Source organism: Salvelinus fontinalis, chromosome 21, assembly GCF_029448725.1.
Source record: "Salvelinus fontinalis isolate EN_2023a chromosome 21, ASM2944872v1, whole genome shotgun sequence".
NCBI lineage: Eukaryota > Metazoa > Chordata > Actinopteri > Salmoniformes > Salmonidae > Salvelinus > Salvelinus fontinalis.
In genome coordinates, this window is record NC_074685.1 from 36,908,696 (window position 1) to 37,197,053 (window position 288,358).

The 288,358-nt window shown below is 43.3% G+C and overlaps 9 protein-coding genes, 2 long non-coding RNA genes and 1 pseudogene across 19 annotated transcripts in view; 7 read left to right on the forward strand and 5 right to left on the reverse strand.

Moving 5' to 3' along the window:
• Nucleotides 1–290: 290 nt before the first annotated feature.
• LOC129818810 (spindlin-W) lies at nt 291–19,570 on the forward strand. Of its 4 annotated transcripts, XM_055875064.1 has the most exons (7): nt 291–480; nt 8,201–8,260; nt 8,809–8,927; nt 15,764–15,809; nt 17,490–17,749; nt 18,018–18,251; nt 18,624–19,570. In XM_055875064.1, the coding sequence occupies exons 3-7, from the start codon at nt 8,873–8,875 to the stop codon at nt 18,821–18,823; spliced, it is 795 nt and encodes a 264-aa protein (XP_055731039.1). In that variant the 5' UTR covers nt 291–480; nt 8,201–8,260; nt 8,809–8,872; the 3' UTR covers nt 18,824–19,570. The 4 variants fall into 4 exon arrangements, with proteins under 4 accessions (XP_055731039.1, XP_055731038.1, XP_055731040.1 ...); XM_055875063.1 differs by having other exon boundaries at nt 292–480; nt 8,201–8,927; nt 18,624–19,569; XM_055875065.1 differs by lacking the exon at nt 15,764–15,809 and having other exon boundaries at nt 292–480; nt 8,201–8,927; nt 18,624–19,569.
• A 6,413-nt stretch (nt 19,571–25,983) lies between these two features.
• On the forward strand, nt 25,984–27,345 carry LOC129819155 (nucleoredoxin-like protein 2). Its single transcript, XM_055875717.1, has 2 exons — nt 25,984–26,531; nt 26,893–27,345. The coding sequence occupies exons 1-2, from the start codon at nt 26,230–26,232 to the stop codon at nt 27,062–27,064; spliced, it is 474 nt and encodes a 157-aa protein (XP_055731692.1). The 5' UTR covers nt 25,984–26,229; the 3' UTR covers nt 27,065–27,345.
• A 3,309-nt stretch (nt 27,346–30,654) lies between these two features.
• On the forward strand, nt 30,655–70,449 carry LOC129818811 (chondroitin sulfate N-acetylgalactosaminyltransferase 1-like). 3 transcript variants are annotated; one of them, XM_055875067.1, is made up of 9 exons: nt 30,655–31,881; nt 39,096–39,215; nt 43,920–45,277; nt 53,760–53,976; nt 56,978–57,079; nt 63,447–63,625; nt 63,822–63,916; nt 64,021–64,102; nt 68,385–70,449. In XM_055875067.1, the coding sequence occupies exons 3-9, from the start codon at nt 44,551–44,553 to the stop codon at nt 68,675–68,677; spliced, it is 1,695 nt and encodes a 564-aa protein (XP_055731042.1). In that variant the 5' UTR covers nt 30,655–31,881; nt 39,096–39,215; nt 43,920–44,550; the 3' UTR covers nt 68,678–70,449. The 3 variants fall into 3 exon arrangements, with proteins under 3 accessions (XP_055731042.1, XP_055731043.1, XP_055731044.1); XM_055875068.1 differs by having other exon boundaries at nt 39,099–39,215; XM_055875069.1 differs by lacking the exon at nt 39,096–39,215.
• A 14,841-nt stretch (nt 70,450–85,290) lies between these two features.
• Nucleotides 85,291–121,806, forward strand: LOC129818814 (phospholipid phosphatase 1-like). Of its 2 annotated transcripts, none has more exons than XM_055875072.1 (6): nt 85,291–85,828; nt 101,341–101,495; nt 113,065–113,348; nt 118,492–118,549; nt 120,646–120,822; nt 121,130–121,806. In XM_055875072.1, the coding sequence occupies exons 1-6, from the start codon at nt 85,771–85,773 to the stop codon at nt 121,250–121,252; spliced, it is 855 nt and encodes a 284-aa protein (XP_055731047.1). In that variant the 5' UTR covers nt 85,291–85,770; the 3' UTR covers nt 121,253–121,806. The 2 variants fall into 2 exon arrangements, with proteins under 2 accessions (XP_055731047.1, XP_055731049.1); XM_055875074.1 differs by lacking the exon at nt 101,341–101,495 and adding an exon at nt 109,974–110,125 and having other exon boundaries at nt 85,299–85,828.
• Nucleotides 121,669–169,411, reverse strand: LOC129818813 (exosome RNA helicase MTR4-like). Of its 2 annotated transcripts, XM_055875070.1 has the most exons (26): nt 168,923–169,360; nt 168,200–168,343; nt 164,828–164,894; nt 164,621–164,683; nt 164,360–164,472; nt 163,660–163,834; nt 163,266–163,481; nt 162,653–162,751; nt 161,723–161,843; nt 161,439–161,570; nt 158,497–158,576; nt 155,679–155,789; nt 155,350–155,451; nt 147,542–147,667; nt 143,849–143,999; nt 142,663–142,835; nt 142,376–142,444; nt 142,031–142,159; nt 139,756–139,866; nt 139,180–139,368; nt 134,907–135,070; nt 132,282–132,387; nt 124,617–124,673; nt 123,663–123,825; nt 122,412–122,516; nt 121,669–121,934 (listed from the first exon to the last, which is right to left on the reverse strand). In XM_055875070.1, the coding sequence occupies exons 1-26, from the start codon at nt 169,012–169,014 to the stop codon at nt 121,882–121,884; spliced, it is 3,111 nt and encodes a 1,036-aa protein (XP_055731045.1). In that variant the 5' UTR covers nt 169,015–169,360; the 3' UTR covers nt 121,669–121,881. The 2 variants fall into 2 exon arrangements, with proteins under 2 accessions (XP_055731045.1, XP_055731046.1); XM_055875071.1 differs by lacking the exons at nt 121,669–121,934; nt 122,412–122,516; nt 123,663–123,825; nt 124,617–124,673; nt 132,282–132,387 and adding an exon at nt 132,440–132,500 and having other exon boundaries at nt 168,923–169,411.
• Nucleotides 169,412–174,123: 4,712 nt separating this feature from the next.
• Nucleotides 174,124–184,434, forward strand: LOC129818275 (ATP-dependent RNA helicase DHX29-like; annotated as a pseudogene).
• LOC129818815 (proline-serine-threonine phosphatase-interacting protein 2-like) lies at nt 180,587–203,707 on the reverse strand. Of its 2 annotated transcripts, none has more exons than XM_055875076.1 (15): nt 203,584–203,707; nt 202,647–202,747; nt 196,083–196,157; nt 195,397–195,431; nt 195,155–195,261; nt 194,829–194,891; nt 190,743–190,841; nt 189,239–189,284; nt 189,030–189,109; nt 187,307–187,405; nt 187,028–187,124; nt 186,699–186,783; nt 186,488–186,519; nt 186,265–186,327; nt 180,587–180,824 (listed from the first exon to the last, which is right to left on the reverse strand). In XM_055875076.1, exons 1-14 carry the CDS (start codon nt 203,614–203,616, stop codon nt 186,272–186,274), a joined length of 1,008 nt encoding a protein of 335 aa, XP_055731051.1. In that variant the 5' UTR covers nt 203,617–203,707; the 3' UTR covers nt 180,587–180,824; nt 186,265–186,271. The 2 variants fall into 2 exon arrangements, with proteins under 2 accessions (XP_055731051.1, XP_055731050.1); XM_055875075.1 differs by lacking the exon at nt 180,587–180,824 and adding an exon at nt 184,555–186,142.
• A 346-nt stretch (nt 203,708–204,053) lies between these two features.
• On the reverse strand, nt 204,054–212,205 carry LOC129818817 (activated RNA polymerase II transcriptional coactivator p15-like). Its single transcript, XM_055875078.1, has 5 exons — nt 212,115–212,205; nt 210,006–210,087; nt 207,644–207,772; nt 204,805–204,913; nt 204,054–204,440 (listed from the first exon to the last, which is right to left on the reverse strand). The coding sequence occupies exons 2-5, from the start codon at nt 210,084–210,086 to the stop codon at nt 204,361–204,363; spliced, it is 399 nt and encodes a 132-aa protein (XP_055731053.1). The 5' UTR covers nt 210,087; nt 212,115–212,205; the 3' UTR covers nt 204,054–204,360.
• LOC129818819 (uncharacterized) lies at nt 205,060–207,635 on the reverse strand. The gene is made up of 2 exons (XR_008753982.1): nt 207,068–207,635; nt 205,060–206,496 (listed from the first exon to the last, which is right to left on the reverse strand). It is a non-coding gene; the product is annotated as an uncharacterized LOC129818819 (long non-coding RNA).
• Nucleotides 212,206–212,380: 175 nt separating the features above from the next.
• Nucleotides 212,381–216,551, forward strand: LOC129818818 (uncharacterized). Its single transcript, XR_008753981.1, has 2 exons — nt 212,381–215,139; nt 215,248–216,551. It is a non-coding gene; the product is annotated as an uncharacterized LOC129818818 (long non-coding RNA).
• Nucleotides 216,552–216,705: 154 nt separating this feature from the next.
• LOC129818816 (Golgi phosphoprotein 3-like) lies at nt 216,706–228,215 on the reverse strand. The gene is made up of 5 exons (XM_055875077.1): nt 227,897–228,215; nt 227,549–227,755; nt 226,878–227,009; nt 219,020–219,134; nt 216,706–218,739 (listed from the first exon to the last, which is right to left on the reverse strand). Exons 2-5 carry the CDS (start codon nt 227,750–227,752, stop codon nt 218,315–218,317), a joined length of 876 nt encoding a protein of 291 aa, XP_055731052.1. The 5' UTR covers nt 227,753–227,755; nt 227,897–228,215; the 3' UTR covers nt 216,706–218,314.
• A 23,611-nt stretch (nt 228,216–251,826) lies between these two features.
• Nucleotides 251,827–288,358, forward strand: part of LOC129818820 (integrin alpha-1-like) — a 72,283-nt gene continuing 35,751 nt past the window's right edge. The window contains exon 1 of the mRNA XM_055875079.1: nt 251,827–252,179. Coding sequence (XP_055731054.1) covers nt 252,137–252,179 — 43 coding nt within the window. The 5' untranslated portion in view covers nt 251,827–252,136. The remainder of the gene's footprint in view (nt 252,180–288,358) is intronic.

Consider the following 288,358-nt stretch of genomic DNA (forward strand, 5'->3'; position numbering starts at 1 on the left):
CACGTGGAGTCAGCAGTAACCATATTTGTTTAAGCAAGTCAGCCATATCAGCTATGGTTTTTAAAAAGGCAGTAAATGTTGGGACAGCTTTCTTAGGCCCAAACAGTTTGTGGGCAGTTTGTCACCGTTATAGTGCAATTAATCAAGTGTTTTGTGTTGTGTAGACTGGTTGTCAATTAAATAGTTTACTCAAATAGTTTTCTTGTCCTCAAGTTGTTCCGAGCCCTGTCGCAGTCACACATGCGCAGGTGCAGAGCTGTCGGTTCGGGGAACGCGCAATGACTCACTATTTTGCAGGAAGATGGAATTTACTGCGCCAATTGTTTCTCGTGCTGTAACACTATTTGGCAGCGGAAGAAGAGGGGAAGGTTTTTGGCCGTAGAATCGGTGTTGCCATCAAACGGAGACTGGCTTGGCACAGGGGACAAACGGGAGACGAAAATATCCTTCATATCTTGCTATAATTTCACAATAAAGCGGGTAAGATATCCCGACAGACAAACATCTATTGTCAGACAGGAAGCCAACCACAAATATGCATTCGAAAAGGTCTCTATGCGCGCGTAACATGGGTTTTCAAATTAGGGTGGAAAGTAGGCTGGTTTGAGTCATTTTTGTTTTCACTTGAAAATGTGTTTCTTGTCAGCCAGAGTACAGTACATCCTTTGTTCGACTGTGCGGTTTTAGTACTTACTCTCCCCTCTGCTGCAGGGAATGTAAATAATAGTAATGTAATATGGCTGACATTGGCTGCTGCAGCCACTAACGTTAGCTAGTGTAGCTAATTATGCGCTGTTTGCAGACTGCATTTTTCTTACCATTTTAAGACAATGACCACGTTTACATGCGCACAGTATTCCTGATAGTAGCTCATATCCCGCTTAAAGTCAATTTAGGCTTGATCCGAAAATGTGGTCGGAGGCTTAGTATGGAGGGCGTGACGCAATTGCGTAGTCATGCAGAGGCAAGTAAAACTCTGTACCGCATCGCCCTTCCGAACTATGCGGAGTGCTCCGTATAGTCCGCATCGACATGATTGGTTGACGGTAGGTGGGGGCGGTACATCCTGTATAAACACTAACTTCCCCGACAACTTCCTTCACAATTGCTCTGCTCTGCTAAGCGCAAGAAGTATGAAAGCCTTGACATCTGTGGAGGCTGCATCTCAGTAAATGCTGTACGGCCACAGATGTCTGATTGACCAATCAGAGCCTTTTAAGGTCATATTCGGGATAAACTGTTTACATGAACCTTTGATATACTGTTTACATTAACCCTTGATATCCTGATCATGAGTATCCCTGTAACCATGAATAAACATAATTTTCCTAATTTAAGTATATGGGTTAAATTTAATAGTAACTGATATATGGACACTGACTGTTGGCCTATAACCTCTCACATGTAATGTAATATAACATTAACTCCTCCTGATTTATCAATTTTTTGCAGAGAAATTATATAACAAATGTTAACTTTGTCTTGGGAACAGGAGTGGAGAAATATATATATATTTTTTCTTTCAGCATCTCTTGAGAACATGTGAATGAGTGTGTAATGTGTAATCATTGACACTGTTATGCAAGCAGACAGTATTTCAAATAAAATGTTATTGGCCACGTACACATATTTAGCAGATGTTATTAAGGGTGTAGCGAAATGCTTGTGTTCCTAGCTCCAACACTGCAGTAGTATCTAAAACTATTCACAACAATACACACAAATCTAAAAGTAAAAGAATGGACTTTAGAAATATATACATTTTAGATTGAGCAATGTCGGAGAGGCATTGACTAAAATATAGTAGAATAGAATACAGTATATACATATGACATGAGTAAAGCAGTATGTAAACATTATTTAAACATTATTAAAGTGACTAGTGCTCCATTATTAAAGTGGCCAGTGATTCCAATTCTATGTATATAGGGCAGCAGCCTCTAAGGTGCAGGGTTACGAAGCTGGCTAGTGATGGCTATTTAACAGTCTGATGGCCTTGATCGAAGCTGTTTTTCAGTCTCTCGGTCCCAGCTTTGATGCACCTGTACTGACCTTGCCTTCTGGATGATAGATATGTGAACAGGCCGTGGCTCGGGTGGTTGATGTCCTTGATGATATATTTGGCCTTCCTGTGACATTGGGTGCTGTAGGTGACCTGGAGGGCAGGTAGTTTGTCCCCGGTGATGCATTGGGCAGACCGCACCACCCTCTGGAGAGCCCTGCGGTTGCAGGCGGTGCAGTTGCCATACCAGGCGATGATACAGCCCGACAGGATGCTCTCAATTGTGCATCTGTAAAAGGTTGTGATGGTTTTCGGGACCAAGCCAAATTTCTTCAGCCTCCTGAGATTGAAGAGGCGCTGTCGCGCCTTCTTCACCACACTGTCTGTGTGGGTGGACCATTTCAGATCGTCAGTGATATGTACGCCGAGGAACTTGAAACTTTCCACCTTCTCCACTGCGGCCCCGTCAATGTGGGGCGTGCGCCCTCTGCTGTTTCCTGAAGTCCACGATCAGCTCCTTTGTTTTGTTGACGTTGAGTGAGAGGTTATTTTCCTGCCACCACTCTCCCAACGCCCTCACCTTCTCCCTGTAGGCTATCTCATCGTTGTTGGTAATCGTGCTTACCACTGTTGTGTCGTCAGCAAACGGGATGATTGAGTTGGAGACGTGCGTGGTCACACAGGCATGGGTACAGGAGGGGGCTGAGCACGCACCCCTGTGGTAGGAGAAGAACCATACAATTTGAATCACTCATTAATTCTCTTCATGATTGAATGATTCCTGACTTATTTGATGAATCATTCTAATTATATGTGTAAAACAGGGCTAATTTAGTGTTTTGATTAGCCTAGTCCTGGTATCTAATGGTAAAATCTGAGTGACACAGGGTGGATGGTAACAAAACAGGCTTCTCCTTCACTTTGGCGATCATCACTTCAATGTAACTGACTACATACATGGCTTGGATACATTCCAATAATACACATGAAATCAGTGTCATCAGGGTCTCTCACTGTTGCCATGACATCCTCACACCAGTGGGAAGAAAGAGTTTTTTTTTTTTTTTTTTAAAGCTACAGTACCAGTCAAAAGTGTGGACACACCTCCTCATTCAAGGTTTTTTCTTTCTTTTTACTATTTTCTACATTGTAGAATAAGAGTGAAGACAACAAAACTATCATGTAGTAACTAAAAATGTTGAACCAATCAAAATAGATTTTAGATTATTCAAATTAGCCACCCTTTGCCTTGATGACAGCTTTGCACACTCTTGGCATTCTCTCAAATAGCTTCACCTGGAATGCTTTTCCAACAGTCTTGAAGGAGTTCCCACATATACTGAGCACTTGTTGGCTGCTTTTCCTTCACTCTGCGGTCCAACTCATCCCAAACCATATCAATTGGGTTGAGGTTGGGTGATTGTGGAGGCCAGGTCATCTGATGCAGCACTCCATCACTATCCTGCTTGGTCAAATATCCATTACACAGCTTGGAGGTGTGTTGGGTCATTGTCCTGTTGAAAAACAAATGATAGTCCCACTAAGCGCAAACCAGATGGGATGGCGTATCGCTTGAAAATGCTGAGGTAGCCATGCTGGTTAAGTGTGCCTTGAATTCTAAATAAATCACCTGACAGTGTTACCACCAAAGCATCCCCACACAATCACACCACCTCCTCCATGCTTCATGGTGGGAACCACACATGCAGAGATCATCCGATCATCTACAATCATCTAAGACATGGCGGTTTGAACCAAAAATCTCAGATTTGGACTCATCAGATCAAAGGACAGATTTGATTTCCATGAAGAGCATGCATTTAGTTTTACTAGCATTTAAAAGCAATTGGAGGCCATGGAAGGAGTGTTGTCTGGCATTGAAGCTCTTTTGGAGGTTTGTTAACACAGTGTCCAAAGAAGGGCCAGATGTATACAGAATGGTGTCGTCTGCGTAGAGGTGGATCAGAGAATCACCAGCAGCAAGAGCGACATCATTGATATATACAGAGAAAAGAGTCGGTCCGAGAATTGAACCCTGTGGCACCCCCATAGAGACTGCCAGAGGTCTGGACAACAGGCCCTCCGATTTGACACACTGAACTCTATCTGAGAAGTAGTTGGTGAACCAGGCGAGGCAGTCATTTGAGAAACCAAGGCTATTGAGTCTGCCGATAAGAATGCAGTGATTGACAGAGTCGAAAGCCTTGGCCAGGTCGATGAAGACGGCTGCACAGTACTGTCTTTTATCGATGGCGGTTATGATATCGTTTAGGACCTTGAGCATGGCTGAGGTGCACTCATGACCAGCTCGGAAACCAGATTGCATAGTGGAGAAGGTACAGTGGGATTCGAAATGGTCGGTGATCTGTTTGTTAACTTGGCTTTCGAAGATTTTAGAAAGGCAGGGCAGGATGGATATAGGTCTACAACAGTTTGGGTCTAGAGTGTCTCCACATTGGAAGACGGAGATGACCGGGGCAGCTTTCCAATCTTTGGGGATCTCAGACGATACGAAAGACAGGTTGAACAGGCTAGTAATAGGGGTTGCAACAGTTCTGGTGAATAATTTTAGAAAGAGAGGGTCCAGATTGTCTAGCCCGGCTGATTAGTAGGGGTCCAGATTTTGCAGCTCTTTCAGAACATCAGCTGTCTGGATTTGGGTGGAGGAGAAGCGGGGGGGGGGGTTCGGGGGGTTGGGCAAGTTGCTGCAGGGGGCCTCCCGGGTGGCGCAGTGGTCTAAGGTACTAGCTGTGCCACCAGAGACTCTGGGTTCGAGCCCAGGCTCTGTCACAGCTGGCCGCGACCGGGAGACCCACGGGGCGGCGCACAATTGGCCTAGCGTAGTCCGGGTTAGGGAGGGTTTGGCCGGCAGGGATATCCATGTCTCATCGCACACTAACGACTCCTGTGGCGGGCCGGGCACAGTGCACGCTGACCAGGTCGCTAGGTGTACAATGTTTCCTCCGACACATTGGTGCGGCTGGCTTCCGGGTTGGATGCGCGCTGTGTTAAGAAGCAGTGCGGCTTGGTTGGGTTGTGTTTCGGTGGACGCATGGCTCTCGACCTTCGCCTCTCCCGAGTCCGTACAGAAGTTGCAGCGATGAGACAAGACAGTAACTACTAACAATTGGATACCACGAAATTGGGGAGAAAAAAATAAAAGAATTGCCAGGTGGAAAGCATTGCCAGCCGTAGAAAAATGCTTATTGAAATGATCGATTATCGTAGATTTATCGGTGGTGACAGTGTTTCCTAGCCTCAGTGCAGTGGGCAGCAAGGAGGTGCTCTTATTCTCCATGGACTTTACAGTGTCCCAAAACTTTTGGGATTTAGTGCTACAGGATGCAATTTTATGTTTGAAAAAGCTAGCCTTAGCTAGCATATCGATGGGGCATATCGATGGGACTATTCGATGGGACTATTCGATGGGGCTATTCGATGGGGCATATTGATGGGGCATATCGATGGGGCATATCGATGGGGCTATTCGATGGGGCTATTCGATGCTAATATATACACTGCTCAAAAAAATAAAGGGAACACTTAAACAACACAATGTAACTCCAAGTCAATCACACTTCTGTGAAATCAAACTGTCCACTTAGGAAGCAACACTGATTGACAATAAATTTCACATGCTGTTGTGCAAATGGAATAGGCAAAAGGTGGAAATTATAGGCAATTAGCAAGACACCCCCAATAAGGGAGTGATTCTGCAGGTGGTGACCACAGACCACTTCTCAGTTCCTATGCTTCCTGGCTGATGTTTGGTCACTTTTGAATGCTGGCGGTGCTTTCACTCTAGTGGTAGCATGAGGCGGAGTCTACAACCCACACAAGTGGCTCAGGTAGTGCAGTTCATCCAGGATGGCACATCAATGCGAGCTGTGGCAAAAAGGTTTGCTGTGTCTGTCAGCGTAGTGTCCAGAGCATGGAGGCGCTACCAGGAGACAGGCCAGTACATCAGGAGACGTGGAGGAGGCCGTAGGAGGGCAACAACCCAGCAGCAGGACCGCTACCTCCGCCTTTGTGCAAGGAGTAGCACTGCCAGAGCCCTGCAAAATGACCTCCAGCAGGCCACAAATGTGCATGGCAGGCCCTTCTCTGGACACTGTGTTAACAACCCTCCAGATGAGCTTCAATGCCAGACAACTCTCCTTCCGTGGCCTCCAACTGCTCTAAAATACAAGTAAAACTATATGCATGCGCTTCAACCGATCGCTGCCTGCACCTGCCCGCCCGTCCAGCATCACTACTCTGGACGGTTCTGACTTAGAATATGTGGACAACTACAAATACCTAGGTGTCTGGTTAGACTGTAAACTCTCCTTCCAGACTCACATTAAGCATCTCCAATCCAAAATTAAATCTAGAATCGGCTTCCTATATCGCAACAAAGCATTCTTCACTCATGCTACCAAACATACCCTCATAAAACTGACCATCTTATCGATCCTCGACTTTGGCGATGTCATTTACAAAATAGCCTCCAACACCCTACTCAACAAATTGTATGCAGTCTATCACAGTGCCATCTGTTTTGTCACCCATATACTACCCACCACTGCGACCTGTACACTCTCGTTGGCTGGCCCTCGCTTCATACTCGTCGCCAAACCCACTGGCTCCAGGTCATCTACAAGACCCTGCTCGGTAAAGTCCCACCTTATCTCTGCTCGCTGGTCACCATAGCAGCACCCACCCGTAGCACGCGTTCCAGCAGGTATATCTCACTTGTCACCCCCAAAGCCAATTCCTCCTTTGGCCGCCTCTCCTTCCAGTTCTCTGCTGCCATTGACTGGAACGAACTACAAAAATCTCTGAAACACTTATCTCCCTCACTAGCTTTAAGCACCAGCTGTCAGAGCAGCTCACGGATCACTGCACCTGTACATAGCCCATCTATAAATAGCCCAAACAACTACCCCTTCCCCTACTGTATTTATTTATTTATTATTTTGCTCCTTTGCACCCCAGTATGTCTACTTTGCACAATCATCTACTGTCAAATCTACCATTCCAGTGTTTTAATTGCTATATTGTATTTACTTCGCCACCATGGCCTATTTATTTGCTTTATCTTGGCCAGGTCGCAGTTGTAAATAAGAACTTGTTCTCAACTAGCCTACCTGGTTAAATAAAGGTGAAATTAAAAAAATACTAAAATAATGCAGAACGCCACAGGATGTTTTTATGCTGGTCAAGGGCAGTCAAGTCTGGGCCTGATTTACGCAGTCTCTGAACAGTTGATGTTGAGATGTGTCTGTTACTTGAACTCTGGAGCATTTATTTGGGCTGGAATTTCTGAAGCTAGTAACTATAATGAACTTATCCTCTGCAGCAGAGGTAACTCTTCCTTTCTTGTGGCGGTCCTCATGAGAGCCAGTTTCATCATAGCGCTTGATAGTTTTTGGGACTGCACTTGAAGAAACTGTCAACGTTCTTGAATTTTTCCATATTGACTGACCTTCAAGTCTTAAAAGTAATGATGGATTTCTCTTTGCTTATTTGAGCTTTTCTTAACATAATACGGTCTTGGTCTTTTACCAAATAGGGCTATCTTCTGTATACCAACCCCACCTTGTCACAACACAACTGATTGGCCCAAACGCATTTAGAAGAAAAGAAATTCCACAAATTTACATTTAACAAGGCACACCTGTTAATTTAAATGCATTCCAGGTGACTATCTCATGAAGCTGGTTGAAAAAATGCTGTCATCAAGTCAAAGGGTGGCATTGGCTACTTTGAAGAATCTCAATTATAAAATATATTTAGATTTGTTTAACACTTTTTTGGTTACTACATGATTCCATATGTGTTACTTCATAGTTTTGATGTATTCACTATTATTCTACAATGTAGAAAATGGTACAAATAAAGAAAAACCCTAGAATGAGTAGGTGTGTCCAAACTTTTGACTGGTACTGTACATCTTGATGATTTAGCCCACAATATTTGGGGAGTCTGCTTTGGTATGAAATGGATAACCAAACACAATGTTTTTCTCTTTTTTGAGATTATGTGCAAAATTAGTCTGTTAAAGTGACTCAATAGAATTAAGCAATAAGGCACGTGTGGTATATGGCCAATATACCATGGCTAAGGGTGCCACGGCTGTCAGCCAATCAGCATTCAGGGCTCGAAACCACCCAATTTATAATCACCTTTTATATAATAATTTATTTTGGTTTGCAGGTCTTCGCAGAGAGCTGATGTGACCGTCATCCCTGAACAGAGACATCCGCCTGCTCCGAAGTCAGTCCTCAACCATCCGTGGACAATCTGGGTTGAATACCAAAATTCGTCCCTATCCCTTTATTCTGCTTTCACTGGGTATCATAGATAGACGCTTTCCTTTTTAACTCCCTCCCTCCCACTGGGCAAAAACTGGTTGAATAAAAGTTGTTTCCACATCATTTCAACCCCAAAAAACAATATGTTGACGTTGAATCAACGTGGAAAACTGATTGGATATGCAAAAGGTCATCAACATAAGGGCATTTTGTAATTTTTTCACTCAACTTTTAACCTAAATCCAATGACATGGTGACATTTTTTGTTGGTTTCATGTTAGTTGACCACTCAACCAAATGCAAATCAAAACTAGATGTTGAACTGACATCTGTGCCCAGTGGGCAGTTTCCATTTTCTGAATTGGTTGCCATATAGATTTTCACTTTCTCACTTCCTCTGACTGGACCCACTGGATTCTATTAAGATTTATTCCCTGGCTGTTTTCCATCTCTCTGGGCTATTACATAAATCATTAATGTTTTCATTACATTCATATTTTTATACCCCAGACTTGGTACCATAGATATTTTCACCCTAGTCTGGCAGCTCGGCTGCTCCCCTATATGCTGATGAATGAAGACCCAATTCAGGAAGAGCGCGCCGGGCCAGCGATCCAGAGCTGATGCAGGTTAGTTTGGCTTTAATCAGGCTCTTTATAGATGTGTTTGCGGCATCCCAAATGGGATCCTATTCCCTTTATTACTTACTTACTTAGCCTGCTCCTTTGGAAGCATAGGCCATCAATGACTCCTCTCCATCGCACTCTGTTCTAGTGTTGTATGGTAAGCTGAAATGTTGCAACTGTTTTGCGAACTGTATTTAACAATGGCGTTACAGGCGAGAGCACTTTAAAAATACAATATTGAAGATACTGGTAGCTTCCAGCTTTGTAGGCTAACTTCCCTTGCTAGCTTACAGCTGAAGCTAACATCAATTCACTACCCTAGTACTTAGTTTGTGATATGCCAAGCGTAATGCAAAATATGCTGATTTCAAAGCTGATTGTCAACACAAACCATAGCTACAGCCATTGCCCAAAACTTTATTCACTTTGTCTCCCTCGCCTGCTACGCTAGGTTACGTATTTCCTGTCTCTCTCATTGTGTGTGTGAATATACCACCTCAAGGCTTACTATAAAGCAGGTGACAGCGCGCCTTATTTGGTAATGGTCTTGGTAAGTGGAGTGTGCCAATATATTTTTGCTTGATGCTTCCTTGACTAGACTACTGACATTACCCAAAATTCAAAAGGCAGTAAGGCACATTTCCGCATATGACCAAATTCAACATTCTTTCTTACCCTTTCATACACATCTATGTGCTTTTGCGAAGAAAAAAAAAACATGTAGGCTATGAGGATTATACCTTTTATATTCGTAGCTACATCCATCGTAATAAGAAATAGATGACAATGGTAGTCATCTCAATTCCTTGTATTTTTTCTCAACTACTATGACTGATTGGTGGCGCTGTTCGCTAGGACTGTTGGCTCATGGTTCAATAGATGGGTTAGCTGACAAGGTCACGAAAACTATATGCAACTATACCAATACTAACATAATGTATACTACATACTTAATGAGTATATATTACATACTATTAGTTCATTTTAGTATATTGTAAACGAACGGTATCCTTTCAGTTGATTATATTAGCGCTTCGCCTGTCTACCTGAAGTTGATGCTGTTGCTATGCAACCTATTGCTAGCTTGTTAGCATAACAAATTACTAGCTAGATATTTTACGGTTTCGGGTGTGTTCGTAAATTCAATCCAGAGCGTTGTCAGATTGTCCATTTGCAAATTCAGAACGTTTCGCTCTTGGAGTGTACACTGGACGCTCTGGCCGAGGAGTAGGGTTGATCCAAGCGAGTGTTCTCACCTCACAATGGTAGTCAAGCACCCAAGCTAACGTTGGCTAGCTTACTAGCTACTTCCAGACACAAATGAGAGAACACCTCACTCTGACCATTTTACTCGCCCTAGCAGAGCTGGTTAGGCTGTTTTAATGTTATCCAGAGCGTTGGTGACTGTAACTGTGCTGCTGGCAACAATTTAATTACGCTTGTTTTTGCAGACGTTTACTGACACTGGCCATATTCAATAGGTGTTGAGCGTTTGTAAATCCTTCAGTAATTCTTCGCTCTGGCACACTCAGACGAGAGTGCTCTGAAATTGGAGTAGATAGCCAAAATTAACAATATCCATTGAGAACTCACAACGACTATACCACTTAGCTAAGAATGACGTGAATAATCAAATCAATAAATGTTGGGTAGTTAGTTAGCATATAGTTAATATACTGCCTGGCAAGTTCATTGAAATAGTAGCCAACTAATGTTTAGTAAGTAACTAACATACCGATACATACTGTTGTAATGCTATGCGGTTCGTAAGGATAACAAACTGACTAACAAATTGTCAGCCAACATAATGTGTAACGTAACTTATTTGAAAAGTCATTACTTTATTACATTGCTCAACATTTTCTTAAACATTTGTCATAATTAGTTAAAGCAATGAATTTTGTATCCACTCTCTTCAACTTCAGCTGCATATTTTCCGCCATTTTCTTCAAATCTGAAAACATTGTGAAACCACGCCCATTTTCTGAAGAATTTCATTATGGGCCCTAAAAGCACAGAAATAGTGTCGACTGCTTGAATTCTTCGTATTTTGGCGAAATTAGTACGACATCCGGGAACTTTTGGAATACTAACTATATCCATACTATGACCAATAAGCATACTACATACTCAAGTTATGTCACAAATAGTACAGTTAGTGTAGTTGGTATGAATATTTGAATATAGATGTCTTGTTTTGAGGTGTTTTGACGGATTTCATATCAATGCTAATATGGCTGAAATTCGCTAGCCAGATAACCAGCAACTGTAACCATGTATTTGAGAGACAACAAGTGCTCATTGTCCAAATGTATTTATGTTGTCAATAAACATTGGAGACGAACTATACATGTCAACAATCTAAGCTAACCCCCTCTAGTTTTTTTCATGTAGCTGCACGTGCCTTGGTTTTGTTGCTAAACAACCAGCCCGTCTATGGTCGAGAGTTCTAGCCCCACATGGGGCAGATATCTTATATATATATATATATATTATCCTTTATTTACAGTATTCATCCCGTGCCCACACACTTTGAATTCTGAAAAGTGAAAGCATACCTGTGAGAGAGGTCGCCCTGGTAGTAGTTTTTAGGTTTTTTTATGTAGTACCCACGACCAATCTGTGAGTTAATTTGACCATTGAAAAAAGAGCTACTGCATAAATACTACAATGCGGGTTGGATTGAACTAAGCCCCCCCAATTGAGCCCCTAAATCTTAATTTTCAAGGGATGATTGTTGTTTTCTTTCCAACACAATAAATGTTAGTCCACATTTCAACAATTTTTTTTGCGCCTCATGTGGGATTCGAATTTACACTGCAAGTGGCAATAGGTGTCAGGAACTCAGGAACTTGGCGCCTTACCACTGGTTTCCAACTAGTTCCCACAGCCACAAAGTCAAAGTTGGCTTTAGCGTAAAAATGAATGAAAATAAAAATTAGGCATAAGTTAGGGTTGTGTTAGGGAAAGGTTAGCACTGTGGTTATGTTAAATTCAAATTTTAAGAAGATAAGTTGTAGAAATAGGTGGCCTGTATGACTGTGGCTGTGGTAACTTGTGACGACCCATACAGGGGCTAACTCTCCTAACTGCCCAGTGCCGTATTTGCTCGCAATGCACATAATTGTATTATCAGTGCATGCCAGTGGACCTCTGGTAAGTAGGCTATGTTTTATTGAGAAAGTGTTGGGATCAGGTTTACCTTGGTAGGCCGTCAATGTAAATAAGAATGTGTTCTTTAACTGACTTGCCTAGTTAAATAAAGGTTAAATAAATAAAAATGAAATACCCTCAAATGAATATTTATGTGCAATTCTCAACTTCTCACCTGAATTACTTTTTATTTTTAAATTTTAAGGCGCAAAGGCTTAAATTGGGGTTGAGAGTTACCCTTTAAAAGAGACAGCGCACACTTTTATATAAAAAAGATATTGCTTTCTATGCAAATGTCGTTCATCAGTAGGCTACTGGGGATGAGTAGCCTAGTCAAACTGCGCGCTGTTGGTCAGTGTGCGAAGCGAGAGGTAAGCGGCCTATTCCTATTCAGGTAAGCGGCCTATTCCTATTCCTTACACATCTGCGCAAGGCACCTCCAGCATTCAAATGCTTGTAAAATGGTTGCGTAATGTTAGGCTTTATTAATTGAGTGACAACCACTGTAATTGGTTATTGTTATCAAATGCTGTTGGAAAATTGTGTTTTACCGGAATAAAAGAAAGCGACCAGAGACACATCTCTCATCTGGCTATAGCCTATATACAGTGTCTTTAGAAAGTATTCACACCCCTTGACTTTTTCCTCATTTTGTTGTGTTACAGGCTGAATTTAAAATTGATTACATTTAGATTTTGTGTCACTGGCCGACACACAATACCCCATAATTTCAAAGTGGAAATATGTTTTTAGAAATGTTTACAAATGAATAAAAATGAAACCTGAAATGCCTTGAGTCAATAAGTATTCAACCCCTTTGTTATGGCAAGCCTAAATACGTTCAGGAGGAAAAAGTTGCTTAACAAGTCAATAAGTTGCATGGACTCACTCTGTGTGAAATCATGTTAACCCCTATTATTGTTGAATGACTACCCTATCTCTGTACCCCACACATACAGTTATCAGTAAGGTCCCTCAGTCGAGCAGGGAATTTCAAACACAGATTCAACCACAAAGATCAGGGAGGTTTTCCAATGCCTCGCAAAGAAGGGCACCTAAAAAGCAGAAATTGAATATCACTTTGAGCATGGTGAAGTTATTCATTACACTGGAGGGTGTATCAATACACCCCCTCACTACAAAGACGCAGGCGTCCTTCCTAACTCAGTTGTTGGAGAGGAAGGAAACCGTTAAGGGATTTCACCATGAGGCAAATGGTGACTTTAAAACAGTTACACCATTTAATGCCTGTGATAGGAGAAAACTGCAGATGGATCAACAACATTGTAGTTACTCCACAATACTAACGTAAATGACAGAGTGAAATGAAGGAAGCCTGTACAGAATAAAAACTTTGTCCTTAATTTAAAGCATTATGTTTGGGGCAAATCCAATAGATCACTGAGTACCACTCTTCATATTTTCAAGAATGGTACTGGCTGCATCATGTTATGGATATGCTAATCGCTGCCAAAGGTGATTCTTACATGTATTGACTTGGGGTTGAATGTAATCAAGATAAATTAGTGTTTTACTTTTCATGTATTTTCTTAAAAATTGTAGAATTTTTCTTCCACTTTGACAGAGTATTTTGTGTAGATTGTTGACAAAACAATTACAGTTAAATACATTTTAATCCCACCTTAACACAAACTGTGGAAAAAGTCAATGGGTGTGAATACTCTCTGAAGGCACTGTATACCTGCTGAAATTAGATTTAATTTTGATTGTTCAGGTTCACCATCAGCAATAGTTTTGGTAGTTTTGCTTAAACCCAGTTCAACATTTTCACACATACCAACAAACGGATGCGATCTTCTAGTGGTCCCTGCAGTGTACGCTCAAACTGTTGTGATTAGAATGGTTATTTAGAACGTCCAGTTTCGATTGACGCCGCAGTCAGCATATGAGCCAGCCACATTTTGCACAAACACAGTTCTTACAAAAAAGTTATGTCCTGAATGTGACCAGTTTATTTTTGGATGCAGTAGCGACAGCATACGCAATCATCCAAACCGGACAATGTAGGCTACATTAGTGGATGTCAATTAAGGCAGCCCTCACACCTATCTGATTCAGGGGGGTTGGGTTAAATGCGGAAGACACATTTCAAGGCATGCAGTTGTACAACTGACTAGGTATGACACAAGTAATTCTTCCAACAATTGTTTACAGACAGATTATTTCTCTTGTAATTCACTGTATCACAATTCCAGTGGGTCAGAAGTTTACATACACTAAGTTGACTATGCCTTTAAACAGCTTGGAAAATGATGTCATGGCTTTAGAAGCTTCTGATAGGCTAATTGACATAATTTGAGTCAACTGGAGATGTACCTGTGGATGTATTTCAAGGCCTACCTTCAAACTCAGTGCCTCTTTGCTTGACATCATTGGAAAATCAAAATAAATCAGCCAAGACCTCAGAAAATAAATTGTAGACCTCCACAAGTCTGGTTCATCCTTGGGAGCAATTCCCAAACGCCTGATGGTACCACGTTCATATGTACAAACAATACTACGCAAGAATAAACACCATGGGACCACGCAGCTGCCATACCGCTCAGGAAGGAGACGCATTCTGTCTCCTAGAGAAGAACGCACTTTGGTGCGAAAAGTGCAAATCAATCCCAGAACAACAGCAAAGGACCTTGTGAAGATGCTGGAGGACACAGGTACAAAAGTATCAATATCCACAGTAAAACGAGTCCTATGCGTAGTATTTTTTTTCTTTTTCTCAGAGGTGCTGAGTTTGAAGGTAGGCCTTGAAATACATCCACAGGTACACCTCCAGTTGACTCAAATGATGTCAATTAGCCTACCAGAAGCTTCTAAAGCCATGACATGGCATATAAGTGAAATAATCTGTCTGTAAACAATTGTTGGAAGAATTACTTGTGTCATGCACAAAGTAGATGCCCTAACCGACTTGACAAAACTATAGTTTGTTAACAAGAAATGTGTGGAGTGGTTGAAAAACAAGTTTTAATGACTCCAACCTAAGTGTATGTAAACTTCCGCCTTCAACTGCAATTAGATTGGTAAAAACGAAGTCAGTGGTTGTATAATTGATTACTTAATGCATACATGACTATCTCTGAAAACATATGAACATCAAAAATTTAAAATGTAATGATACCTCAAAAGATCTGTCTGGGTCAAGTGCCATTCTGTGACTTTGGCCTTTTTTGTTGTGATGGTATTGAGTGTCATGATACTTAACCTGGTATCAAAGTCTTCTGCTATTGTGACAACACTACTTTTCTGGGCAGTCTTCTCCAGCTCGTTCCACTCCAAGCCGGTTCTCCTTGTATCTGCCTCAAGCTCCCACCTCCAGGTGTTTCTCGACACCCTTTTTCCCTTTCGCCAGCCTTGTGAGTTCCAGGATCCAGCTTGTCTGGTGATGTTGGAAACACCTGGACACCTATTCCCTTTATAGGGCACTACTTTTGTTTCCTTAATAATGTACTTCTTTGAACCAGGGCCCATATAGGCTTTGATCAAACATAGTACTCGGTAGGCCTATAATAGGGGGGGACAGACTTTGTGGTTTGCTTTTGTTATCTTCAGATGACAATCAGGTACATTTAGCCCACTTATAAGAGTAGAGTAGCCTAGCTACTGAATAGATTTACTCCATTAATTTGCATTAGAATCATTTTTTTTTAAATGTTTTTGTTTTTAAGGGCACTCAGGTGTTTCTGCAAATATGAAGAAAAAGAACTCCCACAAGTAAGCCAGGAATCCTCTACTTACCTTAGCTATTATGTACCCTTTGTGATTGTGCATTTGTAAAACATTCAGCATTCAACTGTTTTGAATAGACATTTTGCGTAGTAGGCCTATTAAATGAACGGCTAAAACCATCTGCAGCCTACTTTTGACTATGTAGAGAACAGTGGTGCTCGGTAAGATACATTAATTATTTAGTCTAGTAGTGCCACGCTGAATACCTGATATCTAATACTGTTCTTTAGTGGCCTGCTGAAGCGAATACAGGGCTAGTATCAGCTGTGCAGTGACACACTACCATGGTATGGCCAGTACTATATTCACACTTCAAAGTACACAGTCTTTACGGGTCTCATGTAGACAGATCCAGGGAATGAAAGCAGATCAGAGTACACACTTGACTGTATTATATTGCTATGGGCTACAATGCATTTGGAAAGTATTCAGACGCCTTGACTTTTTCCATTTAAAAAAAAAAATGAAGTCCTTATCAATCTACACGCCATACCCCATTATGACAAAGCAAATAGAGGTGTGTACTTTTTTTTGCAAATGTATTAAAAATAAAACAAGAAATAACTTATTTACAAAAGTATTTAGACTCGAAATTGAGCTCAGGTGCATCCTGTTTCCATTGGTCATCTTTGAGATGTTTCTACAACTTGATTGGAGTCTACCTGTGGTAAATTCGATTGATTGGACATGATTTGGAAAGGCACACACCTGTCTATATAAGGTCCCACAGTTGACGGTGCATGTCAGAACAAAAATCAAGCCATGAAGGTCTCTCAGACCATGAGAAACAAGATTATCTGGTCTGATGAAACCAAGATTGAACTCTTTGGCCTGAATGCTAAGTATCACGTCTGGAGGTAACCTGGCACCATCCCTACAGTGAAGCATGGTGATGGCAGCATCATGATATGGGGATGATTTTCAGCGGCAGGGACTGAGACTAGTCAGGTTCGAGGAAAAGATGAACGGAGCAAGGTACAGAGAGATCCTTGATGAAAACCTGCTCCAGAGCGCTCAGTACCTCAGACTGGGGCGAAGGTTCACCTTCCAACAGGAATACCAAGACAACGCAGTAGTGGCTTCAGGACAAGTCTCTGAATGTCCTTGAGTGGCCCAGCCTGAGCCTGGACTTGAACCCGATCAAACATCTCTGGAGGGACCTGAAAATAGCTGTGCAGCGACTCTCCCCATCCAATCTGACAGAGCTTGAGAGGATCTGCAGAGAAGAATGGGAGAAACTCCCCAAATACAAGTGTGCCAAGCTTGTAGCGTCATACCCAGACTCAAAGTTGTAATCAATGCCAAAGGTGCTTCATCACAGTACTGAGTAAAGGGTCTGAATACTTATGTAAATTTGATATTTCCATTTTTGCTTTGTGGTGTTGTGTGTACATTGATGAGAGGAATTTTTTTCAATTTTAGGATGAGGGTGTAACGTAACAATGTGGAAAAAGTCAAGGAGTCTGAATACTTTCCAAATGCACTATATATATTTAATAAATTAAATATTTTAGGCTATTTGATGTACTATAAAATGGATCCAGTTAGATTAGTAGCTAATGTAAGGGACTGACAGCCATCAGGTTTTCACCCTTTTCATTGGCTAAGTGTATGTTTGTTCCCCCGAATTCCCCTTTTTCATAAGTTGTCTGAAACATCGTTCAGGAAACAAAAGAACAGCATGGGCCCCAACAAGGCAGTGTCGTCGGCGCCACGGCGGAACATGGTGGGCTGTCGTATCCAGCACATCTGGAAGGAGGGGAGTGCTACGTCTCAGTCGCAGTGGAAAGGCACGGTGCTGGACCAGGTGCCCGTCAACCCCTCGCTCTACCTCATCAAGTACGACGGCTTCGACTGTGTCTACGGCCTGGAGCTGCATAAAGATGAGAGGGTACAGGGCCTCGAGGTGCTCCCTGACCGTCAATGTAAGACCTTGGTCTATGTATACATATTGTTTATATTGATTGTTGTCATTTGGTGTTGATTTGATTAACGCAAGTCGCAGACGAGTTTCTGTTTGTGCTCTAATGGTGTTACACGTTCATAGTGCTCCTAAAATGTTAATAACATGGATTGTGAGTTTGATCGTTAATCGTTGATATTCATGAGTTAGTAAGTTTTCCAATATATAAGTTAAACATGGCAAATAAACTTGAAACTAGATGTTACCATGTACCATGTACTCTGTTGCAGCCTCTACGCGCATCAGCGACGTCAACCTGGCTGACACGATGATAGGGAAGGCAGTGGAGCACATGTTTGAGACGGAGGACGGAACTAAAGACGAGTGGAGGGGCATGGTTCTGGCCCGGGCACCCATCATGAATACCTGGTTCTTTATCACCTACGAGAAAGACCCCGTCCTGTACATGTACCAGCTCCTAGACGACTACAAGGAGGGAGACCTGAGGATCATGCCTGACTCAAGTTAGTCCTGTCCTTAGAGTTAGGCTGCACTTCAAAATGACAATAGACCACTCTCTCTTGATTGTAAGACTGACTGCTTAAAGCTAAGATGTGTGTACGAGTTTATGAACATTTTATAAGCATGCATGAGCCTTTATAATGTCTATACTCGCCTGATGATGGGTGGGTGGGTTGCTTTTCATGATGATAGCAGGCTACTCTCTCTTCATGATAAAAGCTTTGTGTTCTTCATTGTCCAGGTCTCTCTTGTAAAAGAGATTAACCAGGTTGAATAAATAGACAGGTGAACATGTTTGAGTTTCCAATGATTTCCCATAAATAAATTACATATGGCAAAATTAACTTAAACTTGTGTTATTGTTTGTCTCTTAGATGACGCTACGCCTGCGGAGCGGGAGCCGGGGGAGGTGGTGGACAGTCTGGTGGGGAAACAGGTTGAGTACGCTAAAGAGGACGGCTCCAAACGAACTGGCATGGTCATCCACCAGGTGGAGGCCAAACCCTCCGTATACTTCATCAAGTTCGACGACGACTTCCACATCTACGTCTACGACCTGGTCAAGACCTCCTAAGGGCCACCTTTGACCTCTGAGCCCTTTTCACACTACTGAGCCGAATCGAGCAGTGCTGGTCTGTTTACGTGTCCATCCACCATTGCTGAAAAGGACTGTGGGAAAAATATTTCATAGAGAGCCAGTATAGCCTGGTTCGGGTCAGCACGGTAGTGTGAAAAGGCTACTGGGTCACTGGGCCCAGAGGACAGGAGGGCTGTCTGGGGAGTTAACGATGGATGCGGAGGTTGTGGGGAAACACTACCATGCAGGAAAGACGATCAACCACCACCATCACCACATGGAACCTTATCTTATCCACCAATTTTCCCAAAATATCTCTTCAACGTTTCATGCAAATACTTCTTTGAGATGTGACAGACGGACAACTGGATTGGATATTTCACTGAAGCCTTTGGATTTCTACTCATGAAACATCTCTGATAGCTCTAGTCAGAGAAGAAAAAGGGGGGACTGTGCATCTGAATTAGTGGCCACAATTTGTTTCGTCAGCTGTCTATCCCCTGTAGTTGAGTGATCCTATGGATACATCCCATCAATCTCTAAGGGAAAGGACAGGGAAAAGATAACAAGCCTTATATTTGCACACTGCATATAAAGTTAGTTGGCATCTCATTCGATTATTATCAGTGATTTGATGACCAAACCAGTCACAGCAATGTATCTCCTATACAGTATATCACAAAAGTGAGTACACCCCTCACATTTTTGTAAATATTTGAGCAAATCTTTTCATGTGACAACACTGAAGAAATGACACTTTGCTACAATGTAAAGTACTGAGTGTACAGCTTGTATAACAGTGTAAATTTGCTGTCCCCTCAAAATAACTCAACACACAGCCATTAATGTCTAAACCGCTGGCAACAAAAGTGAGTACACCCCTAAGTGAAAATGTCCAAATGGGGCCCAAAGTGTCAATATTTTGTGTGGCCACCATCATTTTCCAGCACTGCCTTAACCATCTTGGGCATGGAGTTCACCAGAGCTTCACAGGTTGCCACTGGAGTCCTCCTCCATGACGACATCACGGAGCTGGTGGATGTTAGAGCTTGCACTCCTCCACCTTCCGTTTGAGGATGCCCCACAGATGCTCAATAGGGTTTAGGTCTGGAGACATGCTTGGCCAGTCCATCACCTTTACCCTCAGCCTCTTTAGCAAGGCAGTGGTCGTCTTGGAGGTGTGTTTGGGGTCGTTATCATGTTGGAATACTGCCCTGCGGCCCAGTCTCCGAAGGGAGGGGATCATGCTCTGCTTCAGTATGTCACAGTACATGTTGGCATTCATAGTTCCCTCAATGAACTGTAGCTCCCCAGTGCCGGAAGCACTCATGCAGCCCCAGACCATGACACTCCCACCACCAAGCTTGACTGTAGGCAAGACACACTTGTCTTTGTACTCCTCACCTGGTTGCCGCCACACACGCTTGACACCATCTGAACCAAATAAGTTTATCTTGGTCTCATAAGACCACAGGACATGGTTCCAGTAATCCATGTCCTTAGTCTGCTTGTCTTCAGCAAACTGTTTGCGGGCTTTCTTGTGCATCATCTTCAGAAGAGGCTTCCTTCTGGGACGACAGCCATGCGACAGCCACGACAGCCACCAATTTGATGCAGTGTATTGCGTATGGTCTGAGCACTGACAGGCTGACCCCCCACCCCTTCAACCTCTGCAGCAATGCTGGCAGCACTCATACGTCTATTTCCTAAAGACAACCTCTGGATATGACGCTGAGCACGTGCACTCAACTTCTTTGGTCGACCATGGCGAGGCCTGTTCTGAGTGGAACCTGTCCAGTTAAACCGCTGTATGGTCTTGGCCACCGTGGTGCAGCTCAGTTTCAGGGTCTTGGCAATCTTCTTATAGCCCAGGCCATCTTTATGTAGAGCAACAATTCTTTTTTTTAGATCTTCAGAGAGTTTTTTGCCATGAGGTGCCATGTTGAACTTCCAGTGACCAGTCAGTATGAGGGAGTGTGAGAGCGATGACACCAAATTTAACACACCTGCTCCCCATTCACACCTGAGACCTTGTAACACTAACCAGTCACATGACACCGGGGAGGGAAAATGGCTAATTGGGCCCAATTTGGACATTTTCACTTAGGTGTGTACTCACTTTTGTTGCCAGCGGTTTAGACATTAATGGCTGTGTGTTGAGTTATTTTGAGGGGACAGCAAATTTACACTGTTATACAAGCTGTACACTCACTACTTTACATTGTAGCAAAGTATCATTTCTTCAGTGTTGTCACATGAAAAGATATACTCAAATATTTACAAAAATGTGAGGGGTGTACTCACTTTTGTGATATACTGTATATGTGTGAGTGTATGAGCTCTTGTGTTAATTATTTTGTTGTACATGCAGTTCTGGAGTCCCCCTATCTTACAGTGGTCAGTGACTACAGTACTTGGGTTTGTTTCAGTTTCGTAGAATCATTCAAACCCTGACTATGATTACATTTGTTTCTTTGTAATGTTGAAAGATATGCAACAACATATGCAGTGAGCAAAGAAATGTGTGGAAGTTATGAGAGGGAGGTGACCAGTGTTTTAAAAGGATATTTTGGAAATGAGGCCCTTCATTTACTTTCCCAGAGCCAGATGAAGTCGTGGATACCATTTGTATGTCTCTGCGTGCAGTTTGAAGGAAGTTGCTAACTAGCGCTAATGCAATTGCTAACTAGCGTTAGCATAATGACTGGACGTAATTGACAAAATCCCAAAGTATCCCTTTGATTCAAACGTTTTATTTTTTTCCAAGAACTTGTTTACTTTATACTGTATTTAATGTATATTCATAGAAAATAATAGTTTGATACAGATTTAGTTCTATCACAGCACTAATTTCAAAAAATCTTCTTAGAAGATAGAGGATTTAAGAGCACTTGTTTGTTTTAGTTTTTTTGTCTGAAAGGACAATTATATTTTGATCATCTCAACAACACTATTCAAAAATGGTTAACCAGTGAGAGCGTTAATCTGTTGTCCTGAGAAAGATTTTGTTTAATATGCCTTGCCAAATCCCTCGACCCTTTTAATTCATTATTCATTCATAATAACAGCAATAATTGTTCAGACAATAGTTGTTTATTGTTGTTCCTGTATTCATATGTTTACAACAGTTTGTTTTGTTGGGAAAATCTATTTTCGTTACTTTTTTACTTGTCATACGTTACTTAGAATCATCACATTCTTCTTGACCTCTGTGTTAAACACACTTTCTGTTTAATTGTCATAGTAACATTTTAGTAAACTGTTTTCTCATGGCTTTTAAAAACTGAAGACGGTATGGTAAAAGCACTGCAAAGTAAGACAATTATTTAGAAGTGAAAATTCCATACCAGCTCCTCAAAAGTGTTCTAAATTCAGCAGTACCACTACAACAATACTAGAGTGATTTTCGAAACATTTTCACACAACTGTTAATACACAAGAAGTATTCAAAACTTTAAATGCAACACCCACTTTATGGAGTGCATGAAATATTGTACTTGACGAACGGTTACTCGCCCTGAAAGAGATTTTTATTTGCTGTGTGTTTGTGTGTGTGTGTAACCAAACTACATGTTCCACCAGATGACCTCTTAGTATGCTCCTTTAGGGACGTTACCCCTGTTGTCAGAGAAACAGTGGGCAACTAAGTGGTCTAGAACCTCTAAGATACAGATGTTGTTAATTAGTTTGTAACGTATGTGACTGTAACTCCCAACACTCCACCCTCACTGCTTTCTCCATGCCCTCCATGACACTGAAGCAGTGTATGTTCAGATGCAGTTTCTGAAGAGGGGTAGTACTGTTCTTTACAGTATTCTGCATAGTAACAGAACAGATTAGCTGTTGTGACTGATTTTGAGATTAAGTCCCTCTGTTAGAGGAGTAGCTAATGCTTACTCTAGGTTATACACAAAGTATGACTGAATGGTAGCTTTAGAGATGGATAGGAAAACCTGAGAGTATGTATATCGGTTATAATAAAGATGATAATTTTAAGTCCCCATACAGTATAAAGCCCATCTATATCAGAAAAGCTACACACAAGTAAATATCTTCTATAACCTGTTGTATTCCAAACCGCAAACTGACTTGTGTTTTATGCAAGAAGTCACCTTCAGAAAACAATTGAAAGTGTTCGATGAATTGGCCTTTCACACTTGCCTACTGTAGTATTGTACTGTGTTTGATGTCAGTTCATTGTGGGATAGAAAAACAGACCATTCTTTTTGCATGAGTAGCGAAAACAGAACTGTAAGTGGAAGTTAGTGTGAAATGTGAGATGTATGTGTGTATCTCTCATTTTATTTAAGTTGTTCTATGATATGTTCAATGTGTTTCTTATTGTGACATTCCCTTCTCTTTTTTTTTTTGCATTTCTAAAGAAAAACAGTTATTTTTTGTATTCCATTTTTTACCCTGCTCCGCTATAGGATCAAACTCACTGGTGTTGTATGTGGCGACAACAGAAGGGCCACAGGGTGGTGGTGTTACACAGTATTTGAGGGATTATATCCTTCACATACAAAACTGATGTTGTCCAAAATAATTATTTATATGTATCTCTTTTGAGTGCCACAAGGAAAATATGAACTCAAAGAAAAAGGCCTTATACAATTGGTAGGGGTGGGGAAATGTTTATATATAAATATAGTATATATATGGTGTGTAAGTGTATGCATGTGTGGGGATGTATAAGGTAGGTAGCACATCTTAGTTACATATCCGTGGAATAAATAATGTACATTGACATTTTTCAGAAAAATACACTACAAAAGTATGTGGACACCCCTTCAAATTAGTGGATTCAGCTATTTAATCCACACCCGTTGCTGACAGATGTATAAAATAGAGCACAAAGCAAGGCAATCTCCATAGACAAACATTGGCAGTAGAATAGCCCGTACTGAGGTTCTCAGTGACTTTAAATGTGTCACCGTCATATAAGTCAGTTTGTCAAATTCTGGCCATGCTAGAGCTGCCCCGGTCAACTGTAAGTGCTGTTATTGTGAATTGGAAACGTTTAGGAGCAACAACGGCTCAGCCGTGAAGTGGTATGCCACACAAGCTCACAGAGTGGGACCGCCGAGTGCTGATGCGCATTAAAAAACGGCTGTCCTCGGTTGCAACACTCACTACCGAGTTCCAAACTGCCTCTGGAAGCAATGTCAGCACAAGAACTGTTTGTTAGGAGCTTCATGAAATGGATTTCCATGGCTGACCAGCCTCACACAAGCCTAAGATAACCATGTGCAATGCCAAGCTTTGGCTGGAGTGGTGTAAAGCTTGCCGCCATTGGAGTCAGTGGAAATGCATTCTCTGGAGAAACTAATCACGCTTCACCATCTGGCAGTCTGACGGACAAACCTGGCTTTGGCGGATGGCAGGAGAACGCAACCTGCATAGTGCCAACTGTAAAGTTTGGTGGATGGGGAATAATGGGCTGGGGCTGTTTTTCATGGTTTGGGCTAGGGCCACTAGTTCCAGTGAAGGGAAATCTTAATGGTACACCATTCAATGACATTGTAGACGATTCTGTGCTTCCAACTTTGTGGCAACAGTTTGGGGAAGGCCCTTTCCTGTTCCAGCATGGCAATGCCCCCGTGCACAAAGTGAGGTTCATACAGAAATGGTTTGTCTAGATCAGTATGGAAGAACTTGACCGGCCTGCACAGAGCCATGACCTCAACCCTGATGAGCAGGTGTCCACATACTTTCAGGCATGTAGTGAATACACTGAACAAAAAATATAAATGCAACATGCAACAATTTAAAAGCTTTTACTGAGTTACTGTTCATGTAAGGAAACCAGTCAATATAAATACATTCATTAGGCTATAAATAAATCATCTATGGATTTCACATGACTGGGTAGGGGCACAGCCATGGATGGGCCTGGGAGGGCATAGGCCTACCAACTTGGGAGCCAGGCATACCCACTTGGGAGCCAGGCCCACCAACTGGGGAGCCTGGGCCCAGCCAATCAGAATTTGTTTTTCCCCACAAAGGGACTTTTATAGAGACAGAAATACTCCTCAGACGATCCGACATGTGATCAAGCCGGATGTGGAGGTCCTGGGCTGGTGTGGTTACACATAGTCTGCGGATGTGAGGCAGGTTGAATGTACTGCCAAATTTTCTAATAAGACAGTGGTAGAGAAATGGTAGAGATGGTAGAGAAATGGACATTACATTTTCTGGCAGCAGCTCTAGTGGACATGCCTGCAGTTAGCTTACCAATTGCACGCCCCCTTAAAACTTGAGACATCTGTGGCATTGTGTTGTGTGACAAAACTGCACATTTTAGAGTGGACTTTTATTGTCCCCAGCACAAGGTGCACCTGTGTAATGATCATGCTGTTTAATCAGCATCTTGAAATGCCACACCTGTCATGTGGGTGGATTATCTTGGAAAATGAGAAATGGTCAGTAACAGGGATGTAAACAAATTTGTGCATACAATTTTAGAGGAATACGTTTTTTGTGCGTATGGAACATATCTGGGTTATTTTATTTCATTTCACGAAACATGGGATCAACACTTTACATGTTGCGTTTATATTTTTGTTCAATATATATAATTAGGGTTTTCATCTCTCAGTTACACTTAATTGTGTTTAAAAAAAACAAAAAAAACAATATGATTTATATGGCCCCTTTTGGATGCTGTTGCTCTTTAATAACTTTGTAAAATACAGTGCAATTGGATGGTTGCAGATACATGTAATGTATAGTTGATTCTTCATGTTCGTTGTTGTCTACTTGGCTTCTATTGACCGCATCATCTGTTATTGTTCTGAAGAATGTAGATAGTTTATTTGAATTTAGAGGTATACACACATTTAAAAACATGTACTTTTTATACTTGTTATGTAAGTATCCATATAACATTTGATCAAATTAAAACTTTATGTGAAGTTGTATGTTGGTTTCTCTCTTTGTGGTTTCTCTCCTTTTAGGAATGACAGACTTTGGTATTTATCTTAAAGGAGTTTACTACCGTCATACTCTAGTCTAATATATAGTATGTAATATTAATGAGGCTATTTGTATTGTGTAAATATTACTGATTGTACCTTTAAATAGTACTGTAGTGGACGGAGGACACTGATTGGCCTCGCGAAATGTCAATCAAATTGACTGTTTTTTTTAGCCAACCAACAACAGCAAGCGTCACACAGCAGTGAGTACAGTTTGTTATGACCACGTTATGACCGGTAGTAAAGTGATACAAATAGTGATTGAACACTGAAAACTATGACAGCGTTGTACTTGGACGAGTGATTAAGCGTCTTGCTTCAAAGTAACGGTTCACGGCGAGTATAGCTGCAACGGTGACCGTCCTGAACTGGTTTTGGCTACCGTTGCCTAGTTCGTTACTGTTGCGCGTGTTCACTGACCCGACCATGGTGGAGGTATTTGCTGGGAAAACTCTCCTCAATAAAGAAGGGGATCTTATAGACCCAGAAGAAGCTCTCAGGAATAAAGTAGTGGGAATATATTTTTCTGCCGGCTGGTGCCCGCCTTGTCGAGATTTCACCCCTATTCTATGCGATTTTTACACGGAACTTGTCGAGGAGAGCGAACCACCTGCACAATTAGAAATCGTTTTCATATCTTCTGACAAGTCGAGTGACGATATGGTGGAGTATTATCATGACATGCACGGAGATTGGCTGGCCCTGCCTTGGACGGATCAATACAAACAGTAAATTCGTATGACTGTCTCATCTTTCATGTAGCCTATTCCCATTTGAGTTATTGGAAAGGGATAGTATTGATAAACATGTTTGAATTGATTTTAGGCCTATATACTTTCCTCTACTGTCTAGCCATATTACAGCGAGTGTAAGCAACAGGCTTTGTAAGAGGTTTATGGGTCACCCTTTGAGGGATTAGGTTTAAAAATAGGGCAATGTCTCTACCTGCCTGATGAGACAAGTGACTGGAGTTCAGCAAGGCTTGCCTACTGTATTCCTCTGCTAGATTGGGACCTGTATTTTGTATGGTATAATCCATATAGTTATAAAGTCATGATTATGCCCTGTGCTCTTCCACTTTCCCTTCAGTGATTTAAAGAAGAGATTCAATATCACAGCGGTCCCTAAGCTGGTGATTGTGAAGGAGAATGGAGACGTCATCACAGACAAGGGAAGGAAACAGATCCGGGACCAGGGACTGGCCTGCTTCAGGAGCTGGTTGGAGGTGGCCGAAGTGTTCCAGAACTTTAACGCTATATAGACATTCTAGAGTACATAGTTATACATAATAGAGCACCTTCCTTCTTCTGACTTACAAAAACAATTATTTTTGAACAATAGTGGCAATACTAAACTTCTGCACTACAACAAAAATTGGGCTTTTTTTCTTAAATAGGCTTTTATAATACCAGCTACAATAGAAACAATGAACAGACATGAGTGGCTTATATTTTCAGAATGCATATTTTGAGGTGTTCGGCTATTTTTATATTTTGTTTTATATGACTTAAAATGCACAATAATTAAATCCTTTGCTGTCTGTTTACGGTGTAGTTATTGTTGACTGTGGAGTCTTGTGTGTTTGTGTTATGTATGGAACATTCATGTCACTGTCGTCCCCCAGTGTGCCATTAGTATGCTTCTAGGAAAGCCCATAGGATAGTATTTCCGCCTTAGCTAATACACCCGAGTCTCACTCCTCATTGCCTTTGCACCTCTTTGCATTGAAGCATCATTTTGTTTAACTTGTAAATTGGCAAGCTCCTCCACTTCGATTACGATAGTCTAGTCACTCAGCACACATCCCCGTCTCTGTAGATTAGATTGTTTTTAAGGTTACCTAAGGGCCTCGTTGTAATCATGCAAAGCAGGCTCCAGAGATTCTATCATGACAAATCATGTTGATGTACGTGAATTGAATAATGTCCTCTTGATGACTGTAAACGAACAAGGTAATGCTAATTTCTTTGCACTTTTTTCAGGGATTTTATGGCAAGTTCACTTAATGCCTCAAGATGTCGCCATAGACTCACCTGTGAGGCTACATCCTCAGCTATGGATTGATTGAAACAGTATTACCTCTAGTCCCCTCCTAGGTTGTATGTTTTTCAACCTTATTTTGTGAGAACATTTATTGGAAACAATGTCCTTTTAAAATCTTATTCTGAGAGAGTTGCTATTGCGGTATGTCAAACAGGGAAACTATAGTTCGAGGGCGATTTGACCAAATGTTCAGCTGAATTTGACTCTTTGAAGTAAACGAGGCTTTACAAATTGGAGGAATTTTGTGTTAAACAAATCTCTCAAAATGCCATAGGCATAGCCCTTGCTAAGTAAGCTCCTCCCCCCGATACATTATGGTCTGACTGAAATACTGCCTATATAGTGCTGAGTGGGCCATTCGGTCTTCGGGTGAATATTTTTGCAATAATGGGCAATTATGTCGAATCTGTGGAAGAAACTTGCTGTCCTTACTCAACTGAAGGGCCTTTAGGTCATCGTCTTGACCATGAAAATGTCTATTTGGGCTTTGATTAAATTTTTTCTTGTTGTCAAGGTGGGCAACAGGTGATCAGAGCTACTTTTAGACCTTGTTCACCGGTCTGACATCTGCTCTATGTAACTGTAGCGAGTTGCCACCAATTTAGTCATTAAAGAGGTTTGAACTAGTGAGCATATGATTACAGGGAGAGCTCACACCTGTGCCATATAGGTCAAGACCTCTGGGCAGAGGCCATAGTTTGCTCATGTAGGCTTCCGCGAAGCTATAGTCTTACCAGGTATGAGGCAAAGAGTCCCTCCGATGCTAGACAAAACTGACAGTCTACGATATTGTTTAGTTCTTCTTGATAGGACCATGATATATCACTTTGCCCAGAGAGCAAACTAAAACCCCTTCGGCTGTTTGACCAGTTTACACTGCTTGAATGCATGGCACACAATCACTTGCGCTGTCCTCAGAGTATGCGCAGACCAGCTGGCTGGAGTGTTTACGGACATATTCAATCTCTCTCTGTCCCAGTCTGCTGTCCCCACTTGCTTCAAGATGTCAACCATTATTCCTGTACCCAAGAAAGCAAAGGTAACTGAACTAAATGGCTATCGCCCCAAAGCACTCACTTCTGTCATCATGAAGTGCTTTGAGAGGCTTTTTTTTGCTTCTTAATTTTTGAAATTTAACCTTTACTTAACTAAGCAAGTCAATTAATAACAAATTCTTACTGACAATGAGAGGCTAGTTAAGGATCATATCACCTCTAACTTGACACCCTAGACCCACTTCAATTTGCTTTCCGCCCCAATAGATCCACAGACAACGTAATCGCAGTCACACTGCACATTGCCCGATCCCATCTGGACCAGAGGAATCTATGTAAGAATGCTCTTCATTGACTATAGCTCAACATTCAACACCATAGTACCCTCCAAGCTCCTCATTAAGCTCGGGGCCTGGGTCTAAACCCGGCCCTGTGCAACTGGGGGCTGGACTTTCTGGCGGGCCGCCCCCAGGTGGTAAAAGTAGGAAACAACACCACCACTTCGCTGATCCTCAACACGGGCCCCATAAGGGTGCGTGCTCAACCCCCTCCTGTACTACCTGTTCACCCATGACTGCGAGGCCACGCATACCTCCAACTCAGTCATCAAGTTTGCAGATGACACAACATTAGTTGGCCCGATTACCAAAAATGACGAGACAGCCTACAGGGAGGAGGTGAGGGCCCTGGGAGAGTGGTGCCAGGAAAATAACCTCTAACTCAAGATCAACAAAACAAAGGAGCTGATCGTGGACTTCAGGAAACAGCAGAGGGAGCACGCCCCTATCCACATTGACGAGATCGCAGTGGAGAAGGTGGAAAGCTTCAAGTTCCTCAGCGTACATATCACTGACGATCTGAAATGGTCCACCCACACAGACAATGTGGTGAAGAATATGCGACAGCGCATCTTCAACCTCAGGAGGCTGAAGAAATTTGACTTGCCCCTAAAAGCCTCACAGACTTCTACATATGCACAATTGAGAGCATCCTATCGGGCTGGATCACCACCTGGTATGGCAACTGCACCGCCCGCAAACGCAGGGCTCTCCAGAGTGTGGTGTGGTCTGCCCAATGCATCACCGTGGGAAAACTACATGCCCTCCAGAACACCTACAGCACCCGATGTCACAGGAAGGCCAAGAAGATCATCAAGGACATCAACCACCCGAGCCACAGCCTCTTCACCACGCTATCATCCAGAAGGCGAGATCAGTACAGGTGCATCAAAGCTGGGACCGAGAGACTGAAAAACAGCTTCTATCTCAAGGCCATCAGTCTGTTAAATAGCCATCACTAGCCGGCTTCCACACTGTTACGCAACCCTGCACCGGCTGCTGCCCTATATACATAGACTTACTGCTTTACTCATCGCATATGTATATACTGTATTCTATTTTACTGTATTTTAGCCAGGGTTACTCCGACATTGCTCAATCTAATATTATATGTTTCTTAATTCCATTCTTTTACTTTTAGATGTGTGTGTATTGTTGTGAATCATTTTAGATACTACTGCACTGTTAGATACTGCTGCACTATTGGATCTAGGAACACAAGCATTTCGCTCCACCCACAATAACATCTGCTAAATATGTGTATGTGAGCACTAACATTTGATTTGATTTGCTTGAGTCAGACTTCCCAAGTATCCAAATGAACTGTCTGACCGCAACCACTGCTCTGAGACCTGTTCTCAGTGTGCTTCGAGACACAGCCAGTGGGATTGTGTGAGTGGTGAGTGCAGCCCTGATGAATAAACCACTATTTTGTAGCTGCGGATGTAGTTTTCCTACCGCTGCTCAGCTCTGCTTCTAAACCGCATTGTCAACAGAACAGAGTTGCAACAGGAGGACCTCAGTACTTCCTTTTCTTAACTGACAAGAGACTCGTATTACCGAAAATAATGGACCTGATTTTGGGACCAAAATGGATTAGGCTTTTATCCATAAAATTGATCTTGATTTATTTCCACATGCATGTTAGCCAAGAACAGTAGGCCTACGTTTGATATTTCACCACCGCAGTTTTACTTGTTCATACTAGATCAAAGGACAGAATCGAGTGTGGAGCGCTTTATAGCATGCTTGTGTGTCAGGGGCGTTTCTCAGCCCTCATCTCCCCGATTTCTTCACATGGGATTGTCAAGTCTATTTCAGGGCCAGACCAAATAAGATACACAACAAGTTACGCAACTGAAATTGTGCATAGACAAATCCAGATTCACATGTCTAATGCATTTAGAGATTCAATCAAATAAGACTACTTTCTTGCTGGTCTGTGTATGAACAACCTGGTCTCAGGGAATGTCGTATTATTCTGTAAGTATATTCGAGACACTCCATTTAGTATGATATGTTACGTTTCGTATGGTAGGCCTATGTATTCATTTGTGGATGTCCTTCGCCCATTTCCATGATATGTTATGAATTACAATTCATATTATATGTCCCGAATTTGCAAAACGTACAATAGGGGAAGGGTTAGCTAACATGCAAAATAGAGAAAAAGTACTAAGTAGTTGAAAAGTTGCTAATTTGTTCAAATGCTAAAGTTGTCTGCGATGACATTTGAACCCACGACCTTTGGGTTGCTAGACGTTCAGGTTGTATGCCTACCCATCCACTCTGACCAACTAACATACTTTAGAATTTGCTCTAACAATCTGTTTTATGTAACCATACCAAACTTACTTTATCACACTAATTTGAGTGTACCAGATTTATGTTTACTATGTTAAGTCTAGTCTATGAGACCAGGCTGGTATGAAAGCCAGTAGTGTTTCTTATGCTAATGGCATGCTGGATCAGGTAACAACACATCCATTATGTGAGTTGCTAGAGGAGAGGCGGAGGAATCACCGGGGCGGACTCGCGGATCCTGTTCCTGTCAGAGTATACATACACACACACACACACACTTTAAACTCGTGTTCACGGACTCAGGAGCTCGAAGACCGGTCCAGGTGTGGGTACCGCACCGTGCGCTTCAGCGAACCCCTCCGCTGGAATTATGAGAAATGGATGAATGAAACTGAAAGGTACGTAGAGATTACAAAGATTATTGTTAAATATTGTCTGTCTAAAGCGTGAGATTGCGATGCTGTGGGTAAGTAAGATACACTTTGGCATTGGTTGGCTATTGTTTGAGAGTTGCGGTTGATATGAGCACATGTTGCCATGTACACACAATTAACTGTTCACATAAGGACGTTTAGAGTCTCTTTACTTGAGTGTAAGATTTGGTGAGGAAATTGTTTCAGTTTTAACTAGTCAGTTCAGCCATTTCAATTTGTAAAATTATTTGGCGTGTGTGTGTGTGTGTGTGTAAAGAGAGGAGACTCCTTGAATAATGGTGTCTTATTCATTGGGACAGGATAGTGGGATGTTTTCTTTTAAACGATGGGAGGGCAAGATAATATTGGGAAGTGAATGGACTAATAGAATATGGATAGGCTGGAGTGGAAATGGGATTGTGTCTAATGAGATGAAAGAGGGTAGTGTTGGAATGAGATGAGACAGTATCCTACTCTCACTTCTCCAGCAGTAAGCTATAACACACACACACACACACACACACACACACACACACACACACACACACACACACACACACACACACACACACACACACACACACACACACACACACACACACACACACACACACACACACACACACACACACACACACACACACACGGGGGAGAGAGTGATGAAGTGTAAATCAATAACTGAACAGGGAGAGGTCATGATTTCAATTAGTTTTGTGCGCAGTCATGCACCCACACACATTCAGTGCATTCGGAAAGTATTCAGACCCCTTCACTATTTCCACATTAGGTTACGTTACAGCCTCATTCTAAAATAGATGTTTGTGTTTGTTTTCTCATCCTCTACACACAATACCCCATAATGACAGAGCGGAAAAAGGTTTTTAAAATTTGACAAATGTATAACAATACATTTTAAAAATCACATTTACATAAGTGTTCGGACCTTTTACTCAGTACTTTGTTGATGCACCTTTGGCAGTGATTACAGCCTTGAATCTTCTTGGGAATGATGCTAGAAGCTTGGCATGCCTGTATTTGGGGAGTTTCTCCCATTCTTCTCTGCAGATCCTCTCAAACTTTGTCAGGTTGGCTGGGGAGCGTCACTGCACAGCTATTTTCAGGTCTCTCCAGAGATATTCGATCAGGTTTAAGTCCAGGCTCTGACTGGGCCACTCAAGGACATTCAGAGACTTGTCCCAAAGCCACTCCTGCGTTGTCTTGGCTATGTGCTTAGGGTCGATGTCCTGTTGGAAGGTGAACCTTCGCCCCAGTCTGAGGTCCGCTCTGGTGCAGGTTTTCATCAAGGATCTCTCTGTACTTTGCTCCGTTCATCTTTCCCTCGATCCTGACTATTCTCCCAGTCCCTGCCACTGAAAAACATCCCCATAGCATGATGCTGCCACCACCATGCTTCACCGTAGGGATGGTGCCAGGTTTCTTCCAGACATGACGCTTGGCATACAGGCCAAAGAGTTCAATCTTGGTTTCATCAGACCAGAGAATCTTGTTTCTCATGGTCTGACAGTCCTTTAGGTACCTTTTTAGCAAACTTCAAGCGGGCTGTCGTGTGCCTTTCACTGAGAAGTTGCTTCCGTCTGGCCGCTCTACCATAAAGGCCTAATTGGTGGAGTGCTGCAGAGATGGTTGTCCTTCTGGAAGGTTCTCCCATCTCCACAGAGGAACTCTGGAGCTCTGTCAGAGTGACCATTGGGCTCTTGTTCACCTCCCTGACCAAGGCCCTTCTCCCTCGATTGCTCAGTGTGGCCGGGCGGCCAGCTCTAGGAAGAGTCTTGGTGATTCCAAACTTCTTCCATTTAAGAATGATGGAGGCCACTGTGTTCTTGGGGACCTTCAATGCTGCATAAATGTGATGGTACCCTTCCCCAGATCTGTGCCTCAACACAATCCTGTTTCTGAGCTCTACACACAATTCCTTCGACCTCATGGCTTGTTTTTTTCTCTGACATGCACTGTCAACTGTGGGACCTTATATAGACAGGTGTGTGCCTTTCCAAATCATGTCCAATTACAGGTGGACTCCAATCAAGTTGTAGAAACATCTCAAGGATGATCAATGGAAACAGGATACGTCTGAGCTCAATTTCAAATGGTCTGAATACTTATGTAAATATTTTTTGTTTTGTTTTTTTATATAAATTTACAAGCATTTCTAAAAAAAAAAAAAAAAAAGTTTTTCCTTTGTCTTTATGGGGTATTGTGTGTAGATTGATGAGGGAAAAATAATAATTTTAGAATATGGCTGTAACGTGACAGGCACTGTACATACACACTCATCCAGCCAGCCCACCCGTCTCTTGTCATGCTAAATTCTGATGACAATTGGGGAGGTTAGCTGTAAAAGATTAAAGTCGTGAGAGACTAAAGTGTCAGTATTTGAGTTGTTTCACCATAGATTTACCACATCACAACATCCGATCTCCTATAGCCTATACCCGCAATTCTGCTCTCTTACAATTCAACCTCTTGATTTTAATCAGGAAAGGTGTGGTTAAGTCCCTTACTGCTAAAATATTTGTCCATAAAAAATCCTGTTGTTTTCTAAACCATGGAAATGCCAACTGGGATTGATTTAAATGTGTTTTTTATGAATGATTTAGTCAAATATTTTAACTATGAGCACTGGCAGTCAGAAATCAGCCACGTACTATTTTCCTTAGTAGTGTCAGACCCCACACTGTAGCAGTGAAATGACTAGTAGTCACTTGCCAAACACATACACTACACTACTAAAGTATATGGACACCCCTTAAAAATTGTGGATTTGGCTATTTCACCCAAACCTGTTGCTGACAGGTGTATAAAATTGAGCACACAGCCATGCAATCTCCATAGACAAACACGGGCAGTGAAATGGTCCGTACTGAAGACCTCAGTGACTTTCAACTTTCAACGTGGCACCGTCATAGGATGCTACCTTTCCAACAAGTCAGTTCATCAGATTTATGCCCTACTAGAGCTACCCCGGTCAAGTGCTGTTATTGTGAAGCCTATGGAAGCAATGTCAGCACAAGAACTGTTCAGCGGGAGCTTCGTGAAATGGGTTTCCATGGCCGAGCAGCCGCACACAAGCCTAAGATCCCCATGCTCAATGCCAAGTGTCAGCTGGAGTGGCGTAAAGCTCATCGCCATTGAACTCTGGAGCAGTGGAAACGTGTTCTCTGGAGTGATGAATCACACTTCACCATCTGGCAGCCAATGGACGAATCTGGGTTTGGCGGATGCCAGGAGAATCAAATCAAATCAAATCAAATTTTATTAGTCACATACACATGGTTAGCAGATGTTAATGCGAGTGTAGCGAAATGCTTGTGCTTCTAGTTCCGACAATGCAGTAATAACCATTCAGCCACAAGAGCATTAGCGAGGTCGGGCATGGATGTTGGGTGATTAGGCCTGGCTCGCAGTCTGAGTTCCAATTCATCCCAAAAGTGTTCGATTGGGTTGAGGTCAGGGCTCTGTGCAGGCCAGTCAAGTTCAACGAGCCATGTAGTGTATGTTGTCCACTTAACTGGGGGCAACTGTAAAGTTTTGGTGGAGGAGGAATAATGGTCTGGGGCTGTTTTTCATTGTTCGGGCTAGGCCCCTTAATTCCAGTGAAGGGAAATCTTAAAGCTACAGCATACAATGACATTCTAGGCAATTCTGTGCTTCCAACCTTGTGTCACAATTTGGGGAAGGCACTTTCCTGTTTCAGCATGGCAATGCCCTCGTGCACAAAGTATGGTAATGCCCCCGTGCACAAAGTGAAGTCCATACAGAAATGGTTTGTCGAGATTGGTCTGGAAGAACTTGACTGGCCTGCACAGAGCCCTGACCTCAACCCAATCGAACACTTTTGGGATGAATTGGAACTCCGACTGCGAGCCAGGCCTAATCACCCAACATCCATGCCCGACCTCGCTAATGCTCTTGTGGCTGAATGGAAGCAAGTCCACGCAGCAATGCTCCAACACCTAGTGGAAAGCCTTTCCAGAAGTGTGGAGGCTGTTATAGCAGCAAAGGGGGGACCAACTCCCAACTCTATATTAATGCCCATGATTTTGGAATGAGATGTTCAACGAGCCATGTAGTGTATGTTGTCCACTTAACTTTCTGTTTAGGAGGGTATGATTTACCTTAGTGAGATGCTCAATACAACAATACATTATATGTCTGCATCTGTGTGGGAGTCCAATGTCCATCTGTTAGAGATGTACTGTTGTTTACTGTGTGAAATATTCACTAGTTAGTCCTCTACTGGCCTGCTGGTGGTGCTGATGGGACGTTTAGCTCATGTTACACAGATCAGGTGTCAGTCATTCTCTCTCTGAAGTACAGTCCATCTCTGAAGTACTGTCCACTGATATACACTCAATCGCCAGTTTATTAGGTACACCACCGTGTTCAAGAATATAATTCACTCCTACAGACAGTAAGTCATGTAGCCGTGGCTTGCTATATAAAGCAGGCAGACAGGCATCGAGGCATTCAGTTACTGTTCGATGGAATGTTAGACTGGGCAAAATGAGTAACCTCAGCGACTTTGAGCGTGGTTCCAGTATCTCAGAAACGGCCGGCCTCCTGGGCTTTTCCCACACAACCGTGTCTAGGGTTTACTGAGAATGGTGCGACAAACAGAGCAGTCCTGTGGGCGAAAACAGCTTGTTAATGAAAGGTCGAAGGAGAATGGCAAGAATCGTGCAAGCTAACAGTCATGCCAAATAGGCAAATAGCGGTGCAGTACAAGAGTGGTGTGCAGAACGGCATCTTAGAACGCACAACTCGTCGGTCATTGTCACGGATGGGCTATTGCAGCAGGCGACCACACCGGGTTCCACTCCTATCAGCTAAAAACAAGGATCGTCTCCAGTGATCACCAACACTGGACAATTTGAGGAGTGGAAAAACAATGCCTGGTCCGACGAATCCCGGTTCCTGTTGCATCATGCTGATGGCAGAGTCAGGATTTGGCATAAGCAGCATGAGTCCATTGCCCCATCCTGCCTGGTGTCAACGGTACAGGCTGGTGGCGGTGGGGTAACGGTGTGGGGAAAGTTTTCCTGGCACACGTTAGGTCCCTTGCCACCAATTGAGCAACATTTTCATGCCCCAAAGAAATCAGGCTGTTCTGGAGGCAAAGGGGGGTCCAACACGGTACTAGATGGGTGTACCTAATAAACTTCACCAGGACCAAATGGGTAGTAGTGCACTATATCGGCATTAGGGTGCCATTTGGAGTATACATTTTGAGTCCATCTGGCCAGTGTGATTTATCACATGTTCATTATGAATAGTAGTAATGTGATCTCCACAGAGATATGTCTCCATAATGACCAGATTTCAGAGGATGAGTCGCCCTCATCGACCCAGCTCCACACACACACACACACACACCAGCTCTGGCCACATACACTAACTCCACCTCTCCTTGTGTTATGTAACCAGTAGTCTTGGCTACCAGTCAAGTGCACATGTATCCACACTGGCTCCATTCACTGATCCTATTCCCAGATCAGTGAATGGAGGCTGGCATTGCTGGCCAAAGTATTACACCGTTTTCTTGGAAAAGGTCGCTGGAATCTGAGCTTTAATTTGCCAGAAATCCGGTCCATCATGTATTTCACGGGCAGCTGGAAAGCGGAGGGGAAAGAAGTGTGTGGGAGTGCATGACAGTTTGTGCGTGCGTGTGATCTTGCGTGCATGTCTTTTGAGTGTCATACAGCCATGCCATCTGTGCAGATAAGACGTGACCTGCGGCTAGATGGTCATGCTTGATGAGCTCATCTGTTTTCAGGCAATCATCGGACACGGGTGGTGAGTGCCAAGGCACTGAGGGCAGAACACACACATTTAGTACACGTATAGTATATTATCACTGAAAACTATAGGCTGTCACAAGCACCTCCCCAACCTCCTGCCCCTCTGAGTGTCAGTGACGATGGGATAGGAAATTGATAATATAGACTACGGCAGGGGTATTCAACTCTGACACTACGAGGTCCGAAGCCTGCTGGTTTTCTGTTCTACCTGATCATTAATTGCACTCACCTGTTGTCCCAGGTCTAAATCAGTCCCTGATTAGAGGGGAACAATGAAAAAACTCGGTGGAACTGGCTTTGAGGTCTAGAGTTGAGTTTGAGGGGACTAGAGGAACACCATGATCTTGCTACGCTAAGAACCCACTAATAAACTTAAAATAGTTGTCTGGTTGAAGGACTTAGGAAGGAAGTAAATACCTTTTTAAGACACTAGTTTCACCACAAGACAGCAGGATGTGGGGTTTGAAGCCCAGAGACACTGAAATCAAGCCCAGCTATCCCTTCTCACACATTATTTAAACAGTTGTAATTATAGGGATGGATTTTTATGCAGTATTAAAAACGTTGTGACTTTTTATTGTGATGCACTAAGGATGTGCCCTCTAATTTTCCTCATCTGTGCATTGTTTTATGAAAGGCAACTTTATAGTGTTTATGGTTCAAGTACCACTGTTTTAGGCAAATATAGATTCGTACTTACGTTGCCGTGGAAAAGTATTTGACCACTTTCTCATTTTCTCTACTTTTGCATATTTTATGATACTGAATGTTATCAGATCGTCAACCGAAACCTAATATTAAATAAAGGGAACCTACTTTTTCACAGCAATGTACATGCAGAACTAATTGCACTATTTGTAGTACCTATAAAGACACAGCCTCGTTGAGAGAAGTTGTGAGCATCTGGAAGAATGTGAACGTACACAGCGAATGTTTCAATACCCAGGTATGATGTTATGTTCTCTTTGTGTTTACTAAGTATAGGGTATGGGTCTACCATTTGAAATACTTTGTGACTTTGTCGGATGTCAATGTGTGCTTTTGTGTGTACTATACATCGATAGAGAGATGGAGTGTGCAACTGAGAGATGTGTTTAGTGTGTAGCAGAACAGATGGGGGGTTTTAAGAGCTGAGTGGGCCAGACGGTGGGTAGGGTAGGCTAGAATACGGCTTGGGTCTGGCACTGAGGAAACCAGCTACCAGTAAGCCTAATCAAGGGGAAGGAGAATCACCTGAGGGCCAGAGAGACATCAAAAAGCCCCTTCTCTACCTCTAACCCTCCCTCTCTTTCTCTCTCTATAGATCACTCTAGCTCTCTTTCTCTCCCCTCTCTCTTTCTTCCTCTAACCCTGTCCTCCATTTTTTCCTTCTCTCTAAAGCAGGTTTTCCAAAAACTTGGTCCGAAACGTGCACCCAGGACTGCTCTCCAATGACATCTGGGACTGGTTTTGCGTGCTCTCCTCCTTTCTCTCAGGGATGGACCTGGTGATGGGGTTATGGTAAGGCAGTGAAACCAGGTGGCGCGGCCCGGCAGACCCACCTGGAGCTTTTCCTGTATGTCACAGTAGAACATCCTCCTTTTACCAGGACCAGTTCAGACAGATTCGCTGTAAAAGCCTATGTACGTTCCCTAAGGGAAAATAACAGAAGAAATACAGAGATCACAGAGTATTTTTAATAGGGTCAGAATCATGCCTTGTGGTGTGTTTCTGTGGTTAATTTTCTTGTTTATAGTGATTACAGACCGACCACTGCTTATGCCTTACGGGGATGTATGTAACGAATGTGTCTTGTTGAAATGATCACTATGGTAAATGATTGTACATTCTAGCTTCATGTATTTAGTAACGCACGTGGGTACACACACACACACACACACACACACATTGAACTACTGTTTGTACATTTGGAGACTGTCACAGAATCATACTTCACACTTCACAGAGACAGTCTCTTCTACTGAGGAGAAAAAGAAGGCTGTCAGAAGCACTCCCGCCCCCCTCAAACCTCCCAATCCTCCCAATCCTCTCAAATCCTGCCAAACCTCCCAAATCCACCCAAACCTCTCAAACCTCCCAAATCCACCCAAATTCTCCCAAACCTCCCAATCCTCCCAAATCTTCCCAAACCTCTCAAACCTCCCAATCCTCCCAAATCTTCCCAAACCTCTCAAACCTCCCAATCCTCCCAAATCCTCTCAAACCTCCCTTCTCTGTTTCAGGAGTTATTTCTCCTGCATAACTGTGACTGCTGTCTGGGAATGGGCCAGAAACGTGTCACTATTTATAATAATAATGCCCCCCCCCCCCCTCACACACATTCTTCCCTCCCCCAGGTACATGTAAATATTAGTTTGACGTAGCCCCAGTACATTTAACATTTTTAAATCCGACTAACTTACAGTAGTAGGTGCACTCATTTTCATATTTTTCTCCTTCACACTGGTCCCCTGTGGGCATCAAACCCACAACCCTGGCGTTGCAAACACCACGCTCTACCAACTGAGCTATACGGGACTATAAAGACACACACACCACCACCTCCCACCCACAGAACGGCGAGCACAGTTCCACGCCACTCCACCACCAATGTAGCCAGGAAGCCGCTCTAACAGGGGGCGTCACTTCTGTGCCAAAGCCAGAGGCCGCTCAGCGTTGAACACAGGAGGCGTCCCGATCTGATCTTCGCCCGCCCGACTCGCCACCTCACCTCGCTCTCTTTTCTGCCGTTCCCTCTTTTCCCTCGCTCGCTCGCTCTCTATCAATCTGTTTTTCCTCTGTCTGTCTGTCTGTCTCTCTCTCTATATCTATCTATCGCATTTTTTCATTTGTATACAAGCGTTTATAAATATTTATAAACACTGTTTGCGTAATGATCATATAATGATTCAGATTTAGCCACTGTGTAATTAAATATTCTGCATAAACATGAATCTGGCTTTACTGCTCCAAAGGAACAAACCAATCACTCTTAGTCATGCAAATCCCGGGAGAGAGTCAGAAACATGAGCAGAAGTAACAGCAATAACTGTAAGACAGAACCCACTGTGGTACGTAACTATTTAGGAACAACAGCACAAATCAGAGGTGACTAAACTCATGTAAACCGTGTCACCACAGTTACTTCTCTCTGATTGGACAGTGGCCACTGCTGAGATGAGACGTGCCAAAATGAGGAAAAAAAAGGCACATCATTTCCTGACTGCAATACAATGGCAGTTTGTTTTACTTCAGTTGGAAATTAAGTCAAGACTTGTAGCTCAGTTGACAAATTACCCGAGTTCTCAGAAGTAGATGTAGATGTTAGGCGTTCTTTAGATGTTACTTTTCGTAATTATCTTATTTGAGTTTCACATGAGGGTTACATTGTTCTAAATGTAGATAGAATCAGTAGGATGATGCTGTAATTTAATAATAAATCATCATTTAATTATGAATGTTAGAGAAGAACACGTCATCCCGTAATATGATTTAGAGGTTATATGTTGTGGTATGACAGCCCTGTCCGTTCCCTTGGGGAGTTAAATGACAACCAGGGAATCTATCCATTGACACAGTCAGTGAGAGTCAGTGGTTTGGCTGTGAGTCACCATTCATTCAGTCTCTCCTCCCAACCCCAGTCCCTGGCTCTGTGGGGTGGGAATCTCTGTGCTGCTAGAAGGATGCCTGGTAATTAGAGGCTATATGGACTCACAGGCTACATCTCAATAGTCGTAACGTCACATCCTCTTGTCTCCTTTGCAGGTCATAACATAACCAGGCAGGTGAAAGTTAATTTCTATTATTCAGGCTCCCCCCACATTGACTGAAATAAGTGAAAACAATCTCAGACCAGCAATGATGAAGGAGAGGAGACAAGAGGAAGAAGCCACTTTAGATTCTTGAGATCTGAAGTGGCCATGGCGCTGTTACAGGAAGGGCAAAGTCATCTGGGAACTTTTTTTCAATGGTGTCTACGTACATAACACATTCATAATCCCTACATAATGCATTCGTTTCGTAAATGCTTATGTAAACATCGGAGACTGGTTTGACCCAGCAGCGCAGGCACAGAGCACAGGACCTATACAGCCCGGTATTCTGACATAACTGGTCATTTCATTAGTAGCAGGCTGCATTGAGCCTACACTACCAGTCTAAAGTTTGGACACACCTACTCATTCAAGGGTTTTTCTTTATTTGGACTATTTTCTACATTGTAGAATGATAGTGAAGACATCAAAACTATGAAACAGCACATATGGAATCATGTAGTAACCAAAAAAAGTGTTAAACAAATCTAAATATATTTTATTTGGCTCTCATGAGGACCACCGCAGGAAAGGAAAACCCAGAGTTACCTCTGCTGCAGAGGATAAGTTCATTAACTGCACCCCCAGATTGCAGCCCCAATTTCTTTTTTCTCACAGAGTTCAAGTAACAGACACATCTCAACATCAACTGTTCGGAGGAGACTGCGTGAATCAGGCCTTCATGGTCGAATGGCTGCAAAGAAACCACTACTAAAGGACACCAATAAGAAGAAGAGACTTGTTTGGGCCAAAAAACACAAGCAATGGACATTAGACCGGTGGAAATCTGTCCTTTGATCTGATGAGTCCAGATTAGAGATTTTGCATGAACCGCCGTGTCTTTGTGAGATGCAGAGTAGGTGAACGGACGATCTCCGCATGTGTGGTTCCCACCGTGAAGCATGGAGGAGGAGGTGTGATGGTGTGGGGTTGCTTTACTGGTGACACTGTCTGTGATTTATTTAGAATTCAAGGCACACTTAACCAGCATGGCTACCACAGCATTCTGCAGCGATACGCCATCCCATCTGGTTTGCACTTAGTCCCACTATCATTTGTTTTTAAACATGACAATGACCCAACACACATCCAGGCTGTGTAAGGGCTGTTTGACCAAGAAGGAGAGTGATGGAGTGCATCAGATGACCTGGCCTTAAACAATCACCCGACCTCAACCCAATTGAGATGGTTTGGGATGAGTTGGACCGCAGCCAACAAGTGCTCAGCATATGTGAAGCTGGTTGAGAGAATGCCAAGAGTGTGCAAAGATGTCATCAAGGCAAAAGGTGGCTACTATGAAGAATATTAAATGTATGTTGATTTTTTAAAACACTTTTTTTTGGTTACTACATGATTCCATATGTGTTATTTCATAGCTTTGATGTCTTCACTCTCATTCTACAACGTAGAAAATAGTCAAATAAAGATAAACCCTTGAATGAGTAGGTGTGTCCAAACTTTTGACTGGTACAGTATCAAATAGATCATTGTGTGGTGAGTCAACAGGGAGATACGCGTACAGACACACTAACTGCACAGTAACTACACTCACAAACACACGTGGACCCGTGCTTCCATCGTGCACAGCACACACAAATAAACCCTCACCTGCACAACACGTGCCCACAGGCTTAGAAACATAGGCCTACAGGCAAGCAGTCTTTTTCTATCTCTGTCCATACAGTCTTCCTTAATGTGATTAAGGAAATGTTCTTGTGGATGAGAGAGAAAGACAGAGAGACAGAGAGAGTGTTTGTGTGGGTGTGTAAATGGCCCATTTTCTTGTGTTGTGTTTGCTTGTCTCCTACTGATCCAGTTGTTCCACAGTGAGAAGACAGGCAGGCAGAAGTGTCCACATACGTCTACAGTCCTTAATGCTTTTAGAACAACCCCCATAGTGCCACACTGTCATCACTAGCACACATTGTTATTCGGCAGTTAAAGGGATTGCGAGATGCTTGGCTTGGCTGTGTCGCTAGGTAGAAAGCCATGCTTTCAGTTCATATCAAAGTAAACATTTCAAATTGAGTGGCATGTTTTATAATCTGAGTTAGATATTGAAACTATTGTCCTTCCCTATATCCTCATGCAATAGACCTTAGACCTCATGCAGACCTCTAGCCCTCCCAGGTTTATGACAATTTTTTTATCTCTGAAAATAAAACATCACAGATTTATACTGCAGCATATCGAGAGCTTTACCACAAAGGGAAGCTCTTCATTTTCAGAGAGCCAAGCAATCGTATATACCAAGACATATGTCTAGATGGAGATTTGAAGAAATTGATTATGATGACTATGGGATGTTAATGATAGTGATGATATCATATACTCATGAACCTTAACTGCGCTTTCATACCAACTGAGTTTTAACTCTCTCTCTTTCTCTCTCTCTCTCTCTCTCTCCCTCCAGAAGGCGACTCATGGAAGATATATACATCATGAAGAAACTGCGAACCCAAAATGTTCATTCACTTTCTTTTAAGGGATGTGGTTTGTGTTCTCACTCCTTTATGCAGTTTACTCAATCAGGTCCAGGAAGACGAATCATGTGTCATCAGCCCTCAACATGAGTCCAGTGGAATAAACAACGAATCCCAGACAGACATTCTCTCAGGGGCCTGTAATGCAGCATCAGACAGGAAGGAAAGAGCAGGGTGCACAGAGAAAGTAGTGGGACCATATGTGATGTGAGTCACTGATGAATGGCGTCTGTTACCAATGACCGGATCGGAAATAGAAATAGCCAGGTTCTGGACCTCGTCAAACCTTACTGGGCCCCCGCCAGGGGCGAAGGAGAAGGGGACATGACCAATGGGCCTCACCCTTGAACGCAAACATACGGATGAGGAATCCAGACAATGGTATGAGCAATGTTGAGATGTCCCTTATAATGGCCCAAATGATCATTCAGGCGGATCTTCTTTGGTTAGTCAGACATTAATATCAATCACAAAGACAATCATATTTTAGTGGGCGGTGAGACTGCTGGAGGGTAAGGTGTGTGTGTGTGTGTATCCCTGGATCCTCTGGGTAATAGCGGGATGCTGCGGAGAGGTCTGCTGGCCTGGGTGTCCCGTGTGGGCGTGCTATTGGTCCTAGTGTGCTGCTCTCTGTCCCTCCTCTACGTCATGACCTGCAGCCCCCACTCCGAGGACAACCTGGTGAGCCACGCCCTGCCACACCCAGGGCTGGGGGTAGGGGCAGCAGGGGGCACAGGGGCGGCTCAGAGCGGACCCCCGGGACGGGAGGACTACCAGGCCATGCTAGCGGAGCGTGAGGAGCAGCACAAGCTACACATGGCGAGTCTGAAGAAGCAGATCGCCCAGTTAAAAGAAGCACTGCAGGAGCGTAGTGAGCAACTCAAAGGAGTTCAAGAGACAATGGAGCGGGCGGCAGGGAGAGGCCAGGGCGGACAGCCCCCAGGAGGAGGTGCCCTCGGGGAGGGGGGCCAGGGGCCTGGGGCTGACAGGAGCCACACAGACCTCCAGGAGTTCCTTCGCAGTCAGCTGGGCCGGGCGGAGGTCCACCAGGGTACTAGAATACCCAATGAGTACGCCGTGGTGCCCTTTGAGAGCTTCACCCTGCAGAGGGTGTACCAGCTGGAGATGGGCCTGACAAGGCACCCTGAGGAGAAGCCCGTGAGGAAGGACCGGAGGGATGAGCTGAGTGAAGCGCTGGAGACAGCCCTGCGGAGCCTCAACACACCCCGAGACGGAGCAGACAAGGGCCGCACCACCAAGGTCTACTCACCATCAGACTTCATAGAAGGTGAGTCACTAAGCTCCATACCAGAGCCATATGTATACAGCCATAATGATATACATACTGTGTATGTATAATTGGGGAGGACGGGCTCGTGGTAATGGCTGGAGCAGAATAAGTGGAATGGTATCAAATTGGTGCCATTCCATTTGCTCCGTTCCAGCCATTATTATGAGCCATCCTCCTCTCAGTAGCCTCCTGTGTATGGCATATATACAAGGTTCTGCTCCACACGATTCTACGACAGCTTACAATAGCTACATTGTGGAGTGGCTGTTGAAGTATTGGAATACTGACACGGTTGTAATAGAAATTATATGAAAATGATCAAAACAATGAATTCACCAAATTGAACTCCAGCCGGAAACAAATAAATAATCAGCACATCCCCATTTCCAACGGAGAAAATCGAACGATTGTTTCTATATTTTCTCCGGTAAACTACATCCGTAACGAACATGTTCGTGTGTTCCTTCTTGTTTTTTTGTTGTTGTTGTTTTGCTTTGCTGTGCGATAGCCATAATAGAGGTGCTGAAGAGCCACAGCCAGGATATCCAGCTCGTCCTGCATGATTTGGAGTAGGAAATGAGTACAGCTGCTTTCCATTCAGTGTGTAGCATCTCTACAAGCTCAGAGAGGGTGTACGCTTCCTCTGAAAGGTCAACATCTTTACTGGGGCCATGTCGGACTAATTCCTACGTGTACCTGGGAGAGGGAAAGTGTGTGTGTGTGTGTGTGTGCCTGCCTTTGCGTGTGGTGTCTATCTGTGTCTGTCTGTGTGTGTCGACATACCAACAATATACTGAAAACCCATAATTGTTTATGTACCTCTATCTCTCCCTTGAAATACTTGTTCAGGTATCAGCTCTTAAACATACTCATAAGGAATTAAGAGTTTCTTTCCAAAAGGCGATATAGAATAATAGTGAAGACATCAAAACAGTGAAATAACACATATGGATCATTGTAGTAACCAAAAAAGTGTGAAACAAATCAAAATGTATTTTAGATTCTTCAAAGTAGCCACCCTTTGCCATGATGACAGCGTTGCACACTCTTGGCATTCTCTCAACCAGCTTCATGAGTTATTCACCTGGAATTAATTTCAATTAAAAAGTGTGCCTGGTTAAAAGTTAATTTGTGGAATTTCTTTCCTTCTTAATCCGTTTGAGCCAATCAGTTGTGTTGTGACAGGGTGGTATACAGAAGATAGCCCTATTTGGTAAAAGACCAAGTACATATTATGGCAAAAACAGCTCAAATAAGCAAGAACTTTGAAAGTTTCTTCAAGTGCAGTCGCAAAAACCATCAAGCGCAATGAGGAAACTGGCTCTCATGAGGACCGCCACAGGAAAGGAAGAACCAGAGTTACATCTGCTGAAGAGTTCATTAGAGTTAACTGCATGTCAGAAATTGCAGCCCAAATAAATGCTTCACAGAGTTCAAATAACAGACACAAAATGTGTGGGCTCTCCTTCTCCGTGGCCAACGTGAGTAAAACATTTAAACGTGTTAACCCTCACAAGGCTGCAGGGCCAGACGGCAACCCTAGCCGCGTCCTCAGAGCATGCGCAGACCAGCTGGCTGGTGTGTTTACGGACATATTCAATCAATCCCTATCCCAGTCTGTTCTCCCCACATGCTTCAAGATGGCCACCATTGTTCCTGTTCCCAAGAAAGCTAAGGTAACTGAACTAAATGACTATAGCCCCATTGCACTCACTTCTGTCATCATGAAGTGCTTTGAGAGACTTGTCAAGGAACATATCACCTCTACCCTACCTGATACCCTAGACCCAATCCAATTTCCTTACCGCCCCAATATGTCCACTGACGATGCAATAGCCATCACACTACACACTGCCCTATCCCATCTGGAAAAGAGGAATACCTATGTAAGAATGCTGTTTATTGACTACTGCTCAGCATTTAACACCATAGTACCCTCCAAACTCGTCATCAAGCTCGAGACCCTGGGTCTCGACTCCGCCCTGTGCAACTGGGTCCTGGACTTTCTGACGGGCCGCCCCCAGGTGGTGAGGGTAGGAAACAACATCTCCCCGCTGATTCTCAACACTGGGGCCCCACAAGGGTGCGTTCTCAGCCCTCTCCTGTACTCCCTGTTCACTATGTCTGTGAGGCAATGCACGCCTCCAACTCAATCATCAAGTTTGCAAACGACACTACAGTAGTAGGCTTGATTACCAACAACGATGAGACGGCCTACAGGAAGGAGATGAGGGCCCTCGGAGTGTGGTGTCAGGAAAATAACCTGTTTAAGTTTTAAGTTCCTCGGCGTACACATCACGGACAAACTGAAATGGTCCACCCACACAGACAGTGTGGTGAAGAAGGTGCAACAGTGCCTCTTTAACCTCAGGAGGCTGAAGAAATTTGGCTTGTCACCTAAAACATTCACAAACTTTTACAGATGCACAATCGAGAGCATCCTGTCGGGCTGTATCACCGCCTGGTACGGCAACTGCACTGCCCTCAAAGGCAAGGCTCTCCAGAGGGTAGTGTGGTCTGCACAACGCATCACAAGGGGAAACTACCTGCCCTCCAGAACACCTACAGCACCCGATGTAATAGGAAGGCCAAAAAGATCATCAAGGACAACAACCACCCGAGCCACTGCCTGTTAACCCCACTATCATCTAGAAGGCGAGGTCAGTACAGGTGCATCAAAGCTGGGACCGAGATACTGAAAAACAGCTTCTATCTCAAAGGCCAGCAGACTGTTAAACAGCCATCACTAACATAAAGTCGCTGCCAACATACAGACTCAAATCTGGCCACTTTAATAAATTGACTTAATAAAGGTATCACTAGTCACTTTAAATAACGCCACTTTAATAATGTTTACATATCCTACATTACTCATCTCATATGTACAGTTGAAGTCGGAAGTTTACATACACTTAGGTTGGAGTCATTAAAACTCGTTTTTCAACCACTCCACAAATTTCTTGTTAACAAACTATACTTTTGGCAAATCTACTTTGTGCATGACACAAGTAATTTTTCCAACAATTGATTACAGACAGATTATTTCACTTATAATTCACAGTATCACAATTCCAGTGGGTCAGAAGTTTACATATACTATGTTGACTGTGCCTTTAAACAGCTTGGAAAATTCCCAGAAAATTATGTCATGGCTTTAGAAGCTTCTGATAGGCTAATCGACATCATGTGAGTCAATTGGATATGTACCTGTGGATGTATTTCAAGGCCTACCTTCAAACTCAGAGCCTCTTTGCTTAATATCATGGGAAAATCAAAAGAAATCAGCAAAGACCTCAGAAAAAAAATTGTAGACCTCCACAAGTCTGGTTCATCCTTGGGAGCAATTTCCAAACGCCTGAAGGTACCACGTTCATCTGTACAAACAATAGTACGCAAGTATAAACACCATGGGACCACGCAGCCGTCATACCACTCAGGAAGGAGATGGGTTCAGTCTCCTAGAGATTAATGTACTTTGGTGCGAAAAGTGCAAATCAATCCAAGAACAACAGCTAAGGACCTTGTGAAGATGCTGGAGGAAACGGGTACAAAAGTATCTATATCCACAGTAAAACAAGTCCTATATCGACATAACCTGAACGGCCGCTCAGCAAGGAAGAAGCCACTGCTCCAAAGCCGCCATTAAAAACTGCACATCAGGACAAAGATCGTACTTTTTGGAGAAATGTCCTCTGGTCTGATGAAACAAAAATGTAACTGTTTGGCCATAATGACCATCGTTATGTTTGGAGGAAAAAGGGGGATGCTTGCAAGCCGAAGAACACCATCCCAACCGTGAAGCACAGGGGTGGCAGCATAATGTTGTGGGGTGCTTTGCTGCAGGAGGGACTGGTGCACTTCACAAAATAGATGGCATCATGACGGAGGAAAATTATGTGGATATATTGAAGCAACATCTCAGACATCAGTCAGGAAGTTAAAGATTGTTTGCAAATGGGGCTTCCAAATGGATAATGACCCCAAGCATACTTCCAAAGTTGTGGCAAAATGGCTTAAGGACAACAAAGTCAAGGTATTGGAGTGGCCATCACAAAGACCTGACCTCAATCCCATAGAAAATTTGTGGGGAGAACTGAAAAAGCGTGTGCAAGCAAGGAGGCCTACAAACCTGACTCAGTTACACCAGCTCTGTCAGGAGGAATGGGCCAAAATTCACCCAACTTATTGTGGGAATCTTGTGGAAGACTACCCAAAACGTTTGACCCAAGATAAACAATTTAAAGGCAATGCTACCAAATACTAATTGAGTCTATGTAAACGTCTGACCCACTGGGAATGTGATGAAAGAAATAAAAACTGAAATAAATCACTCTACTTTTTTAATGACATTTCACATTCTTAAAATAAACTGGTGATCCTAACTGACCTAAGACAGGGAATTTTTACTAGGATTAAATGTCAGGAATTGTGAAACACTGAGTTTAAATGTATTTGGCTAAGGTGTATGTAAACTTCCGACTTCAACTATATGTACTGTTCCATACCATCTACTGCAACTTGCCTATGCCGCACGGCCATCACTCATCCATATATTTATATGTGCATATTCTTATTCATCCCTTTACATTTGTGTGTGTAAGGTAGTTCTTGTGAATTTGTTAGATTACTTGTTAGATATTACTGCATTGTCGGAACTAGATGCACAAGCATTTCACTACACTTGCATTAACATCTGCTAACCATGTGTATGTGACCAATAACATTTGATTTGATTTCACTATTATTTTACAATTTAGAAAAATGATACATTTGTAACATCAATATTTAAAAATAAAATGACTCAATACAGTAATATGAGATCTGTATGTAAAACATTTATATTTGACATTTCCGTCATTTAGCAGAATCTCTTATCCAGAGTGACTTACATTTAGTGCATGCATCTTAAGCTAGGTAGGGGAGACAACCACATATCACAGTCAAATATAGAGTGTACGAACATTCTAATCCAGCTAAACAATGGATATATAGCGTTTTGCAAAAAGAACACATTTTTTAATACACACCTAAAATCTATGAATTAAAAATCTGAGAACAGTAATATTTTACACACATGAAGGTACCCATAAGCAATCATTTCTGGTGAAAAAAAACACGTGAAACATTTGGTAGATATAGTGTTTTGGAAATCAACTCTTTGAATGTGTTTTGACCCTGTAGATAGCCAATTTGTTCCTGAGTAATCCAAAGAGTACTCTGTAGTTGGGCGTGGCTGTGTAGCAAGTAGCAAACAACAACCGTTGTTCAACAACAAAAATGAAAGCGGCCGTGTAGGCTATCAATCAATCAATCAATTTTATTTTATATAGCCCTTCGTACATCAGCTAATATCTCGAAGTGCTGTACAGAAACCCAGCCTAAAACCCCAAACAGCTAGTAATGCAGGTGTAGAAGCACGGTGGCTAGGAAAAACTCCCTAGAAAGGCCAAAACCTAGGAAGAAACCTAGAGAGGAACCAGGCTATGAGGGGTGGCCAGTCCTCTTCTGGCTGTGCCGGGTGGAGATTATAACAGAACTATGCCAAGATGTTCAAAAATAGGCTAGTTAATGAACTGTCTTCATATTAGCAATGAAGGTCTCCTTGCCCGTCCTTTTAAATGAGTTGTACCAGTGGACAAGTACCGTTTCATTCACTCAGACAACTTGAAGCTTGTTGAGATGCTGACGATTACAAAGGGAGCATTAGAGCCCTGCCAATTCTCAGTTAGCGAGCCGCGACTGAACACAAATACCGAACACTACCCATTGGCTGCACTGAATGGTGTTTTTCAGGAGCTGCCCTGGGTGGGTTTGCTCAGCTGTCGTACAGAAAGAATGAGAGTGGGGCAACGAGACAACAAGGAATAAGCGGGACAGAGTAGAAGGGGAGAGAGAGCGAAGGAAACGCGAGGGAGAGACAAACTAGAACAAATTAGAAAGCAAAAGAGAGGGTTTGGGTGGAAATAGAGTGGTACAGATGTAGGATCTTAATTTGAGCCAGTTTGCTACAGCAGGAAAATAATCATGCAGCAAGAGGAAATGTGAATTATTATGGCTGCTTTTAGAGGCAGCCCAGTTCTAATCTTTTTTTTCACTAATTGGTCTTTAGACCAATCAAATCAGCTCTGAAAAAGATCTGATGTGAAAATAGATTTTTTTTTAAATGTAACTAGGCAAGTCAGTTAAGAACAAATTCTTATTTACAATGATTGCCTACTGGGGAACAGTGGGTTAACTGCCTTGTTCAGGGGCAGAACGACAGCTCACCCTGTCCCCAGATTTAAGAGAAGATGGCTCTTATCACAGGAAGTTAGTCTTACCACTATCGGACTGGGGATCACAAGCTATTCCGCTCGGCTTTTGCAGCTTCCTGTGTTTCTATCGGTGTAGTTTGAGCGGGAGAGTACAGTAGCCTGCAGTATGAGGATTTTGATACCGCACTAGATTCTACTGCATTGTTGCTTGACTTAAAAAATCCTGTTTATTCTTGAAGTAATCGAAAGTAGAATGTTTTGAAATGGGAATAAAGTACAAGCATTTTCTGTAGAGAATTCAAATAATTATTTCGGACAGAATTTTGCTTTCGTAATGACAAACCTCACACACTTGCTGTATTTTTGTTCAGTCCAGTCATGTCATCTTTGGAACAAGAGGTTTTGACTGACAATGCACAGCTGTGAAGGGGGGACTGAGTAAACTGTATTGTTGTTGAGTGATATGTCTGGGTATTAACTACTGTGAGGCGTTGTAAATCCAGTGTGAGTATGATCTCTATGCATGACCAGTCTCCTTCAGCTGTCGTAGTGGCAGATGGCCCAGGGCCCCAGCCAAGTCCACCTAGGAGCAGAGAGGAGAGGCTGGGGATCTTTCCAGTGGCCTGAAATGCCCTTTCTGTCCATCTCTCTCTGGGCATAAAAATGCCCTGTCATAATGCCCTGTCTGTCTGTCTCTCTCTCGACCCCCCCCACTCTCAATTCAATTTCAATGTCAATTTAAGGGGCTTTGGTTTACATTACCAAAGCAAGTGAAATAGATACTAAACAACAGTGAAATAAAAAATATGACATTACAATCAATAAAGACATTTCAAATGTGATATTATGTCTATATACTGATGGGTTCTGACTTCTAAACTTGAAATATTGAAGGGAGGGAGAGCGGGGAATGCAGAACATGTTATTGTTAGAAATGAGGTATCCTATGGAGAGGAGAAGGGCCACAGTCTGGTACAAGTCAACAGGACAGCCGTCAGTTGGGGGAGGAGTGAGGAATTTGGGCCGAGGTCAGGTCAGATGAAGTGAGAAAGAACATGCATCACTAACGCCCTGTCTAGCAACCGAGATGTATTGGCTGTCCAGATGTGTAAGGAGGAGACTCAGCATAGGAGGCAGGTTTATTAAAAACGAGCGTTTCATAGTTGCCCTTCACTTTTCACCATGTTTTTTAGAACCTAACAATACGGTGTTGTGATGATGTGCAAGTACAAATGGGAAAATACATAAACAAATATAGGTCGTATTTACGATGGTGTTTGTTCTTCACTGGTTGCCCTTTTCTTGTGGCAACAGGTCACAAATCTTGCTGCTGTGATTTCACGCTGTGGTATTTCACCCAATAGATATGGGAGTTTATGAAAATTGGATTTGTTTTCGAATTCTTTGTGGGTCTGTGTAATCTGAGGAAAATATGTGTCTCTAATATGGTCATACATTTGGCAGGAGGTTAAGAAGTGCGGCTCAGTTTCCACCTCATTTTGTGGGCAGTGTGCACGTAGCCTGTCTTCTCCTGAGAGCCAGGTCTGCCTTCGGCGGCTGTACATAGTCAAAGATTTCCTTCATTTTGGGTCAATCACAGTGGTCAGGTACTCTCTCTCTCTCTCTGTGTGTGTGTCTCCTGTCTGTCTGCCTGCCTGTCTGTCTGCCTGCCTGTCTGTCTGTCCCTTTCTCATTCCGTGGGCCTGAATTGCCCTGTTTGTCTCTCTCTCTCTCCCTGGGCTTGAAATGCCCTGTCTGTCACTCTCTCCCAAGGTCTGAAATGCCCTGTCTGTTGCTCTCTCTCTCACTTAAATGCCCTGTCTGTCCCTCTCTCCTTGTCCTGTATCTCTCTCTCTCCCTGTGCTTGAAATGCCCTGTCTGTCTATCCCTGTCTCTCTGGGTCTGTCTTAAATTAAATACCCTGTCTGTCTCTCTCTCTCATGGCCACACAGCCAAGGACTATCCTTCTCTTTTCGAAAAACTTTCCGTTTCAGGCAGCAAAGTGGAGAAAATATTCACCAGTTGACAAACCCAGACAGATTATCCACGATGCACTACTGGATAGCAATCAACATTATAACAACAAATAATCAAATAAACTGAACTGCAGTTCAGCTGTGTGTGTGCGTGTGTGCATGCGTGCGTGTGGTGCGTGTGTGTGTGTCTGCATTTGACAGCCCTGGTGTGTGCATGTGTATGGGTAAACTCACTTCTCCCTTCCTCAGGTATCGCTCGGACGGAGAAGGACAAAGGCACTCTGTATGAGCTCACCTTCAAAGGGGACCAGAGCCGTGAGTTCAGGAAGCTGGTTCTGTTCCGTCCCTTTGGACCGCTGATGAAGGTGAAGAACGAGAGAGTGGATACGGCTAACGTCCCCATCAACATCATCGTGCCCCTCTCCCAGAGGGCCGACAAGTTCAGACACTTCATGCACAACTTCAGGTGAGAGCCACTCAGTTATTCCTGCGTGTTATTGGCCCTTTCGCCCCTCTCCTCTTCCTTGTAATTCTTTCCCCGGGTTGTTGTGGTAAATCAGAATGTGTTACCGGGCAACCTACCTAAAAATAAAAAAAAAGGTAAAATTAGGGCTAATAAAGAAATTTTAAAAAGCACGTTCACTTGTATTAACTATGATAATGTTAGGCAATAGCCGGGTTAAAGGGAACGAGAAACAGAATATACAGTAGTTGTCCATGTTTGACATTCCTGCTTTGTCACAGCAGTAAGGATTCAGAATATACAGTGGGGCAAAAAAAGTATTTAGTCAGCCACCAATTGTGCAAGTTCTCCCACTTAAAAAGATGAGAGAGGCCTGTAATTTTCATCATAGGTACACTTCAACTATGACAGACAAAATGAGAAAAGAAATCCAGAAAATCACATTATAGGATTTTTAATTAATTTATTTGCAAATTATGGTGGGAAATAAGTATTTGGTCACCTACAAACAAGCAATATTTCTGGCTCTCATAGACCTGTAACTTATTCTTTAAGAGGCTCCTCTGTCCTCCACTCGTTACCTGTATTAATGGCACCTGTTTGAACTTGTTATCAGTATAAAAGACACCTGTCCACAACCTCAAACAGTCACACTCCAGACTCCACTATGGCCAAGACCAAAGAGCTGTCAAAGGACACCAGAAGCAAAATTGTAGACCTGCACCAGGCTGGGAAGACTGAATATGCAATAGGTAAGCAGCTTGGTTTGAAGAAATCAACTGTGGGAGCAATTATTAGGAAATGGAAGACATACAAGACCACTGATAATCTCCCTCGATCTGGGGCTCCACGCAAGATCTCACCCCGTGGGGTCAAAATGATCACAAGAACGGTGAGCAAAAATCCCAGAACCACACGGGGGAACCTAGTGAATGACCTGCAGAGAGCTGGGATCTTGAGCTGGGACCAAAGTAACAAAGCCTACCATCAGTAACACACTACGCCGCCAGGGACTCAAATCCTGCAGTGCCAGACGTGTCCCCCTGCTTAAGCCAGAACATGTCCAGGCCTGAAGTTTGCTAGAGAGCATTTGGATGATCCAGAAGAAGATTGGGAGAATGTCATATGGTCAGATGAAACCAAAATAGAACTTTTTGGTAAAAACTCAACTCGTCATGTTTGGAGGACAAAGAATGCTGAGTTGCATCCAAAGAACACCATACCTACTGTGAAGCAGTAGGTATGGTGGAAACATCATGATGGAAACATCATGCTTTGGGGCTGTTTTTCTGCAAAGGGACCAGGACGACTGATCCGTGTAAAGGAAAGAATTAATGGGGCCATGTATCGTGAGATTTTGAGTGAAAACCTCCTTCCATCAGCAAGGGCATTGAAGATGAAACGTGGCTGGGTCTTTCAGCATGACAATGATCCCAAACACACCACCCGGGCAACGAAGGAGTGGCTTCGTAAGAAGCATTTCAAGATCATGGAGTGGCCTAGCCAGTCTCCAGATCTAAACCCCATAGAAAATCTTTGGAGGGAGTTGAAAGTCTGTGTTGCCCAGCAACAGCCCCAAAACATCACTGCTCTAGAGGAGATCTGCATGGAGGAATGGGTCAAAATACCAGCAACAGTGTGTGAAAACCTTGTGAAGACTTACAGAAAACGTTTGACCTCTGTCATTGCCAACAAAGGGTATATAACAAAGTATTGAGATAAACTTTTGTTATTGACCAAATACTTATTTTCCACCATAATTTGCAAATAAATTCATTAAAAATCCTACAATGTGATTTTCTGGATTTTATTTCTCATTTTGTCTGTCATAGTTGGTGTACCTATGATGAAAATTACAGGCCTCTCTCATCTTTTTAAGTGGGAGAACTTGCACAATTGGTGGCTGACTAAATACTTTTTTGCCCCACTGTAGGAGGTAAAGGTTCTGTTTGTACTCTGATAGCCACGGCATGTCTGTCTGTTAGAGACTCTTTCATTCCTGTAATTTGTTACACTCCTGCACAGCTGCTTATCAAGGCTTTGAGGGTTTTTTTTTCTGGCAAATCCTGCTTAGTAGCCATCTTAAACCCGGCACATTAAACTGCCCCCTGGACTCAGAGGAAACCTGTGATATAGTGGTGCTGTTCATGCTGTACAAAGGTTCCCTGAGTCGCTGAGCAAACGCTTTGGTCTCATCCATATTTAAGGGAGGAGGTGTGTGTGTGTGTGTGTGTGTGTGTGTGTGTGTGTGTGTGTGTGTGTGTGTGTGTGTGTGTGTGTGTGTGTGTGTGTGTGTGTGTATTCACGTGGAGAGAAGAGGAATGTGAGGTCGAACTGACAGTCTTTCAGAAGCCATATGCCTCATTTACTGAGCACAGCATATACATTTGGCGTGTCTCCATCAGAATGTCTGCCGCTACAGTTCTAGAATGTCACACTAGTGCTGGAGATCGATCGCTCGAGGCTTCTGTCTGGTGCCAGGTCCTCATTGTGTGACTCCTATATAAACGTAACATACTGTATGTAGCCTGTGCATATACCGTATGCACCAGTGGAGGCTGTTGGGAGGAGCTAAAGGAGGACGGGCTCATTGTAATGGCTGGAATGGAATCCATGGAACGGAGTCAAACATGTGGTTTCCATAAGTGCCATGTGTTTGGTACCCTTCCATTAATTCCATTCCAGCCATTACAATGAGCCCGTCCTCCTTTAGCTCCTCCCACCAGCCTCCACTGGTATGCACCTACCCTTGAGGGTACTCTCTGATCTTGCTGTAACCCCATTTTGAACTGACCTCTTCTATCGTTACAATATGTGTTTTCTTTCAAATACTTTTGAACTTTTTGTCTCAGCCTTCCTAGCGAAAGTCTGCTGAAAGCAAAACAAATGATTGCAACCTAGGCTACCTTTCCCCTTGGCCCTCTCTGTACTGGGATTGTGTATAATAAGTCCCTCGCTCTGTTTGATTCATTGTTTCTTCATGTGTTTGTGTGTGTTGTTGCAGAGAGGTGTGTGTGCGGCAGGATGGCCGTGTTCACCTCACAGTGGTGTATTTTGGGAAGGACCAGATGAATGAAGTCCGGAACACTCTGGAGAACACGTCTAGGTGGGTGGAAACACACAACAACACACCCACACATGCTCACACATGCACAGATGAGCAAACATGACTGTATGCTTAATTTTTAAAATTATTTTATATTCATAAAATTGCTCGGAGAAATTATCTAAAAATGATAGGGGTCAGAATTATTGACACCCCTGTTTTCAATACTCCAGCACCCTCCCATTGCGAGGATGACGACACTGAGCCTTTTTCTAAAATGTTTTATGAGATTGGAGAACACATTGGGAGGGATCTTAAACCATTCCCCCAGACAGGATCTTTCCAGAACTTTGATATCCTTTGTCTGCTCTCATGAACTACCCTCTTCAATTCAACCCACAGGTTTTTAATGGGGTTCAAATCCGGAGACTGAGATGGACATTACAAAATGTAAATGATGTGGCCAATGAACCATTTATTTGTGGATTTTGATGTGTGCTTGGGGTTATTGTCTTGCTGGAAGATCCACTTGTGGCCAAGTGTCAGCCTCCTGGAAAAGGCAACCGGGTTTTGGCTAAAATATAATGGTTCTTGGGAAGGGAACAGTGCTAGAGTATTGAAAACAGGGGTGTCAATCATTTTGACCCCTATCTTTTTCAGATGTTTTGTGTTAAACAAAATGTCTTTCTCTGGGCAATTGTATTAATATCAAATAATGTACTTAAAAAAATATGTGAGCATACAATATAGCTCAGTATTTGTAATATTTATTTTATACTGTCTTTTTTGCTCATTTCTATCAAGGGTGCCTATAATTATGGACCCCACTGTACAACCCCCCCCCCCCCCCCCCCCCCCCACACACACACACACACACACTCCCTGTCTCTCTTTATGGCAACTCAGAAACCTCAGCACCGTCTGATGAATAATGTAGGAGTGTGGCCACCCGGAGGCACTCAGTGACCTCTGCCAGTGTCGGATATTACAGGCCTGGGATCAGGGCTGACAGCGGTCGCAGTGAAATTAGTGTATTGCCCGCAGATACAATTACAGGTCCAGGGTCAATTTGAGATTGTCTTGTGGGTGAAATGAGTTCACATGGTACTCTGGTACTGTGCTGATTATCTGGTAGGTTGCCATGGAGACGCTGTGCCTACCCCTGGCCGGATGGTTTGCAGGGGTAGAAAGAGAAAGAAGGAGAGAAAGAGGGAAGGAGAGAGAAAGAGTTGCACACCTCATGCTAGGCTTTGAGCTGGTTTCAGATGTCACACGACAGCTTTCTCTCTCTCTCTCTCTCTCGCTTTCTTGCTCTCAATGACAATGAGGCCGACAGTATTGTCTAGAAAGAGAAATCTGATGAGAGCCAAGGTCTTTCGCTCAAAGATATCTCATTGTCAACAGCTCTCATGTCTCTGCGAATGGCCTGTGATGGAGCGAATAGTTAAAGGGAGAAAGGCAAGACGGTGTCCTTGTACATTCTCTCTGAGACAGTGACCTCCGCTGCTAATGTGTTGTCTCACTGTGCAAGGGAAAGAGCTGTGTTAGTCCTTGGAGGATTTGTTCGCTTTGCTCCCAGCAAATACCATAGACACAGCCTGTGAGTAACAAGACATGTGTTGATACCTGTTATCTACACAGTCTCACTCAACTAGTTCACAGACAACTGAGCACTACAGTCCCTCGTTCCTGCTAGGCTTTGTGTATCACAATTACTCTGATAACCAATATCTTAACAGCCATAACAGTCCCACGATTGAGCTCACATCAGACCTGGGTTCAACTAGTAATTGTGCACTTTCAAATGATTTAGCTGCGTTTTGAGAGCTTGCCCTGGCACTCCAGGCAGACTCAATCAAACTCTTTAGAGTAACACTATTTGACACCGGGTCCGCTACAGTTCAGGATGGAGCTCACATGATACCAAAACGTATCTACTGTGTCAATCATGGTCTGTCCTCTTGCCACCTTATAAACAGCTCTCTTGTTGTCAATCGCCATGGTTACGTAACACTTCCTCTGACTCTGGATCAGACACTTTAATCAAGCGCTGATCTCCTCGAGTGAAAGATAACAACAAACCTCCAATCTCTCCTTGTTCCCTTTTTCCCCTGTTGAATTGGTCTGAATGGTTATTGATTTGTGTGACGGTACAATTATTCCATGGGCGACGATCGGAATCCTGCCTGCCCTTATTTTAGCTTTGCCGATGTCAATGTCTGTTTCCAACAGCAGGCACCGCATGGATCATTTGCTGCTGCTGCTGCTGCTGCTTCTGCCCTGTCTAAATCAAAGTCCTCCTTCCCTAGCCAAAGACTATTTGTGTTCATAATCATAGGGGCAAGCGCTGTATCCAACTCAGTTAAATCACATCATCAAAGTGGAGAGACAGAGCAGGTTGAAATACAGTTACATTCCTTTTGCTCTATGTTAGTGAGCTGCACCGGGACCACGAGACATGATTATCATGTCGAACACGCTTCGACCACTAACTGTCCGTCACTCCAGTATTGAGATGGACAGAGACACACCGAGCTGTTTGAAGAGTGGGGGAAATCGATAGACATGAATAAATGAGTGTCCATGAGGGAGCGAGGAGAGGAGAGGAGAGGAGAGGAGAGGAGAGGAGAGGAGAGGAGAGGAGAGGAGAGGAGATGCATCAAAGAAAAGACACAGCAGAGAAGAGAAGAGAGCGGAAGAGGAGAGCGTTTTGAGCCCCGGGTGATAGCTGAACGCCTGTGAACCACAGAAGTCCTCAGAACATAAACACCAGCCCACCAGCTAGCAGCGTACAGTAAATGCTAATGCACCATTCCCACATCTCCACAGAGGGATCAGCTCCTCAGGGAGACAGACAAAGCACTGCATCCTTTCAACAAAAAAACTTCATCACAGGGTAGTGTAGGATTTCATATGGATGACGCAATATTTTGGCTTCTCAGCAAAGTGGAAGCCGGAGTGTGTTCTTTCAGTGTTTCCATCCAATGTTGATGTTGATCCACGTAAAGTAAATTTAAATCTGCCTCTCATTATGCTCTGTTTTCTCACACAAACACTTAAAAACCACTTCAGCCCTGCTTAATGGAGCCTTGCCTGAGGCCTGCGTCTACACACGTCTACATTTTTAATGACCAGTACTGATGATGTTTCTTCAAAACATTTGACTGAATCCTAACTCTCCAGGGTCCTCCAAAACACTAGAGGCCCCGGGTGTCAGACAGATGGGCGGTGAGTGCTCTCACTCACTCACACACACACACACACACACACACACACACACACACACACACACACACACACACAGGAAGTGAGACTCCTCAGGGTGTTAACAGTAGACAGAGAGGGGTCTTGAACTCCTCGTTGAAGATTTCCCCTCCCTGGAGGCAGAAGACAGGACAGGGCAGACAGACAGACAGGAGCTCCTTCCTGTGCTTGTTTGACATGGCACTACTGAGGATGGCTGGAAAATGGATAGAAGGACGTAGGGAGAGGGAGAGGGGGAGAGAGAGAGGTGGGGGGGCTTTCCCAGACCAGCACTAGACAGACATACCAAACCAGGATCACAAAAGGAAATATCCAGAGTGTGTTTTGGCCTGAGGCTTGGGGCTGCTTGAATTCCAATGGAAACACTCCAACAAGCAACCTGAGTCCTAAACTAATCCCACTCCTACCCACAACTAACGTGATTTCAATTAAATCATGTTTCCCTGCTTTTAATTACTCTGGCCCACATACATATTTAATGCTTTAAAAAAAATATATAATTTGTTGTTTAAAAGGTATTTATCAAATGCGGGAACAAACTCCCACGGGGCTTGGCAAACAATGTCTTAATGTCCTAAGAATTTCTGGGGACTTAAAAGATTTTGTGCACCTTGAATAAACAACAGCTGGCTGGGAATTCTAGTGGCAACATTTACAAGCATACATTCTGCACTAGTATGAGTTTTAGTATGTGAGTATGGTACATTTACATTACATTTAAGTCATTTAGCAGACGCTCTTATCCAGAGCAACTTACAAATTAGGCATGCATGTGTGCATTTTTGCGTTTGTGGGTGTATCTGTGGGTGTCTGTGTTTCTGTCTGTTTATATTTGTCTGCCAGTCTGTCTGTCCCTATGTCTGCGCACACCAGCCAAAACGTGGGTGTTTTTGTTCTGGCAACACACCCACGTATTGGCTGGTATCTGTTTTAGCCACACCAGCCAACACGTGGGTGTATCTGTTTTAGCCACACCAGCCAACCTGTGTGTGTCTACGCAGGATTAAGCTCATGTACACTGGTCCTAAATCTGTTTTCTTTCTGACAGCAGATATAAGTCGGTCTCCATACAGATTAATCTGAAATCAAATACACAGTTGATCTATTCCAGAGCCAGAGTCCCAAGGAAGGAGAGAAAGAGCCCTTCCCTCTGGTTCAGTTTGGCTAGATGCTGATAGAGAGATGATAAGTGACGGGGAGGACTCCGTACTGGGAATAGCCTACGGGCTATAGTGTCAGACTGAACTACAGATGCCGTATCTTGATTTGACCCAGTTTCTCACAGCAGGAAAAGAATCCAGCAGCTACAGGAAATGTGAATTATTATGTGGATTATAATGAATGTAAAAATTAAAAAAAATTGGAGGGGTTGATACATTTTTCATTAGGGCAAATTCATTATGACAAATTGTCGGACTCAAGTAAGACTAGCTGTCGCCATTGGCGTCGGCGAATGGGTATCCCAATAAATCAAATCAAATCCAGTCTCGTATTTTTAAGTGGACATTTGAAACGTTAGAAGCATTTTTAAACCTTCAATACACTACAAGTTTGCATTTCCATTATGATCAAATTAAGATACGGCATCTGTACTACAACTGTCACGCCGCCTCCCGCCGTATAACTACCTTGGAGTAACGTCTAACCCTGCAGTGCAAAGCTAGAGATCAGGCCGCAACCATTGTCATCTTATAGCCACCATTCAGAACTATCACACAGTGCTATAGCGGACTATGAACCCCATAATAAAGGCACATGAATCAAGTATCAATATTATATTTTAATAATAACTCGATAATTAAAAAAAAAAACTGATTATGTTCCTCATGTTCTTTGATCTGCTGGTGAGCTACAGTTGAATCTATGGGTTATCTCTGGAAATAGTATCCGTTTATCTTCTGCTACCAGACCTGTGAATAAAATACACCACAGTACATCATCAGTTATGTCACAGATTAGTAATTATGTTCTCTTTTTAACTGGAGAGTTGAATTTCTGATCCATTTTGGGCATGAATATGTGATCATGTGAGAGCGTTCATTAATAATGTATTAACAATTTTATAGTGTTCACATCTCAAACAATTAATTGCAATGTTTTCTTGCTATTTCCCCCTAGTGCAAGGCCCAAGGTTAGGAATGGATGTATAATTTATCCTGATGGATCCTGCTGTGTGTGTGTGTGTGTGTGTGTGTGTGTGTGTGTGTGTGTGTGTGTGTGTGTGTGTGTGTGTGTGTGTGTGTGTGTGTGTGTGTGTGTGTGTGTGTGTGTGTGTGTGTGTGTGTGTGTGTGTGTGTGTGTGTGTGTGTGTGTGTGTGTGTGTGTGTGTGTGTGTGTGTGTGTGTGCGTCTTTGAACTCCCATAGCGTCTTTGCAGTCCCCTTCTTCTCTCTCTCTCTCTGTCTGTCTCTGTACGGTAGCAGGCTTGTATTTGAGTTGAGCCCACAACGTGCCACTCAAGGGCATAATCCCACACTAATAAAGGAACATCAATCAGTGGTTGTTTACCGTGGGTGGATGATAATAATGCCTAAAGGAGGCTGAGATGTCACAAAACACATTTGTCACGTTGACAGAGTAAGTAGCATATTAACTATGTAGGGCATACTGTAGGTGCCATTTGGGACCCAGCCATCATGTAGCCACTTTACAGACCTGATCTTATTAGTTCTGCTGTTGTCAAAGGGGAAATTAGGTTCGCTACAGTATACGGGGGTAGTGTGTGTGTGTATGTCTTGTAGTTAATGGTACAGTACAAAGACAGAGCTGTGTATATTGTACGCGGTGTCTGTATTCGGACTCAGCTGGGCACTATGCTCTCATAAGACCCATTAGACACTGATGAATTAAGCCTGTCCCACTCCCTCTACTAAATTAACTTTAAACCAATGACGCTAATTCATTTTTGGTCCATTTTGTTTTCCACACTCCCTCCCTCTAGTGACTGTTGGGTTCTGTCTCTGAATCAACCTCCGATTTCATCTCCAATTCTGTCAAATTCTCTCTTCCCCTCTCCCCTCTCTCTCTCTCTCTGCTCCAACCTCTCCAACCTGTTTGCATATGAGTTTCTTTCGGGGAGGTTGGGTTAAAGCAGAAGATACATTTCTGTTGGACATTTGTGTATAAAAGGAAAATAAAGGATTCTTCTTCTTATCTCTCTGCAGGGAGATCAACTTTAAGAACTTCTCCCTGCTCCAGCTAAATGAGGAGTTCTCCAGGGGGCGTGGCCTGGATGTGGGCGCCAGAGCGTGGACGGGAGGAAACGTCCTCCTCTTCTTCTGTGACGTCGACATCTACTTTACCGCCGACTTCCTGAACACCTGCCGTCTCAACGCTCAACCTGGTACTACAGTACACTGAACAAATCCATATCAGTGCTATGTTCGGCGTGGGCCGCTGTGGTCTTTGGTTTTCTAACAAAGCTGAGATTTGAATGAAATAACTGTTGAGATGGTGTTTTGCGTTAACCCCTGGTAATTAATACTTTGGAAATCGTCGATTTGTTTGGTTACATTTTCATGTGTTTATTTCTTCCTCAGGTAAGAAGGTCTTCTATCCTGTTCTGTTCAGCCAGTATAACCCAAGCCTAATCTACGGCAATCATAACCACATCCCGCCAGTTGAACAGCAACTGGTAAGAAACCTGCTTTCGCAGATGTCCTCAGAAATATGCACCACAGCACATTTTCTTCAGTTAAAGATTTCCTGTGCTTTTGTTGTTGTTGCTATTTTTAATAGGTGATTAAAAAGGACACAGGATTATGGAGAGACTTTGGCTTCGGAATGACGTGCCAGTACAGATCAGATTTCATCAACATCGGTAAATATCATGTGACCGTGCTCATCGCTGGTAAATTGTCATATCCAAACCATCTGCAATACCATTATGGACTCAAGCATATTGGCTCTCAGGACAGGTTTTGCCTCAATACATTTTTCCACCTCAGTCGAGGCCATTCGATGAAGTCACAGGCTATAAACTATGATGTACATAAGAGTCGTTTCTGGACGGTGTCTGCATCCCAAATGGCGCCCTATTCCGTATATGGTGCACTACTTTTGACCAGGGCTCGTAGGGCGCACGTGTCTAGGCCAGAAATACACACACACACACAGAGAGATAAACCGAGATTTGACTGTTTGTCATTGTAATTTCATTTGCCACTGGCAGAACATTAATATTACTGTGGAGGGAGACAGAGGTACAGCATCTGTCTGACCTTAATCTCTCAGGAGAGAGACACATTGTACTACAGTATGACCTATAATACATCAAATACTCCTAGCAACTCTAGGGTGAGTGATTTGAGATTTAGATGTGATGTGATGCGAATAGTAATGAATAATTAATGTATCTGTGAATGAGATTTTCACCCAAAGTAGAGAGAGATGAAGGGAGGTAGAGAGAGGCACAGACAGAGAGGTAGAGAGAGGCACAGACAGAGAGGGAGAGAGAGGCACAGACAGAGAGGGAGAGAGAGGCACAGACAGAGAGGGAGAGAGAGGCACAGACAGAGAGGGAGAGAGAGGCACAGACAGAGAGGGAGAGAGAGGCACAGACAGAGAGGGAGAGAGAGGCACAGACAGAGAGGGAGAGAGAGGCACAGACAGAGAGGGAGAGAGAGGCACAGACAGAGGGGGAGGGAGAGGCACAGACAGAGAGGGAGAGAGAGGCACAGACAGAGAGGGAGAGAGAGGCACAGACAGAGAGGGAGAGAGAGGCACAGACAGAGAGGGAGAGAGAGGCACAGACAGAGAGGGAGAGAGAGGCACAGACAGAGAGGGAGAGAGAGGCACAGACAGAGAGGGAGAGAGAGGCACAGACAGAGAGGGAGAGAGAGGCACAGACAGAGAGGGAGAGAGAGGCACAGACAGAGAGGGAGAGAGAGGCACAGACAGAGAGGGAGAGAGAGGCACAGACAGAGAGGGAGAGAGAGGCACAGACAGAGAGAGGAAAATAAACAATGTGCTTCTCACAGTGAGATGAAGAGAAGAGACTTCAAACAGAGGAGATATTTTTTGGCTCTGGTGCACACACAAATAAACAATGTCCAACTTCCTGGTCCGGTTCATTGTTTAGCCCCTCAGCACTGAGCAGTCTGCAGTCATCTTAGAAAGAGAGAAGGGGGGGAGAAAAACCGCACTCATGCATAAATAAGCAAAACACGATTACCCGTGTCACCTAGGGTATGAAGAGGATGTAGTCCAGTTGGTTGGAAAGAACGGCCGTCAGCGTCTTCCTTCCTCTGGAAGTCAAGTTAGGGCATGTTCTGAGGTTCTATCGCAATATTTCATCACGCCACCGCTGTCATATCATCAGACCCCATGCATTATGCATGTCGAAAAAACTGGAAGAACATAATACACTGAGTGTACAAAACATTAAGAACACCTGCTCTTTCCATGACACCGACTGACCAGGTGAATCCAGGTGAACGCTGCGATCCCTTATGGATGTCACTTGTTAAAGTCACTTCAATCCGCGTAGATGAAGTGGAGGAGACACGTTAAAGAATGATTTTTAAGCCTTGAGACGACGGAGACATAGATTGTGTATGTGTGCCATTCAGAGGATGAATGGGCAAGACAAGAGTTTGAAGTTCCTTTGAATGAAGTATGGTAGTCGGTGCCAGGCGCACCGATTTGTTCAGAACTGCAATTCAGCTGGGTTTTTCACGCTCAACCGTTTCCCATGTGTATCAAGAAAGGTCCACCACCCAAAGGACATCCAGCCAACTTTACAAAAGTGTTGGAGTCAACATGGTCTAGCATCCCTGTAAAACGCATTCAACACCTTGTAGAGTCCACGCCCCGACGAATTAAGGCTGTTCTGGGGTGTGGGGGGGAACTCAATATTAGGAAGGTGTCCTTAATGTTTTGTAGACTCAGTGTATATAGATTCAGAGTGTTTAATAGTCACATGCACAGGGCTGTAGGTGTGATTGCAGGGTACAGTGAAACTCTTAGGCTAAAGGGCTCCAACATGCAGGACTAAGTGAAATAAAATTATGAAAAACGGTAATAAAAAACAACAATTGAAATAGAAATAGCCCTATATAATAACAACAACTGTAGCAGTGATGAATAAATACATGTTCATTGGGGTGGAAGCAGAGTAAAGACTGAGGGGTGGAAGCAGAGTAAAGACTGTTGAGGGGTGGAAGCAGAGTAAAGACTGTTGAGGGGGGGAAGCAGAGTAAAGACTGTTGAGGGGGGGAAGCAAAGTAAAGACTGTTGAGGGGGGGAAGCAGAGTAAAGACTGTTGAGGGGGTGGAAGCAGATTAAAGTCCGTTGGAGGGGGTGGAAGCAGAGTAAAGACTGTTGAGGGGGTGGAAGCAGAGTAAAGTCCGTTGGAGGGGGTGGAAGCAGAGTAAAGACTGTTGAGGGGGTGGAAGCAGAGTAAAGACTGTTGAGGGGGTGGAAGCAGAGTAAAGACTGTTGAGGGGGGAAGCAGATTAAAGACTGTCGAGGGGGTGGAAGCAGAGTAAAGACTGTTGGGGGTGGTGGAAGCAGAGTAAAGACTGTTGGGGGTGGTGGAAGCAGAGTAAAGACTGTTGAGGGGGGGAAGCAGAGTAAAGACTGTTGAGGGGGGGAAGCAGAGTAAAGACTGTTGAGGGGGGGAAGCAGAGTAAAGACTGTTGAGGGGGGGAAGCAGAGTAAAGACTGTTGAGGGGGTGGAAGCAGATTAAAGTCCGTTGGAGGGGGTGGAAGCAGAGTAAAGACTGTTGAGGGGGTGGAAGCAGAGTAAAGTCCGTTGGATGGGGTGGAAGCAGAGTAAAGACTGTTGAGGGGGTGGAAGCAGAGTAAAGACTGTTGAGGGGGGAAGCAGATTAAAGACTGTCGAGGGGGTGTAAGCAGAGTAAAGACTGTCGGGGGGGTGGAAGCAGAGTAAAGACTGTCGAGGGGGTGGAAGCAGAGTAAAGACTGTTGAGGGGGTGGAAGCAGAGTAAAGACTGTTGAGGGGGTGGAAGCAGAGTAAATTCCGTTGAGGGGGTGGAAGCAGAGTAAAGACTGAGGGGGTGGAAGCATAGTAAAGACTGTTGAAGAGGGTGGAAGCAGAGTAAAGTCTGTTGGAGAGGGTGGAAGCAGAGTAAAGTCTGTTGGAGAGGGTGGAAGCAGAGTAAAGACTGTTGAGGGGGTGGAAGCAGAGTAAAGACTGTTGAGGGGGTGGAAGCAGAGTAAAGACTGTTGAGGGGGTGGAAGCAGAGTAAAGACTGTTGAGGGGGTGGAAGCAGAGTAAAGACTGTTGAGGGGGTGGAAGCAGACTAAAGACTGTTGAGGGGGTGGAAGCAGAGTAAAGACTGTTGAGGGGGTGGAAGCAGAGTAAAGACTGTTGAGGGGGTGGAAGCAGAGTAAAGACTGTTGAGGGGGTGGAAGCAGAGTAAAGACTGTTGAGGGGGTGGAAGCAGAGTAAAGACTGTTGAGGGGGTGGAAGCAGAGTAAAGACTGTTGAGGGGGTGGAAGCAGAGTAAAGACTGTTGAGGGGGTGGAAGCAGAGTAAAGACTGTTGAGGGGGTGGAAGCAGAGTAAAGACTGTTGGGGGGGTGGAAGCAGAGTAAAGACTGTTGGGGGGGGGGGGGGGGGAGAATGATCTTTGAGTGAAATAAACAACAAAAAGTTACAATATACATATTTACAACTGCAACAGTGATGAATGTCGTTGTGGTGGGGGCAGAGTAAAGTCCATTGGAGGGCGTGGAATGTCAATAGAGGGAGTAGCAGGTAAGGTAAGGGAGAGTTGAGGGGAGTGGGAGGGATGTCCATGGGGGGAATGTCTATAGTGGGAGTAGCAGGTAAGATAAGGGAGAGTTGAGGGGAGTGGGGGGGGGGGTGTCCATGGGGGGGAGTCGCGGGGGGAATGTCCATAGGGGGAGTAGCAGGTAAGGTAAGGGAGAGTTGAGGGGAGTGGGAGGGATGTCCATGGGGGGAATGTCCAAAGGGAGAGTAGCAGGTAAGGTAAGGGAGAGTTGAGGGGAGTGGGGGGTGTCCATGGGGGGGTCGCGGGGGGAGTAGCAGGAGGAAGGGGGGAGCAGGTAGCTGACTAGTGGTGGCTATAAAGCAGCCTGATAAAGTGAGTTTATGAGTTCATGTCTCTCCTCCAGGTGGTTTTGACGTGGACATCAAAGGTTGGGGTGGTGAGGATGTTCACCTTTACAGGAAGTACCTGCACAGCAACCTGCTGGTGGTGCGTTCCCCATCGCGGGGCCTCTTCCACCTGTGGCACGAGAAGCACTGTGCTGACGAGCTGCCCCCGGAGCAGTACAGGATGTGCATGCAGTCCAAGGCCATGAACGAGGCCTCGCACGGCCAGCTGGGCATGCTCTTCTTCCGACACGAGATCGAGGCACACTTGCGTAAGCAGAAACCCCAGCGGTCCATTGCCAAAAAGACATGAGGGAATCACACAGGAATCTAGACTACAGGAAGAGGGCATGACAGTATGACAGTCATAGACAGTGGGGGGGTAACAACAACAAAACAGAGATCTTCCGTTATGAACAGTGATGACATAACAGTACTGACTCACTAGAGGAAAAACACTCCAATATATCCTCCCTTTTGTTATGCCAAAAAGGGCCTAACAAAATACACCTAAGACGCCTGCCGTTACTTGAAGTGCAAGCACTGTGAAGACAACAGTTAAAAGGGCCAGCAGAAATACTTGTATTGACTGCTCCTCTGTGTTTTGGTCTAAAATCATGTGCCTCGTGTTGACTGACTGACAGCTGGTTTTGAGAATCATGACGTGGCATTGCTGGTTTCTTGAAGGAGGCTAGAGGCAGACCTGAACAAGATTTCCCTGTGTCTTACTAGAGCCACCTTGTGGACAGGAGGAAAACAGCATGTCAGTGAAGGGAATGTGGACACTAAAGCTCAAGTCATGTAACCTGGTTACATGACAGTGCACTCAGACAGATGGTCAATCAATAAATGGTAAATAAATAAACAGGTGTTAGCGATGCTTATTTAGCGAGCCAATGACAACAATGGAGGGACATGGACACTGTGAGACATTCATTATTTCTCAAGCTCCACAGAATCATTATGGTGCTCTGCTTTTTCACGAGTTTTACTAATCCTACCTGCATGTGCTTTTATGTGGTTTTTCATCATCAAGAATCAAAACAGTACAGTGTTGTCTTGTTTTGAAGGGTCAAAATATATATAGTATATTTTTTACACTAAGCAGTATTATGGTTTGCAGTTTGAGAATGAAGCTACATGTATGAGGAAGATTGTATGGCCCTGAGAGTAAATATGGGTACAGTGTCCTTTGTTTTGAGTATGGGCTAACATTGAGCAAATAATATATTTTATAATAGATGTATTACACTTCTGTTCCAAAATTAAGTTATCCAGTGTTCAAATTATAGAATGATTTTCACACTTTTGTTGGAAAAAGAAAAAGCCTTGCTCCAAAAAAATGCTTATTTATTAGTAACAATTGTTAGCTACATCACTTATTTGCCTATTCCTTCTTAGAAGCAGAAATGACGGTGGCTTGACACAAGTCTACATGAGCCAAATTAAGTTTAGTGGTTGTGTAAGAGCACTATAGACCAGGACAAGGAAGAATAAGAAAAAGCCAGTATGAATGTGAAAATAAAGACAATCTGAAATGGAATGTTAATATGGAAAGAGTGTCTGGTATTTGAAAGTGGCAAATTGTTTTGACGTTAATCCTGATGGTTTTCTACTGAGTGTATTCCTTAGAGATGTAGCCTATAGATAAATACACTTTCACAGGATTGACATTCACAGCGAGTGACAATGCCTTTAACGAGTTCACTTATTTTGTCTTCAACTAACTATTGAGAGATTTGATTTAATTCCCAGGTCTTTCAATTTAAAGAAAGCACTTGGGTTGCTTCACATGGAAGAATTTGTATGAACCTACATTTGCGTTGGATGACCAAAACCTGTAAAAAGAGTCAAGCGGATGCATCTTTTAATTGTTTTACATTTTATTGTTTCATGAAAGGATACTTCTATCTGTTAATAATACATTCAACTTTCCTGATGAAGTTCTTTATAGATTCTCAATTCATGCCCATTTTTTCTTCATTTTTCTGTTCGAAGTGTTGTCTACAGTTGAAATAAACATGTATACTCATTTTGAGACCCTTGTAATAGTTTGAAATGAAGAAATAAAATGATATTCTGGTCTGATGCGTCTTCACAGATTTTATTGGACTCCAGTATGTAAAAACTGCAGTAGTCTGTAATGTACAATACTGTATCTCTACGCTATACTTTATTCTCTACTCACCTGTGGTGCAGCCTGCGAAATGTCTAGAAAAGACTCAGTGGTATTGTGTAGGGATGTACACAAGATGGTAGTCTCGTCATTACATTGTGTTCAGTAGTAGATGGAAGCATTGCATCCCAGTCGAGGAACCAAAGTGCCAAAAACCTATGAACAGATACTGTATGTTGGCTATGAAATAGATGTTGTGGAGAGTTGTGTGTGAACTATTGGGGTGAGCCAGGGGTCATTCATCTCCCCTGAAAGAGACATGAGCTCATCTAGAGGCAACACAAGTCAAACTTGGGGGGTGGGTCTCTAAATATTGATAATTTGACCAGAACGCGTGCCGACAGCAAGATGCATCAATCTCAACGGAGAATGCATCATATTGAGCGAAACAGCGCCCCTCCGTTGCTCATGTATCTGATGGTGCCTGTCCAAAAATAGTATGAAATGTTACACATGCTGAGCCAGCGGGGCGCTGTTTCGCTCTCTCATACTGTAAGCTTTCTCCGCTGAGATAGATTCAGCCACATGCGAAAAAGGAAAATGATGAAACATTAAAGTTGTTTTATTTATTATTATTGTTCACATTGTTGGGGAAGCATGGCTTCCCTTGGGTTCTATAAATGCACGCCGCTGTAGTTGGCCTAATGAAAATCGCTGAATGTCATTACACTTTTGTAACAGATGTCTCTTTCAATTCATCAATTGGTCCGTGCACAGTGCACTGTCTGGATGCTGGATTTTTTTTTGGAGTAGGCTACTTTTTGAAGTGATTTGTTCGACAATCAGCCTAGTACATTTTTACCATTAAATGACTTCTTTCCTATTAGGCCCATAAATAATTTACAGTGCCGTGAAAAAGTATTTGCCCTCGTTCTGATTACTCTATTTTTGCATATTTTTGATACTGAATGTTATCAGATCTTCAACCAAAACCTAATATTAGATAAAAGTAACCTGAGTTTACAAATAAACAAAAAAAGATATATACTTATTTTGCTTATTTAATTAACAAAGATATGCAACACACAATTCCCCTGTGTGAAAAAGTAATTGCCCACCATAACACTACCACCACCATGCTTGAACGTTGCTTTAAGGTTATTTCTGTGGAATGCAGCGTTTGGTTTTCACCAGACATAATGGGATCCATCTCGTCCAAAAGGTTTACTCAAGTTTTCCAAAAAGGACCTGGAAGCACCTGGATTATCATCAAGACTCTTGAAAGAATGTTCTATGGACAGATGAATCTAAAGTATCTTTTAGGATAACATGGGTCCCATTATGCCTGGCAAAAACCAAACGATGCATTCCACAGTAAGAACCTTATACCATCGGTCAAGCATGGTGGTGGTAGTGTGATGGTTTGGGTATGCTTTGCTGTCTCAGGACCTGGACGACTGACCATGAATTCTGCTCTGTATCAGAGAATTCTACAGGAGAATGTCAGGCCATCCGTCTGTGAACTGAAGCTGAAGCACAGCTGGGTCATGCAGCAAGACAATGATCCAAAACACACAATCAAGTCTACATGAAAATGGCCAAATAAAATGTGTTCATTTGAAGTTTTGGAACGGCCTAGTCAAAGTCCAGACCTAATCCCAATTGACATGTTGTGGCAGGACTTGAAACGAGCAGTTCGTGCTTGAAAACCCACAAACGTCGCTGAGTTAAAGCAGTTCTGCATGGAAGAGTGGGCCAAAAATTCCTCTACAATGACGTGAGAGACGGATCAACAACTAGAGCACAACCAGTTATTGAGTGTAAGGGGCCAATGACTTTTTCACACAGGGAGTTTGTTTATGAAATAATGGAAATAAGTATGTCATTGTTGTATTATTTTTTTCATTTGTTCCCTTTATCTAATATTAGGTTTCGTTTGAAGACCTGACAACATTCAGCATAAAAAAATATGCAAAAGTAGATTTGAAAGGGGGCAAATACTTTTTCACAGCACTGTATATATACCCAATAGAGGCTCCCCCTAATGTCACAGTATAATTTATACATTATAGGGCATTTGCAACCTGAGACTGACATGTTACATCCTGTAACATCCGATTACAATATATAATGTTATTTTATCAATTCGATTTCCTCACCTCCTGCATCCTCTCTCCACCGTCCTCTTGAACAAGGTCAAAGGTAATCGAGGAAAGTGGCGAGGAGAGGGAACTTGCATGGAAATGCACTTGCTTGACATGAGACGGTCCTTCTCCACTCGTGCGTCATTAGGCACATTACATTTACAGGGGTGGATCCCAAAATAAACGGGTAAAGTGATCAAAACAAATGAAGTTAGTTGTGCAAGGCATTTTATAGATAAAACAATAAGTAGCATGTTGTTTTTATTGTAACTTTTTGGGCCACCTGACCAAATTCACATAGAAATGTGAGTTTAAGGATATGTCATTCTCATTGAAAGCAAGTTTAAGAAGCAGTAGATCTGTTCTATGTGCACTATTTCTTTGATTCACGTTCCTAAGTTTTGTTTTTGTGTCTTCTACTTTCAGTTTTGTACACCAGCTTCAAACAGCTGAAAAAACAATCTGGTTATTAAAAAAAGATTTACCTGCGGTTTAGATGGTACAATGATTATCTACACTATACTTACTTGTTTTGTCACGTAAAGTGAAATGAGGCGAATTATTAACATTTTAGCCACCAGGAAATGTCGGAGCAATTTCTGCATATTGCACCTTTAAAAGTGTGTATGTTTTTCTCCTCTGACAAAACAAAAGCTGATTAAGGGGCTGTGGCAGATTTCTAAACTCTTCTATGGTAGGATACACATTAGTCTCCTCGATGAAAGGTAGCTATCGAGGAGAGGTGGCACTCTTCCGTTTGCCTACTAACGAAATGATATACTCCTCGACCACTTATCAGTTTCCAGGTCACGGAGGAGAGAGGACGAAGGACGGTCTTTTTCCCAAATGAGAATCTCCCCATACATTATTGGAGAATAGACCCATGTGGTAAGGTGTGATGTAATCACCACACGATGTCCGATGTGAACAATTATTTATTTTTTACAATACAAAACATACACATACAAACAACAACATACAAACCACCTCAACATCACCCCTAGGTCTCTGGTCAAAAGTGGTGTACTATATAAGGAATGGAATGGAGTGTCCAAACATTGTATTAAACAGTGTTGTTAGTCACCTCTCTGTGTATTAAACACAGTGTATTATTAATAAACCTTCCTGTGTTTTATTTTTTCAAACAATACAAAACATACAGTACCAGTCAAATGTTTGGACACACCTACTCATTCAAGGGTTTATCTTTATTGTTACTATTTTCTACATTGTAGAATAATAGTGAAGACATCAAAACTATTAAATAACACATATGGAGTAGTAACCAAAAAAGTATTAAACAAATCAAAATATATTTTCATTTTCGATTCTTCAAAGTAGCCACCCTTTGCCTTGACAGCTTTGCACACTCTTGGCATTCTCTCAACCAGCTTCACGAGGAATGCTTTTCCAACAGTCTTGAAGGCGTTCCCACATATGCTGAGCACTTGTTGGCTGCTTTTACTTCACTCTGCAGTCCAACTCATCCCAAACCATTTCAATTGGTTGGGCGTTGGGCCAGTAAATGAAACGTTGCTAGTTCGAATCCATGAGCTGACAAGGTCAAATCTATTGTTCTGCCCCTGAAAAACACAGTTAACCCACTGTTCCTAGGCTGTCATTGTAAATAAGATTTTGTTCTTAACTGGCTTGCCTAGTTAAATACAAAAAATGATGGACTGTTGTTTCTCTTTGCTTATTTGAGCTGTTCTTGCCATAATATGGACTGTTACCAAATAGGGCTATCTTCTGTATACCACCCCTACTGAGTCACAACACAACTGATTGGGTCAAACACATTAGGAAGGAAAGACATTCCACAAATGTACTTTTAACAAGGCACACCTGTTAATTGAAATGCATTCCAGGTGACTACCTCATGAAGCTGGTTGAGAGAATGCCAAGAGTGTGCAAAGCTGTCATCAAGGCAAAGTGTGGCAACTTTTAAGAATATAAAATGTATGTTGATTTGTTTAACACTTTTTTGGTTACTACATGATTATACCATATGTGTAATTTCATAGTTTTGATGTCTAAATAAAAATATGTAAAACGTTAAAAACCCTGGAATGAGTAGGTGTGTCCAATCCTTTGACTGGTACTGTACATACAAACATCAATGACATCACACCTGCCCAGACCCATCTGCTCACACCCATTGGGTATCTCACTGCACCCTCTTATGCCATCTCTTCAAATATGCAGACAGACGTATTAAAAGTACATTTACATTTTAATACTTCTGACAGCAAACTTTCTAACTCTGCCCATGACTTTTGGACTATAGCATTCCCAAAAGGAATGGATTTGGAGTCCTTGTTAGTTTTACACTTGAGACATGACTCTGCCATTGTGCTGTAGGATTTGTGAATTTTGTCTAGTGTAATAATTGCTATACATGAGTTTATACTGGATTAAGTACACATTTTTGTTAACTGTAAATGTCATTAGATTGAGATAGGCTATTGCCACGACGAGCGCGTCGGCCATCACGGAGTAGCCTATGGCTTCATCTTCATCATTAGGTGAATCAGTGTGACACTAGGAAGGGGTGGGGGGTGGTTTGGTAGGGGGGTGGTTGTGTAGGCCCAGCACACACACGCACATCCATAGAATCGGAAGTTTACATACACCTTAGCCAAATACATTTCAATTCAGTTTTTCCACAATTCCTGACTTTTAATCCTAGTAAAAATTCCCTGTCTTAGTTCAGTTAGGATCACCACTTTATTTTAAGAATGTGAAATGTCAGAATAATAGTAGAGAGAATTATTTATTTCAGCTTTTATTTCTTTCATCACATTCCCAGTGGGTCAGAAGTTTGCACACGCTTTTTCAGTTCTGCCCACAAATTTTCTCTAGGATTCATTGTGTCATTGTCCATTTGGAAGACCCATTTGCGACCAATCTTTAACTTCCTGACTGATGTCTTGAGATGTTGCTTCAATATATGCACATAATTGTCCTGCCTCATGATGCCACCTATTTTGTGAAGTGCACCAGTCCCTCCTGCAGCAAAGCACCCCACAACATGATGCTGCCACCCCCGTGCTTCACGGTTGGGATGATGTTCTTCGGCTTGCAAGCCTCCCCCTTTTTCCTTCAAACATAACGATGGTCATTATGGCCAAACAGTTATATTTTTGTTTCATCAGACCAGAGGACATTTCTCCAAAAAAGTACGATCTTTGTCCCCATGTGCAGTTGCAAACTGTAGTCTGGCTTTTTTATTGCGGTTTTGGAGCAGTAGCATCTTCCTTGCTGAGTGGCCTTTCAGGTTATGTCGATATAGGACTCTTTTTACTGTGGATATAGATACTTTTGTACCGGTTTCCTCCCGCATCTTCACAAGGTCCTTTGCTGTTGTTCTGGGATTGATTTGCACTTTTCGCAACAAAGTACGTTCATCTCTAGGAGACAGAACGCGTCTCCTTCCTGAGTGGTATGACGGCTGCGTGGTCCCATGGTGTTTATACTTGCGTACTATTGTTTCTACAAATGAATGTGGTACCTTCAGGCATTTGAAAATTGCTCCCAAGGATGAACCAGACTTGTGGAGGTCTACAATTCTTTTTCTGAGGTCTTTGCTGATTTCTTTTGATTTTCCCATGATGTCAAACAAAGAGGCACTGAGTTTGAAGGTAGGCCCTGAAATACATCCACAGGTAGACCTCCAATTTGCTCAAATGTATGTAAATTAGCCTACCAGAAGATCCTAAAGCCATGGCATCATCCAAGCTGTTTAATGGCACAGTCAACCTAGTGTATGTAAACCTCTGAACCACTGGAATTGTGATACAGTGAATTATAAGTGAAATAATCTTTAAACAATTGTTGGAAAAATGACTTGTGCCATGCATGACTATATTCCCTTTTCCTCCAGTGACTGTCTGATCAGAATGGATTTACTTGCGTTTATCTATTAGATTAGCAGACAGGTCCTGGACAAATCAAATGGACCGGTCATGTATTTTGATCTCCTTCCTCCCCTGTGCCCTCAGAATGTTTATTTTGGTCTGATGGTTCCACAGTTTGAAGATTACCATGAGCAGGTGTTTATCTTTCTTCTGCGGATCATTCCAGATCTTCTGGTGATATATCCATGTCAAGCTCCTCCGATATCAGTTTGACCACGTAGCTGGAAATGTCTCCTTTATTCTCATGTTGTTTGGTCTCATTCTGTTTTCTTGCGGGTCCAATTCATCTTCTGAAGTTTGCAACCTTTTTTCAAAAGGCTAATTTTGTTTGTTCACGTGCACGTCCTTGTTTGTGCATGCCTGATACAATAGCCTCTACTATCTTTTCGAGCAAATTCACTTTTGTAACAACAGATTGAAGCCGTTTGTTTGTTTTCGTGTGCATTGTGAACATTTTAGCTACGTTTCCCTGGATAGCCTTTGACAGGTCATTCCTTTCTTTTGCCTCTCCAAGTTGTTCCTTGTCTTTTCCTCTGGGGGAAGACATGCCTTGTTGTATTCGTGGCGCCACGCCGCTTTACCAACTGATTTGATCGCTGTTGCACATAACCGATCGCTCACTTTCCCAGTTGGGGATATGTTGATTTATCGATTTTAGAGGAGTCATTTAAACTTTGTTGTCTGGTTTCTATATAAACTCAGCAAAAAAAAAAAAAAAAACGTCCTCTCTTTTTTGCTTTCTTGATTAAGGCAGCTCCAAAATGCAGGTTTTTCAGCCTAGCTCAGTCCTTTCTGTGGTTGTGGGGCAGCCAGCGGAAAATACGGAGCATAGGGGTGGGTAATGTTCTCTAGTTGCGCCGTGTTCTGTCACTCATGGGGACAATACGTCACGGCAAAATCTATGGGGAGAGCTCGAAAATTCAAGCCCCTTGGGTGCTGCCATAGAGTTATATTAGAAGTGCCCATCCAAGAAGGCTCAAGGTCATTGGCCACAGATAAAATTACGTTAAATCACATATATTTCTACTGTAGCTTTGATTAGACTGATCAAGTCAACATCATACTTTCAAAATCTTAGCTAGCAGTCATCATCATGAATCAAGTCGACAATCTACTGGCAAATCCTTTTTTAATCCTTGTCATATGAAGAGATATAATGAAGAGAAATTATAGATAAAACGTATCGGTGATCATCGGCCATTGGACATAAACATTACTCCAGTTGGAAATCGCAAATTCGACAATGAGTGGTTTGGAAGGAATCAGTGGCTAAATGCAAGCATTGCAAAGCAATCACTTGCCTGCTATTCAGTGGCGAGGGTGTGTGGTTCCAAGTCTGTTTATGTGCCCTTGAGCAAGGCACTTAATCCTAACCGCTCCTGTTAGTCACTCTGGATAAGAGCGTCTGCTCTATTACCTAAATGTAAATGTATTGAGCCATCATCAATACAGCTCATCAATGAATATGCTTAATGATCCCTGAGCCTGTTATATGTAATGTTGTATAGGCCTAGGCATATTTATTTTCTTGATTGTTGTATGTAAAATCGTCATGCATATGTTTTCTGTCTATCTAGGCAATACAGGCTGGTTTCTTATCGGATCACCCTGGAGTGGACGCCGAGTGGAGAACATCTAGGTTGAGGCCAACGACGGCTACTCCCAGCCTCTGTGGTGGCAACGATTACATCTAACTGCCCTGACCCCAACAGCAGCAACATTGGATTCAAGGAAGTTGAGGAGGCTCATAGCGTCTTATACAAATAACATTTTCAAGAAACAACATTGTATTTCCCCAAAAAATTTAATAAAGAATTTGTTATTTTAAAACAACAATTTCACAGTTACAATGCCATTCACACGTCACTCAGCATTTGTTACAAACATGTTCCTGAAGAGCAACCGTCTTGTAGGTTTTCACTCCAACAAGTGAGCTTGATTAGGGTTGGGTTGGATTGAAATCCTATAGGACGGTAGCTCTCTAGGTACAATGTTTGAGAACTGCTGGGTTATATAAAACACAGGGAAAATCCCAATTGCATACTCCTTGCATACTCTCTCCTTTTCAGAGGACCTCTGGCTTTCTCATCCAACGTGTTTTGAGAAGGAGACGAGGAGAGAGAGGACGTGAGGAATTTGTAATTGAGATCTTCCCACAGAATCCTAGTCTTTACTCCATGTGTTGGCTCACGCCTGTTCCAAAACTTCACCTGATGCACCGTAGGGATGGTGCCAGGTTTCCTCCAGACGTTAGGCTTGGCATTCACTTGTGCAGATACGGTTGTCCTTCTGGAAGCTTCTCCCTTCTCCACAGAGGAACTCTGGAGTTCTGTTAGAATGACCATCTGGTTCTTGGTCATCTCCCTGACCAAGGCCCTTCTCCCCGATTGCTAAGTTTGGCCAGGCGGCCAGCTCTACAAAGTCTTGGTGGTTCCAAACTTCCTTAATTTAAGAATGATGGAGGCCACTGTGTTCTTGGGGATCTTCAATGCTGCAGAAATGTTTTGGTACCCTTCCCCAGATCTGTGCCTCGACACAATCCTTTCTTGGAGCCCTACGAACTATTCATTCGACCTCATGGCTTTTTGCTCTGAAACATTGATTCCTCCTTTAAAAGTTGCGAGTTTACACCGCAGGACTTAGCGGTACCCAGTGTCATGGCTTCATTGCTCCAGACCACCACAAGGGGGAGTTAGAGCATTCATTATGCATTTGGGTCCCAAGGTTTTTATATGACCAATCATATCGAGTGGTTCCAATGACAAATTTGACGTGAACCACCCATCCCTGGTGACTTTCTTCAGCCAAGATGGCTGACAAAACATTACAGGGAAGCAAATGTAAGTAGTTATAACGAGTCAAGCAAAGAAAATACAATTGAGAAGAATATGTTAGTGAATGTAGAGACAAACGATTATGCATATTTTTTGTCATAAAGTTCATTTACGAACATCACTATTTAGCAAGTTTTTTTTCTGTCATATCCAATACCAAGTGTATAAAACACCATTATTTGAATGATGCTGTGTCTGCATGTATGTATTACAATTATACACTTCAACAGTGTTTACCACTCCTGCTCCTGGGACGTCAATGATTACACATTGTAACTATGCAAAAGATTAGAAACATGATTGATTTGTAATTCATATATAGAGAGTAAAAAACAGTACATCCTGCCAGCACGCCCACAAGCGTGCTGAATGACGCGTGGAAGAGAGCGAGGAACGAGATGGGAGTAACAACCCAGGCTATTTGCTCTGAGACCTGCATAATAATGTAATGAAACAAGGAGGGAGCAGGTTTCGAACCCTCAACATTCTAGCCCAAAGTCCAGCACGCTATCGACTGTGCCCAAATGTATTAATTAGGGTTGAGGCCGATTGTGGCTAAAAACACTTTATTAATTGGAATCTTTAACATGTGGAAAGGGGGGAAAATATTATTATTCGTTTTTCACAAGCATAGCAGGATGGGCTATTAGCTGAACAATGGACTATTCAACCTTTACTAAAGAATTGTCTAATAGCGGAGCTATTAGCCCCCCGAACTTGAGCTAGGTGTGAACACCCAAACCCCCCCTCCCCAACTTGCAACAAATCATTTGTATCTATCGATCTACCTACACACGTATCTACATCCCCATGGTTAATGTTCTGGGGGAAAAAAATATATTTATATGTCGCGATCGTCGTTGGAAGCATACTCGGACCAAAGCGCAACGTGATCTGGGTTCCACATATTTATTGAAGTGAAACTTAGAACAAGACAATATAAAGAAACAACGAAACGTGATGTCAATGAAGTGCTAAAAGGCAACAACTCAAAAACAAGATCCCACAAAACACAGTTGTGAAATGGCTGCCTAAATATGATCCTCAATCAGAGACAACGATAAACAGCTGCCTCTGATTGGGAACCAACATAGAACTAAACAACCTAGATAGGAAACCCCCCTTCTTGATCTTCTTCCTTTTTTTATGTAGCAATTTTGAGCAAATTGTTGATTTTTCTGTGAAGATGACGTGATTGAATGTCTCCGCCAGCTTTGATCCATGCCTTGGCATGCAGGACGCAAAGTTCTTTGTTTGTCAGACGAATCACTAGAATCATTGACTCACTCACGCGTTGAAAAGGGCGAGGAACGAGATGGAGTCACAATCCATACCAGACACACCTGTGAGCTCTGGACCTTCACCTCCGACAGGCAGAGTCAACATACGTGGCGGGTTTGTCAGGTCTTCGGTTCACCCTGACATTTCCATTCCTCTTCTAACAACTTGACCAACTGCTCACCAGGCACAGCAAGGACCGCCCGGACCGTTATGCTGTTCTGCTATTCCAAGGATGTGTAACTGAAGAGAGATTCCACGAATGGGCACAGAATACATAGCCTTCCCACTGCGGATGTCTATTTCAGCACTGTTTCATGCTGCTCTGAGACAAGCATTGAGAAATGAAAATGTTCAAATATTCCATGATATTCTTAAGATATGTGTTGACTGAATATAAGCAAGTGATGTCTGCTAAATAATCAAGTTAGGTTTCTCCAGAAATAAATAATTCAAAATAACAAACTGGCTTTATTTACAAATTAGAGAGAATGTCTCACCCCCATGTTCAAGAATTGCCTTTTTCTCGCTCACTCTAGGTTAAATGAAAACGAAATCTCAAAAATATCGTTAATTTTTAAACAAAGCGATTATTATTATTAATTCATTTAGAATTACATAAAAGCCCCTTAGATATTCTCAGATATTCTCACAGACGAATCATTGGGTCGAACCTACAGAACAGTACAAAACAAGCGAGCACACATGGTTAATGTTCTGATAATTTAAGAAAAATAATATATATATAACATTTCTCACCAAGCCTTTCCATAAGTCCATGCAAGTTTCTTCAACTGTCTTCTGACTGTAATTCGAGCGAAAAGCCTACAACTATTTTAGCACCGTTTCGCACTGCTCTGAGGCAAGCATGTGGACTAGTCTTGATAAATCAATGAGATTTTTATTTTCACTTAATCTCCGTTTGGGTATTGGTTAGACTAGAATTAGAAAATTAGTGTGCAGAAATGTTATGCTCTTAGTGTAACCTTTATTTAACTCGGCAAGTAAGTTAAGAACAAATTCTTATTTACAAGGACAGCCTACTCCTTCCTCGTTCCCTGCGGGGATTCTTTAGCTAAATAGCCCAGTACTGTACTGCCGACTGTCACGTTGTACAGAGCCATATTTTCCATTCCATCCTGAGGGAAACTCAGAGAGTTTTTGTTTGTCTTGGAATAGAAAAAACATAATACGAATCAAATTAATTAAGCAAGCAACCGTTAAAGGTTTGGACATACGTACCTACTCATTTAAGGATATTTTTTATTTTTACTATTTACTACATTGTTGAATAATAGTGAAGACATCACAACTATGAAATAACACCGGTCTCCCGCGTGCCCTGCATTCTGTAGTACAGACATGGCCTGCTCTCAATTATGTAAGGAATTAGGCACCTTCCCATGTTTACTACAGTATGTATTGTAGACTGCACAGTAGCCTAATAAACAAATAAACACATTTCAATAATAAAATAATGATGAAAAAAAGACTCTTTCAAAATGCAGATGTTGATTTAGTTATGGATCCATAACGAATGACTATGGGAATAAATATCACTGATTTACAGACATATTGGAACAAAGTTGTCTAATGACGGCAAACATTTTTGAATCCTCCAATCCTGTAGCCTATTCCCGACCGTCATGTTGTACAGGGCCATATTTTCCATGCCATCCTAACGGAAACCCTGAGGGTTTTGTTTTTTGTTTTTCTCTGAATAGAAACACCATAATATTAATCCAATTAATGAAGCCAAATTTCTTAAAATCAATCCCATATACTATGTTATTACAAAAAATGTTTTAAATTCTCTGGTAATTTCAATACAGAATACTATCAAATGCTTCTCAAATAAGCCCTCTGGTGGTCAAACTAGCAATAACTTGAAGTAACAGAAAAAAATGTCTGACAATTAAATCACGTGCCACAGAATGCTGCGGTAGCACGCAAGGTGTGCCGCAGTATGACGCAACTTTTAAAGGGGGAACCACTGTATGTACTGTCAACTGTGGGACCCTAAATAGACAGGTATGTGCCTTTCCAAATCATGTCCAATCAATTGAATTTACCACTGGTGGACTCCAATCAAGTTGTAAAAAACATCTCAAGGATGATCAATGGAAACAGGATGCATCTGAGCTCAATTTCAAGTCTCATAGCAAAGGGTCTGAATACTTATGTAAATAATGTATTTCTATATTATATTTATAATAAATTCTAAAAACCTGTTTTCACTTTGTCATTTTGGGGTATTGTGTGTAGATTGATGAGGGGAATATTTTCATCCATTTTAGAATGAGGCTGTAGCTATAACGTAACAAAATGTGGAAAAAGTGAAGGGGTCTGAATACTTTCTGAATGCACTGTATTTAATGAGATGATTAGTGATTAATTTACATTTGTCCCTCATTTAGAAAATGTATTTTCAGTCATATCCGATACCAGGTGTATCAAACTCCGTTATTTGAATGATGCATGTATTTTATTTATTTTATTTTATTTATTTCACCTTTATTTAACCAGGTAGGCAAATTGAGAACACGTTCTCATTTACAATTGCGACCTGGCCAAGATAAAGCAAAGCAGTTCGACACATACAACAACACATAGTTACACATGGAGTAAAACAAACATACAGTCAATAATACAGTGAAAATAAGTCTATATACAATATGAGCAAGTGAGGTGAGATAAGGGAGGTGAAGGCAAACAAAATATATATATAAATAAATAAAAAATATATATAAAAAGGCCATGGTGGCAAGTAAATACAATATAGCAAGTAAAAAAAATAACACTGGAATGGTTGGTTTGCAGTGGAAGAAGGTGCAAAGTAGAGATAGAAATAATGGGGTGCAAAGGAGTAAAATAAATAAATACAGTAGGTAAAGAGGTAGTTGTTTGGGCTAAATTATAGATGGGCTATGTACAGGTGCAGTAATCTATGAGCTGCTCTGACAGCTGGTGCTTAAAGCTAGTGAGGGAGATAAGTGTTTCCAGTTTCAGAGATTTTTGTAGTTCGTTCCAGTCATTGGCAGCAGAGAACTGGAAGGAGAGGCGGCCAAAGGAAGAATTGGTTTTGGGGGTGACCAGAGAGATATACCTGCTGGAGCGCGTGCTACGGGTGGGCGTTGCTATGGTGACCAGCGAGCTGAGATAAGGGGGGACTTTACCTAGCAGGGTCTTGTAGATGTATGCAGATAGACAGACTAGAAATGTTTTAATAATTTCATTTTTTGGGGTGAAGCTTGCCACTCCCTTTAGCACACAACATGCTTCGATTCACCCTGCCACAAGGAGATGTATGGCTGATTTAAGAAGAAACTGTCAACCCTGTTACGTTCAACCCTCTTACTTTATTTGGTACTTAATAGGCACTTATGATAGTCAAGTTGATCATGTGCTCTTTTAATGACCGAATGTTAAAATTAGTGGAATAAAAAATTTAAAAAACAAATTTACACTTCTCAAAAGGCCCAGAATTGGTGGAATGACCCATGCCATGTTAGGGTACTAGGGGGTAACTAGCATCCCCTAAGACCAATGTTGAATTGCTGCCACAAACAAATAAATGTTTGGTATGTGCATTTAACCCATTTAACCCAACACACTCATCCAACATATTACTAACGTTACTTTACTCAAAAATGATCTATATTTGTCTCTCTAAACAAGTGGATTATTTATCTTAAGGCTTTCCTACTTGTATATTAAAAAAATATATATAGATCTAACTTCATTGGAATATAGCTACAACTTTTTCAAAATTTACAAAAGTTACATCAACTTACCACAAAATTGTTTTGTTGAAATATCTCCAAAAGTTGTGATGACACAGTGGACATTTTTGGTTGAGCAAGAGCAGCGGCAGCCAGGGAAATTTTTGGGGAAATAATTTGGTGATCTTGTGGTCTTAATGTGAATTACATGGGGGGGGGGGGCAGTTACCCCCTAGTACCCTAATAATGGTATCGAGTGAGAATGACTAACAAAATCAATGGGGGCCCTCTGGAGGTCAGGGCCCCTGGGCACATGCCCTGCGTGCCTGGTTGGTACTCAGGCACAATTACTACAAGTTTAGATAGCTGGCTAGACTAACTACCAATCTAAAAAAATTGTTAGCTGACATGGCTAATTGAATGACTGTCAATGACTGACATAACAGGAGACAAACTGCTGATGCACAACCAAATTTAGAAATTGCACCTGGTGTATTCTACTATTCCTACTCTCAATAGTACATTTAGACCCAAATTAGTCACTTATGCTTGGAATAAGGCCTGGAACCAGCCCCGACTACCGGTTATGATTTCTAAAGCACAATCAAATGTTCTGGATAAATGATATATTTCCATCGGAGTTAAAAATTCAAGCTATACAATATTGATGAGATGTCTTGGCAATGTGTATCTATAAAACCAATACAGCTTTGTGTTGCAAACCATGCTTTGCATTTAACCTATCAAACAGCCTGTGTAGATTATTTTCTTCCTGATATCTGTGTGCCTTTTCCTCAATTAGTTATTAAAGGACCATAATAACATTGCTACAGTAACTGAGAAAAGTAACACAGCAATGGGACAGATTATTAGAGTAGGTACCGAAAGGGGACGTGACCAGTGTTCTCATATTGTGCTGGCAAGCAGGCGATAGGCTCTTCTGTTGATCCTCGTCAGCTGCTATCATGAAACCCCACTGTGCCCATGGCTTGGTGTGCAGTCCGGTACAGAACTCTACCGAATAGTTTACGCTGTCGGCCAAGCGATTTTGAATGAGACGGCAGAGACCGTCTAATTTACCTTTGATTGGAATTTCGATGCGCGCTATAATTCGGTAATTCCAAGGGAAGATCGGCTCTGCATTCCGTGTCAAATTACGGCGACTAGGCTATCTGTCGCCATTAGGGTAGCCTTCCAATGGTAGGCTACTCGATTGACGGGGTTTAATAATCGTTTTAGGTAGAAGTGTAGTTTTAGTCTGAGATCTGCGGTTTGCTGATAGGTTTGGCTACTGCGCTTTCAAGGATACGACAACGACACCACCAAGGAGCAATTGACTCGTGCGAGAGTTTTTTCTTATCTGTGTCCACGAGCTGAGGAGAAGAAGCCGCAATCATGTTCGAGACGAGAGGGATTCCTTTTATTCTGCTTGACATAGCCTGTTTAATTATCGGTATGTATCTGGTTGACATGACTTGCGTATTATGTTGTTACATTGTAATGAGTTAACCTTGTTTCCATAATGATATTTGTGACAATCACTGTCACGTGCATGCAAAGGCTATTACGTTGGGAGACCGTGGGTTTGAGATTCGATGTTTGCCAGACATTCGGACCTTCAAACTTCAATAGCTCGTTAACGATTTGATGTACATACCTCAGGTTAAGCTCTCTACGAAGGCAAAAGTTGTACAAAATTGCACAGGTCTTATTTTTTATAATCATATGGTAACGGTGTAAGCAGCGTGACTCACCATCAATGCAACCAGTTAGGGACCGTCGACAAAGTACATGATCACAATATTGACATGTCAATACGTCTTCAACCACATGACTTAGTAACATAATTTCAATTGTTCATTATTCCTTACAAATAGAGGTATGCTGCACATGCGTTGGTTTTGTCAAAAAATTATTCTATTAAAATATATATATATATATAATTTCATTAAAACAATTCTCACAATTCAATAGCTCCTTGATCACATGACCAAGGCACTTGGTAATATTGGCACTGAACACAAGGGCCACTATTTTCAAACCCCATAGATCCTCTGTTATCCAAAGGTTAGCATTGCTAACATGTACATTTAAAATCCCATAGAGAATGCTAACTAAGTTCTAACGAGCGCATTGCAAGCATTTTATACAGTCTCTGACTTAAAGTATTCACAGGACAGACACCCCAGTTCATAAAGTTATACAAGTGACTAAAAAATGCTACTCCTAGTTTGATGCATGCACAAAACAAATATTAGACAGCAAGGCTCTTGATCCATGAGGGGATACTGATCAAGAGCCTTGCTGTTGCTAAGCTTGATTTTGGAAGTAACTAACCACTTAGCTAGATTGCTAACTAGCTATTAATTGAGCAAACCAATGCACAACTGCAGAGCATTAAGCACAGTTTAGACCATTATCCTAATAAGTATAAGATATCTATACTGAACAAAAATATAAACACAGCATGTAAAGTGTTGGTCCCATGTTTCATGAGCTGAAATGAAAGATCACAGAAATGTTAAATGTGCACACAAAAAAATATACATCTCAAATTTAGTGCAGAAATGTGTTTACATCCCTGTTAGTGAGCATTTCTCATTTGCCAAGATAATCCATCCACCTGACAGGTGTGGAATATCGAGAAGCTAATTTAAAAGCATTATCAGTACACATGTGCACCTTGTGCTGGGAACAATAAAAGGCCACTCTAAAATGTGCAGTTTTGTCAAACAACACTACCACACATGTCTCAAGTTTTGAGGGAGCGTGCATTTGGTATGCTGACTGCAGGAATGTCCATCAGAGCTGCTGCCAGAGAATTGAATGTTTATTTCTCTGCCATAAGCTGACTTCAACATCGTTTTAGAGAATTTGGCTGTTCGTCCAACCGGCCTCACAACCGCAGACCATGTGTAACGACGCCAGTGCAGGACATCCACATCTGGCTTCTTCACCTGCGGAATCATCTGAGATCAGTCACCCGGAGAGCTGATAAAACTGTGGGTTTGCACAACTGAAGAATTTCTGCACAAACTGTCAGAAAACGTCTCAGGGAAGCTCATCTGCTTGCTCATCGTCCTCACCAGGGTCTTGACCTGACTGCATTTTGGCGTCGTAACCGACTTAGTGGGAAATTGCTCACCTTCGATGGCAACTGACATGCCGGAGAAGTGTGCTCTTCACAGATGAATCCCGGTTTCAACTGTACCTGCAGATGGCAAACAGTGTGTATGGCCTCGTGGGCATGTGGTTTGCTGATGTCAACGTTGTGAACAGAGTGCCCCATGGTGGTGGTGGGATTATGGTATGGGCAGGCATAAGTCACGTACAACGAACACAATTGCATTTTATCTATGGCTATGTCGTGCCATTCATCACCTCATGTTTTAACATGATAATGCACAGCCACTTGTCACAAAGATCTGTACGCAATTCCTGGGAGCTGAAAATAACCCAATTCTTCCATGGCCTGCATACTCATCAGAAATGTCACCCACTGAGCATGTTTGGGATGCTCTGGATCGACAGCGTGTTCCAGGTCCCGCCAATATCCAGCAACTTCGACAGTCATTGAAGAGGAGTATGACAACATTCCACAGGCCACAATTGACAGCCTGATCAACTCTGCGAAGGAGATATGTTGCGCTGCAATAGGCAAATAAATGGTGGTTACTCCAGATACTGACTGGTTTTCTGATCCACGAAACCTAAGTTTTTTTTAAAGGTATCTGTGACCAACAGATGTATATCTCTATTCCCAGTGATGTGAAATCCATAGATAACGGCCCAATGAAATTATTTCAGTTGATTGATTTCCTTTATATGAACTGTAACTCAGTAAAATCGTTGAAGTTGTTGCATGTAGTGTTTTATATTTTTGTTCTGTGTAGCTTGCAAACATTTAGTTGTAAATTCCATACTGTAACTAGATCACCTGGTGTGTGCTGCACAACAGTGAGTGAATCACAAGGTTCCGGTGTCTCATCGTTCTGTGCTTGTAAACAAATACCACGTGACTGGGGACTACCGGCAAGCTTCATAATGAACAATAGTGACCGGTGAAATCAAGAACGCAGTCTTCTTTATCTCACATATTGCACAAATTGAATGCAGGTATTTTCTTAAGTAGCTACAAATATTCACTTTTTTTTTTTTTTTTACTTAGTTTCAATGATATTGACGGTATTGGAAAAACCATCTCTTGGCTGTATCCAAATTCCCCGGTATACAGATTACCTCCCAAGCCCATTGAATAACACATTCATAAAAGGAAAAAAAGACAGTCAAAAAATTAAAAGATTTTGAAGTGTAGGAAAGCTCAGGAAATATTTCTGTTCTTTTGGACACATATTTAACCCTTTTATTTTTGTTGGCACAAAACTGCCTCCATACTTCCATTCATTTGTATGGATTACCTTCAGATGAATCCCTTGACACCTGTAGGGGTCGTAGAGCAAAACAGAGAACATCATCGTGTTCGTGAGAGTCTCCCCTTTCCACAGTGGGGTCATATCGGTCAGATATTTGGGGTGTCTCATGGTCTGACAAACGTCGCTGTAGCTTGGCCACTTTCCACCGCAAATGCAGAAGGATGACAGATCTCTCTAGCTTAAATGGACAGGTTTTGATGGGGATATTTGTATTATGTTACTTATATTAACACACAGTACCCGCAAAACACCAGTCTCAACGTCAACAGTGAAGAGACAACTCTGGGATGCTGGCCTTCTAGGCAGAGTGTTCTTTTGCCTATCTTAATCTCTTATTTTTATTGGCCAGTCTGAGATATGGCTTTTTTTTTGCAACTCTGCCTAGAAGGCCAGCATCCGAGAGTCGCCTCTTCACTGTTGGTGTTGAGACTGGTGTTTTGCGGGTACTATTTAATTAAGATGCCGTTTGAGGACTTGTGAGTCATCTGTTTCTCAAACTAGACACTCTAATGTCAGTTGTGTACCGGGGCCTCCCACTCCTCTTTCTATTCTGGTTAGAGCCAGTTTGTGCTGTTCTGTGAAGGGAGTAGTACACAGCGTTGTACAATTTCTCGCATGGAATAGCCTTCATTTCTCAGAACAAGAATAGACTGACGAGTTTCAGAAGAAAGGTCTTTGTTTCTGGCCGTTTTGAGCCTGTAATCGAACCCACAAATGCTGATGCTCCAGATGCTCAACTAGTCTAAAAAAGGCCAGTTTTATTGCTTCTTTAATCAGAACAACAGTTTACAGCTGTGCTAACATAATTGCAAAGGGTCTTCTAATGATCAATTAGCCTTTTGAAATGATAAACTTGGATTAGCTAACACAATGTGTCTTTGGAACACAAAGGGGTTGTTGCTGATAATGGGCCTTTGTACGCCTATGTAGCTATTCCATTAAAATCTGTCGTTTCCAGCTACAATAGCATTTACAACCTTAACAATGTCGTCTACTGTATTTCTGATAAATTTTATGTTATTTTCATGGACCAAAAAATGTGCTTTTCTTCCAAAAGCGTGGACATTTCTAAGTGACCCCAAACTTTTGAACGGTTGTGTGTGTGTGTGTTGGAATATTTTTGTGAGAACTAAAGGCTATGCAATATGCCTTTCTATGTAATGAATAATATACAATTGAAATGAGATTGCGTGGTTGAGGAGCTATTGAAACGTAAATATTGTGATCATGCACTTTGTTGACGGTCCCTAACTAGTTACATTGAAGGTGTGCCAGGCTTTCTAAACATTGCCATGTGATTTATGAAACTCCGGTCCGAATTGGGGAAATAAGACCTGTGCAGTGTAAACATTTTTTCCTTAATAAAGAGCCTAGCCTGAGATGGGTAGCTCAAATCGTTCGCGAGCTATTGAAGTTTGAATGTCTGAATTTCTGTCAAATATTGAATCTCAAACCAAGCTGGAAGACCAAGGGAGTGGTTATGTGTTGCCTATTGGTCAAGTGAGGGTGTATCTTTCTTGAATCATTTGATTATAAATCATAAACAGCCAAACAAGTATTTTATTTACTGCTGCTGCTGGTTTACAATAGTTGATTGATGTTGAACCGTTTGTTGCGGTTGCAATGTAATAGACAACGGTAACAAACGTAACTGTTGCGGTCTAGAATGATTGTTGCAATGTAACTCCCGACAAAATTTGTAGAACCATGTCGTGAGCATTGCTGTTGCTGCTGTTTAGATTGTGATTGTATCGAGTTTCAGCCAACACCTCTATCGTGCATCCACACATTATCTATTCAAAGCTCTCTTCTATTTCAGGCAATATTGAATTGCCATTCATTTGTGATGATTTATCCATTGTTGCCTGGAAACATGGCCTTATTGTGTTAGTGATTCTCTTAAGAGCTTTGTGGAAAACCCATTATGGATAAAACTACCCTTCTCATCATGTACTTAGCAATTCTAAAATCATTACCTGGTCAATTTGTGTCAATTCTGCACTGGTGCATTTTGTAACGTAGGCTACTTCTCACAATGCCTGGCTTATGAGATACTAGGCCGAAATAATGTAACATATAAAGTTCTGATAATCTCTTTTTCAGATTATGACTCGTATCTCAACGGATTTGTGTAGGGGTTTAATCTCATTCTGAATTATGGAAGTCCTGGATGAGTCATAGATAATGTATTCCAAAGTGCAGTGATCTAATTTAATTTCCCTGTGTGCTGTACGTTATCTAAGAGGACCCATGAGCCTCAACATGTAAAGTTAATAGGACCGTGACAAATTTAAAGCTAAGAGTCTATTTTTTTGGGGGGGGGGGGGGGGGAATAAAGGCATATACAGTTTTTACCATTTACCATCCTTAGTTTTAGAGAAAGTATTTGCCTTCTGTAAAATGTAAGAAGCATTGCCTTGTGCCTTGTAATTCTGTTACCAAAAACCCACATATCGTAAAGATATTTCAAAATGTCTCTCCCTCATGTAGATGAAAGTTCACAGAAGTAACAAGTAAAGGTAGACTTACCAATTAGTTTGTGTTTTTACTGATGTCACGTTTGTTTATGAATTAATAAGCGATTAAAACTCGTAATTCTGTTACCAAATCAGTAACAGAATTACAGAAAAATCTGTAACGAAATGACTGCAATTGAATTGTTTACAATGGGAACTCATAGTTGTCACAAACCACAGTTGGGTTACCTGCTACTGTCCTCCCTTCCACTGACATACTTATGTTCAGCTGTTTTATTTCTGTTGTCTGGTGGTCAAAGCAAGACTGTGAAAACAACAATCTAGACAATCCTTCTCTCTCGCTCGCTCGCTCGCTCTCTCGCTCTCTCTCTTAATGTCACCTCTCCCTGCTCTTACTGACAGCTCCCATGACACCACCACCTACCCGCTTACCATTAACTAAAACAAGCCAAATCGAATTGGATTTGTCACATGCACCAAATACAACAGGTGTAAACTTTACCGTGACATGCTTACTCACGAGCCCTTTCCCAACAATGCAGAGTTAAAAAGTAAGAAATTAGCAACAAAGAAAAAGGAAATGGTAACATAATAAAATAATATACAAGGAGTACCCGTACCGAGTCAATGTGCAGGGATACGAGGTAGTTGAGGTAATAAGTACATGTAGATAGGGGTCAAAGTAACTAGGCAATCAGGATAGGTCATAAACAGAGTAGCAGCGTATGTGAAGAGTGTGATTGTGTGTGTGTGGCATCAGTGTGTGTGTGTGGTTGGAGGCCAGTGAGTGTGCATAGAACCGGGGCAAGAGAGTTCGTGCAAATCAAAAGGGGGTCAATGCAAATAGTCAGGGTAGACATTTGGTTAACTGTTCCGCCGTCTTGTGGCTTGGGGGTAGAAGCTATTCAGGAGCCTTTTGGTCCCAGATTTGGGGCTCCGCTACCTCTTGCTGTGCGGTAGCAGAGAGAACAGTCTGTGACTTAGGTGAATGGAGTCTTTGCCATCCAGGACCTGTTATAGAGGTCCTGGGTGGCAGGGAGCTCGGCCACAGTGATGTACCGGGCCGTACGCACTACCCTCTGTAGCGCTTGCGGTCAGATGCCAAGCAGTTGCCATACTAAGCGGTGATGCAGCCAGTCAAGATGCTCTGAATGGTGCAGCTGTAGAACAGTGAGGATCTTACAGCCCATGCCAAATCTTTTCAGCATCCTGAGCAGTGGTGATTTTAGCATGGAAATCTTGGTGGGGCAAAAATAAAGTGGAATGCATGCCAGCAAAGTCACTAAACAATACATTATTTGCACTATAACGGTGAAAAACGGTGCCCACATAAAGTTGTCCCAACACCTTACCACTGCTACACCTGGCTTTCAGCGGCGCCTTGTCTGGCAGCGAAACCGTTAATTCAGCCTAATTTACTGCCTTTAAAAAAAAACAGCTTATATGGCTGACTTGCTTAAACACATTTCTAATGACAATTGAGATGTACAAACTATGGCATAAGGGGACGACAAGCGGATAAGAGGCAATCCCTAATTTTGATTAAGACAATGAGCGAGCTAGGACGGACGTAACGTTAGTCAATATAACTATTTGTTTAGCACTTTTGAAATGTACAGCGACAGAATTCAGAACATGGGCCGTTCTAACAGTGCTCTCCCTGTAGACCAAGTCAGAACTGTAGGATAAATAAAGGGGGCATATAAGCAGACAATGAAAGCTCTTACACTATTTGAGTATTATATTTCTCTAGAACAGGTTATAAGCTACAGCAAAACATTCAGAACAGTAGGTGAAATTAAGAGGGGTAAATAATCCAAATTATTAGGGTGAGGCACATGGGCTACTAACATCTAGGACTGATTCCTTCCAAACCACTTGTTGAATTTGCAATTTCCAACTTGTTGTGTAATGTTTGTTCAATGGCCGATGAGCACCGTTTTATCCATAATTTCTCTTCATATGAAAAGGATTTGCCAGTAGATTGTCGACTTGATTTATGATGATGACTGCTAGCTAAGATTGTGAAAGTATTATGTTGACATGATCAGTCCAATCAAAGCTACTGTGGGGAGGCAGGTAGCCTAGTGAGCGTTGGGACAGTAAACGAGAGGTTGCTGGATCGAATCCCGGGCCGACAAGGTAAAATTCTGTCGTTCTGCCCAAGCAAGGCAGTTAGCCCACTTCCCCGGGCGCCGAAGACGTGGATGTCGATGTAAGGCAGCCCCCCGCACCTCTCTGATTCAGAGGTGTTGGGTTAAATGTGGAAGACTCATTCAGTTGTACAACTGACTAGGTATCCCCCTTTCCCTCGACATCAAATCATGTTTTATGTAATTTTATCTGTGGCCAATGATCTTGAGCCTTTTTGGATCGGCACTTCTATGGCAGCAGCCGAAGGGTTAGAATTTCTTATGTCTCTTCTTACACTTGGCAGTGACGTAAAGTCCCCGTGAGTGACAGAACACTGAGCCAATCATGACGCAACACTCTGTATTTTCTGCTGCCTTGGCCCACCACAGAAAGCACTGAGCTAGGCTGAAACACCTGCATTTTGGAGCTTCCTTACTCAAGAAAACAAAAAAGAGACCATGTTTATGCTGCTTTATTAACTCAATGATATACATATATAATTTCTTACGTTGTTTACAAACTGATATGTGACACGTATTCATGCCAAAACAACATGCAAAAAGTGCAAGCCCCACCCCCCAAAAAATATATATAGCAAAAAATGTGGGGCTCGAAACAGATGGGGCTCTGAATGACGGGTCACCACTGTTCCTGAGGGGGAAGAGGCATTTTCGTGCCCTCTTCACGACTGTGTTGGTGATGTGGACACTGAGGGACTTGACGCATTCGACCTGGTCCACTACAGCCCTGTCGACGTGAATAAGGGCGGCTCGGCCCTCCGTTTCCAGTAGTGCACGATCAGCTCCTTTTGTCTTGCTGATGTTGAGGGAGAGGATGTTGTCCCGGCACTACACCGCCAGGTCTCTGACCTCCCTATAGGTCGTCTCATCGTCGTCGGTGATCAGTCCTACCACCGTAGTGTCGTCGGCAAAACTCAATGACAGCGTTGGAGTCATGCGTGAAGGAGGGGACTAAATGATTCCATATGTGTTATTGCCTAGTTTTGATGTCTTCTATTATTCTACAATGTAGAAAATAGTAAAAAATGAACACCCTGGAATGAGTAGGTGTGTTCAAACCTTTGACTGGTACAGTACATGGATACAATACATACAACAGAGTAGCTCTACATGTAATAACATGAATATAAACAGAGCAAATGAATGGGAATACAGTGTTGACAGCAATAGCACAACATTGCTAGTGATAAATAGAACAAAGGACTGTGTGAATATAAACAGACATGTAATAATACAGGGAAAAAAATAACCACTAACGGTAGTAAATACACACTCGATCCCCGCCGCACACTTTTACCCACGCACTTCATTAACATACGTACATCCACCTCGGGTCTGCGCTGGAAGGCTACAGCCATCGGCAATGTGTCCTGTTTCGTAAGGATGCAACAGCATGCATCAGGCCTGCCTAGCCAGTGCAGGAGCAGCTAGCCAATCAGAGGGTGCCTGGTCAGTTCAGAGTGTGGGGCAAGCGGGGTACCAGCTGATTGACTGAGACCCATGGGCTGTGCGCTGATCGATATCTCCTCACATGAGGAGAGGTAGACTCTGCAGAGCCAGCCAAAGATAAACCGATGTGCACATAAACAAGTCGAAATGTGAAATAGTGTCTACAATGAGTGTTTTTATTCACTTTGATTAGCAGATGGTGCCGTAAGGACCCTTGTCCAACTTCGTCGACATTTGTAATTGGCTGATTTTATAGAATTTGTTAATGGACGTCCAGCTGGTGTGGTTAGCAACAGCATAGGGCTAAGTATGTCAGGTTATCTGATGGTTGAAAAAGCTTGTTCTATCACATGCAACTATGTCAAAGATTTTATTTGGTCGATGAGGATTTAGACTCAACAATTCAAACTGTTTCTAATATTCGCAAGTGCGGCCCCTCAATCACCAATGTCCAGATGTGTGACTACGGAGAACTTCATAGCTGTCTCTTGAAATTGTGGTCAATAGGTAAATCCTAGGGATGTGTGTGTGTGTGTGTGTGTGTGTTTGTCAGGCTTGCTCACGTAACTAAACCCATATGGTTAGTTTTAAGTTACTCTGCTGGTCGCAAGAAACCTTAATGCACATATCACGACAGCACGCGTGTGTGGTGCTTTTACCTCTGCACTTTCACAGACAACAAAGTAACCTAAACATATTAAGGAGTTGTAACAGCCTATTTGAATGTTTGTGACTTGACTCTTCAATGTGACCACACTCTTTCCCTATAGGCCCAGAAGCCTCCTAGTCTATAGTATTCACCGAGTGTATCTCTGCGCTGCAGCTTAACCATGACCAGTGTCCTCCCCTGTCCTCTTTGAAGAGAGGAGGCCAAGACCGGATAAGATTATGAGAGAGAGAGGGAGGAAAGGGAGTCCTGGGATTTTGTTGTGGCCTGCTGTGTTTTACACACCCACAGGCGCTCTCAGCTGTCACTGCCACTCAATTTAACGGGGTGGCACAGCTGACAATGAGAAATGAAAAACCCAGATATAGATACCAGACAGAAAAGAGAGAGCAGCTTGGAAGGTTTGGTTGTGGCTGGCTAGTAGGCTATAGGTAGCAGGGTTGAGGTCAATTCCATTTTCAATTCAAGTCAAAGTCCAAAACTCCTCAAAACAATGTAAATTCACTTCCTAATTGACTGAGTAAAAACTGAATTGACCCCAACCCTGTTGGACGTGTACTCGGAACATGCACTGACCAGCTGGCAAGTGTTTCCCAAACATTTTCAACCTATCCCTGACCCGGTCTGTAATACCAACTTTTTTCAAGCAGACTACCATAGTCCCCGTGCCCAAGAACACCAAGGTAACCTGCCGAAATTACTATTGCCCCGTAGCACTCGCAAATATAGCCATGAAATACTTTGAAAGGCTGGTCATGGCTTACATCAACACCATCATCCCAGCCACCCTGGACCCACTCTTAGTTCAAATCCCGCTCCAACAGATCCACAGATGACAAGATCTCTATTGCATTCCACACTGCCCTCACCCACATGGACAAAAGGAATACCGACTTAAGAATGCTGTTCATTGACTACAGCTCAGTGTTCAACACCATAGTGCCCTCCAAGCTCAGGACGCTGGGACTGAACACCTCCCTCCGCAACTGGATCATGGACTTCATGACAGGCCACCCCTAGTCGGTGAGGGTAGGCAACAACACATCTGCTACGCTGACCATCAACACGGGGGCCCCACAGGAGTGTGTGCTTAGGCCCCTCCTGTAGTCTGTTTACCCACGACTGTGTGGCCTCCCACGAATCCAAAACCATCAAGTTTGCTGACGACATGACGGTGGTAGGACTGATCACCGACGATGATGAGGCAGCCTATACAGAGGAGGTCAGAGATCTGGCAGTGTGGTGCCAGAACAACAACCTCTCCCTCAATGTCAGCAAGACAAATGAGCTGATCATGGACTACAGGAAGGGGAAGGTCGTGCTACATCGATGGGGCTGCAAGTTCTGCGCTAATCACATCACTAAGGAATTAACATGGTCCACACTCAAAACTGTATCTTCCCCCTCGGGAGGCTAAAAAGATCCTCAAAAAGTTATACAGCTGCACCATTGAGAGCATCTTGACTGGCTGCATCACCGCTTGGTACTGTAACTGCAAAGCACCCGACCGCAAGGCGCTACCGAGGGTGGTGAGTACGGCCGAGTACATCCCTGGGGACGAGATCCCTGCCATCTATACTAGGCGGTTTCCAGAGCAAGGCCCCCCCCAACAACTAACTCCAGCCACCCAAGTCATTGACTGTTCTCTCTGCTACCTCATGGGAAGCGGTACCAGGGTAGCAAGTTTGGAACCAACAGGACCCTGAACAGCTTCTACCCCCACGGCATAAGGCTGCTAAATAGCTAATCAAATGGCTACTCGGACTAGCTTATTGACCCTTTATTTTACTAACTCTGTACACACACACACTGGACTCTAACCCACACACATACGTAAGGTGTCCGCATGCTTCCCAGATGAAACAGTTTGGAAAATGGCGCGTATACATATATTATTATGTTTTTTTTTTGTTCGTTTTGGACTTTGGCAAGGGTTTTTCCCGGCTGTTCGGGCACCATTTTGTTCCTAGAGGCAAGCTGAAGTCGGTAGCCGAAGTCTACGCCCCCTCCTCTGCGATTGGTCAACAGTAGAGATTCTTCGATGAAGTGCCTGTTGCATTCAACAAGAGACGACTCGTTCTCATGCACAGTCTTTCATATACTGCACCAAACATCCTAGTCAGATGCAAAATTGCGCAACTAAGATCTCCTCGACAAAAAAAGTTAGAATTAATGACAGCTTTCTTGAGTCTTTCTTGAGTTATCTTAGATTAATCCGGACAATTTTTATACTGGCTACTGCGTTACAAAATGGACAAACAGTACTATTGCTGCTTTTTTTTTTTTTTTTCTAGCGAAGGTCTTTTAAGAGGATATGCGAGCACATTCATTCGGTTTGGCTAGCCAAGTTTGGCGCCAGCTGAATTAAAGCATGCTGATGCCTTTACACTGACATCCCAACACACACTCACAGTTGAAGTCTGAAGTTTACATACACCTTAGCCAAATACATTTAAACTCAGTTTCACAATTCCTGACATTTAATCCAAGTAAAAATTCCCTATCTTAGGTCAGTTAGGATCACCACTTTATTTTAAGAATGTGAAAAGTCAAAATAATAGAGAATGATTTCTTTCAGCTTTTATTTCTTTCATCACATTCCCAGTGGGTCAGAAGTTTACATACACTCAATTAGTATTTGGTAGCATTTGCCTTGAAATTGTTTAACTTGGGTCAAACGTTTTGAGTAGCCTTCCACAAGCTTCCCACAATAAGTTGGGTGAATTTTGTCCCATTCCTCCTGACAGAGCTGGTGTAACTGAGTCATGTTTGTAGGCCTTGCTCACACACGCTTTTTCAGTTCTGCCCACAAATGTTCTATAGGATTGAGGTCAGGGCTTTGTGATGGCCACTCCAATACCTTAACGTTGTTGTCCTCAAGCCATTTTGCCACAACTTTGGAAGTATGCTTGGGGTCATTTTCCATTTGGAAGACCCATTTGTGACCAAGCTTTAATTTCCTGACTGATGTCTTGAGATGTTGCTTCAATATATCCACATAATTTTCCTGCCTCATGATGCCATCTGTTTTGTGCAGTGCACCATTCCCTCCTGCAGCAAAGCACCCACATCATGATGCTGCCACCCACGTGCTTCACGGTTGGGATGGTGTTCTTCAGCTTGCAAGCCTCCTCCTTTTTCCTCCAAATATGACAATGGTCATTATGGCCAAACAGTTCTATTTTTGTTTCATCAGACCAGAGGACATTTCTCCAAAAAGTACGAGCTTTGTCCCCATGTGCAGTTGTAAACCGTAGTCTGGCTTTTTTATGGCGTTTTTGGAGCAGTAGCTTCTTCCTTGCTGATCGGCCTTTCAGGTTATGTCGATATAGGACTTGTTTTACTGTGGATATAGATACTTTTGTACCTGTGTCCTCCAGCATCTTCACAGGATCCTTTGCTGTTGTTCTGGGATTGATTTGCACTTTTCACACCAAAGTACGTTCCTCTCTAGGAGACAGAATGCGTCTCCTTCCCGAGCGGCATGACGGCTGTGTGGTCCCATGGTGTTTACTTGCGTACTATTGTTTGTACAGATGAACGTGGTACCTTCAATTTGGAAATTGCTCCCACGGATGAACCAGACTTGTGGCGGTCTACAATTTATTTTCTGAGGTCTTGGCTGATTTCTTTTGTTTTTCCTATGTTGTCAAGCAAAGAGGCACTGAGTTTGAAGGTAGGCCTTGAAATGCATCCACAGGTACACCTCTAATTGACTCAAATGATGTCAATTAACCTATCAGAAGCTTCTAAAGCCATGGCATTATTTTCTGGAATTTTCCAAGCTGGTTAAAGGCACAGTCAACTTAGTGTATGTAAACTTCTGACCCACTAGAATTGTGATACAGTGAAATAATCTGTATGTAAAATATTGCTGGAAAAATTACTGGTGTCATGCACAAAGTAGATGTCCTAACCAACTTGCCAAAACTATAGTTTGTTAACAATACATTTGTGGAGTGGTTGAAAAACGAGTTTTAATGACTCCAACCTAAGTGTATGTAAACTTCCGACTTCAACTCTACAGGCTACACACTCATAACATAAGCGCACACACATTGCTACTGCTCCACATACGCTGCTGCTACAGCTAAGTCTATTTATCCTGTTACCCCTACTTATAAATTCAGCAAAAAAAGAAATGTCCTCTCACTGTCAACTGCATTTATTTTCAGCAAACTTAACATGTGTAAATATTATGAACATAACAAGATTCAACAACTGAGACATAAACTGAACAAGTTCCCCAGACATGTGACTAACAGAAATGGAATAATGTTTCCCTGAACAAAGGGGGGGGGTGAAAATCCAAAGTAACAGTCAATGCAGCTGGTACTAAGATACTAAGATACTAATATACTAAGATACACCAGATACTAAGTACTGCAGTGCATCTCCTCCTCGTGGACTGCACCAGATTTGCCAGTTCTTGCTGTAAGATACCCCACTCTTCCACCAAGGCACCTGCAAGTTCTCTGACATTTCTGAGGGGAATGGCCCTAGCTCTCACCCTCCGATCCAACAGGTCCCAGACGTGCTCAATGGGATTGAGATCCAGGCTCTTCGCTGGCCATGGAAGAACACTGACATTCCTGTCTTGCAGGAAATCACGCACAGAACGAGCATTATGGCTGCTGGCATTGTCATGCTGGAAGGTCATGTCAGGATGAGCCTACAGGAAGGGTACCACATGAGGGAGGAGGATGTCTTTCCTGTAACTCACAGCATTGGGATTGCCTGCAATGACAACCAGCTCAGTCCGATCATGCTGTGACACACCGCCCCAGACCATGACGGACCCTCCACCTCAAAATCGATCCCGCTCCAGAGTACAGGCCTCGGTGTAATGCTCATTCCTTCGATGATAAACGCGAATCCGACCATCACCCCTGTTGAGAACAAACCGCGACTCTTCAGTGAAGAGCACTTTTTGCCAGTCCTGTCTGGTCCAGCGACGGTGGGTTTGTGCCCATAGGCAACGTTGTTGCCGGTGATGTCTGGTGAGGACCTGCCTTACAACAAGCCCTCAGTCCAGCCTCTCTCAGCCTATTGCGGATAGTCTGAGCACTGATGGAGGGATTGTGCGTTCCTGGTGTAACTCGGGCAGTTGTTGTGGCCATCCTGTACCTGTCCCGCAGGTGACATGTTCGGATGTACCGATCCTGTGCAGGTGTTGTTACACGTGGTCTGCCACTGCGAGGACGATCAGCTGTCCGTCCTGTCTCCCTGTCTTAGGCGTCTCACAGTACGCACATTGCAATTTATTGCCCTGGCCACATCTGCAGTCCTAATGCCTCCTTGCAGCATGCCTAAGGCACATTCACGCAGATGAGCAGGGACCCTGAGCATCGTTCTTTTGGTGTTTTTCAGAGTCAGTAGAAAGGCCTCCTTTAGTGTCCTAAGTTTTCATACCTGTGACATGAATTGCCTACCGTCTGTAAGCTGTTAGTGTCTTAACGACCGTTCCACAGGTGCATGTTCATTAATTGTTTATGGTTCATTGAACAAGCATGGGGAAACTGTGTTTAAACCCTTTACAATGAAGATCTGTGAAGTTATTTGGATTTTAATGAATTATCTTTGAAAGACAGGGTCCTGAAAAGGGACATTCCTTTTATTACCTTGTACCTCTGCACATTGACTCGGTACTGGTACTACCTGTATATAGCCATATTCTTTTATTCGTTATTCACTGTGTATTTATTCCTCATATCACTATTTACATTTAAACATTTTATACATTTTATTACAAAGTTAACCCCTTTACTTCCTCTCTCCATCCACAGGGGGACTGCCCCTGGCAGCCTTTAACTTGGGCAAAATCAAGCCCTATCAGAGGGGCTTTTTCTGTAACGATGACAGCATCAGCTACCCCTTCCACCAGAGTACAGTCACCTCCATTGTGCTCTACACGGCGGGCTTCGCTCTGCCCATTTGCTGTGTAAGTAACAATAGTAGAATTGACAAACCAAGATATTTTCGTAGATTTTAACTGACCAAACATTGAACAGCAGCGTACAAAATGACCAATGCACCTCTGTTACTGTTAGTACTACACAATGACTAACAAACAGGCAGTTGTTCTATCTCAGTGAAAAGTGAAACGCATTGATATAATACACATACGTATCGCATAAAGATGTTCCATTTAGTTCTTATGTTAAACCCCTGTCATGATGCGTATCGTATCAGGCCTCAACATTAGGGAGGATGTCCACTGAGTTTAGGTGTCTGAACCGAAGGGTTAAGTTCAACAAGGTCATACCCAGTAAGCAAAACTAGTTGGCGCCATTACAACCCTATAAACCGGTTGTAATCCTGTTGCTTTGCCAACTGTGTTAACTCAAAAGAGGATGTCCAGTTCACAATGAGTTCCCCTTCCCATGTCCTCATTTTCATTTCACATATCCTGATTTCCACATGTCATTTCAGTCACCTGAGAAGCTTTTACAACACGAGCTACGGAGAAGTTTTAGTCAACATTAGGCCTTTAGAGTCCAACGGATCAGCGAGGAAGTCCTGGTGTTTGCAGGCGACTCACAGGAAGGGTGTTCTGGGGTTGAATATCAAAGAGCATGTAATGGCACTTAAGATGAATGCACTCCCTGTAAGTCGCTCTGGATAAGAGCATCTGCTAAATGACTGAAATGTAAAAAGAGATTCGAGATTAGACCTGAGAGAAACTAGCAAACCCCTGTGGTCAAGCGGTTTATTATGTTACCCTGTTAACTAGGCCATTCAAACGTGATTTAAAGTTTAACTAGGAACGAGCATGCCTCGCCTACCTCGGGATCTGTCGATTTCAGCCATCTATTTCCTGTGTTTGAGCGGTGCAAAATCCACTTGTCGCTTTAATCTCGCTGGCTTGATTTTACTCTTTACTCTTGTAATTTGTAATGACCTGTCAAATGGTCTTAATGGAATACGCTAAAGCTTAGTCTGGGATTTAACGCACCGTCTCGACACTTTTTGATGGGTGTTTTTTTTTTGTGGAATTGAAAAAAGTTATAATTTAATAGTTGAAATGTTTACAAATTACATGCGCTGAAATTAAAAACTTCCGAAAATTAACACGCAGATTGTAGTGAATGTTATGTCGGATCTCACAAACAACGTAAAGTAAGTTTAGATGGGTGTAATCTAAAGCCAAGCGTGTGGTTTAAAAAAAAATATCCAAAATTTTATCCGAGAGTATGCTGCTATTAACACACTTGTTGAATTATGCAAGAGAATGTGACAACAGTAATAAATGAGGCAGTGTAGACGGCGCAGGGGAGTGCAGGTAGGGTAGCAAGTGGCTGGAAGTTTGTAGCCCTGTTAAACCCCCTTATGTTAATTAATGAATATATGCATATACACCCAGGGTTTTATGCAAATGAGGCACATCATTTTATTTATTTTAACACAAAATATGTAAAATACTTCATACAATAAGAAAATGTATGTTTTACAATACCAGAATTCCCACAAAAAAACCTTAACTTCATTCATTATTTGTCCATGCAGTAAAATATCTGATGGATTATTTAAAAATTCATCCATTGTCCAACTGTTGCATTTCTTATTGTTTTGAACACCTTTGGCAATTTCGATGACCTTTGCTAGTTTAAGGTCATATCCAGGTAAAAGAACCCATGAGCACCAACGTGAAGTTCATATGAGCATGTCAAACGAAAGCAAAGAGTCTATATTTTGGAGAAATTAAGACATACTGTGCCTTCGGAAAGTATTCGGACCCTTTGAGTTTTTCCACATTCTGTTAGGTTACAGCCTTATTCTAAATTTGATTAAATCGCCCCCCCCCCTTCAATCTACACACAATACCTCATAATGACAAAGCAAAAACGAATTCATAAAAAATAACAAAAAATACATATGTATTAAGACGCTTTACGTAGTACTTTGTTGAAGCACCTTTGGCAGCGATTACAGCATCGTCATCTTAGATATGACGCTACAAGCTTGGCACACCTGTATTTGGAGAGTTTCTCCTATTCTTCTCTGCAGGATCCTCTCAAGCTCTGTCAGGTTGGATGGGGAGCTTTACTGCAGTCTGAGGTCCTGAGCACTCTGGAGCAGGATTTCATCAAGGATCTCTCTGTACTTTGTTTCGTTCATCTTTCCCTCGATCCTGACTAGTCTCTTGTCCCTGCCGCTGAAAAACATCCCCACAGCTTGATGCTGCCACCACCATGCTTCACCGTAGGGATGGTGCCAGGTTTCCTCCAGACATGACGCTTGGCATTCAGGCCAAAACGGTCAATCTTGGTTTCATAAGACCAGAGAATCTTGTTTCTCATGGTCTGAGAGTCTTTAGGTGCCTTTTGGCAAACTCCAAGCGGGCTGTCATGTGCATTTTACTGAGGAGTGGCTTCCGTCTGGCTACTCTACCATAAAGGCCTGATTGGTGGAGTGCTGCAGAGATGGTTGTCCTCCTGGAAGGTCGAAAGCTAACATTGCCCACGACAGAGAACGGTTGATTGTCAAGGGCAACGAATGCCATTATCTTGGCTTTTTAATGGATTTCACCTTTGAGTTGTCTCGTTGAAATGTTCTTACTCTTTCAAATGACTGCTCGACTTGTTGACTGCTCGATCCACACAGCAGACGTTGTGTGCTAGGTTAGGAATGCTGTGTTGCACGTGTAGCGCTACATTTTACGTGGCGTCATTACGTCATGTACCTACGTTATATAGGTATGCACGTCAGCTTTGGCATCGGTTTTGCACATCGCCATTAAACTAGACATCGGTCCGATGTTGGCATTTTTAGCTAATATCGGCCGATTCCGATATGCTCACCGATGTATTGTGCATCCCTACTATCAACTAGTTTAGTGTTTTTACTAATATTTATTTTTGTTTATAAATGATTAAGTGATTAAAACTAAACATTTACCAAATCGGTAATGGAATTTCCGAGGAATCCGTAACATAATGCCTGCAATTTGATATGGCTACAATGACAAATCATAGTAGTCACAAACCACAGTTGGATATTCAAGTTTGGGCAGCGCAGTAAAGTATAGTTCAGTAAAGAAAAGTACAGTAGAGTTTGTTACAGTAGAGCATACTAGAGTTGAGTACTGTACTGAACTCTACTGTACAGTACTGAACTATACTGTGATTTAGTCTACTGTACTTGTACTATACTCTACTGTTCTGTGCTGTGCTCTACTGTGCTGTACTTTGATGTCCCCTACTTGAGAAACAAATACATATATAATTGGTTCAAATTTGGTCTTGTTTTGGGGCAGAGGTCATTAAAATAATAGCCAGTGTGTAGAATAATACCCAAATATGCAAAGAAGGATATTGCATATTTATACCTTTTTGTGTACCTATTTACGATACATCACCATATCCATAATTATAAATTTCTGTGTACTACAGATTAGGGACCCATGATGAAATTCCGTTACTGGGTATAAATCCAGTTCACTTACTGTAGTTCAATAACCAAAAGAGATTTTTTTTCAAAGTCAATGTGTCATGTCATCAGTGAAACCCTATTCTTTCTGTAGACAACGTTAAATCTTAATTTGGAGTAGATTTAAGAGTTTTTGGAAACATGGGAGATTTTACCAAAATTCTGTTACCAAACTTTGCATCTGCACAGTTCTTCCAGTAAAGGTGTTTTTGTAAAATGTTCAGTGTAAATTGTTAACAGTAGTCTTTGTGCATAGATTTTTTTTAATGGTTTGTTAAACTTTGAAATCAAAGTTGTTTTTTTTGTTTGGCATACATTGAGTCTTGGAGCAATTACGTTATTGTGGAATTGCCCTTAACCACTTTTTCCAACTTTGGCAATAGCAAACATAATTGATCCTAAGGTTTATCTGCTAACACAGAAATTAGATTTAGAAGAATTTCAACATGTTTGTTATTGAGCTTTGGATGTAGAGATGTTATTAAAACTTGAGGATCCTGTTGATAGGCTTTGGAACAAACACTGTTTACTTTCTCTGTCCAAAAATAACTGGAATACTTTCCTGGAACACTCTGATTTGAGTATGTTGATACACACACACACACCTATGTCTCACTATAATTGTGAGGACTTTTTGAGGACCAACAATTGATTCCCATTCAAAATCCTATTTTCAATTATCCTAACTCCTAAAAGGCTATTTAATAGCCTTTTTACAATTGAGGACTGGCAAAATGCCCTCACTTCTCTGAATTTTTGTTGGTTTTCTATGTTTGTGAGAATTTCTGGTACTCACATGTATAGTAAAACGTGTACACAGACTCTAGACTTTTTTTTGCCATTACCTATACTTAATCTGTCATAATCTACTGGAGTCCCATACATAAGTCTCACTACTTCTGTTTACTATCTCCACTCCAGTCCCCTGGACAAGACTATTTATGGTTCACTCTGATTTATTTATATATACATCAACCTGTTGCTTGGCAACATTTTTCAAACTGTGGTGCTTCACAATGCAGCTTTTGCTCTAAGGAACAGTGGGTCTGTAAAGCGAGAGTGAATCTGTCACTTGACTCTGTGTTGGACCAGTTTCTCCTCTTAGTCCTTGACAGCCAGACTGTTCTGGGGTCCTTTGTGATGACAGCAGCATGATCGGACTATGATAACATCCAGAAAAACAATCTCTTAGATCAGTCGTGGAGAGTATTTACATACTAATGTGAATTAACATCAACTATTTTTTGGGGGGGGGGGGTCTTTCTACTTTCTTTGGGTCAATGTGTGTTGTAGAGCTAGCAGTGTGGGATTTTACAGTTTTGTGTTTATTACTAACTACTAAAACATTTTCTTAATTGACTTACCTGTATATATAAAGGTCTAACAAAAACTTCTTCCACAGCACGTTTGAAGCAAATACAGTTTCCGTACTGTGTGTAGTGTGAACTCTATTGTGAAGTTTCTTATGTAACTAACATTGAAACCAGGTGAATCTTCCTCCGAGTCACTTGGGCGATTCATCGCCAGTGGAGCGGAAAATATTTCTGTATCTCAGATTGTTCTTGCAATTCTCACATAGGAACTTCGTTTGGGAGGAATGAGGTTTGACCTGCTTTTTAAACATTTATATCACAACGTGTTTTTAGAAAATTTTGGTGAAAGTGGGGGAAATCATGATGAAAGTGGCCATAATTGGCCCTTTTATTTTTTTGAACTATGATCTGTGAACCCTACATGATACAGACAACATCTTGGTGTCATTATACACCTTATCATGTGTGTCAACTTATGGAGTATGTCTTGATTCTGAAATGCCAATTCTAACATTTAATTTATTCAACATTAAAACATTAATATTGAATATCTCAAAAATACTATTTTAGATTTTGTTTATGTTTAGACATATATTGTTTGAAACAATATACTCTTCAAACACATACAATTTCCAGAGTGGGCTCCCTGGTACTTTTAATGATATGACCCATTTTATACATAGAAATTAACATTTAAATCCATTTAACATTCACGGTGTTGGTGGTGCTCCTAAAATTGATCAGAACTTCAGAATTAGCAGAGAGCCCCCTCTGGAAATGTTATGTACTTGTAGAGTATATTGTTCCAAACAAGATATCTTTAAATGAACAAAACCAAAAAGGGTAATTTTGAGATATTCATATTAATATTTTTTTATGTTGAAATATGTGTATTTCAGAATCTAGAAATACTCCATAGGGCACACTATAAGGACACCAATATATTGTCTGTATCTTGTACGATTCATGGATCCTAAGTTATTTTTATAGGAGGCATGTATAGGTATAAAAAAGCCTCAAACTGATGATTTTCATGATTTTCTTAAAAATGGTTTGTGATAAATGTAGAAAGGCAGGTCAAACATCCCTCCTCCTAATGAAGTTTCTATGTGAGAATTGCCAGAACAATCTGAGATCGCCCACTTCCAAAAGGATGACCTGCTGTGTCCTTAGATGAAGAGAGAACAAGCACTATTGGGAGTTGTTGTGGAATGGACAACTACTTGTCATATTGCATGTCCAGTCCACTGCACTCAAGCACGAAACGGCTGTGAACGTTAAGGCTGTGAATCAGTGCAGAGGAATCATTTGGGCATGGTTTGTTCTACCATTAACATCTTCACCACGGAAGTGAGTAGGGGCTGTTGCCACGACAACTCTCTAACCACGATGTTTTTCATTCCTTATGTTCCTGACACCATGCGATGTTTAGATATCTACTTAGATATGTCTTGACTTTCCTCTCTGAATGTTCTCTGTCAGTCTTAAGGCGTCAGCATGCTTCAGTTTGGCTGGAGCCTAGCCGACCCGAACGAGTGTGCTCGCATACTCAGAATTAATATAACTCAAGAAATCGGTCATTAACTGACGTTTATGCCAAAGAGATACACTGCTCAAAAATATAAAGGGAACACTTAAACAACACAATGTAACTCCAAGTCAATCACACTTCTGTGAAATCAAACTGTCCACTTAGGAAGCAACACTGATTGACAATAAATTTCACATGCTGTTGTGCAAATGGAATAGACAAAAGGTGGAAATTATAGGCAATTAGCAAGACACCCCCAATAAAGGAGTGATTCTGCAGGTGGTGACCACAGACCACTTCTCAGTTCCTATGCTTCCTGGCTGATGTTTTGGTCACTTTTGAATGCTGGCGGTGCTCTCACTCTAGTGGTAGAATGAGACGGAGTCTACAACCCACACAAGTGGCTCAGGTAGTGCAGTTCATCCAGGATGGCACATCAATGCGAGCTGTGGCAAGAAGGTTTGCTGTGTCTGTCAGCGTAGTGTCCAGAGCATGGAGGCGCTACCAGGAGACAGGCCAGTACATCAGGAGACGTGGAGGAGGCCGTAGGAGGGCAACAACCCAGCAGCAGGAGCGCTACCTCCACCTTTGTGCAAGGAGGTGCACTGCCAGAGCCCTGCAAAATGACCTCCAGCAGGCCACAAATGTGCATGTGTCTGCTCAAACGGTCAGAAACAGACTCCATGAGGGTGGTATGAGGGCCCGACGTCTACAGGTGGGGGTTGTGCTTACAGCCCAACACCGTGCAGGACATTTGCCATTTGCCAGAGAACACCAAGATTGTCAAATTCGCCACTGGTGCCCTGTGCTCTTCACAGATGAAAGCAGGTTCACACTGAGCACATGTGACAGACGTGACAGAGTCCGGAGACGCCGTGGAGAACGTTCTGCTGCCTGCAACATCCTCAAGCATGACCGGTTTGGCGGTGGGTCAGTCATGGTGTGGGGTGGCATTTCTTTGTGGGGCCGCACAGCCCTCCATGTGCTCGCCAGAGGTAGCCTGACTGCCATTAGGTACCAAGATCAGATCCTCAGACCCTTGTGAGACCATATGCTGACACATGCACATGTGTGGCCTGCTGGAGGTCATTTTGCAGGGCTCTGGCAGTGCACCTCCTTGCACAAAGGTGGAGGTAGCGGTCCTGCTGCTGGGTTGTTGCCCTCCTACGGCCTCCTCCACATCTCCTGATGTACTGGCCTGTCTCCTGGTAGCGCCTACATGCTCTGGACACTACGCTGACAGACACAGCAAACCTTCTTGCCACAGCTCGCATTGATGTGCCATCCTGGATGAACTGCACTACCTGAGCCACTTGTGTGGGTTGTAGACTCCGTCTCATGCTACCACTAGAGTGAAAGCACCGCCAGCATTCAAAAGTGACCAAAACATCAGCCAGGAAGCATAGGAACTGAGAAGTGGCGTGTGGTCACCACCTGCAGAACCATTCCTTTTTTGGGGGTGTCTTACTAATTGCCTATAATTTCCACATTTTGTCTATTCCATTTGCACAACAGCATGTGAAATGTATTGTCAATCAGTGTTGCTTCCTAAGTGGACAGTTTGATTTCACAGAAGTGTGATTGACTTGGAGTTACATTGTGTTGTTTAAGTGTTCCCTTTATTTTTTTGAGCAGTGTATTTATGTAATTTAGCAGACGATCTTATCCAGTGCAACTTACAGTAGTGAGTGCATACATTTCCCCATACCGATCCCCCGTGGGAATCGAACCCACAACCCTGGCGTTGCAATCGCCATGCTCTACCAACTGAACCCATGTAACCAAGATGTTTGGTGCAGTATTCTTCATTTTAAAAGAATGTGCATAAAAACGAGTCATGCCTCGTTGAATGACAGACTTTCTTGAAGAATCCCTACTGTTGACCAATCACCGATGAAGGGGCGTATACTTCGGCTCCAATAAAAACAAAACAAAAAACTCCCTGAAGTCCAAAACGAACAAAAACGTCACAAAATGTTGCCATAATATATGCACAAACTCTAATGAACTGTTTCGTCCGGGAAGCATGCGGACGCCTTTAGACAGGTGTGCATTGACTTTATACGGAGAGGCGGGTTAAGAAGGATGTTTAGTGCCTGCTCTCCTAACCGATTTCTCTTGTTCTGTTTTTTTTGCTTTTTGCTAGCTGGACTCCCATTCGCAATACTCACACCGCTACACAATCCCTTCAAACGTGGATCTTTCTGTAACGATGACTCAATCAAGTACCCTCTTAAAGAAGACACCATATCCTATCAGTTGTTAGGTGGAGTTATGATACCCGTCACAGTACTCACTGTAAGTGCACCTGTTTTTATGTTCACTCGATTAACGTCTCGTTCTCTTCCTTTCCCAGTCTTAGCGCTTGTCATTTAATTGATGCTATACATACATCACTGTAGCAATGATGTGTGTGTGTATAGTTTAACCTCTTGGCTTCATTAATCACATTCTCACACTGTCTGTGTGAAAATAAACAAATGGAGCTTCATGCTCCTCCTTGCAAAAGCAAGCAAACTAATAATCTGATTTGTAAATTGAACTGCATATGTTAGAGATGCTCAAAGTATCACTTGAGAACTGAAAAAGCAAACAAATCCCCTACTCTTGCTAGTTGCTTCTCTATGTGCTCGTAGATCACAAACGTATCAGACCATGGCAGTTGACCGTTAAAGTCCCAGTAACAAAGACCTCTCCATAAGTCTACTCAGTCTCTATCTGAACGATACAATAGGAATGGCCAAACTGTCCCTCCCTCTGCCTTCCTGAGATATCGCTAGACTCTGGGCCAGAATTCTGACTGGCTAACATGCTGAGCACACCGCCCGTGTGAGTTACACATGTTATTCAATCATTTCATTAAAAACTGCTCACGAGCGTATGCATCTCCAGGCGCTAAAAGAGAACTTGGTTTTATAAGTCCCCTTTTATCTGTGGATTAATTGTTGGGAGTAAAAATATTCCACAAAGATCCAGGAAAAAAAGGACCTTGTGCATTTCAGGTAAAATAACAACCAAATGTTTATATCCCAGGACAAATTAGGTAGCAACAGCAAACTAGCTAGCTAAATGTTTAATGTGTTTCGACCTGTCCCCAAATTAATATAGTTGGTTCAGAGTTTTTGTTTTTATATTTCAACCTGCTTGTCCTGATCGCGTTTGGTGTGAACGGACAAAATCAACAAGCGCGCGATGGCACATACGGATGTACGCCCCTGGTCTAGTTAGTACGTTTCCTGATAGTCAAACTCAAAGCACAGAGGCCAGTATTCACAAAGCATCTCAGAGTAGGAGTGCTGACCTAGGATCAGGTCCCCCTGTCATCATGGTCTAAAACAGTGGTTCCCAAACTGGGGGGAGGGCCCCTTACGGGGGGCACGAAGGGTCGGCATGGGTGGCGCACATCCGGCAGGGGTGACCTCCACATCCAGCTTCTTCACCTGCGGGATCTTCAGAGGGGAGGGGGGCAGGCAGAGTGAGTGAGTGCAGAGGAGTATGTCTGTATGTTTTAAAGCCCTTTTGTGGCTTTGCTGGTGACACTGTCAGTGATTTATTTTGAATTCAAGGTGCACTTAACCAGCGTTCTGCAGCGATATGCCATCCCATCTGGTTTGTGCTTAGTGGGACTATAATTTGTTTTTCAAAATGACCTGGCCTATACAATCACCTGACCTCAACCCAATTGAGATGGTTTGGGATGAGTTGGACCGCAGAGTGAAGGAAAATCAGCCAACAAGTGCTGAGCATATGTGGGAATTCCTTCAAGACTGTTGGAAAAGCATTCCTCATGAAGCTGGTTGAGAGAATGCCAAGAGTGTGCAAAGCTGTGTTGGAATCTAAAATATATATTTTGATTTAATACTTTTTTGGTTACTACATGATTCCATATATGTTATGAAATCATAAAAATGCACAAGGGTCAATTTTGAAATTGGCTAGTGTTTGTCATTGCCTTAGTCAACTAATGTTTTTTTTTTCCTGTAGTCCATAAATATTGTTATTTTTTTGTCAAGTATCACATGAATACACATTAGACATGGCAAAATGTATAGAATTGCAAGAATTTTCTTTGCACCCCATGACAAAATGTGTAGAATTGCAGGAAATAAGTTTTAAACCTGCAAAATTCTCTCCACCAACGAGGGGTGTGAAGTTTCTGTCACGAACAATATTTGGGCCCGTAGAAATAGACATGATGTGCGAGGGGCGCTGGATGTTCTCCAATGCTGGAAGGGAGGCCCCCCCGAGTGAAAATGTTTGGGAACCCCTGGTCTAAAAGACAACTAATCCTACCATCAGTCCTACTCTGAGACTTTGTGAAATATGGGCCAGATAGATATCAGTAAAATGACTAAATGAGGCACTCTAGGAGCGTTGTTGTGGCTGTTATCCAAGTCCTTCTTTTGCAGCATTCAAAATCAAAAAGCTTTTTAGTTCCATTAAATTGACATAAAACAGACAAATTCTGCATCATAATTGATGGGAAAAGACAAAAAGGTTCACATCCCATGGTCCGCATACATTTCCAGTCAGTCAGTGTAATTGTACTCAGCAAGTAGAAACCCTCACACAGGATGTAACTCATTTATAGGTCATGAATGAAAGTTGGGGACTCCCTCTATCCTCAAGACAGTTCCTCAACCATTCCTTCACACACACAAAGGCTTTCGGGTTATGACTTGATGGTATCTGTGTCATGGTGTTAATTACCCTTGATGTTTAAACAGTTGAACAGTCAACCGTTATCAGATCAAGACCCCCCTCTTGAGCGTGTAGAGTACAGTAGTAAGCATATGGTAATGTTGTAGGCCTATTTCCAGATAGGGGAACGCAAATACACTCCCACAGAACTGCGTATGCTTTCAGTTCCATTGTCACACAGTGTGGTAGAGAGGTGTGAGTCAGAAAGTTGTCACACTATTTGACATTTAAAAAGACCCACCTCACCAACCGCCCACAATGTTTAAATGACACGTTTGTTGCACTCATGGTCTGAATCTACATGGTGATAATTCCCCTTTTTAAAATGGCCGTTACTCGTTTGACTTTAGACATGTTTTTCTGTGGACATCCTTGTTAGGCCTTTATAATATATTCACTCAGATGAACATTCTTCTAAAAATACCTGTAATTTTTGTGACTTTTGACTTGAATTACAATACTAATGTGCAAATACTTGTAACTCTAAGCTGTGAGGGATGAGTAAGTGATCTAACCTCTACTTCCTCTCCTCGCAGATGGTCTTTGGAGAGTGCCTTTCAGTCTATCTAAAGCGCATCAAATCAAAGTCCTCTTTCAGCAACATGTATGTGGCCAGTGTTTACAAAGCCATCGGCACCTTCGTGTTCGGGGCTGCCATGAGCCAATCGCTCACTGACATCGCCAAGTATTCGATTGGTCGGCTGCGACCTCACTTCCTGGACGTGTGCAAGCCCGACTGGAAGCTGATCAACTGCACGGCAGGCGCCTACATTGAGGACTTCACCTGCACCGGGGATACGCACATGGTCAACGAGGCCAGGTGGGTGTTGTTGAGAGGAAACTGACAGCTGGGCTGAATTTCTCTCCCTACCACTTCCCCTCAGCCCTCCTAACCGTTCAGTGTTTACAGATCGGGTGGGTATTAGGCATATCTGATGAGTCTGGAAAGGTACAGGCAGTGAAGTGGTGGAGCGTCCTTCTTATGCCTAAAAGGCTTTACGTGGTCAATCCGACATCCGCAGTGGCTGTAGAGCATTTACTGTGAATGCAGCCTCCACAGAAGTCGGAGCATTCATACTTCTTGCGCTTCGGGTAGCTGTCATGGGCATCCAATAAATTGGTCTGCGCCCGCACCACTCGTAGTGATTCAGGGCTAATCTCTATAGCCATCCAGCTAATTACAAGCAACTGGCGTAGTGAAAAGACCTTACCTCTTCTGAGATGTTGGAGTCTGTTTCCCGGTGCTTGACATAGATCAGCCAAGATAGCATGAAGTAAAAAGACTGCTGTTTTCTCACCTGCATCTCCATCCCAAATCGCCCCAAAATGTGCCTACATTTAGGCTATTGTTTATATGTGTATTACACACACTATGTTGAGGTAAAAATCTGAGTATAATACTTGAATGGATGCCAGCCCCGATACATGTTCTTGTCATCGTCAATCAACTGCCTTATAGTTGAAAACTAATTTGACTACCACCATCGATTTCTGTATGTTAGCCATTCTCCCAGCGTGTACGAATGGGAATTAGCATTTAGCAGTCACTTTTTCTAAACCTGAAAAGGGACAACTTCTAAATGTTACGTGGCAAAATACACTACTCAAAAAAATAAAGGGAACACTAAAATAACACATCCTAGATCTGAATGAATGAAATATTCTTATTAAATACTTTTTTCTTTACATAGTTGAATGTGCTGACAACAAAATCACACAAAAATGATCAATGGAAATCAAATTTATCAACCCATGGAGGTCTGGATTTGGAGTCACACTCAAAATTAAAGTGGAAAACCACACTACAGGCTGATCCAACTTTGATGTAATGTCCTTAAAACAAGTCAAAATGAGGCTCAGTAGTGTGTGTGGCCTCCACGTGCCTGTATGACCTCCCTACAACGCCTGGGCATGTTCCTGATGAGGTGGCGGATGAGGGATCTCCTCCCAGACCTTGACTAAAGCATCCGCCAACTCCTGGACAGTCTGTGGTGCAACGTGGCTTTGGTGGATGGAGCGAGACATGATGTCCCAGATGTGCTCAATTGGATTCAGGTCTGGGGAACGGGCGGGCCAGTCCATAGTATCAATGCCTTCCTCTTGCAGGAACTGCTGACACACTCCAGCCACATGAGGTCTAGCATTGTCTTGCATTAGGAGGAACCCAGGGCCAACCGCACCAGCATATGGTCTCACAAGGGGTCTGAGGATCTCATCTCGATACTTAATGGCAGTCAGGCTACATCTGGCGAGCACATGGAGGGCTGTGCAGCCCCCCAAAGAAATGCCACCCCACACCATGACTGACCCACCGCCAAACCGGTCATGCTGGAGGATGTTGCAGGCAGCAGAACGTTCTCCACGGCGTCTCCAGACTCTGTCACGTGCTCAGTGTGAACCTGCTTTCATCTGTGAAGAGCACAGGGCGCCAGTGGCGAATTTGCCAATCTTGGTGTTCTCTGGCAAATGCCAAACGTCCTGCACGGTGTTGGACTGTAAGCACAACCCCCACCTGTGGACGTCGGGCCCTCATACCACCCTCATGGAGTCTGTTTCTGACCGTTTGAACAGACACATGCACATTTGTGGCCTGCTGGAGGTCATTTTGCAGGGCTCTGGCAGTGCTCCTCCTGATCCTCCTTGCACAAAGGCGGAGGTAGCGGTCCTGCTGCTGGGTTGTTGCCCTCCTACGGCCTCCTCCACGTCTCCTGATGTACTGGCCTGTCTCCTGGTAGCGCCTCCATGCTCTGGACACTACGCTGACAGACACAGCAAACCTTCTTGCCACAGCTCGCATTGATGTGCCATCCTGGATGAGCTGCACTACCTGAGCCACTTGTGTGGGTTGTAGACTCCGTCTCATGCTACCACTAGAGTGAAAGCACCGCCAGCATTCAAAAGTGACCAAAACATCAGCCAGGAAGCATAGGAACTGAGAAGTGGTCTGTGGTCACCACCTGCAGAACCACTCCTTTACTGGGGGTGTCTTGCTAATTGCCTATAATTTACACCTGTTGTCTATTCCATTTGCACAACAGCATGTGAATTTTATTGTCAATCAGTGTTGCTTCCTAAGTGGACAGTTTGATTTCACAGAAGTGTGATTGACTTGGAGTTAGATTGTGTTGTTTAAGTGTTCCCTTTATTTTTTTGAGCAGTGTATATCCAAGTCGAATTTTAGTAACCACATTGTGGGCCTGTTACAATACATCAACCATGACAGATTTGACAAAAAAACACTTTGTTAGATCAGATTTGTTGAAAGTACGCCAGCGTCCTCTACGGCCATTGACCTCTTTATCGCATCTTACCCCCCCATTACCTCCCCGATCTCTTTCCAAGAGTTCAAACTCATTTTTGTGTCATTGAAATCCCTACACGAGATATCATAAAATGTTTTATTTGTGAACTTGTTGGATAGCCTTTTGTCAAAGTTCTCCATGTTTGTTGTCAAGGAAGTTGGTGTTTTATACAGGATGTACCGCCCCCACCTACCGTCAACCAATCATGTCAATTTTTATTTATTCATTTATTTTACCATTATTTTTGCGGAGCGATACGGAGCCCTCTGCATTGTTACAACATTTGGGAGGCGCACGGCGATGCGGTACAGAGCTCACGGAGGCTCCGCATTTGCGTCACACCCACCGTACAGCATTGCTGATCAAGCATAAATCTGCAAACATCAAAGGAAGGGTTAAGGAATGATTTTGAACGAGCTGGAATGCTTGTTACAGATCGTCTGAATCAATTGTATCATACTTCCTCTGAAATAGAATATCTCCTGCTTTATTGCTGATTATGTCCTGTTCCTAGAAATAGAATCCAATATATTATATTTCTATGGTTCAGATATGTTGACCATGAGATCATTGTTGAGTCAGGCAAGCCCGCACTTTGAAGTTTCCAGCGTGTCCCAAATGGCTCCCTATTTACTGCACTACTTTTGACCAGAGCCCATAGCAAAAGTAGTGCACTATATAGGGAATAGGGTAGCCATTTTGGATTTAGGCTGTGCCCAGTTGAACAACTGCTCAGCTGGAAATCGTCTATAAAGACTCACCGAGGGGATGTGTCTGACACTGACAACTAGGCTGGCTGCTTATCAGGGGGAAATGACTTCAGCTAGAGCTCTCTCTGTACTTTAACCTGTACAATGTTTTACAATTCCACAAATAACTGTGGGAGTCGAGGCCAACCTGGAATAAACAGAAGTAGATCTATTGCCTGGCTCCTACATTGTACTGGGACACCTGGGGTTGCTTTAAGCCCTAATTGCAATGGACTAGGAACCATGGTTTTACCTTGATTTGCCTTTGGGTAAATGGGTCTTTCCAGGTCAATAGACCCAGTTTTGCAAGCCTGCTCCAGAGCCGGACGTGGGTCTGAGTTTAGAAGTTCCATACGAATTCTGCTTCTCCGAGCATTCACTGAAAGCTGGTCTCCAAGCATACTCGTTGTCACCACGTAGACCAAGGTTAATTACCAGTATCAGATAGGCACTAACCAAATTCTGTAAAACAGTCGCACTAAATTTCAATCTGACAAGATTGGAACATCCTCCTTTTTTATCTACTTGAAAACAGACAGATCTACGAAGGAGAGGAAGTCTGTCTTTATTTAGATTTTGAAATCTACATCTAGGACTTGTCAATTATAGACCAACAACAAAGGTAAATGGAGTGCCTGCCGGTCTGTCCCATCCTCAGTCAGTGGTGGGCGATTAGTTAGTTCGCTGGCTGTCTCTATACAGACTATACACTTTGGCTGTGGTGTTCGCTGGCTGTCTCTATACAGACTGTACACTTTGGCTGTGGTGTTCGCTGGCTGTCTCTATACAGACTGTACATTTTGGCTGTGGTGTATCATTACTTCATGTGGTAAGACTCTCCCGTGTTACCCTTGAAACCTGAGTATACCCAATACAGAGACTACTCTAATCTCTACCATGATCCCTGGGTGGGCTCTCCCAGTCTCGTGTGGCCCCAGGTCATATTTACCTGGGTGTTGCTCTGGTTTCCCATGGCAGCCCTTCCCCGGTCGAGGGCCCGGTTCTGGGTGTTTTCTTTGGGATGGTAGTCATTAATAGAACAAATAACTGCCTGGTGGATCGAGTGATGAGAGCAGGTCAGATCAACTTCTCAATTCCTCTTTCTGCAATGTGAGCCTTTCTCTCGGGGAAATGAGGCCCGCTGTAGGTCAGAACCGTGGCTTGTGTGTCCCAAGTGCCTTACACTTGGACACCTCCCTCAGTGAATCAACGGTATTCCCCTATAATGGTTTACAGGGGGTTTTGGGTCCTGTGGGTTCAATCTGTCTTCCCTCATTGCTGTACGGTCCTCGCATGGTTAATAAAGAGAATTGAATTAAGGGAGTTGAGTTAGAGCTCTCTTTGTGTGATATGTCTTAACCTCTGTTTTCACCCATTACCACTAGAGAAGCTGTATACAGCTCTCTATTGTTATGACATTAGGCTGGTGGATTATGTTACAGCGCTGTGGACTTTTTCGGTCACTATGGGCAGGCTTTCTCCCAACGCTAACTAGTGTCCACTTCGGTACCAGGCTCCAGGGCGTTGTCTGTGGGCCTGCAGCTATCCCCAGCTGGTTATCAGTCATTTGCTGGACGGGCGGATGCCTCGGCAGGGCAGCACTGCTTAGGCAAACAGGAAGACACTAAAGCCGGCGGCCCTCTAACCGCCCGCCCAGGGCAACTGATGCTGTCTCAACATCCCCCCTCATCAGTCAGTGCTCCATAATAGACGTCAGCAGACATCCCTCCCCAGCCCAACCCTATTACCCAGAAAAGGGTGTGTCAGTTTTGCCAGTGTGTGTTTCTGTTATTCAACAGAATAGGGATTTAACACCAAGCCGATTTTGAAGTGGGTGGGTGAATTATTTCAGTGTTTTTTTCCCCCCAGTGCACACAGCCATCCCATGATGCCATTGTGTGTTGTGTTGCAGGCTGTCCTTCTACTCCGGCCACTCCTCCTTCTCCATGTACTGCATGCTGTTCCTGGCAGTAAGTATCCTCTATGGGGTGCACTCATGTATCATCGAGCTAGGTGATATGGACAAAAATCCATAAACTGAATTTTAACGATAAATTGAAAACAATGCACCAATTTAATACCCTTAACCACTACTTTAAATGTAACCATCAATTGTCACCGATATTTGAAAAACTTTTCAAACTTGACATTTCTCTAGTAGGGCCCTAAGTTTTTTATTGTAATGAATTGTTGCAAAATGTCCAGTGTCGATTATTTTTGGTTTATCGTCCCAGCTCAAATGTATCAGATTCATTAACAGTTTACAGTGCAGACATTTATAGAGGGTCTAATACTCGAGTATTTAATACTCGAAAAGCAGCAAAAATACCACGAATCTGATACATACGTCGGCAAGTAAATCAGATTTACATTAGACCAACTGAGTTTACTGCCGTGCAGAGACAGTATATACTGAACAGAAATATAAATGCAACAATTTTAACCAGTTCATAAGGAAATAATCTATGGATTTCACATGACTGGGCATAAGCCTACCCAATCAGAATGAGTTTTACCCCACAAAAGGGCTTTATTACATACAGAAATACTCCTCAGTTTCATCAGCTGTCCGGGTGGCTGGTCTCAGACGATCCCGCAGGTGGACTTACTGCCAAATTCTCTAAAACAATGTTGGAGAAATTAAATTCTGGCAACAACTCTGGTGGACATTCCTGCAGTCAGCATGCCCTCACATAAGTTGAGACATTGTGTTATAACAAAAAAGCACATTTGAGTAGCCTTGTAATGAGCATGCTTCTTAATTATCTTGACAAATGCTCACTGACAGGGACGTAAACAAATGTGCAAAAATAAGCTTTGTGGGTATGGAACATTTATATTTTTGTTCGATATACTTGACATACGTACATGGTTCATAGAGAACTGAATTTACCTCAAGTTCACTACAGTGCAGAAACATGGGATGATAAATATAAAGGCCCATTGCGTACATCGAATACTGGTACTCAAAATGCAGCAAAACATCAGTGCACTGCGTTGTAGACAGTTGCTATGGATGGTCAACAAAGTAGTGTATTTTTGTGAGCTGGGTCTCTAACAGAACACGAGGGTCCCTTTGGCTTATCTTAGAAGCAGGATGTCGGGTTACAGTAATGCTGAACACAATACACCCTTTCATTACCTACAGTAACTTTTGGTAAGGTGGCATAGCTTTCTACAGTATGCCAAAGTCCTGACAATCGCTGCAGCAAATGGGAGTTAAGACCAAACAGCAGTTCTGAAGTCCAAGAACAGAGACGTCTAAAGTCTATTTTAAGAAGCATCGCAGGTTTGTTTTCCATGAATGAATAGACACACCCATTATTGTACAAACACATTCAGAACTACTGAGTGAAGTTGATTTGTCACATTGACCAACATGGTCCAGAAAGGCCATAACTCATAACCATGTACACGGATTTGGAAACTATATTCCATAAGAGGTGGAAATGGCTGTAAGTTATTGTTTTGATAATTGATAGAAATGATCTATTTCACTTAACTGTATATGAAGTTTCAGGCCTAGTAAAAACAGCAGGCGAAGGCTGGTTAAATACTACTTTGGAAGTTTCAGCTGTGCAGTACGTTAATATCCAGGAGTTGAGAAGCTGCCATGTAGAGCGGTTAGAGAGTAGAGTCGGTTTAAGTAAACAGGAGTGTGCAAGATCCCACAGCTGCCAGCGTCAACATTGGAATGATTTTTACATACACCAGAACCAGCTCACGCACATCAATGATGGACCAGACCACTTTCAAACAGTAGCCAGCACTTTAACCAACCCAAACAGTACACACGAACCTCAAGTAGAAAACCAAGAGGATTGAAGCATGTCACCTACTGGTTTCAACCTACAATTGCTCTGGCGACATTGCTATGCAGCAGACACTGTGGTCCTTGTGTGCAAGGTTGGGTATTGTGACAGCAATCTGTGGTCGCATTAAATCCATTTAACCTGTAACTCATTTCCATTTTAACTGACCAAACAAGTGAGTAGTAAAAACCAGAAGGCTTTTTTTTTTAACCTTTAACTAGGCAAGTCTTAACTCACTTCCACCCGTCTCCCAGCTATACCTTCAGGCCAGACTGCAGGCAGAGTGGGCTAGACTCCTGAGACCAACACTCCAGTTCTTCCTGATCGCTGCATCCGTGTACACTGGCCTGTCCCGTGTGTCAGACTACAAACACCACTGGAGCGACGTCCTGGCTGGCCTAATTCAGGGAGCACTCGTGGCCATACTGGTGGTGAGTTACCATCACACTTCATTTGGTTAAGGCAATTCAGCTTTTATTTGTCCATTTGTTACAATAGAAATTGCGCTCCGCTACTATTACCCAGAGGTTAGAGGGGTATTTCATCCAGACCCAGTGGATTGTAGTCAAAAGGTGTCTCCTGACCTGAAACTATTTCGACCTATACATGTCCCACTCGCAAAGCCTTACTTCCTACCTAAGTAGCAATTCTCTTCAATAAAATCATGAACTGAGGTAAGTCAACAGGTTAACCATTTCCCCCCAGAGCTGTCCACTGACACTTCTCTTTCCCCTGCAGGTATTTTTTGTGTCAGACTTCTTCAAGAAGAGGGTGGAACCTCAGGAAGATGTGGAGATTCCCCACAACAGCCTGCAAGAGACACCCACTAACGGAAACCATTACGACAGCAGCCCCAACTAAGCTATAGAGAAGAGGAACCGTACACCTGCGTATCTGGTGGGAAGCGTTTACTGCATGCACATCATACCCCACCGAGGGTCAGACCACTGGGGTGGAAAGGAAATATGCGTCTCAAATGGCATCCTATTCCCTACATAGTGCACTAGTTTTGACCAGGACCCATAGGGCTATGACCAAAACTAGTGCACTATGTAGGGAATAGGGTGCCATTTGGGAATCAACCAGACATGTGAATGTAACCCTGCTTTGTGCTTTCCTGACCCTATGACCTGGAGCCAAGCTGTCTGAGCTCCCTATTGGACTCTGAGTCCCACCCATGTTGCCTTGGCTGGACTGCTACTATTACAGCTTCCTGTGTATTATCCAGACCAATATAATGTATCTTCACCTGAAGCAACAAAAAAACAAACAATATATATTTTTATCCAGCTGTATGTTAAAAGAAATCACTATACAGACTTTTATTAAAATTGTTGAAGTATGTACAAATGTTGCGCTTTTTGGAAAGATAAGCCATTTTATGCTTATTAACACATAAAAAATTCTGTAATTTGTCTGGATGTCATACTCAAACCAACAAACACAGGTCTGTCTTACAAAGGTGTCACTCGGTCACAAAATACAACAAATCACAGATATAAACTGGCAGCAAACACAATATCCCTCTTGATTTTCGTAATACCTGTAATGAAAAACAAAAGAAATACATGAGTATAATTGTTCAATGTACACTGCTGTAGGTGCCTCCAAGCTTGACAACAACTCAGTCCAAGATATTGGCAGAGTCAAAAAACTGCACTAGTTGGAATTAAGCTGAACCCCAACACAGTGTTGGTTGTCTCCATTGACTACTAAGGATGTTTAGACTTTAGTTTTGTGAGCTGTGGTTGTGTCTTCGTAACAGAATGTATTTTAACTAGGGGAGATGTCTTCACTTTGGGACACAGGCACAACCAACATGAGGATTCTCTGAGCCCTGGTAGTAGTACACCAAGTTTAACTCTGGCATACATATGTCGGCATCGGGGCAGTCAGCAGAAGAGATCAGATTACCCTCTGCAGACTTGTTCTACTATTGGTTTAAACTGTAGACTTACAGACCACACGAGCATTCTGTCAGCCTGAAGGCTACAACCAGTAGATGTAGAGCAGATCTTACCCTCCGCAAACTTGTTCTCCAGCTCGGTGTTACCGATGGCCTTGGCTGCTTGACACATCTGACGGAGCAGCTCCTCCAGGCGACGCATGCAGCGGATGATACTCCCTACAGACAGACAGACACAGGGGTCAGCGACCACAGACGGAGCAGAGAGACAGGGATCCGTACTCAGACAGGAGTCTCTTGAGATCTGGGTCAGTTTGACTACAGTGATAGCCCGCAGTCAAAACAACAGCACTGGAGTCATTCAAATAGAGGATGTGTGTGTATAACTAGGGAAATTCGGGGGAGTTCAGTTACGATTCGGCCAAAGGCCATCAAATGGTTCTTCGAAGAAGGTTCTAACTGAACTATACGATACCATGAGTACCAGCCACACCAAGGTTTGCCTCTCAGTGTGACCAGAACACCAACCCTCCTTATAAAAAAAAAAAAACAACCACAGTTTACAGCTTCACATGGAATCCAGAGCCAAAATCTCAGAAGGATCTGATAACTGAACTATGATCTGTGCGTCACAAAGAGGGGAGATGCATATTTTCCTGCTCATGTCAGGGTGAAATACCAGTCTTATCTCTAGAGTTACTTTGAAGAGAGAATGAGAGCATTAGGGGGGATGATCTGTTTCAGCTATTTCTCATAATTTTAAATCCTCTACACTCATGGTGCCTTAAAAGCTACAACCTGGGATTTGTTTTTCAGCAAAACAGCAGCTCTGTCACTTGTTTTGGTATGGGACTCGGGAAATGTAACCCCTCAAATTCATAGATGCCCGTCTAGATGCAAGGACAGACACGTGATGGTAGTAAACATATTTTGAAGCTATTCATTACACGAGGTAGAAATCTGTTATTCCCTGAATTGTACCTCAGAAAAACAGAAACCTTTCCAGCCATAAAGGACTAGGCCTACTGCCAATACAGAATGCAGAGAAAACCATATATTTCAACATGAGAGTTCATCACCCGGTCTTCTGGCTCTCTTTCCACGTACTACAACATGCCAGTTTGCAAAACAAATAAAAAGTTATCAACTGCTAGTCAGAGACATTGGCCAACAGAAAAACAACAATTGGAAGGCTGTCCATTAGATTGGCACTTACCTTGCACTGATTGCAAGTGGCTCTGGATAAGAATACCTGCTAAATGACTCAATGTAATGGGGCTACCCCACACGGAAACAGAAAACCTAAATTTGGAGCGCGCTGTCCATTTCTTAGGCACTGGACAGATAGAGCGCCAGGTGAGTTACCTTCAAAGACGTCGGTCATCTTGCAGATCTGGGCGAAAGTGGCGCCGTTAGCCCAGGTGTAGACCACGTCCATCAGGTGAGGCTTGAACTTGTCCAGGTAGGTATCCTCATCCACCTCCAGCTTAGCCTCCGCAGACACCTTGGCAACGCGCTTGGCACACTCCTGACAACCAGTTCCAGGTTTTATTACATCCATGTGACAGTCATGGGTTGCGTGTAAAATTACTTTAATAGTGCACTCATTTTGACCAGAGCCCTATGGATACTGGTCAAAAGTAGTGCACTACAATTGGGACAAGTCCAGATCCCGAAATACATTGCTATTGGGTATAGGCTAACATTAAAAAAAACAGAATTTAAAAAGGGAAAACAAACAAAAAGTACAAATGATAAGTACATGGCATTTCTTACACTTTGATTATACCATTTCAGCAAACATCCATTCACATGAAGGCAAACACTCAGGCAGGGAGACCCAATCTAATCTTTCACCAAACATCTAGATTGTAGACGGCGCTTCTAGCTGACAGGTTTCCGCAGACAGAAACAGCAGTAAGTCAATAGAATAGGTAGACTGGTTGGATTCCAAGTCAAACATACATTGCAGTGTAGATAAACATGTCGGTGTATGCCTTGGTTCACAAACAGCATGAGCTAAGTGTTAGAAACCACACATCGGAAAAGTAGACTAAACCAGGCCTGAGGGGTGCATCACAAAGCAGAATTAAAGTGTCGAGTTTGTTACCATCCCCGTTTCAATTCCATACGCAAGTTATTTAAATCATATTTAGAAAAGCCTGCTGCTAAACTCATTGGCTATATCCCAAACGGCACCGTATTCCCTACTGTCTCCAGTGCACTACTTTTGACCTGGGTTACACATATTGATCCTGCTTTGTAACCTATGCTAACCACCAGGACAGTGCTTATTCTGCTGGAGTGAATAGTGTTTACCTGCATCTGTCTCAGAGGTCCGGCCAGCTGCTCTGTCAGCTTGGGCATCTCGGTAACCTGAGGGGAAGGAAGAGAACAAAAACACAACGACGTTAGGTCTAAAGCGCTGGACACACCGCGACCACCTGCTGGGTGTCGAGGAGCAAACGTGTTTTTGCCAATTCAACACGTTGAATCATTTGAAAAATTGAAAATGTTGGCCGATACTGTGGTAAGAGCAGGATTATTGATCATTCTCTGCCTTCAGCAAGAACACTAAGGTAACCTGCCCAAACGACTACCGACCCGTAGCACTCACGTCTGTAGCCAAAAGTGTCAATGAAACGTTACTGCTGCCAGTAGGTTATTGATTTAAGGAGAAACATGCAGAGAGCTAGCTCAGTAATGGGAGCGAGCAGTTTTATGTTTCTTGACCTCATTTCTACGGTCTAGGCTACAGTGCCTTCAGGAATGTATCCGTACCTCTCGACTTAATCCACATTTTGTTGGGTCACAGGCCGAATTCAAAATGCATAAAATAATATTTTTTCCCCCTCTCACCCATCTACACACAATACCCCATAATAACAAAGTGAAAACACGTTTTTAGAAATATTAACACATATTTGTAAATTATTGTAAATGAAGTAAAGAAATCTCATGTACATAAGTATTCATACCCCTTTGCAATGACACTCCAAATTGAGCTCCGCTGCATCCAATTTCCTTTGATCATCTTTGAGATGTCACTACAACTTGATTGGAGTCCACCTGAGGCCAATTCAATTGTTTGGACAAGATTTAAAAAGAAAACTGTCTTTAAGGTCCCACAGTTGACAGTGCATGTCAGAGCAGAAACTACACCATGAAGTCCAATGAACTGTCCGTTGAGCTCCGAGATAGAATTGATGATACATCTGGGGAAGGTTTTAAAACAATTTATAGAGTGTTGAAAGCTTCCAATCGCACAGTGGTCGCCATCATTGGGGGGGAAATATATATATATATATATATATATATATATATATATATTGATCTACCCAGACTATGGCTAGAGCTGGCCGTCCAACCAAACTGATCAACCGGGCAAGAAGGACCTTGGTCAGGGAGGTGACCAAGAACCCAATGACCACGCTGACAAAACTATATCCTTGGCTGAGATGGGAGAACCTGTCACAAGAACAACAGTCTCCACAGCACTTTACCAATCTGGGCTTTATGGGAGAGTAGCCAGACAGAAGTCTTCCTGAGAAAAAGGCACATGACAGCACACCTGGAGTTCACAAAAATCCCATTGAAAGTCTGGAAAGACTTGAAGATTGCTGCTCCCCATATAAATTAACAGAGCTTGAGAAAATCTGCAAGGAAGAACGGGAGAAAAGCTGATACACTCAAGACAACTCAAATCTGTAATCACCGTCAAAGGTGCTTCTACAAAGTTTTGACCCAGGGGTGTGAATACTTATGTAAATTAGATATTTCTGTAATTCATTCTCAAAAAATTTTGCTACCATTTTTAAAACATGTTTTCACTTTGTCATTATGGGATATTGTGTGTAGATGGGTAAGATATATTTTTATTTAATACATTTTCAATCTAGACTAACAAAATGTGGAATAAGTCAAGGGGTATGAATACTTTGAAGGCACTGTAAATGTTTCTTCTCAAAAGGTCATGGATGACCGCAATGATGACCTTAGCCTTTTCTCCCGCCACATCAACTCTAGCTGGCTAAATGTCTGACTGGTAAAGGTCACAGATTGCTGTCCACTCTCCAGGTAGTCACCATTGTTACCCTTGCTAATAGTAAGTCAAATATTGTTAAATTGACTTAAGACAAAGTTAAGTCAAAAACATGATTACATACATAAATAAACTCAGGAGATGCACCGAAGTACTTAATGCAGCTGGTGGCCACACCAGATACTGACTTACTTTTGAACCCCCCTTTGTTCAGGGACACAATCAATTTCTGTTAGTCACATGTCTGTGGAACTTGTTCAGTTTATGTCGCAGTTGTTGAATCTTGTTATGTTCATAATATTTACACATGTGAAGTTTGCTGAAAATAAACGCAGTTGACAGTGAGAGGACGTTTCTTTTTTTGCTAAGGTTACACACACACACACACACACACACACACACACACAGTACCAGTCAAAAATTTGGAAACCTACTCATTCAAGGGTTTTAATTTATTCTACATTGTAGAATAGTGAAGACCTAAAAACTACGAAATAACGCATATGGAATCATGTAGTAACCAAAAGTGTTAAATAAAAAAATATATTTTATATTTGAGATTTTACAAAGTAGCCACCTTTTGCTTTGATGACAGCTTTGCACACTTGGCATTCTCATTCCTTCTTAATACGTTTGAACCAATCAGTTGTGTTGTGACAAGGTAGGGGTGGAATACAGAAAATAGCCCTAATTGGTAAAAGACCTAGTCCATATTATGGCAATAAGCAAAGATAAATGACAGTCCATCATTACTTCAAGACATGAAGGTCAGTCAATCTGGAAAATGTCAAGAACTGAAAATTTCAGTCGCAAAAACCATTCAGTGCTATGAAATTGGTTCTCATGATGACCGCCACAGGGTTCGCTCTTCTGCAGAGTATATGTTCCTTAACTGCACCTCAGAAATTGCAGCCCAAATAAATTCTTCAGAGTTCAAGTAAACAGACATCAACTATTCAGAGGAGACTTAGTAAAATCAGGCCTTCATGGTTGAATTGCTGCAAAGAAACCACTACTAAAGGACACCAATAAGAAGAAGAGACTTGCTTGGGCCATTAGACCGGTGGAAATCTGTCCTTTGGTCTGACGAGTCCAAATTTGAGCATTTTGGCTCCAACCGCCATGTCTTTGTGAGACGCAGAGTAGGAGAACGGATGATCTCCACATGTGTGGTTCCCAACGTGAAGCATGGAGGCGGTGGTGTGATGGTGCTTTGCTGGTGACACTGTCAGTGATTTATTTAGAATTCAAGGCACACTTAACCAGCATGGCTACCACAGCATTTCACAGCAATACGCCATCCCATCTGGTTTGCACTTAGTGGGACTATCATTTGTTTTTCAACAGGACAATGACCCAAAACACACCTACAGACTGTGTAAGGGTTATTTGACCAAGGTGAGTGATAAGTGCTGCATCAGATGACCTGGCCTCCACAATCACCCGACTTCAACCCAAGTTGTCGGACTGCAGGGTGAAGGAAAAGCAGCCAACAAGTGGTCAGCATATGTGGGAACTCCTTCAAGACTGTTGGAAAAGCATTCCTCATGAAGCTGGTTGAGAGAATGCCATGGGTTTGCAAAGCTGTCATCAAGGCAAAGGGTGGCTTCTTTGCAACAGCTGGTGCACGATATCTAAGGAAGTCTCAAGCTATTGCTCGCCTAAGGTAAAGTATCTCATGATAAGCTGTAGACCACACTACCTACCGAGAGAGTTTGTCTGTATTCTTTGTAGCTGTTTACATACCACCACAATCAGAGGCTGGCACTAAGACAGCATTGAATGAGCTGTATTACACCATAAGCAAACAAGAAAAAGTTCACCCAGAGGCGGCGCTCCTAGTAGCCGGGGACTTTAATGCAGACCAAATTTCTATCAGCATGTTAAATGTGCAACCAGAGGAAAAATAACTTTGGACCAACAATACTCCACACACAGAGACGCATACAAAGCTCTCCATCACCCTCCATTTGGCAAATCATCAATACAGGACTAAGATCGAGTCGTATTACACCGGCTCTAACGCTCATCGGATGTGGCCGGAATTGCAAACCATTACAGACTACAAGGGGAAGCACAGCCGAGAGCTGCCCAGTGACACGAGCCTACCAGACGAGCTAAACTATTTCAATGCTCGAAGCAACTTGCTACGAGGCAAGTAACACAAACATGCATGAGAGCACCAGCTGTTCCGGAAGACCGTGATCACGCTTTCTACAGCCGATGTGAGTAAGACCTTTAAACAGGTCAACATCCACAAGGCTGCAGGGCCAGACGGATTACCAGGACGTGTACTGCGAGCATGCGCTGACTAACTGGAGAGTGTCTTAGCTGACAATTTCAACCTCTCCCTGTCAGAGTCTAATACCAACATGTTTTAAGCAGACCACCATAGTTCCTGTGCCCAAGAACACTAAGGTAACCTGCCCAAACGACTACCGACCCGTAGCACTCACGTCTGTAGCCATGAAGCACTTTGAAAGGCTGGTCATGGCTCACATCAACACCATCATCCCAGAAACCCTAGACCCACTCCAATTTGCATACTGCCCCAACAGATTTACAGATTATGCAATCCTCATTGCACTCCACACCGCCCTTTCCCACCTGGACAAAAGGAACACCTATGTGAGAATGATATTCATTGACTACAGCTCAGCGTTCAACACCATAGTACCCTCAAAGCTCATCGATAAGCTAAGGACCCTGGGACTAAACGCCTCCCTCTACAACTAGATCCTGGACTTCCTGACACGCCGCCCCTAGGTGGTAAGGGTAGGTAACAACACATTTGCAAAAGCTGATCCTCAACATAGGGGCCCCTCAGGGGTGTGTGCTCAGTCCCCTTCTGTACTCCCTGTTCACTCATGACTGCACGGCCAGGCCCGACTCCAACACCATTATTACATTTGCTGATGACACAGTGGTAGGCCTGATCACCGACAACAATGAGACAGCCAATAGGGGGGAGGTCAGAGAACTGGCCATGTGGTACCAGGACATCAACCTCTCCCTCAACGTGATCAAGACAAAGGAGAGGATTGTGGACTACAGGAAAAAGAGGACCGAGCACACCCCCATTCTCATTGACGGGGCTGCAGTGGAGCAGGTTGAGAGCTTCAAGTTCCTTGGTGTCCACATCAACAAATTAACATGATCCAAGCACACCAAGACAGTCGTGAAGAGGGCACGACAAAACCTATTCCCCCTCAGGAGACTGAAAAGATTTGGCATGGTTCCTCAGATCCTCAAAAAGGTTCTACAGCTGCACCATCGAGAGCATCCTGACTGGTTGCATCACTGCCTGGTATGTCAACTGCTCTGGCCGCATGGCACGACAGAGCCTAGCGCGAATGGCCCAGTACATCACTGGGGCCAAGCTTCCTGCCATCCAGGACCTCTATACCAGGCAGTGTCAGAGGAAGGCCCTAAAAATTGTCAAAGACTCCAGCCACCCTAGACTGTTCTCCCTGCTACCGCACGGAAACCGGAGCGCCTAGTCTAGGTCCAAGAGGCTTTTGAAACAGCTTCTACCTCCAAGCCATAAGACTCCTGAACATCTCGTCAAATTGCTACCCAGACTATTTGCAGTGCCCCCCTTACACCACTGCCACTCTGTTGTCATCTATGCATAGTCACTTTAATAACTCTACCTACATGTACATACTACCTCAAATAACCGGTGCCACCACACATCGACTCTGTATCGGTATCCCCCTGTATATAGTCTCGCTATTGTTATTTTCACTGGTACTCTTTAATTACTTGTTACTTTTATTTCTTATTCTTATCTGTATTTTTTTTAACCTGAAATGTTGGTTAGGGGCTCGTAAGTAAGCATTTCACTGTAAGGTCTACACCTGTTGTATTCGGCGTATGTGACTAATAAAAACTGATTTGACTTTGAAGAACCTCATATATAAAATATATTTTGTTTAACACTTTTTATTTATTTTTTGGTCCCGTGTGGCTCAGTTGGTAGAGCATGGCGCTTGCAACGCCAGGGTTGTGGGTTCAATTCCCACGGGGGGACCAGGATGAATATGTATGAACTTTCCAATTTGTAAGTCGCTCTGGATAAGAGCGTCTGCTAAATGACTTAAATGTAAATGTAAATGTTTTTTGGTTACTACATGATTCCATTTTTGTTATTCTACAATGTAGAAAATAATAAAAAGAAAAACCCTTGAATGAGTAGGTGTGTCAACTTTTGACTGGTACTGTATATATATATCGACTCTATGAGGTTGGAATAATACTGTGAAAATTACATTCATGTCCTTTTAGTGTAAGGGTTGTGGTAAATTAGTTAACAGACCAATAAGAAAGTTAAATTAGTTAAAAGGAAAACTCCACCCAAAAAGTATATTTTTTAAAACTAGATTTCTGACATGCAAAACCAACAATGGACTAATGAAACAAATACCAAAATATAGTTTTTGGATGGAATTTTCCTTTAACAGACCAATAACAAATCTCTCTGCCAATAACAGCTCATTTTCAGTTTTCCCCTCCCCACCCAGACTACTCCCAGACAGTCTTAGCAAAATTATTGCTTGAGAAATTGCTGTTTGCTAAGAAGCTATTTTTGTTTTCAATTAAAATGGTTGAAAAAAACTCAGTATGGTAATTAACTGTTACTCAAAATTGATATTGATATTAAGAACTGCTGCATTGGACCTTTAAAGGTCAGTGGTGAAGTGAAAGTCTACCTCCTGCAGATGGGGGGATACAAGACCGTTAACCACATTTTTGTCTTTATAAAGATTCCCACTTGTTTGTGGGAAATAATAATTAGTGTGACTATCTTGATCCCATTTCCCACTCTCCCATGGCAGTGCCTCAGGCCCCCAAAGCTCCCTCTCTGTGCCCTACTCCCAAGCCTATTCTGTCTCTGGCTCAGTGCCCTGTGTGACGCCCCATTAACCCCTGATGTTTTTAGCCTGTCATGAGATCTTCTCTGCCTGCCTGCCTCAGCCCTCACCAGCTTCTCCAGCAGCAGCAGCAGGTGGAAGCTCTCCCTCCACACAGAGAAGAGGGAGCAGCTGCATAAATATCAACATACAGCACACTGTAGCCTTTATGCGGGGAAGTGGGGCGACAGGACACTGGATGACAGCTGCATGTGAATGTCACAGAGCTGATCTGCTAACAGACACAGAGGCATGAGAGACAGAGAGAGCGAGACAGAGAGAGAGAGAGACAGAGAGACTTGCAGGCAGTAGATATGACATGATACATATAGAAGCCTAAAACTAAATTGCAGTATAGACAGTAGACATGATAATACACGAACACAGAGCTAGACCCTTAAATGTAGTGTTGACATGAGGCACACACGGCACTAGACCTTTGCTCAAGAACACACCTGTACTGTCATTACACTACGACACTCAAAACACATGGAGCTAGAACGACCAGCATTTCACGCCCACCACTAAGCTGGAACACACCCTTACTGAGGGCTGCCATACTGAGAGCAGCAGTGAAGAGGCTGTGGCGCCCTGCTTACAGAGAACAATGAACACTCCGAGAGGAGAAACGTGCCGGAGAATTAACTTTTGGCAGAGTGACCACCTGCCTGTACGATGGAGTTTAAAGAGTGGACTTTGCCATTGGGGAGGTCAATAATCGAGGAGGCCAAGACAAAAAGTCTTCAAACATTTGACACAGGAATTCCTTGTTTTGAGAGGAAGCATCAAGAGGATGTACTGAGGATTTGATTAATTTAAACACTTAACATTCAAGATATGGGAAGATTAGACTACTATCAGACTTGAAGTAATAGGTCAAAGCGCTTTTAGTGAAGGGTGTAAGAAATGCCGTGACGACATTTGAAGTTGAAGAGTGGGGGGGGGAAGAAGATTGTTGCTTATCCAGCCAAAAGTATGTTTTAACTGATTGCGCAGGAAAAGACGTGTGTGTGTGTGTGTGCGACTTACGTTCTCCTGGAAGACGAAGACGCTGAGTAGAGCGGTAACCTGTTCTGCGGACAGATCGTTGAACAGGCCGTTGAACACCATCTCAGTCAGTAGAAGCTCATCAGCACTGGATCAAAACACAGGTCTCAGACCAGTCAGTGGTTTTTAATAGCATGTTGATATAGATAACTGTTCTAAGAACAGCTGAACACCATCTCAGTCAGTAGAAGCTCATCAGCACTGGATCAAAACACAGGTCTCAGACCAGTCAGTGGTTTTTAATGGCATGTTGATATGTTCTAAGAACAGCTGAACACCATCTCAGTCATCAGCAGCCAGGGGTTAAAGCAACAAACAAAAAATCCCATGAGAAACTTAAGCAGATCGCAGATGGATTGTCTGGGGCCAAGTTAACGTCAAATTTCATGTAAGAAAGTCATGACCATCATATCTTTTTTTATGTGTATTAAACTGCGAGTTTGGACAATTCCAGTCCTCCCCAGGATAACGTTTATATGGAAGCACTGAGAAGCTTAGTTCTGGTAACTTTTTTAGAAAGGACATTATACTCCAAAATGAATGAAAATAAAATGATGCAGACAGACTCAAATATGTCCACCTCCAGAAATTATGCCCAAAACATATTGGTAAAAATGAGAATTATTTTTTAGATATTGGACCATGTATATAACCTATGCATGATCTGCATTATCAGATGTGCTATTAGCAATAAGACGTATCACCTGTAGCTCAACTGATGCAGCATAGTGGCTATAAAATGCACATAGGCTGGAGCATGTAGTTTGTGCATCTGCATTTACCCCATTGGAAACATCCTGATTGTTATTATTAATACTTATTAAATAATGACAAATTATTATTCGCTAGAAAAATCTTACGTTTTTATTACAAAGTATGTCATTGCCCTTTTAAGATTGTCCCCTTGGAGATCTTGCGTAGTGATGGACATTCCGAGTCTCTTTTGTGAGCCGAATCATTTGGCTACATTCACCTAAAAGAGACATTCATTTGGCTCCCAAACGGCTCTTTGTTCAGTAATGCTTACAAATTGACCTAAAACCATTCATTTGGCTCCCAAACGGCTCTTTGTTCAGTAATGCTTACAAATTGACCTAAAACCATTCATTTGGCTCCCAAACGGCTCTTTGTTCAGTAATGCTTACAAATTGACCTAAAACCATTCATTTGGCTCCCAAACGGCTCTTTGTTCAGTAATGCTTACAAATTGACCTAAAACCATTCATTTGGCTCCCAAACGGCTCTTTGTTCAGTAATGCTTACAAATTGACCTAAAACCATTCATTTGGCTCCCAAACGGCTCTTTGTTCAGTAATGCTTACAAATTGACCTAAAACCATTCATTTGGCTCCCAAACGGCTCTTTGTTCAGTAATGCTTACAAATTGACCTAAAACCATTCATTTGGCTCCCAAACGGCTCTTTGTTCAGTAATGCTTACAAATTGACCTAAAACCATTCATTTGGCTCCCAAACGGCTCTTTGTTCAGTAATGCTTACAAATTGACCTAAAACCATTCATTTGAAGCATTGGAGTGTCAGCAACAATCCTGCAAGTCAGTTTGATGCACACAGTTTAACAGAGAAAATAAAATGTTTGAGAACACATTTGGGGATACAGTGAGCTCCAATATGATATTTATGCGTCTGACTTTCTCACTCATTATTATTCACGATTCAGTCGGGATTATCCGTAATCATGGTAGCGTCCACATTAATGTAGAACTGAGTAGAAACATATATTCTTATTTACAATAAAAGTGACTCCAAAATGGCAATACTTTATTCACCATTTATTTCTATTTGGCACAAAATAATCTGAAACAACCAAAACGAAGAGCAAACACATCCAACAAATGTGTTGAGTCAAAAGCATGATGTAGTCATTGTGTGCTAGGAATACGCGACCAAATACTACACTTTTGACTACTTTAATACACAAGTGAATTTGTCCCAACACTTTTGGTCTCCTAAAATGTACAGAAAGTGCTGTAATTTCTAAACCACAGAATCCAGACATAATTTAATTAAACAATATTCAAAAATATATTGACCCGGGCAAATGAATCTCCTACTAAGTTAATCATAAGACACTTAAAATGCATCAGTGATTTAGTTTCCTGCAACTTTCTGACACACAAGAATGCCCCAGTATGTGTGTGTGGTGAGTATGTCTACACTGTGTAGCTGTTAGCAATTATGCTAACTATAACCACCTGGTAGAGATGGAAAGGCTTTCCCAAAAACATTCTCAATTAAATGTTACCTACAAAGTAGCTTATGCCTACCTGGCAGAATGATATGATTATTGGCATTAGTCAAGTGACCATTTGCTTTGCAAACTCTGCAATCACATCGGCAACCAAACCATGGGCCCTGGTGCACACTTGAATTAAAAGGGTAACTATACACCCAAACCCACAAAATTCTTATATTTTTTTCCCAGACCTGAAAAGTAGTCTCTTGATGTGTTTTAAGCATTGTTGTGGAATTTTTACGATATAAAAAAAAAGCTATTGAGAGCAAAAACATGAAGAGACAAAAATAAAACCAATTTTATAGGGCCCTATTTGGGTAAAGTGTTACCGGTGGCTTTTCCTTTCCTTACCTGCTGATCTCACAGGCCACTCGGCCCTTCATTTCGATCACATCCGAGGAAGAGGCAAACCCGAGACGCCTCAGGACGCGCTTCCTGCACTTGAGCTCGTCCATCTGCAGCACGGTTCGAGCCTTCTTCAGCTCCCGCTTGGCCCCTTTGATATCCCCCGCAATCTGACAGACACAGGATAACATGACACTTGAAACCCATTGCGCCCTACTAAGGAACCACATGACGAAAATATTACTGATCTCAGTGCTAACAACCAGACCATAGACCGCTTTCAAGGAAACAAATATGTACATTTGTCATTAGGCTGACCAATCCATTTAAAATGTACCATTTTATTCAAATCACAAGGCCATAGTGCGACGTTTTGAGAGTCCAGATGAGCATTTGTCGTGCATGACTGAAGCTGCAAACTGTGGCATTCAATCCAATCAGAGCTCAGCCATAGCCAAGACTGACAGCCGAGAGGGAGATGGTGGTTAACAGTCTTGGTCTGTTCGGGGCAGTTGTTTTCCTCTCCACCACACACAGTGCCCAAGTGTCCCTGCTTAAAACCATTATCCAATTACAGGCTCACCCAACACACATCATGCTGCAGGGAGTCTGACTGACCACAGGGGCGACTAGACAACACCAGTATTAGGTAACCTCAGTCGGCACAGCTCTAGAGTCAGATGTTTTTTTTTTTTTACATATGTCGTGGAGTATACAGGTTACGAGATGTGGGCGCCGAGTGATATCACTTAGTAAAGTAAAAGTGTGTGTAAGGTACAGATGGGGTTTGAAAAATTTGGATATTCGAAATAGGTCTACATGTTTTTTTTCAATGTACGTTTTTAACCGGAGCATTGCTTTGATTAACCAACATTTCAATTTGTCATTTAGCAGACGCTTTTATTCAAAGAGATTCAGGGTGTTCACACTATGTCCCTTACAGACAACTTTTGTGAACTCGGCGCGGTACGCTTCATTTTTTTGTGCAGTGTGAACACGCCAAAGGAACTCAGACCTGTCAAAAGTGCCCCGAAGCGAACAAAACTGAGACCAATCTCAGAGGTGGTCCGAGTTTAGTTCGCTTGAATTCCACCATCCGGTTCCCTTTAAGGACACTGAACACAAAGCTCCCCAGGTTCACTTGTCATTATTCCCACACCACACACTAGACTACGGCAACACTGTTTCACCTGCCATAATGCCATAAATGAGAAGATGAGCAGGTTCGTGGAAAAGCTTTGGGATAGCTTTGGATATTGATTAGCGATTGTCAAGGATTTACAGAAAGAAAGTTTTGGGTTCAGATTATTTGTTTGCAATATGTGATCTAAAGGCTAAGAGAGCATCATAAATTGTTCATTCAATTGTGGGGTTTGAATAGTGCGCCAAGACAACATATTTGGAGAGAATTACAACAGGGTACAAAATCAATTCTAGGGGCAGTAGCCTACATTGGGTGTACAATTTTCAATTACAGCATTAATTCATCTGCAGTTTTTCTTCTGTTATTTATTCAGTTACCAATAATATTAAATGTTAATATTATCTTCTGATGACAATCATGTATAATCTTTTAACTAAATGCAATCTATCAGCTTCCAAATGTAAGTGGGTAAATCTCACTGTCCAATAACACATTCTGATGCAATGGCAGAGTGCATTGAGTGAATGTTGGAAAAAATATCTTGGCTCCTTCTAAACATAGCAATGTGAATGCAGAGAGGACTCGGACCTTATTCAAAGGCAAGGGCAGTGTGTCTACTTAGCTTCTTTTTTTGTTTTTACCTCAGAGTTCAATTTAAAGAGGACTCGGATCAATACTTATAGAGGCCTGTGTGTGAAAACAGTCTTACAGTAGTTAATGCATATATTTTCGTACCCCCCCCCAATGTACTGGTTCCCCATGGGAGTCGAACCCACAAGCGCCATGCTCAACCAACAGAGCCAGATAGGACCAATACACAAACAACAAGCTACACACGTGAAGGCCACCGGTCTGCTACCAGTCTTTCTCTGGGGAACACGTCATAAAATCTACATTGAAAGGTATGTTGTTTTATTCAATTGAAATGGCATGGTATATCCATGTAGTATGTAACAAAGTCAAACTGATATTTTTTATAAAATTTTGAAAAAGCCTGTGTTAAAACAGGCCTATCATTTTTTGGGGTGTAAAAATGAACACTCACAAGTTTCCAATACTAACGTCCGTTCGGACATTCGAATAACCATGCACATCCCTAGCGTAAGGTTATGCCTACGCATTTTATTCAAGCCCAAGTCATCCCAGAAAAAACACCCGGAATAGAACCAGCTTTGTGTTACTAGTGAAAGAGTACGTCTGTCCGTCTTCCCTGCTGTAGCAGGCCGATCAGTTGTGCAGTGGCCCAATCCCAGAGGCCAGGCAGAGGATTGGAGATCTTTTTCGAGCAGCTATAAATCTCACGTCATGCCTAATCAAACATGGTGTGTGTGTGTGTAATCTGGTTTATAGGGCTTTATCCCTTCCCATGCGTAGACATGTAATACATCCCACACACAGAGATAACAGAGGTCAAAGGTCATGACCTAGGCCAGTTGTAGGAGCAGGGAATGGAAAATATAAATAACTGACCCAGCATAGTACAGCTCTGGACTTAAAAGGAAAGATTCACCCATTTTGAATGCTATATTGCTTTTGTGCATCTCTGAGCGATGTTCAATCGATTCCAGGGTCATTTCATGGTTTCATGTGTATCTGAGTAATTGCCATTCAAAGCAGGCAGAAATCTGGTATTACGTAGCACTGTGATAAAGTCGCTCCGACTACACTGGAAGTTAACAGGAATACGACTTTTAGATCGCGAAAAGAGTCTATCCTACATGTTAGATTTCAATACCGGTGTCATAACGCGGGAGGTTGTCTTCCACATTTCTCCTATTTGTCCAACTCTTCAGTCCAGGGTGCATTGCATGGAGCCTTTGCATTGCCGCTGTGAACATCCGACTCCACTCTGCGAGGCACATCAATCTGCAGATTGAACATGGTGAGATTGTAGACTCCTAAATTGATAGTGCAGTTTGTTCAGGCGATTTTACAGCCAACTACCTACTTCACATGCTGAAACGTACTTGTATTATTGTACGTAGCTACCCAGCAAGCCGACAGACAGCATTACATGGGTTTTGTAGTCGACTTGAGCCGCAACAGATTTCCACATGTTGCTACCAACATTATGACAAAATGAAACATTTGTTCACAACAAAAATAGTTTTCACATGTGTTATATAACTCTGTAAATTACAGGAATGGGTGGTTTTGAATACATTTTTCCTTTAAAGCTGGAATATGTAACTTTTTGGGCTTCCCAACCAAATTCACATAGAAAGGTGTTATAAATCTGTCACTCTCATTGAAACAAGTCTAAGAAGCAGTAGATCTGTTCTATGTGTGCCATTTCTATGATTGCCATTCTTAAGTTTTGTTTTTGTGTCTTTTACATTTGGATTTGTACACCAGCTTCAAAACATGTGAAAATACAATATTTCTGGTTATGAAAAATATATTTCACAGCGGTTTAGATGGTACAATGATTCTATACACTATACTTGGTTGTTTTGTCACAAACTGAAATTAGGCATATTCTTAATTTTTGCAAACAGGAAATAGCGGAGCAATTTCTCCATAGTGCTTCTTCAACACTCATCGTCTCACAGGTACTTGGCCACACAAATATTAACTTTACTCCTCATTTCATAAATATCTCCCTCCTTGGCATTTCAGAGCCACAGCCAATTAAAGAGAGGCACAGTCGGTTGGTGCCGAACGTTCTGCCGTATTTAGATGAACGAAGGAGAGCGATCTCATTTCCATCGGATATTGTACTTCACCACACCCTATGCCTGTTTCTGTCAGTACGTGACCGTTTCCAGCTCAGACGGACAGGAAGAGACCAAAAACAATTGTTCTGATTTAGGCTAGATCTACGTAAGTGACAGGAAAAAAAGCAAGCCTTGGGGTGTGGGGCGCGTGGGGGATTTAGTACAGAAGCTTTGATTTACGTCGACAGGGGGGGGGAAACGATGTTCAAAATCAGTCAAATACTTTTCGTCAAAGTCCATGTTTGTTGAACCCCAACCTATCCACAAAACAAAATACCCATCAGCCCCACTGACAAGCCTCTCAATCATTACTTACTGACAGAACATTAAATGGTGCCAGCAACACACTGGGCAGTGTGGCCCTACGGGACATGAACCAACCAACCATCCCAAATACCACCACCCCACCCATCCTCACCAGGGCTTTCCTCTCGCAGAGGGAGTAGACGGCCTCCAGGCTGGGGTCAGAGTGCATGGGGTGGGAGTACATCCTGTGTTCGAATGCCTCCACCTTCTGGATGACCTTCTTCAGGCCCGGGTCCTTAATGCCCATGTCATCGATGGGGTCCAGAAGGGGGATGCCGTCCGGGAACCTCTTCTGCACCTCCTGTGTGGTGGAGACGGGACCAGAGAATGATCCATGATCACCGTTGACAAAGAGATGTATTCTATCTACAGTACTAGTCAAACGTTTGGACACCTACTTATTCACGGTTTTTCTACATTGTAGAATAATAGTGAAGACTAACACATATGGAATCGTGTAGTAACCAAAATGTTTATGATAAAGGTTTATCATGGTGTTGTGTCCTCCAGGAATGCAAACTGGTGAGGGCCCAAAAAGGTGACCACTGTTTTGCACGAAAAAAAAAGAAAAGAAAAATGTGCCTATTTTCAGAGTTGGGTTGTCACAATACCAACATTGTACTAATGATGTGATACCAGGCCAAGTATCACGATACCGAGAAGTATTTCGATACCACAGGGTTCTCACCTGTATGGATTTGAGCATGCTCTGTCGGTTGTCATAAGGCCGCAGGTCTTTGGGGCTGCAGAGGCGAACTGAACTGATGGAGGTCAGGAGGTGGAGCATCACAGGAACCACCTGATCAGAAGCAATACAAAATGATACGTATATTAGTTTATGCGTACAGTTACTATACAAACATCTACGTATCTATTTTACTTAGTATCAAACATTGTAGCTGTCATCACAGCCATCATCATTGACTGACGCAGGAGATCCTGAACACTAACGAAATGGGGTTTTAAATGCATATACAGAACTAAGACACAATTCTGTCTGCTGGTATGTCTACGGGATCTGTATATTGGCACAAACTGCAGAACACCCGATTCAACTAATCAACCTCTCCATTTAAATCAAATTTGATCCCCTAGTCTGTACTTTTTAATGCCAGAAAGGCCACTGGATATTGGTCTGCAGATCCCTCCAGTCCACACACTGCCAGATAGACGACACAGGCTACAGAGGAGCTAGAAGAGCTTGGGGAGAGAGGGACTTTGCCGTACTTTGACAGTGAAGGGGAAGATATGAGGGAGAGAGTGGGGAGAGAAAGAGAGGCTTTGCTTTGACAGAGGGATTCGTCGTAACGCGTTTAACAGGAGCGAGCCCAGAAAGCAGGGCCAGACAGCATTTCAGCTAGAGTTTAAAGGCTCCTCTGAGATATGGAAGAATAATACGAGACAAGAGACAGGCAGGCAGCTAAAGTCATCTAGATCTAGACAGAGCTCACAGAGTAGTTTAGGACAGGAGGACTGCACTAAATAACAAGACAGAATCTAAAAGGACTCGTGCAAAATGGAGGAAACGTGCATAGGCAGCAAAAGAAGCAGCAGTTTTAATGCATGGTACTTGGCAAACTTGGGTTCAAATACTATTTGAAGTCTTTCAAATAGTTTGAGCGTTCGATTTAGCCTGCCGGGAGTGCCAGGTGGGCGAGTGTTGTAGTTGGGAGTTCTCTATTGGTTCCATTGCAACAGGCAAGCTCAATCATGCACAGATACAGTATTTGAAATGATTCAAACAGTATTTGAACCCAGGTGTGGTGGTATTTGGGTAGAAGACAGCCGATATAGTGAGAAGGGGAGACAGAGAGAGCAAGGGGGATATGGGATATATATGAGAGAGGGAGAGAGAAAGAGAGGGATGAAATCTTTTTTTTTTTAAAGTGTCTGTGCCCATATGAACATAAACTAAGACAGAGAGTGTGTGTGCGCGTGTGTGTCTGTGTGTGTGTGTGTGTGGATACGAACCTAAACTGAGAGAAGTCTCAAAGTTTACATGGTGTTTATATTATATGGAGGGTTACAAAACCAAAGGAAAATAAATACATGTTTTAAACGAGGGGCATCGATCCCGACCACACCATTCACGGTGTTTCAATGTGAACATGAAGAGACGGTATAAGACAACTAATGACATAGCATACAAGCTAATTCCTCCTGAAAACAGAGATATAATATGTGTTCCATCTCATTACGTGGTTGTTGCTTTAAGTTAAAGGGACGCTCCAGGACACAGCACAGCAGCAGTTTCCCCATTAACGACTTGGCAGTGTTTGATTTCCTTCAGGCTCAAGGACAGTTACAGTGTAGTAACCCCTCCCATAAATGACTTGTGTGTGTGGTCTACATTCTAGAAAGAACCACTTCAATGTTGGATTCCATCCTGCGGCAGACCACCAAACCAGGAGTACATAGTGTCCAGTGATATTATTGTATCACAGCATTGCATTGGCTATATCTGAACTTGTAAACCATCAGGTCTTTTGACTCTGTGTGAGGCCATATAGGGTCAAAAGTAGTGCACTAGGGCAGTGGTTCCCCCCTTCCATCATTGGGGAACATCCCACACCTTGATCCCCCTGCATTTCTATACATTTCACCATGGGGGTGGATTTTTCCTGCAATTCTACACATTTTGCCATGTCTAATGTGATGTCGGAGCGACTCAAACATTACAATATCTATGAGCAAAAAAAAAAACCAAGCTAAAAACTTGAAGCTGACATGGGCTAGATCTGGGCATTTGTGACAAGTTATAAATAGCTCTGCAATTCCCAATAAAAGGTCTACAATACTTAATTTCAAAATTGCACCTTGTGCATTCTACTATTACAACTTAAGAGTAAGTTGAAAGCCTGAGTCCCCCCCCCCCCAAAAAAAAAGGAAAAAGAAAAAAGGGACCACCGCAATAGAGCGCCATTTCTGACGGAGCCACGTCGTCCCCCATCATATGTACCCACCTGCATTTCACCCTTCTCCCCAGCGGCAGCAGGTTTGGCAGCCTCTGTGGCGGTCTTCTTCACACTCTCCTTACTACAGTGGACCAGCACCTCTACCACGTATAGAGGGTCTGCGTCACCCGTAATGGCCTGGAGGGAAACAATCACATACCCTCAACATGGGTGCAACACTAAGCAGTATGGGGTAACCTAAAGGACAAAAAATGCATAACACAGAACCCCAAAACACATGCGATAAAAACAAGCTATAACACAAGTTGTATCTACATTGTATTCCGTTTTCAGTTTTTAAAAAAGGCCGTTTTCACAGATCCTTTCTGATAACATTCAACATATCAAAATTACCTTGACGTTTGACTTCTTTGAGAAATTAACAACCACGCCCCACCCAAAGTCAGCATCTTCGTTTTTGACCTGGAAAATAGTTCAACATTATAGGTACGTCTGTACGTACAACAAAACACTCATATTGTTCCTTATCTCAGAAAAACTACGTTGGGGAAAAAAATTAAAAATAATCTCCATAAGCCCTTTTGAACAGCACATGAAGACTAAAGAACGATGGTGTACATGTTGTCTTTGGGCTGTGCTACATTGCAAGTACTTGAGTTGGTGGTATTTGGGTCTCTAACCTTGACCAGTCTGCCAGACTGGAGGAAGGGAAGGCAGTATTTTGGCTTGTGGATGAACTCCTCTATCTCCTTGCTCAGTTTGGCCAGCTGTTGGCGGATCTTATAGTAGGTCACCACACTCTCCTCGTTGGGGATCTCTATGGCGTTGTACATCTCTTCCAGCTTCGCCATCTCTGTGGACATCAGAGGAAAGGCAGTCGTACACATAGAAATAGAATTGCTAGAATGGGAACGCACATCACTAGAGTGGGAATTCCGGTATGGAACGAGCAGCTAAAAATAGCAGCTCACACTGATGAATGATATACACAAACTTTCTATTAAATATATTTAATATATTCTATCGCTAAAATTACTTTGTCACAAGCTCGCGGAATCCCGGTGATTCTGCCCAAAGTTTTATGTTAAAATGGAGCTCACGGGGTCATTTTCGTTGTTTGGCAAGGATAGAGGATTTGGAATCTGAATCTGCTATTTTTGATACTATACAGACATCAAAAAGTCTTACCTGCCTGTGACTAGGAGTCCCTTTTTGGCGCTCCGTTTACCTGCCTGTGTCAATTCCAAAGTGCACTGCTAATCAGATCTAATCTGCTAATCTTTACATACAATTTGACAATTGATAATATTCTCACCCATCAGACTATTGTCAATTTAATCTCGTTTTTAGGCTAACTATTTTTATTACTATATATATATATATATATGTGTGTGTGTGTGAAATTAGTTAGGTGTAGTTTCAAGCTGACTGCCAGTGAATGACGGGCAGGGGGAGAAATGACATGTTCTCTTAAACTGATTGTAACACGTTCTTTTTGTGATATTAAGATTCAAACAATGACAGCGTTTTAAACAGACGCGTTCAGGAAAAGCCGAGAACGGGCAGGGGACATGACTTAAAATGGTCGAGTAATTAAAAAAGTCCATTTGGCTTGAGTCAACATGACACTCTCCTAAAGTTGAGAGGATCAACAATACACCAGCAACTAGGCAACATCAAAACACGTCTTTAGAAAGCTTTACTCGTACTATATTTGACCAAACCAAATCAACAGAACAGTCTACCGAATCAATCCGATCTATTCTCTTGAATAAAGCATGACTAGCGGGGGGGAATTCCCAACCAATGGAGAGGTTGAGAACCAAATACAGGACTGGAGTAGGTAGGCCTGTATTCTGTACTCACTCTCTACGACCCCGGGCACAGCCCTGTAGTGCTGAAACTGGTAGAAAGACTTCTCCAGCATGTACTCCGGGTTGATCTCCTCCACGCGCAGCAGGTTGAGAACCATGTTGTAGGTGAGATGGAAGGCACTGTTCAGAGGGTCTGCCGAGCCCTGCGGAGAGAAAGGAGAAGACAGGAGAGAGGTGGTTAGGTTTAGACAGATCGAACGTATTCAGCAGGGTAAGCTCCGGTGGAGCAGGGGAGAGGACGATGGTCATTCAGCTGACTATTCAAAAAGACATACGGTCACGTCATAAGGAAAGCTGAGTAACTCGGTGAATGCATGGGACAAAAGACCCAAGTCATGCTTTTCAATGAGAAACATTGGAATTTCAGATTACCTCATCAATTGAGTGAATTGAAATGGAGTGTTTGGATAACCCTGTCATAAGGACAGCTGAGCAACTCATGGAACAGTTTAACACTTAACGGACCTTGAAATCAGTCAAACATTGTCATCCCGTCCTACTCTGACAAGTCCTCTAGTTAGGGACTGAAACATAAACATGGAGTTTGGAGCTCCCATTAAAATCAACACAAGCTGATGGTGAGTGACTAAATGTACCAAATTGTGAAATCACATTACGGCAGAAAAGTTATCCATTATCCAAAGAAATGTTTGAGACCCCTTGTCGATGAAGCCATGGGCAGTTTGAGTTTCTCAGAATCTTTCTTTCGCAATCAAAACATATCCTTCAGTTGTGTTTTCCAGAAAGCGATTACAAACAGTACAGTAAGAAGATAAATGATATCTACTCCAGCGCAGCCAGATGTCTCATTAAAATACATTTCTGCCATTAATCTGCCATGCGTTCGCCAGTTTTTTCCACAAACACATGAAGTAGCCAGCCAGGACCCCCCGGGGAGTAAGCCCCCCCCCCGCCCAGCGGGTTTAAGAATTGTTTGCCAAAACTATTTTTGGTGGCCTCTGGTACCTTCTAATGCCTTGATTCCATCCGAAATACACAGCAAAATGATTGAATACTTTGAGTTGACATCAGACTGGACACATTTTTTGTGGTATTGTTTACAATTTCAAATAGTGAAAATGTATGAATTCCGTGTATTGTTAGCTTTTTTGGATTTGTCTAGGCCTGTATGATAAGGACTATTTTCTAAGTAAGAAAAAAAGTAAACTTTTGTATTTATTTTTTACATTTAACCCGTCGTCTCTTGAAATTAAAGTATTTTACCGCAATGTATGAATTGCCACAATGTTTGTTCTTCAAATTATGCATTTTATTAAAACAGAATAGCCCAAACTATCTTGAGAAAAAAAAATATTTGAAAATAAAATAGAATTGTGTGATGGGCACCTTTTCTAATGAAGAAATGGGTCTCGAGCAGATGTTCAATTAAGTTCTGGGTCCATACATGTTAAGAGATAGAACGACAGTTAAATTAGTGAAAGAATTTCAACTAGTTGTGTGCAACTTTGAGAATGGCAGAATGTCATTTATAAAAATGTAAAAAAAAAATGTAAGAATCTTGTAAGAGAGTTTGCTGACTTCCCCAGGCTTCGAGCTTCCTTTCAAGAGGCTTTTTCTCAACCATCTGCAATACTGGTATGTTTAAAGAACGAAGCAGGTGTTAATCATGAGCTTCGCTACACAGAAAGCAGCAGTTGACTACTCCGACACGGATTAAATGAATTCGATAGATCAATTATCTTTGAAAATACCATATAAGAAACATTCACTTAACACAATTCAATCCATTTTCTTTTATGATATTTTTACCAGAGTGAGGCTATTGCTCTACTAGCCTAACAATTTATCTGCGGATAATCGCCAAAAAGCCTACCAGTATGCAAATTAGGGAACCAAATAAATGGCTCTCTTACCAATGGGATTCGGTAGGCTGACAAGTCACTCACTTTAACGTCACTGCCTGGCAAGTCCTGATGGACTTCAGATTGAAAATACAAAACGAGAGCTTTAGTTGACTTGTCCCGATGCGATACCATGGACATGTAAACTAAGTTAAATTATTTATAAATGGCAAGGATATGACATCGACCTCAGTCAGTTCGACACCTTTTACAAACTAAAGCTTGCTGTTCGTCCAAGTACAGTAATAACCTACGCACCAGTACTTGGTGGCTGCATACGAAACACACGAAAGAAAATAAAATGGTGCCAGAAAATAGGCTAAGTGGATTTTGACTCATCGTTCCCACATTATATGGGACGTGAAAATTGACTCACAGACGAAGGAGCATCATGCTCTCCCCCTCCTTGTAAAGAAATTTGAGTTTAACCACCACAGTGTCAACACACCCAGGTACCAGGAGGAACAGACAGCCGACTGTCAAACCATCAGTGTTTCCCTGTCATCGCTCACTTTGTGACTGACAGGCGCCTGTCCTATCTATAAAATCGCACATTCTCGCAGGAGAGGGCTCTGCAGACTTATTTTCTAACTACGAATTAACTAGGCGACTTTTCAATTCGCATCACTCATTTTAGCAGGTGGCTCAGCGGAGTTATTTTCTAAAAAAATTGCCTAGTTAATTTAAGTGGAAAAAGTATCTGGCTGAAAATGATTGTGTAACCGGCTGTATAGCCGACAGTGGAAAGGAGGAAAACACTGGTTAAGACCAAGATTAACTGCCCTTTTGTCTGTGAAAGATGGTGTTGCTCAAGCCTCAACGGGCTTCAACCCAGGGCCAACGACACAAGGGACCAGGAAGAGACGGAGGACAGACTGTTCCCCAGAGAGAACCTCTACACTACAGGACCACCTAAATGGAAAGAAAGGTTTGCGCTTTGGGATTTCAGGCTTGCAAGCCAGTTAACCAAACCAAGGATCCAAGGGTCCAGCGGGTTCCTGATTGTGTTAAGACACCCTAAAGACTTGAGGTTTGAACGTGAGAGTCAGTTAATCAAACCAAGAGCCGATAGATGCCTGATTATATCAAGACTCTAAGGACTCCCTATAGGTTAGGAGAAGTGTTTGGCTGCGGCTGAGTGAGTGTGTACTTGCAAATGACCTGAAGGGTCAGGAATGAGCTACAGTTTAGGGGAAGTGTTTTTCTACACAGGCAGTTCTATCTGTCCTTGTCTCTCTCTGTGTGTGCGTGTAAATGACCCGAGGGTCGGGAAGTAGCTCTGTGACCCAGTAGAGAACCCCAAAACGACCGACTCACTCCATTACTGCGGCTCAGGAGAATATCAGGGCTCTTGGCTCAGGTTGTGCTTGTAAACCCCTGCCCTCTCTACCCCCCCGCTGTGCAATCATTCATAGAGCCTGTACGTCACCCGGACAGTGCGTGGAGGGGAGGACTGCGTCGTTTTAAAAACACCAGGGGAGATGTCTTGGCCCGGGGACCATTGTGAGATCATCCCAGCAGGGGATAGGATTAGTGCAAGATTCTAGAGTAACTGATCTGGTGCTGAAAGTGTTTCACAACTGGACTACTAGGTGTTCTGGGACTCGTATAGTGTACATACTAAGACGCGTTCTATAACCCCTAAAAATAAGAAGATATCAGATCAATGCCAACACTGCACTCCCAATCATTCATGTGTGTATTGACATTCTGTACACACATACACACGGAGAAAAGTTATGAGGATGATCCTTCTGTGTGAAAATGACACACATACAGCTGTTATTCAAAGCCCCAGTGTGCAGTCTGTGTTTAGTCTGTACCTTGAGCAGCTGTTTCCCAATTGCAGGGCTCATCTTCTCATCCACCATGAAGATGACGATACCCCTCTCATCCATCCCTCTCCTGCCAGCTCGACCGGACATCTGGATGTACTCACCAGACGTGATCTAACACAGAGAGAGAGAGAGCACAGCACATTAATATTGTCACTAATAATAGTCACAGCTGTCAAAACACACATGCTTGCTCGCTCACAGACACACAAATAGCAGCCACGTCAATATTCACACATGCATGGACATCTTTTGCGTGGGAGAAGTAGTTCAGAAATGTGGAGCTAGTACCAATGACAGAAGTTGAACTATTTTGGCCTAATCGTCATTAGAAATGTGTACGGAATCAGATTCATTTACTCAAATAAGGCCAATTCTCTTTTAGATGTCAAATGCATTCCTCTGAAACAAAGCCAGAACAGTGAGTGGAGGTTTGTTCCTAAAGCTAGACTGTTTAGTGTAGATGAAGGGGAGGAAACACCAGTTTGTGTCAAGAACTGCACTGCTGCTGGGTTGTTTAAACTCAAGTTTCCCGTGTGGGACGGCAGGTAGCCTAGAGGTTAGAGCGTTGGGCGAGTAACCGAAAGGTTGCTGGATCGAATACCAGAGCTGACAAGGTAAAAATCTGTTGTTCTGCCCCTGAACAAGGCAGGCACTGTTCCCCGGTAGGCCGTCATCATTGTAAATAATAATTTGTTCTTAACTGACTTGCCTAGCTAAGTAAAGGTTAAATACATTAATAAAATATGACCACTGAAAGGACATCAAGCCAACTTGACAACTGTGGGAAGCATTGGACATAACATGGGCCAGCATCCCTGTAGAACACTTTCGACACCTTGAGTGTGTGTGTGTTAAGTTTTGTACACAGACAACCAGTCAAAAGTTTACACATTGTCATTCAAGGCTTTTTCAAAATGTATATATATATTTTTTTACATTGTATAATAATACTGAAGACATCAAAACTATGAAATAACACATATGGAATAATGTAGTAACCCCAAAAGTGTTAAACAAAAAACATTTTATATTTGAGAATCTTCAAAGTAGCTGCTTGACAGCTTGGCATTCTCTCAACCAGCTTCCTGAGGTAGTTACCTGGAATGCATTTACATTAACAGGTGTGCTTTGTTAAAAGTCAATTCGTGGAATTGCTTTCCTTCTTAATGCGTTTGAGCCAATCAGATGTTGGGGTGGTATACAGAAGACAGCCCTATTTGGTAAAAGACCAAGTCCATATTATGGCAAGAAGAGCTCAAATTAGCAAAGAGAAACAACAGGCCATAATTACTTTAAGACATGAAGGTCAGTCAATACGGAACATTTCAAGAACTTTTAAAAGTGCAGTTGCAAAAACCATCAAGTGCTATGATGAAACTGGCTCTCATTAGGACTGCTACAGGAAAGGAAGACCCACAGTTACCTCAGCTGCAGAGAATAGGTTCATTAGAGTTAACTGCACCTCAGAAATTGCAGCCTAAATAAATGCTTCAGAGTTCAAGTAACACACAACTGTTCAAAGGAGACTGTGAATCAGGCCTTCATGGTCAAATTGTTGCAAAGAAACCACTAAAAAAAGACACCAATATAAAGAAAAGACATGCTTGGGCCAAGAAACACGAGCAATGGGCATTAGACCGGTGGAAATCTGGCCTTTGGTCTGATGAGTCCAAAATTTAGATTTTTGGTTCCAACCGCCGTGTCTTTGTGAGACGCAGAGGAGGTGAAGGGATGATATCCGCATGTGTGGTTCCCACCGTGAAGCATGGAGGAGGAGGTGTGATGGTGCTTTGCTGGTGACACAGCCTGTGATTTATTTAGAATTCAAGGCACACGTAACCAGCATGGCTACCACAGCATTCTGTAGAGATACGCCATCCCATCTGGTTTGTGCTTAGCGTGACTATCATTCGTTTTTCAACAGGACAATGACCCAACACACCTCCAGGCTGCGTAAGGGCTATTTGACCAAGAACGATCACCTTCCAACAGGACAACGACCCTAAGCACACAGCAAAGACAACTCAGGAGTGGTGTCCAGAGCCCTGACTTAAACCCCATCAAACATCTCTGGAGGGACTGAAAAATAGGTGTGCAGCAACGCTCCCTATCCAACATGACAGAGCTTGAGAGAATCTGCAGAGAATAAAAACCTGAGTAAAGGGTCTGAACGCTTCTGCAAATGTTATCTTTTTATTTTATTTTATAAATTTGCGGGGTATTGTGTGTACACTGAGGGAAAGAAACAATACATTTTAGAATAAGTCTAATGTAACAAAATGTAGTAAAAGTAAAGGGGTCTGAATACTTTCTGAATGCATTGCGTGTGTGTATAATTCTTCTTATATTAAATGTTATACCGGTTATGACGGTTATTTTATGGTCACAACGGTCGTCGTCCATAACCGTAGGTTATACGGTAATTGTGCCAGCACTAGTTGCAAAGTGCACAAACACCTCTTCAGAACATTAACATGGAGAAGAGCTGCAATGGCTTGATTTGCCAATTGGTTTATAAACCCTCTGCTTTACTAAAGCTGCCTGCCACACATGGCACTGATTTAACAAATCACCAGATTCCATTTGGTCTCGGACTTATAAACATTACTGGCTCTGCCACGAACGAGCTAATCCAAACAGTTTCTTTTATGCCTTTGTCAAGCAGATTCAACTCTAATCTCTTGGGCATTTATGGTGCTCTACAACATTTGGTCTCGTGTTTAACACTGGCACGGGGCTCGACTCCCTCCTTACATCTCTGCGAGACTCGCACACACCATGACAGAGCCAGAGGAGAGCTAAGAGGGGGCAGTCACCCCGTGAAGGGGCCCTGGATCTCTCCCTTTTGCTTTGTGATGGAGGGAGGGAGAGGAGGGAGAAAGGCCTTGACTGCATGCGTGGTGTTCTGGCATCAGTTCTCCCACACCAGATGTTCCTCGTAAGCCTCTTGGACAACCGCTTCCTTTTTCTCTCTCCCACCCTTTATCAAGCAAGCAATCGCTCTCCTCGCTCTTTCTCTCTCCCCATCCCCGAGCCAAAGGGGTAATAATCCAGCCCTTTTATTCCCAACAGCTTGATTCACGACCAGTCCTGTGACCCCCAGCTCCTCACATAAACAAGACGTGGCTGTTTATCTTTGTCAGAGCTACCATGGCTTTCTAAAAGGCGTCACACAAACACACAGCGAAAATGATGAGGAAGCCTCAAGATGAAAAGTCAGACAGAGAGAGCTCTGCACTACATCAAGTTATAACCCTGGGTTCATCTGTCGGTCTGGTTGCAACATAGCAGGGATTACCCAGATTGAAACACGTGTACTGTGTTTATCCAAACCTAATGATGGCTATTAATCATTCCAGGGAGTGATGAAACTAGGGCAGTGGCGGTAATTAAATTGTCAGACGGTGATTGTCAAGCAAATAACTGTCTCAAACACATTTAGCATCTCCTGGCTTCCACGTATAGCCTACAAGCCACTGATGCAGACGTTTGGAACATCTACATTTGAAAAAGTCTAATAAATTAAATCCATCACAATAAATCCATAATTTATTTTAAACAGGTCAAAAGAAACATGATATGAAGAAAATGTAGTCTACTTCAGAAGAACAGAATAGCATACTCTGCGTTGTCCTGTTGTTAGGTCCTGATCTGGCTATGGGCTACACTAACTTGGCAGACAAGATGTGCTTAGAATTCCGTGGCCTTATTTTATAGTATGAAGAATACAATTGAATATAGCTGAATAAAACAGGATATTTTCTCCAAAGTATTTGAGGGAGTGTGCACATGCGGCTGGCTATTCTGTGTTGAGCGATTAACAAAGAAACAAGTTGTCCTGTAGGCTTAATTTGGAGTTACTCCCGGCTGGGCACACCAAAACACAACTCTTACATGGCTCTCAGTCACGTGATCGAGTCTCTCACAGGCTAGAAGTGAAGACAGACACATCTGGGACGCAACTGCGCGCGGCCTTATCCAATTCCGAGGTGCATATTGAAGATATTGGAAGAACTGTCCACATTTAATTTGTCAGCCAACAAGATGAGTTGGCCTAATGAACAGCAAAAGCACTATGTCAATCTACTATCCCCCATAGTATTCTATCCTGTGAGAGAAATACATATTCCAAACAGTCTGACACTTGCACATGCGATAGATCCCAAATTAATAGAAACACTAGCATCTCCGCTTTTTTTTTGTAATGAAGCTTACGCAACAGATCAGAACGTTTAGCTGAAAATGTTGATTAACCATTAGACTATTTGTTCAAATTATAAGCGCAGTAACGCGCACACTGCAGTAGGAGGAAAGTGTTCCATTTTTAAAAAATAAAAGAGAGCTGCTAGCCAGCACCTCGCCTAAATAGGTGTGCGTTTCAATTAGTGTTCCATTAGCAGGAAAATACCATTCTCAAAAGTGACTACAAATGCGATTATGCATGTAATGCTTTTATTATAAAAGGTGCATTTGTATGGTGAAAATTCTTCCTACAACTCACGCGCTGCTTATGTATGCCAGTTAGGCTCTACACCCGTTGAAAAGTGGAAGAATGCACTTAATTTTAAGTAGTACTTTGGCCACTTTAGTTGTGATACAAACTTGGGCCATATGTTTTGATTCTAATACATTCAAAAGGGTACAAGATGTGACTCTAATGATATGAAAAAGTTGCATGACAGGCATAAGCTCTGCTTTGTTTTTTTGCGCAGGCTGTACACACTTCAACAGTCTCGCATTCTCAATTTGACAAGCACTTGATAATGACTTGAATTTCCCGGTGGCAAATATATCATTCACAAGTGATAGGCTAATATTGTCACCCATCAGACTATTCTTGATTTAATCTGGTCTTTATATATACTAAATAATATACAGTGCCTCAGACCACTGGACTTTTACCACATTTTATTACGTTCGCCTTATTCTACAATCTATTAATTAAAATCATCAGCAATCTGCACACATTCACCCCACAATGACAAAGCGAAAACAGGTTTGTAGAAATGTTTGCAAATGTATTAAAAATGAAATATTACATATACATATGTAATCAGACCCTTTGCGATGAGATTTGAAATTGAACCCAGGTGCATGTTGTTCCCATTGATCATCCTTGAGATGTTTTTACAACTTGAAGTCCAGTAGATTCAATTGATTGGACATGATTTGGAAAGGCACACACCTGTCTATACAAAGTCCCACAGTTGACAGCACATGTCAGAGCAAAAACCAAGCCATGAGGTCAATAGGAATTGTCCGTACCGGTCCGAGACAGGATTGTGTGAAGGCACAAATCTGGGGAAGGGTACCAAAACATTTCCGTAGCATTGAAGGTCCCCAAGAACACAGTGGCCTCCATAATTCTTAAATGGAAGAAGTTTGGAACCACCAAGACTCTTCCTAGAGCTGGCCGCCCGGCCAATCTCTGTGGAGATAGGAGAACCTTCCAGAAGGACAACTATCTCTGCAACACTCCACCAATCAGGCCTTTATGGTAGAGTGGCCAGACGGAAGCCACTCCTCAGTAAAAGGCACATGACAGCTCGCTTGGAGTTTGCCAAAAGGCACCTAAAGACTCTCAGACCATGAGAAACAAGACTCTCTGGTCTGATGAAACCAAGATTGAACTCTTTGGCCTGAAGTGTCACGTCTGGAGGAAACCTGGCACCATCCCTATGGTGAAGCATGGTGGTGGCAGCATCTTGCTGTGGGTATGTCTTTCAGCAGCAGGGACTGGGAGAATAGTCAGAATCGACTGAAAAATGAACGGAGCAAAGTACAGAGAGATCCTTGATGAAAACCTGCTCCAGAGTGCTCAGGACCTCAGACTGGGGGGAAGGTTCACCTCCCAACAGGACAACGACCCTAAGCACACAGCCAAGACAACGTAGGAGTGGCTTTGGGACAAGTCTCTGAATGTCCTTGAGCTCCCCAGCCAGAGCCCGGACTTGAACACGATTTATCATCTCTGGAGAGACCTGAAAATAGCTGTGCAGCAATGCTCCCCATCCAACCTGACAGCGCTTGAGAGGATCTGCAGAGAAGAACGGGAGAAAATCCCCAAATACAGGTGTGCCAAGCTTGCAGCGTCACACCCAAGAATAATTGAAGCTGTAATTGCTGCCAAAAGTTGCTTCAACAAAGTACTAATGCTAGTACTTTGTACTAAGTACTAATGCTTATGTAAATGTGATACGTTTTATTTATTTTCTAAATTAGAAAAAAATTTAAAACAGTTTTTGCTTTGTCATTATGGGGTATTGTGTGTAGATTGATGAGGAAAAAAACAATTAACAATTTTAGATTAAGGCTGTAACCTAACAAAAAGTGGAACAAGTTAAGGGCACTTTCCACACACACTGTATGTGTGAAATTTGTATTAATTTACAATGAACCATTATCATGCACCTGTCTCAAAATGGGGGCAGGGGAAAAAAATACATGACATCTATGCACTTAAATAGCGAATGCAGGACGCTTTTCCCGTGGTTTATTTTCATGCCAGCCAGGTAGGCTATACCCTTGTTGCAAAGTGAAGCAATGTGCTAAACATTAGGTAAGTTGAGAAATATAGTAGACCTAGCCTATAGAAAGCTCAAGGGGTCCTCCTCTTTTTAATAGAGGCCATCACTCTGTTTTCTCCCGCAATTGCATAGCCTATAGAAATGTTACACAACATGAGCTCATGGGCTCTCATGAAGTGTTTGATTAGATTTTCAATAGCGTTTGCATTGATGTCAGAGTGATTAGAGGGACAAGAGTGCTGAGTAGCAGGCAGTTAGCAAGTTTGGTAGACTACTATTGACCATCAGCGGCATCAGCAGTTGTTTTTTTTACCTTAAATTTAACTAGTCAAGTCAGTTAAGAACAAATTCTTATTTACAATGACGGCCTAGGAACAGCGGGTTAACTGCCTTGCTCAGGGGCAGAACGACAGATTTTTACCTTGTCAGCTCTGGGATTCGATCTAGCAACCTTGCGGTTACTGGCCCAAAGCTAGGGATGTGCATCGTTCTCTTTCAAAACCATTTGATACATATCTATATACACGGACTCTGATACGATACAGGAACACTGCGTTTTAGTTTAAAACAATCCAGTGTAATTCGGTTTGATTAGAAGAACGAATTGATGAGATTCGGTTCGATATGATTCAATGCGCTAACATTTTCCATTCTACATTCAAATCTGCTGCTGATGGAGATCATGAGTTGCCCCAATTAGCATGTAGGCTATATCCAGATGAGAGTTGTCTCCCCGGCGGTAGCTAAGGTTACTTTCATTCAGGTAAAACAATTTTCAACAGCGTATATGATTCCAAAACATTACTTAGCAAATTACATTGGTTGTCACTCAACTAATAAAGCCTAATTTGCGCAAGACATTTTACAAACATTTGTATGCTGAAGGTGTGCAAGATACGGAATAGGCCAACCTCATTGGTCAGCGCGAGAAGCTGCTTTCAGCACGCAGTTTGACTAGGCCTGGGGTTGTCCGGCATGCGAAATGATTTGTAGATCAATGAGTGTCAACACAATTACATGCTTAGTTCCACACCGAAGGAGAGGATGCAGTTGAGGTATTTTCGGAAGGTATAGTAATATGTGCAAAACATTTTAGTGAACCAGTGATTCAAACGTTTGAAAATCGATACCCTAATCGATGGTTTGTGGTCCCGAGGACAGATACACTCATAACCAGGACCGATGGACATCTGTCAACCTTTAAATCCCTAATGATAAAGTAGTAACTAAGTAAGTAACAGTAGGCTTTTTTAAAAGGAGTATTACCCAGCGGAAGTCTTTGCCATCAAACTTGCGTGCGTTGGTGAACAGGACAGTGCGGGCGGGCATGTTGATGCCCATGGCAAAGGTCTCTGTGGCGAACAAGGCCTGTGGAGAGAGAGGATAATATCACATTCAGCGTACGGACTCCTATTGAAACACAAAGCAAGGCCTTCGGGTTATAGCCTTTTCACACTACAGAGCTGAGATGAGCAGAGCTGTACTGGCCTTGTTATGCATCCATAATAGTTGCTGGAACGACAATATCCGAGCCAGCACAGAATGGTGAGTGACAACGGTTGGCATGATTCAAAGAGAGATCCAGACAGGCCTACCTTGAGTAGCCCCTCAGAGAACAGGATCTCGATGGTTTCCTTTAGGATGGGGAGCAGTCCTCCATGATGAATCCCTATACCTCTCTTCAATAGAGGCAGGACGTGCTCCACCTGGAAACACATAGCAAGAATAATCAGACATTTGATTTATAACACATTTCTTGTCAATGATAGCACAAAGATATGCCAAAGATAGCAGAACAAAGTCAAAGCTGGCACAATCTACAAAAGAAATCAAAGTGAAGCCATACAACAATCAAGATCAAATGTATACAAAAGCTGCTCACACGAGCATGAGGCAGCAATCCATCTCAAGGACAATAGAAAGAATGTGCCTGTCCTCCTCTGACCCTAGCAGAGCCACGATCCCACATGGTCGTGACTGTTAACAAGCCTGCGGAGCCGGCTTTCATAGCATAGCAGCCTTCTCCTGACATCTGTACTACACTACAAAAATAACTACCACCGCTGAGTCTAACGAAACTACGAGAAACAACCGCAAAGAAGAACAAATCCAATCCAGCCTGAACTTACGGCATTAAGGGAAACGAAAATACTGTGTTTGTGTGTAAAATCAAAGCCACCAGAAGGAGCCACAAAGAGTGTGGAAACTTTTACAATGCCCTATTAAAAAGCTACTTTTAGAACCTCCAAAATAAACATCCCTTTCTCAGGACCCTGTCTTTCAAAGATAATTCGTAAAAATCAAAATAACTTCAAAGATCTTCATTGTAAAGGGTTTAAACACCGTTTCCCATGCTTGTTCAATGAACCATAAACAATTTATGAACATGCACCTGTGGATCGGTCGTTAAGACACTAACAGCTTACAGACGGTAGGCAATTATGGTCACAGTTATGAAAACTTAGGACAATAAAGAGGCCTTTCTACGGACTCTGAAAAACACCAAAAGAAAGATGCCCAGGGTGCCTGCTCATCTGTGTGAACATGCCGTAGGCATGCTGCAAGGAGGCATGAGGACTGCAGATGTGGCCAGGGCAATAGATTGCAATGTCCGTACTGTGAGACGCCTAAGACAGGGCTACAGGGAAACAGGACGGACAGCTGATCGTCCTCGCAGTGGCAGACCACGTGTAACAACACCTACACAGGATCGGTACATCCAAACATCACACCTGCGGGACAGGTACAGGATGGCAACAACTGCCAGTTACACCAGGAATGCACAATCCCTCCATCAGTGCTGACTGTCCGCAATAGGCTGAGAGAGGCTGGACTGAGGGCTTGTAGGCCTGTTGTAAGGCAGGTCCTTACCAGACATCACCGGCAACAACGTTGCCTATGTTGCCTATGGGCACAACCCCACCGTTGCTGGACCAGACAGCACTGGCAAAAAGTGCTCTTCACTGACGAGTCGCTGTTTTGTCTCAACAGGGGTGATGGTCGGATTCGCATTTACCGTTGAAGGAATGAGCGTTACACCGAAGCTTGTAATCTGGAGCGGGATCGATTTGGAGGTGGAGGGTCCGTCATGGTCTGGGGCGGTGTGTCACAGCATCATCAGACTGAGCTTGTTGTCATTGCAGGCAATCTCAACGCTGTGCGTTACAGGGAAGACACCCTCCTCCCACATGTGGTACCCTTCCTGCAGGCTCATCCTGACATGACCCTCCAGCATGACAATCTCGCCAGCCATACTGCTCGTTTTGTGCGTGATTTCCTGCAAGACAGGAATGTCAGTGTTCTGCCATGGCCAGCGAAGATCACAGATCTCAATCCCATTGAGCAAGTCTGGGACTTCTCGGATCAGTGTGAGGGCTAGGGCCATTCCCCCAAGAAATGTCCGGGAACTTGCAGGTGCCTTGGTGGAAGAGTGAGGTAACATCTCACAGCAAGAACTGGCAAATCTGGTGCAGTCCACGAGGAGGAGATGCACTGCAGTACTTAGTATCTGGTGTGGCCACCAGCTGCATTGACTGTTACTTTTGATTTTGACCCCCTCTTTGTTCAGAGACACATTATTCCATTTGTTAGTCACATGTCTGTGGAACTTGTTCAGTTTATGTCTCAATCTTATGTTCATACAAATATTTATGTTTGTACACATGTTACACATGTTAAGTTTTCTGAAATTAAACGCAGTTGACAGTGAGAGGACGGTTTTTGTTTTGCTGAGTTTCTCTCACCATTTCACTGAGCGGAGCCATTTCGGAAAACAAGCGCTCACATTCAGGTTGCTCTTTGCTGTGTCTTAAGCGGTGGAGTTATGATATCCACAGAAAACCATAAACATCAAGGAGACCAAATTTTCAGACTTCTTTATGAGTGCCGTTCAACGCGATGGAGATGCATTCCTGGTTCCTCTATTGACATTGTGTTGTACGTATAAAATGGTTGTGTTGCGTGTATGAAATAGTGACGCTTCACAGCATTTCAAAGCTTAGCGTGATGAGAGCGTCGTTTTAGAGAATTTGGCAGTACGTCCAACTGGCCTCAACCGCAGAACCCGTGTACCAACGCCAGCCCAGGACCTCCACATCTGGCTTCTTCACCTGCCGGATCGTCTGAGACTAGCCACCAGGACAGCTGGTGAAACTGACAAGTATTTACGTCTGTAATAAAGCCTTTTTGTGGGGAAAAATTCCCCAGTGGGTAGGCCTGGCTCCTAAGTAGGTGGGCGTACACCCTCCCAGGCCCATCCATGGCTGTGCCGCTGCCCAGTCATGTGAAATCCATAGATCAGGGCCTAAAGAATTTATTTCAATTGACTTATTTCCTTGTATGAACTATAACTCCGTAAAATAGTTTAAATTGTTGTTCAGTATATTTTCAAATCAATCAATGAGAAGTACTCACCTGAGGGAGCTTCTTGTCCTCGTCTGACAGACAGTCTATGGCATTGTTGAACACCTCCTCCACCAGCTTCTTCTCCTCATCTGGAAAAACAAACGGAACAGATTTACATATTCATTCGCACATTTAGTTAACAAATCAGACTTGTGTATTGTGCCTTCTGCCACCTGACCGATGGACGAGTCACTCAAAAGCTAAACGTTATCCTTCTGACAGAGCAGGGAGTGCGTTTTGTTCTGTCCGAGGCCAATGTTGAATACATTGTAGAAATACTGAAAAGTACCCATCAAATCCAAATCAAATTTATTTATATAGCCCTTTGTACATCAGCTGATATCTCAAAGTGCTGTACAGAAACCCAGCCTAAAACCCCAAACAGCAAGCAATGCAGAAGTAGAAGCACGGTGGCTAGGAAAAACTCCCTAAAAGGCCAAATCCTAGGAAGAAACATAGAGAGTAACCAGGCTATGAGGGGTCCACATCTTTGTGCATATTGGGCTAAAGGCTATAATATGGATAAGGATAAGATCCTACAAAAACTTTACAGCACTACTTGATGCAGGCATATCCACTGCAACTGATGCGCCCTGCACTGGTCTGACTACAGCCTACTCCGTTTGTAGTGGTGCTATGAACTCAATATTAAAAATGTGAAAAATACATAATATACTCACAGAAAGCTGTAAGTCCCCTAACTAAAACAATGTTATTTGCTTTAAAATTTTATTCCTACAATAGCATTTTGAGCCACGGTTATATGCTTGTGCGTCTCAGAATGCATCTCTACCACCTCTATATTGCACAGTGGGGAGAGAGTGGGAGTCCGCAGCTGACAGCGAAAACAAGCACAGGCAGATACTTTCATAGCCTATGCAATATGTTGATTCGTGCCATTATTGTTGACCAAATAATGATTTTAGAACAATCAACCGGAATATTGTGTCGCAAAAATCACAGAAAATTACAGACGGGTAAAAGAGGAAGGCGATGTCGGTCATTTTCGGGTTTATCGTCCAAGCTCTAGTCCAGAGCCAAGCGGCCCGATCCAGTGTCACACAGCTGCCTTGCATGCAGAGTAAGCCATGCAGGCACCATAAGCCGCGTAGTAAGCCATGACCGACAGTTCCATAAACACAGCCTAGAAACAAATATGTCATAAAAGATTAAAGCCCAGTCAGTTCATTAAAGGAAGAGAGCGAGAGAGAGAGATGGAGTCAGGAGGGGGAGTGGAACGTGGCTCCAATTAGGCTACTACCACCCTCTTACACCACAGAGACTTAATAGCTAGCCAAAACCTGAAGACAGGCCAGCAGCGCGGTTTCTATAAATACTACTAATACGAAACTACGTCTTATCCCACAACAGTGCTGCAGCTTATTAAAAAAAAAAAAAATGCTCATGTATTACGTAATGTGACAAACAGGCTTTCGGTTCAGAAGAGAGCAAAACAAAAGTATTTGACTTTCCATAATATAGCCACTTCACTCAAACGTGAGCACTAGCACCGTCTAGATAGGTTGGGGCGGCAGCGTAGCTTAGTGGTTAGAGAGTTGGACTAGTAACTGAAAGGTTGCGAGTTCGAATCTCCGAGCTGACAAGGTACAAATCTGTCGTTCTGCCCCTGAACAAGGCACTACTTTTGGTGGCTGTCTTAACCCACTGTTCCTAGGCCGTCATTGAAAATAAGAATTTGTTCTTAAATGACTTGCCTAGTTAAATAAAGGTTAAAAGAAAATGAAAAAAAAAAAAAAAAAATACGTCTTGAGGAATTCTCTGGAAATCTTCAGTATAAATCACACATCATATAGTCAGATTGTTTGTGTAAATAGAACTGGAGCACATGCTGAAGTGAACTCCATTATTAACAGAATCCTCCTGTGTTCAGGATGGGGGGGGTGGAAACCTTGTTTGCCAAGGGCCTGACTCCAGTCAAACCAAGAGAAATCAGCTCCATCTTAATCAATACACTGTCGTCTCTCCTCCCACCAGAGACTGACTGGGCAGTATCGCCATAACGCTGTAAGTCGATCAGCGAACATCTACAAACAGCTGAGAAAGCACAACACCCATATTCATATCAACTCGATGAGAGATCGTTCACATACTGCCCAGTGGAAAGAGAGCGTTTGATGTTCTTGGACGTTAACTGACTTAATCGAAATCGCACACAAAAGCGAAGATTCGCCAGCTATGCAGGGCGGACACAGTTAGGCCTAACCAATTAGATCCGCAGCCCAGATTCATCCTGCTGCTCAGGGTCATCTTGCAATGAATCAGCACAGGCTGCATAACCTACTGGCACAGAGTGTGTAGTCAAGTATTGGGTGGCAAATCTATGGCAGCGCCTGAAGTGGCACCCTATTCCCTATTTAATGCACTACTTTTAGTGGCTGAGGTGGAAGCCTATTCCCTATTTAATGCACTACTTTTAGTGGCTATGTCTGAAATGGCACCATATAGGGTGCTATACTGACGTATGCTATGCATTTCTGAGTGGCATGTGCGTTCACGTCAGTGGATTTAGTTAGTATCATCAGTCACCCCCCAAGGAGAGAGAGAACAGTGAGATGTGTACAGTTAATACAAAACATTACATTGAATGACGGCGATTATTAAAAACACCCTTAGCAAACTTCATGACTTATACCTGCCCCACCTTCCGAGGGAGTACATGGTTGAATTCATTAGACACCAAACGGAAGAAAAACGACTGAAACGGAGATTGGGGGGGAACACTACCTGAACTTCTCCAATAAGGAACACCCTTTTCCGTTGAAATGCGCTTTGCTACGGTGTGCCCTAATGAATTTCCATTAGGGCGCGGTGTTACCCATATCACTCATTGAAGGAGTAGCTACCGCTGTTGAAGTCGAGCTTGGACACCTGCAGGGAGTATCGTTAGAGTTAGGCTATTAAACCGTATATCATTACGGGGATAACTATACCTGTGTTGAAGTCGAGCTTGGACACCTGCAGGGCGTAGGCCTCACACTCCTTCTTACTGAAGCTAAAGATGATGACCGGCTGGAAGTTCCGCTCCATGATCATTTTAACAATCTTAAACACGTTGGACGGCCCTAAAGAGAAACACAATCACGTTGGGGGAAAAAGCAACCATTTCAAAACCCTAATTTAGATGACACCGAATCTCGTGACAAAACTACTCACATAAATACTTCCGCTATTCTAAAATAACATCATGGTTTATGGGTCTTAGTCACACACACACCTCGTGTCCCTCCTTTGCGCCCCTTGGGGTCCCATTTGCCCCCTCCGCTGCCGCCTCCGGAGTCACCAGTGTCTCTCAGCACCTGCATGGCCGTGTTGAAGTTGTCCTCCCTGAACTCTCCCTGGAGGAGACAAGTCAAGCAAAGGATCAACAGCCAACCTTAACCCTACAGTAAACCAGGCTGACAAACTGGCCTCGTTTCACATTCTGCAACAAACTCACTAAGATCTAACCACAACTCAGGTGGGTCTTGTGTGGTGAAGGATAACACTTATTTACAGCATGTCTTATTCCCAGTACCCTTGGCAGTGGGATTGTTGTGTGTTCAGTACCTAATGAGAGTAAACTCTCGCCACATTTTATTTGTTGAAAATGTGACATATGTCAGTGATGCGGGATGCATTCTAATCACAAATCGTGGGTCGGAATCTTGGGATATTATGCACCTGGCCCCATTACTCAACACATTGGTTATTCCTGGAGGTGTGACTGGTCCGCACTCTAAGCCACTAATTGTATGTTTAGCCTAATACCTAACACCATGTTTAGTCACGGACCGACACTGTAAACCAAACCTAAATAATGAAGTGAGGGGATTTCTGTTTGTTCCCGGCACAGTAAAGCATCTGGGCTGGGTTTCCAATAAGCATGGTAGCACTAAAATTATTTAAATTCTACTGAAACTAAATTGACTAAAGATTATCTTAGTGCTATGATGCTTTTGGTGTAAGCAATGCTCAACACAGCACTAGATTATCTTTATGGCTACATTCTATTAAATTATTGTACAAGGAACCGAATGAAGTATATTTCCACTGACAGGCTGTGCATCATCTCTGTGTGTGTGTGTGTGTGTAGTAAATGCAGAATGTAATGTATCATCGTCCTAGTCAAGACCGAGGAAACCTCTAGCTGTGTGCATTTCCTTACGTTCTCATCCACCACAAGGTGAAGTCCGTCGCCACCTGCTGGGAAGATGTAGTGCTGCAGGGGGGTGGGCCGGAAGTCAGTGTACACCACGTGACAGGGCTGCATGGGGACAGGGGGAAGTCAACAGCATGAGCACCTAATGACAACCCCTGAAATTCTTTGAAACCTATTCATTAAAACAATTACGCTTGATGCATGTCTATACAGTTAAGACACAAATACGCTTATAGGAGACAAGAACAAGTCAATTGTATGAGCACCTGATGCTTGACACACATGTAAGCAGACAATGGATATTTTTGGGCTGTGTTTTCTCAGCCTTCGAAATGGAGAGGCCAGTGTTGTGGCCCTGCCTTTCTGCTGATCTGGCAATGGAAGGAGACTGGACAACCAAGGGGACAGCAGTTGATCACTAGACAAGGCAGGGGTAAGGGAAATGCATTGTAGGGTAATCCCAATCAGGTCTTGGTGAACCTGGGACCTTTAAACTGTCATCCCGACACCTTAGCCCAAGAGATTCAAACCCCTTGACGAGGTCTCTAGTTGTTGGGTTAAGGTCGCGCCGTGGTAGCCTACACACATCGATAAAAGTAAATCCATTTTTTTTCTTCACCTGTTTGTGGAGGTGGCAGATCCATTCAGCGAACTGCTTGGCGTTGGGGATGGTGGCGGACAGGAAGACATAGTGGACGTTGTCAGGGAGCAGGATGATGGTCTCCTCCCACACCACGCCACGCTCAGCATCTCTCATGTAATGGATCTCATCAAAGATGACCCAGGCCACCTCTCGCATGACCTCTGACCCTCGGTACAACATGCTCCTCAGGATCTGAAACACAGAAACAAATGAATATGTCAACATATTCGATCATTTTCAAACTAGACATACTAGTAACACTAGAGAAAAATGCAAGTGCAACTTAGTCATATTCTAGCTCAGCCTAAAGACACAGTGGAGATTGTTGGTGAGAATAATGTAATTATAATAGGAAGCTGTAATGTCGTACTTCGGTAGTCATGATGAGGCAGGAGGCGGTGGGGTTGATGGTGACATCACCGGTCATCAGGCCAACATCCTGGAACTCTTCGTACATCTCTCTGTACTTCTGGTTACTCAGGGCTTTGATGGGGCTGGTGAAGATGACCCTCTGCTTCTCCCTCAGAGCTACAGCTATGGCATACCTGGATGAGGAAAGGAGAGGGAGGGAAAGTGAGTAAGAGTAAGTTGGCTGAGGTGGCAATTTAGCTGTTTTAAAGCTAATTTCCTGCAATTCTACACATTTTGCAATTGCTTATGCTATATAAACAGAACATTAGAACAAAATAATTGCGGGGCCATGACAAAAATACTCCTGAATGATTCATTTTGATTCTCCCCGACTTTAAAATGTTAGTTAGTGATTGTCAATTCTCAAAGATGATCTTGTAAAACAAAAAATGCATTCATACTTAATATCTTGTTTTAGTTGTTTAAGTTTATACTAGAATTACCGTTTTGGATGGGGAAAAAATCTTTAAAACCCCGTTGAAAACAATCCCGTATGTCACTCATCACAAACGCGCAAGCCATCTGAACACACTCGTACTCTTTTCCCACCATCTTGCTAACCCGATACGTACTGTGCTGCACAGTACATTACAGCTCGGCTTGGTTCGGCCAAACTCAGTAGCGTTAAACCTGAAAGGGAATCAGCATATCAAACTCACTCTGCACAGACAGTCTTTCCTGCAGAGGTGTGGGCAGACACAAGCACTGACTGGTTGTTATCGATACACAGAATAGCCTCACGTTGGAAGGGATCCAGAACGAAGGGGTACTCCTGCAAAAAGAGATCAGTTTGATGTTAGCAGGAACACAGATGGGTGGACTGGAGTCATTTGACAAGGCAATGTCAAAGGCCATGAGTTTCAGACTGCGCTCTCAAAGTATCCCTATCCAATCAGTGGACTGAAGTACCGTTACAGTACCTTGGCTGCTTTCCCCACACGAGGCTTAAGCTGTGCGTACTCCTCATTGGCTGGTAGGGCCACCTGTCAAGGTAAAGAAAGCAGATTTTCAGTAAAGGCAACCAAGTTGTAATATTGAGATATAGGCCTACCTAGGATTTCATAAATATTTTTTTTTTAAATGAAGTCATTAAATTCATATTTCAAAAGTCCTGTGAGCGCTCTTACCTCGTGGTTGCATCCTTCCACTGTCTCAACGGGCTCCACCCTCACCTTGGGCATGCAGTCGGCAAGACTGAAAATGCGAGTTTCACATTCATCAGTACTCAATCCATTAACCAACCATGAGAACAATTCACAGTTCTTTGCAGATCATATAGGTCACAAAGCATGTCTATGACAAGACAATAACACCAGACAGTAATACTAATCTTGCCTCGCCATATTGTTCTTTTTTCCTAAGGACAGCGGCAGTCGGCAGAGATGAAAGATAGCGAGTGTGCAGAAATAGCAGTGGGCTGGATTAGAACCCGTGCTGCAGGGGTAGCTATTTCTAATCCGGAGGTAGCCGTCGATCATGACATTACACATAAGATCAATGGACGGACGAAGGCGTCTTCTGTAGGGGGGGGGGGGGTTGTTAAGAGCCGCAACGCTCGGTCTGAACATTAACACGCATCGCTAGCGATAAGGTTTTGGAAGCATAAGGCTCTTATCTTATTGAAGAAATAAGGTTAAATTGATACACACATTGGTAGGGTTAGGGTTTCCATGTTACAGCACTATTTTACAGAAAACAGACAAAAGATAGAGTGGACTACATCTGCTAATTAGCTGTGTCCAAACACCTATGTGTAAACAGAATTGATTAACGGCTCATGGTGTAATCATAACGGCATACAGGAACTCAAGTCCTTTTGTTCACCTGACCTAGAATTCCTTACAATCAAATGCCGACCATATTATCTCCCAAGAGACTTCTCTTCGATTATAGTCACAGCCGTGTATATTCCCCCCCCCCCCAAGCAGATACCACGACGGCCCTAAAATAACTTAACTGGACTACTTAAACTGGAAACCATATATCCTGAGGCTGCATTTATTGTAACTGGGGATTTTAACATCGACGTATACGCTGAATCTGAGTGAGTTTATTAGGAAGTGCATTGGAGATTTTGTACCCACTGTGACTATTAAAACCTTCCCTAACCAGAAACCGTGGATTGATGGCAGCTTTCATGTAAAACTGAAAGAGCAAACCACCGCATTAAATCATGGCAAGGGGACTGGAAACATGACCGAATACAAACAGTGTAGCTATTCCCTCCGCAAGGCACTCAAACAAGCAAATGTCAGTAGAGACAAAGTAGAGTCGCAATTCAACATCTCAAATACGAGACGTATGTGGCAGGGTCTACAGACAATCACGGATTACAAAAAGAAAACCAGGCCCGTCGCAGACATCGACCTCTTGCTCACAGACAAATTAAACAACTAATTTGTGCACTTTGAGGACAATACAGTGCCAATGACACGGCCTGCTACCAAATACGGTGGGCTCTCCGACGTGAGAAAGAGATTTAAGCGTTTTAACCCTCGCTAGGCTGCCGACCCAGACAGCATCCCTAGCCGCGTCCTCAGAGCATGCACAAACCAGCTGGCTGGTGTGTTCACAGACATATTCAATCAATCCCTATTCCAATCTGCTGTGCCCAAATGCTTCAAGATGGCCACCATTGTTCCTACTGCCAAGAAAGCAAAGGTACCTGAACTAAATGACCAACGCCCCGCAGCACTCACTCCTGTCATCATGAAGTGCTTTGAGAGACTAGTCAAGGATCATATCACCACCTTACCTGACACCCTAGATCCACTCCAGCTTGCTTACCACAATTGCCATCACACTGCTCTATCCCATCTGGTCAAGAGGAATACCTACGTAAGAATTCTGTTCATTGACTACAACTCAGCATTCAACACCATAGTACCCTATCTTGGGTCTCAACCCCGCCCTTTGCAATTGGGTTCTGGACTTCCTGACGGGCCACCCCCAGGTGGTGAAGGTAGGAAACAACATCTCCACCCCGCTGATCCTCAACACGGGGGCCCCACAAGAGTGCGTGCTCAGCCCTCTCCTGTACTACCTGTTCACCTATGACTGCGTGGCCATGCATCACTTCAACTCAATCATCAAGTTTGCAGACGACACTACAGTGGTAGGCTTGATTACCAACAACGACGAGACAGACAACAGGGAGGAGGTGAGTGCCCCCGGAGTGTGGTGTCAGGAAAATAACCTCTCACTCAACGTCAACACAAAAGATGATCGTGGACCACAGGAAACAGCAGAGGGAGCACCCCCCTATCCACATCGATGGAACAGTAGTGGACAAGGTGTTAAGTTAAGTTCCTTGGCGTACACATCACGGACAAACTGAAATAGTCCACCCACACACAGTGTGGTGAACCTCAGGAGGCTGAAGAAATTTGGCATGCCACCTAAAACCCTCAAACTTTTAGATGCACAATCGAGACCATCCTGTCGAGGTGTATCACGGCCTGGTACAGCAACAGCACTGCCCTCAACCGCAAGGCTCTCCAGATGGTAGTGCGGTCAGCATAACACATCACCGGGGGCAAACTACCTGCCCTCCAGGACACCGACAGCACCCGATGTCACAGGAAGGCCAAAAAGATAATCAAGGACACCAACCACCAAGACCACTGCCTGTTCACCCTGCTATCATCCAGAAGGCGAGGTCAGTACAGGTGCATCAAAGCTGGGACCGAGAGACTGAAAAACAGCTTCTATCTTCAGGCCATCACTAACATAGAGGCTACTGCCAACATACAGACCCAAATCACTGGCCACTTCAATAAATGGATTTAATAAAGTTATCACTAGTCCCTTTAAATAATGCCACTTTAATAGTGTTTACATGAGATGAGTAATGTAGGATATGTATATACTGTATTTTATACCACCTATTACATCTTGCCTGTGCCTCATGGCCATCGCGCATCCATATATTTATATGTACATATTCTTATTCCATCCCCTTACATTGTGTGTATAAGGTAGTCATTGTGAATTTGTTATATTACTTGTTAGAAGTTACTGCACTGTCAGAACTAGAAGTACAAGCATTTCGCTACATTCGCATTAACATCTGCTAACCATGTGCACGTGACCAATAAAATTGGGTTTTAAGACGTACACCACAAAACGTGTTGTCACCAAAAAATACTGTAGGCTGCAACTGTTAAAACCATTGAATTGTTAGATACTACTCCACTGTTGGAGCTATGAACACAAGCATTTCGCTACACCCGCAATAACATCTGCTAAAAATGTGTATGTGACCAATAACATTTGATTTGATCAGTGTACAGTAAGTGTGTATTTTGCATTTGTGAAATTATTTTTATGTGATATAAAAGGTATTTATGTTTCAAGAAACGTACCATTCAAACAGAACATGTAAGGTCCTTGGACTAAGGAGTAAAGTTAGGCTCCATTAGTCCAATACTGGGCACATCCAATATTGGACTAAGACCACCCTAGCCCAAAAATCTAGCCGTGTTCAAAGTGAATCTTACTTGATCTCCTCTGTAGAAAGAGTCTCCAGCTTGGACCTCTTCCCAAACACCACCTCATCTGTCCCGTTGTTGTCTGCTTCCCGCTTACTCTTGGCTGCATAGAACTCATCCTTTCCTCCTTTGCCATTTTTACTGGTCGATTTCCTAATGGAAGGGAATATTTTACGGTACTGTTACTTTAAGACGGAAACAAGTAGACTTTTTGCAGCCCCATATGTTGGTAGGTATTGTTCCTCAGCCATTTCTGGCTGGTATTTTAATATTTAAACTTAAATGGCATCTAGCTAAGGAACATAGACCTGCCAATCAAAATGATCAGATATTAAATCCAGGACAATACCACCACTTAAAAAATATGAAAATAGCTAATCACTACATATGACTATGTAGGGCCAGATAAAATAAACGGTTGACACACTGGACTGCATCCTACATAACTAACATAATTCACATTTTAAACAAATAAAATGTTGCGAGAGCTTATTCTCATTAGCTAGGTAGAAAACACACAAAAATCTAACTACCAAGGGTCTGGGATGAAACAAACACAATGCCGGTGTAAACGTGGGCAATGTGCTGTAGCTAGCTAGATACTGTAGCGTTACCATTGAAGTCTAACGTTAGCCCTGATTCCGCCTGCGCGTGTTCTCATTTGATAGTTGTCTATGTCACTACTTGAACTAAACATCATCCTAACTGAGTTAAAACCCATAGCATACATACCCCTTTTCAGGTACCGCTAGTTTCTTTTTAGTTGAAGTTGTTTGTTCTTCATCAAACACGCTGAACAAATCGTCACCAAAGGCATCCGCCATGATTGCAAGAGGAAAGCACACAAATCCCACAATGCAAATGTATCAGCAATATCACTTCCTGTACAGCATCCGGAAACGATCAAATCATAACACGGGAAAAATATTTTAGACTCGTTTGACTATTCCTAAAACTAGGCACAGCATTATTAAAGACAGTATAATATGACGATAGGATAAAACTGCTTCTCCAACAGAAATCCCCTTTCACACTTGTCGGTCATCGGGTGTCTCACGCCGAACTGCGCATGTGCAGACTGTCAAATCAAAGGCGCTCCTTCGATATAATGTTGTTTTTGACGATAATGAAAACGTGTCAGTTTGTCACTCTCGCAAGATTGGAGTAATAACATGTTCAGCTATTTAATACATTGGCTTATACCTAGGTTGTGCCTTTAGATTTCGAGAAAATTATCAACTCAGGAACAATTTGTGCTTCTCTCATTAACTTCTCAAACCCCAATCCCCGGTCTGATCTGTTTGTCTGTTTCGCAATGTGCGCATCTGGTTTCCTTCTTCTTCTATGATATAACTGCAGTCCGCAAACCAATGTTAAAAGTGTATGCCGCCACCTACTGTGTTGGAGTGTGTGGTCAATCACTGTTTACAACATTTCTAAATCCTCCTACCTAACTCAGTACTTCTGAGAAAATAGAAAACAGCCCTACTAACATCTCTTCAGCATACTTACAACAATATAACAACACAGGCTCCATCCACCATTTCATCGACCATACACTCTATACACAAACCATTCATATGCTTGCCAACCAGATGTAATGACGAGTTCAATGTACAATGTCATAAGCGCAACTGAGAATCTTGATTCACCAACATTTCTTTGGAGGGCATATGAATGCCGGCCCATGTGCTCGGAGTCCCATCTCTCCTGCCGCACATCTATCAAAATGGCTCTGATCTTACCTTTGGCCTCAATTCTACCCAGTGGAACATTAATATCAATCATATCTCGTTTCAAAGCTCTTTTAGATAACTGGTCTACAATTTCATTCCCTTCCACACCTGAAAGTGCTGGGACCCAGAGGAATCTCACTACTACACCCATTCTCTCAATTCTCCATAATAACATTAATACCTCCAATAGAACTCCTATTAGATTTACCAGATGATAAACTATTCAATCCAGACAGAGAATCTGAGCATGCTATAATTCTAACAGGTTGTACATCCTCCGCCCGCTGGAGGGCAACTATTATCGCCAACAGTTCAACTGAGTATACTGACAGTTCATTTGTTAGTCTTCTACATATCTGCACATCAAATTCAGGAACATATATGCCTGCTCCTGTGCTCCACTATCTGGGTTCTTGGATCCATCTGTGAAAAGTGGTAAAAAAAAGCAGAACAATGTCTACCAATGTAATTGTCAACCAGTTTCCCTATATCACTGACTTCTGACCCATCTTTCCTTTTCTCTACCAAGGTTAGATCAACAACAGGATCTGGGAGCAACCATGGAGGAACATCCCCTATCACCATAGAAGGGCCAACCTCTAACTCCCTCAAACCACTCTCATCAGCAAGCTTCCCAACTGTTCAACCAAAACCTTGTCTTCTATTATATTCCCAACAGTCATCTAGAACAGTAGCAGTGGGATGCTCAACCTCACAGCTTTTCAATCTAACCCAACAAGCAAATGACAATGTTTTACACCGTATATCTCACCTGCCTCCACTAGTAAGGCACATACAGATTTTGATTTAAATACACCAATACATATCCTTATTTATATTAAACAAGGCAAGTCAGTTAAGAATATATTCTTATTTACAATGACGGCCTACCCCGGCCAAATCCTAACCCGGAAAACGCTGGGCCAATTGTGTACCACCCTATGGGACTCCCAATCACAGCCAGTTGTGATACAGCCTGGAATCGAACCAGGGTCTGTAGTGACGCCTCTAGCACTGAGATGCAGTGCCTTAGACCGCTGTGCCACTCGGGAGCCCTTAAAGCGATATACTGGATTTTGTACAGCTTCTGTTCCATAAACTATACACCCATAATCAATTGTCATCCTGATTGGAGCTCTATTAATATCTATCAACGATTGTCTGTCAGCACCGCATTCATAACCAGAGTCCGAGCGCATACAGTGCATTCGGAAAGTATTCACACCCCTTGACTTTTTCCACATTTTGTTACGTTACAGCCTTGTTCTAAAATGGATTAAATTGTTTCTTCCCCTCATCAATCTACACACAAGACCCCATAATGACAAATCAATCATTTTTTATTTTCGCAAATGTATTCAAAATAAAAACTGAAATATCACATTTACATAAGTATTCAGACCCTTTACTCTGTACTTTGTTGAAGCACGTTTGGCAGTGATTACAGACTCGAGTCTTCTTGGGTATGGCGCTACAAGCTTGGCACACCTGTATTTGGGGAGTTTCCCTCATTCTTCTGTGCAGATCCTCTCAAGCTCTGTTAAGTTGGATGGGGAGCGTCGCTGCACATCTAATTTCAGGTCTCTCCAGAGATGTTCGATCAGGCTCAAGTCCGGGTTCTGGCTGGGCCACTCAAGGACATTCAGAGACTTGGCCCATAGCCACTCCTGCGTTATCTTGGCTGTGTGCTTAGGGTCGTTGTCCTATTGGAAGGTGAACCTTCGCCCGAGTCTGAGGTCCTGAGTGCTCTGGAGCAGGTTTTCATCAAGGATCTCTCTGTACTTTGCTCAGTTCATCTTTCCCTCAATCCTGACTAGTCTCCCAGTCCCTGCCGCTGAAAAACATCCCCACATCATGATGCTGCCACCACCATGCTTCACCGTAGGGTTGGTGCCAGGTATCCTCCTGACGTGACATTTGGCATTTAGGCCAAAGAGTTCAATCTTGGTTTCATCAGACCAGAGAATCTTGTTTCCCAAGATGTTGTCTGTACCATCTACATCACAGATATAACCTGTACTCAGGGGTAGACAAAAATCGATGACTTGCTCTCTCATAATCAGTCACATTGACCCCAAAACGCATTTGGAAAGAGGAGAATGTTAGCTTTCTAATGAGACCAACATACAAGGTGTGTCACCAAGCCATGTTTTTGAGAAAAACACAGTCAAAGTTTGCAGTTACTTTTAAGACATGTTTTCAAATAATTAATAACAACTTAATACAAAACACAATACATGAAATCCATTGGCATGAGAGTCCATGTTCTTCTTTCTCTCACTCACTAACGCTCATTCATACACTCACTCAAGCACGCACGCACACACGCACGCACGCACGCACGCACGCACGCACACACACACACGTACACGTACACTACCAGTCAAAAGTTTTAGAACACCAACTCATTCGAGGGTTTTACTTAATTTTTTACTATTTTCTACATTGTAGAACAATAAACGGTGGCTATTTGAAGAATCTCAAATATAAAATATATTTAGATTTGTTTAACACTTTTTTGGTTACTACATGATTCCATATGTGCTACTTCATAGTGTTGATGTCTTCACTATTATTCTACAATGTAGAAAATGGTAAAAAAATAAATTAAAACCCTTGAATGAGTAGGTGTGTCCAATCTTTTGGCTGGTACTGTACATACATATGTATGACAGCGAAACACTCTCTCACACTGCACATGTTCACGCTGTGATATGTTCGAGGACTACATCTGATGTCCACGAATATATCATGGTTGTGGCCCATGGTTTATCATGGTTGTGGCCCATAGGCTTGCAAGGATAAATAATGAATAAATGACCATGTTAAATAACATCTTCTATATATCCATGTCACAGAGAATGTGTGCAGGCTATACGTCTTGGCACGTCACTGGGCACAGCACACAAAACATGCAGATGTGCCCAAGCAACCCTCTGACAAACCCAGGACCTGCATTTTTAGAACAGTCGCACAGAGTAAACGACATCTGAAAAGACCTGAAACAAGGAAGTGGATGGAGAGGGTAAGAGCTAAAAAAAGGTCAGAGTAAGGTCTGGTCTCTAAGCAGCAACTGAAATGAGAAATATTGAACAAAATCTGACCACAAATACACGGCACCAGAGAGTAAGGACAGACAGTCTCTTTGGATCCGATTCGTAGGGGCTTAGGTTCGTGTCCTTGTCACTGGTCCACTGGCTTGAGCTGACGAACGTTTGATACAAATATAAGTATCAAGATTTTTAAAAAACACTCACCAATCATTGTGCTATCCTATTCTACACTGCTGTAAATAGTTCAGAACTGACCCATGATCTAGAACAGGAACCAATGCGTAACTCATGGTGTTGTGTGTGTTCTTCAGGAGTTCATAGTGAAAGTCTCAAGCTCTGGTGGGGCCTTGGTCCTGACCTAGTCCACTTTAGCTGTTATGGGGGATTTTCTGGTGCATGTGTTGTTTTGTCTCGGAGTGTTGAGCACAATCAATGTGGGCTTGGGGGGAGGCCATTGTGTGTGTGTGTGTGTGACTGGGCCATTGTGGGCTTGAGGGAGGCCGTTGTCTAGTCCTGTGGGTGTCCTTGGACATGCACCTGCGTTATGAATTAATGTCTGTATTATTTTTTTGTATCGTTGCTATGGTTACGCCGCCAATATAACCTATGCCCTTGAAGTATGTGCCAAGAAGGGGAGGAGAAACCAAGTAAAGACGGTCGCAGACAGACTAGAAGTAAGATTAGGAAACAATCGTGGCAGAGTAGATGAGAACCGTATACATAAAGAGGAGTGACTGTGTCTGTTGTGTCAGACTGAAACTGTACATAAAGAGATCTCTGAGTCTGAGACCGGCAGTTGCTCCATGGACCAGCTCGGCTTATTACTTTGTAATAAAGTCTATTTTGAACTCACAAGCTCCGGTGTCTAAGAGATATTTTTAAGAAGTATTTCCACGACACTGTCGGACCCACCACGGCAAAAATGGATTGAATCCATTTTAGAATAAGGCTGTAACGTAACAAAATGTGGAAAAAGGGAAGGGGTCTGAATACTTTCCGAATGCACTGTATTTTGTTGATACAAGCTTATAGCCATCATGGAGAGATTAGTTCTCTGTAGCTCAGTTGGTATAGCATGGCGCTTGCAATGCCAGGATAGTGGGTTTGATTCCCAGGACCAGAGGTATGGAAAACGTATGTACACATGACTGTAAGTCACTTTGGATAAAAGCGACTGCTAAATAGCATTAATAACAGATTGGTTTATGTCTCCCTACTCAGGTTCAGACTGGTAGCTCGACACTGTCGTCCAAGGACCACAGGCAGCTGTGTTTACAGTGCCCTCTGCTGGAGTTAGGAAGGTACTGGGGTTTATTTCTCTAGTGCAGTGATGAATTGAGACACTGCTATGAATGAAAAAAGTGAAACAACAATTTCCTACATTACCCTGTCTCTATTTTAGATTGTGCTGTCCACAAACATAGTGGAAACTGTGTTGCTGTGTTCGAATATCAATACCAGAAAGACCAAAGAAAACAAGTTCCATGAGAGCAGTCAGATGAGTTCCCTGGTGGAGACGTTTGTCAGCCAGGCCAACGCCCTCCAGAGGCAAGACAAGGCAGGACACGTACGGAACGGCTTCTGCTTCCGCCTCTGCCCCAAATCCAGGTCAGGTTCTCTCTGTGAACCACAGAACAAGTTACCCTCTACAGCCTTATTGAGGCCAGCAGCTCCACAAGTAGCAACCTGATTGTGAATGTTCCTTCTAACAGGTTTTTGGCCTTCGTGGATTTCTCCACACCAGAGATACTGAGGGTTCCCTGGAGGATCTGTAACTTCATACCGTGGTACAGTAACAATTATTTTTATTCAGAGGCGAACAATTTAAAAAACACACAAAGTAACCATACTCAAAAATAACTACTTGCACATGGGTATAGAATAATGGCTGTCTTACCACTTAAACACAAACACATGATCTCACCCCAAACGACCTCTGTTTCCGATTCTGTCCCCTCTACAGCAGTGTGAGTTCGGCTCCCCAAAGGAGTTCCTGTGCAGAGCCCTGGATGCGCCCCAGCCCCAGTCAGTGAGTAACGCTGTGTGCCTCTTCCAGGGGATTGGGGTGTGCATACCGGAGGGTCATGCCCTCAGCCCTCTGGGTTGCCACCCTGCCCATAAATTGGCAAGATGCTCATCTTCGGCACTATCTTGGGCTGCCTGGAACCAATTGTAAGTTACGTCCATCAACGGTGACATAAATGATGTCTGAATTGCAAAATGAGCAGTTATTTTCTCTGCAATACTGTGATGGAACTCATATCGGTAAAAACTCTATAACTCTGGGTACGAAAGGTGCTCTTTGAATAGGGTAGTCTCCAGTATATTCTCCATACTGAATGTAATTGTATATCCCAGGCGACTACAGAGGCAGCCATCTCGGAGAAGTCTCCCTTTTCCACACCCATGAACCAGAAGGATCAGGCCAACCTGGCTAAGGCAGCCCTGGCTGTTACCAACTGATCACCTGGCCATCTACAACGCTTACTTGGAGAGGTAGCTCTTTTAATAACAGTATGAATGACCAAAATCAGAGGTAGCTAATGCAGGCACATGTTGATTAGGGCACACGGTAGCAAAACATTTTGCAACGGCGGATGAAAACGAGCGTGTCTTACTCGACAGGTTCACTCAGTACCTCTACATTTCAATCCGTTTTCTTCCATTCTGTCCCTAATGAACAGGACCCTGTTTTCTCTAATATAGTAATATAGTAATATAGTAATATAGTAATATAGTAATATAGTAATATAGTCTAACTGAATGAGTGTATTGTTTCTATGCCCTTCCAACTGTTCAGCCAACATCTTGGTTCCTTATAACATATAATATATGCCATTTAGCGGACGCTTTTCTCCAAACAATTGTCTTGCTAGCAGGTGGAAGATCATACGCAGGTGGAAGAACAGACGCAGTGAGAGATATCGAGCCGAGACAACCTACTGCAGGAAACACTTCCTGAATCGCACTGCCCTTATCACCATAAAGGCACTCTACTCAATCAATATATCAAATCAATCAAATGTATTTTATAAACCCCTTTTTACATCAGCAGATGTCACTAAGTGCTATACAGATACTCATTCCTAAAACCCCAGAGAGCAAGCAATGCAGAAGTACAGTGGCTAGGAAAAACTCCCTGAAAGGCAGGAATCTAGGAAGAAACCTAGAGAGGAACCAAGGTGGCCAGTTATTTTCTGGCTGTACAGGGTGGAGATTTGAGGACAGATCATTATTCAAGACGTTAAAACGTTCATAGATTACCAGCAGGGTCAAATAATATCCATGGTGGCTATAGAGGACAGTTCAACACCTCAGGAGTTAATGTCAATTGGCTTTATATAGGCAGGCATTCAAAGTTTTAAAGTGTCTCTCCGTGCGGCAGCAGGTAGGGAGGGGGGTTGAACAGCATGTCTACTCTACTTTATTCTCTCTCACACAAACTTGTGCATGTTTTTCTCCTCTTGTATCTTACATCATCATGTATCTTGTAACAATGAAGATGTTTGTAACTGATACGGTATACAGTGTAAGTAGTGATCTGACCTTTAGAGTGGTTAGTGAGAACATTTACCAGAGATGGTGTATAGTCTTGGTTTGGATCATGGTGGCTCCAGTCTTGACTCCAGTCTTGACGTCTCTGAAATTCACCTGGATCTCATCCCCATCAGTACATCAAACAGGAGCTGATAAGGATGATGGACCAGCTCGTATTCTCTTCTTCCTCCAAGTCCGGTCGAGGACCAGCTTCCCGGGACCGGTCTGACCCAAGGGGGCCCTAGGCTCCCCTCACCCCTTTGGGTAAGGGTCAGATCTGTGTACTGAACGCGGTGGTAACGGGAGGGCTGTGTGACAGTGTGGGGCCGATCCTCTACACGCCCTCTGTGGATGCGCTGGACCCCTGTGGCCTGTTCTGTGGAAAACTCCCAGGGGAAGGCCCACATCCACCCCTCCTCCTTCAACCGCTGCCTGCTCTTCTAGTAGAAGGTCAGTTGGATAGAGATAACACTATCGCTCTCCCTCTCTCTGTTTCTTTATCTCTCTGTATATCTATTAATAGACCATCAATACACCTTTTGTATTTGTCTCTATGGTGGGTCCATCTTACTCAGGGAGGCACTGAGGTAGAAGATGCCCTTAAGATTTAGGATCAGATTACCCAACTCCCTCAATCCTATCCATAATCATTTAGGAAGTGAAAAATCTGACCCTGTATCAGAGGTTTGGGGCAACCTCTAACCACTCCTAGGGAGGCCCCAATAAATTGAAGGACTAAATGTGTTTCCTAATCGGATGTAAAAGACTTGATGTTTTAATGCCATTTGGACTCTTCCTCTGATCTACCTGCGGGACACAACCCTGATATCTCCATTCCCCATGCTACTGTTCGGAGGGGACATCGACGTGAAGCACCGTGAACGACTCATATCTCTGGTCGAATGGATCCACTTCCAGGTCAGAGTTCATCTCTGGGCCAGCTGTATTAAATGTGTATTATTATACTGTATGTGTCATGCATGACTAGAGGGCTGTGTTACTGATACAGCAGAGACATTAGGATACACAAAGTTAAAGAAAATCTAACTATTGTAGCCAATTTCCCAGACCCAGATTAAGCCCACTTCTGAACTGAAAATGAGTGTTCAATAGAGAATCTCCATTGTAAGTGCTCTTTAGTCCAATACTAGGCTAAATCTGGATCCAATAAACTGACCCGTGTAGTTGTTGAGCATACTGTAGCAAGCAAGGCTCTGTTTGATCTCGGCTCCTCCCTGTCCCCTCCCCCAGGCCCCAGTGAGGATTGGAGTGATCTTTATTCTTTGGGGAGTGTTTAATGTTTTTGTTTTCCAAAAGACAGAAACAGAAGTGTAACAGCTTTGTGTTTTGCTTCTAGTAAACATCCTTGAAATATTCCTGCAATTATGCCACTGGTGCTGCCCAAACATTATTTCTTTAAGAATAGAATAGAACATCTCCAAACAACAACGAACGAGTGTGCCCAGTGCTGTAACCCAAGACTTTCTCTGTCTGTGACACAAACAAGCAACATTACTTCAATGACTATCAAGGGATCTACCCCCACTAGCTAGCTTCATGTATTATGATGTCATTTACTTGACATTTAGAAACCACAGAAAATAAGTGGCCATGCACACAGAGGGTGTCACACCCTTGCCTTAGTTATCTTTGTTTTCATTATTATTTTAGTTAGGTCAGGGGGTGACATGGTGAAGTATGTGTTTTTGTATTGTCTAGGGTGTTGTATGGTTTAGGGGGTTAAGTAGAGTAGATGGTTTAGTGTTCAGTGTAGGTTTCTAGGAAAGTCTATGGTTGCCTGAATTGGTTCTCAATTAGAGACAGCTGGTTATTGTTGTCTCTGATTGGAAGCCATATTTAAGGCAGCCATAGGCTTTAGCTGGTTGTGGGTAACTGTCTATGTGTAGTGTTTGTGTCAGCACTATTTGTCTGTATAGCTTCACGGTCGTCAGTTTGTTATTTTGTTAGTTTGTGTATAGTTGTTAGTTTCTTGTTGTTTCTCTCTTCTGAAATAAAAGATGTATTTTGCACACGCTGCGCCTTGGTCCAATCTCTCACAGGAAGACGATCGTGACAGAGGGTATACAAATCTATTTCGATTTTACTCTGTACACTCTAAGAAAAAAGTATTTCCTGAAAAGGGTTCTTCAGCTGTCCCCATAGGATAACCCTTGTTGGTTCCAGGTATAACCCTTTTGGGTTTCATGTTGAGCCCTCTGTGAAAAAGGTTCTGCATTGAACCCGAAAGAGTTCTCCTATGGGGACAGCTGAATAACCCTTTTAGGTTCGAAGGTGCTAAGTGTACTGTGTACACATGCGAGTTCTGGCAATGTGGTTACGTTTACACTTTGATTTCCTGAATATATAATAAAGCTCTTTAGGTCCATGTTCATTAGGCGCCAAATGGAAGAAAACAGACTGAAACAGGGAGGGATTACCTTGACTTCTACAATATAAAACGCTCAGTTCAAACATTTTGAAAAATGTTCCCCTGGTTAATGAACACAACCCAGGTTGGATAGCTCTGCTTTAATAAAGTGCAGTCCCACTGACCCCTCCATGACCACTTGCGTGACAAAACATACCAATATTTATGAACACCGACTGACCTCACACAGTGACTGCTCTCACTTGAAAATAATATTTAATCTCAATAAGATCACCATGTTAAACAAGGGCCACATTTTTTTTTAAACACGGAGGTGACTCCATCATGATCTTCTCCTCCCCTGTGTGACAAAACTCTCCCACACATCACAGTTAAGAAACAAATGTTATGCCGTTTCAACCACCAGTTGGCGTTTTGGACAGTAGTATGTTGAAACATTATTTTGTGTGATTTCCCATTTCTGCTGATTCTATCACTGTGTTTTCTCAAGCCTTACCCACTTCTGTATTTGTGTGGCTGAGGCTCGTTCGAAACACAAACGCCCAAATATGGACATTACTGTCTTTCAAGGATACAACGTGTATACTTGGTTTACTGCAATATTAGCTCTTAAGGGGACTTGGATGATTTGGATGTTATCTGTCGGAGATCTGTCTCACTTTCTATGCATTTAAAAAAATATATGTTTATTTGTGAATGACAGACTATGAATCTCCACAGCTACATGCCATGCCACACTGAGCAGGAAACAGGAAGAGATCTTCAGATGAAAACAGAAAAATACCCATCTCAAAGAGTTTGCCAGACAGCTGAACACTTTGCATCCATATTAGGGGCTCTATTTTAACAAACCGAACGCAATGTCAAATCTTAGCACTGGCAGTAGTGTTATAGGTTCAGGAGTGTGTCAGAAATATTTTTGCTATTTTTACAACCGGAATTATGGGCGCATTAGCTGGCGATGGTGCAAAAGTCCTGGGTTTTGATGAATAAACAATTTTTTGATGTGTCGAGCCTGTGTCAGAACGTGCTCTATGGCTAAATATGGGGTTGCTTCAAGTTCTGTATTTAAGGTCTGTTAGTCCGTTATAGCCTAGTTTTTTTAACCCATATTTGCTAAATATGTTGAGCATGTTTTCAGTCCACATTGTTGTAATTGCATTGCTTCAATATGGAAATACATTGGTAAACATAGGCTCTAGCATGCGCACTGATATAGCGGCTAGGTCTACTGTAAATTACAGTCTGGACATGGACATACTGTGCCAAACGTAATCAATAAGCAAGATTAAATTCACTAGGCTATTGATGAGGCCTAAAAATACATTGTATACTTCAAATCAAATTCTAATAAAAATGAAACAATTTGTTTTAAATAGGCTATGTCTAAATACAGTTCCAGGCATCTTAATTGCACCCTGTGGATGTCTAATACACACAAGGCAACTTAGACTATGGAGGGTTTTACGCACATCCAAACTTTTCACAGGAGCTTGATAAGGATTCAATATAAAGAGAAAGGGGGCTTGTCCATTCACCGTTATACTGCTCATGAATGTAATGTTTTCTTGTCACGAACCGGCTCAAAGACCGTAACAAAAGGGAGACCACATGCAGATAAGCAATAACAAAATATATTTATTAACTAAGGTAAAGTAAATACAATTAACAATGGTGTGTGTGTAGTCAGTAGTGTAGGTGAGTGGTTGCGTATATACATGTGATAAGTAGGGGTGTTGAAGGGTGCCAACACAAACGAACCAAATCACCACAACAAGGCCACAACCAGAATCTGTCTGTGTCTGAATGGAGAGAGTCTCCCCAATGACTGTGGAAGAGGTCTATTTATCCTGGGACACACCCGGGCCCAGGTGTTTCCCATGTAGCTGACGACCCTCCATACTCCGCCCACCAACATCCTAATAAGGAAACAAGAGCAAAGAGAGAGAGGAAACGGTAGACAGAGTGGGAGGGTCGTCACATTATAAACATCATGGAACCATCTGACAGATCATATTTGCACTTCTCCAGAAATAGCAGACGAAGTTGAATTACATTCGAGAATCTTTCCAATAAATTAGGTTTTTAATCAAATTAAAATGAAAAACAATCAATCTGCTTTTTAAATTAACAACAATATTTCTAAATAGGATCGGGTCAGAAGCATAATATCATAAATCGCTTCTCTCATTCCATGGTACTGTGTACACACTTATGCCTAAATGTCTTTATGCATTGGCTCCTGTTAATTGTAACGTTGCCTATGAGGCAGATTCTCAAAACAATTGTCCGTTAATATGGCATTACATGAGGACAATAGTTTGGAGGAGCATGTCTTTGGTAATCGGACGAGGGGTGCTCTTTGAAAATGGGGATGGATCAGAGGAGGCTGGTGGAAGGAGGTATAGGAGGATGGGCTCATTGTAATGGCTGGAATGAATGGAATAGTTGTATTAATGTTTCTAAATAGCAGATTCACTGGCACATCTCTCCTTCCATGAGCACTGTGCGTCATGGCTGAATAGGCTGAGTATCAGCTCTAAAAATCCTTGCCATTATCAACTGCGTTTCTGTTAAAACCTGCATTTTATGAGTCTTAAAACTTCGCAGGTTGTCGTTAATTGTCATGAATCTTACCCTGGAGGCTGAACTGAGCTATTTCCACGAGATGCGTAAGCTGCAAAGTCAAAATTGGCTAAATCGTGAAAATTCATAAAAACAAAAATGTTAATTAAATTTAAGGTGAGGGTTAGGCGTTAGGGTTAGCAGTGACGTTAAGGTTAGAGTTAGGTTTAAAATCAGATTTGATGACTTTCTGGCTGTGCCAGCTAGTGATCACTCTGCAGAGCTGTCTCCAGGGCAAGATTTATGACAATAAATGCCAACCTGCTAAAACTTCCCATTAGGGATGCATGAAATTGTCACTTTCACACTTGTTTTGAAGGACACACCTCAAACATTGCCACACCTCGCACCACAAGCGAACTAATGTTATATAGGTACAGTGCTGAACCTGACATTAGAACTAGAAACTGCCAGTGTGGCAGTTTCTACGTGACAAAATTGCTAAATAAAGTGCGTTTGACACAGCCAAAAATAGATCCCTAGATGTCAAGCGTGTCAGGTTCCTGTGCACCCACTCATTTGTTCCTCAATTTGATTGTATGGGGTGTCATGAAGTTGCCCTGTTGGTGAGGTTTATGACCCCCATAAATACCTTTCCGCCCTTTCTCTCTCTCTACTCTACAGATTGGACTCTTAGAAAGCCCTTTGTTAACATAGAGAGAGTCTGGTAACATCAAAAGGGTGGGGAACGGAACCATATTTCGCTAATCACACCAGTTGAAAATATCTGTTGGTACATAAAGAATATGATGTCAGATCAGTTGTCGTCTGAGACATAATTACTGCTTATAGGACGACATAAACTGTATCTTGGAAAGTCTACACATTCTAGTTATCATATTCACATGGAATTGTTGTGCAATTTAAATGTTTAAATATGAAACTGTGTGAAAAGATGAAATGTAATTTTAGCGTCTAAATTAGATAATTATTTTCACAAGTGAACTATGCTCACTCAGTGGCCCCGCCGAAATGACCAGACATTGGTTGTAAACTATGAAACACGCCCTTCTCTCCACCACTACAAAAGCCCATTGATGAAAGTCAACCTTGGGTTCCCGATGACGTGAGGACTGCTGTCCATGCGTTTAAAAGGGCTAATATCAACTACAGAACTAAGCCAACCTCAGCATAAGCTATGGTTTGTGAATGGTTGAACGACTACAACCTAACGAAATTAACATTGTGTTCCCGAGGACGTAAGGACTGCTGTCCATACGTTTAAAAGGGCTAATTTCAACGTGGAGGTGACAATCGACACGCTGGAAGGATGAATTTCGACTATACAAGCCAGAATATAGCATGAGCTTATAGTATGGTAACTTGGTATGAACTTTGAACTCTTATTCACTAAAGAAGTGATACATCCTAGACGTTGAGTTTGCAGCAGCAGCTGTAAACCTGGACTAGGAAAGGACGGACAATCTCTTCAGAAAGACAGGGTACTACAACGTATCCGTTCTACCACACGACGACGGTACTACAACGTATCCGTTCTACCACAAGACATATTTGTCACGATCGTCGTATTCACATTTGGTCCAAAGCGCAGCGTAATATCGGTTCGACTTATTTTATTTCTAAGTGAAACGCATAAAAAAAACAATAAAGCATACACGACACATGAACCAATGGCATGCTCACAGGCGTACACATAAACAAGATCCCACAAAACACAGTGGGGAAATGGCTGCCTAAATATGATCCCCAATCAGAGACAACGATAAACAGCTGCCTCTGATTGGGAACCATACCAGGCAAACATAAACATAAACATACTAGATCACCCACCCTAGTCACACCCCGGCCTAACCAAAATAGAGAATAAAAAGGCTCTCCATGGTCAGGGCGTGACAATATTCTTCGAAGGACAAGGGAGATCTCTGATCTCACTTTCAGTTCATTGAAAATGGAGCACAATGACCCTGAGCTGCCGAGGAGAGCCCCAGATGGCAACGTGGGCTACACATTCAGTCTCTACTGAGGACATCTGTAAGCCATTCAAACGTGTTAACGCTCGCAAGGCTGCCGGCCCAGATAACATGTCTATCAGTGCCCTCAGAGCATGTGCAGACCAGCTAGCTGTTGTATTCTCTGACATGTTCAATCTCTCCCTAGCTGAGGCCTCTATCACCCACCTGCTTCAAGATGTCCACTATCCTCCCTATGCCCAAGAAAGGGAAAGTAACTGAACTGAATGACTACCGACCAGTAGCCTTCATTTCCGTCATCATGAAGTGCTTCAACAGGCTGGTCAAAGACCATATCACCTCCTCCCTTCCTCCCACCTCCTCTCCAACTCGCCTACCGCCCTGACAGATCCACAGACGACGCAATCGCCATTGCACTGCACACTGCAGTTACCCACCTGGACAAAAGGAATGCATATGTGAGGATGCTGTTCATCAACTACAGTTCATCCTTCAATACCATAGTGTCCTATTAGCTCATTACAAAGCTCACGGCCCTGGGTCTGAACTCCTCCCTATGCAATTGGGTCCTGGCTTCCTGACGGGCCGCTCCCAAGTGGTGAAGGTAGGCAACATTACCTCCTCAACACTGATCCTCAACACGCGGGCCCCACAAGGGTGCGTCCTCAGTCCCCTCCGGTATTCTCTGTATACCCATGACTGCGTGACCTCACACAGTTCCAACTCCATCCTCAAGTTCGCTGACAACACCAACAATGACGAGACAGCATACAGGGAGGAGGTAGGCACTCTGACGGCATGGTGCCATGTAAACAATATCTCCCTCAACATTAGCAAAGAAAAAAAGCTGATTGTGGACTTCAGGACGAACCAGGCTGGACACTCCCTCATCCTCCTCAACGGGGCCGCCGAAGAGACGGTCAATAACTTCAAATTGCTAGGCGTACACATCTCAGAAGCTGAAGTGGTCTAGCGTAGAAAGCACGACAGCGACTCTTCAACCTTAGGATGCTGAAGAAATTTGGCCTGTCCCCCCCAACCCCCCCCCCCCCCCCCGTCCCCCCCCAGTTCCTTTATTAAAGAGAATGTACGTATACCACGCTGCGCCTTTGTCCATTCCATATGACGATCGTGACAAAAGGTGGAGTTATTTCACATATGCAGCAAACAAAAATGTTTGCTCTATCCAAAATTACAACCGAATAAAGAATAAAGAGAAAGAAAACTCTGTTTTTGCGTGAATTATATAGATTTATTGATGAAACAAACAGACAATAGGCTTACATTTCGGCATGAATCGCCTTCATCAGAGCCTTGAGCAGGAAATGTGTGGGAGGCACCTACTCTATATGCCCTCGCAGTGGAGTGTCCACGCTCATCATGTCAATCAAACATGTCGATAATGTCATTACTGTCTGTACAATAGTAGTAGCAGGTTATTCAAACAAGAGTATGATCATCATTCAAGATTCCTACACATACATTCGGGAAATTGTTTCGTCTGCCTTTTATTAAAGACCAAAACAATCGTCATAAATATAAAAAGATTTGTTTCATTTGACGAGCAAAATATTGACAGCAGCCCAAAGTTACAAAATAGTTGAGAAGAGATTTTCAATGTGCCAATTCCATGGCACATTGTTTATAAACGGATACAAAAAAACACCGCTTGATTCAACGTTTTTCCAATTGAAATGATTGTACAAAATTCTTGCCACCAACAGAATGCTATGTCTATGTGGCATACAGCCATCTCAGCTCTGCAGAAGAGACAGTATCATTAGATCATTTATTCTAGTATTTCCCCCGTGTAACTTGTTTCTGGTCAACAGGTTCAGAAATGCCAGAAAAATCTCAACATTTACCTAAAATGAATCCTACAAATAGCACTGTTGGGAGATTTGGAAAGCAATAGTAAATCTATCAACAACATAATAATACTTTTAGTAAAAATATGAGTCTTTAACTTACAATCTGTAGATACTATGCGATTAGAAAAGTTCAGAATTTATGTGAAACATCACAGCACAGTTTGAAATATATATGAAATCATAAGAGGGCAATTTAAGGAAATAGGTGAGATGGACTGAGAGTAGCTGAGGGGTGGGTTTAAAAGCTCATGTTCTAGAATAGTTGACTAAAAACACAATACATAATGTATACCGTATGCGTTTGGGTACCTTCTATCCGAATGTGATGTATGTCAACTATGTAACTACTGTGAAGAAAAGAAAGAGAGATGTGCCATGTATGAAAGATGTTTGTACAGTAGATGTACATTTAAGCTTTATTTTGGACCAATTATTTTGGTCCTCCGAAGAGGGGAGGATGGGCCAATAAAAAATAATAACAAATAAAGTGAATACATTTATTTTTGCTTTAACAATATTTCCTGGTTTAGACTGTACAAAACGAAATATATTACCAATTGATATATATATATATATATTGTATACGAGCTATGACACTTAATCTTACTGTTTATAACACAGCTATAAAACCACAATGATGACATAATCAAACATACTGTACTAACGTCAACGTTGGTGGTCATTTCTTAATTAGGTTGTCAGGTGTCACTGTTGAATGCACAAAGCACAAAGTCCACTCTTTACATCCATCATTGAAGGGATCCACTGCCAGCATTCCACCAGGCAGTCAATATCAATACCCATAGATAACTGGAAACGAATAGAAAAAAAACTAAAAACTAATACAACCATGGTTTTAGGTGGGCTCAAACTGATTGTGGTGACAATGGTCATTTGACTGAAGCTGTAATACTGAAGAATACACTACTTACCAGTGTGCTAGTATTGTATAACACTGTAGGCTGGATCTAATTCAGTTGAGTTGATCAAATTACCTACGGCAGAGGAAGTCAAAACGCAAATAAATAAACAAACAGACAGTGGCAGGTCATTAAAAGGAAAACAAAGAACCGTTTATTCATATTTTCAATGATGGATTATATCTGACAACTTTGTCATGATATCTATATATCTCAGTCATTTTTTAACATATACCTCCGGTGTTGGTTGGATTAGGCAACGGTCTCCTGATTTTCACAAAAAAAGACAAAATAGAAATCGACATGACATGAGAATTATGATGAAAATGTAAAAAATGTTGGTAAGGGGGAAAATCATCATCTGCTGTGCGTGTTGTTCCCCTTTCAAGATATTATTTGTTCCCCCCCCCCAAAAAAAAAATATTTATTGATAATATCGCTCTCACCTGGTGATAGATGAGGCCATTTGGGTGGCTGATGGTGCTACGGGTACCCTCTGACTGCTGTAGAAGTTATCATACAGAATAGGAGCTGAGAAGTGAGGACAGAGCAGGTCAGGGGGTGAGAAGTGAGTACAACTACAATAAACAACTCGACTGTCAAGGAGGGGGACCCGGACACACATAACAAGGCTAATGCCTACATAAAAGCATCAAGGATGACACAAAAAAAGTCTGATTTTCATTGTAGCCCTTAGATGACCTATAATGTACTGTATGTGCCTGTTGTTTTCTTTGGATGACAAAGGCGATCTGTGAAGAGTGAGGAACTGTACCTGGTGGTTTGTCCCCAGTCCGTCTGAGGTTCACAAAGTGTTCAATGTCTTCCTGTATGTCACAATGTTCAAGAGACTTCCTCACTTCCTCATATAGCTGAACACACAGACAAACACGTTAGAAACAAGCAATATGGAAGGTCACTTAGTCACAATCCTTCATGCTATTCTTTGCGTATCATTTAAAAACATTTTTTACATTGAATACCAGTAAGTAACTACTGCAGATTGCACCTTGATGAGTCCCTCGGAAATAAAGCATTTGAAGTGTGACTTTACCTCATCGCTGGTGACACACTGCTGGGAGAGCTGGTTGAGATGAGTCCACACCATGTTCCTTAGAGTGTTGATCCTCTCAACTTCCTGCTTCTCAAATACCTGGATGTAACAGAGAACTAAATGATATACAGTGCCTTCAGAGAGTATTCATTCCCCCACGTTTCGTTGTTACAGCCTGAATTCAATATGGATTAAATATATGTTTTTTCTCACCAATCTACACACAATAACCCTAACGACAAAGTGTAAACATGTTTTTATAAATGTTAGCAAATTTATTTGAAATAAAATACATAAATATCTCGTTTACATAAGTATTTACAACCCTGAGACAATACTTGGTAGAAGCACCTTTGGCAGCGTTACAGCAGTGAGTCTTTCTGGGTAGGTCCCTAAGAGCTTTCCACACCTGGATTGTTCAACATTTGCCCATTATTCTTTTCAAAATTCTTCAAGCACGGTCAAATTGGTTGTTAATCATTGCTAGACAACCATTTGCTGAAAGGTGAATTCATCTCCCAGTGTCTGGTGGAAAGCAGACTGAACCAGGTTTTCCGCTAGGATTTTGCCTGTGCTTAGCTCCATTCCATTTCTTTTTTATCCTGAAAAACTCCCCAGTCCTTAAAGATTACAAGTATACCCATAACATGATGCAGCCACCACTATGCTTGAAAATATAGAGTGGTACTCAGTAATGTGTTGTATTGGATTTGCCCCAAACATAACATTTTGTATTCAGAACAAAAAGTTAATTGCATTGCCACATTTTTTTGCAGTATTACTTTAGTGCCTTGTTATAAAGAGGATACATGTTTTGGAAACGTTTTATTCTGTACAGCAGGGTTTCCCAAACTCGGTCCTCGGGACTTCAAGGGGTGGACGTTTTGATTGTTGCCCTAGCACTATACAGCTGATTTAAATAATCAACTGATCATTAAGCATTGATAATTTGAATCAGCTGTGTAGAGTTAGGGAAAAAACCAAAATGTGCACCCCTTGGAGTCCCGAGGACCGAGTTTAGGAAACACTGCTGTACAGGCGTCCTTCTTTTCCCTCAGTCAATTAGGTTAGTATTGTGGAGTAACTACAATGTTGTTGATCCATCCTCAGTTTTCTCCTATCACAGTCAATAAACTCTATAACTGTTGCCATTGGCCTCATGGTGTCAGGTTCCTGACCTGTTTTCTGGTGTTTTTTATGTGTGTGATGGTCAGGGCGTGAGTTTTGGGTGGGCAGTCTATGTTTTCCGTTTCTATGTTGGTTTTGGGTTGCCTGGTATGGCTCTTGATTAGAGGCAGGTGTTTTGCGTTTTCCTCTAATTGAGAGTCATATTAAGGTAGGGTGTTCTCACTGTTTGTTTGTGGGTGATTGTCACTGTGTCTGTGTTTGTTCCACCACACGGTACTGTCTCGGTCGTTTATGTGTTCCTCGTTTCATGTAAGTTCATAGTTTAGGTCTGTCTAGTTCGTTTTGTTGTTTTGTAAAATTATTCAAGTGTTCTTCGTGTGTTTAGTTTCGTCTTGTTAAATTAAAGTTCATTATGTATTCACAGCCCGCTGCGCCTTGGTCAACTCACTCACCGAAAGAGAGCCGTTACACATGGTGAAATCCCCGAGCGGTTTCCTTCTTGTCCGGCATAGTAAAAATATGACAAATAATCTACAAGTAATACAGTATTTAACTAACAAACCAACAAAATACTATGATGCTTTCTGGCCCTTACCTCGCATGCTTTGACATGCTCTTTCTGCCAGTCCTCCCTGATGTTTCCCAGCGCAGTCACATTCTGCATGTATAGCCTGTCTGGGATTCCAATCAGAGAATATACATATTTGGAGATCATACTATCAGCACATAGCCTAGATGATGACTTGTGGTTTTCCCTGTTTACGGTGGATAAGAGCCAAAAGGATAATAGGTTGTCATTCTTACCAGCTACTTCTGCATTCATTTTTGCTTGATTTGTTCTTGCAAATAGCTGAAAGATGATAAAGAAGAAAAACACTGAGGACATATTCGGTACTTTATGTTTCCCTTCCTTGTGTTCAGGTCGTTACCTTAGTTATTTTTGTTTAAGTATACAGTAAAAGTATGACGTCATATTGGAAAATGTCCACTTCGTAAACGGTGTACAAGCTAGATATCCTTGTTCTTCCAGGGGTCAATGTAGGCCTCTTTTTAAAGCCGCCAAGCAGTCTTTTTAATGGCATGTTTAAATCATCACTGTATGTCTAATAAATCACTGTGTGTGTTTATTTCATGAAAATAACACAAAATGTATTTTTGATCATTTATTTCCCTGGGCCTCCTTTTGCCATTGAAATGCTCAGTCTGTGGGCGTGTTGATACTAATGTAAATACAGTATATTTACATACACAGCCCTGTTTGGAGGATAGGATCGTCTAGACTCTAGACTAGAGCCTACCCCACTTATCCCTTCAAAGTAGGTGTCACGTTCCTGACCTGTTTTCCTTTTTCTTGTATTTATTTAGTTGGTCAGGGCGTGAGTTGGGTGGGTTTGTCTATGTTTGATTTTCTATGTTGGGATGTTTGTGTTCGGCCTGGTATGATTCTCAATCAGAGACAGCTGTCAATTGTTGTCCCTGATTGAGAATCATACTTAGGCAGCCTGGGTTTCACGTGTGTTTTGTGGGTGTTTGTTTCCGTGTCTGTGTTTGTTGCACCACACGGTACTGTATCGGTTTATGCACTTCGTTTATTTGTTTTTGTAATTCAGTATTCAGTTTCGATTTAATAAATCATTATGAACACTAACCACTCTGCGTATTGGTCCGATTCGTCTCGCCTCTCCTCGTCCGCGGAGGAGGAAGAATATGACGATAGCCGTTACAGTAGGAGGATATATGTAAGGGATAATTCACGTGGGGCTATTCGTTCTATGGAAAATAATGGATGACGAATCGTATTAAACAATGCCAATAAGGTTTTTTAATTCGACATTAGCTTTCAAAAGCAGTCCAAACATAGAACATGTAAGAATTAAATATAGCCATTGAATTCTACCGCGTTGATATACGTTATAGGGAAATAATGCACGGTCTAGAATGCCCTTCAAGCCAATCACAAACGAGTATTCAACAATGCATTGGTATAAATGCAAATAAAAGATGACTGCTCATTGGTCAGAATAATCAGATCAGATTGTGATGACATGCTGTGGGACAAAAATGTCATCGCACCAAAAGAGCATTATCATTATTTTCACAATTTCAGAGTGTTTCGACCCCATTGTGTAGAAATATTGTTTTAAAAAAACAGGAAAACCACAATTTTGACTCCACTGTCACGTTCGTGTTTAAAAAAAAAAAAGTTTATACAGTGAATAAGTTATGGAGATGGGGGAGATAGAGGAGAAGGACATAGAATGGAAAGTGGTGCAGTCAGAGTTTGAAACTCCGTTTCTCTGAAGCTTACCTTTTCCTGCTGCTTGGCGTTACTGGTGCTTGCATTTCGGTTCATGTTCTGTTCTGCTTCCTCTTTGTCTCGACACTTTTGCTCATATATCTTCTTTGACTTTGGTTAACAACACGGAATAACAGGGGAAGTGGGGTTACACATGTGAATGTGTGAAATCGCTTTACTGACTATGCTATTCTTCACTGAATGACTGACAGTGTGAACGTCTCTAAAACATTGTCATTTGTTTGAGGTCAACTACCACAGTGTTGGTTCTGTCAATTGCTGCTACCATAGGATCAAAAATAACTGAGGTCTGATATGATGGTGTTAAAGAACTTGAGTGCTGAAGTCTCACAAATCATAGAACCCATTTAACAACCTGTGTTCATACCGCAGCAATATCCCCCACCACCAAGCAGAGAACAGGCTAACATGACAACGCATTATAAAGCACAAGGCCCCCCGCAGCAGCACTGGCCAGCTCGTGGTCTAGGACGGACGGGAGAAACTGTCCAGTTACATCAACGGCGATATGAACCACAGGTAAAGTATCCCAGTTCCAGCCGAGACACAAGCCAAGGGTGAGAGAAACAGCACAGTTCCATCCGAGATATGCACCACAGCGATACTATGCAACCGCAAACCGTGGCCGTATGAGAAGGTGCTTCCACTGTCATCAGAGCAGATCAGAGGAGTACTGCCAGCACTGCTACAGATGTGGGAGCAGCGACCACTTCCTGTCGGTTTAGAAGAACAAGGCCAACCAAAGAGGTTCCTTTAAAACGAAGACAGGTTGCCCCTGTGGAACAGGGAGTAAGCAGTCACACAGACACGTCCCAACACTGTACAACCTGTGGAATGAGAGAAAAGGGCCATGCACTGAAACAGTGCTCATCCTGTAAGAAAACACTCTACTGTTCGAGAGAATGGCAAAATGAACTCTGGGCTGAACACCGAAAATACTGCACACAGAGACGCATGTAACAAAAAAAGACTTCTGCTAAGGTAAACCCACCTTCTACTGTAACTGCCTTAGTAGGAAAACAGTACCTTGTTGAACGCTATCTACAGGGTCAGAGAACTCAAGCCTTGTGGGACACTGGCTCTCAGGTGTATATCAGTGATGAACTGTGGAAAGATGAAAACTTACCTGGTGTTAGGCTGAGAAATGGTTCAGATATAATTGACTCACCTGAATCACTGCAGATAGTAGCTGCCAATGGAATGAATATGCCTCAAGTAGGTTGGATAGAAGTGACTTTCAAACTGGCACCAGAGGCGACATCCCAGTGCTCGCGATGAATGGCTTTAATGTGATTGAGCAAATCACCAACAACAGTGAACAGTCAGGAGGCACATGCACGGAACAGTTAAATGAGACGGTGAGAGTGGCCTTTCCTCGTCTAACGAAAAACAACGTCCAGCCGTGAATAGAGTGAGCGCTAGCGAGTGCTGCATAGTCATACAAGTACCTGGTGAAAAAAACAAAAAAGAAAAGATCAACATACCAAAACGCTCCTCTGTTCAGGTTCAATGTCGAGTGCAGACAAAGCCTGTTAAAGAGGACACCACACTGATCTTTGAGCCTGCTGTAAACCCTCGGTGAGCAGAAGGACTTGAGTTCTGTGAGACTCTAGTAAAGCTAAGAAAAGACGCATCTCCACCTGTCATCGTTGATGTTCAGAACGTCACAGACCCCGACATCATGTTAACAGGGCAACTGTAATTGGCACTATGCAGGAAGTAAAGTCAGTCTATCCCGCCACCATGCTGGAAAGCTGTAATCAACCCCCAACCCCCCCCCCCCCCGTTGTCAACAGAGTGAAAATACTGAAGACTTATGGGATCCTCATGTTGATCTGAGCCACCTCAACACACAGCAGCAACAAATCATTCACCAACTGTTGAGAAAGGAGTCTAGCTCATTTTCCAAATCAGATCGGCTGCAATGAGCGTCTGAATCTGAGCATTTAATTAAAAGACAGTGATCCTGTTGCACGAACCTACTTGTCTGTTCCGAAGCCAATATAAAAAGAGATGAAAGACTACGTGCATGACCTGATAGCACAGGGTTGGGTGGAGAAGTCCAACTCTCCTTACTCTTCCCCAGTCGTATGTGTAAGGAAAAAGGACGGTAGCTTACAACTGTGCATAGACTACAGGGAGCTGAACAGGAAGACTCATCCTGACCGCCAGCCAATACCCAGAGTACAGGATATCATGGACAGCCTTGGAGGACATTCCTGATTTTCACTCTTGGATCAGGGAAAAGCATATCACCAAGGGTTCATTGCAAAGGAAAGCAAGCCCATGACAGCCTTTGTGAGCCCCTGGGGACTGTATGAGTGGGTTCGGATTCCGTTTGGACTCATGAATGCACCAGCAGCCTTCCAGCGCTGTATGGAGGAATGTTTGGATGGCTTGAAAGATGAGATCTATATCCTGTATCTGGACGACACCCTTGTCTTCAGCAAGACCTTTGAGAACCATATCAACATCTTTCGAAAAGTACAACAGAGCCGAAGAGAATATGGGATAAAGCTGAAGCCCAGAAAGTGTGAGATATTCACAGCGGAGGGATCGCTCTTTAGGGAGAATAGTGCCCACCGAGGGAAGCGAAATTGATCCAGCTGATACTGCAGCAGTCGGAGCTCTGAAGGACAAAAGACCAAGTACAGTAGAAGAGCTCGGAGGAACCATGGGGCTGCTGAGCTACTATAGGCAATACTTCAAAGACTTCTCACGCATTGCTAGCCCGCTCTACAACCTGCTCACAAGGTCTCCTGAAGAAGTTACAGGTACACACAACAAAGCAAAGAAATGGCAGACAAAGGGGGAAACAAGAGGATGGTCCTCTCACAAATCAATGACGTGGACTGGTACGCATCAACAGATAACGGAGCGGCTGATAGACCGCTTAGTACAGCCTCCTGTACTCGGTTTCCCAGACTTCTCAAAGCCGTTTATCATTCACACAGACGCGTCAAACAAAGGTTTAGCAGCTGTGTTGTATCAAAAACACGACAAAAAACTGTGCATGATAGCCTATGCATCTTGGACCTCGACTGCACCTGAGAAAAACTACCATCTCCACTCAGGAAAATGTGAGTTTCTAGCCATGTACTGGTCAATCACAGTAAAGTTCCGCGATTACTTGTACTACGCACCGACTTTCACAGCCTACAGTGACAGCAATCCCCTTTACCTACGTCTTGTCGACCGCCAAGCTGAACGCAACGGAGTGCAGATGGGTTGCAGAACTCGCCAATTTCCATTTCACTATCAGATATCGTCCAGGCAAAGAGAACATTGACGCTGATAGTTTGTCCAGAATGCCAATAGACCAATCGAAACACTGATGAGAGAATGTTCAGAGGAGTTGAAATCGGTCTCATTAGGAGCAACTGCAATGCACAACAAGACTCAAACATATCCTGGTCAATGGCAGTCTCCGCTGTGTATGCAGCAACAACAGAAACCAGATCCATCATGCCTTTCTCAAAAGCAGAGATACCGACAGACACAAAGAGAAGGTGAGCGCATCGGCCCAGTGATGGAACACAAACTGTCAAGTTCAAAACCAAAAGGGCAAGAACTGAAAACATTCAACATGAAAAGCAGATGTCTCACTCTTGAAGAAGACAAGCTCAACTTGGATGAGCATGGTATCCTCCATCGCAAGACACTATGGGGTATTGTGTGTAGGCCAGTGACAAAAAAATCTCAGTTGAATCCATTTTACATTCCGGCTGGAACACAACAACATGTGGATAAAGTCGAGGGGTGTGAATACTTTCTGAAGGCACTGTATATAATAATAAAATGTACTAACTTATAATAACTTCCCCTTCATTCGAGGTGCCCCAGGACATGTAATGTAACTTCCTATTTATTTGAGAGGTTCCCCCCCTTATTCACTTCTCATGTCTGTTGATGAATTCCCCACTTTTTAGAGGAAGGATTTACTTATATTACAATAGTCTGTTTCACATTTTGGTAACACGATGACTGAAACGAGACATGATTTTAGATAACAGGTGTTCACTTGTGGGATGATAAGTGGTGGTTTGACTAATAATATAGGAAAGTTCTCCAGCTTACCTCCATGGTTTTCTTGAACTGAGTGGCCCTCTGTTTGTGTAGGGCATCCATCTGTTGTTCTACCTGCAAAGAAGAAGTGTCAAAGATATTATATTGTACCTAAAACGATAGAGATGATAAATCCCTGATTTGCAATTACAGTGAGCATTATCACCTCCATGCAGGACAATTTGATATAAGCAGTTATAAGTGGGTGATCACTATAAACACATTCACTATTAAGCAGAGTGCACCGTATTAGCAATGCATTATTAGGTCATTAAAGATTTGAAACATTTCCTACATTTATTTCAGGGGTGTAAGTAGTTGATGGAATGCAACGGTACCTTTTTCCTTGTCTCTTTCTGTCTCTCCCTGAAGTCTTCCAGTTTTTTTGCCTCATCCCTCATTGTTTGTGCCAGTTGTAGGTGTGACAAACTCACATGTTCAGTCTCTATGTTGTAAAAGAGGGTTTGAGTGAATGAGTAAATGATGTGGATGACACAACACACGTCACATGGAAATACCAACTCATAGCACAGTCATCATCATATATCATCAGGCACATTGTTGCGACTGCGGCACTTACGCAGTTTGAACACATCCAGCGATCTCTTCAGTGTGCTAAACAAACACACAAATAATGTACAATTACGAAATGTAATTTATGCAAAACAACCTGACCTCACATAACAAAGAATCATTAATAATGAAGAGAATGAGCTGTTTGATGAATCGGTTTAAGAACCCCCCCACCACACCTTACCGGAAAAGGCCTTAACCACAAAACCATTTGAAGCATGTGACCAAACTGAAACAGGATGGACACTCAAACCACTGACAGAATCCTTCTCAACAGAAAAAGGCCATTCAATCGTGTAACACAAATGCACTAATAACGCTCATGCATTAATGCGTACTTGTATCTCGCTGTGTAGTGCTGCATGCCTAAAGATTGATGAGGGAAAAAACTATTGAATCCATTTTTTGAATAAGGCTTTAATGTGGAAAAAGGCGCCTGAAAACTTTCTGAATTCACTAAGTTTGCATTTACTTGTCTTGTTTGAGACAGACTGGCACCAGGGTAATATGAAGGCTATTAAAACATGTTATGTGATGGCTTTTCAGGGCTTTCAACAAAGCCCATTACAAGGGCATCTCTACCTTTAATAGCAGGCCTTTCAAATGAGTTCGGTATACATTTTTAGTGTCTGACTGATGGCACGCAATATCAACTAGAGCATGAATATCATCGGCAACAACAGACGGACTTACTTCATCTCACTGCACCCACACACCTTCTTGGAGAGACCCAGTAGCTCTTTGGCATACTTCTCCTCTATGGATGCTCTGAAAGATGACCAAACACATCTCTTCAGAGGTGCATTCAACAAGGTAAACAGTTCACAAATGTTATCTACAATATGTGCATGAGAGAACATTCGGCTATAGTGGGAAGATTTGCACAACAGAAGGGAAGTCCCTAGTGTCCATAAGATACTATATAAAGAAAATCAAAAGACAACTTTCACCATAACTGATTTCACTTTTTTTTCTTCTACATGACTGCAATATATTTGCAAAACCACACTTTATATCTTTCAATATGACAGTGGTATAATGGGTCTGTGTCCTGATTGCACAGCCTGTATTGTGCTTTGATTAATGATTACACAGTACAGCATACCAGGGAGAAAGGAGGAAACTGTAATGATGGGGCGATGAGTCGGAAGCAGGTGAAACGTTTTAATAAAACAACAAAACCAAGAACACGACACTAACATAAGGCAGAATGCCGATACAGAATATAATACCATGCTGACCAGACCGGACACGTCGCGTGCGCGAGCGTCGCAAAATACATTTAGAAATCCATGTTATTCAATTATTGCACCCACACTGCTGGCACACGCCAACGAGCGTCTGCGATGCCAAGGGATAAAATAGAACTCCTTTCTATTTCTGACGATAAATAGGACAAATTAGCTAGCAAGTGCAAGCTAACTAGCTAAATTGCCATACATGTTTAATGCTTTCCGACCTGTCCCCAAATGAATGTCATTGGTTCAGAGTTTGTTTTGATATTTTAACCTGTGTGTCGTGATCGCGTTTGGTGTAGGGGGACAAAATAAATGTATGCACGATAGCGCACGATGGCACACGCACGCAGCCGGTTTGGGTTCCGTGTAACACGGGACTAGTCAGAGTGTTTTTTTTTTGTGTGTGTGTGTCAGTGTAAATGACGTCGGTTCCGGGAGCCGCTACAGGCTCTCATGCCTCAGCCAGATCGCCAGGCCCCCCTGCCTCTGCCGGCTTGTCAGGCTCTCATACCTCAGCCGGGTCGCCAGGCTCCCCTGCCTCAGCCGGCTCGTCGGGCTTTCATGCCTCCGGCGGATCGCCAGGCTCCCCTGCCTCAGCCGGTCTGGCAGGTTCCCGCACCCCATCCGCTCCTGATCCCCGGGTCCGTCCCCTTTTTTGGCGTCCTGCGGCTGGAGCCGCGCGCCGGGGAGGGGGTACTGTCACGTATACTCCCTCTCCAGCCTCTAGGTCATCAGGCTGCTGATTATCCCGCACACCTGTCACCATCGTCAAGCGCACCAGCGCCACATGACACTCAACTAGACTCCATCACCTCCTTGATTATCTTCCCTATATCGGTCACTCTCCTTGGTTCTTTCCTCAGGTGTTATTGACTCTGTTTCATGTGTTGTTTGTGTTTCGTGTTCATTGTTTTGTTTGTTTATTTATTAAAACGCTCATTCCCTGTACTTGCTTCCCGACTCTCAGCACTCGTACAGAGACAATAAAATCAAACATAGAAATTATTCATAATATGAACTTTGGTGAACTATGCTGTATCAGTTGGTCAGGAAAGGATTATATTTAGATTAGGGGGATTCTCCCTCTTCAAATCTTGTGGTGTATTACACAGTAACTAGGTGCTATCTAGAACCTTAAAGGGTTCTTTGGCTATCCCCATAGGATAACCCCTTGAAGAACCCTTTGTGGTTGCAGGTAGAACCCGTTTGGGGTCCATGTAGAACCCTTCTCTACAGAGGGTTCCACCTGGAACCCCAAATAGTTCTACTTGGAACCACTTCCCACTTTATCTCGGGCCTAACAACACCCATGCCATTATATCCTCCAAACACCGGCTTCTCTGGCATTATCACTTAAATGACTTTCTTATCTTACTTCTGTATCGTGGAACGAATCCTCATGCCCTTTGTAAAGGTCAGCCCACACCAAAACATTGCTGATATTCAGTGAAAATAAACAGACAACAACAAGAACAACATGGCAGCAGAACCTGTGGGCGCTGTCACCTAAAACAGAATGATAGCAATCGTAGTCTCTTTTTCAGAGTTTATTCTCTGTAGAACACTGTTAATAAAATAGAAAGACTCAAAAACACAATTTTGTTGTAAAACCATGAAAAGTAGTGCACCTATGCTGATATCTGGTGTTCGGAGGGGGTTTGAACGTAGACCCAAGTGTTATGACCCACTGTATTTCAAAACGGAAGTACTCTGTATTTCAAAACGGAAGTACTCTGAAGTGGTTCTTTAATCTGAAGAATTGTGTTTTAAGTGAGTGTTGTATAAACACTTTTTGGCGTTTTAGTGCATGTAAAAGGCAGCATCAACACATACAGTATGTTTTGGCAGACTCTCGCATCCAATCTGATGGTTTTAAATTGCAAATGGTTTATAGCATAAATATTGATTGATGATGATTTTCTGTCAAAATTTGATTGATGATGATGTTCAGTCAATATTTGAATCAACATTTTAAAGAAGACACTGGGAATTGAATACTTTTCCTAGGATAGACCGTGGCACTAATTATAGGCTACATTTGCCAGGACCCATTGTAAGATGATAATAAATATTGTTACAATCAAAATGTTTAGGGCAATTTAAGTTACAGCAGAGGTACCATGAGGTAATGTGTAAAATGGGCCTTCATCACTGGTATTCATGTGAGGCGGATGTGAACCCGGGTCCTGCTTGTCAAAACACTGCCTTAATGCTCTCAGCCAGTCTTCAGGACTAAACGGTTGTGCCGAACCACCCTTGTTATACTGAGCACATGTGGCCCGATTCAGACTTGAGATAAGTAGACCTAGCATGGACTCAATAAAACATGGATTCAAGTCATGTTGAATCAACTTATCTCAAGTCTGAATAGGGCCTAGGGAGATTTTTTGGGGGGCGAAATTCCATCGTTATTATGGAGTGAAAGTTGGAAAAGCAGAAGAAGGAATTGAACCCCCGAACCTCCAATTTCTTTGGAATTTGACCCACTCAACCACACAGTCACATACCGTATGATGAACTTGGGCCCCCTATTTAAAGGCAAAGGTTTAGATTAAAGGCAAAATGTGAACTTCAATCTGTTACACCATGATCTGTTTCACCTGTCTTGTGCTTGTCTCCACCCCCCCCCCCCCCCCCCCCCCACCTGGTGTCGCCCATTTCCCCCTGTGCATTTATACCTGTGTCTGTCTGTTGCCAGTTCGTCTTGTCTCGTCCAGCCTACCAGCGTGTTTTTTCACGTACTCCTGTTCTCTCCAGTCCCTGTTTTCTAGTTCTTCCAGTTTTGATCATTCTGCCTGCCTTGAGCCTGCCTGCTGTTCTGCACCTTACTGACTCTGCCCTGGATTACTGACCTCAGCTTGCCCTTGACCTGTAGTTTGCCTGTCCCCTGTTTTGTTATTAAACATCTGTGATTCGAACTGTCTGCATCTGTGTCTTATCCTGGGGTTCGTGATACAAACATTGTGCTGCCAACATTGCTGACACATGCACATTTGTGGCCTGCTGGAGGTCATTTTGCAGGGCTCTGGCAGTGCACCTCCTTACACAAAGGCGGAGGTAGCGGTGCTGCTGCTGGGTTGTTGCCCTCCTACGGCCTCCTCCACGTCTCCTGATGTACTGGCCTGTCTCCTGGTAGCGCCTCCATGCTCTGGACACTACGCTGACAGACACAGCAAACCTTTTTGCCACAGCTCGCATTGATGTGCCATCCTGGATGAACTGCACTACCTGAGCCACTTGTGTGGGTTGTAGACTCCGTCTCATGCTACCACTAGAGTGAGAGCACCGCCAGCATTCAAAAGTGACCAAAACATCAGCCAGGAAGCATAGGAACTGAGAAGTGGTCTGTGGTCACCACCTGCAGAATCACTCCTTTTTGGAGGGTGTCTCGCTAATTGCCTATAATTTCCACCTTTTGTCTATTCCATTTGCACAACAGCATGTGAAATGTATTGTCAATCAGTGTTGCTTCCTAAGTGGACAGTTTGATTTCACAGAAGTGTGATTGACTTGGATTTACATTGTGTTGTTTAAGTGTTCCCTTTATTTTTTTGAGCAGTGTATGATAACTAGCTTAGAGATCTTTGAACTGTCTTTATGAATATAAAAATATGGAAGACCTGTTCAAGTTGTCATTTGATCATTTGCAAAGAAAAGAAAGCATTTGAAGCTTCAGAATCATGTGTTGAAAAAGTAATTTTGTACTAATTAATTATCGTTCTGGACAAACGTATTCATTCGTTCTTTCACAAAACAATCTTGTGTCCTATGTTAAAGCATAATGTACATTTGACCTTTTGGATTTACTGTAGAGTTTGTCAACATGCCATATAAGAGCAGTGAACATACACTAAGAAAAGGGATACCCGTTTACAGTATTTGGAAACAAATTCTGCACTAGACAGTAGGCTTAGGCGGTATATCGTTTATACCGTATACTGAGGTATTTGGAAATAGCCATTGGATTGTTTTTCAATACCGTTGAAACTATTTATTTTAAGTTTTTCAATACATTTGTATATTTTAACGTTTTTACCAGAGAAAAGTAGGCTAGCTACACAGAGAAAAGTATTGGAGAAAAGATGCGACACATCAGTCAGAGTTAGGGTGACCACATGTCCCGGATTGTGCGGGACAGTCCTGCATTTTGTTCCTTTATCCCGCAACCAAACAATTATGTGCCACATTTGATCAACAAATGAAAATACCACTAATTTAGACAAAAGGTAGATTTGTTCCGTATTTCATTCAGACTTCCTACTAATTCGAGGAGAATTTACATTCCAACCTCTCTTTTGTGGTCACTTTGCACTTATGACATGATATTACATCATAAGGATGTGGTGCTGGTGACAAATACTTCTCCAATCATTGTTGAGATCTGATATTTACATAGGACAATGTCTTATCGTCAACCAATCACATTTGTCAAATCCTTTTAGGCTAAATTCCAGCTAAACTTGGAGAGGACAGTTAACAACCGGTACTTACAAAATGTGTGCGTCTAACGAAAAGCTACAAAAGTAAGTAAATAGCCGTATTAAACTGAAGGATAAGATTATTTTGTCAAACTCTCAATGCTCATTCAACATATTTGCTGCTACTTCACTCAAGCCCGTTTTAAAAGTCTCCCAAAATAAGACCAACCAGAAATGTTTCCTTGGCCACATATTCCCAGATTGTCATAAAACAGCCACAGTCTCTCATTTCTGGATCACAACATTTTGTGGGAGGCTTGCTCGTTGCAGCAGGAGGGAGATTTTGTGCGTGTGAAAAACATATTCAGGTGTAGGCTACACTATACTGCAAATGTCCCACTAAATCATCCCGTTGTCCCGCATTAGGGTATTTTAAATGTGGTCACCCTAGTCAGAGCACGGTCTGCTGACAGAAAGCCCGTTTGTGAATTCTCATCCGAGTGGAAAGTGCAACTGAAGCACAAAATTAGTCTGAGGCCGAGCAGAAATTACAAGAAGCATTCTAGATCTTCGTTTATAAAACGCAGCAAGATATTTCTTATGAGTAACAAAAAACCCTGCGTGAAATATGCAGAATTCTGCATTAACGCGACCCCTAATTTATAGTGTTCGCTTTCTTCCTTGTTTAAGAAGTCAAAGCCCTTTGGTGAGTTATCTGTACAGCTGCCACTGCTCGATTTCCTTGCATTTTTTCTCCTCTCCGTTCTTGGCCTGTCTGCTCCGAGCAGAGTACAGTGTGTACACATGCTGCTTCAGAGTCAGTACTGTTCTTCTTCAGACAAGTATGTGTCAAAAGTTTGTTCATTTGCACAATAGCTCTCGTTCACATTCGCTTGTAAATGTCCAAACTCACCAAAAAATAACATTCAGTAGCTCTTACCTATATATTGATAACTTTATGAGCTGGATTGACTATCTTTGCAATTTATTTATTTTCGTTTGTGCTTGTTAGCATATTTAGCTATCAGCCTCCAAGGAAATTCGCAATTACTTGTGCTAATTTTGTTAGCATTCTGGAACTAGACGCTTAATGAGCTTTTTTGCATTTTTGACTCCACTTACTAAGCCAGTAATACTCTAAATCCAAGTATGAGCGAAGGACTGTATAACGTTATGAATATCAGGATACCGCACAACCCTACTAGACAGGATTTGAAACACCACAATAGTGTTTTAGAAGATTTAGAGAGAGGAAACGACACCAAAAGAGCAGTAATCTAAATCTTCACCACATAGGACTCGAAATGCCATAATTTCAACCTTTTCCGGGTTAGTGCTCCCAGGCTATGGCAAGGTGTTGCACAACAATTGATTATGTGGTGCTACAACACGTCACGTCATATTCCATAACACCTCAGGATGAATGTTTCAGTACCCTCACAACCATTTGTTTCAATAGCAGCAAAGTTAAGATTTTCTTTAAGGTGGTGGCAGTTCAGTTGGGCACTAGTTAGTGTTACAAAGCACTTCATTTTTTAACAGTGTAATCTGAGGATTCAATGCATGGTTTCTATTGGACGATATCGTACATGGTTTCTCACCTGGCTTTCATGAAGTCTTCTATCTCCTTGCATGTCTTCTTGCCATCGTTGAGGTGCTGGATGATATTGTCATAACCCCCAGTGCTGGTGAAATCCCCATTCTGGCAATGTTGGGAATGTGGAAAAGCAATAGGTAATCATGGAGTGCCTCTCACACCCTTCCAGTAGTAGTCATTCGAACCCCTACACACCTCACTGCATTGCCTTTTAACAGTCTATCAAAAAGGAAACAACTCATTCCAGAAATTCAGAGAGAAGACCCACCAAGGGCTCCAACCAAAATGATCCATCATGTAAAAGATTCCCAATAGTACAGCACACAAGACAATGGAAACAATAAAGAAACCAGTAATGAAGCAATAGAAGTATTTTGTGAGCGTGAATAAATTGGTGTCTTGTGTGCTAATTTTTAACCACACGTGATTTGAGAGGTACAGTAGGCCTACAGATGTCGAATATTTAAATTTGAGCCAGTTCGCTACAGCAGGAAAATAATCCGGCAGCAACAGCAAATGTGAATTATTATGTGGATTAAAATTAATGGACGTTTTTGTCAGTTTACGTAGGGTAAAATCAAATTATATTAAATGGCCAACTACAGAAGACTTTTTAAACCTCAAATACATTACAAGTTTTACATTTCCTGCATTGATATAGCCTACACTGTAGGGGTATACTCCTAAACCCTGCCATTCTGATTTGCATCTAGACATTACAAGGTTTTCAAAAGGACCAGAACCAAATCCATGCAGAATGTAATACTCTAAAAAAGTACAATTACTTAACAAATAGACATAGCTAGACCTGTTCTATTAGTGTAGGCGTAAGTTGTGTTTACAACCTTATAAATTAAAGAACACATTTGCATAACTTACTACATGAAAATCATATTTAGATCTCTAAAAACAAATAGCTCTGCAATCACATTTGTACTCACCCAAAAGCAATCCTTAAAGTGAAGTTCTCTCATTGTAGACAAGAATAACGGCAGTAGAACTCTTCAAATTCCGTAGCTTGTTACCGTGTGAGTGACTGACGAACTTCTCAATGGAGGGTGCGTCTACGACTCCACTCATACCGCAACGGAACACTAAACTCCTTTTCTGGGTCCTAACGACCGAGGAGAAAATCCTACCGACCTACGAGCAAGATAGATTCTGTTGGATTTGGTGCCACTTGGTGGTCACAAGCAGATGAGCAGGAAAGACCTGTCAGCCAATTCATTTATTATATTGCCTCTTGGTTCCTCTTTTATCTGTATTTATACCATTCTCTTGTAAATATGCTTTTAATAGATATGATGAAATCTGGATATATCTGGAGACGTTAAACATCCTCATTTACAAGCTGACATACAGAAGTGATACAAACTACTGTAATAATAAAAACACTTCCAACAAAACGTAGTCCCTTTAAATGGCTTTTATTGATTACTTATTATAGCAAACCCAATAAGACACACATACGGCTACATCTGAAGTACTCAACAAGCATAACATACATTGGGTTTTCAAACACAGCACAAGAAGAAGTAAAGAGAAACTTAAAGCTTAAAATATACACAATGTTGTCTTGGTCGGTCACTTAAAAAAAATGTGGGTCTCTTCCTTTAAAAATGTTTCAATAACAATATAAAAAATGGTGGCAAAGTGAAGAACAAAAACAGAATGTATGGGTGTGGTTGGTAAATCCCAGGCATCCAGAGGCCTCCCTCTTATATCGCCTTCACAGCGTCGTCGATCTCAGAGATTTGATCCTTCAGCTGGCTCCACTGCTCTGGGTTTAGTGAGATACCTGGGCACGGAACAGAGGAAAGTTAGACAGAGGAAAGTAAACTGATCTAGGTTCAGTTACTGAATCCAAAAAAGTAGCATCACTGGGCTTGATGTCAAACATGACATCTGGGTACCACTGTGTCTCGGTACAGAGGTAGAAAAATACATAGAAATTGTGATAACCCTTAACATTTGTTATCCTTTTAAAATGTTTGTAAAGGGCTTATGGAGTTGATAAATCATTCATAAACGGTTTCAACTCATTATTTGAAGCCGAAACGACGATAAAATTATTTCAACCAATGATTCATCATTCCAAATCCATATGTGTGTTTGTTTGACGGTGGGCTCAGGGGCCAGGGTCCTGCTGTGACAGATCTTACCTTTCCTGCCCGGCTTCATCTCTCCCTCCTGGTCCATCCAGTACTCACGGATGTCAATCAGACACTTCCCTTTGAATTCACGAACACTCACATACCTCATCTTCCCAATCTGAAATAAAAAAGATGCACGTGAAGACACAATCATATCGCAGAACTTCCAACTTTGAATAATTTTTATGAGTACCACATCAGCGGCCCCCACCAGCCCCCATGCGTGCAACACCCACACTGCTATAATCATAGGCAAATGCACTCTTTATTGACCTAATAATGATATTGGCAGAAGACTGTCTCAGCAGCAACGGTAGCCTACAAGGTGACCGTATTACCGCCACATCGGCAGTCAGGAGTCACGACCTCAGTCAAATTCCACGTGACCCTATGAGACACCGTTGAGCTCGGATGCCTCTGATGGTCATTAGTAGCCTACCAAACGTGCTAACGGCCAGTTGCTAATGGCCGGTACTCAGCACTGCATTGTCCCTCTAATCACTCTGGCATCAATGCAAATGCGACCGAAAATCATATCAAACTCTTCATGAGAGCCCTGGCTTTCAAAGTTGGAGCGGAATAGGATCACCTGTTGCGCAGGGAGAGCCAGCTCCTCATAGCTGGTTGATACACGGAATAAAATGTTCCTGTTGCGCAACATATCTATAGGCTATGCTATGCAATTGAGTGAGAAAAAGTTTTGCTGGCCTCTATTAAAAAGAGGGCGCCATCAGCTTTCGATAGGCTAGGACAATATTTACTTCTCAACTTTCCATATACTAAGCACATTGCGTTGCTTTACTACCGGAGTAGCCTACCTGGCTGAGAAAAGCATCCTCCATTTGTTATTCAAGTGCATAAGGGTGACACGTCTTCCCCCCCCCCCGCCCCTGTTCCAAGAAGTGCATGACAACGGTCCATTCTAAATCAAAACTAACTTCACAGATATTATTTAGTATATGTAAAGACAAGATTCAATTGAGAATTGTCTGAATGTTGATAATATTATCACTTGCAATTGATGCACAGCGCACAAATTTTTGGGCCGACTTTAAAAACAAAATCATAGTCTCATTCATCACGTAGCCTAGCCCATAGGACTAGATGTTTTGTATCACAACTGAAGTAACTCCAAATGTATCCTATAGGCCTAGGACCCCTGGAACATGGTTGGAGAGCCCATAGCCGACAGAGCCTAGCGAAACACGTGTTCTTATAAGCCCCGTCATTGTGCAATCCCGTTTGAAAACAGAGTTCTGACAGGCCACTATTTAATAAAAGCATATCCCAGCTTTCTCGTGCTGCTTTACTTATTGCTAAATTCTTACAAATTTAGCACATTAATCTTCTTTACAAACAGTGCAGCCTATTAGGCATATTAAAAAAAAGTTGCTGCATGTAACCTACATTTCGCTATGCTAGGAGACAGAACGGGTCTCCGTCCTGAGCGGTATGGCGGCTGCGCGGTCCCATGGTGTTAATACTTGCGTACTATTGTTTGTACAGATGAACGTGGTACCTTCAGGCGTTTGGAAATTGCTCCCAAGGATGAACCAGACTTGTGGAGGTCTACCATCTTTTTTCTGAGGTCTTGGCTGATTTCTTGTGATTTCCCCATGATGTCAAGCAAAGAGGCACTGAGTTTGAAGGTAGGCCTTGAAATAAATCCACAGGTACACCCCCAATCGAGATTTTTCCAAGCTGTTTAAAGGCAGAGTCAACTTAGTGTATGTAAACTTCTGACCCACTGAAATTGTGATATAGGGAATTATAAGTGAAATAATCTGTCTGTAAACAATTGTTGGAAAAATGACTTGTGTCATGCACAAAGTAGATGTCCTAACGGACTTCCCAAAACTATAGTTTGTTAACAAGACATTTGTGGAGTGGTTGGAAAAACGAGCTTTAATGACTCCAACCTAAGTGTATGTAAAGTTCCGACTTCAACTGTAACTTTCTGTGAAGGACGGTATTAGCAGAACAGCTCTCTCTGCCATGTCTGTTTCCAGACATAGCGGACTGAACTACTGCAACACAGCACATTTCCTTGCTCGCCAATGCGCCTGCGCCTACTACCGTTGCGGAGATTACAGCATGTGCAGGCGAGTAAGTGTTCTCGCTTAGTTGACTAAACGCTGTAGCTACCTACCTTTGTTGTAATGACGCCTTAGCTAAGGAGCGAAAGACTAAATAATAGTGGTTGTGCGCTTCACTAGCACATAAAATGTAGGAAAATGTATTTGACAAACAGTTCGTTCTCCATTTTGCCTACCCTTTTCTCCTCACTGGTATCAACGGACAAAGTGGAGAGCTGCCATCCAGCTCGAGGGAGGAAAATAGTGTTAACGCGAAATGACACAACGACAAGGTTCCAGTTTAACAAAGTTTACTATACCGTAAGAACACACTACAAGGTAGCCATCGCACACCAGGCTAGGTCCATCAACAGAAAGCCTTCCCGCGCAGGCGCACTCTTGACAGAGTGATAGCCCCGTAATAACAGAAATATAGGGATACTTAAAACATGAACTTAACAAATAGTACTGCGACTACGGGGCGGAGAGCTAGAGATTTCTCTCCTTGCCCGTCCTCCAATTGTCTCAGCTCCAACTTCAGACAATCGAGTCAAAAACCACAACGTGCAAACTAGAAGCCTATTTTTTTGGCACATTTTAGGGTCGTTTTTCATACCAGCATGCGTTGACCTCAAATCTCATCCATGGTATGCAAAACGTCTGATATCGACATGCAACTAATGTTGCATCTTTTGTACTGGGGATGGACGGACACGGTGTTCTTCTGCACTGGAGTCTGGTCGAGCAGCAACACAGAGCTCTGATCTCCTTACCTGGAACTTGTTGTCATCCTTGTCCTTGTTGCCGCTTCCCTTGGAGGTTCCACCAGGTTTGGAACTCTCCCCTCCTTTCGGTTTCTTAGCTGCTGGTTTCTCTGGCGCTGCTTGCTTTCTCTTCTTGGTCTACAACAGGGGTTCATTTCCATAACATTTAACAATTGACTTTCTCTTCTGAGAGTACAAAAGGAAACCTCTGATTGTAATACGAACTGTAGCAGGTTAGCGCTTGTCGTCATGAATCTTGTCCAGGAAGCAGCTCTGCAGTGGTCACTAGCTGGCAAGGCCACAAAGTCACAAAATCTGAGTTTAAACTTTACCCTAACCACACTGCTAACCCTAACCATAACCTCAAAGTATGACCAAAAGGCACATTTTTGTTTTCATTCATTTGTATAATATCGCCCCCTTTTCTTTTTACTTTGCAGGTGGCCCATCTAGAGGATATCGCTCAGTTCTGCCTCGAGGACATGACTCGTCTCAATAAACGTCAACCTGCTTTGGGCTCCCGAGTGGCGCAGCGGGCTAAGGAACCGCATCTCAGTGTGAGAGGCATCATTACAGATACCCTAGTTCGAATCTAGGCTATATACCAACAGGCCGTGATTGGGAGTCGCATAGGGCGGCGCACAATTGGCCCAGCGTCGTCCGTGTTTGGCTGGCATTGTAAATAAGAATTTGTTCTTAACTGACTTGCCTAGTTAAATAAAAAATCTAATATATGCAGCTATATAAAAACGGCTTTGAATCGACATACCCCAAACTTTCAAACGGTAGGGTGACTTAGGAATGTCCTTGTTCTTGAAAGAAAAGCACATTTTTTGCTATTAAAATAACATCAAATTGATCAGAAATAAAGTGTAGACATTGTTAATGTTGTAAATTACTATGTAGCTGGAAACAGCTGATTTTTAATGGAATATCTACATAGGCGTACAGAGGCCCATTATCAGCAACCATCACTTCTGTGTTCCAATGGCACATTGTGTTAGCTAATCCAAGTTGATCATTTTAAAAGGCTAATTGATCATTAGAAAACCATTTTGCAATTATGTTAGCACAGCTGAAAACTGTAGTGCTGATTAAAGAAGCAATAAAACTGGCCTTCTTTAGACTAGTTGAGTATCTGGAGCATCAGCATTTGTGGGTTTGATTACAGGCTCAAAATGGCCAGAAACAATTGCCACGAAACTGAAGATCTCGTACAATGCTGTGTAATACTCCCTTCACAAAACAGCACAAACTGGCCTAACCAGAATAGAAAGAGGATTACAAGAGGCCACGATGCACAACTGAGCAAGAGGACAAGTACATTAGAGTGTCTAGTTTGAGAAACAGTCCTCAACTGGCAGCTTCATTAAATAGTACCCGCAAAACACCAGTCTTAACGTCCAACAGTGAAGAGGCGACTCCGGGATGCTGGCCTTCTGTCCAGTGTCTGTGTTCTTTTGCCCGTCTTAATCTTTTTATTGGCCAGTCTGAGATATGGCTTTTTCTTTGCATCTCTGCCTAAAAGGCCAGCATCCCGGAGTCGCCTCTTCACTGTTGACGTTGAGACTGGGGTTTTGCGGGTACTATTTAATGAAGCTGCCAGTTGAGGACTTGTGAGGTGTCTGTTTCTCAAACTAGACACTCTAATGTACTTGTCCTCTTGCTCAGTTGTGTCCCGGGGCCTCCCACACCTCTTTCTATTCTGGTTAGAGCCAGATTGCGCTGTTCTGTGAAGGGAGTTGTACGAGATCTTCAGTTTCTTGGCAATTTCTCGCATGGAATAGCCTTCATTTCTCAGAACAAGAATAGAATGACGAGTTTCAGAAGAAAGAATTTTTTTTCTGGCTATTTTGAGCCTGTAATCGAACCCACAAATGCTGATACTCCAGATACTCAACTAGCCTAAAGGACAGTTTTATTGCTTCTTTAATGAGAACGGTTTTCAGCTGTGCTAACATAATTGCAAAAGGGTTTTCTAATGATCAATTAGCCTTTTAAAATTATAAACTTGGATTAGCTAACACAATGTGCCATTGGAACACGGGAGTGATGGTTGCTGATAATGGGCCTCTGTAAGCCTGTGTAGATATTCCATTAAAAAACAGCCATTTCCAGCTACAATAGTCATTTACAACATTAACAATGTATACACTGTATTTCTTATCAATTTCATGCTATTTTAATAGACTTTTTTTGTTGCTTTTCTTTCAAAAACAAGGACATTTCTAAGTGACCCCAAGCTTTTGAACAGTAGTGTATATCTGAGCATTTTGAAATATTTTTGTCCTTCTCAGTTCTTTTGACGGAAACACAATGTCTTTGCGTTGTGGCTTTGGATACAACACAGGAGCAGGGGGTGTCTGTTTACCTTGGTCTCAGCCTCACTGTCTGAGTCACTGGCACTGGCACTGCCAGAAGTAGATGACAGAACTTCCTTTGACTTGGGCATCCTGGAAAAAGATGCAACGACAGGATAAATACCATCCTTTCGTAAGACTTCAATGCACAATGTTATCAAAATAAATGTACATTCCGAAGAGCATGATTTTGTTCTATTGCAGTGACAAATCTGCTTTATTATGTCTGTTTGTTACTGTGTGCAATGCATTATACAATAGTTAGCAGATGAATGATAATCAGTGACCTAGTCTATAATGCACTCGTAGAAAAAAAGGTGCTAAGTAGAACCATACAGGGTTCTTCGGTTTCTCCCCATAGGGGAACCCTTTTTAGTGCTGGGTAGAACCCTATCTAGAACCTATCCATCTAGAACCCTCTATGTACGGTTCCTCAAAGAGCCGCCTGTATATGGTTCCACCTAGAACAATAACCATTTTGTCATCTAAAAAGGTTCTTCCTAGATCCCTCTATGAACGGTTCCACCAGCTTTACTAGCCTTTAAAATGTTATTATTTTGGACAAAACGTTACAATTATCATCAGGCCTTTCTTTGAGGACCTGGTCAAAGATTTGTAGAACTAAACCAAGATAAACCACAGCCTGTCGTTTCAAATGGGAACAAATCAGCCATAGTGGGCAGAACAAGCAAGGAGGTTGGCAGAGGCAAGCACGAGCTAGCGAAATCCTATTGGCACATTCTAGCATGCATTTGCATATTTCCGTTGGGGAACCCCTACTCTGTAAAGTGCATGTGTGCATTAACTCAATTTGCCTTTTTACTCCTTCTAAACAACCCAACTTTGGCAAAGGATAAAGTCTACAAAACATTGTCCACTCTGTTCGTAACAGATTGTAGTTTTGGGAACAGAAAACTCTATTGAGATCAAATGCTTAATCGATGAGTAAATTAACAGAATGTCGGCCAAAATCCATCTCGTTCCATCACTGCCGGCCCCTGCCTTCCTCTTGCTACCATATTTGGTAGTGAGTGGAAACGCCAACCGGGTGCTTCACATTTATACATCCAGTGAAATATCTGTTTCATTGTTCTCTGTGGCCTAGTTATACTCTAACACAGTGGTGTTAGGAATCTCCTGGTTTACAGGCCACATTAGGCCTTCAAGTCACATTATGCTGGTTTGCAAAGTGATGTGTAATTCTTATTGGAATCCAGCCAGAGTTAGCATATCCAGTAAGTGGAATTATTAATCATCCCCAACCTGCATTCAGAATGACTGCCAGGGTATGGAAGACTGAATACTGAGACTACCTCAATCATCTAAACTGGAACAACCATCTAAGTAACGGGTGCAATAAATCCAACAGATTGGATCAGTTTAGAAAACTGTGTATGTTATTTATCTTTGTGTAGCATAAAATGTATTAACCAATCAATGTACATGCAAAAACATATTTTACATTAAAACAAACAATTCTGAAAATCTCCCTACATGCTGGGAAACATGATAGATGGTTCGATGTAGAACCCTTCATGCCTTCCAAAAAACATCCAAGAACCCTTTCTTCCAAAAACGGTTCTTAGGATGTTAAATGTTTCAGATAGAACACTTTGCCTAACAAAGGATCCTTGTCTTCCAAAAGGGGTTCTGATCAAAATGGTTATTGGTAGAACCCTATCCCTCCGCAAAGAACCCTTTACTACAGGTAGATAGATAATGTAAAACAACTGGATGTCGATATATACAGAAATCTATAACATTTCCACTGGACATTTTCCTACCTAAAAAACATTGCTACACGGTTCCCTCACGCTGACCTAGATGTAGTCCACGTGACCACCGAATATGTACGTTCTAGTAATTTTTATGTTTATTATTTAAATTTGCAATCTAGGACTGATTCGCTCGAATTATTGCACAGCTCGTCGAGCTACTGTAGAAAATAGCACGCGCATACTCTGGATAGGTAGGCCTGAATTAACCAATAATCCAACAATGTATCACGATCAATCGAGTTTGTAAAGTTCTTGCAGCACGGCTACAATGTTGCATTTAGGTTTGCACCTTTGTTTGCTCCAGGTATAAAATCTACATAGTAACAACAATACAGTACTTACGTGCAATATTTCACTGTATTGAGCTCGAGTGTCGTGTACGCGGATACTGCTGAAGGCGCGAGATAAAGGCCTGCAAATCAATAATTTCTTGTCTTGTCAAAACCTGCGCGGTTTACCAAATCTTCATTTCAAATGAACTGGACGAAGTAAAATCAGCACGAGGCTTTCTTCCTGTTCATGTGATCTAGAAATCAGTGGCGCAAATTTGCTGCAGCTTCGATGCATCCGGAGGTAAACGGTATTTGTGGGAAATGGTGTTCTCTGATTGTGCTCCTGCTTACAGTTAAAGGCGCTGCATGGTCAATTCTGTTTTTATTTTACCTTTATTTAACTAGGCAAGTCAGTTAAGAACAGATTCTTACTTACAATGACCGCCTAGGAACAGTGGGTTTAACTGCCTTGTTCAGGGGCAGACTTTTACCGTGTCAGCTCAGGGATTCGATCTAGAAACCTTTCGGTTACTAGCCCAGCTGTAACCACTAGGCTAGCTGCCGCCCGGTGTGTCTGCATTGGCCGTGCAGCATTTACCGCGATATGTCCTCTGCATAAATCAGGGCATTCGTGGTTCTTGCGATTCGCCGATCAGCGCAGAGCTGTCGTAAAGGAAGTTGACAAGGAAGTGAGTTTGTGTTTATACATTCGTAGCCCTCCGCATTGTTACAACATTTGAGACTGTATGGAGCTAAATTTGGCCTCCGCGCGCCTTAGGCTACATGTACAGTCTTTATGGCGTTACATAAAAAGTATGTCAACAGAGAGTCTCTGCACTGTCTGAAAGGATACATTTGGTAACAGTTCATTTTGGTAATCACTATGAAAGTAATAGGGCCTGAATTATTCTATCAATGACCTTGTAATATAGTTGTAGTAGCAGCACATAATAAATCATTATTTGGTGGATGCTTATATTTGTCAAATTTCACACATGTGTATAATATGTGTATAATATAATGTGTATAATATAATAATTCACATGTGATTTTTTTAATTTATTTTTTGCATATTCCAACTCGCTCCTAAGACACATTCAGAGAGTGAGGTCACAACCAGGGTCAGCCATTATCAATGGCGACCCTGGAGCAATTAGGGTTAAGTGCCTTGCTCAAGGGCACATCAACCGATTTTTCACCTTATCAGCTCTGGGGTTTGAACTAGCGACCTTTCGGTTAGTGACCCAAAGTTCTAACGGCTAGGCTACCTGCCATGTTCTGTGAAGTACAGTATATAATATGATACAGTATACTGTGTGATAGCCTTATATTCACTAAAACAAATTTCCTTTGCATCAGTTCATTATAAAACTAAAGGTAAAAAATGATAGCATTTTTAAAAATAATTCATAAACAGAATTATGTTTGCTCCACGTCTAATGTGAAAACATCCTCTAAAATCTTCCTTGACACACTGTTTAGGATGTGTCATAAAGTACACGTAGTTGACCGTAAGGAAAGATAAGATGATTCTGCTAAGTGCCTTGGAACAATGGTTTATTGGGCCTCTGGGTTCAACCAAGGGTCATATTCTTTAGGCACCAAACGGAAACAAAACAGACTGAAACAGGGAGGGACTACCTGAACTTGTCCAATAAGAAAGTCTTGTTTTCCTTTTCTATTGCAAAACGTTTTGCTACAGTGTGCATCAATGAATATGACACAGGAGTCAGCTGACAACAGGTGCACTCATTGCAGACACTGTAGAACTGTACAGTACTTCCCCACATCTGATAGGCACGCCCACAATACAGGACAAGCCATAACATGTTAGTCACTGCTATTACTGTTGTGACCAGGAATATGAGAACACTCATGATAGGAGGGAAATTATGTCCACATCAGTTCTGAATCTGGTGCCAGTGCAGGCCTTTGAAACATATGTAGTATTGTTTGAAAACCCATAAACATTTGCAGTGAGTGCCCTGGCCTGAAATAAACCAAAAGAATGACATATTTGGAGAACTAGCCTAGGGTCAAATGTGCTCTGTAATGTTCAATAAAGACACACATTCCTTGGCATGTATTAGAAACAACCTGCCAATCAATATTGCACAATCTAGCCTTATCAATCGTTGTTTGTCATTTTATCAATTGAGGTATGTTCCAATCACAGTTGAACTGTTTTATAAGACATGGACAGATGCTCCTGTCCTGTGTTGTTATTCCGTCTATCAATGAGTACATTGAGCAAGCCAATTCATTTGGACAACTGTTTTACGTAAGTGTGCAAGCATTCTCCCAGTGATATCAATCAAATAACATGTTGTGTCCTAACCCAGCATGCTATTGATTGCAGGTGTGGTGTTCCTAACATACACAGCATCACTTTTGACAGATTATTTTTGACAGATTATATGCACTGTCGCTTGCTGCAGTGGAAAGTGTACTGTGCCAATCAACTTTCAAGTGGAGACCAAGAGAATATCCCTAATTTACATTTTCCAATATTCCATTTAATTTGGTAACTGTCTAGTATTTTATGAATCAATATTTCAGATATTTATGAGTATCTTTTTGTTCCACAAAATAATATAAAATAGTGTAACTATATATAGTCCTTAATTCATCTTTACTTGGGTAATTGGGCACCCATAGTCAGTGAGGGCCAAAGGAATATCCAGAATTAGTTTATGGATAGTGTAATGTATGATTTTTTTCTAGGCCCACCCCACAAACTTCCAAGTGAATTAGCCTACAATGATAATCAGCTGCCTACTTGATTGCAAAGTCATCTTTGAGGAAACACAGCGCACAAAATTGTAATAACAATGTAACAACAGGACTGAGCATAACCGTAAAACAGCAGCTGATTAGGAGGCGAGACTTGCACAAGGGATCCACAATTTACGTCACCAAGGCTATATAACGAAGTTAACTTCTGACCTTAGCAGAAACTTCACTGCTGACTGATAAGCCTTACAGAGCTGCATAAATTCAGATACTCAATCTACTCTGTACCACAAGCACAACATAACTCTGGAAGAGGTCGACAAAGAAACAGAACGCAAGCCCAATCAATATGACCGGAAAAGGTAATTCATATTTCTGCCATTTCATTTTGTACTTACGATTTTACCACAAATGAGACATTATCCTATGTTAAACTGACCGACTAAACTATGACTTTCTCTTCTCTCCAGATCTAACTGCCGTTCTGGACTGTGCGCATCAGCTGCGTAAAGTTGGAGACGGCCTCGCTAGTGACGTCCTGGACTGGAGATTCAAATTGTTGGAAATATTGACAACACATTACAAGAATATAATCAAAGTGAAGTGAGGAACTTCAACCCACTCACTGAAGATCACGGAAACAAGAAGACGGAATACTACCTCAGTGCCCGAGGGCAACGGTTTTGTTAACCATGCTGTGGGCGGGATGGAGGGTTCCAGTTCGCCCTCGGTGATTCAAAGGGTGCATTTGCGGCCACCTGAGGTGAAGTCAAGAGGATACTCTGCCTGGACCTGGCCCAGAATCAATGCCAAGGTGGCTGGTGCTCCCCACGAAGTCATGGAGAAAGGGAACAGTGAACCTGTGACATTGTAATGGCAAAACCAGTGGACCACCATGTGTCGTTTGACATTTGGCCAGTGGTGGAAAAAGTACCCAATTTTCATACTTGAGTAAAAGTAAAGATACCTTAAAAGAAAATGACTCAGGTAAACGTGAAAGTCACCCAGTCAAATACTACTTGAGTAAAACTTTAAAATTATTTGGTTTTAAATATACTTAAGTATCAAAAGTAAATGGAATTGCTCAAATGTAAAATAGTATCAAAAGTAAAAGTATAAATCATTTAAAATTCATTATATTAAGCAAACCGATTTTGTTTTTAAAATTTACAGATAGCCAGCGGCACACTAATACTCAGACATAATTTACAAACTAAGCATTTGTGTTTATTAAGTCCGCCAGATCAGAGGCACTAGGGATGTTCTCTTGATAAGTGTGTGAATTGAACCATTTTCCTGTCCTGCTAAGCATGCAAAATGTACTTCTGGGTGTATGGAGTAAAAATAACATAATTTTCTTTAGGAATGTAGTAAGGTAAAAGTTGTCAAAAAATATAATTAGTAAAGCACAGATACCCCAAAAAACGACTTAAGTATTTTTACACCACTGCATTTGGCAGACCTGTGGCCAGTCATATAGACGATCTGACTCAAAACGGGGGTCCAGAGCCCAAACAAAACTATCATACAAAGTGTGATGAAACAAATGATTATCTGTTGTTGGGGACAAGTGTCCTATCATGTTCAACTACGTCGAGATCATGGGCACAAAGTGGCCTTCAAAGTGCTTTAATGTGTTATGTGAGTTATTTTTGCTTCCATTAATTACTACACGTACCACTAAAAGCTGTGTTCAAAAACTGCATCTTGTGAAGTTAGTTATCCATTGTTAGTGTTTTTGATTCTCATGTTAAAATAAAAAAAAGTCAGACAACAGGCTATACTGTATGTTTCAGTCAGATTGTGAGTCTTTTTTACACTTTGTTGTAGTGCAATCAATCTGGAGGCGTTTGTTTTGAGTACTGGTAATTCATTCAAGAAATTATCATACAAAGGAGGCAGATAAAGACAGGAGCGCTACACAGTGCTAAATTCAGGCACTTAAAAGATCCATCCTTTATTGTGGTAAAAAAAAAAAAAAGCATTCAGAAGATCCCTTTCATTACGCTGTACATTGATCAAATTTGATATTATAATCAGTTCCTCTCAGGAAATCAATACTATATAATCATCCCCATCCAATCCCTCCACCATAATTTGTCTGTACACCCCCCAGAGTCAAATGCTCAAGGTAGAAGTTAACCCTAACCACAGATCTAGGATCAGATTAACCCTTCCCCCTGTCCTAACCTTTAGGCAGATCAAATAGTATCTGACCCTGTATCAGCAGTTAGGGCCAACTCCAAGTGATGAATAGTACAACCAACTAGCAGGCATAAAAGAGAAAATAAAAAGCCCAAACCATGAATGAAGACCAACTACATATGAACGTAATCATGTGAATTATATTAAAGCAATAGAAATTGGCCCAGTAGAAAATAAAATATACATATTATGGCATAAAATCAAAAGCGTTAAGATTATACTGCCAGAGAGGGACACGTATAAAATACAATTAGCCCGTTTTAGGAGATGTTTCTTCTACCTAGACATATGCCACAATATCTTTTTTCTCTCTCAATACACTAACTAAATGACATAGATATTTGGCCAATTTGAGATAATTTCTTTCTTGGAAACTGTGCCTCTTCAAAACAAGACTTTGCACACATGTACACCCGAAACCAGTTTGCCTGCAAAGAGGAGACGTGCAGTGTCTGGAATAGGATGATAGAGTCGCAGAGAATAGTCTCCCATCTGAAAACGGACGGTCAGCACAAGCTACGATTCTAAAGTAAAATTGAACAGGAATAAAGCATGCACTGGTTGGTACCCTGAACAAAATAAACGGTGCTCGGAATTCAACTTCAATGTTTTTTCTGTTTGTTTTTACAAATAGTAAACTCTTCTATATCCCGTGTTGAATGTGCAAAATGGTTTGGAGATGTTCAACATTTATTAACAACAAACAGACGTGAGATCTATAGGTCATGTCTAAAAACCTCCTCAAAGTGACTAAACGCAAAAGAAAAGACAAAAAGAATGACTTATGTTCTGTATGGTCATATCAGGTCATCACGGTAGGTCTGGGCCATGATGGTCAAGCAAAACCTGGCGGTTTTAAAAGTTCCTCCTAAAAGGAAGGACACAGACCTGGGTGGGTGCCAGCTACTGACGCAAGTGCTTAAAGTTACACTAGGTCTCACAGTGAACAGAAAGGCCACAACCCAATTGGCACCCCATTTCCTATGTAGTGCCTACTTTTGATCAGAGCCATTAGGGCCCTGCTCAAAAAGTGCCCTATATTAGGGAACAGGGTGCCATTTGGGACGAACCCACAGGGTACTTGATGTCAACCAACTGGCCAGGAGATAACAGGACAGTGACTCCGAGAGGTCAGGGGTCACAGCACTGTCAATACAGAGGGAGAGCCGTGCTTCGTGATCTTCGTCGCCGTCTTCACCACTGCCAACACCATCATCATCATCCTTGTCGTCATCGTCATATCAGAAACATGGGAGATCTGAGAGCTCTGAGCCCCAGAGGTCTGTAGTGTTTTTTTAAAGTACCGTCTCACGTTGGTTTTCCGGTAGGGCTTCATTTGGTGAAGGCGGCCACCACGGCCCACAGCAGCTCGTTAGCGTTGGCCTTGGTGCTCTCCGCCTCTGGCTCCAGGTCCAGCAGCAGACGTACCCTCTTCATGGCCAGGTCATACTGTTCGTCCAGCAGCGGGGCGAAGGCGTTCTCCAGCACGTCTGACGAGTGGGCCAGGAAGATCAGGGCCAGCACGCGCTTGTCGAAGCGCCCCGGATCGTTCACCCACTTGTCCAGGACGGACTCCTGGACCTTCTTGACCAGCCGCTGTTTGATGGTGTCGTTGGTCAGTGGGTGTGTGGTCATGTCGAAGAGGAGGAAGTTCTGTTTCTCTGTGGTCAGAACGCCTTTCTCGACCAGGTTCTTGGCCAGACGTTCACGGACATTCCTCAGCTGGTAGTGCAGCTTCAATGGGTTCCACGTCTCACCTGGACAACAAAACAAATTACGGGTCATTTCTGTACAATTTCACTTGGAAACCTAATAGGCTAGCTATTGTTTAAAAAAAAAAACATCAAGACAAACACATTTCATTTCAAACAGAACTGGGAAGGGGAGGTGGCACAGTGTGGTAACATCAAATAACCATGATGACAATAAAGAACAAAACACTAAGAACGGAAGACAGGCAGATATAGCACAAACAAATACAGTTGTTTAAAATAGGGGGAGTAATGGAGGGTGGGCGTAGTCAATATGGCTTCTCACCGCTCAGCAGCTCTATCCAGCTCTGGACTGTCTCTGGGGGCTGGGTTTCTTTGACATGCTTCAGAGCCTCGTCCAGCAACATGTCTCCTGTAGGGGCGGCCGACTTACAGATAACCTGACAAAAATAGATACCAGTTTTTTTTTAAAGGGTTGATTTCACACACAACAAAACCTTACTGTAACATTGGGATACACACACATTAGCATAAACTGCTAGAGTTGGCAGACTCTGCTGGTCTACCACATTGCAATGCAACACACACACGGCAGGTAGCCTAGCGGATAACGCCATGGATGATGAAAGCGTTCCACTGGGATGCTGGCCTGTGTTGACTCCAAAGCTTCCCACAGTTGTATCAGGTTGGCTGGATGTCCTTTGGATGGTGGACCATTCTTGATACACACGGGAAACGGTTGAGCATGAAAAACCCAGCCACATTGCAGTTCTTGACACAAACCTGGTACCTTCTACCATACCCCGTACAAAAGGCACTTAAATCCTTTGTCTTGCCCATTCACCCTCTGAATGGCACACATACAAAATCTATCTAAATTTTCTCAAGGCTTAAAAATCCTTCTTTAACCCGTCTCCTTCCCCTTTATCGACACTGATTGAAGTGGATTTAACATATGATTTCAATAATGGATCATAGCTTTCACCTGGATTCACCTGGTCAGTCTTGGAAAGAGCAGGTGTTCTTAATGTTTTGTACACTCAGTGTATAAGCAAGTGGGTTTGTAGGCTGTTGACACTTGATAGAGAGGTGGAAGAGGGTGTTCTGTGTGAAACTGACAGCTGTGGTGCACGTTGGAAGAAGATACGTGTGTTAAGAGTGGCGAAAAAAGGAAATAAGAGAATTAAGGTTCCGGTGGAATCTTGTAAAACCAAGTGTAGTTCTGTCGCGTTTTTAGTCCGTGTGAGGGTTTTGGACTGATGGAGTTTCCCGGGACATCTGATCAACAAATCATGGATGCATTGGGTAATGTGGCATCAGTTAGGGTAACAAGAAGGTACGGTGCCTTCAGAAAGTATTCACGCCCATTTACTTTTTCCACATTTTGTTGTGTTACAGCCTGGATTTAAAATGGATTTTTAACAAATTGTGTCACTTATCTACACACAATACCCCATTCATTATCAATTGGAATTTTGTTTGTAGATTTACTAAGTACTTTTGGTGGCGATTACAGCTGTGAGTCTTTTGGGGTAAGTCTCTAAGAGCTTTGCACACCTGGATTGTACAATATTTGCCCATTATTGTTAGAATTATTCAAGATCTAAAGTTGTTGATCATTGCTCAGGGGGTGTGAAATCTTATGTAAATGGAATATTGTGTAATATCTGTATTTCATTTTCAATACATGTGATAACATTCCTAAAAACATGTTTTCCCGTTGTCATTACAGGGTATTGTGTGTAGACGGGTGATAAAAGAAATCTATTTAATACATTTTGAATTCAGGCTGTAACACAACAAAAATGTGGAATAAGTCAAGGGCCAAGGGGTATGAATACTTTCTGAATGTACTGTAGCTGCTTAACCAACAAACCCTTGACCTGCACTTTCTGGTGTGCTGGTGTAGGAGTGGATAGGTATGGGGAGTGGCCGGGTGTCACGGAGGCCAGTCTGCGAGGCACTGTCACAGACTATTAAATAACTCTGCATTTGATTGAATAAAGACAATGATGTCAGATGAAACTACGTAGGAAATAGTGATATAAATAAAATATTGAAATATACGACTAAATCAAATCAAATTTTATTTGTCACATGTGCCGAATACAACAGGAGGAGTAGACCTTACCCTGAAAAGCTTACTTACAAGTCCTTAACCAACAATGCAGTTCAAGAAATCGAGTTAAGAAAATATTTACTAAATAAACTAAACGTTTTTTTTTTTGTAAGTAACAATAAAAGCACATAACAAATAATGAGGCTATGTACAGGGGGTACCGGTACTGAGTCAATGTGCGGGTGCACAGGTTAGTCAAGGTAGTTTGTACATGTAGGTTGGGGTAAAGTGACTACGCATAGATAATAAACAGCGAGTAGCAGCAGTGTAAAAACCAAGGGGTGGGTCAATGTAAATAGTCTGGGTGGCAATTTGACTAATTGTTCAGCAGTCTCCTAGATTGGGGGTAGAAGCTGTTAAGGAGCCTTTTGGACCTAGACTTGGAGCGCCGTTACCGCTTGCCGTGTGGTAGCAGAGAGAGCAGTTTATGACTTGGGTGTTTTTTGGGGCCTTCCTCTGACACCGCCTAGTATATAGGTCCTGAATGACAGGAAGCTTGGCCCCAGTGATGTACTGGGCCGTCTGGGGACCTATGCCAAATCTTTTCAGTCTCATGGTTGGGAAAAGGTGTTGTCATGCCCTCTTCTCGACTGTCTTGGTGTGTTTGGACCATGATAGTTTGTTGGTGATGTGGACACCAAGGAACTTGAAACTCTCAACATGCTCCACTACAGCCCCATTGATATTAAATGGGGGCCTGTAGCACGCCTTTACCTGTAGTCCATGATCATCTCCTTTGTCTTGCTCACATTGAGGGAGAAGTTGTTGTCCTGGCACGACACTGCCAGGTCTCTGACCTCCCTATGGGCTGTCTCATCGTTGTCGGTGATCAGGCCTACCACTTGTGTCATCAGCAAACATTTTTTTTTTTACCGTTATTTTACCAGGTAAGTTGACTGAGAACACGTTCTCATTTGCAGCAACGACCTGGGGAATAGTTACAGGGGAGAGGGGGATGAATGAGCCAATTGTAAACTGGGGATTATTAGGTGACCATGATGGTTTGAGGGCCAGATTGGGAATTTAGCCAGGACACCGGGGTTAACACCCCTACTCTTACGATAAGTGCCATGGGATCTTTAATGACCTCAGAGAGTCAGGACACCCGTTTAACGTCCCATCCGAAAGACGGCACCCTACACACAGGGCAGTGTCCCCAATCACTGCCCTGGGGCATTGGGATATTTTATTAGACCAGAGGAAAGAGTGCCTCCTACTGGCCCTCCAATACCACTTCCAGCAGCATCTGGTCTCCCATCCAGGGACTGACCAGGACCAACCCTGCTTAGCTTCAGAAGCAAGCCAGCAGTGGTATGCAGGGTGGTATGCTGCTGGCAACTTAATGATGGTGTTGGAGTCGTGCTTGGCCACGCAGTCGTGGGTGAACAGGGAGTACAGGAGGGGACTAAGTGCGCACCCGAGGGCCCCCGGTGTTGAGGATCAGTGTGGCAGATGTGTTGTTGCCTACCCTTACCACCTGGTGGAGGCCCGTCAGGAAGTCCAGCATCGACTTGCAGAGGGAGGTGTTTAGTCCCAGGGTCCTTACTATGGTGTTCAACGCTGAGCTGTAGTCTATGAACAGCATTCTCACATAGATGTTCCTTTTGTCCAGGTGGGAAAGGGCAGTGTGGAGTGCGATTGAGATTGCGTCATCTGTGGATCTGGGCAGTATGCGAATTAGAGTGGGTCTAGGGTTTCCAGGATGATGGTGTTAATGTGAGCCATGACCAGCCTTTCAAAAGCACTTCATGGCTACCGACGTGAGTGCTACGGGCGGAGGCCATTGAGGCAGGTTACCGTCACCCTCTCTGGGGAAAGGGACCATGATGGTCTGCTTGAAACGTGGGTATTACAGACTCGGTCAGGGACAGATTGAAAATGTCAGTGAAGACAGTTGCCAGTTGGTCTGTGCATGCTCTGAGTACACGTCCTGGTAATCTGTCTGGCCCCACGGCCTTGTGAATGTTGACCTGTTTAAAAGGTCTTGCTCACATCAGCTACGGAGCGCGTGATCACACCAGTTATCCGGAACAGCTGGTGATCTCATGCATGCTTCAGTGTTGCTTGCCTTGAAGCGAGCATAAAAAAAAGGCATTTAGCTCATCTGGTAGGCTCGCGCCACTGGGCAGCTCGCGGCTGGGTTTCTCATTATAGTCCGTAATAGTTTGCAAGCACTGCCACATCCTACGAGCTTCAGAGCCGGTGCAGTAGGATTCAATCTTTGTCCTGTATTGACGCTTTGCCTGTCGATGGTTCATATGTGGGCAAAGCGGGATTTCTTGTAAATCCGGATTAGTGTCCCGCTCCTTGAAAGCGGCAACTCTAGCCTTTACCTCGGTGCGGATGTGGCCTGTAATCCATGCCTTCTAGTCTGGATATGTACGTACGGTCACTGTGAGGACGATGTTGTCAATGCACTTGTTGATGAAGCCAGTGACTGAGGTGGTATACCCCTCAATGCCTTTGGATGAATCCCAGAACATATTCCAGTCTGTGCTAACAAAACAGTCCTGTATCGTAGCATCCACGTCCATATAGAGTGAGTCACTGGTACTTCCTGCTTTTGTTTTTGCTTGTAAGCAGGAATCAGGAGGATAAAATTATGGTCAGATTTGCCAAATGGAGGGCGAGGGAGATCTTTGTACACGTCTCTGTGTGTGGAGTAAAGGTGGTCTACAGTTTCCCCCCCTTCGGTTTGCACGTGACATGCTGGTAGAAATTAGGTAAACCGGGTTTATCCATGCATTAGTCCCCGGCCACTAGGGGCGCCGCTTCTGGATGAGCATTTTCTTGTTTTCTTATGGCCTTATACAGCTCGTTGAGTGCGGTCTTAGTGCCAGCATCAGTTTGTGGTGGTAAATAGACGGCTATGAATAATATAGATGAAAACTCTTGGTAGATAGTGTGGTCTACCGCTTATCATGAGGTACTCTACCTCATGCGAGCAATACGTTGAGACTTCTTTAATATTAGACATTGCGCATCAGCTGCTATTGACAAATAGACACACAATTTACCAGACGTAGCTGCTCTGTCCTGCCGCAACTTTATGTACAAAATAAGTTCAACAATGCGGGGGGAAAAAAAATACAAATAGCAGTTGGGTAGGAGCCTGTAAAACGGCAGCCATCCCTTCCAGCGCCATTATCAATGTAGACCAATAAGTGTATTTCAACAACCTATTTAATACCAATGTTTGTACCTTATTTTTACGGTTGCTTTTATAATTATGCATGTTTATGACTTTATTATTATGATTTTTGTCTCTTTTCCCAGCCACAGGCAAGAGATGGGTTGGTGGGGTTGTGGGGGAGAGGGTAGATGGAAAATTGGGTGAGGTTAAAAGTGGGTGGGTAATAAAAAATATCCTGTAGGATGAATTACTATTACGTCACCGTGAGGGAATAATTGTGAAAAAAATAATAGCATTTTTTTGTTTTTGTTTTATTGGGGGGGTTTGTGTGTACGTGCTAGAGGTCAACCGAGGTGCTCGGCCATGGAAACCTATTTCTCGAAGCGCCCGATGAACAGTTATTGTGTTGACGTTACACCCAGAAGCAGTTTGGAACTTGGTAATGAGTGTTGCAACTGAAGACAGACGATTTTTACGCGCTGTGCAGATCAGCACTCGGCGGTCCCGTTCTGTGAGCTTGTGTGGCCTATCACTTCACGGCTGAGCCATTGTTGCTCCTAGACGTTTCCACTTCACAATAACAGCATTTACAGTTGACCAGGGCAGCCATTTAACAAACTGACTTGTTGGAAAGGTGGCATCCTATGACGGTGCCACGTTGAAAAGTCACTGAGCTCTTCAGTAAGGCCATTCTACTGCCAATATTTGTCTATGGAGATAGCATGTGCTCGATTTTATACACCTGTCAGCAAAGGGTTTGGCTGAAATAGCCGTATCCAATCATTTGAAGGGATGTCCACATACTTTTGTATATATAGTGTATGACATGTTAAAAAGGTGGACTTTGTATAATTTATTGCAATGGTCATAAACTGTACAGCACAAGTGGAGAAGGAATCTGAGAAAATGTGCATCATTGTGAGTGCGGCTAAATGTTTTTGGACATTGTGATTTCAGAGCCGAGGCCTTCGAAGGAATCCCGCTGACGACTGTTCCACCCTCACAAGACCCTGTGTAGGGATTGTGTGTTTTGGATTGGACTGGGACTGAAGGAGTTGGATGGGTTTTGTTTGAAGAAATGGCCCACCGCCCCCTTTTCCCGCAATGGATAAAAAATTTAACAAAAAATTACTACTCCGTACAGCAGGTGGCGGCAACACACCTTATATGTTGTAGTCTGCCAATAAGACTCAAATGATAAAAGACGCAAGCACAGTTAGAACAATGAGACAGATCTTTCACTGGATGTGTAGCATCCGGTTGGCATTACCGCTCACCACCAAATATGGTGACGAGAGGAAACCATGGAGCGAGGTGGATTTTGGACGACATTCTGGAAATGTTCTCATCGACGAATCGTCTGATCTCAACACAGTTCTCTGTTCACAAAACTAGAATGTATTACGAAGAGAGTGGACTAAGTTTTGTAAACTATTGCCTTTGCCGAAGTAAAAAAAATAAAAAGGTGTTCTTTAGGAGGAGTGCCAGGGCGAATTGAGTTATTGCACACGCGCACTTCAGAGTAGGAGTTGCCAAACAGAAATATACATGATAGAACGTGTCAATAGGATCATGCTTTTCCCACTTCCTTGCCTGTTCTGCTTTGTATGATTCATGCTCCCATTGGAAACAACCGGCTGTGGTGGGGAGCAATGGCGGAAGCATTGTGTGATTCTGTGGGCGCGAGTAAAATTGGTGAGAATTAGAGTGGACGACGGTGAAGAGTGGCGTAAAAAGGCCTCAAGTCAGAAATGAGCAGAAGTTTGTTGGAGTGCGATTCACCAGCATGTTTTTTTGGGTGACCCGTTTGCATTCTCAAAGATGGTGAAGGACGAATTGGGACAAGTGGAGTATAGAGTGACCAGGAGCGGTATGATGTTGGTATGATGTTGATTTTGTGTGTGTCAAAAGAGCAAAAGCTCTATCGACTGATGATGTGGAAAGCTATGATTTTCAGAGTAGGGCACCGATTAAAAGGTGTCATCTCTGGTGTCTCCTTGGACAGAGGCTTCATGGTTTAGGGAGAACATGCCAGGAGTGGTAGACGCATGTCGCGTGACCCGAATGATACACCGGAAAAAGGTGGAAAGTCTATCGGCTTTACTGTTGTTTGAAGAAGTGATTCTCCCGACTCAAGTAAAACTTAGGTATGTGAGATATGCGGTGAGACCGTATGTACAAAAACCACTGCAGTGTTACAATTGTAAAAAGTTTGCAGAAGGAATACATGTAAATTGGTGAAGATTCTGAGAAAGCATGGTGCCGCAATTGTGGTGGGAACCACATTCCCAAGTTCCTGGAGTGCCCAGTCAGGGTGAAGGAGGTCGCAGTATCTAGGATCAGGGCTTGCTCCAGCAGTTCTCCTTCGTGGAGGCAGTACAAATAGCTGAAGGAGCGAGTGGAGATTAAATGGTAGTGGATGCCCCACAGCCTGTAGTGAGATGGTGTTCATCATTGGGATCCTGAAATACTAATAGTTGCATTTTTGCGCAATCGATCAATTGCACTGGACAAACTAATATATAAAAAATATTCTTTAACTAGGCATCATTGTTAAGGTGGCAAAAATATTTTGGGATCTCCAGGACCTCAGGGCTGAAACGGTGCAGGGAATATTGAATGAAGATGTTCCCCCCTCTCAGGCTCCCGAGCATGTGTAGGGATCTGAGTACACATTTGAGTCTGACTGAAGGAGTAGATTTTTTCCTTTTAGAATACTAGGAGTATGTTTTATTTTCACCTATTATTTCTGTTTTAAAGTTTCTCCGTTTTCAACCTATCCAGTAGGTGCCGGCATGCACATCTAATACTTGTTTGCGAATCACCATAATACCATGGAAGAAGATGACAGGCGGTGGTCTATCTTGGGTTATTTAAAATATATATTTGCCACAAGTGTGGTAACCAAGTTAATCAGTGTGTTTCACTCACCTTTCTGGCCAGCAGGCTTTTCCTCCTCATGCCACAAGCCTCTAGCTGCAGTCTCCCTCTCAAAGCCAGTTCGATGAGCATACAACCTCGGAGACCAGAAGAAATGCAGTCATTCCAGAATGAAGTGTAGCCCTGTTGGAGAAAAAAAAGTCACGCATTTGGTGAATACTTCACACGATGACACGTCCTGGTTAAATTAAGCAAACATCCTGCTGATGACATAAGTGACACGCACAAAGTGACACGTTTGAAAACCTTATACCGCGTCAAAACAAGTGGGAACTCGGAAATCTCCAACTTCGGAGAGTTCAAGACAACTGGGAACTCTGGAAAAAAACGAGTTTCGAATGGGAAAAAATTGTTTTCGACGGTCATCCAACTCGGAAATTCGGGCATTTTTCTAGAGCTCCGACTTCCCGACCTGAAGATCACTGACGTTATGATTTTACCTCGTTTCCGCCCCCAAGTTCCCAGTTGTATTGAAAGCCGTATTAGTTTACAATGTTGAATAGGCATATGACATGACGGTAAAGCTAGCTAACGTAGGAAAAGCGCATTAGCTTAGCTAGCTATGTTAGCACATAACGTAAGCTGGTTGGAACGTAAACAAACAGCCACTGTAGCTAGCTAACGTTATAGCAACATGCTAACGACGATAACTAACACCATACCTCTCGATCTTTCAATCCCAATAGCAACACTTCTTCCATCAACGTCAGTCGAGTTTCTTTGGAGTCTCCTTTCTCATCCTCTTCCTCTTGACGTGGCTCGTAGTCCTCATCATCGGACCCCCTCTCCTTGTCGACAGCTGCATTGCGAGAGGCCTCGGTCCTCCTCTGCACCAGGCCCGAACTTCGCTGTGTTAGGGAAGTCATACTCTGGATGCACGTCCCAACAGGTAAATACAAATTATTTGGTATCTCCTGACGGTTTTAGTGTTTCCGATGCATAAATAAACCCGGTTGATCGTAAAATTGGGTGTATATCAAATGAATATTCGAATAACTACAACAGCAAACCTGCAACAGATTTCCACTTCAACACTTTCCACTTCCTGATCCAATATGGCGACACGTGATGACTGGATACACGTGATGACGTCAGATGAGGATATGCCTCTCTCTCACACACACCCAAGGTATAAACATGGTTGAGTGGGCATACTTAAATCCATAGACTATTGTAGGTTGTAATATATTATGTTGATTGTACAGGCAGTAGGTCCTTGTTTTTAATGTTGTGATGCAAACTCCATTGCCTTCTGAGCTCTCAACATTTGGCAAAACATGTATTACTGATGCATTCACTCATGTCTTTTTCTGCTTATAGTTCCATTCATGCAGTCTAATTGAGAAGCACCTCCGTCTGATGAGAGAAGAAGACTTGTCATAATCCCTCCACAGTAAACAAGATTCATTCAGCCGATTCTGTTGCAAAACATTTCTTAAACGGAATCAAATGGAACGAAGTGAGGAGGGACCTACCTGAATTTGACTTCCATTTGGTTCTTAAACGGTTTCCGTTTCAACTCCTCTTAAGTGTATTCCGGCTCAAATGAATAGGGCTCCTATGTAAAAAAACAACAACATCCAAAACATTTTTGTCCTCCGTCAGGCTTTACAAAGCCAGGTTAAATGTGTCAAGCTAGATGTCCTGCAATGGCTCTATTGAACAAGGACAACTATAGCTACTTGCTGCTATGAGGCGTGATTTCGCAATCGGCAAAACACAAAGGTCACAATGATTGCTACAAAACATAAATGTTTTGATCAGACAATAGGCTCAATCAACCAATGACACCAACCAATGTGTGTGTGTGGCCTGCAAATCTGAAACAGCGATGATCTTTATTGCTCTCTGTTGGGGAACACGAACCTTCATGTTTTTCTTCTTTGGGAAATAACAGGACGAAATACACATTCAATCTGTGTGTAATACATAATTCATACCACAAGATGGCAGACTAAAAGCAAATAATAACATTTTCAATTACTTGCTGTACTGATACTGGTAGCACTATTGTTGTAGAAGCTGATAGTAGTTGTAGCCATAGCATTTTATCTGTTCACCTGTTTCTTTTCTACTAGCCAGAAAAACGAACATGTGAAATTAAACTTTTGACATACCAATCTAAAAAGGAAATGTATTTGATTTTCAGTACAAAAAACAACTCTGGAAATTGCTCTCTGAAATATCCCATTTATTTCCCCTGCAAATAGAGATGTGCTAGTCTTGGTCTAAATCACATCAGTTTGGGAACATCAGGGAATCAACAAGTAGCAACATATATGCCACATGGCTTCGAGTGGCACATTGGTCTAAGGCACTGCTTCTTGAGGCGTCACTACAGACACCCTGGTTCAAATCCAGGCTGTATTACAACCGGCTGTGATTGGGAGTCCCATAGGGCGGTGCACAATTGGCCCAGTGTCGTCTGGGTTTGGCCGGTGTAGGCCGTCGTTGTAAATAAGAATTTGTTCTTAACTGACTTGCCTAGTTAAATAAAGGTAAAAACGTGTATAAATGGCCCTTGATTCCCATTGTGAGCAGAAAAGCTGCCCTTTCGTGCTCACAGTGAAATGAGAGAGCTTCAGCACTCCTATGAGAAAACGGCGGAGAAGCTTTGGCCCAGTATTAAAATACACTCTCATTTCCCAGCGTTCAGATTCAGAAAGAATTTCTGGAAACGAAAACTGTGTTTTAGGGACATGAGGATGATGAGAATGAATGTTTCTTTTTCTTTTTGTGTACAAAATCAAATAACATTTTATTTGTCACATACACATGGTTAGCAGATGTTAATGCGAGTGTAGCGAAATGCTTGTGCTTCAAGTTCCGACAATGCAGTAATATCTAACGAGTAATCTAACCTAACAATTCCACAACTACTACCTTATACACACACAAGTGTAAAGGGATAAAGAATATGTACATAAAGATATATGAATGATTGATGGTACAGAACGGCACAGGCAAGATGCAGTAGAAGGTATAGAGTACAGTATATACATATGAGATGAGTAATGTAGGGTATGTAAACATAAAGTGGCATAGTTTAAAGTGGCTAGTGATACATGTATTACATAAAGATGGCAAGATGCAGTAGATGATATAGAGTACAGTATATACATATACATATGAGATGAGTAATGTAGGGTATGTAAACATTATATTAGGTGGCATTGTTTAAAGTGGCTAGTGGTACATTTTTACATAATTTCCATAAATTCCCATTATTAAAGCGGCTGGAGTTGAGTCAGTATGTTGGCAGCGGCCACTAAATGTTAGTGGTGGCTGTTTAACAGTCTGATGGCCTTGAGATAGAAGCTGTTTTTCAGTCTCTCGGTCCCTGCTTTGATGCACCTGTACTGACCTCGCCTTCTGGATGATAGCGGGGTGAACAGGCAGTGGCTTGGGTGGTTGTTGTCCTTGATGATCTTTATGGCCTTCTTGTGACATCGGGTGGTGTAGGTGTCCTGGAGGGCAGGTAGTTTGCCCCCGGTGATGCGTTGTGCAGACCTCACTACCCTCTGGAGAGCCGTACCAGGCGGTGATACAGCCCGACAGGATGCTCTCGATTGTGCATCTGTAGAAGTTTGTGAGTGCTTTTGGTGACAAGCCGAATTTCTTCATCCTCCTGAGGTTGAAGAGGCGCTGCTGCGCCTTCTTCACAACGCTGTTTGTGTGGGTGGACCAATTCAGTTTGTCCGTGATGTGTACACCGAGGAGCTTAAAACTTTCCACCTTCTCCACTACTGTCCCGTCGATGTGGATAGGGGGGTGCTCCCTCTGCTGTTTCCTGAAGTCCACAATCATCTCCTTTGTTTTGTTGACGTTGAGTGTGAGGTTATTTTCCTGACACCACACTCCGAGGGCCCTCCCTGTAGGCCGTCTCGTCTTTGTTGGTAATCAAGCCTACCACTGTAGTGTCGTCCGCAAACTTGATGATTGAGTTGGAGGCGTGCATGGCCACGCAGTCGTGGGTGAACAGAGAGTACAGGAGAGGGCTCAGAACACACCCTTGTGGGGCCCCGGTGTTGAGGATCAGTGGGGTGGAGATGTTGTTACCTACCCTCACCACCTGGGGGCGGCCCGTCAGGAAGTCCAGGACCCAGTTGCACAGGGCGGGGTCGAGACCCAGGGTCTCGAGCTTGATGACGAGTTTGGAGGGTACTATGGTGTTAAATGCTGAGCTGTAGTCGATGAACAGCATTCTCACATAGGTATTCCTCTTGTCCAGATGGGTTAGGGCAGTGTGCAGTGTGGTTGCGATTGCGTCGTCTGTGGACCTATTGGGTCGGTAAGCAAATTGGAGTGGGTCTAGGGTGTCAGGTAGGGTGGAGGTGATATGGTCCTTGACTAGTCTCTCAAAGCACTTCATGATGACGGAAGTGAGTGCTACGGGGCGGTAGTCGTTTAGCTCAGTTACCTTAGCTTTCTTGGGAACAGGAACAATGGTGGCCCTCTTGAAGCATGTGGGAACAGCAGACTGGGATAAGGATTGATTGAATATGTCCTTAAACACACCAGCCAGCTGGTCTGCGCATGCTTTGGGGACGCGGCTGGGAATGCCGTCTGGGCCTGCAGCCTTGCGAGGGTTAACACGTTTAAATGTTTTACTCACCTCGGCTGCAGTGAAGGAGAGCCCGCAGGTTTTGGTAGCGGGCCGTGTCAGTTGACTGTATTATCTTCAAAGCGAGCCAAAAAGTTATTTAGCCTATCTGGGAACAAGACATCCTGGTCCGCGACGGGGCTGGTTTTCTTTTTGTAATCCGTGATTGACTGTAGACCCTGCCACATACCTCTTGTGTCTGAGCTGTTGAATTGCGATTCTACTTTGTCTCTATACTGGGACTTAGCTACAGAGAATAGCTACACTGTTTGTATTCGATCATGTTTCCGGTCACCTTGCCCTGGTTAAAAGCAGTGGTTCGCGCTTTCAGTTTCACGCGAATGCTGCCATGAATCCACGGTTTCTGGTTTGGGAATGTTTTAATCGTTGCTGTGGGTACGACATCGCAAATACACTTTCTAATGAACTCGCTCACCGAATCAGCGTATTCGTCAATATTGTTGTTGGACGCAATGCGGAACATATCTCAATCCACGTGATCGAAGCAGTCTTGAAGCGTGGAATCAGATTGGTCGGACCAGCGTTGAACAGACCTGAGCGAGGGAGCTTGTTGTTTTAGTTTCTGTTTGTAGGCTGGAAGCAACAAAATGGAGTCGTGGTCAGCTTTTCCAAAAGGAGGGCGGGGGAGGGCCTTATATGCGTCGCGGAAGTTAGTATAACAACGATCCAAGGTTTTACCAGCCCTGGTAGCACAATCGATATGCTGATAGAATTTAGGGAGTTTTGTTTTCAGATTAGCCTTGTTAAAATCCCTGCTACAATGAATGCAGCCTCAGGGTGTGTGGTTTCCAGTTTACATAGAGTCAGATAAAGTTCGTTCAGGGCCATCGATGTGTCTGCTTGGGGGGGAATATATACGGCTGTGATTATTTTTATTTATTTATTTATTTTACCGTTATTTTACCAGGTAAGTTGACTGAGAACACGTTCTCATTTGCAGCAACGACCTGGGGAATAGTTACAGGGGAGAGGAGGGGGATGAATGAGCCAATTGTAAACTGGGGATTATTAGGTGTCCATGATGGTTTGAGGATTATAATCGAAGAGAATTCCCTTGGTAGATAATGCGGTGGACATTTGATTGTGAGGAATTCTAGATCAGGTGAACAGAATGACTTGAGTTCCTGTATGTTGTTATGATCACACCGCGTCTCGTTAATCATAAGGCATGCACCCCCGCCCCTCTTCTTACTAGAAAGATGTTTGTTTCTGTCGGCGCGATGCGTGAAGAAACCAGCTGGCTGCACCGACTCCGTTAGCGTCTCTTGAGTGAGCCATGTTTCTGTGAAGCAGAGAACGTTACAATCTCTGATGTCTCTCTGAAATGTTACCCTTGCTCGGATTTCATCAACCTTATTGTCAAGAGACTGGACATTGGCGAGTAGTATGCTAGGGAGTGGAGCGTGATGTGCCCGTCTCCGAAGCCTGACCAGGAGACCGCCTCGTTTGCCCCTTTTACGGCGTCGCTTAGGGTCGCCGGCGGGGATCAGATCCATTGTATTGGGTGGAAGGCAAAACGCTGGATCCGCTTCGGGAAAGTCATATTCCTGGTTGTAACGATGGTGAGTTGACGTTGCTCTTATATTCAGTAGTTCCTCCCGACTGTATGTAATGAAACCTAAGATTACCTGGGGTACCAATGTAAGGAATAACACATAAAAAAAACAAAATACTGCATATTTTCCTAGGAAGGCGAAGCCAGGCGGCCATCTCGGTCGGCGCCGGAAGCATATTCTCCAGCGTTAAATCAACACAGAATGTTGGAACCCCGAAGGCGTGGACCCATATAGACGTTGGAACAGTGTTGAATTAACACACTGCTTGGTGTAACACCCTATTTCCCAGAGTGCCATGCCTTTCGAGTGAATTGTAGTTACCACCCATGACTTTATTTGTTAGTGACAGAGATGGTTATTGTATTCATCTATTTTCAGTCCTAGGGACATCACCCAGTGAAATCCTGAGCTAATATATCATCGTTAAAATGTAATTGTTTAATACAATACAATATGCATTTCTTAGGGCAGGGGTATTCAACTCTTACCCTACGAGGGATGGAACCTGCTGGTATTCTGTTCTACCTAATTAATTGCACACACCTGGTGTCCCAGGGGAACAATGAAAAACATGCAGTGGAACTGGCTTCGAGGTCCAGAGTTGAGTTTGATAAGCCTTATAAGCCTTATTTTGAGGGCCTACACTCTAAACATAACAATTCGGTCTGTACGTGTTGAATTAACACTCACTAGTCTAAAATAACCCCAGTGTTTCCATCATGCTCTATTGCAAGTTCATTTTAACAATTGATTGTTTTAATATCTATGTTTTTGCATATACATTGATTGATTAATTAATTAATCTTATGATTCTCAAATATAAATGACATACATTTTCTAAACTAATCCAATATGTTACTTGTACTTATTGCTCCCGTTACTGAAATGGTTGTTCAAGTTTAGATGCTTTACGTAGTCTAATAATTCAGTCTTTCCAACCCAGGCAGTCATTCTGAATCCACGTGATTAAAAATTGTCACAGGTTGTGTTAAATAACCTGAAATGTTGGTTGTTTCGGTTACCCAAACATAGGTAAATGTAACCATCAATTGAGGTTTTATTCACTTTCATGCTGGGTCGAACAAGCAGCTGTTTAAAAAAATTTAATCCATAGATTGTTTTCAAGAGGCGTGGCTTATTAGAGGCATGGCTTTTATATAGTTACCTTTGGCCACCCGTGAGAGTAAATGTCAATCCTGTTAAATTTGTACACTGCAATGTTACATTTCACTTGAATATTATTGCACATTACATATATTATATTTACATATTGCAACAAAGTGGTTAGTATCACATTGGAATTTGCAAAGACTTTTAAGGAACACATACACTTCTGTAAAAGGTCATTTTATTTGGCTATTCCAAAATGTATTATAGTTTAAAATGTTCTACAAGTTAAAATTCAAACCATCATTCATTAAAAATGCCAAAAAATAAACAATTCAAACACTGTTATCAATTCAAATTAGGCAAAGACAAATGGTCATCCAATAAAACAAAAGCAATCAATTAATAAAAAAATAATCTGAAAGAAATGTCAGTCCATCCAGTCAGTCAATCAGTCAGTCAGTCCACAATGTGTCTTTGTGATGGGGGAGGGGAATGGGTGGGTTCTGGGCTGGCAGTTGCTAAAAGAAATTGTCAGTTGTGGTAGTTCGGCGCTGTGTCCAGGGTTGGTGCTGGCGTTGGGGCCGAGACTGGAGTCCAGGGGTTGTTGCTGAGTCTGGTGCTAGGGACAAAAAACAGGAACCGGGAACTGGGGCTGCTGCAGGTGCTTGGTCGGGATCTGAGTCTGTACAGGGGAGGAAGGACAACCCGAGGAGCAAGCAGACACACCTGGAAGCACAAGACCCGGAGGTCAGTGGTGGTACTCCCCTGTGGTATGCTCGCTCCAGGCATAGGTCTAGTGCTTTAGTCCTTCCTCCGCGCCTCTTTTGGTGTGGGAATGAATGGCTCCTGGTCCTGGTGTGGTTCTGTGAGAGGCAAAAGTGTCGAGGGAGGAAGGGGAAAGGGATGGAGAGGGAGAAGGGGGATGGGTATGTCCATTGGCCTGGGCTGGTTGGTGTTGGGGCAGCAGCGATGCGGCAGCAAGGCTGGAAGCTGGAAGACAGAGGGAGCAAACAGGGCCCAGACTCACCTGGCCAAGGAGCACTCACAAATAGTTGGTAGATGTGTTCAGTGGGAGTGCCTCCGTAGGGGCAGCTCTCTATACATACAATGAGCCATCTATAGATGGATTCCCTTGAGGAGAGGCAACCATGAACAGCCGTCTAGGGAAAAGTCTTCTGTTTGGAGTGTGTTGTCATGGTCATGATGATGGATTATTGGGGGGAGGTTAGTGTTGGCCATGTCATTGCATATTTGGATGAGGGCATATAGTGGGTTGTTTGTGTTAGGTGGTTCCTGGCTGTTCCTTGGTCTTGGCATGCCTCCCCACTGACTGCTTGGTGAAACCCTGCACTGTCTTGGTGATGATATGGGGGATGCTGGGAGGGGTGAAGGTGGTTTGGAGGGTTTGAGAGGTCTGGACTGAGGCAGCCTGGTTTGATGCTGTGCGGGCTCAGGGGCCGGGAGGGATAAGGGGTGTGGATCTGGGTTGCTAAGGAGCAGGGTGGAAGAGTCAGGGGCAGTAGGGGGTATGGTAGGAGGGTCAGGTGCCATTTGCGGTGGGAGTGATGACTCAGGACAGTAAGGGATAGGGTCAGAGGGCATCTCAGTATGGGTTCTGGGGTAGTCTTCTGGTCTGGTCTCTTGTTGGTCTTTTCTGTTTGGTAAATTTAGTCCAATTTGGGTCATCGTCGTCATCTAAGAATTGGAGTTGTGTGGTCAGGGGGTCTTTCGGTTGTATGACCTCTCTCGAAACCAGCTCCTCTTTGACCAGTGGTTTGGAGGGGGTGGAGGTGGCAAGGAAGGGATTTGTTGGGAGTGTAACGGTGGAGGGGCCAGCAGGGGTGGGGGCTGTGTCTGGGGCGTCTAGTGTGATGTCAGGGATGAGGGCCGTTTTTGAGACATCTTGGGTGATTGGTTGGGTGTTGCCTGTGGAAAGGTCTGGGTCTTCATTGTTGTTGTCTGATGGAGGGAGTTGGGGAATGGTGGGTTTGGGATTTGGGTTGATGACGTTGATGTTGGCACTTGCTCTGCGGGCGTAGGAACTGACGGAAGGTTCTGATGAAATGGCCCCCTTTCCCTCATAGGTTGCAGGGGCGTGTGGAGGTACAGTCTGAGGTAGAGTGGTTGTCTTCACAGATCTAGCAGATGATGGCTGTGCAGGCTGCGGCCAGAAGGCCCAGTTGGCCGCAGTTCCTGCACAGTTTGGGCATGGAGTCTCTGTTTCCCAGCGTGATGGTGCTAGGGAGGTTTTCATTCCGCTCACTCCGGTTGCATCTGGTCTTAACAGTACCAGACATTTTCTTGCCCCAGTCCAGACGTTGTTTTCGTCCAGGACCCTCCTAGCCACTGACTTGAGGTGGCGAACCTGCTTAACCAAACTTGTATGTTGTAGTCCTGAATGCATTCGTTGTGAAACTGTACTGTAACTATCTTGGACTCTGGAGGGTATGCTCAGAGTTTGTTTAACAGGACTGTGTCTTTGCATTTTCTGAATGATCAAAACTGGTCTAGTAACTGGGGGGTCTTGAAACTGGCTTCATATGATTCCTGTGGCCCTGGGGGTTTCACCAGGCAGTTCAGGTCAGATGGCACAAAGCCCATATCTCTCTGGAGAACTGCCCTGCTGAACTCCAGGCGGGTCATGGTTTCAGGTCTGACGGTTGTTGTTGCTGCTCCCGGCGACTAGCGGCTCCGTCCTCAGCAGCCTCCTCATTGGGGATTAGCGCCAGCCTCACCGTGTTGTAGCGGCACATCACTCCTGGGTTCATCCCGGTCATCTTGTTCAGGTAGGTGGTGCTGGCTTTCAATCCTGAAAGCCCGTGACCCGTAGGTCAATGGAGGGACTCCTCTGTGATCTGCTTGCTCCAGGCTTAGGTTGGTGTATTTGGTCCTTCCTCCTCGCCTCTGGTTCTGGTGGTTGGCAGTCTGCTGGGCCTGGTCTGGTTGGTGGTGGCCTGAGGAGGGCAGATGGAAGAAAAAAAGAAAGGCAGGGGAGGAGAGCTGCAGGCCAAGGGTAGAGGGCTCGCCTCGGCAGCACTCTACTCGCCTCAAGGCCTGCAGTCCGTCGTCTCCCCTCAGGTAGCTGGTCCGTTGCCTGGTCTGGATTCTGGGAGGGTTCCGGGTGATCCCTGGACTGAGGAGTCAGTTGCGGTCAAGCCACTGTTATCCTTCCATCATCCCCAGTCCTTCAGGCTTTCCCGGACTTTTCCGCTGGACCAGAAAGGCAGCGCCAGCTGTGGTGAAGCCACTGTTACTGTTGCTGCCTCCTGGTTCATGCAAAGGAAATGATGAAAGAGAAAGAGAGTAGAGAAAAGGACACAACCAAAGAAAATATCTACCAAGCAGTGTTGTGCATAATGACGAAAAACCAGCATAAGCTAACATTTCTGTAAGCTTTATTAAAGCTACAAAAGTATTGGTGTTCACCCATTACATGGGATAACAATTCAACAGAACAGTTTAACTAGAGTGACATTTACTCTCACGGGTGGCCAAAAATAACTTCCCCTTAAGCTACGCCCCTACTAAGCCACGCCTCCAGTCTTCTGATCTGACCCGCTGGGTCATATCTCAATAACCCAGTATCAACAAACCAACCTTGCTCTTAAAAAAAATGAAAAAAAACTAAGTGGCCCAATGCCTGCAACATGGCAGTTTTTTTGTATAAAAAAAAATAGAAACAACCATGAATAAAATTACTTTTCCTTGTAAAACATCCAATCTGTAAAAGCCATTTAAAATGTGTACGAATGATTTAACAAAAGTAAAACATTTTTAAGACATGAAAACATATAAAAAAGTAACTTTGTTTAAAAGCTGTCTTTAGTCCTTTGTACAGGAATGGGGTGAGTCCTTATCAAGCTCGCCTCCTCCTGCTCTTCCGAATCAATAACCGTCCTGTCGTTCAGGGGCCAGAGGAGGTCCCTCCCCTAGGTGCATCGCCCTAGGCGCCGCAGCGCTGTCAGGCCGTGGCCGCCTGGACCTTGGGTCATCCAAACAAACCAGTATTTTTTTGTGTAAGCCCTCAAAAGAAGAACTGAAAATCGATGAATGCAACAGCCATGTCTCTGTCACTAACAAATTCAGTCATGGGTGGTAAACTCTACATTTCACCTGAAAGGCAACACACTCTGGGAAATATGCAAATAAAGCTTTACACTAAGCAGAGTGTTAATTCAACACTTCAGTGTACATACGGGTCCACATTTTCAGTGTTCGTTTAACACTGAGGAATTTGCTGTGTGAGAAAGAGTTGGCTAAAACATTCAGATGTTTATTTTAACTAGGCAAGTTAAAACAAATTCTTATTTACAATGACAGCCTACCCCAGCAGAAACCCAGACAACACTGGGCCAATTGTGCACCGCCCAATGGGACTCCCAATCACAGCCAGATGTGATGCAGCCTGGATTTGAACCAGGGATTGCAGTGACACCTCTTGCACTGAGACGCAGTGCCTTAGGACTGCTGTGCTACTCGGGAGCAGAGATATACCTCTCTGTTAATTAAAAAAAAATCTCATTAGAAACCACTTCTAAGATCCTATCATCACGCCTTAGTTCAGTTCCAAGACTGTTTCACCCATGTCTGCAGTCAGAGTCAAAGCTGAAGCAGAGCTCAGCTGTGTTGTACAATGGGGAGGCCCATTGGCTGAGAGAAGCCTCAGAAGCTCTCAAAGAAATTATCCCCAAAAGGTATTGAACTATGTCCAGTTTAGACAAAACGCCTCCTGTAAACAATCTCTGCCAAAGCGCATGCAGCTCGTCTCTCTGACCATGTAAGTAACATATTTGCACACTATCCAAGATGACAAGATACACAAGCAATGCTCTCTGGAGAGAATCTGTTATATGTAAGAGTAGCTGTCTATGTCCCAAAGGGCAGCATATTCCCTATATTTTGACCAAGGCCCATAGGGTTATTTTCAAAAGTAGTGCACTATATAGGGAATAGGGTGACATTTGAGACACCGAATCTGACTCCTAGTTTTATCTTCACACACAAAAAAAGCCAACTGTTGGAAACTGAAATTGTTGTACAGTTTTCTATATTTGCAGCCGGTATTAATCAGAGGAGGCTGATGGGAGCAGCTGTAGGAGGATGGGCTCATTGTAATGGCTGGAATGGAATTAATGAAACTGTTTCAAACACATATACAATGAACCTGTCCTCCTATACATTGAACCTGTCCTCCTATACAATGAACCTGTCCCCCTATACAATGAACATGCCCTCCTATACAATGCACCTGTCCTGCTATACAATGAACCTGTCCCCCTATACAATGAACCTGTCCCCCTATACAATGAACCTGTCCTCCTATACAATGAACCTGTCCTCCTATACAATGAACCTGTCCTCCTATACAATGAACCTGTCCTCCTATACAATGAACCTGTCCTCCTATACAATGAACCTGTCCTCCTATACAATGAACCTGTCCTCCTATACAATGGACCTGTCCTTCTATACAATGAACCTGTCCTCCTATACAATGAACATGTCCTTCTATACAATGAACCTGTCCCCCTATACAATGGACCTGTCCTTCTATACAATGAACCTGTCCTCCTATACAATGAACCTGTCCCCCTATACAATGAACCTGTCCCCCTATACAATGAACCTGTCCCCCTATACAATGAACCTGTCCTCCTATACAATGAACCTGTCCCCCTATACAATGAACCTGTCCTGCTATACAACAAACCAGTCCTCCTATACAATGAACCTGTCCTCCTATATAATGAACCTGTCCTCCTACACAACGAGCCTGTCCTCCTATACAATATACCTGTCCTGCTATACAACGAACCTGTCCTCCTATACAATGAACCTGTCCTCCTATACATTGAACCTGTCCTCCTATACAACGAACCTGTCCTCCTATACATTGAACCTGCCCTCCTATACAATGAACATGTCCTCCTATATAATGAACCTGTCCTCCTATACAATGAACCTGCCCTCCTATACAATGAACCTGTCCTGCTATACAATGAGCCTGTCCTCCTATACAATGAACCTGTCCTTCTATACAATGAGCCTGTCCTGCTATACAACGAACCTGTCCTGCTATACAATGAGCCTGTCCTCCTATACAGTGAACCTGTCCTCCTATACAATGAGCCTGTCCTGCTATACAACGAACCTGTCCTCCTATACAATGAACCTGTCCTTCTATACAATGAGCCTGTCCTGCTATACAACGAACCTGTCCTGCTATACAATGAGCCTGTCCTCCTATACAATGAACCTGTCCTTCTATACAATGAGCCTGTCCTCCTATATAATGAACCTGTCCTCCTACACAACGAGCCTGTCCTGCTATACAACGAACCTGTCCTCCTATACAATGAACCTGTCCTCCTATACAATGAACTTGTCCCCCGATACAATGAACCTGCCCTCCTATACAATTAACCTGTCCTCCTATATAATACAATGAACCTGTACTGCTATACAACGAACCTGTCCTCCTATACAATGAGCCTGTCCTCCTATAATCTTAACTTCAATTTAAAATATTTAAAATGTTGCTTTATTTATTTCCATTTTGATTGTTTTCTCAGCGTAAAAGGACACATGGATATGACATTGGATAGTTTGTGACACAACATTTCCCCTAATCCTAATTAGTAACTTCCCTTCAAGTATTTACAATATTTTCAGTTTGAGATCTCTTCCCCAAAACAAACTATCTCCGAGAATATATATGATCATTTACAATCTATTTTTGAATGAGCAATTCAGCAATTTTTGCTTGCTGAACCAGAGTTCCATAGCCTGACAAGAGCCTTCAATCACTCTCTGGGGTTTTAAGAGAGCCACACTCATAACTGAGCCATTTCCTGTCTCTTGAGTAGGCTAGAGGGGGTGACCTGGACCCCCAGACGCAACACCCAGAGCCCAGGGCTCAGGGCCCGCAGTGCACCCCTCTTTTAAGTCAACACCTCCACACTGAGAAACAGGGGTGTCATTTTCCAGAACAGAAGAACAGAAGAACAGAACCCAACTGCAGAAAGGAAATATCTGAATAGTTCACACAGATCACTGAGGTCACAGGATGTGTCTTACATATAATTAATAGGTGTCAGAAAAATGCCATCATCTTTAAAAGGTCATTATATTGCTCAATTTCAAAAGCCCAGTGAGGAGATCTAAGTGAATAGAGGACTGAGAAAAACCAGAATCACAGTTTATGGTCTGTGGAACTCTCCAATGACTTCCCAAAGACGTTTCTTGCTCCCTGTTACAGTGATAGAGATGTGGGCTATTCTCTAGTAAAGGTGCATGGAAACATCTGAGATCTGAGACGAGAGAATTAGTGCCCAATCTATCCATATCCAGGAGTTAGTTTCTCTCTACAGGATTCAGTTACTTGGCTGATCTTGCAGAACGTTGGTCTGGTGGTGTGAACTTGACGCGCACAGTGAAACAGAAGCCTGTTGGCTTTCTGCTGCTGTGGCTCAATCATGGTCCTATTATGGTAAGAGTCGAGGACGCATTATTGTCAATATGCTGAGTCCATGGACTTAATAAGGCCCTGCCATCGCTTCACTACCGTGGCTCTGAAACACTAGACAAATGAGAAAACTAGGAGAATGAGAGAGAGAGGGAGGTGGGGGGAGAGTAGATTGAGTTGAATTGAGTGAATGAGAAAGATGTAGAGAGAGAGAGAGAGAGGAGAAGAACGAGGAACGAAAGAAAGCGATGGCACGTTTCAACATCTGCTCTTTGCCTTGACAATGGTAGGGAGTGGGGTTCTGTAGCTTCCCATCGGTAGACTGTACTGTACCATAACAGTAACGTTATGGGGAATTGGGAGGGAGAGACAACAGTAACACTGATGCAATCTCTACTCATGGCCATTCCGTAAGAGGAAGTCACTTAGTCCATCGGTGTTTGTTTGAATGTTATGTCATTGTGACTTTTCATATCGGTGTTAAGTGTTACATTCATTCAGGCGATACTGATTGTCCAACAATATGATTGTCATCTTCTCCCATGCTTAGTCAGAGCATGATTTTCTCCAGGGTTGGGATCAATTCCATTTCAAAAGCAAATTCCTTCATCTCATTTCCACATTTCTTTCACATTGAAAATCATTGAAGAGAATTGGAATTTGAATTTCAGTGCACTTCCTGAATTGCCTGGAATTTAAATGGGATTTGACCCTAACCAGGGTTTTCTCCATAGCATTCAAGCCTTTAATGGTATGTAGTTCTTAAAAAATTCTCGAGACTGGAACAAATTCTCAAGGCAAAAGAAAACATATGCTACACCTTGGAATATCTCCAGAATATCAGACTGTTTGTTTGGTTTCATTCTCACTTGGGGAGGAGGGGTAGCCTTTTTGTTCAGCGTAAGTAGGCTACTGTGCGGCTTGCGGCTTGCTGCCAAACACTGAACAGTGAACTACATGATCCTCCCTTTCCTCCAGCCCCAGGGGATCTGCTCAGGAAACACTTAACAATAGAACCCCACCGCCTCCCAAACCCTTCTGAAACCCTTCCCACTCTGCTTTGAAGAAACACAGTGAGGGAGAGAAACCTACATACAGGCCCCTGTGGGCTAGCATTCAGTCACTTCACAAGAAGTCACGTGTTCTATTCTCTATTACCTCTCTACTAATAAGGTTGCTTCCCGACTTTCTATCCCTCTCCCAGATTTTAGTGCAAGCATTGGCTGGAGGGAGGTGGGAGTTTCCGTCAATGCTAAATCCATGACAGTGAGTGTGCAAATGTGTCTCAAACAAGAAGGCTAGCACTCAGTCCCTTTATAAACTGCAATAGAGGAAGCTGGGAATATGATAATGATGAGCGTGATTTTGCAGATCAGTTTGACCGGCTAGCTAGGTCATGCTGGACCAGTATACACAAAAAGTTATTGAGGGGTTCGTTGTCAGGAGTGAGGGCAATACAGCATGTGTAACACATTTTTTGGCATATCAGGAAGGGTTCTTTACTGCTGTGATGGATGTGAAGAATCATCCTGTTCTTTCCCACTCCACCATGTTTTCCTTTTATCGATTAAATGCTACACTCTTAAAAAGTTCCTGTAAATTTACGAGACACTGCAGGCTAGTGGTTGTAGTGAAAGTATGGTAAATGAAGGTGTTATTGCTGTAAAAGGACAGTATGCTGCTGAATGCTGGTTACTTGAAAATATGGCTCACTTGAGAGATTATGAACTCACAACCTCTTGGTTGATAATAACCGGAAATTCCTCTTACGCCAACATGTCTGTGGGCATGACAGAGATTGCATAGTGACTATGCATAGATAATAAACAGTGAGTAGCAGCAGTGTACAAAACAAATGGAATAGGGGATCTGCAAACCATTTTACATGTCACTTTTCAAGCCAGCATAATGTGACTTGATGCTGGTTTTGCTTATGCTGGTCACCAGTGTTAAAAATACAGTGAATGCTGGTCACCCGCAAAAACACAATGAAGGCTGTTCTTCTAGCATAACCAGCTAGACCATGCTGGTCAGACTAACTTGACCAGCTAGACCATGCTGGTCCAACCAGCATTGACAAGCATGGAACATCATAGACCATTATGGACTAGCTTGACATTTATGCGGGTCTATGCGGTTTCTTTTTAGCAAGTTCATTCTCTACGCTTCTCCTGAAGTATTGAGTTCTACCGAAGTATGACTGATTCCCTGTCACGAATTTACAGTGAACACATTGGATTGGTGTAATTATTGGCTGGAGGTGGAGTTTCCACCATTGGGAAACCATGAGAGGGAGCACACTTCAGGAGAAGGCTAGAGGATCTGGAACGCACCCTCATTTACTAAACAGAGGAGTCACTGTCAGCCCTTTTGAGTTTTTGAGTCTCTCCCAGACAAAGTCGTTAGGGTATATCAGTTATCCCGTTTAAGCTTTTGCGCAGAATCCGCTGTGCTGTTTTAGGTGCAATGTTTATGGTCACGTTGCAGCAGTGTGTCGGAGGGAGATTCCGAGTTGTGGGAAGTGTGCAGGAGGACATGGGACAGAGGATTGTGCAGTTTCGGTGGATGTGTATCAACTGTAGGGGTGCTCATGTCGCTGAGGGACGGAAGTATCGTGTGCGAGAGAGGCAGGTTGACGTGGCCAGAGTCTGAGTAGTGCAGAGGGTGTCGCATGGTGAGTCAGTGAAGAAAGTGGAGGAGGATGGGTCAAGGGTGAGGGTTCCTGAGAGGATCCCGGTGAGTAGTAGATTTGTGCCAGCACAGAGAGATAGGGCAACGAGTGAGTTATGCTTCAGTGAGGTGGGCTTCTTTTCGCATTCAAAGCAATGGTGATCAACTGTACAGCAGAAATGGAACGTAAACAGATGGTTGTGGTGGCAGCTGCAGACAAGTATTTGGTCATACGAGATTTGACGTCAGAAGAGTTCCAGGGTGTGTTGAGGGGTGGTGTCCCGTCCTCCCAGGCCGTTGGCATGGTGCAGGAGCAGACAGGGTCAAAGTAGTGGAATGGGGCGGTGGATTTTAATGAGTGTAGGTGGCAGCAGCAGAGAAGCACCTGGGTGTACGAGATTTTACTGCAGAAGAGTTAATGGGGTGGTGATTTTTAGTTTTATGAAATAGTGGTATATAGATGTAGGGTTAGTTGATGGTGCAATTTTTCCCTTTTAGGAACAGGAATAATGAAGAAAATTGAATGTAGGTTAGCTGTGACTGGCCTCACACTTTAGTACAGTAGGTGGCGCTGTATGCACCTTTGAGTTGGATGCGATCCGCCAACCCAACCCCATAGAAGATGAAGATAAAGAACCAAACTTACGCTCAACCTAGACCTGCTTGCTAAACCAAAAAGGCAGTCAACGAAAACCAGTGACAGATGATACAATGAGAACAGAACTACAGTGCTGAGGATAAGCCAGTCTTGTTCTATTTCATCTCGACCATGATTACTCTGCCTTTGGCCGCCTTCTATCCACGGTGAACCTGCCCTCCGGCCTATAGGCTATCTATCAATGGTCAAAGGCTAACTTGTGTTTCAATCTGAAATGAAAGTGTTTGGAGGTTAGAAGTCTTCTCAGTGTGAGCACCACAAGAGAGTATAGCTACCCGATTAGAGGCAATTTAGCAGCTTCTACAACATGGTTCAACTCCCCATCACCGGAGAGCAATATCGCAGACATTTGAGGAGATTTGACTCCCCTGAAGTGTATCAATTCGAATGACACACAGAGCCCTGGGTAGATTGAACTCACTATGGTCAAAGGAAATGTGTCAAACTAGAAGTAACTAAACGATAAAAGTACAGTTTAGACTGCCATACTGGTCCCGCATGAGAGATGTTGTTTGACAATCAAACGTGTCACAAAATGAAAGCAAGCAGCATCACTGGTCCTCTAGTTGTCGTTGTTGTTGATGCTGTCGGCTTTGTTGTTATCGCTGTGCTTTACAAAGGGCCACCCATGTCCACATTAATAATTGAAATGCTTTGCTGAAGGGAGTGTAGATCCTAGAAGCCTGACATTTGTTGGAATTGACCTTGTGCTCACAAGTCTGATCCCCGGACCACTTCGCTACAGCACTCTGGCATGCCATATGTCACACTTGGGACTTCTCCTGTTCAGAACTGCAGAGGGGCAGAATCTGATATCCTCCAATCCCACTGAGCGACGGAAATGTGCGGAATGTGATGTCACATGTGGTCGACTGGGAGTCGTAAAAAGAAAAGAGAAACAGTCTCTGAGTTCCTCAGACGATATTCTCACAGGACCACTGCTGGCATGCTGTAACCTGGGGAAAGCACTGCGGTGTAGCCTGGCATTCATTACAATTGCAATGGTTCACGCCACTTACTGAGGGAACACAACAAATTATTGCAGGAGCTGATAGAATTTTTTTTTTTTTTACGGGCGCCGGTAGAAATAGCTTTCATAAAAACATAGAGTTCACTTTTGACTCTGCTTTTCAGATCTAAGTTCACAATGTAGTGCATTGAATAACATAATGGCTTCTAACTTTTGAACTCTCCCTTCACAACAATACAGTTTAGCCCCATCAAATATGTCAACGGTGAACGGATCGCAGAGAACATATGTTTCACAACACCAAAAGTAACTGGACCACGGGAGAGAGGTCATGACCTTACTGTGACCTCCAGCTTTGAGCCATTGTTGACAGAGCCAAAAGGCCAGGGCACCCTGATGGCCTAGGCATGGTTGTGAAGACATGAGACGAGAGACGAGAGACTATGTTGAGCCATTAAGAGAGAGAGACGAGAGACGATGTTTGAGCCATTAAGAGAGAGAGACGAGAGACGATGTTTGAGCCATTAAGAGAGAGAGAGACGAGAGACGATGTTTGAGCCTGTTAAGAGAGAGAGACGAGAGACGATGTTTGAGCCATTGTTGACAGAGCCAAAAGGCCACAGCACCCTGATGGCCTAGGCATGGCCATTAGGCCAGAGGGGAAGATAGGGCATCCAGGGGCCTCAGGGAAGGTACATGGGGGAACCAGAGTGTTTACATGGCTCTAAGTGGCCAAGATAGGTTGTGTCTCATCAAACACAGAAAGTTTCAAGTTTCAAAGTTTATTCGCCACGTACACAGGATACAACAGGTGTAAAACAGCACATTGAAATTCTTACCTAGAGAACTCTTTCCCAACAATGCAGTGACAATAATAATAATAGAAAATATAATAGAAAAATATCAATAATAATAGAAAATAAACTCTGGAAGTACGATGTAGGTTAAAGAAACATGAAAAATGGGAGTATATACAGGTCAGTGCCAGTACCTTATTCAATGTGCAGTTGTACTGGAGTGGTTTATGTACACTCTTAGAAAAAAGGGTTCCAAAAGGGTTATTTGGCTGTCCTCATAGGAGAACCCTTTTTAGTTCCAGGTAAAAAAGGGTTCTACCTGAAACCAAAATGGTTCTACCTGGAACCAAAATGGTTCTACCTGGAACCAAAAAGGGTTATTCCAAGGGTTCTCCTATGGGGACAGCCAAAGAACCCTTTTAGGTTCTAGACAGCACCTTGTGTTGGTTTATACATAAGCATGGAGGCCGGAGCCTTTGGCAATTTTTTGGGCCTTCTCAGACACCGCCTGACATGTATGTTTTGGATGGCTTGGATGTTGCCTCCCGTGATGTGCTGGGCAGTCCGCACCTCCCTCTATAGGGCCTTCCGCTCAAGGGCGGTGGAGTTCTCATAACAGACGGTGATAGAACTAGTCAGGACGCTCTCGACGGTGCAGCAGTTCCTGAGGATCTGAGGGGACATGCCAAATCTTTTCAGCCTCCTGAGGGAGAAGAGGCTCTGCCGTGTCTTCTTCAGGACTGTGCTGGTGTGAGAGGACCATGTTAAGTCCTCAGTGATGTGGATACTGATGAACCTGAAGCTATTGACCCTCTCCACTGCGGCCCCGTTGATGTGGATGGAGATGTGCACCCCCGTTTCCTGTAGTCCAAGATCAGCTCCTTGGGCTTGCTGATGGTGAGGGAGAGGTTGTTGTCCTAGCACCACATTGCCAGGTCTCTGACCTCCTCCCTGTAAGCTGTCTTGTCTAGGATCCAGTTGCAGAGGGAGATGTTCAGTCCCAGGGTCCCGAGCTTGGTGACGAGCTTGGAGGGCACTGTGGTCTTGAACACTGAGCTGTAGTCTATTATCACTATTCTCACATACTGTAGGTATTGCATGTCTCATAGAGTGATGTTGGTGATTCAATCCCTAAATTATGTTTCCTGTTTATTTTGTATGAACAGTGCGTTTTAAACAAACTGTCCAAATACCGTTCCTAAAGCACAAAGAGAGAAGTACAAAAGTGGGAGAAAAAAAATGATCTGGAAATAGTCTCAAAGGACATTCAGTAGGAATCTCTCTGCTTTATTTCATAGTGAGTTGTCAGAACATAGTTTGAAGTCTTTACAATCCATGTCCCCTGTGTAGTAAAAGGTCAGTGACTCAACATTCACCTTGAGCTGAACAGGGTTACCCTCGCTGTGCTATTCGCCTGTAACAGGGAGTGGATGGAGGCTTCCAACAACGGTCAGAGAGAGAGACACGAAAGCAGTAAATCAATTTTAAAAATGAATGAATAGACTCCGAGAAAGCAGCCTTCTCACTGTCTTTTCTTCTCCCTTGTCATGACTAATGAGATGATTTGATTCAGAGAAGGGAACTTCCTCTGCTCCATCTATCTTCTGTCTTCAGCCGTTCGCATTAACTGTGAGTTCATTGTTTTATGAGTGAGTTTCTGATTGACTTCTTCCGTCACAGGCTAGTATAATCGGCTATTAACTCACTACCAAATGACAGCTTAAAAGCTTCTCTTTGAAAATTAGATCATTGGTTTCTAAGAGTTTAACATGGGAATGGATGGGACCATTTATCATTTGGGGGTGAATATGTCAAGAGAACATTGTAAACATATACCCATAAATAGCTCCAAAACAATAATCAAAGAGGAGCATTGGAGCAAGTCTGTAAGTCAAAGTAGTTTAGAAAAAGATACCACTATCGAGTATGAAGAAAAGGATTTCATATAGTTCACATTCAAATTGTATCACTTAGATAATACAGATAAGGTGTGTGTATTTGGTATTCTCTCCAAATATCCATGAGATCTGGTTCTGGGTTCCAAAATGAGTATTTCGAGACTATGAAAACAACACAGAGTTTAGTGTTAAGTGGTGAGTTAAATGGCGAGATGCACATAGACTATATCAAACAAAAGTATGTGGACACCTCGTCAAATTAGTGGATTCGGCTATTTTAGCCACACCCGTTGCAGACAGCTGTATAAAACTGAGCACACAGCCATTCAATCTCCATAGACAAACATTGGCTGTAGAATGGCCCGTACTGAAAAGTCCAGTGACTTTCAACATGGCACCGTCATAGGATGCCACCTTTCCAACAAGTCAGTTCATAAAATTTCTGCCCTGCTAGCGCTGCCCCGGTCAACTGTAAGTGCTGTTATAGTGAAGTGGAAACGTCTAGGAGCAACAACGGCTCAGCCGCAAAGTGGTAGGCCACACAAGCTCACAGAATGGGACCGTCCGAGAGCTGAGGCACGGAGAACGTAAAAATCGTCTGTCCTCGGTTGCAACACTCACTACCGAGTTCCAAACTGGCAGTGGAATAACTACACTGTTTGTCGGAAGCTTCATGAAATGGGTTTCCATGGCCAAGCAGGCGCACACAAGCCTAAGATCACCATGCGCAATGCCAAGTGTCGGCTGGATGGCGTAACCTCAACTAACCTGTACCACCGCACATTGACTCGGTACTGGTACCCCCTGTTTTTCATGGTTCGGGCTAGGCCCCTTAGTTCCAGTGAAGGGAAATCTTAACGCTACATTATACAATGACATTCTAGACAATTCTGTGCTACCAACTTTATGGCAACAGTTTGGGGAAGGCCATTTCCCGTTTTAGTATAACAATGACCCTCTGCATAAAGCGAGAACCATACAGAAATGGTTTGTCGAGATTGGTGTGGAAGAACTTGACTGGCCTGCTCTGTGCACCTTTGGGATGAATTGGAATGCCGACTGCGAGCCAGGCCTAATCGCCCAACACCAGTGTCCGACCTCACTAATGCTCTTGCGGCTGAATGGAAGAAATTCCCCGCAACAATGGTCCAAAAATTTTGCGGAAATCCTGAAGAGTGGAGGTTGTTATAGCAGCAGAGGCGGGACCAACTCTATATTAACGCCCGTGACTTTTGGAATGAGATGTTCGACGAGCAGGTGTCCACATACTTTTGGTCATGTAGTGTATATAATATACAGAACGTACAATTTCCAGACTCTTAAGTATTTGACAGATTCCTTGTATGTAACAGAGTCCTAGTTGTTCAGGGATAATAAGCATATTGTTTCTGTGGCTTTTGGCTAATTCGATGACCAATATTGTTATGTCACACAATCCACAATAATTGAATTCATTTTAAAGGATTGGCTCAGGATATGCACCGTCGATAATCTGTCTGTGGCATGTACACTTCCTATAACACGATCCACATTCTCCATTCTGCCATCACAGGCAGTGACAGTGGGAAGGGAAGGGGAAAACATGAACACTAATCAGTGTCTTTCTTAAAATGTAGTCATGGAAGATATCTGGCGGGCTGAAAGACACAGGAAATACTTTTGTCTGTCTGTGTGTTGTGCAGACACATGTGCTTGTACGTGTATGCATGTGTGTGTTTTGTGTGTGTGTGTGTGTGTGTGTGTGTGTATGCTTGAGTGCATGTGTTTGAGCTACAGGATCCATTAACAGTCATCTGTAATATGTTAACTAACAGATGCAGTGAACCCCCAGCTAACTACATCCTGTGTGTATGAAACATCTAGAAATATTTATTATACGGTACTGAAATGGACACATAGTGTTCATGCCACTGAGTGATGGTAGAAACAGAGACAGGTAAGTATTTACTAAATGGAAAATGACGTCAAGACAAATAGGAACACATCTCATGTAACCAGTATCCAAAACCACAGACACACAAAAACCACAGACACACAGACACAGACACACACACACACACACACACACACACACACACACACACACACACACACACACACACACACACACACACACACACACACACACACACACACACACACACACACACACACACACACACACACACACACACACACACACACACACACACACACACACACACACACACACACTCTGTCTCAATTTGAAATGGAAACCTTTTGGAAAAAGAGGGCTAAGAAGTAGAATGTCAACAATGGCGATGGGTCAGTTGTGAGTTGAAGGTTGCCACTTCTGCTGTTTCTGTGGCTGCATGTTCTCTTACTTATTATGAGATTTTAACAACAGGAGGTAATCACAATCTAGCCTGGAATCCAAACTGATATACTCCAAAACAGAACATATCAGTTTGGGTTCCAGGCTAATCCCAAACCCCTCATACAACTACTTGATGGATGTTGTTCCCTGTCTACATGTAAAATGTGTGCACGCATGACTGTAAATTGCTATGGACAAAAGCGTCTGCTAAATGGCAATATTCATTATATATATATATTTTTTTAACTCTCATCTCCAGACCAGGTGTAGTGAATTAACTGTCAGTAGGGTTGTGAAAGTCAACCATACTGTGTACATGCTTGTCATAACTCCATAAAGCCAGGAGCACGCCCCAACATCTATATCTAAAGCTATCGATAAGGTGGTGGTAAAGGTGATGTTCTTTAAACAACAAGGATAGAGCTATTTCCTCAAAACCAAACCAAAGCATGACTGAAGGATGATTATATCTGGCAAAATATTTTGAGGGACATGGTTCCATCATGTGAGCTCCGTTGCTTTTCTTACCGTCAATTAGTTTTCTTTGACATGATCATTTTAGTAATGCTGTATATTTAAACATGACATATCAGGGAAAGGTATAGAAAGGTTGAAATCAACTGCTATTTTTTCATCACTTTACAAGACGTGGCAAGGGAATGTCTTTTGAAATATATATTGGCTATGGATAACACTAATGGTGGTGATTTGGATTGGTGGTGATTCCCCATTCCAAAGTAACTACTCTTACATACAGAGTCAGACCTCGCTGTCATTGATTTTTTTGCATGATAAGATTTGCCCATGGGTTGGCTTGGCAAGCCAACTCCCACAAACTTGTTCTCCCTGCCCTGCCCTGTCCACTCCACGCAGTAGCCTACACAGCAGCAGAGGATATGGAGCGGTGACGTGCCACTGAACAGAAGAATAACACTTCTTTTTAAAAACGGAATAAACGCACGAGTCTTTTTAGTGGCACTTACAGGGTGCCTCTTGTACTTCAAACGCAGATGCTAGAATACAGGAAATGTCAGGCGAATTCTCAGAGTAGTTCAGTCACCCCTCGCGCCTCTAGAGAGATCTGTCTTTAGTTGAATATTGCGCGTCAGACGGGAAGGGTCGAAGAATACCGCTCCTGCCGTCCTGGAGACCGATGATACCAAGATGCTCGGGCGAATGCAGTATATTAAATTAACGACAGCACTCGGTAAGTGAGCTTTACTCGAATATGCATGTTATTACATGCGAATAGTCCATCGTGCCGTGCGCGCGTGGCTTACCTTACTGGGTCTAGGTTCTATTGTGCGCATCAGACGGTCACAAATCATTAGGGGTGTTCTATATTATTAATGAGTAATCGTGACCGATTAAAGCATCCATTAGGTGTAAGTGGATTTGGATTGGATTGACCCCTTTTTAGCCTGAAGGTTAAGCAAGTTCCTCATGTGCACTACCATGGTTTAGTAGAATAGACCTGAGAATCTAACGGTTTTGAAATGGTCCTTTTCGGGCCGGTGTAAATGTTTCTCTGGTGAATGGGATAGTGGGACACGTACAGTTATGTACCCATATGCTATTCTTTCCCATGTCTAACTATGGAAATCCACTGCAATTAGACCCTAATTGTTTCAGCTCTGTTTGGGACATTTTAAGAGAGAACCACGCCACCTGTAACTCTAAGCACGGAAGTTAAGTCGTCACGAGTGATGATCAGATCAAGTCAAATCAAATTGTATTTGTCACATGCCGAATACAACAGGTGTAGGCAGACCTTACAGTGAAATGCTTCCATACAAGCCATTAACCAACAATGCAGTTTTAAGAAAAATAGCTACAAAAAATATGAAATAAAAGTAATTAAAAAGCAGCAGTAAAGTGCTGGGGCACCGGTTAGTCGAGGTAATTGAGGTAATATGCACATGTAGGTAGAGTGACTATACATAGATAATAAACAGAGAGTAGCAGCAGCGTAAAAAAGGGGTGGGGGGCAATGCAGATAGCCTGGGTAGCCATTTGAATAGATGTTCATGAGTCTTATGGCTTGGGGGTAGAAGCTGTTTAGAAGCCTCTTGGACCTAGACATGGCGCTCAGGTACCGCTTGCCGTGCGGTAGCAGAGAGAACAGTCTATGACTAGGGTGGCTGGAGTCTCTGACAATTTTTAGGGCCTTCCTCTGACACCGCCTGGTATAGAGGTCCTGGATGGCAGGAAGCTTTGCCCCGGTGATGTACTGGGCCATACGCATTACCCTCTGTAGTGCCTTGCGGTCGGAGGCCAAGCAGTTGCCATACTAGGCAGTGATGCAACCAGTCAGGATGCTCCTATGGTGAAGCTGTATAACATTTTGAGGATCTGAGGACCCATGCCAAATCTTTTCAGTCTCCTGAGGGGGAATACGTTTTGTCGTGCCCTCTTCACGACTGTCTTGGTGTGACAGTTTGTTGGTGATGTGGGCACCAAGGAACTTGAAGCTCTCAACCTGCTCCACTACAGCCCATTGATGAGAATAGGGGCGTGCTCGGTTCTCCTTTTCCTGTAGTCCACAATTATCTCCTTTGACTTGATCACATTGAGGGAGAGGTTGTTGTCCTGGCACCACACGATCAGGTCTCTGACCTCCTCCCTATAGGCTGTCTCATTGTTGTCAGTGATCAGACCTACCACTGTTGTGTCATCAGCAAACTTAATGATGGTGTTGGAGTTGTGCCTGGCCATGCAGTCATGAGTGAACAGGGAGTACAGGAGGGGACTGAGCACGCACCCCTGAGGGGCCCACGTGTTGAGGATCCACTTGGCGGATGTGTCGTTACCGCCCCTTACCACCTGGGGGCTGCCCGTCACAAAGTCCAGGATCCAGTTGCACAGGGAGGTGTTTAATCCCAGGGTCCTTAGCTTAGTGATGAGTTTTGTGGGCACTATGGTGTTGAACGCTGAGCTGTAGTCAATAAATGGCATTCTCATATATGTGTTCCTTTTGTCCAGGTGTGAAAGGGCAGTGTGGAGTGCAACAGAGATTGCATCATCTGTGGATCTGTTGGGCCGGTATGCAAATTGGAGTGGGTCTAGGGTTTCTGGGATAATGGTGTTGATGTGAGCCATGACCAGCCTTTCAAAGCACTTCATGGCAACAGACGTGAGTGCTATGGGTTGGTAGTCATTTAGGAAGGTTACCTTAGTGTTCTTGGGCACAGGGACTATGGTGGTCTGCTTAAAACATGTTGGTATTACAGACTCAGACAGGGCGAGGTTGAAAATGTCAGTGAAGACACATGCCAGTTGGTCAGAGCATGCTCGGAGTACACGTCCTGGTAATCCGTCTGGCCATGCGGCCTTGTGAATGTTGACCTGTTTGAAGGTCTTACTCACATCGGCTACGTAGAGCGTGATCACACAGTCGTCCGGAACAGCTGATGCTCTCATGCATGTTTCAGTGTTACTTGCCTCGAAGCAAGCATAGAAGTAATTTAGCTCATCTGGTAGGCTCGTGTCACTGGGCAGCTCGTGGCTGTGTTTCCCTTTGACGTCTGTAATAGTTTGCAAGCCCTGCCACATCTGACGAGCGGGTACAGCTGCCACTCCTTGAAAGCGTACCCTTAAGCTCAGTGCGGATGTTGCTTGTAATCCATGGCTTCTGGTTGGGGCATATACGTACAGTCACTATGGGGACGACATCCTCAATACACTTATTGATGAAGCCAGTGACTGATGTGGTATACCCCTCAATGCTATCGGAAGAATCCCGGAACATATTTAATTTAACCACTTTTTTATTGACCCAGTCACTGGTGCGTCCTGCTTTAGTTTTTGCTTGTCAGCAGGAATCAGGAGGATAGAATTATGGTCAGATTTGCCAAATGGAGGGTGAGGGAGGGCTTGGTACGCGTCTCTGTGTGTGGACTAAAGGTGGTCTAGAGTTTTTTCCCATCTGGTTGCACATTTAACTTGCTGGCAGAAATGAGGTAAAACGGATTTAGGTTTCCCTGCATTGAAGTCCACGGCCACTAGTAGCACCGCCTCTGGATGAGCGTTTTCCTGTTTGCTCATTGAGTGCGGTCTTAGTGCCAGCATCAGTCTGTGGTGGTAAATAGACAGCTACGAAGAATATAGATGGAAACTCTCTTGGTAGATAGTGTGGTGCCTAATTGAGCAGTTTAGTCAGTGGTGCAACTGACTGTGAGAAACAGTGAACCTGCAGGAGTGTAGCCTCTAGAACTCTCCTGGTTCTTATTAACTGTTATTATGACTTAGGAAAGAACATTGATATAATACACTTTTTTGTTGTTGCCGAAATGACGACGGCTTGTATTTTCGAGTACAAACCGTTTACTGTGTATGATAACTGGGAAAAATTGGGAACGCACATACAATAAATAATCTGAAGTGAATTAAATTCAGTTCCTGTGTGATGTTAGTCCATATCCAGACCTAATGTCACGCAACCAGCTGTGGGGTTTATGACACTGCCAGTGAAGACCAATTATTGAACGTTTTTGGAAATACATATGGCTGTTACTGGTATTGGGAAGTCCCTCAGTGACTGAGCACTCAGTTATACATCCAGCAGTACTGAATGAACTTCTCAGGTCATGTTCTTGTAGTTGAAAAGGGAGGAAAGTACCAACAACTATTGTATATGTTCCCTATATCGTGCCCTACTTTTGACCAGAGCCTTATGGGCCTTGGTCAAATGTAGTGCACTATATAGGGAAGACGGTGCCATTTGGGACACACCCTGGAACTGGGTCTGAAACCCTGAAACGCTCCTCTGTTTCTGTGAAGCCAATCTGACTCTCAGATTCCTACGCTCACATGTGATGCAGGCCCGTGACTATCATTAGAGGATTGAGTTAGAGATGCAGCTGGAGATAGAGGCTCACATTAGCAGCTATCACACCACACCAAGGCTTGAGTCCCAAATGGCACTCTATTCCCCATGGGCCCTGGTCAAAAGTAGTACACTATATAGAGAATAGAGTTTCCCTATAACCTCTGGGTCCCATCCCCACTGACCACCTACTACACACCCAGACAGCCTCAGTCCATGCATTACAGCCTGGGGAGAGCTAGAAATGCTCATTCAAATGTTCTGTTGCAAAACGTTTTCCATTCCATGCTCTAATGAAACTGACCCGAGACTGCTATAGTCCAGATGGAACACAGCCATATCCACAGCTGTAGTAGTGGGAAAACATCTTCCGTACATGCCCTCACATCGACTCGGTACTGGTACCCATGTATATAGCCAAGTTATCGTCACTCGTTGTTTATTTATTATTACATTTATTTTTACAGGTTTTACTTTTCTATTATTTCTCTATTTTCTTTCTCTCTGCGTTGTTGGGAAGGGCCCACAAGTAAGCATTTCACTGTTAGTCTACACATGTTGTTTACAACATGTGTGACAAATAACGTTTTTTTTATTTTTTATTTGACACCTCCCCTTCTTGGAATAATAACCTTGTGAGGAGCTTTGTTTAATGGTTACTGTCCTAGCTACTCTTCCTGAGTACTGGCCTCGTCTATGGCCTTGTCCCCCTCTGTGAGCTGCCTGATTGTTTATGAATGAGGGGGGCTGGGCAGGAGCATGCTGGTTGGGGCCATACTGACAGATCTCGTGTTGTACAAGGAGAGCTGTTCCAGCATGGCTCAGGGGCCCACATCTGGTTACTGCAGTGGCCGCATTTAAACCTAACACTAACAGAGGTGGGAGTACAGGTGTTTGGTTTAGGACCTGGAGGAGTGCTCATCTGGCTTCAATCAGAGGTGTGTGGGACTGGAACAAGTCAACTTACTCTGGACACTTGAACACACACACACACACACACACACACACACCACACACACACACACGCACGTGTACACACATGCACACGTACACACACACACGCACGCGTACACACACACGCACGCGTACACACACACACACACACACACACACACACACACACACACACACACACACACACACACACACACACACACACACACACACACACACACACACACACACACACACACACACACACACACACACACACATGGGGAGGGTGGACTCTATATTGAAAGCAAGTGCTTTGCACATACTTTTTTGGGGGGCCTAATAATAAAGACGTAATTTAAACTGTGAACAATTATTACCTTTTAATGTGGCGTGAACATAACCCAGTCATGGTATTTTCATTTGATTGTCAAATAAATCACTTTAAAAAAGTAGGCTACCTGTCCATGTTCGACCACTGCAAAATAATTCCAGCATCCCAACTGCATGTATACATACTCGAGCCAATTGATGAATGGATCTGTTACAAAACACCAAAAAGTATGCCTAATGACATTCAGCGATTGCCATTGATTAGGCCTGCATTAATTGATGCGTCTTGCTGACAAATGTACCTTTTTGTTGTAGCCTGAAAAGTCTGGACACCTGAAATGTGGCTGAAACTGTCCCGGAAAAACGGGATGGTCACCCTAACACACATGGTCAACTTACTAGACTAGGCTACAATTGTTAATCGACGAGCTGGGCTGTAATCGACGAGCTGGGCTGTAATCGACGAGCTGGGCTGTAATCGACGAGCTGGGCTGTAATCGACTAGCTGGGCTGTAATCGACTAGCTGGGCTGTAATCGACTAGCTGGGCTGTAATCGACTAGCTGGGCTGGTCCCCCGGACCCCGTATGTAGGGACTTATACAATGCTTGAAGAAGGCTATTGAACTTGACATTTGTGTCTGTCTTTATTCTTTTGTCCAATATATCGTACTGGAACATGGTATCAGAAGTGTCTCGAAACCCAACACGTTTGTTATTTTTGTAGCTGTAGTATCTGTGATCTACATCTGTTTATATTAGTTACTATGCTGTTACTAAGCAGTGATGTATTACGGCAGTGTTACGTTACCACACCTAATAGGAAATGTACATGCGCACTAGTGTGCCGGGGGCTGTAGAGCACGAGAGGTTTAGACTAAACGAAAACTAACTGTACTCCCTTCTCCTGCCTGGTCATTTCTCCACAACACAAATATTACAGAAGTTAAGTGCAGTATAGGCGCAGTTACGTTCCATATGTGAACACACGCCGTTTCTTACTGCTAACGTTAGTCACACCACTGATCAACTCGTTGTTAGCTGGCTAGCTAGCATCACGACCTACCTCGATGGCTGAAGGCAAAGCGATCTCCTATTCCATCGCTATGGCAGCGAACATTCTGCCACCAAATTCCATGGTTCTCACAGGGGACTGGGATACTAATTGGGACAACTTCAGGGATTAATTCGAGGACTATGCGCTGGCGACCGGTCTACATGAGAAACCCAACGAGGTCCAAGCGGCAACTCTGAGGAGCTTAATGGGCTGTGAATGCAGGCATATCTACCGGTACAATCTCACCCTCACAGGGTGATGCAAAGGCCATACTGGATGCATTGGAGAATTACTTCAAACCCGCCAGGAACGTCATTTACGAGCGGTTCGTTTTTGGAAGCTGCAAACAGGAAGAGGGTGAGTCAGTACACAACTGTGTAACCCGTTTGAGAGAAAGATACACTACTTGTGAATATGAGGGATTGAAAGAGGAACTGATTCGTGACAAATATTACTGGGAATTGCAAATGAGGACACGCGCCGGCATCTACTAAACGTGAGAGGCTTAACATTAGTAACTGCCATTGAAATGTGCCGCAATGCTGAAGTCACTGACATGAGAATGAGAGCAATGGAAATCGATACCCCACACACCAACGTTGATACTGTTCACGCTGTTGCCAGACAGACATTCAGTCAAAACCAATCAAATGGTTAACACAGACCACCCCATATCATGCAAATACTTTGGAAATGCACACACACGAGGCAAAGAGCATTGCCCTGTCTACGGAAAAACCATGCAGAGCTTGTGGAACTAATAATCACTTTGCAAAAGTGTGTCTCAAAAGCAAAAGTAGAGGGAGTGAAGGCAAGATTCACTGTGTTGATGATGTCACTCAGTGAAAGTGACATTTACATGCATGAATCCATTGGGGCTGTACACTCGAGGGAAGAAATGGTTTGTGACACTACGATTACACAACAAGATGCAACAATGTCAACTGGATTCCGGTGCTACATTCAATGTAATGAGCTACAAAGACAAATCTTTTGCCCAGAGATACTAGACTAAAGCTGTACTCAGGAGAACTAATGAGCTCTATGGGCATCTTTGAGACCAAATGTGTTATTCGGGGACACAAACACAAGCTGGAGTTTGAGATCGTGAAAACCAGTCAACATCCTCTCCTCTCAGGCTCTGCATGCGAATGCCTGGGACTGATGCAGTTCACCGTAGCAAATTACCTGCACATCGTGGAGCAAGTCCAGCATGGACCCCTGTCCAAAGAACAGCTACTCAGCAGATATGATGATGTATTCAACAGGCCCGTTGAATCAGTGCCTGGGGAGGTACACTTTGAAGTGGATGAGAGCATCACTCCAGTCCAGTGTGCTCCTCGCAATGTGCCCATTGCAATGAAAGTGGCCTTGAAGGCCCAGCTGGACAAGTATGAGGCCGATGGCCACATGACATCTGTGACTGAACCAACTGACTGGATCAGCAATATGGTCATAGTGAAAAAAACTGAGAAGATGAGGGTCTGCATCGACCCAAAGCATCTGAACCAAGCACTGAAACGTTCCCACTACATCATGCCGACACTAGAGGATGTCCTCTACAAGCTTCCCAAGGCCAGGATTTTCACCTTGGTGGATGCCCGAGATGCATTCCTTCAATGCAAGCTGGACAAAGAAAGCAGCTTCATGACTACCTTCTGGACCTCCTGGGGTCTGAAACGCTGGCTCAAGCTCCCGTTTGGTGTCTCGGTGGCGCCTGAGGTATACCAATGCAAGCAGCACGAGTTACTGGCTGGGCTCAAGGGCATTGAACCCACCGCTGATGATGTCCTGATCGTAGGCTGTGGTGACACAGACGAAGAAGCAGAACTCGACCACGATGTGAAGCTCCTGGCACTGATGGAGCGCTGCCGATCAGTTAAGCTTCGTCTTGGCCTGAAGAAGCTGCAGTTCAAGGTGAAAGATGTCCACTTCTATGGCCACATTCTCTCGGCCAAAGGCCTGAAGCCGGACCCAGACAAAGTCAGAGCGATCCTCGACATGCCAAACCCGTCTGATGCAAAAGGAGAGCAGCGTCTCATCGGTTTTGCAAACTATTTTGCAAAGTTCATGCCACACCTATCAGCAGCCTATGAGCTTCTGCGCTGGTTGCTGGACAAAGACACACCATGGCACTGGCTACCCAAACCCAGACTATTTGCATTTCCCCCTCTTCTACGCTGCTGCTACTCTCTGTTATTACCAATGGATAGTCACTTTAATAACTCTACCTACATGTACATATCACCTCAGTTACAATGACGCTGGTGCCCCTGCACATTGACTCTCTACCGGTACCCCCTGTATATAGCCCCGTTATTGTTATTTACTGCTGCTCTTTCACTAATTATTTGTTATTCTTATCTCTTACTTTTTTTTAGGTATTTTCTTAAAACTGCATTGTTGGTTAAGGGCTTGTAAGTAAGCATTTCATTGTAAGGTCTACTACACCTGTTGTATTCGGTGCATGTGAGAAATAAAATGGGATTTGATTTTGATTTGATTTGAAACACGAGGCCGCAGTGCAGGAGATGAAATCGCTGGCTTCATCCATGCCAGTGTTGCGCTAATACGACGTTGCGGAGCCTGTCAGAATCCAGAGCAACTCCAGCCAAAGTGGACTTGTATGCTGCCTTATGCAGGAAGGCCAGCACGTTGCGTTCGCAGCGAGAGCACTCATCCCCACCGAACAAACCTATGCACAATTTGAGAAAGAGTGCCTCAGCATTGTCTTCTCCTGCCAGCGCTTCCATCACTACTTATATGGTTGAGAGCTGGTCACTGCTGAAACTGACCACAAACCACTCATTGATATATTCAGTAAACCTCTCCTCAACGCGCCCAAAAGGCTTCAAAGCATGCTCCTGACTCTGCAAAACTACAGCCTGAAGGTCATATACAAGCCAGGACCAGAGATGTTCATCCGTGAGACACTGAGCAGGGCAACAGCACAATGTACAGGCAGAGACACTGCCTATCAGCGGCATGTCATCTGTTCGCTACAGCAGGAACAACAAGATGTTCAACAGATCAATCAGGCAGACTACTTAAACGTCACAGATCACTGCCTAGCCCAGATCAAGCAACACACTGACAAGGACGAATACCTACAGTCACTGAAGTCCATGGTTCTCACAGGTTGACCGTACCTGAAATAGGAGACACCTTTCACAGTGAGAGATTACTGGGCCTTTCGAGATGAGATCAGCGTGCAAAATGGCATCTTGTTCGGAGGTCAGAAGGTCATTATCCCCAAATCACTACGTCCAGAGATGCTTACCCGCATACACTCCAGTCATGTTTAAGGTGACTCATGCTACCGCCAGACATGTGAAACATTATACTGGCCAAACATTCAAGCCGAAATGAAAGACTTTTTCAGCATCTGTACCACATGCAACGAGTACGCTCATGAACAGCCAAAGGAAACCACGATGTCACACAAACTGCCTACAAGGGCCTGGCAAATTGACAGCATGTACTTATTCAGCCACGGACAAAAGGACTATCTTGTCATTGTTGATCACTACTCTGACTTTTGAGAAATTTAACTGCTCCTTGACTTGTCTACAGAGATGAAGAAGGTCGCATTTTGCAAGGCAGGGCCAGCCTGACAAGGTCATCACGGACAATGGCCCACAATTCACTAAACAGTTCAAGCGTTTCACTTCAGAATGGCAGTTTGACCACGTGACCACCTCTCCAAGACACACAAAGGCAAATGCAAGGCAGAGTCAGCTGTCAAGATTGCAAAAAACCTGTTACGCAGTGGCTTGCATGACAGCAACGACCCCTGGAAAGTCATCTTACAGTGGAGGAACACACCCACCGAAAACATGGACAGCAGCCCAGCGCAACGCCTTCTGAGGACAACCATCCCCGTAGCTAACAATTGAGCCCTGCGACATGGTTGGCGTCACGGACAAACTGCACCACAGAAAGCAGCTCGCTAAGTGCTTGTACGACCGGACTGCTCGAGAACTACCAGAGCTGGAGGTGGGTGAAACGATAAGGATGAACCCGCTGCTGAGAGAGTTGCATCACATTCTTACCGGGTGGATGTTGGTGACTCCCTCTATCGTCGCCATCGGGTGGATCTGCACATAGCAGAGCAGACAATAAACCATATGTCTGTCAACTGAAATTTGATGGAACGTATGAGTCTATGCAAAGAGAATCCTCAGCATTTTTTAGACGAGTGACATTTTCCCTTCACCATATTTCAGCCTGTGTACATAGGCACTACAGTGTATCTATCTCTACTCCTCTAGATAAAATGGACAGTCTACATTTATTTCATTGTTCACTGAAGGCTGATTTATGTATGGAACGCTGCTGCAGCTGATTTGATTAAATTACTAATTCACTGGCTGTGGAAGCTGGTCGGTTTGTCTTTAGACATTAGTGCTCTGGCTGAATTTATGAGTCTGGAGAAAAGGAGACTGGCTGAATCCCCAGACCCACAGCAACTGATTGCAACCGCTGCTAATTTGATATGCACTGTATATGCCAAAAATAGGATAATATAATTGATTTTAATCTGGTGAACTCCACTCCATTGCCTCATGCAATGGAACCAAGGAAGTAGTCCCACAAGTTGAAATTGCCCATCTGGCACACTAGACAGGTTCAACAGAGGTATTTGTAAGAATTTCACCCCAGGTCAGGGTATAACAGAAGAGGGGGACAGGGAACGATAGTCAAGCTTTGTCCAACAGAAAAACGGCCAATCCCTCACCATAACCATGGCCCTGGTATTGTGAGTCCCTCCTCTGCCCTCAACCAGCCCTCCAGGCAGGCCAAATCAAACTACAGTATATACAGTTGAAGTCGGAAGTTTACATACACCTTACCCAAATACATTTAAACTCAGTCTTTCACAATTCCTGACATTTAATCCTTGTAAAATTCCCTGTTTTCAGTCAGTTAGGATCACCAGTTTATTTTAAGAATGTGAAATGTCAGAATAATAGTAGAGAGAATGATTTATTTCAGCTTTTATTTATTTCATCACATTCCCAGTGGGTCAGAAGTTTACATACACTCAATTAGTATTTGGTAGCATTGCCTTCAAATTGTTTAACTTGGGTCAAACGTTTTGGGTAGCCTTCCACAAGCATCTCACAATAAATTGGGTGAATTTTGGCCCATTCCTTCTGACAGAGCTGGTGTAACTGAGTCAGGCCTCCTTGCTCGCACACGCTTTTTCAGTTCTGCCCACAAATTTTCTATAGGATTGAGGTCAGGGCTTTGTGATGGCCACTCCAATACCTAGACGTTGTTGTCCTTAAGCCATTTTGCCACAACTTTGGAAGTATGCTTGGGGTCTTTGTCCATTTGGAAGACCCATTTGCTTTAACTTCCTGACTGATGTCTTGAGATGTTCTTTCAATATAGCCACAATTTCCCTTCTTCATGATGCCATCTATTTTGTGAAGTGCACCAGTCCCTCCTGTAGCAAAGCACCCCCACGACATGATGCTGCCACCCCCGTGCTTCAGGGTTGGGATGGTGTTCTTCAGCTTGCAAGCCTCACCCTTTTTCCTCCAAACATAACGATGGTCATTTTGGCCAAACAGTTCTATTTTTGTTTCATCAGACCAGAGGACATTTCTCCAAAAAGTACGATCTTTGTCCCCATGTGCAGTCTGGCTTTTTGTGGCGGTTTTGGAGCAGTGGCTTCTTCCTTGCTGAGCGGCCTTTCAGGTTATATCGATATGGGACTTGTTTTACTGTGGATATAGATACTTTTGTACCTGTTTCCTCCAGCATCTTCACAAGGTCCTTTGCTGTTGTTCATGAGCAGTATGATGGCTGCGTGGTCCCATGGTGTATATACTTGCGTACTATTGTTTGTACAGATGAACGTGGTACCTTCCGGCGTTTGGAAATTGCTCCCAAAGATGAACCAGACTTGTGGAGGTCTAACATTTCTTTTCTTAGGTCTTGGCTGATTTCTTTTGATTTTCCCATGATGTCAAGCAAAGAGGCACTGAGTTTGAAGGTAGGCCTTGAAATACATCCACAGGTACACCTCCAATTGACTCAAATGATGTCAATTATCCTATCAGAAGCTTCTAAAGCTATGACATAATTTTCTGGAATTTTCCAAGCTGTTTAAAGGCACAGTCAACTTAGTGTATGGAAACTTCTGACCCACTGGAATTGTGATACAGTGAATTATAAGTGAAATAATCTATCTGTAAGCAATTGTTGGAAAAATGACATGTGTCATGCACAAAGTAGATGTCCTAACTGACTTTCCAAAACTATAGTTTGTTAATAACAAGAAATGTTTGGAGTGGTTGAAAAACGAGTTTTAATGACTCCAACCTAAGTGTATGTGAACTTTTGAATTCAACCGTAACTACTTGAAAGAACGCAAATAGTATTTGAATGAGAGGGAGTAATGGTCAAGATTTGTCCAACAGAAAGACTTCCACTCCCTTCCCTTACCCTGACCAGGACATTGGCAGTCTCCCCTCTCTCCCCTCTGCGTGGTCGGTCGTAAATCCAGAGCATCCCCTGACGGATGCTCCAGATCTCCCAGAAGACCTCACTCTGAACCGTCTCTCTCCATACTTGGAGCTTAAAAAATACATTCCTTTACTGTCCGTTTGACGGGCCGAACCACTGTCTTCTGTCTTCTCTTTTATCGGCCTAAATGAAATACTGGAAGCAAGAAGCTTATTGTTTCTTACAACAAGTATTGTTTGTTGTTGTTGTGAGAACCAAAAAGGAGATATCAGGAAGCTTTTATTTGTGAGGTTACATCAGTGTGCTGTAGTAGTCACAGAAACGAAATATGAGAACTGAAATATCAGAATAAATATGACTTGATGTGATCTATAACCAGTAAACAAAGAACATGTAAATAGTGAAACAAGACATCAGGTAAAATAACCAAGAAAATGTGGATCCAGGGGATAGTATCTACTGTAACAAGCATGGAGTTTGACTCCTGGAAGCAGATCACATGTATTCACAGATTTCATATACAGCTGGTGTTTGCAAAGCTTTTAAGAGCCCAGAATAGTGATGTTTCCCATTAAGAAAAATTACCTTGTGGAAGTGTTTAGCTTTGGAATATCAAACACCAAATGACCTCTATCGAACATCACCGTTAGTATATGCCAACATACACAAGTACTGGCTTGGAAAGCAGCTAACTATAATACTTGTAGGAATTTCATGTCTATACATATAAATGATTCAGGACTATCAAAACGTTTTTGTTGAAAGCAAAAAATAGAACAATCTTGCTGTCAGGAAACCTAAACCTCAAGTGAGTTGTTAGGTGAACATCTGTTTTTTGTGTATCACGATGTTGATATACTGTTACTTTATGTTCATTGACAGTGATGGTTAGTAGATAGAAGAGCAAGTAAAGTGCTTGTGTTACTTCCTATTGCTGAGATGGCTGTAAGGCTATCAAGCAAAGGAAGATTTCTGAGTGCAAGCAGTATGTTTATGTACACAGTTGTAATCGTTTGGTTGTTTTCCTGGCAGATTGTGGGTAGTAGGCATATCAGATATGGCAGGGTGTAACGGCGATCCTCCTCCTCTCCATCTTCGGAAAAGGAGGAGTATTGAGGGAACCAAGGCGCAGCGAAGTTTGAATACATATTTATTAACAAGACGAAAAACGAACACGAACTACACTTGAAATGATACAAAATAACAAACGACGTAGACTGACCTAAACATGAGAACTTACATTGACACGAAGAACGCACGAAATGGAAACAGACTACATAAACCGAAACAGTCCCGTGTGGTACGAAATAACATACAGACACGGAAGACAATCACCCACAAACAAACAGTGAGAACGCCCTATCTAAATATGACTCTTAATTAGAGGAAAACGCAAACCACCTGCCTCTAATCAAGAGCCATACCAGGCAACCCAAAACCAACATAGAAACAGATAACATAGACTGCCCACCCAAAACACATGCCCTGACCATAAACACATAAAAAACAACATAAAACAGGTCAGGACCGTTACAGAACCCCCCCCCTCAAGGTGCGAACGCCGGGCGCACCAGCACAAAGTCCAGGGGAGGGTCTGGGTGGGCAGTTGACCACGGTGGTGGCTCCGGCTCAGGACGCTGTCCCCACACCACCATAGTCACTCCCTGCTTCTGTCTTCCCCTCCCAATGACCACCCTAAAACTCACATCCCCTAAATAAACGGCCAGCACCAGGAGAAGGGGCAGCACCGGGACAAGGGGCAGCACCGGGACAAGGGGCAGCACCGGGAGAAGGGGCAGCACCGGGACAAGGGGCAGCACCGGGACAAGGGGCAGCACCGGGACAAGGGGCAGCACCGGGACAAGGGGCAGCACCGGGACAAGGGGCAGCACCGGGACAAGGGGCAGCACCGGGACAAGGGGCAGCACCGGGACAAGGGGCAGCACCGGGACAAGGGGCAGCACCGGGACAAGGGGCAGCACCGGGACAAGGGGCAACACCGGGACAAGGGGCAGGTCCCGGCTGATATACTCTGGCAGATCCTGGCTGAGGGACTCTGGCAGGTCTATGCAGGCTGACGGCTCTCGACGCTCATGGCAGGCTGACGGCTCTCGACGCTCATGGCAGGCTGACGGCTCTCGACGCTCATGGCAGGCTGACGGCTCTCGACGCTCATGGCAGGCTGACGGCTCTCGACGCTCATGGCAGGCTGACGGCTCTCGACGCTCATGGCTCTCTGACGGCTCTGGCTGCTCATGGCTCTCTGACGGCTCTGGCTGCTCATGGCTCTCTGACGGCTCTGGCTGCTCATGGCTCGCTGGCGGCTCTGGCTGCTCATGGCTCGCTGGCGGCTCTGGCAGATCCTGTCTGGTTGGCGGCTCTGGCAGATCCTGTCTGGTTGGCGGCTCTGGCAGATCCTGTCTGGTTGGCGGCTCTGGCAGATCCTGTCTGGCTGACGGCTCTAGCGGCTCCTGTCTGGCTGACGGCTCTAGCGGCTCCTGTCTGGCGGATGGCTCTGTAGGCTCATGGCAGACGGGCGGCTTTGCAGGCTCATGGCAGACGGGCGGCTTTGCAGGCTCCTGGCAGACGGATGGCTCAGACGGCGCTGGGGAGACGGATGGCTCAGATGGCGCTGGGGAGACGGATGGCTCAGATGGCGCTGGGGAGACGGATGGCTCAGATGGCGCTGGGGAGACGGATGGCTCTGGCCGGATACGGCGCACTGTAGACCTGGTGCGTGGTGCCGGAACTGGAGGCACCGTGCTAAGGATAAGCACCTTCCTACTAGTGCGGGGAGCAGGGACAGGGCACACTGTATTCTCAAAGCCCACTCTATACCTGATGCGAGGTACCGGCACTGGTGACACCGGGCTGAGGACAAGCACATCAGGATTAGTAGGGGGAGAATATACAGTGTGTTCAGGGCTCTGGAGACGCACAGGTGGCTTAGTGCGTGGTGCCGGAACTGGAGGCACCGGGCTAGATACACGCACTACAGGGAGAGTGCGTGGAGGAGGAACAGGGCTCAGGATACGCACTGGTAGCCTAGTGCGTAGTGTAGGCACTGTAGGTACTAGGCTGGGGCGGGGAGGTGGCGCCGGAAATACCGGACCGTGGAGGCGCACTGGCACTCTTGAGCATTGAGCCTGCCCAACCTTACCTGGTTGAATACTCCCGGTTGCCCGACCAGTGCGGGGAGGTGGAATAACCCGCACCGGGCTATGTAGGCGAACCGGGGAAACCATGCGTAAGGCAGGTGCCATGTATGCCGGCCCGAGGAGACGCACTGGAGACCAGACGCGTTGAGCCGGCCTCATGACACCTGGCTCAATACCCAAGCTAGCCCTACCAGTGCGGGGAGGTGGAATAACCCGCACTGGGCTATGCACTCGTACAGGAGACACCGTGCGCTCTACTGCGTAACACGGCGCCTGCCCGTACTCCCGCTCTCCACGGTAAGCCTGAGAAGTGGGCGCAGGTCTCCTACCTGCCCTAGGGCCACTACCTCCTAGCCCCCCCCCCCCCCAAGAAATTTTTGGGAATTACTTACGGGCTTTTTGGGCTTCCGTGCCAGACGCGTTCCCTCATAGCTCCGGTTCCTCTCTCCGGTAGCCTCTGCTCTTCTCAGTGCCTCCAGCTGTTCCCATGGGAGGCGATCCCTACCAGCCAGGATCTCCTCCCATGTGTAGCAACCCTTTCCGTCCAAGATATCGTCCCATGTCCATTGCTCCTTCTTTTCCTGTCCCTTACTCCGTTGACTCCGCTGCTTGGCTCTGGTATGGTGGGTGATTCTGTAACGGCGATCCTCCTCCTCTCCATCTTCGGAAAAGGAGGAGTATTGAGGGAACCAAGGCGCAGCGAAGTTTGAATACATATTTATTAACAAGACGAAAAACGAACACGAACTACACTTGAAATGATACAAAATAACAAACGACGTAGACTGACCTAAACATGAGAACTTACATTGACACGAAGAACGCACGAAATGGAAACAGACTACATAAACCGAAACAGTCCCGTGTGGTACGAAATAACATACAGACACGGAAGACAATCACCCACAAACAAACAGTGAGAACGCCCTACCTAAATATGACTCTTAATTAGAGGAAAACGCAAACCACCTGCCTCTAATCAAGAGCCATACCAGGCAACCCAAAACCAACATAGAAACAGATAACATAGACTGCCCACCCAAAACACATGCCCTGACCATAAACACATAAAAAACAACATAAAACAGGTCAGGACCGTTACACAGGGGCATAAGTTTCCATCAAGTTAACAAATACACACTGCAGTTTGGCAGTAGACACAAGCGGAAGCATCACTGACTCGCACCATAAAAATAATTGCCTATCCACAGACTGGATAAATCTCATCAAATGCTTGTTTCAGGCTAACCGAGAGCCTTTCCTAAGTTTGTTGATCAGTTCGTTAGTGTTGGCCTCTCCTCGGTGCTCCACGAAAGGATACATTTAAGATTCTTAGCGGTCAACTTTTCAGCTATGTTGTCTACTTCAGTGTTTTGTTCCTTTGATGCTGCGTTGCAGCCAGGAGAGGAAGTGTTTAGCAGGATGCATGAGTGTGTGAGGAAGCTGCAGGATGCTCTGTCTGAGAAACGGTTTGAAAGCGTATTGAAGCTGCAGGGGAGGCTGGCGCTGACATCGTGGGTCATCACATTTCTTACCGATCTGAGCTCATATGCACGCGGTCATGCTATGGCTAGATAATCACACCTCGTAGTCTGTGGTCGACGCTAGATAGTGACTCTGTAGTCAAATGTATTTCCTCTTACACACGCTGATGTTCTATGAAGTTTGCAACAGCAGCATGGATACTCAATGCTCTTGGACATGTAAACTCCGCTATGTAGTCACAGTTCCTCTCTCTCTCACACTCTGTTCTAAGCATTTTCCAGGTGTCCATGCTGGATAATTCTTAGAAACTCATTGAGTGTGAGAGACTATGACTGGATATATCATGGCATTGTTGAATACTTGTTTTTGATTTGCTTGAAGGTCTTTCTAGAGTGTGCATTATTTCCCTTTATACAACTGGTGGGTCAAATCCTGGACGCTGATTGGTTAAAACCACATTCCAGCCTGTGTCTATTCCACAAGTTACCACCAGCTAATGCTATAAGGTTGCAATGGCTATTTACTCTGTTCCATCTCACTGCACAATCCACTGTCTCATCAGCCTAGCCAAACAATTTATAAACTTGATCTCCACTCTAAAAAGCATTTAGACATTATCTCCCATTTATTTTAGACTAGCAATTTGGTTTTCAATAGCACACATTTGTATAAACCTTGCATTTGCAAAATTGTTTCAATATTCAGATTCGATTTCCAGCTGTCCCATAGTAATGAACGTGTCGGGATGAGACAGACAGGCAGGCAGCTTCACTCAGCCAGTCAAAATCATGAATCAGCATAATTTATAATGATATATACAAAGAAATAACAATAGAAAACAGCTTAAACAAATGCAAAGGCAACTACTATGTTGTTATTCTGGCTGCACTGTTTCACATGACTGTAGGTTAGCCGTAGTTGGTGAACTAGCAAGCAAGCAAGGGATAAGAACGTTGCCAGCCAGAATGGCAATAAAACATTAAGAATGAACGAATGGGTCGCATACATAGATACAGAACAAAAAGACTTAACGACTGGATCACGTCTCTGGGAACCGAACCGATAGAACTAATGAACGACCAGCCGGCTTTGGTAGCTATATGTATGTGTGTGCGTGTGTCAGGTCTATATATATTTTGTCGAAGGATGAAATAGTATGAATAAATTCAGCAAAAAATAAATAAATGAAAATATGTAAATCACTATTTGAATATGTTGGTAACCCGTGATAAAGTGATAATGACCTCGAAGCCTCAAAGTGTTTGTAGTACATATTGGCATGGTTTGCCGGCTCTCTACGTGCCAATATATCCTCCGAACATCGGCTTCTCAATCATTATCACTTAAATAACGCACAGTATATTTGCACGGTAAAATTCAATGGCTATAGTGCATGTTCTATGTTTGAGCTGTTTTTGAAAGCAAAAGTCGAATGAAAAACATTATTGGCATTGTTGAATTCGATTTTCATAATGGCAAGCTAGGACTGGTGGCTTGGTTAGCTACTAGCAAGTCTGTTTGGTTACCTGGCAACTACTGTAGCTACAGTTGAAGTCTGAGGTTTACATACACCTTAGCCAAATACATTTATACTCAGTTTTTCACAATTCCTGACATTTAATCCTAGTAAAAATTCCCTGTCTCAGGTCAGTTAGGATCACCACTTTATTTTAAGAATGTGAAATGTCAGAATACTAGTAGAGAGAATGATTTATTTCAGCTTTTATTTTTTTCATCACATTCCCAGTGGGTCAGAAGTTTACATACACTCAATTAGTAGTTGGTAGCATTGCCTTTAAATTGTTTAACTTGGGTCAAACGTTTCAGGTAGCCTTCCACAAGCTTCCCAAAATTTGGGAGAATTTTGTCCCATTCCTCCTGACAGAGCTGGTGTAACTGAGTCAGGTTTGTAGGCCTCCTTGCTCGCACACGCTTTTTCAGTTCTTCCCACAAATTTTCTATAGGATTGAGGTCAGGGCTTTGTTATGGCCACTCCAATACCTTGACTTTGTTGTCCTTAAGCCATTTTGAAACAACTTTGGAAGTATGCTTGGGGTCATTGTCCATTTGGAAGACCCATTTGCGACCAAGCTTTAACTTCCTGACTGATGTCTTGAGATGTTGCTTCAATATATCCACAGAATTTTCCTTCCTCATATGCCATCTATTTTGTGAAGTGCCCCAGTCCCTCCTGCAGCAAAGCACCCCCACGACATGATGCTGCCACCCTCGTGCTTCACGGTTGGGATGGTGTTCTTCGGCTTGCAAGCATCCCCCTTTTTCCTCTAAACATAACGATGGTCATTTATGGCCAAACAGTTCTATTTTTGTTTCATCAGACCAGAGGACATTTCTCCAAAAAGTACAATCTTTGTCCCCATCTGCAGTTGAAAACCGGTTTCTTCCTTCCTGAGTGGCCTTTCAGGTTATGTCGAAATAGGACTTGTTTTACTGTGGACATAGATACTTTTGTACCTGTTTCCTCCAGCATCTTCACAAGATCCTTTGCTGTTGTTCTGGGATTGATTTGCACTTTTCGCACCAAAGTACGTTCATCTCTAGGAGACAGAACGCGTCTCCTTCCTGAGCAGTATGATGGCTGCGTGGTCCCATGGTGGTTATACTTGCGTACTATTGTTTGTACAGATGAACGTGGTACCTTCAGGCGTTTGGAAATTGCTCCAAAGGATGAACCAGACTTGTGGAGATCTACAAAAAAAATTCTGAGGTCTTGGCTGATTTCTTTTGATTTTCCCATGATGTCAAGCAAAGAGGCACTGAGCTTGAAGGTAGGCCTTGAAATGCATCCACAGGTACACCTCCAATTGACTCAAATGATGTCAATTAGCCTATCAGAAGCTTCTAAAGCCATGACGTCATTTTCTGGAATTTTCAAAGCTGTTTAAAGGCTCAGTCAACTTAGTGTATGGGAACTTTTGACCCACTGGAATTGTGAAATAATCTGTCTGTAAACAATTGTTGGAAAAATTACTTGTGTCACGCACAAAGTAGATGTTCTAACCGAGTCTAACCTAAGTGTATGTAAACCTCCGACTTCAACTCTATCTAGTTAACTTAGTAGCTACTTCAGTGGATGTTGAACACATTTCAAGCGGCAAATATGTTCAATTTTAGCTATGGTATCAAAGGGATAATCAACTCGGGGCTCTATGCCTTCTCTGGAAAATAATAGATCTCTGTGGAAGGTCAGTTCCACTCCGCTAGCGTGTCGTGGAACATCTCGATGCGTTCTATTTTCCATAGAACGCATCGCCCCTCGGCTTTGGATATATACTGACCAAAAATATAAACGCATCATGTGAAGTGTTGGTCCCATGTTTCATGAGCTGAAATAAAAGATCCCAGAAATGTTCCATTTGCACAAAAATTAAACTGTGGTTTTGCACTCCCGGAGAATTTCTGCAAAAACAGTCTGAAACTGTCTCAGGGAAGCACATCTGCGTGCTTGTCGTACTCACCAGAGTCTTGACCTGTCTGCAATTCGGGCATCGTAACAACGAACACAATTGCATTTGATCAATGGCAATTTGAATGCACAGAGATACCGTGAAGAGATCCTGAGGCCCATTGTCGTCTCATTCATCCACCGCCATCACCTCATGTTTCAGGAGCATAATGCACGGCCCCATGTCGCAAGGATCTGTACACAATTCCTGGAAGCTGAAAATGTCCCATTTCTTCCATGGCCTGCATACTTACCAGACATGTCACCCATTGAGCATGTTTGGGATGCTCTGGATCTACGTGTGTATGACAGCATGTTCCAGTTTCTGGCAATATCCAGCAACTTTGCACAGCCATTGAAGAGGAGTGGGACAACCTTCCACAAGCCACAATCAACAGCCTGATCAACTCTACGCGAAGGAGATGTCGCGCTGCATGAGGCACATTGTGGTCACATCAGATAATGACTGGTTCTCTGATCTACGCTCTACCTTTTTATTAAGGTATCTGTGAACAACAGAAGCATATCTGTATTCCCAGTCATGTGAAATCCATAGATTAAGGCCTTATTAATTAATTTCAAGTGACTGATTTCCTTATATGAACTGTAAAAATCTTTGAAATTGTTGCATGTTGTGTTTATATTTTTGTTCAGTGTACACGGCTCTTGGACATGCAGACTGTGTTAGACTCTGCCATGAGGTCATAGTTCCTCTCAAGTTCCTCAGAGTTGGATAGTGCGTGCAGACCAAGGCCATGTGAAGACATTATCATCTGACTTCACTGTACTGTAGTCACAAGGGCTTTGCAAACCCAGCAATGAAGGAAATGTCTGTCTGGAATTCACATAAAAACACACTATGGCACAATTCACATGGTTCACCCACTTCAAACAATCTGACAAACCCACATCCACATAAGTTTGGCTTGAACCACACACACACACACGCACACACACACACACACACACACACACACACACACACACACACACACACACACACACACACACACACACACACACACACACACACACACAGCGAGCAGATGCCAATATTTCCTCCAAACACCGGCTTCGAGGGCATTATCAGTTTCATACAACAGGTTACCCAGTGGTGTAAAGTACTTTAGTAAAATTATTTAAAGTACTACGTAGTTTTTTGGGGTATCTGTACTTTACTTTGCTTTTTATATTTTTGACAACTTTTACTTTTACTTCACTACATTCCTAAAGAAAATAATGTACTATTTACCCCATACCTTTTCACTGACACCCAAAAGTACTTGTTACATTTTGAATGCTTAGCAGGACAGAAAATGATTAAATTCAAACACTTATCAAGAGAACTTCCCTTGTCATCCCCACTGCCTTTGATCTGGCAGACTCAGTAAACACAATGCTTTGTTTGTAAATGATGTTTTATCCGTAATTTAAAAAACAAGAAAATTGTGCTCTCTGGTTTGCTTAATATTAGGACTGCTTTATTATTCGTAATTTAACTTTTACTTGTGATACTTAAGTATATTTGAGCAATCACATGTACTTTTTATACTTAAGTATATTTAAAACCAAATACTTTTACTTCTACTCAAGTAGGATTTTACTGGGGGATTTTCACTTTTACTTGACATTTTCTAATTAAGGTATCTTTACTTTTACTCAAGAATGACAATTCGGTACTTTTTCCACCACTGGGGTTACCAACATATTCAAATAATGATTTACATATTTTCATTATTATTATTATTTTTTATCAGATCATGTGGCTTGCCTGAGTTTGCCTCTGTGTTCAACTTGACCAAGAAAACAATGATTTCTATTTGATTAGCCCTGTTGTACTGGCCTGGTTTGTTTTGAGAGAGAGAAAAACATCTTACTTCCTGCCAGTAGCTTTTGAGCTCCTGGTGTAATGTGTTGGAATAATCCCCATGCAAGGAAACATAAAGTTTCGCCCATTAAAATGTTTTCAATAACAGCCGGGACTCTCTGGTGGGGCTGGAGCAGGTGTGACGGCACATTTCTCGTCAGCTCATCTAGCGAACCCAAGGTTCCAGGTGTTAAAGCTGTACCTGTTGACGTTTTCTGATAGATGACTGTTCTGTTCCGTTCACTTCAATAATTGCAGGATGATGATTTATTCTGCAGAGGTTTCTGATATCCCTTTCATACACAGACTCGTACACAAAATGAGTGTTAAAGTGATGTCGCCTTGTCCCCTTAATAAACAAATCAAATTGTATTTGACACATGCGCTGAATGCAAACTTACAGTGAAATGATTACTTACAAGCCCTTAATAATGAATCCAAGTGTGTGACATGGGGGAGGGGACCAGTAACTATATGATCAAACTTTATCAATGTAGAAGCAACAGTCATTGTTTCATACTTTGGTCATCATACTTTCATCTGGTTTCCTTCAAATATCATCCAATCATGAAAAACATGATTTTGTTTGTTTAAAAATACTTTAGAAAATACCTTTAAAAATACTATATGATCATTGGTGCAAGCTACATACCCTTCCTAGTGTTAAAAGGGCTATATGACATGTTATTGCGTAACACAAAGTGTTAATTCCCTAACATTGACAAAGTCTAACAGCATCAGCACTAAGTACAGTGTTCATTTAACACCGTCAGTTTTCATTTAACACTGGAGAATTTGCTGTGTATAAACATTGCCTTACATTTTTACACATAATATACCACATCTTCTGTCTGAAATGGGTATGAGTAACTTTAGTGGAGAGTATTTTTCCATCACGTGACCTGGCAGTTGTTGTGGGGCATCAGGAAGGAGCAGAGGGGAAGTGGGTTGAGGGAGAGAGGGGAAGGGGTGGGCAGGAGATCTAGGGTTGTTGGGGTGAGAAGAGGGAGGAGGATGGTGGGGGGAGGAGGTGAAGGAGGAACGAGGAAGTAGGTGGATGGGGTAGATTACAGTATCTTCACTTGAGCACAACAACATGAACAACAACAGTGGGGAAAAGAGGCTAAAGAGAGGCTAAAGAGAGGCTAAAGAGAGGCTAAAGAGAGGCTAAAGAGAGGCTAAAGAGAGGCTAAAGAGAGGCTAAAGAGAGGCTTAAGAGAGGCTAAAGAGAGGCCAGACACCAGTTAGAGCAGCCAGGGACGTTAGGTTCACAAATATGCAGCTCAGCTCAGAGGAAAGTCGAGCTCTTCAAAAGGCAACACATAGGCTGGTGAATACTGGGTAAAACAAATGTGTTTGCTGTTTTCATGTGCTATTTATGGAATTCTTATGGAATTTTCTGATGCAATGTAATTATTTGGTTATGGAAAATTGTTGTTCTGGTGTGCCTCTTGATGGTATTAAACTAAGTTATCCTTTTTAACACAATGCTGTCATATCAACACCCCACCATACACACACACACACACACACACACACACACACACACACACACACACACACACACACACACACACACACACACACACACACACACACACACACACACACACACACACACACACAGGTCAGGATCAGAGGTAGTCAGCAGATTCTCAAGACCCCTGAGTGGTGACAAAGTGCGTGTGCGCATGGGTGTGCGTGTGCGCATGGGTGTGCGTGTGTGCACGCATGTTTTGTGCATCCGTTTTGTGCATCCGGCCGTGGGTTTCTGTGTGTGCTTCAGGTGCATCAGACTGCACCAGAGCAGTGATCAGACCAGACCCTATATCCTTTCACCCCCCAGCAGGCTAGGTTAGGGCCCATCCATCACCCTGGCATCATACTGAGATGATGTGCAGGCTGCACGGGGCACCTCGTTCACATTAACCACAATCCTCAGCTATAGCAGGGCAACACGCAATGCTCTACAGAGCCTCCACTGTATTGCCATTTTGTTCTCCTCCAAGACATGCTTTTTTCCCCCCACGAAATGTTCTTCTGATCTAGGCCAGGAGGGCAACAAGCAATGGACGCTTGACAAATGCTTTTTTTCTCTTAGAAATTAGCTTTTTAACCAGGGAATGTTAGAAAACTGTGAAGCACTTAATCATTTTCTACGATGCAATTTAAGCCAGAAGAGAAACACAAAATCCACTGCGTGCTCATGCCTTTCTTCAAGACAAATATTTTTTTCTTCGACTGTCGCTTTTGAACTAGGAACCTACCTGGAAAGTACTTAGAAGTACTTCATGATGGATCGACCTGGCTTTTGTTTGTGACCCTGAACTGTGACCCATGGAACCCTGGAAGTTCACACAGCTCCTACACTGAGTTATTTCTGGACGTAGCGATGTCACCTACAGTAATAAGCTAACTGAATACACACACCAACTGTTCAAATAAAATGGAGGAGGACAAAAACTGGATTCTATCCCAGCCACCCCAATGACATCCGACAGATGATTATCAAATCAAATCAAATCCAAGTTTATTTGTCACATGCACCAAATGGTTACTTACAAACCCTTAATCAACAATGCAGTTGTAAGAAAAAGAAGTGCTAAGTAAAAAATAGAGGCTATATACAGGGGGTACCGGTACAGAGTCAATGTGCGGGGGCACCGGTTAGTTGAGGTAATTGAGGTAAAATGTACATGTAGGTAGAGTTATTAAAGTGACTATGCATAGATAGTAAACAGAGAGACACCGCCTGGTATAGAAGCTTGGCCCCAGTGATGTACTGGGCCGTACGCACTACCCTTTGTAGTATCTTGCGGTCGGAGGCCGAGCAGTTGCCATACCAGGCAGTGATGCAACCAGTCAGGATGCTCTCGATGGTGCAGCTGTAGAAATTTTTGAGGATCTGAGGACCCATGCCAAATATTTTCAGTCTCCTGAGGGGGAATAGGCTTTGTCATGCCCTCTTCACGACTGCCTTGGTGTGTTTAGACCATGATAGTTTGTTGGTGATGTGGACACCAAGGAACTTGAAGCTCTCAACCTGCTACACTACAGCCTGTCAAATCAAATCAAATTCTATTGGTCACATACACATGGTTAGCAGATGCTAATGCGTGTGTAGCGAAATGCTTGTGCTTCTAGTTTCCGACAGTGCAGTAATATCTAACAAGTAATCAATTCATCAACAACTACCTAATACTCACAAATCTAAAGGGACGGAATAAGAATTTATACATGTAAATATATGGGTGAGCAATGACCGAGCAGAATAGGGAAGATGCAATAGATGGTATAAAATACAGTATATACTGTACATATGAGATGAGTAATGTAAGATATGTAAACATTAAAGTGGCAGTATTGAAAGTGACTAGTGATCCATTTATTTTAGTGGCCAATGATTCGAGTCTGTATGTAGGCAGCATCCTCTCTGTGTTAGTGATGGCTGTTTAACACTCTGATGTCCTTGAGATAGAAGCTGTTTTTCAGTCTCTCGGTCCCGACTTTGACGCACCTGTACTGACCTCGCCTTCTGGATGGTAGCGGAGTGAAAAGGCAGTGGCTCGGGTGTTTGTTGTCCTTGGTTATCTTTTTGGCCTTCCTGTGACATCGGGTGCTGTAGGTGTCCTGGAGGGCAGGTCGTTTACCCCGGTGATACGTTGTGCAGACCGCACCACTTTCTGGAGAGTCTTGCGGTTGAGGGCGGTGCAGTTACCATACCAGGCGGTGATACAGCCCAATAGGATGCTCTCAATTGTGCATCTGTAAAAGTTTGTGTTGGCTTTAGGTGACAAGCCAAATTTCTACAGCTTCCTGAGGTTGGAACAGAGCCTTCTTCACCACGCTGTCTCTGTGGGTGGACTTTTTCAGTCTGTTCGTGATGTGTACGCCGAGGAACTTAAAACTTTCCACCTTCTCCACTGCTGTCCCGTCAATGTGGATAGGGGGGTGCTCCCTCTGCTGATTCCTGAAGTCCACGATCATCTCCTTTGTTGACGTTGAGTGAGAGGTTGTTTTCCTGCCACCACATTCCGAGTGCCCTCACCTCCTCCCTGTAGGCTGTATCGTCGTTGTTGGTATTCAAGCACACTACTGTTGTGTCATCTGCAAACTTGATGATTGAGTTGGAGGCGTGCATGGCCACGCAGTCATAGGTGAACAGGGAGTATAGGAGCGGGCTGAGCACGCACCCTTGTGGGGCCCCATTGTTGAGGATCAGCGAAGTGGAGATGTTGTTTCCTACCTTCACCACCTGGCCACCTGGGGGCGGCCCGTCAGAAAGTCCAGGACGCAATTGCACAGGGCGGGATTGTGACCCAGAGCCTCAAGCTTAATGATGAGCTTGGAGGGTACTATGGTGGTGAATGCTGAGCTGTAGTCGATGAACGGCATTCTTACATAGGTATTCCTCTTGTCCAGATGGGATAGGGCATTGTGCAGTGTGATGGCCATTGCATCGTCTGTGGACCTGTTGGGGCAGTATGCAAACTGAAGTGGGTCTAGGGTGGCAGTGAAGGTGGAGGTGATATGATCCTTGACTAGTCTCTCAAAGCACTTCATGATGACAGAAGTGAGTGCTACGGGACAATAGTCATTTAGTTCAGTTATCTTTGCCTTCTTCGGTACAGGAACAATGGTGGCCATCTTGAAGCATGTGGGGACAGCAGACTGAGATAGGGAGTGATTGAATATGTCGGTAAACACATCAGCCAGCTGGTCTGCGCATGCTCAGAGGACGCGGCTAGGGTAACATGTTTAAATGTCTTACTCACGTCTGCCACGGAGAAGGAGAGGAGGGGCCCGCAGTCCTTGGTAGCGGGCCGCGTCGGTTGCACGGTATTATCCTCAAAGCGGGCAAAGAAGGTGTTTAGTTTGTCTGGAAGCAAGACGTCTGTCTCCGTGACATGGCATGGTTTTCTTTTTGTAGTCTGTAATTGCCTGCAGACCCTGCCACATACGTTGTGTCTGAGCCGTTGAATTGCGACTACACTTTGTCTCTATACCGACGTACATAGACTTTGTCTATATACGGTCCTTAGCTTAATGATGAGCTTTGAGGGCACTATGGTGTTGAACGCTGAGCTGTAGTCAATGAATAGCATTCTCACATAGGTGTTCCTTTTGTCCAGGTGGGAAAGGGCGGTGTAGAGTGCAATGGAGATTGCATCATCTGTGGATCTGTTGGGCCGGTATGCAAATTGGAGTGGGTCTAGAGTTTCTGGGATAATGTTGTTGATGTGGGCCTTGACCAGCCTTTCAAAGCACTTCATGGCTACAGACGTGAGTGCTACGGGTCGGTAGTCAGTTAGACAGGTCACCTTAGTGTTCTTGGACAGAGGGACTGTGGTGGTCTGCTTGAAACATGTTGGTATTACAGACTCAGTCAGGGACAGGTTGAAAACGTCAGTGGAGACACTTGCCAGTTGGTCAGCGCATGCTCGGAGTACAAGTCCTGGTAATCTGTGAATGTTGACCTGTTTGAAGGTCTTAGTGCATCCCAAGTGGCGTTTTGTTTGTGTGTGTGTGTGTGTGTGTGTGTGTGCGTGCGTGCATGTGTGCGTGCGTGTGCGTGTGTGTGGAAGCATCTTCTCATTCTCCTTCAGCACATCCGTCTTCTCATTCTCCTTCAGCACATCCGTTTCCAATCCAATTTCAGCGTTGGGAAGTGAGCTGGATAATGACCTGAGCCGAGATCGGGGCTGCTGTGATAGATTCCGGTTAGCCCAGGAGGATTTGGGGGTTCTCTCTCCCTCTCTCCTCTCACTCTCATGTGAGAAAGCCCTGACATTTCCATATCGAGTAACAGGGCAGAAACTGGACATCCGATGCCTGCTGGTACACTCTCCTCTGTAGAGAATTCCTCCCATCGTCTGTCTATATGCTGTACTTAGCAATGTTACCGTGTCGAACAGAACATCACACAGTGTGTTGTACAGATCATTACAACGCATTTCAGTGTAGCAGGAAAAGGAAACAGCTTAATGCATCCCAAGTGGGTTGTTCTGCTCTGAGGCTTATGAAACGGACCATAAAAAAACGGCTTGTAAAACGTTACTATATAATTCAATAAAAGGGTAAAGAATAAGTGCGTTAGTGAGTTATTGTTTATTACATGTAATCCCCTTTATCTGCCATCGCCACGCAGAACTGATCTTCTCCTTCCTCATCCCTTGTTGTCCGTCAAACCTTGATAAGCCCACTGCAATATTATATATGCAGAGAAAAACAAAGCTTATACAGTCTATTGTTTTATAGTCTACACGTTGGCACCACATATAGGACAATCTGCTACAGTGTGGGTATGGTTTACAAATCCATTTACAGTCGACAGTTTATTGTGGACCATGGACCGTTTACTCACAAACGTTGCTGCCCACTGACTCTCTCAAATTACACTCATGACTATTTGCTCTAGGTCGCCCAAGGGGAGATAGAGGATGTGAACACTGTGACCTCATGAAGGGATGTATTTTTAGTCTCTCCATGAAATGTCTAATCAAGCACAGCTCTCTTTAGACTGCCTAGGGCCCAGCTGTGTGCTGTAAGTTAGCTCCGCTGATCAGCACTTTTTGAGCATGCATCTGCTGTTAATGTTTGGATGTGGGTTTGGAATAGGGTGTGGGTGTGTGATAGAACATAATTGGGGATGGATGGGGAGTTTCGAGTCGACCCCTGTCCCCCTGATTGGAGGGGGGATTCTGGGATGAAAGCCTTGACAACCGGCAGGGAGTATTATGTCATTCCGTGGGCGGCGACTTGTATTCCTATTCCTTGTTCCGGGCCAATAAAAATCATCGCTCCAAGGAATACATCTGGAGGTTCCAGTTCCAGTATGGAATCGGATATGGCAGGCAGCTCTATGGACTCGATATACATTTACATCCACACATAGTGAATGAATGGGAATAGTCCCAATTGAATGAATAAGTCAATGGGAGAGGTTTCAATTGGACATTCAATCGAGGCATTATGTCACGGTATGGTTTCCATTGTTGTCCATGTTTAATGTACAGCATCCTCTGCCGACATACTTTCCAGCTAACACTTGACTGGACCCACAGGAGTCAGCTTTTGTTTACTCAGCCCCGTCTTCATTGTGTATTAAAACGGATAGTACAACCTACACATGCATCCAATTACTTTACTTAGAGATTGATGAGGAGGGCCTATAGATAAATAGGCATATCTACGAGTAGAGATGTCTTTGTAGCTTAATTATATAACCATCAAACAGTGACGAAGCAAGTAGATGAATTGCTGACGACGTAAGGATGTGAGCGCAGCAGAAGTTGAAGCCACTCCATGCCAACAAATGGAAGAGAGTCTGGCTGAGACGGAATCCATCGCATTAGAGAGCAGAGCTGTGTGCTGCTGACGTATCTGAATCCTGTCACTGGTCGGAAGGGTCAAACACTAGCCAACTGATTCCGTATCAGTTTTATCACATCAGTCTTTCTCAGCCTGAACTGAGTTAGTGACCATCGTCTGCTTAGGAGGGTGAAATGCCAGACATTGAAAAGTTTGACGGCTCCATATGTTAGAATGGACCAGCAGCACCTCTGCCAGACGACTGATTTAGGATAAGTTTTATCCAATTATCAAGGCACACCTCACCGCTAGCCTGAACTGATTTGGTGACCAGAGAGAGCTACCTGGGAGGGTCAAATGTCAGATGCTGATATAGGATCAGTTTTAACATGGCCCACCACCCTCTTGACTTTTTCCACATGTTGTTACGTTAAGCCTTACTCTAAAATTAATTTAAAATGTATTTCTTCATCAATCTACAGTACACACAATTCCCCATAATGACAAAGCAAAAACAGGTTTTTAGAAATATTTACAAATGTATTATAAATAAAAAACTGAAACCCTGACCTTAGAGAGCCTTTTTATGTCTCTATTTGGTTTGGTCAGAGTGTGATTTGGGTGGGCATTCTATGTTCTATATTTCTATGATTTGTGTTTCTATGTTTTGGCCTGGGATGGTTCTCAATCAGGGACAGCTGTCTATGGTTGTCTCTGATTGGGGATCATACTTAGGCAGCATGTTTTGCCACCTTAGGTTGTGGGATGTTGTTTTTGTTAGCTCTGTGTAGCCTTCAAGACGTGATGTTCGTTGGTCTTTTGTTGTTTTGTTTGGTGTTCGGTTTTAATAAAGAAGCATGAACACGTACCACGCTGCACCTTGGTCTCATCCTTCCGACTAGCGTTACAGAACATCCCACCACAAACGGACAAAGCAGCGTGGTAAGGAGGACTGTACATGGGAGGACATCCTGGACGGCAAAGGATCCTGGACGTGAGAGGAGATCCTGGTTGGAAGGGATCGCCTCCCATGGGAACAGGTGGAAGCAGCTAGGAAGGCGGAGGCAGCTAGAAAGGGGGCCCAGCGTTACGAGGGGACACGGCTGGCACTGAAGCCAGAGAAGCCACTCCCCCAACATGGGGCACACGAGGAGATTGGCTGAGTCAGGTTGGAGATCTAAGCCAACTCCTCGTGCTTACCGTGGGGAGAGTGTGACTAGTCAGGCCCCATGTTATGCGGCTCTGCGCAGTGTGTCTCCAGTGCGCACTCATAGCCCGGTGCGCTATATTCCAGCTTCCCGCATCGTCCGGGCTAGAGTGAGCATCCAGACAGGATGGATGGTGCCAGCTCAGCGCATCTGGCCTCCAGTGCGTCTCTTCGGTCCAGGATATCCTGCGCCGGCTCTGCGCACTGTGTCTCCGGTGCGTGTCCACAGCCCAGTACGTCCTGTGCCAGCACCCCGCAGTTGCCGGGCTAGGGTGAGCATCCAGCCAGGAAGGGTGGTGCCAGCTCTACGCTCCAGACCTCCAGTGCGCCTCCTCGGCCCAGTATATCCTGTGCCGGCTCTACGCACAGTGTCTCCGGTGCGCTCTCACAGCCCAGTGCGTCCTGTGCCAACGCCCCGCAGTTGGCGGGCTAGGGTGAGCATCCAGCCAGGACGGGCTGTGCCAGCTCTGCTCTCCAGACCTCCAGTGATGATCCATGGCCCGAAGCCTCCAGTGATGATCCATGGCCCGAAGCCTCTAGTGATGATCCATGGCACGAAGCCTCCAGCGATGATACATGGCACGAAGCCTCCAGTGATGATCCATGGCATGAAGCCTCCAGCGACGGCCTCCAGTCCGGAGCCTCCAGCGACACCTCCAGTCCAGAGCCTCCAGCGACGGCCTCCAGTCCGGAGCCTCCAACGACGGTCCCCAGTCCGGGGCCCGCAACGAGGGTCCCCAGTCCGGGGCCCGCAACGAGGGTCCCCAGTCCGGGGCCCACAGCGAGGGTTCACAGTCCAGGGCCCGCGGAGAGGGTCCCCAGTCCGGGGTCGGCAACGAGGGTCCCCGCAACAGAGGCGCCACCAAAGTGGGGTGAGCCAGAGGTGGAGCGGGGTCTACGTCCCGCACCAGAGCCACCACCGCGGATAGATGCCCACCCAGACCCTCCCCTATAGGTTCAGGTTTTGCGGCCGGAGTCTGCACCTTTGGGGGGAGGGGGGGGGGGGGGGGCGGGTGTACTGTCACGCCCTGACCTTAGAGAGCCTTTTTATGTCTCTATTTGGTTTGGTCAGGGTGTGATTTGGGTGGGCATTCTATGTTCTTTATTTCTATGATTTGTGTTTCTATGTTTTGGCCGGGTATGGTTCTCAATCAGGGACAGCTGTCTATCGTTGTCTCTGATTGGGAATCATACTTAGGCAGCATGTTTTGCCACTTTAGGTTGTGGGATGTTGTTTTTTGTTAGCTCTGTGTAGCCTTCAAGACGTTACGTTCGTTGTTCTTTTGTTGTTTTGTTTGGTGTTCGGTTTTAATAAAGAAGCATGAACACGTACAACGCTGCACCTAGGTCTCATCCTTCCGACGAGCGTTACAGTCAGGTTGAATGGGGAGCGTTGCTGCACAGCTATTTTCAGGTCTCTCCAGAGATGTTCAATCGGGTTCAAGTTCGGGCTCTGGCTGGGCCACTCAATGTCATTTAGTTGTCCCGAAGCCACTCCTGCGTTGTCTTGGCTGTGTGCTTAGGGTTGTTGTCCTGTTGGAAGGTGAACCTTCGCCCCAGTCGGAGGTCCTGAGAGCTCTGGAGCAGGTTTTCATTAATGACCTCTGTACTTTGCTTCGTTCATGTTTGCCTCAATCCTGACTAGTCTCCCAGTCCCTGCCGCTGAAAAACATCCCCACAGCATGATGCTGCCTCCACCATGCTTCACCGTAGGGATGTTCCCAAGTTTCCTCCAGACGTGATGCTTGGCATTCAGTTCAATCTTGGTTTCTTCAGACCAGAGAATCTTGTTTCTCATGGTCTGAGTCTTTAAGTGCCTTTTGGCAAACTCCAAGCGGGCTGTCATGTGCCTTTCACGGAGGAGTGGCTTCCGTCTGGCCACTCTACCATAAAGGCCTGATTGGTGCAGTGCCGCAGAGATGGTTGTCCTTCTGGAAGGTTCTCCCATGTCCACAAGAGCATCAGGTTCTTTGGTCAACTTCTTCCATTTATGAATGATGGAGGCTACTGTGTTCTTCAATGCTGTAGAAAGGTTTTGGTACCCTTTCCCTAGATCTGTGCCTCAACACAATCCTGTCTTGGAGCTCTACAGACAATTGCTTCGACCTCATGGCTTGGTTTTTGCTTTGACATGCGCTGTCAACTGTGGGAGCTTATATAGACAGGTGTGTGCCTTTCCAAATCAAATCAAATCAATCCAAATCCAAATCAATGTCCAATCAATTGAATTTACCACAAGTGGACACCATTCAAGTTGTAGAAACATCTCAAGGATAATCAATGGAAACCTGAGCTCAATTTCGAGTCTCATAGCAAAGGGTCTGAATACTTACGTAAATAAGGTATTTCTGTTTTTTTATTTAATACATTTGCAAAAACTTCTAAAATCTTTCACTTTGTCATTATGGGGTATTGTGTGTAGATTTCTGAGTTTTTTGTTATTTAGTCCATACTTTCCTAAGGCACTGTATGTAACTGCCTAACGTTTATTTAAAAGCATGTTTGAGCTAAATCCCTTGTCCCTTGTACAAATAAACTCACATATTTGGGCGGCAGCGAGCCTAGTGGTTAGAGCGTTGGGCCAGTAACCGAAAGGTTGCTAGATCAAATCCCTGAGCTGACAAGGTAAAAATCTGTCGTTCTGCCCCTGAACAAGGCAGTTAACCCACAATAATTGTGCATTAATTTCCGTACAAATTAAGCTCGTAACAGGGTTGACACTCGACGGAACAACATATTTTACATTGTCATCTGTGTACCTTTTCAAATTAAGATATAAACATCCCCATGAAATCAGAAACATAGGTCTGAGGAACATAGATTAACATTTAACAAGTTTGGACCACACTTGTTTCAGAATTTCAACTCAGCAGCAGTTGTTGGTGGTGTCATGATATCTGTAAATAAAACATTCACATAGTTAAATCAATGTGTTAAGTTTTGCATGAGTTTAATACGTAACTTTAGTTCAATCGGAAGGCACTCTTTGGTGTTATTTCCTCCTAATCATTATTATTTTTTTTTTTAAAGTTGAAGCAATTTTTTATTATTTCTAAACAATAAAAAAACGTACAAATGATATTTGGAGAACAACAAAACCAAGCAGAAATGACCCTAGCCACTAATCATCTTGGCTGCTGTGGGTTCATTCACCTCAGTCGATCTACAAATACATTGCCTATTAGCTGTAGCTGTTCAGTCAGTTGTAATGATGAATTGCGTAAAATCATCGACTCTTTTCTCAAATCACATAGCGTTCACATTTGTATTCCTAGGCATTACTAATCAAGCTCCGCACACAGAGGATTGTATTATCACATTCACGTGAAATGTTAGAATATTACTTACGATTCTGTATTAATATCAGTGATGTAGTGGTTAAAAAGGTGGGTAATGGGTAAACTATAAACTCCAATGGGAGATCGAGGTAAGACGAACAATGTTTATAACTGTATTTTTTGCATTTTGAATGCATTTTAATTTAGGCCTATAGGGGAAAGCTGTTCATATTTGGGGATATTGGGGGATATATATTGAAACATGTTTTTTTTTAGTTCCTAACCTGTACTAACCTTATCAAACAAGTTCTCAGGGAACGCCACATGGTGCCCCGAACCCACGTTTGGGAAACCCTGTACTAACCTATGCTGCTAGACAAGTCAGGGTCATGGGATGGTTTTAAAAATGGCCTTTTGTCTGACATCTCGCAAACACACTGTCAGCAGCGTCTCTAGTTGCCTACTTGAGCCGACTCCTACCTGGGGTAGTTCGTTTCACGTCTCAGGCCCTCGGCCTCTGTCGCGAGAGGGCGGAGTTAGCCATTTGAGAGAGAGTGGTGAATGTGCTTGTAAAAAAGGCAAATCCGGGAGGCAAATCTGGGGGACGCAGGCGGACATAACGAACAAACCACTGTTCATGATTCCAATTATTCGCAAAGCGTTCTGAGCTTTGATCCAACCTGGGGAAATTATTTAGATGTTGACCTGTAATTGACTTTCTTTATTGTGTACAACATGCATTTGTTTACTTTAAAATGACCGAGGTCCGGAATTCGGGGGCCTCATATGTAGTTACGTTCCAGCCTGTGTGTCTTCTACTTTTTAAAGCTCTTACTCAATCAAGAGCGTGTCCTCAGATGTTATCCACCGTGTAATCCACTGCACATGTCTTTCATTTGGTTAAGATCTGTTTGTGAGCGTGAGGGTAGCACTAGGCTGTTAGGCCCTATCACCGTGTAACCTGCATCACTGTGTCTTATTTGATTATGGGATGTGTAAATGACTTACTCCTTCATCCTGTGCTCAGTGTCCAGAGACGATGGATATGAGATTGGTTATTCTGGGAGCCACCTCAGGGTATATCTGTGCCTTTTGGCCGTCTTTGGCCGACGATTTGGGAGCTGGATACACATGAGGAGCTTCCTCTGCAGTCTCCGATGTGGCTTGTAAAACAACAGGCATCGACTGCATCCCAAATGGCACCCCATTCCCTATGTAGTGCAATACTTTTGACTAGAGTCCTATGGGCCCTGTTCAAAAGTAGGGCACCATGTAGGGAATAGGGTGTCATTTGGGATGCCGCCGATGCCTGTTGTTTACAAGCCACATCGGAGATTGCAGAGGAAGCTCCTCATGTGTATCCAGCTCCCAAATCATCTCACACCCCAAATAAAACGTCTGCTCCCAAAGACAACAGAGACCGATGATGACCAGCCATAATGTCCGTGCTGAGGCATTCACGTCAGACAGGGGTGGCGCAAAGAACAGCTCCCTAGCAAAACAGAGACTGATGACCATCCACATCCATGATGACTACAGACAGGGACATCGGGCCATTCAAACTGTTCTCCTCGTCCCCAGGCTAATTGCGTACGGAACCGACTTGCTTCCGAGCTACAGTGTCTGGTTTTGTGAGACTGGGACAGAGGTGATGCCAAAAAAACGGAGACTGATTATAAGACCAACCATGTCCAGTCGTGTCTTAGGTATGTACTGTATTCACAGAGGTGATGCAAAGAAAACAGAGACTGAAGACCATCCATGTCCTGTCTGGTGTCCTGTCCGCAACATACTGAATGACAGGACAGACTCAGGACAGAACAAAGCTGGTGCAAAGTACAGCTCCTTCTCAAGAAAGTTGCTTCCTAAGATAACCACTCAAACTCAGGACAGAGGTGGTGGTGGTGATGATGCAAAGAAAAACGGAGACTGATGAACAACCATGTCTAGTTTGGTCTCGGGGACTTGGGAGCATTCACACTCAGGAAAGA

What these genes read in the sequence shown, in the direction of transcription:
- LOC129818810 (XM_055875064.1), top strand. Translation starts at nt 8,873, where the DNA reads ATGAAGACCCAATTCAGGAAGAGCGCGCCGGGCCAGCGATCCAGAGCT. An exon ending in AAGAAAAAGAACTCCCACAA is followed by an intron (nt 15,810 to 17,489) that starts GTAAGCCAGGAA and finishes AACATCGTTCAG; the next exon opens with GAAACAAAAGAACAGCATGG. An exon ending in GAGGATCATGCCTGACTCAA is followed by an intron (nt 18,252 to 18,623) that starts GTTAGTCCTGTC and finishes TTTGTCTCTTAG; the next exon opens with ATGACGCTACGCCTGCGGAG.
- LOC129819155 (XM_055875717.1), top strand. Translation starts at nt 26,230, where the DNA reads ATGGTGGAGGTATTTGCTGGGAAAACTCTCCTCAATAAAGAAGGGGAT. An exon ending in TGGACGGATCAATACAAACA is followed by an intron (nt 26,532 to 26,892) that starts GTAAATTCGTAT and finishes CTTTCCCTTCAG; the next exon opens with TGATTTAAAGAAGAGATTCA.
- LOC129818811 (XM_055875067.1), top strand. Translation starts at nt 44,551, where the DNA reads ATGCTGCGGAGAGGTCTGCTGGCCTGGGTGTCCCGTGTGGGCGTGCTA. An exon ending in CACTTCATGCACAACTTCAG is followed by an intron (nt 53,977 to 56,977) that starts GTGAGAGCCACT and finishes GTGTTGTTGCAG; the next exon opens with AGAGGTGTGTGTGCGGCAGG. An exon ending in ATCAGATTTCATCAACATCG is followed by an intron (nt 64,103 to 68,384) that starts GTAAATATCATG and finishes TCTCTCCTCCAG; the next exon opens with GTGGTTTTGACGTGGACATC.
- LOC129818814 (XM_055875072.1), top strand. Translation starts at nt 85,771, where the DNA reads ATGTTCGAGACGAGAGGGATTCCTTTTATTCTGCTTGACATAGCCTGT. An exon ending in CATAGCCTGTTTAATTATCG is followed by an intron (nt 85,829 to 101,340) that starts GTATGTATCTGG and finishes CTCCATCCACAG; the next exon opens with GGGGACTGCCCCTGGCAGCC. An exon ending in CACATGGTCAACGAGGCCAG is followed by an intron (nt 113,349 to 118,491) that starts GTGGGTGTTGTT and finishes GTTGTGTTGCAG; the next exon opens with GCTGTCCTTCTACTCCGGCC.
- LOC129818813 (XM_055875070.1), bottom strand. Translation starts at nt 169,014, where the DNA reads ATGGCGGATGCCTTTGGTGACGATTTGTTCAGCGTGTTTGATGAAGAA. An exon ending in GTGTGGGGAAAGCAGCCAAG is followed by an intron (nt 164,473 to 164,620) that starts GTACTGTAACGG and finishes CTCTTTTTGCAG; the next exon opens with GAGTACCCCTTCGTTCTGGA. An exon ending in TCTCTGAGGGGCTACTCAAG is followed by an intron (nt 155,452 to 155,678) that starts GTAGGCCTGTCT and finishes CTCTCTCCACAG; the next exon opens with GCCTTGTTCGCCACAGAGAC.
- LOC129818815 (XM_055875076.1), bottom strand. Translation starts at nt 203,616, where the DNA reads ATGAGAGAACTTCACTTTAAGGATTGCTTTTGG. An exon ending in GAAGACTTCATGAAAGCCAG is followed by an intron (nt 196,158 to 202,646) that starts GTGAGAAACCAT and finishes GTCATCTTTCAG; the next exon opens with AGCATCCATAGAGGAGAAGT. An exon ending in AGTTCAAGAAAACCATGGAG is followed by an intron (nt 190,842 to 194,828) that starts GTAAGCTGGAGA and finishes TGTTAACCAAAG; the next exon opens with TCAAAGAAGATATATGAGCA.
- LOC129818817 (XM_055875078.1), bottom strand. Translation starts at nt 210,086, where the DNA reads ATGCCCAAGTCAAAGGAAGTTCTGTCATCTACTTCTGGCAGTGCCAGT. An exon ending in AGGATGACAACAAGTTCCAG is followed by an intron (nt 204,914 to 207,643) that starts GTAAGGAGATCA and finishes TTTTTATTTCAG; the next exon opens with ATTGGGAAGATGAGGTATGT. An exon ending in GATGAAGCCGGGCAGGAAAG is followed by an intron (nt 204,441 to 204,804) that starts GTAAGATCTGTC and finishes TTCCGTGCCCAG; the next exon opens with GTATCTCACTAAACCCAGAG.
- LOC129818816 (XM_055875077.1), bottom strand. Translation starts at nt 227,752, where the DNA reads ATGACTTCCCTAACACAGCGAAGTTCGGGCCTGGTGCAGAGGAGGACC. An exon ending in TGGGATTGAAAGATCGAGAG is followed by an intron (nt 227,010 to 227,548) that starts GTATGGTGTTAG and finishes TTTCTCCAACAG; the next exon opens with GGCTACACTTCATTCTGGAA. An exon ending in CTGGATAGAGCTGCTGAGCG is followed by an intron (nt 218,740 to 219,019) that starts GTGAGAAGCCAT and finishes TTTGTTGTCCAG; the next exon opens with GTGAGACGTGGAACCCATTG.